The sequence below is a fragment of the Sporothrix brasiliensis genome (genome assembly GCF_000820605.1).
Source record: "Sporothrix brasiliensis 5110 chromosome Unknown Cont13, whole genome shotgun sequence".
NCBI lineage: Eukaryota > Fungi > Ascomycota > Sordariomycetes > Ophiostomatales > Ophiostomataceae > Sporothrix > Sporothrix brasiliensis.
In genome coordinates, this window is record NW_024467132.1 from 217923 (window position 1) to 464559 (window position 246637).

Here is a 246637-nt window from a genome sequence, read left to right on the forward strand (position 1 = left end):
AAAGTGGACAGCCGCTAGTTTAGTCGTCTCACTAGGGAAAACTACTCCTCACTACGGCGACACGATCATCCTCGCGATCTGTCACCGTCCTTGTCTGTTGCTCGTCGTTCTTCCCCTTTCCTTTTTTCGCCCCCTTCCCGTCTTTTGATGGGCTCGTCCCGTCCTAAGATTGCCCACCAGAAAAGGACGATCTCGAAGAAGGATAAACAGACTACGAAACCAACAGCCAACAGACCCGCTCGGGACCGAGCCGACAACAGCAACATGAAATGTAAAGAGCCCTGACGCTGGACATTGAAACGGGTAAACGAAAACTATGGGACGACGGTTCTGGCGATCATCGACCGTCGTTGCGTCCGTTCGTTTTACGAGCTACTCCATCCTGCTCGCCTTCGCACGGCTTCTTTCCCTGTCGAGAAAATGTCCGCCATCCACGCATCACATGGGGACGATCGCAGGCAAGGGTCCTCACAAAGCCGTTCATTCCATCCTGCGCCGTGCAACGTACAGCCCATCGCGGTCTTTCTCGTTTTGTTGTATGTCATAACGCGACATTCAAAATACAGCCGAGGGGAAGCCAAGAACGTCCGGCATCGTCGTGACAAGCTAAACTAGGTCGCAATCACCTTGTCCATCGTCCTGCACGATGACTGTAGCTTTCGCTGATGATTTGCTGTTTTTCGTTCGTCGTCGATGCTTTTTTCTCTTCTTGTTCTTTGTTCTCTTGAGTCAGGGTCCTCTTTTCTCATGCACCAACCCTGGCAAGGCCCTGCACGGATCGACCAATATGCCGTGCGTGCCGTTGTCAGACGAACAGAGGGAGAGGCGCAAAGTGGACGGAGAGAAAAGAGGAGTCGGCCTTGCAATTTCCTGCGGGCAAATGCCTTGTCCAGACGGGTTGTGCTTAACAAGCAAGGCTAGCTCAGTGGGTGTCGTTTAGTGCAGTCGTTCTGTCTCATCACACAATCCCTGCCCCTGGTCACAAGGATCGGACTGATGCTCCGGGGGCTCTGTCCTCTCTGTCGCCCTCTCACTGAAGACGGTCTCTTACTGTTTTGGTGCTACGGCGAGCTGCGGCGAAATTCTCCGCCAGCCATGGACAATGAGAGGGTAACTACTGTGTACTCCGTAGTGGACCGAGTGGAGAGGTGAACTGTGAAGAGGATCGTCGCAGAGGGGGAAGCAGATTCGGGCGTCTTCATCTTGCGTCGGCATCTCCTCGTTCCTCCACTGCCATGAGGAGAAAGAAAAGGAGGCTGGTTTCTGGACCGGGGGCACAGGCACTTTCATCGTCCCATACACAGCCTGCTGATCTGATGTGATCAAAAACCATAAACGGGATTGTGCTTTTTCAGGCTACGATGTACGTCGACCTGTTTTTCACGCAAGCTAGCGCAGTGTGACTTGCACATGTTCGAAAGAAAAGATTGTGCATTTTCAGGTCCAGGGTCTTTTTGTCCAGAAGCTAGTCATGGTGATTGAGTTTGTTAATTTTACAAGCTCAGGGCATTGCGTGGCAGGGGATCACAAAAACGTGCAACGTGAAGAAAGAAGCGTAAAGTAAAAGAAATACAAGTGCATGTACGGGGCGCATTGGCCATGGCTAAATGTCAAAAAGCATGTTCACATGGTCAAAAAGGTCAAATGGTCAAATGGTCAAGTTGACGATAGTCTCGTCCAAAGAGAACCTGTCAAAATACGCCAAAACTAGACCAAACCGAGCAGCATTGCGCGCCTTTTGAAGACGAATGAGGAATTGTTTCCTGCTTTTGTTTTGGCAAGTTTATTTTGTGATTATTTCCCTTGTCTCTCCACGAACGAAACAAAAGTCTTGGCCTCGTTGACGTTGGATGCACGTTAACGTTTAGTGACGGAGAGTGGCAAAAAAATGAAGCTTAAATCGTTGATTGATATGTAGAATGCCGTGGGCTGCTCTCACTGCAAGACGACGCAGGACCTCGAGCGGCGAATGTCCACATAGAGACGGGTTGGGGGGCAGCTACCCACGACCATCGTACAACGCACTGGCAATCTGTCTGACAGGCCTTGCCCTGCACACGGAGCTCGGAAGGTTTTGTTTAACGGAAAAAGGGCAACGGGCGGTGGAGATTGTGGACTCTGCGGAGTTGACCAGGTCCAGCCTGCCAGGAAAAGAAGAAAAAGTAATAAAAAGAAAAGAAAAAAAAGAAGAAAAAAGACTCAGACCATCCCACCTTGTCCATACGATCCTTTGTCTGTTCTCGCACGATACAACGGTGACGATTTTCATGCATATGTAGTCAGAACGGAGCAAGGACATGTCTCCGTTCGGAGCAACGATCCGTGAGTCGTACGTAGTACTATCGACTATTAACCATTTTCACGCCAATGCATCCTAAACGAACGGTTTCTTTCTAGATGTTGACCGTTTATTTTAGTGCCATGCAGCTCACCGAACGAGGGGTGCACATCAAGCAGATCAAGAGAAGAGGGGAGAGGGGAAGACGATAAAAAAGGTAGAAGAGACGGGGGACAGGAGAAACGTGGTCAGCGCACAACAAAATGGGGCGAATATTGGGGAGGCGGACGAAAGTGGCCGGCAGAGCAGAGTCCACAAGGCCATGATCAAAAGAAGGCAAGAGAAGCGAGGTGATGAGCGTGGACGACAAAAGAAAATCACGCGTCTCTATGTGCTGATCGCATCTCCAAACGGTAAACGGGATGATGCTCAGAAAGGAAATGCGCTACATTACGCTCCTTAAGAAAAACGAAAAAAAAGAAAGAAAAAAAAAAGAAAAGAAAAGAAAAAGGACGCGAGGCCTGACCGAGACCCCAACGAAAGAAAGGAACGACAGACGGTGGACAATGGACAATAGTGCCGGTCAACGAAGGATGTCTCTGGTCGGCGATGAACAAGGGTTTGTGGTTGTCGTGACGGTTTTGGTGACAGTTTGGACCACGGCAAACTGCTACGTCGACGTCGGACGTTTCCTTTTCGATAATGCAACTGTCCGATGTGAACTATGGATCGCCTGCACATCCCCCTCACTGTGAACCATGGTTGACTGGCGGCGAGTCTCTTCAGGAATCAATGGTAAAAGTACGTCAGTGTAAGAGAGCATGTCCCCCCAACTCGTTCTGTTACTCGTCTCTGCCCCAACTGAATATCCAGTCGGTATTCTGTAGACGAGGACTACGTCGAAAACCGTTCATTTTCTAGTGTGCCAAAGAGGCTGAAGTAAGACAGGCTGATCAATGGATGCCCGTGCGTCCAATGGCCACCACGATACAATGTATGTACTCTGTACAGCTTACACGGTTGACCGCTAGTGCCCTCTACCCACAATAGTTGGGGGCCAAAAATTGAAGATGAAATGACACACTGCGCATACGAGTGACGACAATAGCCAGGCCTGGCCTGTTCATGCAAGACGGGAGGGAGCAAGGAAGGGTAGGGGCGTCGTAGATCATTGCAGCGAGGGAACCACCGCGGACAGGACGTGCAGCGTGCCAGTAGGAGAGCGACAACGAGTGGCAGGGTGGTGGCCGGGGAAGCAACGAAGCATTGGGGGTCTCTCTGTCTTTGGGGGGTTTGGGGCTTGTCTCTTTCGCAATCTTTCGCAATTTTTTTTTTTTTTTTTCCCCTCTACCCGTCTCATCACAGCTGAACAACCCATGTCTTTACGACGGCAAAAGAAACTTTTCCATCACATCCGCAGCATCCAAGCCTTTGCGCACAGATGCACAAATGCACAAATGCACAAATACACAAATGCAAACGGGCGTGGAATATTGGCAGGCGGGGGTCAATAATACGACGGCATGAAGCGAGAGGCAAAGTGGATGAAAAAGTATTTCGTAAATATGGCTGGATATAGGCAAGTCCGCTGAGCCAGCCATTGTCGTTTTTTGACGGGAAATAGAAAATAACGCGACCATCACAATCCATTCGCAACAAACGAGAGCTGAAAGGAGTCGCGGGACGGGAAGGCAGCGTTTTGTCTCCTTTTTTGTTTCGTTCTTTTCGACTACATTTCCAGCTGAAGCTCACAAGAAACAACGAGCATTCATGCGATCACAAATGAAGAGGCGTGACTTCAAATACCGAGTACGAATACTCCCTAGGACCTGTCCATTGGCAGCGTAACACTCAGCATGAACAGAGACTGCCTGACGCCTGTGCCGTTTGTTCAATGTCCAGTCGCAATGCCGGCTGTCACTGGACAATGCACCCCGACAATCCGCAACCCGCAACCTAACCCACAGGACCCTATCTCCGTCTCATCACACATTTGGCCCAGCAGACCAACCCGAGGCCAGAATCGACTCCTGCTTCACGGCCGCAGCAAACTTTGTCGTGCAGGATCGCGAGATGTGATGGAAAAGGGGGAGAGAAGCAAACGGAAAGGCAAACAAATGCAGAGGGACGAAAAAGGCCGCATTGCATTTTCATCATGTGAGACTGAAGTTGCGACGTACAACGTGCCTTTTGGTCCGGAGGCGGTTGGATGTGAGGTTGTCCGTGTTTGATTGTGTAAAAAGGCCTGAATATAGTCACCGAATGGTAAATACTCAAAGTTTGCAAGCGAAGACAGAGATATGATATGTGATACAAGCAAAACAATCAACATCACTGTGGTCACAAAGAGCACTCATATTTGGTTCTGTCATTATTTACAGAGACTGCCGGTGTCGGAATGAGGCAGCGTCTGGTGGAAGTCAAGACATACAGTCGATGCTATCCTCACAAATATTTCACAGTATACTCTAGGTCTCATTATAATAAACAATTTAATAATATTTACAAAACGTGGTAGAGTAAAATAGGTACTACTAAATAGTGGAAATATATACTTAATATAAAGCAAGCAAATAAATTATACATCGTTTGTTACCATATAAATAAAAATTAACCTTGCAATACACTTCACATTTCTTCTTTTTCACTGACAAGACATTCCTTGACCGTGCCTGCAAGTCCGTGCGAGGAAACATGTCCCAAACCATGTGGATGCCAGTCGAATCTCGTCGTCTGTGTTCGTTGTCTGTGTTATTCTGTGTCTCCCCATCATCCGAGACACTTCTGGAAAAGTACGACTGTTCCACCTGCAGGCGCCTCAAGAAAGCCGCACCTGCCCGGGAGAGCCAACGCCTTGAATCTGCACAACGTTCGACAGAGATGCATCCAAGACACTCTTGTGTTTCCACGTCTGCCGTGTCTGTCACACTTTACGCCACATGTACGCATGCAGAGTGCTGCATCCTGCACGGTACCACTGCACCGCTCCACTGCACTCGGCTGCGACCAGCTGCTGCGGCCTCACCTTGGACCGCCGCCCGGGACGGTGCATTGGGACTGTGTATTGTTCGTATGTTGTATGTCGTATGTCGTACGTTGAAGGACTTTCTTTGAAGGACTTTCGAGGCTTTCCGACTTTGGGACATATCGTCGTATTCTTGTCCCAGCCTCCCCACCGGACGGTGTACCGCAGGCCTGGACAAAAACACAAGTGAGACACAACGAGCACAACCGCCCCCCTACGAAGCTGCAGTGCTACGGCACTCTTCATGTCGACGTGTTGCTTCTTTGCTTCTTTTGATTATCTCTGTCCTCTCTGGCGTTCCTTCCTTCCCAAACCGTGGCTCGGCCTTTGTCGACGTCGACTCCACTCTGTGCACAACTGGCATTCCGTAAACGGAAACCACCTATGCACCCCCAAGTGTTGACACGCTTTTTCGCGCCCCGCTTCCGATGCATACAGAGTAGTCACAGCGCCTTGGGTCGTTCTTGCCTCGTGCTGCTGTGGCGTGACAAGCCACTACACCTCGTGCAACCGCCACAAGTCCGGGGACGAGTTGACCGCCTCCTGGAGAAAACGCTGTGTGTTTTGGTAGGCATCACGAACTGCGAGAGACCCGTGGAATTACGTCGTACTGCCTCGTTCTCCGTACACCGCAAGACATTCACCATTCAGCATCAAGAAAAGCCCACTGTTGACTCTCATTCGCAGGCCTGAAAGATCGGCTACGGGTCATGAGGGACGCTCCGAGATGGAGTAATACATACAATAAGAAGTAATAAGACAACAGAAAAGAGAGAAAAAGCACAGAAAACGGTCAAATGGCCTCGAATAGCCCCGGCCCTTGGAGCTCTGGCTGGGCCCGGCCTAACTACGCACCCTCGTGACCTAGTACGAGGCGGTGAGTCCCTGTCGTTCGAGGCCTCTTTTTGTTGAGTGTTCCTATTTTTCGTCGTTTTATTTTATTCGTGGATTCCTGTCCTTGCTGCTCTTCTGCCTGCGAGAGGCAAATCCGGGCCTCGTCTCTGTTGACCCTGGCGATCGGCGGAGCAACCGAGGGCGAACCAAATACAGGAGAGAGAGGCCATTGGAGGAAGAGGAAATGAGAAGAATAAACAAGAGGAGGCCGTGGGAGGCTATGAGAGACAATTGGGCGTCAAGACGGACGTCAAGGCGGACGTCATCGAGCTGCTGCGGACTGACTCTTTTCCTCCTCTTGTGTCAGCCGGAATGTCCAGTCATGTGCCTCTTATCGCTTTCCGTCTCGCCTGGTCACGCCGAAATTGCTGCATCAAATACACAATCCCTGCTACCGCCTGCCATTGGGCAGCGACTTACACGACCAAACTGAAGCTAACGAACGCTAACAGACGAAAAGACGAAAGACGCACCGTCAACCATGACGGCCGAGACGGCCTAGACTCGATTTATGCTCTTGCCCTCCCGTCTTCCTTTCCGCAACAAGCCGGGTGAAAATAAAAATAATACAAGTACATGGCCAAGCGAAAGGAAGTAGCGTGGTTCCGTGTCTCGCTCTCCTCACTTGAGCTTGCTTCGTCTCTGCTCCGCCTGGCCGTTGCCTCTTCTGTCGTTTGGTTCGTCAACCACTGTTTCACAGAATGACACTATGCAAAGAGGACGGCGTACAGAGTACGACATCCTCCGTACATGTCCTTTCGTAGCACTCCTTTGCTGTGTTCCCCTCCTTGTGAGCCATGGCACGGACCGTTAGGTTGAACTAGCTCCCACCGTCTTTGTCAATCTGAACGACATTGCCGCTGATTTCGCCACCTTCGGTTTGAACCAGCCTAACGACGTTCCTTTGGTCGGCACGCGTCGGAGCGCCCAATGCTTCAAAGGAAGGGACTTGCAAACAACATCCGTCTTTTCCCTCGATTTCCCGTCGGCCTCGTCACACAAACAAATGAATTGAATGCAGGAGCGGACACCCAGCGTGCCGTGTAAAGGATGCAGGGGCTGTAATGATGTCGTCTTCTCTGCATGTTAACCGCAGAGTTTGGTGTGCTCGCAATCTACGGAATTGCATGAAACGATTTCCTCCGATCGCAAGCCGAGCTGTGAGCAGACGGCCTGAGAGGGACGTCTCAATTCACATATTTTCGTCAGTGCACAGTGCACGACAAGCGAATATAAATCGTACATACATTGTGCTTTGTACGGCGTTCTTTGTACAGCACCATTCTGCAGCCAAGCCATACACAACTGCGAGTGCATCTGCAGTCGACAGCATGAGACAAAGTCGACCGCAGAGTATGTGCAGAGAGACCCACGCAACAGAAGGCTGCATGCGACAGGAAACTAGACTGCAGCCCAGAATGCAGCCCAGAATGCAGCCCAGAATGCAGCCCAAAGTGCAGACTCGACGACCGTCCTTGTCTATCTGTTACAATCCGTCTTCCGTTTCTGCCCCCCGTCTTCCGCCTGTGCTTCGTCCGCCGCAATGCACCCGACCTGCAGTGTCTGGCCCCCAATGCTGACGAAAGAGGGGCTTCTGCTTTCTTTTTGGCTTGTTCATGCACCAAACTCCTCGCTATGTCCATGCGCACAACGCGGCCGATGCTGCGGCCGTTCCCGTTCCCTCTCCCCTGTGTGCTGGTCTTCTGCACGAAAGCAGCGCAGGGATAGCAGGAAACTGGGGCGGACATGCACACTGCCCTGCGACGAAGAACCCAGCTGACATGGCCTCGTGACTTATTGTTGTTGGCCTTCCTCTCAGCTGCCTCTGCTCTCTGCTCTCTGCCCTCTGTTCCTGCGCTCTGTTGATTATGCCTGTTCGAGGCCTCCTGGGACAATCGTGGCAAAGAGGCGAGAAACGGTCGCGGCCCAAGGCCGGCGCATTCAAGGAAAACCGGACTGAGATCGCTGTGTCCCCGACACTCTGTCGCACGTCCCTCAACCGGCGGTGATGCTGGCCCACTGCATAAGAGGCCGTTGGGCGCAGAGGGCGAGCGACCACGGAGGTCGGGAGTTGCACTGGGAGCTACGAAAAAGGTGGGTCTGCTGTTGGAGGGAAAGAGGGAAGGGGACCATAAACACGCAGCCAATCAAAATAAAGGGCTGTCGGCGCTTACCTGCAGCAATTCAAACTGTGATTTTCTGGTCCTTTCCCTCGTGCCTTCCCTCCTTCACACCCCCCAGCACCATGCAAAGTATCTTGCAACGGAATTACTGCTGAAAGGTACATTCATGGAGCAGCTCTCTCCATGCGACGGGCAGCTTCCTCGCGTTCTGTCCAATGGCGTGCTAGTGCTTTTTGGTCTTCTGCATCTGGCCACACACAGCATCCTCATTATGGCCAATCGGCGCGGCGGTCAACCCTCCATTGTCTCTGTCTCTCTCTGTCTGTCTCTGTCTGCGTGTCTTGCCTTCTGGTCCTTGGTGCTTTCCTCTTTTATCGGCATGGCTCTGGCCAACGGTCACAAAAATGGGCACATCGTACCTTCCCGTAGTCCACCAGCTCGCACCAATCACACCGCCGTCTCGAGGCGCCAGTGCGCTCCTGCCCACCACACCCGCCGTGTAAGTGCCCAAAGTGCAAGTGCGATGCCCTCGTCAAGCACTTGCCCGCACAGCAGGACTTGCACTCCGTCGCTCTTTCCCCCCATCTTGCATGTATCTTTTTTTATCCCTGTATTCCCCCCCTCTCTCTTGTCTCTCTCTCTCTCTCTCCCTTCTCCCCCTCCTCTTGTCTCTCTCTCCTCTCTTCTCTCTTCACCTCAATGTAACCTCGAGCTCCACCATTGTCACTTACATCCCCCGTCCATCACACAGTACCACACCAACCCCAGTCACTTGCAGTGCTGCCAGTGCTTCTGTATGTCCTTGTGTCCTCTTTTCTGCTTTCCTGCTTTCTGTGGGACCTCTCTTTGCGCCCACTTTTTTCTTTACCGCCCTGGTTAACCGCCGGCGCGTCGCTGCAGTAGTCTGCTGTTGTTGCTATTCTTGTATTCTTGAACACCGCTAACGAAAGAAGCAGCAGAGGCAGGAGAAGCAGGAGAAGCAGGAGAAACGTGAGCGAGAGACTCGACAGAACGGGAGGGGGGCCAAAAGCAGCCAGGAAAGGCCCGCCGTGCAGACGAGAATGCCGCTGATGCATCTAATGCATCGCGGTGCGTTGATCCACAATGAACAGCAGAGGCTGCGCAGCAGCACAGCAACAGAAACAGAACAGGACAGGGACAGGAACAGAAAAGAAACAGAGCAGAAACAGCATCTCAGTTCGTCGGCTGCCGTATGTCGGCCATCTGTGCGATCGAAACTCAACTCTCATCACAGCAAATGGAGACACTCTTCAATCTCCTCTCACATATTGCACACCCTGGACTCTCCAATATCCCATCACAGGTGATGGTTGACCTGCATATGCCAAGTGCTGTGTCCGGAGCAATTACTCTGTGCTGTGTGCTGTGTGCTGTGACCCCCCAACCGCACCTTTTTTCGTCACAATCGCCCGCCTCTTCGTTTACCAGGTGCAGCCTCTACAAACAGTCCACTGTCAACCATCGTCCAGTCCGCTGCCGTTCGGCCCACACTCTTTCGAGGCCTGTTTCTTTTTTGAGCACACTCGTGCTGCACCCTGCTGCAACGCTGGTCTGGTTCGCTGTTCCTAAGAATATCCATCCCGTGCACTTGCACACTGGCATTGCCCTTCGCAGCCCTCGAACACCCATTCCATTCACGCAAGCATCCCAAGCTTCCCATACATAACCCTCTGTAGCCGCCCATCTTCCGGCATCAGAATGATTTGACTGATTTTTTCTCCTGTTTCTCTGTTTTGCCAATTTTGTTCATTTTTCTGTTGCCCCTGAAAAAGAAGCTTCCATTATTTTCTCTGTCTTGGTTTCTGTCTCTGTCTCTGTCTCTGTCCGTCTCTCTCTCAAACAACCGCCCAACCAAGTGCGCTTGTGTGTTGCATCCATATATCAAAAGACTGCCACTCTGCCTGCGACTGTCTCTCCCCTCGTTGATCGAGCCGAAGGATATACAAAGAAAGAGTGCCCCGCCGGCAACGGTAAACCAAAATTCAAAATTCAAAACTACATCACCGGATATAGTCGACCGTTTCGAAACATAATCACCGGCACCAAATTTGTTAAGAAAGCATCTCGCCGCTGCTCACAAAATAAAAAAAGAAAGCGACGTCACTCACGTCGGTATACGACGACAAAAGACTGTCAACTGAAGTCGCAAGGCTGGACACACCAGCTGCCGCTGTTCAAATGGTGAGTCGATACAACACCATGCACAAGCATCACCGCCTGCCTCACACCACCTGTATACTAACATCGCAGTCCGCACAATTGTATGCGCCGTCGCGGAGGCCGCCGCAGGAGATGAAGCAAAGGAACACCATGCTGCTGCACGAGTCCTTCTTCAGTCTCAAGGGCGTCCAAGAACGGCCCGTCTCCGTCGCCACAGAATTCATGGAGTCCGATTTCGACGAGGACTACATTCTGAGCGACGACGAGAGCGACGACGAGAGCGTCGACGGCGGCAACAACTCCCCACGGGGGAGCATGAATTCGGTACGTTCAAGATCGACTGCAGGACTGCAGGACTGCAGGACATTGTCTTCGCCATCATCTTGACACCGCTAACTGATAACAGTCGGGCCAGCCAAGTTTCACCACCGTCTCTTCCTATGACGAGGTCCCGACGCCTCGATCAAGTCGCATGCACACGGACCTCCCGCTGGTCACCGACCTGGCCAAGCCTGTTGAAGGTCCCCGCGGCCCGCACCTCTTCCGCATGTCGATGCTCTCCGCCGAGTTCCAGACCGCCCTCAGCCTATCGCCCCTCACACCGAAAGCCCCCTCCAGCGCCGCCGTCGCCTTCCACATGCAGCAGCAGCAGCAGCTGCTGCAGCAGGGCCACAACAGCGTGCCTCTCCCGCACGGCATCACCCCGCTGCCTCCGACGCGCCAGCAGCAGGCCCAGGCCCAGAGCGGCCCCTTCCGCTTCTCCCACGAGGAGCTTGACACCGCCACCCTTGCCGCGTGGTCGCCCGAGATGGTCGCACAGTGGATGCTGAATGCTGGCATTGAGCTTCCGGTCTGCGAACGCTTCATCGAGAACGACATCACCGGCAGCATCCTGATTACGCTCAAGTTCGAAGACCTCAAGGAACTCGGCATCCCCTCGTTCGGTGTCCGCACCAACGTCTGGAACCAGATCAACGCCATGAAGAACGTCAAGACCGCCGAGCCGCGGCCCGACACCCCCATCGAGGACGAGCCCGACCGCGAGGTGCGCCGTGAACTGCGTCGCGAGGTGAGCGTCAAGGACGGTCTGAACGGCGGTAGCAGCGGCAGCAGCGGCAACAACAAGCCCATGCGCCGCTGCGCCAGCTCTCGCCGCAGGAAGCCGGCCCGCGCCTCGCCCGGTCTCCCCATGTCCGCCGACGATTCCATCACCCCGATGGAGTCCGTCTCCATCGTCGGCATTGAGCAGATGATGCCGAAGCCGCACCAGTGCTCCAAGGGCGAGAACTGCAGCAAGTGGCGCCGCAACCAGCGCATGATGGAGGCCTTCAAGAAGGACCACCCCTTTGTCGACGTGGAAAAGGGCGGCGTCATCATGGTCGCCGGCGACCCCGGCAACCCTGAGACGGCCCGCGCCATCGTCCCCAACGACGACGTCTTCCGCCCCATGTCCGACGCCATCCCTTCTGTTGTTGCCTCGTCCGACGTCATGGGCCCGGGCACTCTGGTCCAGGCACCAATTGCGCTCGAGGAGGAAAGCCTGCGCGCCGTCCAGTCGCGCGATCCCCAAGACAACGTGCGCCAGTTCCTCGACTTCCAGCACCAGCACGTCACGTCCAGCGAGGTGCCCCCCACGCCACCCTTTGAGCTGTTCCCCAGCCGCGTCCAGCAGCCGCACGAGGGTCTGCGCACGCTGCCCAAGCTGGCCATCCCCTCCCAGCTGCGCCAGACGCACACCGTCCCGGACAACCAGGCCTTTTTGCAGTTCCAGCAGCAGCAGCAGCAGAAGCAACACCTGGAAGAGCAGCAGCGCCTCTCGGCCGGGGCCGAGGCCGGCGCTGTGGCTGTTCTCCCAAGCACCTCCTACCCCCTGTCGGCAGAGACAGCGTCCGCTGCACCGACGTCCACCACGTCCTACACAAACACCGCCATCGAGGAGTCTCCTGACAGCCGCACGCCGACTGCGCCGTACCGCTTCGGAACGCCCTTCACCGAGGTCGACGTGCCCGTCACGGCCGTCCCGCTCGGCCCTGTCGCCCGCGATGCCTCGCAGTCTGTCCCGCCCGACATGAACTACCGGGCACCGCTGGCCCGCACCATGTCGCGCGCCTCGGCTCGCCGTCCGTCGTTCCCGGTTCTGCCCTCGCTGGCCGAGAACCAGGTGTCCGCGGCCCCGCGTGTCATGCCTGCCGGGATGCCCCGCGCCGCATCGGCCATGGGCCACCGCCCGACCTACCGCAGCGTGAGCCCGGAGGGTCTGGGTCACGAACAGAACGCCGGCAACAACGCTGGCGCCCGTCACCTGCAGCCGCCGCCCCGCGTCAAGTACCCGTGGTCGCCCGACCGGGCTACCTTTGAGAAGGCGATTGCCCCGCTGTCTCTGATCACGTCGACACTCAACTCGTCGTCGTCGTCTCTTGCCTCCGCCAGCACGGGCACGCTCGGCTCGGCTGCATCGGCTGTCTCGGGTGCCTCCACGGCCATCACGTCGGCCGGTGGCAGCATGCACAGCGCTGCTTCTGCCTCTGGCGGCATCAGCTACCAGGGCGAGGTCAAGAAGCGCAAGACCAAGATGCTGCGCCACGAGTGGAACGACCGCTACGTCACCCTCAAGGGCACGCGCATGGCCATCCACAAGGACAAGGCCAGCATGCACCACAGCACCCTCGAGTACGTCGACATTGACGACTACGCCATCGCCTGCTCCACCATGGCCGCGTCCTCCAGCAAGCTCAACGCCGCCTTCAAGGCCATGAACATTCGCCGCGGCAGCGCCGACAACGTGGCGTCGGGCTCGTCCAAGAACGACGTCGCCGCCTTTGCGTTCCAGCTGATCCCCCAGGATGCCAAGGGCGGCGTGCGCCTCAAGAAGCGCGACAGCGCCATGCCGGTGTCGGGCAGCAACGGCGTTCTGACGCCGTCGTCGGCGTCCATTCTGTCGTCTGCCGCGTCCACATCGTCCTCCGCGCCTGCGCCCCTCGATGCGGTCAACGGCACCGGCAAGACGCACCACTTTGCCGTCAAGAGCCGCGACGACCGCATCGAGTGGATGCGCGAGCTGATGCTGGCCAAGGCCATGCGCCAAAAGGGCGAGGGCTTTGAGGTCAGCGTCAATGGCAATATGATCTAGTCTGATCCAAGGGTGGTGGCAACAGCTACAGCTCCAGCATGAAATTGGATGACCATACTTGCAGCTTGTTTTTTTATTGTGTTGTGTCATGCTTTCATGTCCTTTTATTTTCCCTTTTTCTGCGCCGCGATATACCTGCCTACCTCAACGGTCTGTCTCTTAAGTTATCTTCAACCTCTTTACATTCTCTCTTCATTCCCTTTTGTTCTTTTTTTTTTTATTCGTTCACGTTCTTCTCTTCTTGACTACTCTGCATACCATAGCTTTGGATGAAACTGGGATACCTATGGATTTTTGTGACTGCTCTTGACCGTTTTCTCATTCGTCTGGTTCTCTTTCCTTCACTCATATTATGTACTCCTTCTCACGACGGACCTTTACTATCTCTATATACAACACGCTCCTTGTCATGGGACGGTATTTTGATTAATCTATACTTTAAACAAGCTCACAAAGATGCACAAGTGACTGTCACCAAAGTGCGTAGTTTGCAAAGCAGTTCCTATAAAAATGCTGTCCCAGACTTTAGCATAAGGCAATCACATGACTTCATCCGTTATGAGAATATTGTGAGACGTTATGTGGCAGCGCAACCTACTGAGCCTAGGCTTAAGCACTCCTAAAGCAACTGACACTGGGATGTTTTGTTCTCTTTTTGTCTATCGTACAAAATATAGTATGGCCATATACAACGCCAGATGGTGTCTCCGCCTCGTCTGTTTTTGGGTCTTTTCCGCTTTTCCGCTTTTCCCGCTCGTCTAGCAGTGGGCAGCATGCAGTCACCGTCCCGTCGTCTTCGTCGTCCCTTGCGCCGTCCCTCCTATGTCTTGAGCTTCGGCCGGTTCAGGTTGGCCAGGCTCGCCACGGCCTCCCAGTCAATCGCGTTCCACCAGGCCTCGACAAACGCCGCCTTGCCGCCGTAGCCGTCCGCGCCCAGCCCGTAGTCGCGCAGCCACACGTGCTCCCACGTGCTCACGCAGAGCAGCGGGATGGCCTCAACGCCGCCCGGCGGGCGCCGGTCGGGCTGCTTCCACAGGCTCGGGTCGGCGGCGACCGCCTGCCGCTTGAGCCAGTTCTCGGCCGGGTCGTCTTCGTTCTCGGCCACCTCGGCGCCCACGGTGTTCATGTCCGTCATCTGCCGGCGGTAGTGCGCGCCCGGGTACGGCGAGCCGGCGTGGTACGTGTTCAGCAGGCGCAGGCTGTCGCCGCCGCGGCCCATCTGGTTGAGGCCGTTGGCCTTGACGAGCCAGATGAAGCCGGGGCCGAACATGCCCTGGGCAATGGCCAGAAACTCGCGGCGCAGCGTCTCGACGCTGCCAAAGTTGTCCTCGATGGCCAGGCGCAGCGTCGCGGGGATCTCGCGTGCGGCCGCGGCCTCGGCCGGCGATGCGGACGCGGGGATGATGTGCTTGAAGAAGAAGTCGGTGTTGTGGGCCATGCTGGCGTAGTTGAAGATGGCCGCGCTGCTCTGGTTGCCGGCCGTCCGGATGATGATGCTCTTGAGCTCGCGGTCCTCGTATGTGGTGCCTGCAGGGGTAGGGGGTTAGCGGGACGGCACTTAGATGGAAAATCGCGGTGACAAGGCATGTGTCGGCGTGGTCCGCTTCGTAGGACCGAGGGGCAGAGGACAGGACATTGGCCATACCTGCGGTCAGCTGGTTCAGGCGGTTGAGCATCAGGGTCATGTGCTGCGTCCAGGCCAGGTCGAAGCCCTCGGCGGACAGCAGGTTGGGCACACCAACACGGGCATCGTGGCGCGACACGGGCAGGTGGTGTATGCTGCGGCGGGCCTGTGCTAATGGCGCCAGCGCGCTCTGTGCCGGCCGCCGCGCCAACATGGATGCTCCGGAGCTGCTGCTGATGGTGATGTTACCGCCGAGCGCGGCCGGCGCCCGTAACCTCGGACGGAACATGGTGCAGGACGCGAGTAGATGTCGATCAATTGGCGCTGTCACAGGGTGTGCAGTGGCCGTCGGTCGTCGTCGGGATGCGGTGTCGCGTGAGTGGTGTCGTGGTGTCGTCGCACGCGCCCGCAAACATGAAGCTTTTTTCTAGGCTATAGCCGCTGGCTGGTAAAAAATCGTCTGCTTCCGCCAGATGCCCGATTCTGCCGGTCTTGACCGCCATTTAGCACAGCATTCCACAGCGAGTTGATTACAGGGCATTACAGGGCATTACAGTGGACCTCGGAATTGCGTCCACCCTTGGCAAAGTCCTACGAGTCAAAAGACAATATATCAACATAGACCAGAGCATTCCAGAATACAGAATGCAATTTTGCGAAAAGGCTGCAGAAATACAAAAGCAAAGGCTATGTGAAGCTATATCGAACTTGTCGTCACGACAGATACAAAAAATACAAAATGCAAAAAGGCAAGTATATGGGCAAGACAAAAGCGGGACAGAAGACAGAAGCGCAGAAACAAATGCCGAACCCAGATGCTCCGATGCAGTACTCCAGAAGAAAACGGCAAGGAAGCAGACGCTCGCGAAACGCCGCAGATGCAAGAGAGGAAGGAGACAGAATATACAACATACAAAAGACATAAGACAAAAGACAAAACAACCTCGCGTACGCCACGTCCTACTCCTCGAGCATCGACAGCATGTCCAGCTCGGTCTTGACCAGCTGCTCAAACTCGTCGCGGTCGATGCCCGAGGCGCGCGCCAGCATGTACAGGCTCTTGATGCTGCGCGAGACGTGCTGCTTGACACCAAACTCGCTCTGCTCCTGGCGACCGGCCGACGCTTCGAGCTTGGACACGATCACGGCCGACCCGCCGGACCCACCGGCACCGCCCAGCGACGACGAACCGTGGCTCGACGCGGACGCCGGCCGCGGGTGCACGAGGTTGGCGAGGCGCTCGTGGTCGACCTCGTACTCGTCGTCGACGACGGCGTGTTCTGGTGCTGGTGCCACAGCGCCGGACGACGCGGCCGCCGCGGACGCCGCCTGCTGGCCGAGGTTGTAGCTGCGAATCAAGCCGGCGGTGACGCCGCCCGTCAGCCCCGACTGTCCCTCTTCGCCGTCGACCACCTCGTCTGGGTCGTGGCTGTCCATGGCCGGCTGGACGGTGTCGTACTGGGCAAAGTAGGCGTCCTCGGACTCTGCGTGGGGGGGTTGGCTGCTGCGATCATGGCCGGCGTGGCTGCTGCTGTCCTCGTTGTGGGTGGCCTGTCGTATCGAAGGGGGTGCGGGCGAGCGCTTGACGGCCGGTGTGCGGGCGGGCGTGGCGTCGTACCGTGCCCAGTAGTCGTCGTCGTCGTCGTCGTCGTCGTCGTTGATATCGTTGTTGTCGGTTGTCGAGCTACCAAAAGCTGGTATGCTGTTCGTCGGGTTGGCGGTGCCGGCAGCCAACGGCGGCGCTGCGACCGCGGAAAAGGCACCCTCGGCCTCGGCCACCGTGGCGTGCCCGCCAAAGGACGCAAACGCATCGGGCACGTCCGGCACACTCACCTCGCCCACCCGCCAGCCGCTGCTTCCGCCCGCCGGGCCGGCGCCCTGCTCGTCGCCCGCGCAGTGCACGAGCCGGAACACGAGGTCCAGGTCCCGCAGCAGCACAAGCGCCTGCAGCGTCTCCACGTCCAGCCGCTTGTACCGTGTCTCCACGTGGTCGCCCGTGCTCGAGTCCCAGTCGATCTCGATCTCGCCCGAGACCGGGTGCGGCTCGAGACGGGCGCTGCGGGCAATCTCGGCGAGCTTGGCGGCCTTGGCCGGGTCGTAGGACAGCAGGCGGATCCAGGGCTCGGAGCTCGACGCGGACAAGAACTGGACGCGCTGGCGGAGGATGGGCGAGAGCAGCGGGAGGACGCCCGAGGCGGGTTGGGAGGCGATGGCGGCGACAGGCAGCGACGGCAGCAGAGGCGCCACAATGTCCCGCGGGTCGAGCGGGCGGACGACCTCTGCCATGGCGCGTGCGGTGGGGAGAGGGGAGAGAAGAGGAGGGACGAAGAGAGGACAGGAACAACAAGTTTGTCAGTCGACAAACGGTGTCTCTGGCAAGGATTTTGTGATAAATGCTGTTGTAAACGTAAATCGAGGTGTAAACGCTTCGTGAGGTAGTTTGCGTCGTCGATCGCACGGGTCTTGTCTTGGGTCGATCGCCGCCGTTGACTGTCCAGTCACATGCAGATAGTTGCTGGTTGTAGTGGGATTGCTGGCTGCTGACTCGATTCTGTTCTGCAATGTTCTGCAAGGTGCTGCAAGGGCACTCTGCCAGGGCGGTGGGTCGGTTGTGGTATGGCGCAGCGGACGGTCCCCAGTCAGAATGAGAGGAGGCTGAAGGAAAAGTGAAGTTGACGAGAATGAAGGACGTCGATCTTTGGTGATAAGGAGGGTAAGTTTGGGGGAAGGAGGGGAGGCAGCGCTGTTTTAAAAAGAGAAGGAGTATCCCAGAGCCAAGTAAAATGAGTGTGTGAGAGCCAAAGGAAGGAGCCCAGGAGTACTTTGTACGATTCGCATGTGAGGGGAGGAGCGACGAGGGTCTTCTTAACGGGACGCACGAGGAGGCAGAGGAAGGCACGAGGGACAGACAGGCACCGCCCACGCCAGATGCAACGTTCTTGTCGGATGGAGAAAGTGCTATTTTTTCCACTAGTCGCTCCTGCCTCCACGGGGAAAATCGACACGAAATGCGCCCCAAATGCACTTTGTTAGTACAGAATACAGAATACCCAGTTCTACAACAACACAGGAGAGGCCCTGAGAGTCTCCACCGGTACCGCCCCTCTCTCCGTCCGCCCTGGCCACATGCGCTTCGGGCAGATGGAACCAATGAGCGTCGAGGAAACAACGCCTGGGGTCCAGCGCGTGTTGTTTCGCAAGCGAGGCCGGCCCACGTTCAGGGAAGGCACGATGGTGCGTCTTCTTGCCAAATTGGGTCCCGCTGTGACGACGTCGGCCGTGGGGGAAGGCACAAGGAGAAGGAAAAGAGGAAAGAAGCAGGGGGAAGACGAAAGACAAGGGGAGAGCAGCCATTTCGCGACTCTCTCTCCGTTTCAATGCGTCTCCCAATCGCGCGTCGTCGACTGCCGGCTGAAACACAACCGATAGGACGGATTGGATATCCTATATCCTTATTGGAAACAACAGACGACCACACGGCTGAACAGTCACAGGCCGACTAACAGGACAATAACAGCGTGCCATATAGCAGAAGCAAACGAACAGCGTCCCGTTTACTCAACTGGACGGCACTGAAACGGCACCGGCGAGATCAGCTCTTTCCAGTGCGACATGGTCGACTTTGGCTGCTGGCCGTCGCCATAAGCCACACCATCATCAATGACCGCCTGTCTCTGACTGGAACATACCATCCTGCAGAACGCGTGGCGAGGACTACGGCGTTTCCGATAAATGCATGGTTGCACTTGTGTGATGTCTGCGTACGACGGACAATGAGCAAAACGACAATGGAAAGAAACCCTGGCCTCGGTCCAAGTGTATATCTTTTGCGATGCGAACATCGTCTTCTTTGGCGATGCCTCGAATCTGTCTCCAGGGGATGTACGCTGTGCTTCAGCGCGTATGACGTAGCACGTTAGCGTGCAGTCGGCTTAATAGCAGCGGTTTGCAGCGGCGTACTGACACGCTAGAGGCATACCCGCTTGGCAGGCACGCTATGATAGGCCGCGACAGGTAAATTTTATTCGAAAAACAATTCGATAATTCCGCTTGGCGAACCAAACACGGGCATTTTTTCTTTGTTATCGCGCTTCCGTTCCTGCCTTTTTTTCGTTATCGTCATCCCCAACAACCAGCAAAAGCGACTTCCCCTTTCGGCGCCTTCGCCGTCAACTTTGACGTCTATTTTCACGGCGACATCAATTCCTCTACCACGGCACGGCATCATCACCCTTTCATCTGACCCGCCCATAGCCCAACCGGCCAGGCTGGTGGTTCACCTGCAGGCGACGTATCTTTCCAGCCTCCAAGGCAGGCTGCCGGCTAGCCGCCACACGCATGCATGTCTAGCAAGGGAAAGCGCCTCCAAGATGAGGTAAGAAGCGACGGAAGACGGTGAAAGACGATGGGAGACGATAAAGACAAGGGATGGCATACGGAAGGCTGCAAGGCTCTCACTAACACACGCAAGGGCACCAGGATGCAGGTCGTCGTCGCGGGCGGCACGGCCGGCCTGATTGCGCGCTTCATCGTCGCCCCCCTCGACGTCGTCAAGATCCGCCTCCAGCTGCAGTCCCACTCCCTCTCCGACCCCCTTCTCTTTTCTCGCCGCGACATCCAGGGCGGGCCTGTGTACAAGGGCACCCTGCGCACCATGCGTCACATTCTGCGGCACGAAGGCCTGGCGGGCCTCTGGAAGGGCAACGTCCCGGCCGAGCTGCTCTACGTGTGCTATGGCGCTGTCCAGTTTACAGCCTACCGCGCGACCTCGGTCGCTCTCGCCCGTGTGCATGCCGCCGCCGGCACCGCTCCCTGGCCGCATACCGACTCGTTTGTCTCCGGCGCCGCCGCCGGTGCGGCCGCTACGGCCGCCACGTACCCGCTCGATCTGCTGCGCACCCGCTTTGCCGCCCAGGGGAGCGGGGCCGACCGCGTGTATGCCAGCCTGCGCGGCGCCGTGCGCGACATTGCACGCGACGAGGGCGGCCGCGGCTTCTTCCGTGGCCTGGGCCCGGCCCTGGTCCAGATTGCGCCGTACATGGGCGCCTTCTTCGCGTGCTACGAGGGCCTCAAGCCCGTCGCCGGCCACCTGGCAGGCCATGTGGGCCAGAGCATCGGTGCCGGCGACGCCGCCGCCGGCGTGGTGGCGGCCGTGGTCGCCAAGACGTGCGTCTTCCCGCTCGACCTCGTGCGCAAACGCATCCAGGTGCAGGGCCCGACGCGCAGCCGCTACGTGCACAAGAACATTCCCGTGTACGACGGCAACGTCGTGCGGACGCTGCAGACCATTTTGCGGGCCGAGGGCCTGCGCGGCTTGTACAGAGGCCTCACGGTCAGCCTGATGAAGGCCGCCCCGGCCAATGCGATTACGATGTGGACGTACGAGCGGGTGCTGCACCTTTTGGTCCGCCTCGACGGGGCGAAAAAACAGCCCGTGGAAGCAAGCTTATGAGACCAGGTGTGCCCCACCCGGATTCTTTCCTTTGTTTCTTTTTCATGCTGTCTCCCGACACTTTCTGTACACTAGATTAGACTTACGACAGACTGTATATGATGGAATATAATGATTATTTGACAAAGTAAAACGACCATCTATGCTATCCTCCTGGTTTTGGTGCATTCGCCCCTTCTTCTTTATAATACAATGGGGGGGAAATACAATACAAAATGTAATACACGTATATGACAATACAAACGGGAAGCCATGCTTCACCCGCACACGCAACGACGTCGCTCCTATTTCCCCTGCTTCACCCAGTCCTCGACCGTCTCCCGCACCGCGTGCACCTTGTCGTCCGCGTACGTCTTGGTCACCTCCGCGTGCACCTTGGCAAAGCTCGCCGTCCGCTCCAGCGCCGCCCGCGTCCGCAGGTGCGCCTCCGCGACCGCCGGCACGCGCTGCTCGTACTTCCACGCCAGGTCGGCGCAGTTGCGCATCGTCACGGGCAGCAGCGCCCACCCGGCGCCGACGCCAAACGCCAGGGGCACCGTCGCCCGCAGCAGAATGTTGCTGCGCCGCGTCACAATGCTGCCGGCCATGCCCGCCACCAGCACGTACACGGCGCCCGGCAGCAGCCGCTCGCCGCTCTCGCGCGACGGCGCCAGCGACGCCAGCGTCTCCGTCAGCGACCGCTCCAGGCCAAACAGCTGGTCGGCCGTGCGGTTGACGCCGTCCTCGGCCTTGCAGGCCTGGCGGTACAGGAACAGACGGGCGCGGCCGATCTGGCCGGCGAGGCGATCGGTGGGCGTCGGGCCGCGGGGGCGGCGGACAGCCGTGGGGGCGTCCGACGCAGCGGACGAGAACGAGGGTATTATGGAGGGGGCGTCAGACTGTGAAGAGGACGAGGAGGTGTCGTCGGTCGAGGCAGGCGTCGGCGTCGGCGTCGGCGTCAGCGTGGCCGACGTGGCCGGCGCGTCGTAGTCGTCGTAGATGGGCTTGCGCTGGTACGGTGTTAGCATTTAGCATGGCTGTGCGATCCCGCATCCCGCTGTTCTCCCTCCTCGCAACGTACGTAGTTGTCCGGAACCTCGGCATAGGCTGCCCGAGGGTAGAGCATCGTGCCGCCCAGCAGCAGTGTTGCGGCGACGGGCGCGGCGGCTGTCTGCAAAATCACACAAGCGAGGTCAGTTTTGCGGCCACAGCACATTGCGACAGAGTGACGCGCCTGGCAAGACCAGTTGGCGGCAAGGGGATGGAGCGTGACGAACCCGATGGAACAGAACTCGGGCCGCCATTGTGTGGGACAAGAAGGATACAAAACAGAATTGAAAAGAAGCAAAACCCGCTGCAAAGCTGGGCCAACCCAGAAACGATTGACGAAGAAAAGAAGGACGCCGGTCGGATGGGGAGGAAAGGTGGTGATGCCGACGGGCGATGGGGCGGTGGTGTGGATGAGCAGTTGGTGATGAGATGAGTGAGAAAACAAGGGACGAAAAGCTGCTTTCATGCGTTTTTTCGTCTGCTCGGGGCGTGCCTGCCGTTTGGGCGAGCTGGCGAGTTTTGAGCGTTTCCGTCCGCGGCAAGAGCGCACCTTCCCCCAAGCAGACGCGGCTATTTTCCGGGTGGCCTGCTTTGCGTGTCCATTTTCGCATTTAAAATCTGATTTGATTTAATTCGGTCCCACTAGCTATTGGCGCCCGTACGGGGAAAGAACAGCCACTGATGCAACTGCCTAGGACGAATTACAGGGCATGCGAGCGAGCACTTGAGGGAGGCAACATGGCAAGAGCCACTGAGGGCAAACAGAAAACTACAGCGAGAAAATTCCAATTCCCACTAACAGCGAATTCGGAAGGAACTCGGTGTCTCCTGCCGCACCGACGACATCGGGACGACTTCCTCGTCTCCCCTTTAATCGTCTTTGTCCTTCTCCTCTCTCCTTCTCTTCTCCTCTCTCCTTTCCTCCCCACTGCCATGCTCAGCGCTCTTTATACGCCGCCACAATGATCAAGTTTGCGCGCACCCGGCCGCAGACGTGGGTGTGCCGCCAATGCGTTGGGCAGCTGCCACGACGCCGCTCGCTCTTCTGGGGCACGCCGGCCTCCTCCGCTACCGTCTCGACTTCAGCTGCCGAGGCATCGGCCCACAATGGCAACGACGCGTCGTCTGCTACCGCGGCCGCTGCCGCTGCCTCGTCCGTGCTCCGAACGCCCGTCGACCACGCGGCCAGCATTGCCCACGACGACACCACGCTCCGGGAGATCTTCGACTCGCCAACGGCCTGGGCGGCATTCAAAGCATCCAGCAGCGCTGCCCATGGAAAGAAGACCGGCCTGTTCCGGAACGCGTACTTGACCGAGCCTGCAGGCTTTCTGCACTTTGCACACGCCAGCCTGACCAAGGCACAGCGCATCGTCGACAAGGTGGCGCGGGCCTCGACGCTCGACGAGTACCGCGGCATTGTGCGGGACCTCGACCGTCTCAGCGACTTGCTGTGCCGTGTCATTGACCTCTGCGATTTTGTGCGCACGACACCGCCCGACGCGCACACGCAGCAGGCGGCCAACGAGGCCTGGGCCACCACATACCAGTACATGAACCAGCTCAACACGACGACCGTGCTCAACGACCAGCTGGGCATCGCCATGGCCAACCCGGACGTGGTGTCTGGCTGGTCCGAGGAGGAGCGCACCGTGGCCGACATGCTCAAGCTCGACTTTACCAAGTCGGCCGTCAACCTGCCGCAGGCGTCCCGCGACCGCTTCGTCGAGCTGTCGCAGCAGATCAGCGAGGTCGGCACGCGCTTTGTGGACTCGATGGCCCCCGCCGATCCGTGGGTGGCGCTGCCGAGCACGTCCTGTCGCGGGCTGGACCCCACGGTGGCCCGCCGGTTCACGCGCGGCGCCACGCTGCGCCTGCCGGCCGTCAGCGCCGAGGCCGCGCTGGCGCTGCGCACGATCCAGGACGAGGACGCGCGCAAGAAAATTTACTATGCGTCGCGCACGGCGTCCCAGGCGTCGGTGCGCCTGCTGGAGCAGATGCTCGGCCTGCGCAGCGAGCTGGCCCAGCTCGCCGGCTTCGACAGCTACGCGCACATGGCCCTGCGCGACCGCATGATGGCCAAGACGCCCGAGTCGGTGAACCAGTTTTTGCTGGCGCTGTCGCGCAGCAATGCACCGCTCGTCGAGCGCGAGGTGCAGGACCTGGTGGCGGCCAAGCGCTACGCGCAGCACGCCGCGGAGACGACGCTCCGCCTCCACCCCTGGGACCGTGACTTTTACATGAGCGTGCTGCGGCAGGCCGCAGGGGCGCCGACCGGCCAGGTGGACCCGACGACAGGGCAGCGGCTGGTGCCCAAGAAGCGCAGTGGCCCGCTGTCGCACTACTTCTCCCTCGGCACCGTCATGCAGGGCCTGTCGCGGCTGTTCCAGCGGCTGTACGGCCTCCGTTTCGTGCCCCGCGAGACGCCGCCCGGCGAGACGTGGCACCCCGACGTGCGGCGCCTCGACGTTGTGTCCGACACCGACGGCCACGTGGCCGTGCTGTACTGTGACCTGTTTTACCGCGGCGACAAGTCGCCCAACCCGGCCCACTTTACGGTGCGCTGCTCGCGCGAGATTGCCCCCGACGAGATTGCGGAGGCGGCGGCGGCCGACGGCGCGATTTCGGCGAACAACGGCCTGACCGCGCAGGACGCCGCCAACGATGGCATGGCCACGTCACGGGACCGCACAACGGGCGCCGTCAAGCAGCTGCCGACGATTGCGCTCGTATGCGACTTTGCGCGCAGCGACGGCGGCGGCGGCAGCACCCTGTCCTCGCTCTTTGGCCAGGCGAGCAGCACGAGCAAGCCCGCGCTGCTCAGCTACCACGAGGTCGAGACGCTCTTCCACGAAATGGGCCACGCCGTGCACTCGGTCCTGGCACGCACGTCCCTGCAGACCGTGGCGGGCACGCGCTGCGCCACCGACCTGGCCGAGCTGCCGTCGACGCTCATGGAGCAGTTCGCGGCCGACCCAGAGGTGCTGGCGCTGTTCGCGCGGCACTACGAGACGGACGCGCCGGTCGACTACGAGCAGGTGGCCGAGGGCCTGCGGCGCGCGCGGCGCTTTGAGGGCCTCGACGACGAGAACCAGATCGTGCTGGCCATGCTCGACCAGGCGTACCACGGCACCACGCCGGTGGGCGACCACTCGACGGACATCTTCCACGGCCTGCAGCGCGCCGTCATGGCCGGCGGCGGGCCCGTCGACCCCAGCGGCACCTGCTGGCAGGGCTTCTTCGGGCACCTGTTTGGCTACGGCAGCACCTACTACAGCTACCTCTTTGACCGCGTGCTGGCCGAGCGGGTCTGGCGCGTTGTGTTCCAGGGCGGCCAGGACGGCGGCGCCCTGCGGCGCGAGAACGGCGAGCACCTGCGCGACAGCCTGCTGCGCCACGGCGGCGGGCGCGATCCGTGGCGCTGCGTGTCGGACGCCCTGCGCGACCGGCGTCTGGCGGCGGGCGACGCCGCGGCCATGGCGCTCGTGGGCAGCTGGGGCACGAGCCACCGACGGTAGGACGAGCGTCCAGGCGACCGTGTCTGCCCCAGTCCGCGGCATGTTTGGGTTTAGAATTCCTGGCGTTTGGATCATGCATAAAGCGGTACTGGAAAGGCAAAGCATATATATATAGACGTCACGACTCAACGCAAAAAGCAAAAGCAAGGGAAATAAAATCACGTTATCTAATGCAAATAGCGTCCGATCGTGGTCTGGGCCAGCAAGTCACCAGCACATGCCGAGCCCAGTGTGGCTTTCTGTGCAGACGATACACATGTTCCACACAGCCGTATTAATACGGCCGCACCCTCTGTTCTCCCGATCCGCGCAGACGCCTCGAGGAAAATAACTTTATTGGGCGGGTCGCAGCGGCCAACAGCCAGCCAATCACTGGGCCTGTCATACACACGGCTCTTGGCGTAATACACTGTGGAGTCGTTTTAACGTTACTGCAGGGAGCAAGACCGAGGCGAGACGCCCATAATCAAAAAAGAGCCAAGAAAATAAGGGTGCTTGAATTTTACAATTATTTTTAAATTCGGGGTGACAATGTCTTGGCAAAACTCCCCTCGGTGGCTCGGTCGCCTCTTCGGTCGCTCCTGCCCTTCTTTCTGCGTCTCTTGCCGTTCTTGCTGTTCTTGCCCTTCTTGCCCTTCTTGCCTTCCTCACCGGTCCCTCGCTCTCCAATGCGCCTTCCGCCGACGCCGACGACCACGACGGGCGCCGTAGCAGCACCAAGATGCGGCAGGCGCGACTAACGATGCTCGCCGGGGCCGCCCTTTTGCTCCAATGGGCAGGCGCAGGCGCAGCCTCGGCCTCAGCCTCGTCTCTTTCCACCACATCGTCGACAACGGCCACAACACCGACCACAACGCCAACACGCACCGTCTACGTCGCGTCCAAGGCGCCCACAACCGGCGCGGCCGCCGCCACGGGCCTTGTCCGCAACTATGCCTACCAGGGCTGCTACCTCGAGATTGCCGGCACCAACGGCACCGCCCCCGGCGCGCGCTCGCTCCAGGGCGACACGACCGACGAAGTCCTCCCCGGCGACATGACCGTGGCCAAGTGCCTCGCGTACTGCGGCGGCGGCGGCAGCGGCACGGCCTACGCGTATGCCGGGCTCGAGTTCTCGCGCGAGTGCTGGTGCGGCCAGGCGCTGTCGTCGCTGGCCACCAAGGAGGCCGAGGCGCAGTGCAATCTGCCGTGCGACGGCGACGACAGCACGCTCTGCGGCGGCGATCTGCGGTTGACGGTAGGCCATGACGCCCTCTCTGTTTTTGTCTCTGTTTTTGTCTCTGTTTTTGTCTCTGTTTTTGTCTCTGTTTTTGTCTCTGTTTTTGTCTCTGTTTTTGTCTCTGTTTTTGTCTCTGTTTTTGTCTCTGTTTTTGTCTCTGCTCGTTCTGACCAACCGCAGCTGTACATGCTCACATCGCCGGCCACGCGGCCCGAGATTGCGCTGAGTGCGATGGCCGCCGTTGCTGGACTGGCCGCCGCCGTGCAGCTTCTGTAAGACTGATGCGGTGAGGTGCGGCGAGGTGGTGCGGTGCGCATGCCGGAGACGTTCCTGCATAGCTGTCACGCGAGCCGATGCTTCATCAGCACATGAACACTGAAAGAACGGCATGGTCGCAACAGACTGTCCAACAGACTGTCCAACCGCCAGACTGGTAGACTGTCGTCTTATGATCTCCAAACGACGTTTTGACGTTTCTTATTTTATTTATTGAGCGCACTGCTTTATTAGGCCACGGCTTGCATTCAGGCGTAATGGATTTATTATCTTTATTTTTTTATTTTTATGTTACTTTCAATTCATGTGGGGTATCATTATTGTCGTTACTAGTCAAACCGGACCATTGCATGTCCTCCAATTGTGTCCTCGTCTCTTTCCGTGAACGTGGCAGCATCTAGAACTGCAGCGGCCCGAGGCCTCGCGTCTGCATCGCCGCCTGCACGGCCTCTTTGACACGGTCCAGCGCAAACTGCCAGCTCTGTCGTCCCACCGTGCCATCGTCGTCGTCCGCGACCGCCTCGCCGTCGTCTTCGTCCACCAACCACGCCAGCCAGACGACCAGCTTACGCGCCTTTTCCATGTCGCACTCTTGCGTAACCACGCCCGCGAGATACCGCTCCAGCACCTCGACGTCGGTATCGTGCGGTCCCTCGTCGCGCGTGGCGCTGTGCCATGTCTTGAGCATCGCCTTGGTGTCGGCCAGCGACAGCACGACGGGCGCCTCTTGCGCGTGTTCCGACGACGATGCGCGGAAGCCCATCTTGGGCGGCGGTGCTGGGAACTGGAGCATGGGCCGCTTGAGCCCCAACGGTTGCTGCTGCAGAAGCAGGGGTCTTTTTTCGAGCGCGGTCGATGCCGCACCGGTCGGCTGCTGCGCAGCAGCAGGAGGAGCATCGCTGCGGCCGCGGTGGGCAGGCATCTCGAGCCGCAGAGGTTGCGCCAGCTGCGCCTGCTGCGCCTGCCCGGCCTGCTGCCGCCGCCGGTAGTCCTCGAGTACCTCCTCGCGCACGTCGTCTGGCAGAGCCGCCAGGACCTCGGGATCAAACGCCTCCAGTCCATCGTCGCCGTTGCTGTCGATGCCTGCATCCGCATCCGCATCCGCATCCTCGGGTGGTGGCCGCGGCACAAAGATGCTCGTCTGCACGCGGTTGGCCTGCGCATCGTGCCGGCGTTCACGCGCCGCCGCCGCCGCCGCCAGCCCACGCGTGCCCCAGATGCCTCGCTTGACGGGCGACCCTTTCTTGGCGGCATGGCCGCTGCCGTGTCCCGGCGCATGCACCGCCTTGGTCTTGTTGCCACGGCGCGGTGACGGCGCCGGCGAGTGGGACGGCTGCCGGGCATGTCGCCGATACTCGGCCAGGACTTCGGCGCGCATGTCGGCCGGCAGCGCTTCAAACACCTCGGGGTCAATGTCGGCCGGCAGGTCGCCGACGCCGGACGGAGCCAGGCTCGGTCCTCGCGACTCTCGCTTCACAGGAGACAGGTTCCGGCTGTTGCTGTTGCTATTGCTGTTGCTGTTGTTGCCTGCACCGCTGTGCTCAACCTCTTGCGGGCGCTCCCCAACAAGGCGTCGAATAATGTCCGGTGGCAGCTCGGCCAGCACACTGGGATCTGGGTTGGCTGGCATAAAAAACTGTGTGCTGGCAAGCGCCATGGATGGCAGTGCACTGTCCGCTTGTCTAGGACCATCCTCCATCGTATTGTGTCCTCTACTCACAAGAGGCGCAACGGGTGTCGTAAAGATGCTCTTTCGTAGCGGTTTTGGCTTGTCGGCTGTCTGATGTTGTACGGCAGGCCGGCTTGATGCTGGTCTCGGCGCTCCAGACGCCACACCAGCACTCCCAAACGACAGTTTCTTTTGGCTGCTGTCGCGCGCCGCCGCGTCGAGTCCACCGCCAGCACCGCCGCCACCACGGATCGGCTCGAGCTTTTGCAGCTGCACGCCCAGCCCCCGGAGGTCGCCGGGCGAAAAGTGAAAGGACCGCAGGATGGACACGGCTTCTTTGGCGATCCGCTCGGCATCGTGTGTGGCCACGCCAAAGACCACGCTCTTGTTGAACACGTCGCACTTGCCGTGGCCCAGGTGCTTCTCGGGGTCCAGCGGCGCATCGGACGCGCGCCGCAAAATCTTCATCGTCAGGGAGCGGCCCTGGACCTGCTCGTTCAGCAGCCGGCGCTCGAGCTCCCGGCACAGGTTGAGCACAAACTCCTCGGCCTCGTCCTGGCGGACGAAGCGGATGCCCCAGTTGACCTCGGCCGACACCGACTTGCGCACGGGCTGATCGCCGACGGCCGCCGAGTCGATGCCGCGGGCATACGCGTAGAGCCGCTCGCCCGTCTTGGGCCCCAGCACCGTCACGAGGCGGTCCTTGGAGAGGGCGCGCAGGTCGCGCACCAGCCGGACGCCCATCTCGTCGAGCTTGCCGCCGATGCTGTACGCGACGCCGGGCAGCTGCTCGACGGCGAGGTCGCCCAGGACGTCGAGCACCGCCGCGGGCCGCAGCTGGTACTGGCCCGCGGGCTTCGCGCGCCGCAGCGCCACCTTGGCCAGCAAAATGTTGCCGCCAATGCCCACGGAGACGTCGCAGCCCGTCGAGTCCTTGATCTGCCGCCGCAGCGTGGCCGCCAGCGCGTCGGCCGCGTCCTGCTCGCGCGCCAGCACGGTCGGATCACTGGTGTCGCCCTGGTCGCCGCCGACGACCAGGCGCGTAATGTCCACCAGGGCCTCGTCGACGCTCACGCTCTGGACGACGCTGCCGTCGCCCAGGGCGAGCAGGGCCTCGTAAAACAGCGCGCTGGCCTCTTCGTAGGCCGGGAAATCGTACGGCAGCACCTTGAGGTCCGGGCACAGCTCGAGCGCGCGGCGCATCCACATGCCGTTCTTGACGCCGAACGCGCGCGCCGGGTAGTTGCACGAGGCGATCTCGGCGGCACGGCCGGCCGAGTGCGCCACGGCCGCCGGCCTGTCGACGTACGCGGGCGCGCTCTTGAGCGACACGGCACAGAAAAAGCTGTCAAAGTCGACGTGCATGACGTAGCGTCTCGTCGTCTTGCTCCCTGGGGCGGCCGTGGGTGCGGTCGCCCGCCGGCCCTTGTCCTTGTCCGCCGCGAGGCGCTGCATCTTGGCCTTGAGCTCGGCTTTCCAGGTGGACAGGTGGTGCAGCCGGCTCTCCGCGTAAAACTGCTTGAGAAAGTCGGGGTTCGCAGAGGATGCCTTGCGGAGCTTGGGGTCGGCCAGCAGCAGAGCGTTGTGTTCTTCCGACGTCATGGGCTTGCCAGGTGCGTCTCGGGGCGGCTTGCTCGGAGAGCTAGCTTGCAGGGCCGCCATGTGTTTGTCGTCGTCGTCTGCGTCGTCTGCGTCGTCCATTTTCATCATCCCCTGCCCAGGTGGCAGGTCTTGACATGGCTCGGGCTCGGGCTCGGGCTCGGCCACAGGGTCGGACTCTGCCGTAGGTTCTTGCTCAATGCCCTCCATATATGTGTCGTCCACGTCCACGTCCTCGAGCAGATGGCGGGCATCAAACGAGCTGTCGGCTGCCACACCGTCCGCCTTGCCCTTTCCCTTTTCCTTTTCCAACGACGACAGCGGGTCACTGTCGATGCCAAAGTTGGGAACGTCGTGCTCGTGGCCCTCGCCATCCCCGCCATCCCCGCCATCCCCGCCATCCCCGCCGTCCTCGCCGTCCTCGCCGTCCTCGCCGTCCTCGCCCTGCACCGTCGTCTCCAGCTGCTGAAAAATGCTCGACGTCGTCGTGCCTACACGTTCGTGAGACGCAGCGAGCCGCTGCATCTGGCCGGCGTAGTAGCTGTCCTTGCTCTGCTCGCGGTAGCCAGCCATCTGGTCCGGCCGCCCGGCCTGCACGGCCATCTTGCTGCCGTCCAGCCGGATCCGCGTCTGGCCCGGGCCATCGTTGATCAGCCGGTAGTCGGACCAGGGCAGCATGCGGCCGGCGGCAATGGAGTCCAGAATCCAGGCGGGCCGCACGACGCGCAGGCGGCGCCACTCGTCGGCCTTTTTGGGCGGCAGCGTCGACGCAACAATGTGCGACACCATGGTCTTGTAGTCGAGGTACTTGACGTAGACGCCGCCGTGGAGGACCAGCAGGCGACGCAGCTCCTCGGACGGCGGCTGCGTGTAGCTGGCCACGTGGGCCGTCACGTCCTTGAAGATCTGCGGCTTGCCCTGGACGGCCTGGCGCATGATGGTGTCTTCGTTTTGCAGCTTGAGCTTCTTGCGCCGGAAGTAGTCGCCAAACTCGCCGAAGCGGCTGGCGCCGTACTCCTCGCCATCCTCGCCCTCGAACTTGCGGGACGCGATCTGCTTGCGCACGGCCGCCGCATTCTTGTCGAGCTGGCGATTCGCCATGCGGATGCGTTGCGATGAACGTTTAGAAACGTTCAGAACGATGAAAGCAGAACGATGAAATCAGAACGATGAGAACGATGAGAAACGATGAAATCAGAACGATGAAATCAGAAACGATCAAAGTATGGCTTGGGCTCGACGGCCGTCCAGCTCAGGCAGCGACACTAGCCATCGCCGGTCGACGTTACACGCAACATACGTCCGCTGTGACGGACAAGCCGAATGGTTCGCAGACGACGAATCGATGAACAATGGGGTGGACGGATGGGAGTGCAACTGTGTGCGGAGGAAAAGGTGAAAAGTCAGAAAGTGGTGAAGATGACGCGCCTCGCGTAAAGTGGCAAAAGCGGGCAGGTGCCGACAGGCCACGAAAACACGTGAAACGATAGCGCTCTTCAGCACGACCCACTATAGGAACAAGACCGCTACCACTAAGCGCCCTAAGCGCCCTGGCAAAATACAGAGGCCTCTAACAGCGAGGCTCCAACACCCACTGTAAATTAGCAGGCCTCCAACGTTTTCGTCCAACGTTCCGTCATCAGCCTTTTGACAACACTCGATCGCATCGCCGTTTCGACGCACGTCCACCGCCGCGATGAACAACGACCAGTTCCGGAAGCTGGCCCTCGGCTCGGCCGCGTCCTCTGGCAGCAAAAATGGCACCTCCAACAACAGCAGCAGTGCAGCACCGGGCGCGGCACGAGCCCTTGGATCCCGGCAAAAAGCGAGCATTCCCATGACGCCGTGCGTTCTCGTTCTCTCCTCCCTGGCTTATATGAATAGTGCGACTCACAGAAGCTTTTCTGAGCTAACTGGCTTATACAGACGCTACGGTAGCGACGTCAGCAGAGTGGCCTTTGCGCGGCAACTGGCTGAGCGATACAACAACGGCGGTGACGACGACGACGACAAAACGAAACAGAAGCAGAAACAGAAACAGAAATTCCGCACGTCGAATCCAAAAGGAAGCACGTTTGCCGCCGGCTACGTGGACCGGGCCAAGATGCGGTCGGAGCAAGAGGCCGACGACAGCGACCGGGCGGCGCGGCTGGCGGCACTCGAGGCGCTGCACAGAAAGGGCGAGGTCGAGCAGGCCGTGTACGAGAAGCTGCGGCTCGAGATGGCCGGCGGCGACCTGTCCAGCACGCACCTGGTCAAGGGCCTGGACGTTAAGCTGCTCAGCCGGGTGCGCATGGGCGAGGATGTCTACGGGACTGGGCAGGACGGGGGAGACGAGGGAGGCGACAGACAAAAGGACGGACCGGCATTCCCGCCCCCCGGCGACGTCGACGACGAATTCGAACAGCTGGAAGCGGCCGACGTCCAGGCCGTCGAGCGCGAAAAGGCCAAGAAAAAGGGGCAGTACTCGACCACGGCGGCTGCTGGCCAGAAACGGTCGCGGGACCAGATTCTGGCCGAGATGAAGGCGGCGCGCGAGGCCGCCAAGCATGCCAAAGCCGCGGCCGCTGAACCGGCACTCAGCTCACGCTTCAAGAAGATTGGGGCCCCGCAGGCGGCCGGCTCGCGCATCGAGATCGACAGCCGCGGCCGCGAGGTGCTGGTGATTGTGGACGAGGACGGACACGAGAAGCGCAAAGTACGGAAAGCAGCGCCGCCGACCGGTGGCACGGGCACCGCCGATGCACCAGGCGTCAAAAGCGCCAAAAGCGACGTTCTGGGCATGGACGTGCCCGAGTTCTACAGGAAGAAGCAGGAGGCCGAGGCGGCAGCTGCCGCGGCCAAGGACGTGGACATTTTCGACGATGCCGGGTCCGACTACGATCCACTGGCAGGTATGGATGCAGAGAGTTCCGATGAGGACTCTGAGGAGGAGAAGCACAACCAGGACGACTCTGAGGAGGAGGAAAAGCACAACAAGGACAGAGACATGGACCGTCGAGACGCCAAACGCAGACGACGGTCGTCCTCTGCCAGCCGTCGGGACGACGAAGTCGGCGATGCCAGCGATGCCAGCGATGCCAGCGAGGCGTCAAGGCGAAGCCGCGACAGGCCGCGACGGTCTCCGAGCAGAGAGAGGGAGAGACGGCAGGCATCACAGCCAACGCAGCCAGCTGCAAAGCCGCGAAGCAGCTATTTTGGCAGCGCACCGCTGCTGTCCGAAGAGTCGTCGCGCGGCGGCCCCTCGCTCAAGGACCCCTCTGTGCTGGCGGCCCTGCGCAAGGCCAAGCAGATGCGCGAGGCGAGCGAGGCGGACGCCAAGAGCCAGGCACTCTCGAAAGAGGCCGCGCGCGAGGCGCGGCTCAAGACGCTGATGCAGAGCAGCGACCGCGACGCCGAGGATCTGGACATGGGCTTTGGCACGAACCGGCTGGAAGACACGGAGGACCTGGACGACGACCGCGCGGGCGGCCGCCACGAACGGCTGTCGACGTGGCACGGTGGGACAGGCGCAGGCGGCAACGTGGACGACGACGAGAGCGGCCAAGGCGGCGGATCGCGCGGCGACAAGGCCAAGAGGAAGCGCGGCGGCAGCGGCAAGAAGCGCAAGGGCGACGGCAACAATGCCGAGGACGTGATGCGCGTGCTCGAGAAGCGGCGGGCGGGGGCGTAGCGCAGGCGGGGCGAGGAAAGCTTACTCTATACTGTCGTAGATTGGCTGAATATACCCATTGATCATTTCTATTGGAAGTTTAGAAAAAGTGGTGATGGTGTATTATGCCACTTGTGAGCTGCGGTCGCGCCTGCCGTGGCGCGCACCTGCCATATCGTTGCTTACCCCTGACTCCGGCCGCCACTAGCCGAGCCCCAATATCTGTTTACGGAAGGACCCTACAGAATACAGAATACAGAATACAGGCTTTAGCACATCTTCACCCAAACTGGAAAACCGCCAACATAACGAACTTTCACGTCCTCCACAAAAAGATAAGATTCGGCAATGTATCCGGCCGCATAACGCCAATAGACACCCACGCCTTTTTTTGTTGTCCTTATTTAGTCCAGCAATAGTACATCGACTCCCAGAGCAGCGGCCAGCCTCTCGTGTGATCTCCCGTCCATGCCCCTTTGGCCCACCTCCTCTCCTCCTCATCCTCACGTCTCGCACGTCAATCCTCCCTCCGTCCACCATGGCCGAGATACAAACACCCGTTCCCGTCTGGCTCGACTGCGACCCCGGCCACGATGTAAGTGCCTCGTCGCTCCGCGTGGCGCTGGCTCGCGTGTCTCGCTAACCCTCAGGACGTCTTCGCGATCCTCATGGCCGCCCACCATCCGGCGCTCCGTCTCCTCGGCATCTCCGCCGTCTATGGCAACGCATCGCTCAAGTAGGTCGTGTTCCTCGTGCGGCAGCAATAGACGGTACTGGTCGTTGGATGCCAGCTCACCATCCGCCCATCCGCAGACACACGCTGTGGAACGCAAGGTCGATCCTCACAGCCATCTCGAAAGAGAACGATGTCCCCGTCTACGCCGGCGCGTCGCAGCCGATCGAGCGCCCGCCCATGGCCACGAGCGCCGACATCCACGGCGAGACGGGCCTCGACGGCACCGACCTGCTGCCGGAGCCGCTTGCGGCCGCCAAGAGCACGGATCCCGACGAAGCCATCGAGGCCATGGCCGCCGCGCTGTTGGCGGAGCCGGCCGGCACGCCCTGGCTGGTGGCCACGGGCTGCCTGACCAACGTGGCCCTGCTGCTCGAGAAGCACCCCGCGATCGCCGACCACCTCGGTGGCCTGTCCATCATGGGCGGCGCCATCGGCGGCGGATTCACGGCCGCCGTGGCCGGCGAGGTCAATGGCGTGCCGCGCATTGGCAACCAAACGGCCTTTGCCGAGTTCAACATTCTGCTCGACCCGGAGGCCGCGGCGCGCGTCTTTGGCAACCCGCGCCTCGCGCGCAAGACGACGCTCGTGCCGCTGGACCTCACACATCTGGTGCTGGCGACGGCCGACGTGCAGGCCCTGCTGCTCCACGGGCCGGGACACACTACGACGACGACGACGACTACGACTACGAGTCCTACGGCCGTGGATGGCCAAGGAAAGACGGTGCTGCGCACGATGCTCGTGCAGCTGCTCAACTTCTTCGCCGACTCGTACAACAAGGTCTTTGGCATTTCGGCGGGCCCGCCGCTGCACGACCCCCTGGCCGTGGCGGCTGTCTTGACGGGCACGGCCGCCGCCATTCCGTTTTACGATTTTGTGCACAGCGGCAGCGACAGCGGAGGCGAATCGGCGGGCCCACCGCCGGCCGAACGCTATCACGTCACGGTCGTGACCGACGGCACAACGGCCGAGGCGCTGGCCGGCCGTGCCGAGACGGGCCGCACCGTCGCCCAGCTGCTGCCGCCCGGCGCCGAGGGCGTCCGCATCCCGCGCGGCCTGGACATTCCGGGCTTCTGGACGGTCTTGGAGGAGTGCTGTTCGCGCGCCGACGCGGCGAATGCCAAGAATGGGCGGACGGTGTAACGCGTGTTTTATAAATGGATAGACTAGACGAAGCAGAAACTAAAAATACAGAGCACTGCCAGCATTCTCCGCCGTTTCGTTTGGTTGAACGCCTGACTACGTCATACAGTCTGTTTGTATGTTGTATATTCGTCTCCATGTCAATGATGTTCTCTCCCCGTCCCCTGCCTCCTCGGCGCATCTCCTCGGCGCGGTTCTTGGGCCGGAAACGGGAGTCGCCACGCCACACGGAGACATCTCCAACTCAGATGGGCCGGCGGACGAAGCGACCAGCGCGGAATATCGCCACGCGTCCGGAGCCCGGCAAAGTTGACACGTATCCCAGGTATCCCGGACCATCCGGGGGGTTGGGGGATGGTGTCACACGACCGCCGGTGGACGATCGGCGGCGCGTATGGTTTTGTAAAAGCAAAAGTTGGGTGCCAATGCGCCTGGTCGGCACAGCTTAGCATTTCCCACTCCCTTTGCCCGCCCGTTCATGTCGTGCTCTCGCCCTCGGCATCAAATCCCAGCGCGTCCAGCTCGCGCACCAGCTCGTTGATCCGGATCACCTTGGCAATCTGTTCCGGCAGCAGCGTCTCGCCGACGTCGCGTTTGCTCTGGAGCTCCTTGGCCTGCTTGAGCTTCTTCTTGAGGCCGCGCGCCTTTTTCTCGCGGTCTGCGTCCGGGTCGGCCGCAGGCGCAGCGTCGCCGGTGCTCTTTGTGGTGGTCGCAGGAGTGCTGGTCGTGGTGGTCGTCGTCGTCGTCGCCGCCGCCGCCGTCTCCGCGGCCGCTGCGGCTGCAGCTGCTTTCTTTCGGGCCTCGCGGCGCTTGGCGTTCTTATTAGCAGCCGAGGCACTCTCTGACGCTTCGCCAACAGCAGCAGCACCGGGAACAGCCCCGGGAACAGCCCCGGGAACAGACGTCTGTTTCGCAGCTGCTGCCACCTCCGTCTTCGCTGGCTTTGGCGCCTCGTCCACGTCCGCGCCCGGCACGCCGTTCTTCAACCGGTTGCGGAACTGCTCCACCGTGCGGTTCTTGTACAGCGCCACGTCCTCGGGCGGCTGGTACCCCGGCCGGATCTTAATGGCCCGCCGTGTGCTGCCGTCGGCGCGCGTCGATTCAGGGATATGGCGGACGCCGGCCGCGTCCGTGATGATGCCGGCATTGGTTGGCTGCGAGGACATGGCGGGTGCGCGGGGGAATCCAAGAAATGGAAGAGAAAAAAGAGAACCAGAAAAAATGGTACACGTCGTCGTCGTCGAGTCGTAAACAATGTCAGCTCGATTGGTTTATTTTTCCTGTCTCTTTATTCCGTTTTTTTTTTTGGTTCTCGAATTTTGTATGCGTCTCAGTCAATGGAAGGTACTTTTCTATTCCCCTCTGTAGCTCAACGACAGCATGTGCCCCGATGCCTATGATAAAAATGGGTCCACAAGTACTCAAATCCAGCCAATCACAGCCCACCAATTGTTGGTTAGACGGCAGATTAGGTAATGCAGGAAAAACAGCATTTTGGCGAGACTTTCCGAAAATCGTCAAACCGCCGCCAAAAACCCGCACGCCCGCACTCCAGATTCAATCCCACAGCCGCAACCGCCCTCACGCTCCCACGCACCACGTCCCGCCTCTCCAATACCCCATCTCTCCCACTCGCCCGTCGCAAGACACCGATCTCTGCTACAATGGTACGCGCGCCGTGTTTCCCGCTCTCTCGGCTGGGGCCCGACGGTGACGGTTCAATTTGGATGGCCTCGGACGCAGCTTCGAGTCGCGACGAGGATCCATCTTGACGTCGCCATTGGCGCCCCATACTGTCCGTTCCTGCCAGAGCCGACTGCTAACTGCTTCTTTCTCTCTTGCCAGGCCGCCTACGGTTCCATCTACAAGCAAGTCCCTCCCTCCGGCTCCGACGGCCAACGAGTCTCTTGATGCATGTCCATGTGACCAAAGACGCTGCTAACACGCACGCCTACTATAGCACTCTGTTCCGCCAGAACTACGCCATGCTGACCGTCGTCTTTGGCGCGGCATTCGGCTTCCAGATGTAAGAACCGACCCAGGGCGACGAACGACGACGCACAATCGAAAAGCACGACGCATCTGACTCTGCATCTAGGGCCTATGACACCGGCATGAACAAGCTGTGGGACAACATCAACCGCGGCGTAAGTCCAGAGTCCAGACCGCTCCACACGGCCACAACATCGAGACACAACGCCTGCTAACACACACAGCGCCAATGGAAGGACATCCGGTCCAAGTACCTGGAGGGCGGCGATGAGGACGACGAGTAGAGTTGTCACGTTGTGCCCACGCGATGATGACGGACGGTGGACGGGGGAAGGAGGGAAGAGGGAAGGAAATGCGAATTACACGAAACTGCAGACGCATGGACCGCAGTCATGGATAGACGACAAGCATCTGCACGGCCGCCCCGTCGTGCGTGGTGCGGCGGGGCGGGTCACTTCTGTACAAAAGCCACACACCAGCCTAGATAGGGCGTTCTCGAAATAGACCATTCCACCACAAGAGCATGCAGACATGCCGTGTCGACGATGAATTGGGCCCATGATGGCAAGGCGTCTTTGGGTGTGGGAGCTTCACTGCTGCTCCGCCAAGATCGTCACGTGACGATGTGTTTGTTGTCCGTCACGCACTTCACCTCTCGCGTCCATGACGGCGACGAGATGTGCCGTTCAGCTGCGGACGACCGCCTGTGCGTGATGAAAAGATGCCGGTAGCGAGCGGAACAGGCGATTGCGGCGTTTGCGCAGTTGTTGGAGTAGAAAATGCAAAGCTGCCCGGCTCCGCTGGAGAACGGCTGCCGGTCTTGCCGCCAGCTGAATAATAGCGACGCATAGTGGCTTATAGCGACTCAGCAGCTAAGCAACTGCCAACAGCTCTCTGAGCTCCTCGAAGATCACACTGGCGCCTGCCACTTCTGAAACCCCGCCAGTTGCTCCAAACTGCCCCAAAACACCCCAAATTGCACCTTCCTCGGGCGACAACCCCACCACACCTCTTGCCTCGTAGAAAGCCTACCTGGGCCTGTTTTGTGCCTTCAGCGCCTTCCCTAGCGGCCAAACGGCAGTAGCGACCAGCGACGGCCACCGCCCTGGCGACAACACCGGCAGGTGGCAGGAGAGTGACCAAAACATCATCCTCGCCATCGCCCACCAAAAGTCGACATCGTCGCCCCCCAACGCCTCCGTCTCCAAAGCAAAGACGCCTTTTGACCGAGAAACGAGGTTTTGTCGCCTCCCACGACCTTCTCCAAACCCCGGGAGCGGTCCTGTCAACGTGGGTCTGAACCCTGTCTCAGCTGGAGCTCCGAACCCACGCTGCCGCCGTTTTTCCCACCATTCTCGAGACGACCAAAACAGCTTCACCTTCACCTTCACCTTCAGCTTCAGCCGCAACCAGCAACCAACAGCCTGCACCAGATTGCCTAGCCTACCACATACGCATACGCCCGTCGTGCTCTGTGCCCATGACACCACGTCGCCGGGCCTGAGGAACGACGCCGCTTCGCTCCAACACCTCCTCCTCCTTCACCTCCTCCTTTTCTCTCTCACCTCTGAGTCTTCTGCGGCATCCTTTATTTCGACAACTGCCAACTGCACGCGGCCATGGCCGCCCCTATCTCAACCCAGGAGCGGCAGCTCTGCGAGTTTCTCCGGGATCTAAACACCCAGCATGGGAACCGCTACAGCGAGGCCGCCGAGCAGCAGCTGCTTGGCAGCCTCTTCTGGTGCATGGCCAGCGGCCGCGAGGAGTACATGAACCTCTTCTTCCCCACCGCCGGCGGGCCCGTGCGAGGCGGCACTCTGAAGCTGCGTGAGGCCCAGGGGGCCGTCAACGGCGCCGAGTACACCGAAGCCGCCCGCGGCCACGCCTGCGGCCACATCTTCCGCCCTGGCGAGGCCACCTACTCGTGCAAGACGTGCGGCACCGACGACACGTGCTGTCTCTGCAGCCGCTGCTTCGAGTCCACCGACCACCGAGGCCACATGGTCCGCATCAGTGTTTCGCCTGGCAATAGTGGTTGCTGCGACTGCGGGGACCCGGAGGCCTGGAAGACGCCCATGTTTTGCACCATTCACTCCGCCTGGACCGAGACCACCGATCCCCACGGAGAGCACGCGGGCCACGCGGGCCACGCGGGCCACGCAGACCGCGCAGGCCACACACATGCCGGCGGCAGCGCCGGCAAGGACAAGGGCAAGGCGCCCGCCGGGACGCCGCCCGAGCTCGAGGCGAGCATCCGCATGACCATTGGCCGCGCCCTGGACTTTATGTGCGACGTTGTGTCGTGCTCGCCGGAGCAGCTGCGCCAGACCAAGACGCTCGAGTCCATCCAGCAGGACGAGCGCATGTCGCGTCTGTCGGGCGCCTACGGCCCCGGCGACGGCGCGGACGACACCCAGCCCAACGAGTTTGCCGTGCTGCTGTGGAACGACGAGAAGCACACCGTCACGGATGTCATGCACCAAGTCGCCCGCGCCTGCCGCACCACGCTGCCGGAGGGCCTCAAGCGCGCCTACGAGACGGACGAGATTGGCCGCAGCCTGCTCATGCACTCCCGGAGCATCGAGGAGCTGCTGAACGCCGCCCGCATCCTCGAGGACATCAAGGTCACCGTCACCATCCGGTCGTCGCGCGACACCTTCCGCGAGCAAATGTGCGGCTCCATTATCGAGTGGCTGGGCGACATTTCCGGCTGCAGTGTCGGCAGCGACCACGACATCCTGCGCCGCGTCGTCTGCGAGGAGCTCCTGCGGCCGTGGCGCAAGGGAAGCCCGGCCACCCACGCCATTGTCGGCGCCAACGGCATCGACGACGAAGAGCTGCTGACACAGGACCCCGAGTCCAACCCCGTGCTCGCCCACGAGATCGACCTGCTCCGCATGCGCCGCGCCGCTGAACAGGCTGTCCTCGATGCCTTAAACGGCCGCGGCGGCGGCGGTGGCGGCGACGACGAGGACGACGAGGACGACTTTGACGACGATATGGACGGCTTCATCGACGCCCTCGACGAAGACGACGACGAGGAGGAAGAGGACGACGACTACGACGACGGCGACCTGGTCAGCGACACCATCAACAACGAAGCCCACCGGGCGGCGGTCGGTGCCGCTATCATGGGCATCGTGACGGGCGAAATCACCGTCGACAACGAGAACGACGACGACATGATGATGATTGATGTGCAGCCCAACGAGCCGGCGACGGCGACGGCGACGGCGGTGGCTGCGACAGGAGCAGAGACGGGGCGCGACGAGCGCGTGGCCAACGAGGCCAGTGAGGCCAGCGAAGGCCCATCGGCCGCCGCAGACGACGAAGCTGCTCCTGCCAGAGGAACTGGGGAGGACAGCGACATGATTATGGAAGGCAGCGCTTGGCAGCCGGCCGAAGACCAGCTGGACGAAGGCGAGGCTGCTATGTCTGGCACGGCACACCCGCGTGCATCAGTACCACCACCACCTCCTCCTCCTCCTCCTCCTCCCCCTCCCCCACCGCCAGCACACCCCTCACATTCTCGGACAACATCGTCACGATCACGTCGGGGCTCCGCGCCGCACAATGCCGACGCACCAGGCTCGGCATCCGCATTGAGAAGCGGCGCAGCAGCAGGCGCAGCAGCAGGCGCCGCAGCAGCCTCGCGCCGCAGCCACCGTGACCGCGACGTGACACCCTCCGACTCGGACACGGCCGAGCCGCTGATTGCGCCGACTGCGTACTCCAAGTCCGGCCTCGACATCCCAAAAACGCCCGGCAACATCCTGTCCGACCGGGCCGAGCCCCCGAACCCCGGCCGCTACTGGCTCGGCGTCCCGCCCGACTACATGGAGGTCGAAGGCGTGCCCCCGGCGGAGGACCTGTTCCAGCGCGTGCGCCTCGACTGGCTGATCTTGTTTGACCTGCGCATGTGGAAGAAGGTCCGCAACGACCTGCGGTCGCTCTACATCTCCACCGTCGTCACCATCCCCGAGTTCAAGCGCGTCCTCGGCCTGCGCTTTGCCGGCCTCTACACCACCCTGGCCCAGCTGTACCTGATTGGCGACCGCGAGCCCGACCACTCCATCATCAACATCTCGCTGCAGATGCTGACGACGCCCTCCATCACGACCGAGATTGTCGAGCGCGGCAACTTTTTGACCAGCCTCATGGCCATTTTGTACACCTTCTTGACGACGCGGCAGGTCGGCCACCCCTGGGACGTGTCGTCGAGCGCCGTCCTCGCGTTCGACTCGGGCTCGGTCACCAACCGGCGGATGTATCACTTCTTCGTCGACCTCAAGTACCTCTTCAGCTCGCCCCATGTCCAGAAGTGCCTGCGCACCGAGGACCGGTATATGATGCAGTTCCTCGACCTCGTCAAGCTGCACCAGGGCATCTGCCCCAACACGCGCGCCATCGGTGAGCACGTCGAGTACGAGACCGGCACGTGGATCAGTGCCTCGCTCATCACGCGCGAGATCAACCGCCTGTGCCGCCAGTTCTCCGACGCCTACCGCAACCTGGAGGGCCCCGACGTCGGCCACCTGGCCCGCGCCATCCGCTACACGGCCAAGACGGTCATTCTCAACTCCATCGGCGCCGAGCGCCAGCGCTTCAGCCAGGCCGAGAACCGCGACGAGGTCCAGTTCCGCGTCCTGTCCGACTTTGAGTTTGACCGCCCCGCGGCCTTTTACGACGTCGTGCGCTTTGTCGTCGAGGAGCAGCCCATCAGCTTCCACCACGCGCTGCACTACACCCTCTCCTGGCTCATCGAGTGCGGCAAGTCGCTGTCGCTCGAGAGCCTGCGCCGCTACCTCAGTTTCACCACCCACGAGCTCAAGGTCCAGCCGCGCTCCATGGGGCGCAAGATGATGCCGCGCCGCGCCAGCCTGGGCCCCGAGGACTACCTGATGGCCGCCTTCGACTACCCGCTGCGCGTCTGCGCCTGGCTCGCCCAGATGAAGGCCGGCATGTGGGTGCGCAACGGCATCAGCCTGCGCCACCAGGCCGGCACCTACCGCGGCGTCAGCCAGCGGGACGTCGCCCACCACCGCGACATCTTCTTGCTGCAGACGGCCCTCGTCGTGTGCAACCCGAGCCGCGTGCTCGTGTCCATCATCGACCGCTTCGGCATGGAGCGCTGGGTCAAGGGCATCTTTGAGCAAAAGGCCGAGGCCCAGGACGACGCGCAGCACCTCGACGTCGTCGAGGACATGATCCACCTGCTCATCGTGCTGGTGAGCGACCGCACGTCCCTCGTCGACGCGCACGACGACGCCGCCACGCAGCTCCTGGCCCTGCGCCGCGACATCGTCCACGTCCTCTGCTTCAAGCCGCTGTCCTACACGGACATTTGCAACAAGCTGCCCGACCGCTTCCAGGAGCAGGAGACCTTCCAGGACGTGCTCGAGCAGATGGCCACCTTCAAGTCGCCCGACGGCAACACGGACGTCGGCACCTTTGAGCTCGACGCGCAGTACATTGAGGAGGTCGACCCCTACAGCGCGCACTACAACAAGAACCAGCGCGAGGAGTCCGAAACGGCCTACCGCAAGTGGATGGCCAAGAAGACGGGGCAGCCGGCCGAGTCCATCGTCTACGAGCCCAAGCTGCAGGCCATCACGACGGGCGCCTTTGCCGGCCTGGCCGACTTTACGCGCACCGGCGTCTTTGCGCAGCTCATCTACTACTCGCTGCTCTACCCGCTCGTGGCCCAGAAGCTGACGCCCACCGTGCCCCTGACGCGCATCGAGACGTTCTTGCAGGTCGTCCTGCACCTGGTGCTCATTGCCATTGCCGAGGACAAGACGTCTGGTGCCGGCGCTGCCGGCGATGCCGACGATGCCGACGATGCCGACGATGCCGGCGCGTCCTTTATCCGGTACGCCCTGAACCAGCAGGCCCGCAGCAACTTCCTGCCCGAGTCGCCCGAGGCCAAGACGATCGTGGCGCTGCTCGACAAGATGTCGACCAAGGACGAGTTCAAGGCGTGCCACCCCAAGATCACGCTCATCCTGAAGCGCATGCGCCAGAAGCGCCCGGCCGACTTTGCGTCGGCGTACGCGCGCCTCGGCGTCTCCGTCGACCGCATCAGCACCGCCTCGCCGGCGTACAACAGCAGCGACGCCGACGAGGAGCGCGAGCGCAAGAAGCGGGCGGCCATGGACCGCCAGGCACGCGTGATGGCACAGTTCCAGGAGCAGCAAAAGAGCTTCCTGGCCAAGCAGGGCGACATCGACTGGGGCGTCGCGGACGACGGCGACGAGGGCGAGGGCGAGGGCGAGGGGGAGGACGAGGACATGGACGCGTCCGCCGCCACCGCGCCCGAGGCGCAGAAGAAGCTCTGGAAGTACCCGAGCGGCACGTGCATCCTGTGCCAAGAGGATACGGATGACCGGCGTCTGTACGGATCGTTTGCCTTTTTCACCGAGAGCCTCATCCTGCGCCAGACGGACCTGCAGGACCCGGACTTTGTGCGCGAGGCCGCGTCGACGCCCAAGAATCTCGACCGGTCCGCCGAGAGCATCCGGCCGTTTGGCGTGGCGCACGAGAACCGGCAGACGGTCGTCAAGGTGGGCGCGGACGGCGCGCCGTTTGCGTCGGAGCGGCAGGTGATTGGAAAGGGCTTTCCGTCCAAGAACTGCCAGCCGGGCGTCCTGTCGGTCGGCTGCGGCCACATCATGCACCACCACTGCTTCGAGGCGTACTTTGAGGCGACCCTCCGTCGGCACAACCAGCAAATAGCAAGGCACCACCCCGAAGACACGGACCGCCTCGAGTTTGTCTGCCCGCTGTGCAAGGCGCTCGGCAACGCGTTCCTGCCCATTGTCTGGAAGGGCAAGGAAGAGTCGTACCCGGGCGCCCTCGTCGCCGCCACACCCTTTGCGCCGTTCCTCGACCGCCAGATGGCCGGCCCGGCGCACTACGTGCTGAACGCCGCGCGGCCGCCCGACACGGTGCTGACCACCCAGCGGCAGTACATTGGCGCGTCCATGCTCACGAGCGTGTCCGACAAGGCGTCGCAGCTCGTCTACGAAGCCTGGGAGCGCCTCCCCCCAAGCCCGCACTACCTGCCGGGTGCGGGCGCGGGCGCGGGTGCCTCGGCGACGGGGCCGGGCACGTCGCTGGGCTGGCCGCCGCTCCCAGCTGCGATGGCTGGGGCCGCCGCCGCCGCCGCCGCCGCTGCTGCTGCTGCTGCTGGCATGGCCGGGGTGGGCGGGGGCGCTGCGCCAGGCACGGGTGCCTCTGGGTCGGGCAGCGGCGCTTCCACGGGCAGCGGCGCGCGCGGCCAGGCGCAGCCCGAGCCGGCGAATGTGGTGCGCGACCTTGTCTCGGCGTACCGGCGTCTCAAACGGACGCTGCGCACCAACGACCTGCCGATGCTGCCGCTGCTGCCGATGGCCGACAACGGACGCGGTCGTAACGAGATCTACGGCAGCGACACGCTCGCACAGGCGGTGGGCTACTCGATTTCGGCGGCGGAGATCCAGCAGCGCGGGACGGACGCCGAGTACGGCATGACGCTGCTGTCCAAGATCCCCGAGCAGTCGCTGACGCACCTGCGCATCCTCTGCGAGACGGTGACGTCGTACATTGCGATTGGCGCGCAGCGGCACGGCGGCGACAACCGCATCGATCGCGAGTACCGGCGCGACGCCGAGCGGCAGCACGTGCAGCTGTTTGTGGCCATGTACTTTGAACAGGAAACCGAGACGACGGCGGCGCCGACGGACCAGTACGGCCCGCTGCTGGGGCGCGACCCGTTTATTTTCCTCTGCGAGAGCGCGTTCGGCATGGTGCCGGCGCTCGACATGGAGCTGGCCCACGTGCTGCGGCTGTGCTACCTGGCGGAGCTGGTCAAGGTGGTGTACCACATGGGGCGCAACATTCCGGTGTCGGCGTGGATCAGCGAGCTCATGAACCGCACGAGCGCTGGCGGCGGCGGCGGCGGCGGTGGCGGCGGCGGCAGCAACAGCAACAGCGACCCGGCACGCGAGACGTTTGCGCAGTTCTGCATCAGCATCGCGCACATGGACCTGGGCGCGCGCACGACGCACCGGCGGCCGAGCGCAGTGCTGGACGCCTCGCTGCTGGCGACGGACGCGCTGGGGGCGAACCGCGGGTTCGACCAGGAGGGCGTCAACACGCTGGAGGGCTACTACCAGTTTGTCCGGCGGTATGCGCTCGTGTTTCTGCGCAAGGCGGTGGTGCTCATGTACGCGCACGCGGGCGTCGACTTCAACACGCACGTGTCGCCGGCGCCCGAGCTGTCGGAGCTCGAGCGGCTCAGCGAGGCGCTGAAGCTGCCGTCGTTTGACGACATGTGCGCGGCGCTGGTGACCGACCGCGCGGCGGCGGCCGGGTGGCCGGCCTCGACGCCGCAGCTTGTGAACGGCTGGGTGCACCACTACTACACGCACACGTGGGGCAAGAAGACGGCACGCCAGGCGGCCAGCACGTCGGTGCACACAACGGACGCGGACATTGCCAGCGCGACGGCCAACATTACGGCAGGCGACGCTGGCAGCGGCAGCGGCAGCGGCAGCGGCAGCGGCAGCGAACTGGCGGGCCATGCCAGCTGGACGGCGGCACCGACCGTGTCGACGGACATGCCGACGACGTGGGCAGGACCGGACACGGAGGTGGGGTCCTCGGCGGCGCCCTCGTCGACAGTGTCAGCACCGTCGTCGCCCTCGTCGGCGCTCCTCAGCCACCCGGGCATCTACGAACTGGTGGGCCTGCCGCACAACTTTGAGCAGCTACTGGACGAGTGCACGCGGGCGCGGTGCCCGACGACGGGCAAGGACGTGTCGGACCCGATGATCTGCCTGCTGTGCGGCGAGGTGTTTTGCGGGCAGGCTATCTGCTGCCTCCGCGAAGAGCGGATCGGGCGGACGCATGCGCGGCGGCGGATCGGGGGCGCGCAGCAGCACATGCGGCGGTGCCAGCGCAACATGGGCCTGTTCCTCAACATCCGCAAGTGCTGCATCTACTACCTGCACCGCATGTCCGGGTCGTACGGGTACGCGCCGTACATTGACAAGTACGGCGAGGTGGACCTGGGCTTCCGCCACGGACGGCCGCTGCAGCTGAACCAGCGGCGCTACGATGCGATGCTGCGGGCCGTGTGGCTGAGCCACGGCGTGCCGAGCTTCATCAGCCGGAAGCTGGAGATGGACATTAACAATGGCGGGTGGGAGACGATATGACGTTGAGGTTGTTGGCTTTGCTACTTGGCTATTGACGTTGGTATTTTTTGGTTGCCTTTTTAGGCTTATTGTTTTGCCGTTTTCTTGTCTGTGTCTTTTTGTTTTATCTTTATCAACATCATCACCGGGAAGCCAGTCGTCCATAGTTCTGGTCGCACTAGACTGTCTTACTTTTCACTTTTAACGCCTGTCCTATTCTTGATTTCTTTTGCTGGACACGACACGACAGACTATATATTAGACCCATTCTTTGAACATTGCGTGCTTTCTTATTTGGATATCAGTATCAGCCCCTCGTCTTGGCCGTCTCTCCACCATGATCGTCTGCCTCTGCCTCTGCCTTTGCCGCCCCCTTCTCTGTATGCCGATACACGTTGATCCAGCCGTCCTGGCCACAGCTGACCATGGTCGCGCCGCAGACATCGACCCAGAAGACGACGCCGTCGCGGTGGGCGCCGCGCAGACGCTGCACGACGGCCTTGGAGCCGACGTCCCAGAGCACGACGTCGCCGTCCTCGCTGGCGGCCGCGACAAAGGGCCTGTGCTTCTTGGCGGCGCCCGGCTTGTCGGCCAGGCGGCCAAAGCAGCCGCCAATGGAGAAGCGCTTGTTGAGGTGGCCCTGGTACGTCTTCTTGACGGTGCTCGGCTGGGCGATGTAGTCCCAGAGGCGGATGCACGAGTCGAGGTTGAAGGCCAGCACGAAGCGGCCGTTGGGCGAGAAGCAGACGTTGGTGACGGCCGGGTTGTCCTCGTTGAGCAGCAGCAGCGTGCGCAGGCACTGGCCGGTGCCCGTGTCCCAGATGCGGATGAGGCCGTCGGTCGAGCAGCTGACGACGAGCGTGCCGTCGCAGCAAAAGTCGATGCCGCTGACGGGGTCGCTGTGCGCCGGCAGGCTGCGCATCAGCCGCCCGGCGCGCACGTCCCACAGAAAGACGGCCTCGTCGTAGCTGCCGCTGGCCAAAATGTTGCCCTTGGGCGAGAACGCCAGGCAGTACACGTAGTTGTGGTGGCCCAGCAGCGGCAGACGCGTGCCCCGCGCCCCGCCGCTGCTCGCCGCCCCGTTGCCGTTGGTGCCGTTGATGCCTTCGCGCAGCTGCCGCCGCGCAAACCGCACCGCCAGCGCCGCCGCCGACGGCACCGCCACCCGCGCCTCCGCAACTGCGTCTGCCGCGTCTGCCTCGTCTGCCTCGTCCGCCCCGTCGTCGCCGCCCGCCTCCTCGTCTCCTGCGCCCCCCGCCTCCCCGACGGCGTGCGCCGGCTCGGCCGTCACGCGGTCCCACAGCCGGATGGCCTTGTCGTCGGCGCCCGTCGCCAGCGTGTTCGAGTCCGGGCTCCACGCCAGGCACGACAGCCCCGCCACGTGGCCCACGAGCGTCGTCATGTGCGCGCCCGTCGCGGCGTCCCAGATGCGCGCGGTGCCGTCCGCCGACGCCGACGCGATCCAGCGCCCGTCGGGCGAGATGCGCACCTGCGCAATGGGGCCGCTGTGGCCGCGCATGGCGAGGACGCGCCGGTAGCGGGGGCGCGGCGACGCGGAACGGCGGCGGCGGCGGCGGCGGTGCGTGTGCGTGTGTGTATTGGCATGGGTGTGCGTGTGGGCATGGGTGTGCACGTCGTCGCTGGCAGGCCTGCGTGGCCCGTTTGTGTTTGTCCGCCGCGGCGAGCCCGAGCGAGAGCGCGAGTCGGAGCGAGCGCGCGCTCGCGCTCGCGAATGCGAATGCGAAGGAGAGCGAGAAGGAGAGCGGCTCCGCGGGGAGAGCGAGCGGGCATGGGAGTGTGCGCGAGAGTGTGGGCGTGACGCCTCCGAGCCGGACGCAGAAGAAGAGCGCCTCCGTCTCGGCGACCGCGATCGGGATCGAGATCGTGACCGCGACCGCGACATGCTCGGCCCACGCCGTGTGCGTTCTCGCCGTGGAGAGTGCATGCCGTCGTCGTCGTCGTCGTCGTCGTCGTCGTCGTCGCCTCGACGGTGGGAGATGGCCCCTGCGAGCTGCGCCGACGGCGAGTCGGTCGACTGCCGTCGCTGGCCTCGCTGGCCTCGCTGGCTTCGCCTGGGCGGCGGCTGCTTCGGTCCGCGTATCGACAGCTTGTCGGGCTGCATCTGTGTCGCCTCACCCCCTTCTTTCGCCTTGCGACGCCTTGCTGCCGGGGGATCCGCCGCCGCCGCGACTGCCACCGGGGCCATTGTCGTCGGCTGTCGCGTGCTAGGGAGACCAATGGAAGGGTGGCGTGTGAGGTCGCGCGAGAGGTCGTCAGTCACCAGTGATTGTTATGTTTGTCGTCGTCGAAGCGGTGGGCCGAAAGTGTCTCCTGTTTTGGGTGCGCAGTCAGGCGCGCAGGCGCGTTTGCTCCTTCCCATCGAGCTTGACGTCGTTTCCTTAAGTCGACCCAAATTGTGGGGTCACAATTGTGAGGCACGTGACCATGTCCAGGTGACAAACGACGATTCATTCACTGAATTATGATTATTCCTTATGACTTGCGTTGTTCGGTATTTCCTGTCTACTTTTACGTCCGTTGCTTTAATGTCTGTTGCTTTAATGTCTGTTGCTTTAATGTCTGTTGCTTTAATGTCTGTTGCTTTAATGTCTGTTGCTTTAATGTCTGTTGCTTTAATGTCTGTTGCTTTAACGTTCGTTGCTTTTTGTTTGGCAATATTCTGTATTGCTTGTGTTGGGTTTTCGGAATAAAGGAACATCCACGTCGTACAATTTAACTTGTTTTTATTATATTTTACTTAATTTATATAGTCAACATATTTGATTCATCGTGTTTAAGGACAATGTTATAGAAACTGTGAGAAGGCCCTTCATACTCTACTCTATACGACCCTTACGCGGGCGAGACTCCCAGAATACGGGCTAGCAGGGAACTCGAGAGGTCCATTTGCTTGACTGTGGCGTTTGAATACGATCTGGAAAACGCCATGATGTACAAACAGCGTGGAGGACAAAACACGCACAACGCCTGGGTAGCAAGGAGGCAAACGATCAAGCGAGACAGCCGAGACGAAAGGAAAGAAAAACGAGGACACAAAAGGGTGCGAACCGGTAGAGCCGGAAGGCAACAAGCAACAAGCAACACACGACGTGCATCCGACGTCTGAGGGCTCTCGGGGCGTTTTTGGACCGCTTCCTTTGCATGCTGCGCACGGGCAGCGGCGAGAAGAGGGGAGAGAGGGCAGATGTATCGTGTCTGGCAGCATTCATCATTCCCAGCTTTCCATCTCCATATTGCATGTCGCACAACCGCCAACTCGTTTGCTGTTCTCTTGTTGACCCGTGCTTGGGCGGCACAGACGTCATGGCGTGCATCGACAGGACGGGGAACAGGACGACGTGCAACGTACGACATGCGCCTTGAGATCGACCAGTCTCGCCAGTTGTCTGGTTCTTGGCTGGCTAAATGTGTTTCTCCTCGTTTATCGTCTGGACGGACCCGTCCGTCCGTTCTTTTCCACGGTTGGGCGTTTTCGTCTCTTCTGGAGATCACGAGGCCTGACGTTCTGACGTTCTGACGTTCTGACGTTCGACGTTCGACATGCAATATTCCATTTCCAACTCGGATTCCCAAAGGCGTTCGAGTATCATCGGCGTGGCTGCATCCAGTCTCGCGACGTCCCACGATGCGATCGACTTGCCTGTTGAAACCGACCAACGCCGGTCCACGTGCCGGCGTGGCATTCCCAATGCTGCCACCGAGTACGACGCTGATGAAGGGTGCGATGACGATGTAGACGGACCGTACAGACCTTACAGGGAGATGGACACTAGCATTTTGTCGGACGAGTTGCAGTGCATGGAGAACACCGCAGGGAGCACACCGCATGCAGAGCAACGATCTGTGCACACCGCATGAGCACGCACCGTTGATGGACAGTGCATCTTCATTGTCTGCATCGGACATGCGGTCGAGCGCAGCAAGGATGCGAGAGAAGACAGCAGCTATATGTGCCCATCGCCGTGTACGACATGCTCCGTATATTGGTATAACACAAGAATCCTGGCATTGAGCATTGATATCCCCGACTTTCTGCCTAGCATCTGTGGCAACGATCGTTTTAAACGTTGGCCCATTCATGACCCAATCGCTGTAGGTCGCAGTCTGTCGCACGTTCCTGACCATGCGAGGGATGGGTATGGGCACGCCTGGACTTTGTTTTTTTTTTTTTTTTTTTTTTTTTTTTTTTTTTTTTGTTTGTGTGTGTGTGTGCTTTGTAGTATTCTCCTCTTCCAGTCTTTTCTTACAACCTCCCTTTCTATCGTATTCCTCGTTGGCCTGATCGTCCATGCAAGTCCAACACAAGCGCACTTTTTCAACATGCGCGCTGGCACTAAACACAGCCAACGCACAGCGTACATACTCGTAAAATGTACATGGTATTGCAGGCTAGGTTTCCTTTTCAAATCCAGTGACAAAGCGACGCTCGACGGCACCACGCCCGGCATCCGGTAGACGATCGACGTCCGATACGGATGTTCCCTACCTACACGAGGAAGCTACCGTATTTTCATGTGTGGGACATCGTCTGTTGTACGAAATACAGTACGGAGTATGGCTCCGTACGAATACGCTGAGACAACTCGACATACTCCGTATCCCTCCTTATCTCAGCACCTCCCACTCACACTCATTTTTGGTACGGCATTTCCATCATATACGACATACGTAGTCGCCACACTTGGAAGCACACTGGCCCTGGGCAAGGCCTACCTTTGCACCCGTCCTCACAGAGAGCAGCAAGAGGCTGGACCCTGTGCGTTGAGTGCTTTTGGGTGTGGCTGACGTTTCCTCGAACCAGATCGACTGCGATCATGGTCCCCATTTTTTGCTGTTAAGATACTGTGACGAGAGGCCCATCTGGCGAATAGGCTATGTACGCGACCAGAAAAAGACGACAAGAGGGAGAGATTGCCTTCTCGCTAGACACCAAGAACCAAAGAACTACCGAGTCGTTGTGTACCGAGTCGCTGTGGAAATCGGCCTGACCTGCTCGCCTCCTCTTTCTTACCACATGTTGGGGCTGCTCAACGGCAGATTCGACGTGGTCGAAAGATTGGAAGGCAAGGGATGGACCAGGGATATCGGCGGTTGATGCGCTGGGGCAGAACCGCATAAACAACAAGTCTGGCCCAGAGACCCCGGGGATGGCAGAGAAGGGAGGGGAAAAGAAGACGAGGGGCAGGTCGTCCATGGCCGTGAGCGTGTTTGGGACAAGGACACCGATTGTGCCGGCAGAATGTTGTCTTTCCCATCTCGACAAAGCAGCATCAAACTGTGTTTGTTCGGCTGTGTCGTATGACAAAGTCCTCTGTCCACCGTACTCCGCTGGCTGCAACAATGACCCGTTTTGGCGCATTTCATTTCCAACTGCAACAAGTGCAGCAGCCTGCAGGGCGACTCAAGTGACATGTCGTACGATACGTACGCGACATTGAATATCCCGTAATTACACAAAAGTACACAACAATCGTCGAGTCCAACGTCATGTCCACTGCCCACTGCCCACTGCAATCTCCCGGACGTCTGCATCTACACCGGGCGGCTTTGCTGTCGCATCGCGTGTCCTGCTGGCGTCTATTCTGTACATGTGAAGAAAAAGAGATGGGGGACATATAGCGTGTCCGAATACTCCCGCACGCCGTACTCTGTACCTGCTTCGTATGCAAGCGTCTGGTTTCTAGAAGGGCCTCGCACACCAAATTAGAAACAGGCTTGACAAAAATAGGAACGGACGAGAGGCGAGAGGGAATCGGAGGAGGCTGGCCGGACAGTTTCATGCGTGCGACGCACGCCAGCGGGGACCGCTGCTCCTGTTATCAAACCGGTGACGAAGCGAGAGGATGGCGTTTGCGCAGGTGAGACATGAAAGAAGAAAGAAAGAAGCGGAAAGAAAAGGAGAAAAAGAAAGAAAAGAAAGAAAGAAAGAAAGAAAGAAGAAAAAAAAAAAAAAAAAAAAAAAAAAAAAAAAAACAAAAAAAGGAAAATTGCCACGGAAAAAGAAAGCACAGCAAAAAGGGAGCAAGAAACACGGGAAGCAGGACAGAACCAAAACCTGCTGCTGTGGAAAAAGACGTGCCCGACATCATTCTCTGTCGTATGCCACCTCGGCCCTCAAAGTATCTCGCCATCATTTGGATCTTTCCGTGACGAGAACGCTCCCGGATGCGTCTTTGCTGTCGCTTTCAACTGCCACTGATACACAGTAGTACTCGTAATATTTCCGCACATCGTGCATCATCCTCCAAACAAAGCCAGACCCCCACAAAAAAGGCTCGGGCCTCTTGGGCACTGAGCCACTGCTCAGCACGCCCCGGCCAAGACTGCCATTGGACGCTCTCATTGGCCCGCGTCATCCCTTCCAGTGAAAGCGGCCAAGGCAACATCAGAGTGCCTGTGCGTTGACGGTGGCGTTGTCGTGTCGTTGATCCGCGTGCTCTGTTTTGGAGGACGCAAGGGAGGAAAGAGACGGGCGGCGGCGGGTGCTTGCCGGCGGACGCCCGCCAGGGAGAGTGCACCGCGAGGGAAAGAGCGGAAAGGCGAGGAAAGAACCAACGAACGCCACTGGCCTCTTCTGTCCAAAATGGGTTTCTTTTGGCAGGAGCACGACTTCTCTCTGAACGAGACATGTTCCGACAGAGATACAACGGCCATGTCCATCCCTCGCGTCTGTAACCCGTTTGAGCGTACTGTCGTACTCTGAAGACTCCTTTTTCTCCGTTGCCAGACACGACTACTGAGTACTGTGAGTACCGACGGGTAGGGCGTCCTAGCCCGCGCTCTCTCAACTCCAAAATGCTCCAAACCAAACTTGCTCTCAGAAACGTCTGGGATGTCCGTGGCGAAATAACGATCATCCGTCTCCTCGCCAGACCACGACTCCATCGGTTCCAACGTCCCTCCACTAGTGAGCAGGCCATGAACGCGACCTGTCCTGCTGTCCTCCAGCATCCCCGCTGCTGCGCGTGTCTCACCATGTCAGACAGTGTCTTTTACTGAGTACATCGCCCATGTAAGATACAGCGCACCGGCCTGCTCTCCATGCTCCGACCACGCTCCAACGTGCCAACAACGCCCCTAATGTACGCTCTTTACAGAAGACCTCTAAAACAGAGATTGACCCGTTTTGGGTTTTGCCTGGAACACCGTCGCGTTCCTTCCTCGACAGCAAGCCTCCTAGGCAATGGTGGACGCCACACAGCCTGGAAGGCGCAAACGGCTGGCTGTCACCCGGGAATGCCGCTGAAACACGCGGTTGCTCTTTCCTGTCTTTTAAAAAAGTACCAGAATAAGGTGCCAAGCTCATTTCTTCGTACTTTTGTATCGTAACGTGCATATGTCACCCAAAAGTACCCGATTTCTCAACATCGAGTGCAATTTCGCTATGCTATTCGACGGCTCATCCATCACCTGCATCCAGTCGAAATAGCCCACCCCCTAAAAGTGATGCCACTACGCTGTAATGCTCAGTCGATATGTGATATTGACAAGAGACAAGCTCCAGCGCACGGCAGGTACGAATTACGCCGTTGCGACTGGGCAAGAGCGACCCAGAACCCAATGAAGGAGAGGAAGGAAAAAAGAGGACCCACTACGCTAGGGCTATCCACCCCTGTCGGGGCTCCTGGCCTTTGGCCCTGGTCACTTTCCCATACCCCTGTCCCCTTTGCGCGCCCCTTTTTGGTTTTCGAATGTGGTCGTCCGAAGCTCTTTTCGACGTATGTACGAGCGCAGTCAAGCGAACTCTTGCCGTCACTTTCACTTTCATGTTTTCGGGATTCCTGTTTTCTCGTTTTGTCCAGCTCACTCGCTCTTGCTGCTTGACAACTCCCTCCTTGCCCTGGTCGCTCTTTCCTTGCGTGCCTCACCTGTCTCCCTGGCTCTTTCCTAAGAAAGGGCGAGAAACTCGCGCCTGCCGACCGTGCAGATAGCAGCTGCCCTCCGCTGCACCCGCCTGCCACTGTAACTTCACATCCTACGACGTTTCTCCTGTGACACGCACCCGCGCGCCTTCCATCCCCAACAGCGTGGCATTGTCGTTCCTTCCGCCGTCGAACCCCCTACTGTGCTATGATTGCTCCTTCCGGATGTGACATGCCATGTTTGTGTTGATGTTGATTGTCTGCGTCCTTTTCTGGCATCGCCGCTTCCTCTCTGTCTCGTAGCTTTCTTCTCCTTTTTTCGAACCTCACTTTGGCCCACCATTCTCGCCTTCGACTGGCCAGCCTTTTTCACCACCTGTTTTGCTGGCCGTCTCCCTTGCATGGCCGGCCTGTGCTGACGATCTATCAGATATTCAGATATTTTGTGCCTGCCGACACTGTGTCATTGCTCTTGAAAGTCTCGTCTTATTCCATTTATGGACCTTTTCCACCACACCAAAAACCATCCCCTGTCATCCCAGTCTCCAGTTCCCTCCAGTTCCCTCCAGCTCCCTCCAGCTCCCTCCAGCTCCCGCCACCATCGTCCCCCCCTTTTCATCGACTTCCGTTTCTCGTTGTATTTCCCCATTCTGTTTTATCTCTCACCCCAAATCGAGCGTCGCGCCGGCCCCGACTCACGAAACAGGACCCTTCTCGCCCTCCACCTGCCACCCATGTCCTGTCCCCATTGGGGGACGACGTGCTGCGACGCGTTTTTCACGTCGTAGAGAAAGCCGTTAATTTGCGCTTTTCCCTCAGAAATCGACTATCAATGTCCGCGCGACACCCCGGTCGCAATCAAATCATATCAGAATCATTTCAGGAGCGAGCAGAGCGCATGTAAAACACACGACACACGCCTGCCTGGACCATCCACTTGCAAACCGCACCGAGAGAGAAAAGAAGCACCAAAGCCAAGATCCGTCCTTCCGCCCTTCAGTCCTTCTGCCACACACGCCCGCTTCAGAGTCCACCGCCCCAGTTCCACCAGCTTTGACAGTTGGATGGGGCCAGCCGTTCTCCGTTTTCGATTTTTGGCTTTTGGGTGTATCCATAATTCGTACGCGAACCCCCCCCCCCCCCCCCCCGTCCGCTCCCCTATTCTCTCGTCCATTTCAGTCCGTTTCCCGCGTCGTCCCTAGAACCAGGCACATGGGCGTGTCTCTCCTTTGCCCCCCCCCCCCCCCGTCACACTGGTCCTCCCTTTCCCTCTCTATCTGGTCCCCTTTTCTGGCACCTCCAATTTTTGTTTCCCTCGTGGTGGACTCCTCGCAAGCCTCTGGTCATCGTTTACTTTCTGCCTTTTTTCTTTTTCTTTTCCTTTTTTTTGCTACCTGCTATTTTTCTTCTGTTGCCCTTTTCGTTTGCTTCTCAAAATTGGGCATCTGGCCTTGTCCCTCACAAGCCCCCCTTTTCCCTGCTTTTCCTCGTTATTTCGTTTTGTTATTTCTCTCCTTTTCATCCTCGTTCCGAGGAAAATAAAACACCAAATAAAAACTAATACCAAAGACTGGTCGCCCAACGTCCGTCCAGTTCCAGGAGACAGCACCGCCACGACGCTTTACGAAATATACCCGCGCGACAGAAACACACACACACACACAGAGAGAGAGACACGGCTTTCTTCGCCTCGGCTGTGTTTGATGTTCTTCTGATCCTGTTCGAATGACGCCGCTCGCTCCCAGCTAGAGCTACAGCGAGCCACACAAAACCAGAAGAACCGTTTCCCGGCCGATTTGTTATCCGTACCACGCCCCCTTTTGCGCCTGTTCGCTTTGCGTCTTGTCGCTTTTCGCTCGCCTGTTGCCGTCCTTCTCGTCGTTTTCCCCGCGCCCGCGATCGCCCGTCTGGTCTTTTCTTGTCGTTCTCGAAAGTTTGGCACTCTTGTTTAGCCAGGACCGTTACCGTTCCCTCGACCACGACCCGACTTTTGTGTTTTTGCATGGCTGCATTGCCGCAGTAAAATTCGATATTCGCGTCGTCTTAATTCCTGCCGTGATACACTATACGTTGTCAGCTTGAACCAATCTACCGTCCCCCCTCTACCGACGCGCTGTTTCCCCTCCCCCCTTATCGGCAAAACAAAGGAACAAGGAAAGGAAGCGCGCCAACAAACAGGCGAGAGGCGACAGGCAATCTCGACCACCAGCACGGCTCGAGGAAGGGACGCGCCGCCAACGCATCTCCTTCGCCTGCTGCAGGCCCACGCGGGTTGGCTCCAATCGAATCGAAGCCCTACCCAATTCGTTTCTGCCTGCTGCCTTGTTCCGCTGTGTTGTCTGCAAAATCTAAATAGCCATGGAGCCCCCCGTCGCGTCGGCCGTCGCGCCCGCCGCTTCCGCCTCCTCCATACCCTCCGCCATCGATACCCACGGCCATCTCCCGCCGTCCTCTCTGCCACAATCACCAGCGTCGCCGGGCCTCCAGCGGCCCATGAGCGTCATGGTCCGCCCCTCGCCCAGAAGCAACAGCCGCATGAGCGTCGGCAGCAAAAATGGCGGCAGCCGTGCGTCTGACGAAGACGGCCGCACCTCTGTCAAAGTTGGTACGTTTAGTCCTCCCGTATTTTGCAGTTGGGATACGACTGCCACTTTTACCTTTTTTCTTCTTTCTTTTTCGAGTCACTAACAGGATAGCTGTCCGTGTTCGCCCACCGCTACGGCCAACCGATCCCGGCTACGATCTCATTCCCCAGCGCTTCCAGCGCTCCATGGTCCAGGTCAACTCCGACACAAGCCTGGCCATCGACTCACCCCAGGGCCGCAAGCTCTTTGTCTTTGACCGCGTCTTCAGCCCCGAGGTCTCCCAGGACGGCGTCTGGGACTACCTGACCGACAGTGTCAACTCCTTCACCACGGGCTACAATGTCTCCCTGCTGGCCTACGGCCAGTCCGGCGCCGGCAAGTCCTACACCATGGGCACGTCCGGTCCCAGCGAGCAGGGTGACCCCGAAATCATGGGTATGTTGCGTCTTACAGCATGACAAACGCCCTAGTTTATGCTGGCGCTCTCCCCCCTCCCACATTTCTGCTTTCCTGACAGCGAACCCTTGACCTTGACTAACTCGTCCGACCAGGCGTCATTCCACGAGCCGCCGCGGCGCTGTTTGAGAAGCTCGAGGGCCCCAAAACAAACAGCAACCGTAGCTCCATGTCTCATCTTCGTGCGCCCAAAGGCTACGGCGCCAGCCAGGCTGCTGCCCCCCGCGCCGACAAGACGTGGTCCCTCAAAGCCACCTACGTAGAAATTTACAACGAGCAGCTGCGTGATCTTCTCATCCCCGACAGCGTCCCCACGCATGAGCGTGCCTCTGTCACCATCCGCGAGGACGTCAAGGGCAACATTATCCTGACCGGCCTGCACCAGGTCGACATCAATTCCGTCGACGACTTGTTGAATGCCCTCAACTTTGGCTCCACCCTGCGCCAGACCGACGCAACCGCCATCAACGCGCGGTCGTCGCGCTCGCACGCTGTCTTCAGCCTGAACCTCGTCCAGCGCAGGAACGGCTTCCAGTCCACCAAGGCCGAGAAGCGCATGTCTGTCCCGCTGGAGGCCTTGACGGGAACCGAGTCCTTTGTCACAGTCGACAGCAAGTTCCATTTTGTCGATTTAGCCGGCAGCGAGCGCCTCAAGAACACCGGCGCCCAGGGAGAGCGCGCCAAAGAGGGCATTTCCATCAATGCGGGCCTGGCTGCCCTGGGCAAAGTGATTTCGCAGCTGTCCTCGCGCCAGGCGGGATCCCACGTCTCCTACCGCGACTCCCGCCTCACCCGTCTGCTGCAAGACTCGCTCGGTGGCAATGCCATCACCTACATGATTGCATGCGTGACGCCGGCCGAGTTTCACCTCAGCGAAACCCTCAACACCGTCCAGTACGCCCAGCGCGCCCGTGCGATCCAGAGCAAGCCGCGCATCCAGCAGGTCGAAGAGGGCGACAAGCAGGCGATTATTGACCGTCTCAAGGCAGAGGTCGCCTTTTTGCGCGAACAGATTCGCAGCGCCGCCTCCAACAGCAGCCCCGGCGAGCGTCGTGTCATGTCTGCGACGGAGCGGTCCGAGCGCCAGGGCGAGCGGGAAGTGGAGATGCAAAACGCGTTGCTGGATGCCCAGGAGAACTACTCTGCGCTCAGCCAGCGGCACGCAAAGCTTATTGCCGAGATGGCCAAGGCGCGCGATATTGAGGCGGCTGAGATGCAGCAGCACCAGCTGGCAGAGGCCGAGGCGGGTGAGGACAGCGCGACAGAGCGGCTAAATCGCTCCAACACGTTTGCCCACGCCGTCGAGCAGGTCGTCCTCGAGTATGAAAAGACGATCCAGTCGCTCGAGCAGTCCCTGTCCAGCACCCGCGCCACCCTCGCCAACACCGAAACCAGCTTGCTGGAGAAAGAGTCCAAATGCGCCTACGCAGACACCATCAACACACAGCTCCAGGCACGTCTGCAGAAGCTGATGGACCGCGAAGCCAACACCGAAAACTACCTCCACGACCTTGAGTCTAAGCTCGATGGCCACACGTCGGGCGAAGAGAAGAATGCCACCATCATCATTGAGCTCCGCAAGGAGATTGCCCGCATTCGCGAGAATGAGGCCACCTGCGAGGACTACATCTCCACCCTCGAGGAACGTCTCGCCGAGGCCGACCAGGACGCCGAGCTGATGCAGCGCGAGATTGACCGCCTCGAGCAGGTCGTCGAGCGCCAGCGCAGCCTGGGCAAGCTGGACTCGCTGCTGTACGAGCTCGACAACATGCAGCAGCAGGACGGCAGCGCCGGCCCGGGCATCACGTCTGGTGTCGACAACAACAACAACACCGAAACGGCCGTCAACGGCAGCGGTAACAATGTCGCCCCCAATGGCATGGGCCACGGCCACCGCCGCACGGCCAGCCGCAGCATCGAGCACCACGCACGCAGCCTCAGCCATGTGAGCCGCCACAGCCATAGCCACAGCCACAGCACGGACGTCATCCCCGAAGAGGAGGACGGCGAGCCCCTGGCGGCCGCGGCCCCCGAGATCCATGCTACGATTGAGGAAGAGGCGGGCCCCGAGCAGGAGCAAGCGGCCGAGGGCGAGGGCGAGGGCGAGGGCGAGGGCGAGGGCGAGGGCGACGACGAAGTCACTCCGAACGGCGAGACCGCTGCCGCTGAGCAGACCAACGGCGTGCCAAAGTCCGTGACGCCGCGCCCGTCTCAGGCTTCATTGCACACGACCAAGCGTTCCGAAAGCTTCACCAGCTCGGCGCAGTCCAAGTTTGTTGCCGACAAGCTGGAGGTCGTGACGCAGGAGCTGGTCGACCTCCGTGTCGAGCACGAGTCCACGGTGACCGAGTTTGAGCTGCTGCACGCCAAGTACGAGGAGGCGCTGCGCACGCTTGCCGAGCTCCAGGACGCCGTCGACGAGGCCCGCCACCCGAGACAGACCGTCCGCGACTCCATCTTGTCCGCTGCCGAGACATCGCAGACCCGCCCGTCGTCGTACCTGTCCGACGCGCGGTCGAGCGAGCCCGAGAAGAACCGCCACTACTCGTCGTCGCGGTCGCTCTCCTCGGAGCTGTCGTCTGCGCTCGAGTCGCCCGCTGCCATGGAGCACTCGGACGCCGAGACCCTGGCACCCGTCAAGAAGGGCACGCGTCCCACGAGCATCGATGTCGCCGCTGCTGCTCTGGCCATTCCCCAGGTGCGCGACATTGAGCCTTCTGAGAACGCAGAGGAGCAGCCGCAGGCCGAGCAGGCCGAGCAGACCGACGAGCGCGACGTTGCCCACGAGGCGGCCGTGCCCCAGTCGCCTTCGGTCAACGGCCGCGGCCTGATCATGTCGCCCTCCAGCGACAGCATCCTGGAAGCCGAGGTGGAGCGCCTGCGCGCCTTGGCCGCCGAGAAGGAAGAGGCCGAGAAGACGCTCTCGGGCAAGTACGCCGAACTGGAGCAGCAGCACCACCAGACCCTCGACATGGTCGAGGAGCTCAAGACGGAGGTGGCCAAGGCGCAGCAGGCGGCCGAAGTGACGTCGCCGCGCTCGTCGACGCCCGTGATTCGTCGCAAGTCGAGCCAGAACGTCATGATTATCGATCGTGCGCACCGGTCGTTTGCGTCGCTGCGGAACATTGCGACGGAGAACTTTGAGGGCAACCCGGACGTCATGCAGAACTTTGAGCTGAACATCAACGCGGCCATGCACGAGCTGCACGCGCGCTCCGAGCGCATCCAGGAGCTCGAGGCCGACGTCGCGTCGACCAAGAAGGAGATGGACACCAAGATGGCCATCATCTCGGGCCTGACGCGCGAGCGCTCCAGCTTGAAGAGCTCGCCCATGGACATGTCTGTGGTGTCGACGCTGCGCGACCAGCTGGAGAAGAACGAGAGGCAGATGAACCAGCTCAAGAGCGCACAGGCGGCGCGCGAGCAGGAGCTGCAGACCGAGCTGGAGAGCCTCCGGGCGTCCCTCAAGCCCGACGGTGGCATCGACACCCGCAACACGGCCCAGGAGCAGGAGCACGCCGACAAGGTGCGCGGCCTGGAGGCCGAGCTGGCTGGCTGGGAGACGAAGCACGAGACGGCCCTGGCGTCGATGGGCGCGACCGAGAAGCAGATGAAGGAGCACATTGCGCAGCTCGAGTCGCAGCTGGCCGCGGCCAACGAGCAGCTCGCGGCGTCGGCCAAGAACACCGAGGCCAGCACCAAGCAGGAAGAGCAGGTGCAGATGCTGCGCACGGAGGTCGACGAGTACAAGGCCATTATCAACAGCAACGCGGCCAAGGTCGCGGAGCTCGAGGCGGCCCACGCGTCGGCCAAGTCGGCGCTCGAGGAGGCCGTGGCGGCACGCGATGCTGCCTCGGCGGCGGCGGCGACGCACAAGTCGCTGGTGTCGCAGCTCGAGACCAAGATTGCCGACCACGAGAAGGCGCTGGCGACACACAAGGAGGGCCTCGCGACCCTCGAGGCCGACCACGCGCGCGAGCTGGAGACGCTGCAGGCGTCGTCGCGCAAGGAGTACGACGACGAGGTGCAGGTGCTCATGACGGAGCATGCGGAGAACATTCGCATCCTGGAGAGCGACCTGACGGAGGCGCGCGAGGACCTCATGAAGGTGGCAACGCAGGTGGCGTTTGCGCTGGGCCTGGACGTCAGCGTGGAGAAGATTACGGAGCGCATCGAGGACCTGATTGCGGACCAGAAGGCGCTCGGCGTGGAGCAGAACAAGTCGTACGAGCTGCAGGAGACGGTCAAGGAGCTGACGAGCATCAGCGACTCGGTGATGCGCGACCTGGAGACGGCGCGCGCGACGCTGACGCAGGTGCTGGGCCCGGACGCGGAGGTGAACCGCAAGCCCAACGCCACCGTGGCCGAGCAGGCGGCGGCGGTGCAGAAGCGGCTGACGGAGCTGGAGACGAAGAACAAGAAGCACTCGCGCCTGGTGGACGAGCTCGAGGAGCAGCTGCAGACCAACTTCGACCAGGCGCAGATCACGACGAACCGGCTGTCGACGCTGCAGTCGGAGCGGCACCAGCAGCTGGAGGAGGCGACGTCGGCCAAGATCCGCATGCAGTCGGAGCTGGACGCGATCCGCGAGGAGTACGCGGCGCTGCAGGCGCGGTTCGAGGGCATCCTGCCGGCGGACGGCAGCAGCGCGCCGCAGCGGTCCAACTCGGCCAGCTCGCAGCTGCGCAAGAGCTCGTCGGTGGCGTCGCTGCCGTCGCCGCCGCCGGCCATCCCGCTGCCGCCGCTGCCGAGCTCGAGCTCGCCGCCGCCGACGGCCAACAACGTGCCGTCGACGCCGACGACGATGCGGCCGCCCAGCAAGGACATTGCGCTGCACCAGATCCAGCAGGACCAGGAGGCGCGGATCCGCACAATCGAGAAGCACCTGGACGCGGAGAAGCAGCTCACGCAGACGCTGGAGGAGGCGCTGTCGGACCTCGAGGAGCAGTCCAAGAAGCTCAAGACGGACTGCGACGCGTGGCGCCGGCGCGCGCAGGAGCTGGAGAGCGAGAACAAGGAGCTCAAGGACAAGCCGGCGCAGGACAACCGGTGGAGCCTGCACCAGGTGGAGGAGGAGCGCAAGAAGCGGCGCGACGCCGAGATTGCGCGCGCCCACCTCGAGGAGCGCATGAACGCCATCAGCAAGAAGAAGAAGAAGGGCTCTCTGAACTGCTTCTGAGTTTTTTGTCTGTGTCGTCTTCGTCTTTGTCGTCTCCTTCTCCTGTCCCTCTCATTTCCCTCTCATTTCCCATCATATTCTGGATATTTCTTGTCCTTTTTCTGTTCGTCTACTTTGTGGATTTTGATTTTGATTTTACGTCTTGCGATGCGTTGAGATTGATTGATTTTCTGTTCTTCTCCCCGTGTCTTTTTTACTCTTCCACCTTGACGCCTTCTCACCGCCTCACCGCCTCACCCTCACCTTTGAATCGCCAAACAAAACAAACAGCGTCTTCGCGCAAGCGACCTGTGCGACCTCTGCTCTTTTGCCTTGCCTTTCCCTAGCGCCTCGTCTACCTCTAATTTTGTTTGTCTTTCTCTACTCGTCCTTTTCCTCTTTTCGCCTTAGATACCTTTCGCATTGGGTGGGCTCTGTTTTGCTCGACACCGACCTATTTGACTGTTCACATTGGCCTTTACCTCGACCGTCACCTTCATGTCCTCTTCCTTCTTCCCATCTCTATTATTTTTTATTTCCTTGCGTCAGTCGTCCCTCTTCTTCTACGTTTACATATTTCTGTGATTTCGTTTTCTACTTCACACCGCCTCTGCCCCTCTTTCTTCTTTGGATGGCTGAAATGACATATGAGTTGTTTGAAGCATTTAGTCTTTTTTTTTGGAATTTACTTTGTATTGTGTCTGGATCTGCAGCACCCACTATGCGTTTGCGATGTGCTTATGGACGTACTACAAGATTGGACTGGGCCACAAATTGGCATGCGGTGGGACGTTGGGCTTCGAAGCTGTGCTTCTGTTCACAGTCACTGCTTTCGTGTGATGGGATTGCGATCCTTATTGAGTAGACGCTATAATGCAACGGGCGTATGTGACAACGGCTGTCCATTGGTTGCATGTCTCTATTCCGAATAGAGGATGCCGTGACAGTCAACTGCCAAGGACAATGTGGTATATACGTCGTCTATTTCGTATGTGGTATATATGTGGTATATGAACATGGTGAGTATAACGTACTTTATAGTGGTCAGTAAGGAACCACTTGCAAAGACATTTGTGATGCAACGTTCAACCAACGCTGACGAGCAAGAGGGTTGCAGTGTACAATTTCCAAGGTGCCGACGGCGTCGTATGATGCGATGTTCTTCAGAAACAAAACAATCAGCGTGTCGTTTCTCCTGTGCCACCCAACAACGTCGCCCCTTTGTGACAGCTTCAGGCCATGCACCGATACAGGAAGCATGCTGTATGACAACAAATGCGATTCACACGCAGGACACATCGAACATGCTCTGTGCAACACCGCAGAGACAGGTGGGACGGCGGTCTTCCCACGAAAACAACAGACGAAGTAGAGACGAGCCTCGTGCTTGGTTGCACAACGCGACGCGTCTGGCGATACACCGAGAGCGATACGGAGAGCAACAGAGTACAGATTGCGGGTCGTGAAGACTATGCTATGAGTCTCTGCTGGTCTTGTATTTCGTTTTCTTTCTTTTCTACTTGTTCTATAGCCAGCGTGGGATGACTATACAGTGTTGTGCGATCCGTTTCTTCTTTCCTTTTTATATGCTCGTGTTACTATGTTCGCGTTACTGTTATTTACGACATACATCTCCTTTGTGACGGCTTGTTTCGTTTCGTCTTGTTTCCCATGGATCTCTACCTTCTCTACTTTTTATTTCTGTGTCCCATTCTGTCTCATGACAGTGTTCAACGGTCGTCCCAGAGTCTGGCAGCTGGCAATGCTGTCCATGGCTGTTGCATGCATTTCATTCTCCTTTCTTGTCTTTGAAACGTGCGTCTCTTCCCTCCATCTATCCGTCCCTTACGTTGACGTTGTGTTGTCTCGTACTCTTGTCCTCCAGGGCCTCACAAATGTGAGACAATCAGTCTCGGCCTCCCTTGCGTTGACGTTTCCTGCGCTCTGCCTCCTTCAGCTTGCCACATGTCGTCTTGTCTCGATCGGCGCGTCTTTGGTCGACCACGCACGGCAGGGAGGGAACGAGAAGCAGTAGCGAGAACAGGCACGAAAGCCACACGTCAGGACAAAACACACGAGCAAGAACACTGGATCGACAACGCAGGGTAAACGTCTTTACATCCACTGCGTGCGCATATCCTCCCTCGTCTCCCTTTGCTCGGCCATGGCGGTCCCACGCTGGATCTGGGCCACTGATCAGCAGTGATGGGCTGGTCGACTCTGGTTTGCATCCTTCTCTGTCTGTCTCGGTCGAGCCGTGCTGCCGTGGTGCTCTCTCTTGTCTCGCATTCCGTTGACCACATAGACCACGTTCCCGTCTCTTTGTCTTTTTGTCTCCTCGTCTCCTCGTCTCTTCGTCTCTTTTCCTTCTTTTCATTGTCCCCTCTCCTTCTCTCCGTTGTACATCCCTATGCTGCCCTGATAAAAGAAATTGTGATTTGGACGACACAACGTCGACGGCTTGGACCCTTGGCCCCCGCATTCAGCATGCACAGTGGACAAAGTACCGTCTCCTCCTTTGGGTGCCTACCATTGCTGCCATGCTCGCGGGTCAAAGCGCAGAGGAGGTCCAACCGGCCGAGTACAACGTATGTTGTGTTGTCTTTCTTTTCCTGTCGCTCACCTGAGAGAAAGACAAGCCCCTCCATTGATCATCTTAGACATGTCGCTCAATGGAGCCCCTTCTCGTGGCTCTCAGCTGGACGCTCACTGCAAATTGTCGAACCGGTGTCGTAACGGTCTCGTCCGTTCTCCATATCCCCGTACGCCGTACGGAGTAGAAGGTGAAAACCCTCTCAGCCTCCCTTGCATTGCGTGCGTCCTGTTGAAAAAGAGGGGACCAAGGCCAATCTTTTCTAGTTTCGATGTTTTGTCCCGATACCAGACATTTCCCTTGATTTTTAGTGCTGTCGGCCATGTCTCAGTCGACCGCCCATTGTCCGAATTACTCGTGGGTTTTTGATATGAGAAGGCCGATAGAGTTGTAGGCTATCGTGCCAACACCCACAAATACTCCAAGGGCCCACGCCGTGGCCTGGCCTGTCCAGGCTCTAGGCGGTTAGCTAGTGGCCTATCCTTTCTGTTTGGACGATGGTTCCGTCCGCGGGACATCGGGCAAAAGAAAAAAGATGAAAGCAAAGTGGGAGCCAATGGTCTGATGTCGATTTCCTTTATTCCTCCGTATCAACAGTCCAGGCTGGTTAGGGGCGGTCTTGGGACGCCGACTTTTTTGTTCTCTCGAGTCGATTTCATTGTTTGCCAGCCTCGACACCTCTGTTTGGTGTCCTTCCTCCACTTGTCTGGCATGACTTTTGAGGTTGTTTCTCCGCAGGCAATGTCGGGTTCGATGGGGCCAAGATTCGAGGGCCCAAGCAGCTCAAAGCGTGCAGTTCGTCTGCCCTCACGTTGCAACGCCATGCAATGCAAGCTGCAATGCAAATGCAGTGCAGACGGCAGAGCTCAGGCCGACTGTGAGGTCAGTAAATGTGAGCTCGACACATACATTCGTACTAAAATCACACAACCCACTGAAGCTCACCTGAATCCACCGCCAGCTTGGCCTAGCATGGCTTCCGTTTTCCTTTCAGACGTTCTTGTCCCTCCATTCCTAGTCTGACAGCTCTGACCTGATCCATCTCTGATCCCTTCCTTTCCTGTCGTTTCGGCACCGCACATCCTCATTCCACCAGTGGGCCTTTGCGGGAGGGCCCCGTAATCTTCCCGATCAGAATGCAATCGAGGATGAAAAGAAAACCGAAAGAAAACTGCCCGAGGGACTAGTGCACGATTCCCACGCGTCACCGTCAGGCTTCTTGGTCTTGCATCTTCTGATGCTCAGTTCCACGAGGTCGTCTGGTCTCCCCATGGCTGGACATTCTGCGTCTCCGTTTTGAAACCCGGGTCCAGCTGCAATGGCCGAGACGATCGAAGATCAGAAACGCCCTTTTTTGGTCTTGTTCGTTTCTGTTTTTGTGTTCTTGTTTCTAGTTTCTGGTTTTTGGTTTCTCTACCACTGTTTCTCGTGGGTTCGTTCTTAATTAAGCTCAAAACCCAATGGATGTTCTTGCGGAGGATGGCTGGCCGTGTTTGATGTTCTGTAACTCACCGTTGTTCACTGCCCAGCTGGCAATGCATTCGCCAAGCACCGCTTTCTTCTTGTCTTCAAGTCTCTTGATATCTCTCGTTACATACCACAGTATCGTCGATTTCTCTTTTCATCCTGGCAGCCGGATCACCAAACAGCGAACGCCATGGCGCGTTTAGTGCAGGTGCTTTGCAGTGATTTCGGTCTGCCAGAGTCCATAGTGGCTGCAGTGTCGCTCAGCTTGTTCAATCGTTTCATGTCCCCCGTTTCGTTGATCTCGTGTTGACTCGAAATTGAGGGACAAGAAAAAGCAGGCAAATCAGACATGATTCGCTCACTAGCACCAAAAGGGGCATGGCGTCCCTCCCAACTGCAAGGGGTACATGCTGGCAGGTGCAAGGGGAAATCACCACGTCGCGAGGAAGGTGCTTCCGCCGTTCAAGCCTTCTTTCCTTTTTCTCTTGTGATATCCCAGCGCTGCAAGGAAGGTGCGATCCCTCGAGACGATTGGGCTTTTGTGTGCAAGTCCGTAGACAAACATACGACTCGGGGAAAGTACGACTGTGGCGACTGCCTTTGTGCATAACACGCGTACTTTCCAATTGACAAAGTAAAAACAACAGGACAACTCTCCCCCTTTTCATCTCCTTTCTCTGTTTTGGCCTCATCTTCACTGCCCTGATCCCACTCTCACGAAACCCGCAAAAGGACACAAGGACCACCACAAAAAGCACAGAAAAGGGGCACATCGACGCCAAGCCAAGCCAATACCCCTGGCCCCTGCTCGCGTGTATCCCTGCCCGTGCACCCACCCACACCATCCCGGCTTGACCCCTGTCGCTTTCTACAATGTAACGAGAGGGAAAAACGAGGAAAAGAGTGGTAGAGTGGCCAGAGTGCTCCCGGAGACCTGAGCACGAAAAAGAGCCTGACCTCGCGTCTTGGGCACTGGCACTGTGCCATCCAAGGACCACCCAGTGGCACATGGTGCCCACCTTGGCCATCTTATTTCCCAACACCCGTTCAATGTTTCATTCCCTGCTCGATTGGTCGTCGCGCGCGGGCCTGTTGCCTCTGATGGATGGGCATCGAGACGTGTGGTGGGAACGTGCTGCGTCTTCCGTCATGGTCTGGCCTTGCAAAGCACCTGGGTTTGCTTGGACTCATAAAGTCCACGAATTGCCTCACAAGCATCACACGCACTGAGACATCCGCACTATTGACTCGCCATGCTGATATTGATAGGCTCTGCTTCCCCTGAAGCCTAGAAACCATCTGAGGAGCAGACGGCTACATCGGCTGCATGCCTCTCCAGTATGCTGTCCTCGTCATGAGCATTGATCTGGTCCTTTTTGCAGTACGTTGCCTGGACACGCTATTACTTCTACGGAGTAATTGCTTCTAGCTATTCCAGTTCCGTCATGCAGCAGTGTCGCTGAGGCTCGAGCGTTTTGCCCCAAACAAGCCGCAAAATTCAATGCCACTGGAAAGCTGCTTGAAAATCCTTTAGCACGGCAAGCAGCAAGCAGCAAGCATCAAGCATCAAGTCGGCCTGGAACCTGGAGCTTGATTCATTCTCTCGAGAGGATGCCGCTACCAGCGTGTTTCGATGCTTTCCTGCTTGGCTTGGCTGTCTTCTGAGTCTACAGAATACGGCCTAGGGAGTCGACCGCTGGGAGACTTGCAACTGCCCGCTGAGCCCTGTTGATCGACAGGAGAGAACTGCACGCCGACGCATGCCAGCCTCCAGCCTCCAGCCTCCTGCTCTACCGCACTCCCGCACTCACCCCAGCTGGCCTCGCCAACCCACACCACTTCCTCCCACTTCCTCTCCCTCACATCCACTCCCCGCCGATGAGAGCCTCTTTTCCTCTTTTTGACCTGTGCCCACACCACCCTAGTCACTTAATCTTCCCTCGACCTGACCCCGGGGACCTTTGCCTGCCTGCCTTTTTCCCTTTCTGGTCTGGGCCTCTTTTTTTCGTCTTTCGTCTCTCGTCCCTCGTCCGCTCACAGCTCGCTGTCTACCGAGTATTACAACATACAGGGCTGCTTGTCTCATTTCAACTTTCCTTTTCACTCTCCTGTTCCTCTTTTCCTCTTCGTCCCCGTCCCCTCCTACTTCTTTTCTTCTCTCTTCCCACCTCCTTTCCTCTTCTCTTCCCCTACTAACCCTCCAGGGCAGTATCACCACCTTCATCCAGTCGTGTGTGTGTTGTGTGTGCTCCTGCAACGGTCGACCTATTCGTATTATTTCTTTTCATTTTCTTCCTCCTCCTTGTTGTTTACATTCCCTCTTTTGTTGCCCTTGCTCACTCATCCGGAACAAAGATAAGTCTTGCTGTGCCTTGACTACGAGAGTTGAAAGAAGCGAGAAACAAGAGCTTGACGCGTCTCGGCCGCTCTGAAAACTACTCTTTTTTTATTTTATATTCTCTTGAAATTATCCATCCCATTCTCTCGCCCTCTTTTTGTTTTTCTCTCCCTTCATTTTAGCCTGTTGGTTGACTCCTAACACGGCAACCCTTTTGAACGGCTGTCGGGCCATCTTTCATTCGCCAATTCACTCAGCAAAATATTTCAAAATCACACAAAAAAGCCGACGACACAATGGCGCCCTCCCTCAACGCCCACTCGTCCTTCACCCGGCCGCGCACCGGCGACCGCGACGCCCGTCCCAGCACCCGCGACCAGGGCGACAACAACCTCATCATCCCCAGCCGCACCTCCTCGCTGCACTCCCGCATCACCCAGCCCATTCCGTCTACGCTCTCCGCCAAGCCCCAGCAGCGCACGCCCAAGACCCTCACCCATGCCTACATGGTCTGCGGCGTCGGCCGTGAGCCCTCGCAATGGGTCAAGGCTCCGGCCCCCGCTCAGGGCAAGATTGGCCACATGAAGGGTGCCGTCGGCCAGTTCTGGCTGCCCGAGATTCTCGGCAGCAGCCCGCGTCTGGAGCAGGACAATGAGATTGCCCGTTCGCTGCACGCCGCCATGCGGGTGAGTACAACAAAGTGACGGCGGGCCATTGTTGTATTTTGTTTTGGAGTGCTATCTATGTGTCACGTTGAAAATGGTTCTAACAACGTCCCAGGCCTGCTTCCCTCATGATGTCGAGATTTGCACCGGCCGCAGCCAGCCGCACTGCGTCCACCATGCGTTTGTCCTGCAGCAGGACTCCTCGCACACGCTCTACGGCATTTGCCTGCGCGTCTGGTCCCGCGCCGACGAGAAGCGTGCCGAGACCATCCGCGACCTGCGCAAGCGCACCGAGCCCGACTTTTACGACAATGTTGACGAGACCTACTGGATCCCCTACTGCCTGTCGTTCCTCTCCCGCTACCCGCTCTACAACCTGCTGGGCGACTACCTCCGCGGCATGTGGATCCACTGGAACAAGGCCACCAACCTGTTCCACGCCGAGGAGGTCTCCCGCATCCTGAGCTTCCCGGCACCCCGCCTCAACGACCTCGTCCGCATCGACATGAAGGACTACGCCCTGTGCTACCAGTTCCCCTCCTCGCCCACCGGCTTCCAGAACTTCTCCATGTGGCCCCTGTTCTGCTGCCTGTCCATCCCCAACATTGTCGGTGTCATCGAGGCCGCCGTCTCCCCCACCCGCCGCATCATCTTTGTCTCCCACTACCCGGCCATGCTCACCATGGCCGCCGAGACCGTTCGCTACTGCGTCCGCGTCTACGAGTGGAGCGGCCTGTACGTGCCTGTCGTGCACGCCCGCCACGCCAAGGAGCTGGTCCAGGAGCCGGGCCCGTACATCCTGGGCATCACCGCCGAGTGCCGCACGCTTTTCACGGCGCCCACCGATGCCCTGGTCGTCGACCTCGACCGCAACTTTGTGCTGACCTCGAGCCCGCCCACCGCGCTCACCCCTGGCCAGCGCAACAAGTTTGTGCAGCGCCTGACGCAGTCGCTCAGCGGCGACGTCACGCCCTCGGGCGTGCCCCAGCACCTGCGCTCTGCCTACGGCGGCGGCAAGCTGGTCCCGGCCGGCCAGATCATTGTCATGCGCGGCGAGGTCGAGTCCATCCAGGACCCCGAGTGGTGGGCGCAGGACTCGGTCATGGCCGTCATGGACCACGTCTGCGAGAAGATGGGCCGCAACTCGGGCATCAAGGCCGTCTTCGGCGGCTCCGTCAAGAAGCCACTCATGACCAAGGTCTCGATGCGCCACCTCAACGAGATTGTCCGCGAGCGCAACCAGTACTCGCGCGATGCCCTCGAGGCCTGGCAGGACTTTATCAACCTCAAGGGCCGCATGGACACGGAGCTCGCCAAAGTCACCAAGCGCAACAACTACCTGGTCGAGGAGCTCGAGAGCTGGAAGCAGCAGTTCCTCAAGTTCCAGGCCTTTGCGGAGCAGCTCACCAAGGAGACCCAGGACCTCAAGATGAAGATTGAGAACCACAAGCGCGAGAACCGCCGCCTCAACGGTCTCATTGACCAGCAAAAGGACGACAACGCCCGCCTGTCGGTCCGCCTCACCGGCACCGAGAAGCAGCGCGACGACGCCCTCGAGGCCCTGGTGCTGCAGCAGGAGATTGCCGAGGAGCTCGAGCGCGAGCGCAAGCGCAACATCAAGGACCTGTCGGCCCTGCAGCACACCAACGTCACCCTGGCCCGCCAGCGCGACGAGGCCCGCCGCGTCGTGCTGCACCTGCGCAGCCTCATTGGCGGCCAGAGCCACCACATGGAGCACCTCATCGAGTCGCTCACCAAGCCCGACGAGATCATCGACGAGCTCGAGAGCGGCTTTGCCGAGGAGGACGAGGAGGCCGCCGCCGCCATGGCGCTGGAGGGCAGCACGCCCGAGGAGATTGAGGCCGCCCAGCGGCTCAAGGCGCAGGCCCGCGCCAGCAAGCGCTACTCGTCCTCGAGCTTCAAGGACGTGGCCGACCGCCACCTCAAGGACAAGACGGATGCCATTGCCCACATCATCCGCAACATTGCGGAGCAGTGCCAGGCGGCCGTCGAGGGCCTGCAGCTGGCCCAGGACGCCGTGGAGTCGTCGTCCGACAGCGAGGCGCGCCAGCGCCGCACTGCCTCGGCCCAGCGCCTGCGCCGCACCAGCAACCTGTCCACGGCGACGACCCACAGCGACGACGGCCACTCGGCCTCGGCGTCGGACGTGGGCGACGACAGCCTCCTGCACCCGGCGTCGGGCCGCTCGTCTAGCATCCCGCCCACGCCGGACCTGATCCCCAACCGGGCCAGCACGTCCATGTCGATTGCCTCGACGGCCACCACGCCGGAGCGCTCGTCGCAGCAGTACGTCGTGGGCCACGACATCCCCACCAAGATTGTCGAGGACGAGGAGGACGAGTATGCCGAGCGCAGCGACGTCGAGACCATGCCCGACGCGGGCATTGTCGGCAAGCACGCCGAGAGCCTGATCCACCGCCCCTCGGGTGCGCGCATCAGCGCCCTCGGCGGCACGAGATGACTGAAAGATCGGCGCGGCTGGGGATGGTAGCTTTGTGATGCTACCCCCCTTCCTGACCCCACCCCTTTTGATGTGATTTGCATATAGGGGTGGGGGTACAAAAAGAAACGGACAACAGCACCGTTCGAGCCCGATCCCGTTCCGTCGTCTCGCTTCGCTCCTTTGTCTATTCTGTATTTGTTGGGTTGCAGTTCCGACCCCGTCCTTGAGCACACTGGCGTTGATATCTCCTTGCTTTTACTTTCTCTGCTTCCTTGTCTGTTTCGTTGTTGCTCTTGTCTTTGCACAACCCTCGATATCTCTTGTTGTAGTGTTTCCTCTGTTGTTTACCTCTTTTCTTCTCGTCGTTCCTTATGATACATTATTTCCATCTTGCTGCTCTTCTGGAGAGTACTACCTGGGAAAGGAGTACCCCGAACGTTTCTTCGTTTCTTCGTTTGTTCATTTGTTATTTTATTGTTCTCTGCACAGTTGTTCGCAGTCAGCTCCTCTTTCTTATTTGTATTCTTTTGGGGTGCGCATTCGGACTCGAATGATAGTTTGCGGCTGTTGAAAAGACGATATTTTTCAGGTGAAGACGGTGTAAACAGCCTTATAGTAAGATACTTTGTGAAAATGTAATCGGTAGACCACGACTGACTGTTTTTCCGTACTGCTTGTAAACAAAATTTGTTTGTGACGGATGTACGAAATACTTGAAAATCACTTACACGAAGATCCACTGAACGAACTGGGCACTAATACGACGGATTGCAGGGACTTGCCCGAATGTCGTTAGCTCTGCTTATCTTATCGCGATAACGTTGCTGTTTGCTCCTTCCTCCCCTAAAACTTTTTTTCTGCCGTTCCTTCCACTGTTTTCCCCGTTATCAGCGCCATCGCTCCTTCTTTCGCAAAACGCCACAAAACAAACACATCACGACACCCTTCATTTTGACGTCTTGTACTTTTGCAGCGGCTCTTCTCCCCACGACAACTCCCACCGCCGCGATGGCGTCCGCCGACCCGCTGCTCACAACGCTCTGCAGCGTCTGCCGCACAAACCCGCCGCGCTACAAGTGCCCGCGCTGCAACCTCCCGTACTGCTCCGTCCCGTGCAACCGCCGGCATCGCGCCCGTGCTGGCTGCAGCGGCATCCGCGACGTCACCACATTTGTGCCGCGGGCACGGCTCTGCACGGCCGCGGGCATCGACCGCGACTACAACTTCCTGCAGGGCATCGACGTCGCCCGCAACAGCGCCGTCAAGCACGTCGTCGACGAGCGGCGCGTGCTGCGGGCGAACGATGTGCGGGCGCGCGTGCTCAACGAAGACGGCACGGCCGGCGACAACAACAACAACAACAACAAGACGTCCCACGGCAAGAAGGGCCACCGGACGCAGCACAGTGGACCGGCACTCGTGAAGCAGTGGGACGGCGAGGAGGTGGTCTACCTGCCGGCGCGGCCACGACTGACGGGTGCGGCAGCAGCTGCGGCGGCTGCGGCTGCGGCTGCAACACAACACGACGACAGCGACGACGATGCCGACGACGACAATGCCGACGACGACGACGACAATGACGATACGGCAGCGAAACCAAACGCATCAGCCGCACCACGCATACCCGTCTACGAAGCCGCCACGAGCCACCGCGTGCGTAGCATGTGCCGCCGCGACGGCATTGCGCTGCTGGGCGCCCCGCGCGGGTTTGCACGGCAGCGGGAAAACCACACAACGGTGGCGACGGCAACAGCGACAAGCAAAGACGGCGGACGCGTGACCCAGGTGCACCTGCACTGGCAGGTGGAGTGGCTGGTGTACACGAGCAGCGAGGCGGCACCACCAACGCGGGTGCTGCGGCGCGTGCTCGACGACCTGCCCTTGTACCGGGCGTATGCTGCCCTCCAGACGGCAGAACGGAAGAAACAAGAGAAACTGGGCGGGGGGTTGGTGAGCGAGATTGGCGGGGTCGAGGAGGCGGAGGACAGCGGCGACGGCGACGACAACGACACCATGGACACCCGCGGCGACGGCGAGGCGGCTGGTCCGTCTCCCTCCAAGAAACAGACGAAACAACAGAAGCAGCAACAGCAACAGCAACAGCAAACCAAGACGTCTGCACCGGCACCAACAGCCCCATTCCACAACTCCTTCTTCTACCGATGCGATGTGCAGATCCCAGCAACCGCATCGTGGAGCACGCGCACACTCCAGAGCGGCACCGACGCAGAGCCCCGCGACGACCCAGCACAGCGCGCCGCCCGGACCAGTTTCCGCTACTATCTGCTGCGACCGCGCGTCTCGGGCGTCGCCCACCACGCCCAGGCCAAGGAATTGATCCCGCTCGACGCGACGGACACGCTGGCCACGGCGCTGCCCGGTCGCTCCGTCCTCGAGTTCCCGACAATCTACGTGCTGCCAAAGAACGGCGCCGTGCGTTTGCCTCCTGGCCATGTCCTGGGTTCGACGGAACGGCGGCCGCGTGCTGCTCCATCGCCGCCGCCGCCACCCCACGCCGGGCGGCACGGCAAGACGCCCAATGGACGTCTCAAGCGGCGGCAGAACGGCGGTGGCTCGGACACGCTTGCGGCAAAGAAACGAAAGACGGCCGAAGCGGAGGACGGCGCCGGCGACGAAACCGGATCTGCTGCGGCTGCCCCCGCGGCTGCCGAGCTCGAGAGCGAGACCAGCAGTAGCGGGTCAGACAGCAGCGACGAGGAGGACGAGAGTGCAGAGGAGGAGGAGGAGGCGGCGGCCGGCAGCCTCCCGGACCTGCTCCACGGCCTCGGCAGCGCAGGCTCGTTGCCGTCGGACGGAAAACCCAAGTTGGTTGTCTACGACTCGTGGTCTGAAGGATCAGACGAAGAATAGGAGCGTTGCTTTTGTTGTACTTTTCTTAGACAGCGGCAAAAACTGCATCCATGCAGAGAGACATCACCAAGAGATAGCCTCGACGCCTCGTTTCGAACCGTGGAATCACGTCTTATAGACAGCGAATGTGTATATGAAAAAAGTCACAATCTGTGCTTTTTCTCCATTTTTTTAATTATTTGTCGTTGAGTGTTGGTATCATATAGTTGCTGTTGCCAAAGGACGAGAAAAAGAAATCAAGAAACTCCTTATTTCATCCCCCGCGAGACGCAAGGCTTTGAAGATATAGAGAAAACAAAAAAAGGGGTAAAATCAAACAAGGACAAAATAGGACGCCCGATCGCTTCATGTGTTTTTGTCGTTTCACTCTCCACGTCATCAAACAGCAGCCGTTCCATACAATAGAAAGACCTTCCTATCCGCCTTGCCTTGCCCACAGCCTGCCCCTGCCAGTTTCCCAGTGAAACGTTGCAATGATAGTCGTACAAAGAGGGAATCGTGAGAAACCGCAAGACCCCAGAAACCATGAAATGACAAAAGAACAATGACGCGAGGAACGCAAAAACGCGCAAAAGAAATACAGAACGAGCCAAGTCGTTGGCTATCCGATCCGATCCGATCCCGATACAGTAAATGTGGGAATTGGAGTGTGTGACGATATGAAAAAAAAAGAAGAAAAAAAGAAAACGAGGACTCAAATGAAAAGCAATATGAACAGCACCGAACAAGGAGCAGCAGCCTTACTGCTGCTACTGCTGAGGCTGAGGCTGTTGCTGCTGGTTGTTGTAGTCATTGTTCCGGCGGTAGCCGCTGTTGTTACCACCACGGCCCCGGTTGTAGCCACCACGGCCACGGCCACGGCCACGACCCCGGTAGTTGTTGCGGTAGCCGCCGTCGACGCTGCCCTGACCGAACGTCTCGACGTTCTTGCGCTGCTCTTCGCCCCGCCACTGGGGACCGCCCGGACGGCCACTGTTGCTGCTGGCCGCAGCAGCACGGTCTTTGGCCTCACTCGATATGTTGTCAAAGAACGACTTTGTTTTGCTGTACGCCACGGGCGCGTCGCCCCCCTCCGTATCGGCCGGGGCGCCCGATTCCGATGCTTGCCCGCTCGAGACACCGGTCGTGGCAGCGGCATTCACGTCCGCCTCAAAGTTGCCGCCAGCAATGGCCTCCTTGACCACGTCGTCTTTGTTGAACTTGGCGTTGGCCGAGGCGAAGTCAAACTCCGCATCCGGCACCTCCACCTTGGCCGTGCGGGGACCGCTGTAGTGACCGCCACGGCCGCGTCCTCTGTACTGGTTGTTGTTGTAGTTGTGGTGGCTGGTATTGTAGTTGTTCTGGTTGCTGTAATGGCCGCTCGTGTTGTTGTTGTAGCTGCCCTGGTTTGCCTGGGCAGCAGCATTCATGCGCATCTCGTCGACCTTGCGCGTCAGGTTGTCCAGAGCCGACGATCCGCCGGCAGCAGCAGCAGGGCTGGCCTGCGGCGGTTGAGCGGAGCCAAGACCAGCCATGGCTCTGGCGACGGCGGCCTTGGCAGCCTCTGTTGCAGACTGAATCGACGCCCCTGGTGCCGACTCTGTGGTTTTGGTGGACACAGCAGCTGCAGTCGTCGTTTGCGTCGTCGTCTTGTTCACCAGGCCAGCGGGGAGCGGGACAATCGGGGCTATCCGAGTCGCATTCTTGGGGCCAGTAGGCACGGGGCCAGCAGGGGCCTCGACGGGTGCAGTTGGCGGAACCGCCTTGCGGACGTCGGCGCTCGGGCCAGTCGGAGCACCTCTGCTGGCAGCAGAGGGTGGCTGGCCTAACGACTTCGGCTCCAGCTCCGCAGGACCAGGGGTAGGGCCTTTGGGCTTCTCAGCATGGGTAGGAGGTGCCGGGCCACCTGCAGCAGGCTGCTGCGGCTGCGGAGAGCGGCCAGGAGCGCCAGGAGCGCCAGGAGCGCGAGGACCGCTGGGGGGGCCGTTGGGACCAGGTGGGCCGTTGGGTCCAGGGGCAAACTGGGGCGGGTCCGGGTAGAAGTTGTTGTTCCACTGAGGGCCGCCAGGGCCGAAACCAGGTCCTTGTGGAGGGTACCATCCGGGAGGCGGTGGGTATGGGGGGTTTCCCGGAGGCGGGCCATTGGGACCCCAGCCACCAGGGGGGGCAGGCATGTTGGGAACGAAGCCTTGTGGTGGTGGGCCGCGCGGCGGTCCTTGGGGAGGGCCTTGGGGGGGGCCTTGGGGGGCGCCTTGGGGCGGACCCTGTTGGTACTGTTGTGCGCCATTGTTCACAGGACGAGGACGAGCCTAGCCACAAAACGCATCCGAAGACGCAGCTGTCAGCAACTGTGTTTTCAAACACAAAAATAAGAAAAAAGTAGACAATAGCAAAGCATGGCCAAGGGGCGTTTCGCCGGATCAGAAGGAAGGCAACGGAAATATCAACATGGGGTTGTTTGCGCAATTCAGACAAGTATGTTTTTCATCCGAAAATGTTTCATCATAAAGGCCGTCGTCCCCTTGGCAGGTGCTTTGAGCATGGGAAGCAATGTCAAGTCAAAAAAAAAAACCTACACCAAGGATCGCTGGGTCGTTTGGCACCTGGGCGGGCGGTGCAGAGTTACCATCCTCGATACGGAGGTCCTTCACATCGGTGCCACGGAACACAATGTACTCGTAGACCTGGTCGGCGGGTGCAATCTCGTCTTCGGGTTTGCCTTTGCGGCCTTCCGTGCCGTACGAGACGACATTTTCGAGCGAAACGGTCGAGTCCTCTGAGCTGATGCTGTGCAGAATGCCAGAGTACCGAATGTCACTCTTGGAAATGAGGGAGATACGGGCTCTATGAAGCGAGAAGCAGCATGTTAGCAGCTGTATCAGGTTGTTGTGTGCTCGAGCAGAACGTGAAGCCATACCCTAAAAAGTCCGACATGATCGCGGGCGGTTCACGACACAAGTACGAGAAGCAAAAGAAGCAATTGATAGAGCCAGGCACCAGCGTGTCAACCAGTCGTCAAAACGAGGGTAAGAGGCCAGCAGGAGAGGCGATATAGAGAACGTGCGTGGCGCGGAGAGATAGAGGTCAGTTGGAGGTAGAAGAGTGGCAGAGAGGTAGAAAAGTGAGAGAAAAGAGGAGGCAAATGTGTGCCGTGATGCGGTGCGCGTGCGAGAGAATCAAGGGAGGGGAATGAATTGCGAGAAGAGGGAGAGGAGGACGAGGAAGGAGTAGATGTAGAAAGGTGAGGCAGAGAGGTCGGAGGTGGTGAGAATGAGGTCGAAAGAAAAGAGAAAGTGAGAAGAAGCAAGAAAAAGTGGGAGGAGAAAGCTGTGAGGATTTTTGCACGTTTTGGCGGCTGGCCCGAAAGGAAGGTCCTGAGAAAAGAGAAAAGGGCAGGAACGGTGCGTGGTTGGTGGGTAGCTCCTACCGACGCAGAAGAATTGCAGCAGGGACGGAAGGAGGCTGGCCAGTCTAACCACGAACAGTGTCCCGCCACTGAAGCCCAGCACGTGATGCATCCGGTCCGCTTTTCCCAATGAGGAGAGCACCAGCACTGGGCGAAGCTTACCGCCCCGCATTATTGCAGGGCAAGCTCTGAGCTACAGCGCAATAGGTGAGGGTGTCTAAACCAGTGTCAATACAAATCGCCTGGATGTGTTGACGATGTCAACGTTGACTTTGAGTGCGGTCTGTTTCTGTATGGTACGGACGATGCGAGCTGTCTTTCCAATCGTTCGAGCTGTCTGTCCTGTTGTTCAATCATTTCTCCAGATAGACAGAATATTGCACACAGTCTCCTTCGAAAGGGGTATTGCGTTGATGGACAGTTTCGTTGCAAATCATGCCGAGTCAAGTTGTGGAGGCAAGTGATGAGAGGAACATGGAATGCAGGTTGCAGTACAGCAGTTGAGGATGTGGCGTCGGCTTAAACTGTCCACATGTGGACTGACTAGACTGCGTTTGTCTTCATGCCGGAGACCCACGTACCACGCGGAAGTTAACAAGAAAGCAGTCAGGCTGTTCACACAAAATCATTCAAAAACTGTAATCCAGAATGTATTGCCGTGGTAGAGGAAATAGTAGAAAGCAGTGTGTCCCAATTTCTGTTTCTTGGTCGTAAATGCATAACCCATGATAACCGTTGACCGTGACTGCAAGAGCATAACCGAAAGGCGAAAAGCGCAGAAGAAAGAAGACAAGTCAAAGAGAAAAAGGCGAGAGATACAAGACGAATAAAAGACCAGCCGCAAGAAAATGGAAGGGGGGTAAACGAAGAAGAAAAAGACGCTGAATAAATATAGAGCATATGCCAAAATGCCGTCACCAAAACCGCCTATCGCGACTGTCATAGGTCCCTCTCTCGCCTTGTATCATGCCGCCACGCTCTTGGTCATCTCGCCCCACCGGAAGCGCCGCAGCGTGCTGCCCGTCGACGAGCGCATAATCTCGCGGCCGCAGGCGGTCGACGCAGACGCGGAGCCGTTGGCAGCGGATGCCATGGCCAGCGACGACGACGACGACGACGCCGCCGCCGACGCCGCCGCCGCGGCCTCTTGGCGCCCGACCTCGCGGCCAATGACAAACCCGGCGCCGAAGCCGACCACCGACACAAGAACAACAACGCCGGCACTGACGACCCAGGTCAGCAGCGTCGGGCTGATCATAGTGACGTCGGCAGCGGCGTCGTTCGTAGCGGCGGCGGCGGCGGCCGACGAGGACGAGGTGCGCTTCTTCTTGGTGACGCGCGGGGACGCCTTGCTGGCGCCGATACGTTTGCTCTTGCTGGACGCAGAGACGGCGCTGACAGCGCTGACAGCGCCGTTGCGGGACGAGTGGTGTTGGTGCTGTTGTTTGACAGGGGCCGCGGCGGCAGACGGGCGCGAGAACGGCGTACGGGTGCGTGGCGACACGGAGGCATCGTCGTTCGCGTCGTGGTCGTCGCCCATCAGCTCAGACTCGGGCACGAGACGCAGGCCCATCAGCTGGTTGCTCGGGCACAGGCCAGCGTTGGCCGTTGTGGTTGTTGTCGCCGTCGCTGCCGTCGCTGCCGTCGCTGTCGTCGTCGATGCCGACGGCGCCCCGCCCGTTCGAACACTGCTGCTCTCCGCCTTGGGCAGACGCCGTGCCGCCGCTGCGCACGACAGCAGCGTGGTCAGCGACGCGCGCAGAGCCGCATCGTTGTCCTCGCGGTAGGCCGGGGACATGAAGCTGGGTGCCGAGTTGCGTGCGGGCCGCGACGACCGTGGTGCATATGGTGCATAGGGCCCGTCGCCAGCTGCCATGTGCGGCGGCATCTGCGACAAACGGGGCGTGGGCAGCGAGCGGTGCGACGACGGGTGCTGGAGGTGGGTGGGCGGATGCGAGAAGGCGTTGGGCTGCGGCCGGAAGGTGGGCGGGCCAGACGAAGGCATACCGAGGGCCGTACCTTCGTCGTCGTCGTCGTTGTCGCCGTCGCCGTCGCCGTCGCCGTCTTCCTCATCGTCGCCGTCGCTGGCGGCCGCCCTCTGGCGCAGACGGGCGTCGGCTGCTGCCTGGTACTGGAGCAGCGCGTAGCTCTGGGCCGGTGGGCGGCCGGCGTCGAGGCCCAGCTCGAGGTTTTCGGCCGAGCTGGACAGGACGCGGTCTTCTTCGCTTTCGGTCTCGTCGTACTCCTCCTGGCTGCTGCCGGCCAAACTACGGGGGGCAGCAGCGGTGGCGGCGGCGGTGTTTGACGGCGACGACGTAGGATGCGTGGTCGGGTGTGACGTGGGCGGTCGTGTCGACGAGGGCGAGGACGAGGGCGACAAAGGACCGCCCGCGGCCTCGACCTGCTGCAGAAGACGCCGTCGCCGCTGGGGCGTCGCGGGCATGGCGCCGCCGTTGATGCCGGTCGCGCCGCTGCCAACGCGCAGGCCGGTGATGACAATCTCGTCGGCGATGGACGACAGCGACGAGGACGACGGCTGCGAAGCGACTTCGACCCAGGACTCGACCGTGCTGGCCATGTGGCTGTTGGCGGCGGACGTGGAGACGTGCATCGTGTTAGTTGATGGGCCGTCAGCGGGCCAGAGAGGGTCCCTTTGCGTTGGCGGCGCCATAGTGGATCCGATTTAGCGACAGGGGGGGCGATGTGGCGATGGCGCGTACGTTGTAGTAGAAGAAAAGAGTCGTCGGAGAAGCTGGAAATGTGTAGATGTGTCTATGTGGCAGAAAATGTTCAAGTGGAAAATGACCAAAGTCTCACGGGACCCAGATCGTGACAGATGGAGAAAAGGGCAGGCGCGCGTTGGGTGTGTGTTGGCGTGGGGCGGAAAGAGGCACCCTGAGCCTGAAACGCCCTGCGCGCGCAGTAAACTTGGTATTGTTGGCACGGGGCTCACTGGTCCAACAAAATGTGGGATGGGAAGGCGCAAGTCTGTGCTGTCAAGAACGGCAAGAGTCGTATAAATCGGTAAATGGTGACGAAAACGGAAAGAGCGACTCGGTGAGCGAGGAGAACGACGGAGAGACAAAAGAGACACGACGCCGTGGAGTGTTTGTACGAGTCCTCTTTGAACGAAATGCGACTGTCCGGCTCACTGTGTTGTTCCAGATGAATCCGTCGCAATAAGCTTTGGGGGCCTTGGGGGCCTTTTGTTCCTTTGGTGCTCTGTAAGAGTCGCTGGCGTGAACCCCGCACAGTTTGTTCGCTGTCCTGCCAAATGGGTTCGTGACCCGGTCCCGGTATTGGTCTGGTTGCCTTTCGTGGCAGGAACTCTTTGGAATGGAAATGGAAGTGAGCAGCGTCTTCGGAGGCAAGCGCGAGGGAGGGGCAGGCCAAGCTGAAAGGCAGGGAAGGCGCGAACAGCAAGGTGCTGTGCCGGTGTGGAGTTGGACGGTTTTGGCAACTGCCCACTTGCTGATCTGAGATGCGGTGCGAAACCAGGAAAGAACGGAAGGAGAAACAACAGTTGCAACGGCAAGAGCGGAAGGAAAAGAAGGAAGGACTATGAAGATGGCAAAGACACAAAGACAGAAAGAAGGACAGGGAGGCCAAGACAGCCAAAACGGCCGCGATCGTTCACTCCACACCATTTACGCGCGCCCAACAGACAATAGGGGTTCTGCTACGTCAGAAGAGAGGGACGACGACTAGTGAGGCGCAATTTAGGCGTGAGAGCACGAGGGCAATGGCTGGGCAGTGGCTGACCGCCTTCCGGAGCGGGGAGATAACAACGGTCTATCTCCAGTTGTCACTGTCAGTTCTGCCAATCTCGTTTCTTTTCATACGTTTAGTAGCACTAAACCAGTAGGCGGGCGTCGTCGCATGTCGATCACGCTTGTCACCCTGCGGTGGACGGTTCAGTGGTGCACGAGCGTTTCTTTGTTGCACTCTGGGCATCTCGGTAATTGCATCCTGCATCAAAGAGACGGACACTCTCATCGTGACAGTTGAGAACCAAAGCGCTTCTAAGGCGCGCCGAGACATCCAACGCGCCCCCTCAGTGTCAGTGTACAAGGAAGACAGTTGAACGTGACCGTCAGCCAGCTGTGAGCTAATCGTCGTTGCGCCTGGTGAGGAGAGTACGGTCACGGTTCAAGTTGGATGGTGAGGGGAACTTGGAAGCACAGCCTGGTAAGAGAGGCATGTCAATGTTGGAGCGAATGTCGAGGTAAATCTATAAGTAACAGCTATTTGAAAAGAAATTGTTTGGTTGTCAAGTACACGAATTATTTATTCCGGATTTTATTGTTCTCGATTTAATTATTTAAAATCATTTTACCTATTAAAATCAAATAAAAAGACATAAAAAAGAATGAGATTTTTACATCCGCATGATCAAGAAAAATACATATAGCAAGGTCAGTCAGATGGGGTCAACGTCAAGGCTGCAACGACGGCGATATTCACGAAATTCATACATGGTCACACCGAAGTTGAGCATCATGGACGACGTGTTTTCAAGGCAGCAATGAATAAATTAACTTTTATGACCTGAACGCCAATGCGTCTCTGCGGCTTTCTTGTCTTTCTTCTATGAGGGTATTACAATGGAAAAAGGGGGAACGCGAGATATGGAAAACAGGGAGAGGGAAAGACGTTTCTTTGTTTCTTTTTTTTTTCTTTTGCATTTGTGTACTTACCAGCGCGACATGTCAAATCGACTCGAAGAGACACCGGCGACGGCCCTCTTTTTGTAAATCCCCAATGCCTTGCCAGCCCACGAAATCGAGATGAATGAAAGGCTGCGACAAGATGCATTGCGCATCCCAAACCAGCCCTCATCGCCTCAGGCAGTTCTGCCGTCCGAAGAAGACCAGACCTGCAATGCCCCGGAACAGAAACAAGTACCTCTTTTGATACAACCCACCTCCCATACAGAAGAGAAGCACGGGAGGTGGATCGTAGAGCCGTCAGGAGAGACCCCCAGTATGCAGTAAAAGTCATGAAAAAGTAAGAAGCCCACAGAAGCCCACAGAAATACACGCAAACAATCAAAATGAAATATTGCCCACAAGACGAAAAAGAAAAGAATAAGAAACTTTGCCATATGAACCCATCACCATTTTTGTTGTACTAATCGTGGCACCGTTCCCTCTCATTTCCGGGAGAGAGACGTTCTCTCCTCTCCCCGGCGAGCTTTTTTGTCTTTTGTTTCTTTTCTTTCTTCTTCCTTGGTAGCAACAAGTAGGAGCCAGCAGGAGCCAAGCAGAGCCAAAAACCAGTCATCAGGTCATCGTGTTTCCTAACCAGCATCCACAAAGGATGGGAAAATGGAAACAATTTCAAAGCCCACAGCGTTTCGGATCGAGCCCTCAGTTGTATCGCGGCGACGTGGGACATCCCCAAAAAAGGAATCCCACGAAACCCTCTCTCACGAGCCTCTGACGTTTCTGTTCAGTCCACCCCCTTGAAAGGGAGGATACCGAACAGAAAGCCAGACCGACAGCCAACCTAGCCAATACCCAACATATGTGTGTGCGCAGAAAATCCGAACGATCCCTCGGGAAAGTGAAGCCGCTATGCTATGTCGCAAAATGGGAAGAAGTGGGAAAAGAGACGGAAGGCAGACAGGCAGTCCACCTTGTCCTCATCCCCCAAACGCAACGGTATCCGTCCACGCTTAGAAGGTCGTCTTCTTGCCCTGGAAGCCGCTGCTACCGCCGCGGCCGCCGCCGAAACCACCACGACCGCCGCCGCGGCCGCCACCGCGGCCACCGCGGTCACCGAAACCACCGCGACCACCGCCGCGACCACCAAAGCCACCACGACCACCGCCGCGTCCGCCACCAAAGTCGTTGCGGGGCTTGGGGGTGGAGTAGTCCAGACGGACGTTGCGGCCGGCGCAGTCCTGGCCGTTGAGCTGCTCGAAAGCCTTCTTGGCATCGTCAATCGAGTAGAACGAGACGTAGCCGAATCCCTTGGGGCGGCCAGACTCCCTGAAAAAGCAGTTGTTAGTACGCATTCAAAAATGACGCGCGGGCGGAGCAGTGGTGGGTGTTGTTCTTACATGTCCGTGGGCAGACGCAGGCTCTTGACGTTGGCGACGTCGGAGAAGAAGGCAGAGACGGTGTCCTCGTCGGCGTGGAACGGCAGGTTGCCAACGAACAGGGTGTCGCTCTCGGGGCTGATGGTGTCGCCGTACTTCTTGGCACGGTCGGCAGCGCCGTTGCTGTTGCCACCGTCGTTGTTCTTGGGGCGGGCCGTGGAGAAGTCGAGCTTGAGCTCGCGGCCCTCGATGAAGTAGCCCTGCATCTTCTCAAACGCAGCCTTGGCGTTGGCGGCCGAGTCAAAGTCGACGTAGCCGAAGCCGCGCGAGCGCTGCATCTCGCGGTCGGTGATGACGCGCGCGCTGACCAGGCCCTCGCAGACCTTGAACTCCTCGTACAGCAGGTTGTCGTCGACCTTCCAGCCCAGGTTGCCGGCGAACAGGGTGCTGCCCTCCTCGGGCGCCGCGTCAGCCTCGCCCTCCACCTCGTCGGTCTTGGCCTTCTTGGCGGTGGCAGGCTCCTCGTCGTCCGCCTTGCGCTTCTTGGAGGGCTCCTCGGTCGTCTCCTCGTCCTCCTCGTCCTCCTCGTCCGAATCGCTCTCGTCCGAGTCGTCCGAGTCATCCGAGTCAGAATCGGAGCCAGAGTCAGAGTCGGACTGCAAGAATGTTTGTTAGCATACTGTATGGAGGCAAGAGTCGGTAAAGCAATGTCTTGGGGTCACTCACGTCAGCCTTGGTCTCCTTCTTCTCGGCCTTGGGCTTCGCCTCCTCCTCCTCCTCGTCTTCGTCCTCCTCGTCAGAGTCAGAATCAGAGTCGGCATCGGAATCCGAGTCAGACTCGGACTCAGACTCCTCCTTCTTGGCGGGCGTCTTGCCGTTGGCCTTGGCCTTGGCGGCGGGCTTCTCCTCAGCCTCCGACTCGGAGTCAGAGTCCGAGTCCGAGTCGGAGCCGCTAGAGGCTGAGTCCTCAGACTCGCTCTCCGACTCGCTCTCCGACTCGACCTTCTTGGCCTTCTTCTCCTTCTTGCCGTTGACGGCCTTGATGGCAACCTCCTTTGCCAGCTTCTTAGACTTGGCGTCCGACGTCTTGGACGGCTTGGTGACGCCGCCGTTCTTGATGCTCTTGATCGGGTCGGCAACAGCCTTGACCTTGGTCTCCTTTGACTTGCCCATTGTGAATGAGTGTGTGTGTGTGATGGGAGAGATGGGTGAGGGGATACAGGGGAAAAAGAAGAGGTTTGGAGATAAAGTATGGGATGTAGGAGGAGAGATGAGAGAGGGAGAGAGAGGACGAAAAAAAACTGGTGAAAAAGGCAGGATGTTATATGGGAGATTGGGGAGGAGGAGCGACCGACCGGGCCTGCCTTCCCTGCACAGGGACCAAACTGCTATCCAGCAAAAACTTTTTTTTGGGCGGCAAAATTCTCTGCAAAATAATTAGCGTGGTTGGTCGGACACTTTGCCATGGCATAAGTGGGTCCAGGCGGTGAGAGAGCCGACGAGGCAGGCGCAGCGCTCCTTGTGGCCTGGATTGCAAGGCATCAATTATGGCTTTGCGGCGCCCGCCATTGGCTTCTAGGTGCGCTGTATGTTTGGCCCGTAATTAGAGCCGTGGGACTCGAACTCCATTGACTGACAACCATCACCACTTTACTACGCAGTACGCACCACGCGGTCCCGGTCGACGCAACAACCGACTGTCTCCTACACTACCCGCACTCGCATACTCACATTCTTTCCTATTCCACAATGCCGACCCCCGAGTCGGCCTCGTTCCTGGCCAAGAAGCCGACGGTGCCGCCGACTTTTGACGGTGTCGACTACGATGACACCAAGCGCTTAAAGCAGGCGCAGGACGCCATCATCCGCGAGCAGTGGGTGCAGGTCATGATGGGCCGGCTGGTGCGGGAGGAGATGAGCAAATGCTACTACCGGGAGGGCGTCAACCACCTGGAGAAATGCGGCCATCTGAGAGGTGCGTTTGGAAGATCTGGGACACTTGGAGCGGGTTCGAGGTGCGCGAACCGAGACAATGCTGAACAATGCTGACACGTTGACAGAACGGTATCTGCAGCTGCTCAAGACCGCCCGCGTCAAGGGCTACCTGTTTGAGCAGCAAAACTACTTTGAGAACAAGCAATAGAGCGCCGCGAGGTCAGGAGACGATTCGGAGGAGCGGATGAGACCCGCGCCCACGGGCCACGACGACCACATCCACCGAGAGGCGAGACGAGCACGCTACGATCTGATACGACGACGACGGCAGCTTGTTCTGGAGGCCCTGGCATGACATATGGGACATGTGACGAGCGTTGTGAGGAAAGGGAAAATGGGCCGTGAGGGCAAGGCCCCTCCACCGGACCCAATGTACATATCTACTGCGCAAAATGCAAATTTTTTGAAAGCCAAAATCCGGACATGCAGTCTATCACCGTTGCAGTGCGTGCATCTCTCTCAATGCTGCAGGTCTGGACGTCAACGTAAACCATAGTGAAGCAGTTCGTCTCAGAAAAAGCTGCCCCAGATGACCTCCCCAAAAACGGAAGGCACCTGATTGGTCCATTTTGGGTGCTTTTTTGGTGGGAGCTGGCACATGACAGGCAAACAAGCACAATGCTGGCAGACAGGCCATAGAAAATTGTCCACGAGATGGTGAGATGTGTTGCAAGTCCATTGCTCTTTTTCAACAAAGTTCAACCGACGTCTATATCCTTTTGGTGGTGATTTGATGATGCTGGTGTATTCTTGATATAGCTGATCACGTGCAGAACGAGGCTATGGACGGCTCGTGTCTAACATGTCTAACAGACGGGCGAACGCCGAAAATTACAGGCCCGTCCGACCCCTACCAAAAAAACGGGGCCTGTGGGCAGAAAAGAGCTTTCTCGCGCCTCAAGTGCTAACCACGTTGTGCGACCAAACGCTACGAACAATCGACGACGACGACGACGACGACGACAGCAATCGCCTTTGGCGCGGCCCATACCCTCTCAATTACCCCTCCGCACACACAATGAACGCCTGCCGGACCGCCCTGCTGCGGCGAGCGCTGGCTGCGGCCGCACCAGCTCGCTCTTCCTCGACTTTTGCAGTCGCATCACGCCGGACAGCAACGTCCTCCTCATTACACACTCCCACCACATCGTCTTCCTCCTTCTCCTCTTCCTTCTTCTCGACCTCCGCCGCCTCTCAAAACGCCGCCCCTGCCGACACACCATCACAAGACGGTGCCGCCGCCGCTCCATCCGCCCCAGCCGGCGAAGCGGATGCAGCCCCGGCGGCGCTGTCGTCATGCCCCGAAGGCACCGTGCTCGTGGGCCTCAACTACACCAAGGGTCGGACTGACCCTGTTGCCCTGCGGGACGAGGAGTACCCGTCGTGGCTGTGGAACTGCCTTGATGTCATGAAGAAGGCCGCCACGACCGAAGACGCCGACGCTGGCGATGAGTTTTGTAAGTACCTCCTATGGCGCGGCCAACGACATGTGGACAACGTCCGCGTCTAACCGTCTTGTCTTGTAGCCAAGAGCAAAAAGCAGCGGCGCATGGCGCTGCGGCGGCAGCGCGAGCTCGAGGCCAAGGTGCTGGCGACGGGCGACCTCACGGCCCTGGCGCCCAAGATCCCCCTGCAGCACCAGACGGTGAACCTGCCGGTGGGCGCGGAGCGGGCCGAGGGCCAGCCGGCGCCGACGCAGCTGGAGGACACGCTGGCGGCGGCAGGCAAGCGCAAGGAGCTGCGGGTGGCGATGCGCAAAGAGCGGCGGGCCAAGATCAAGGAGAGCAACTACCTGCGGTCGATGTAGGCGGCGTGCGGATGTTGGGTGTGGTGATGATAAAACATAAAAATAAAAGCGGGTGTTCTGCAACGTTCACAGAGCACATGGAGAGGACATTGTTCACTGTAAGATTATATGGAAGCGAGAGCAAAAGAACAAACTCCGTCCGACTGTGGTTGCATTTACGTTTTACGGTTGAGAAGGAGGCAGTATATGCACGTGAAATAAAAGCAAAATTGAAATAAAAGGTCAAATTGAGAGACCCCACGAGTCAGAGGAGCCGTGCGGTAGTGAGGGTCGCAATCCTAACAGTGAAATAAAGTTCCTGTCGCAAAGAAGAAAGACACAAGACATAAATTGAATATAGAATCAAAAGAGACGAGGCTCCAAATATCCGGAAATCTAGTGACTAAAGAATGCTGTCGCTCATACGCTGTCATGATCATGAGAGATGGTGAAGAGAAAAAGGAAGAAAAAAGAAGCCAGCAGAAACAAGACAGGAACTAAAAAGAACCAAAGCAAGGTGAGAGAAGACGGCACAAAATCCACCTCACATTAGTACACAATTATTTGACGCTGCAGGCAATGCTGGCATGGATATGGCCGGTATGGGCAATGCCGTGTGGTGCCACTCCAGGTGCAGCTGGAAGTCTGTGAGCGACGGGAAGCCGTGCTCGTCCTGCGCGTACTTGGTCTGGTCCCCTTCGGCACTGTCGAAATACAGGTACTCGTCACAGTACGGGCACCACAGCCGCGCTTCCCAGTCGCCCGTCATCGGCGGCAGGTGGTTCGCGATCGCCAGTGGTGCAAACACAACGGTGCGTTGTGTGCTGGTATCGGACACGGCCACCGTGGTCGCCTGCCACCGCGGGTAGTCGTCTTCACCGCCCTCACTGTCGGGCGCAGCGAGCACAGCAGACACAGCAGACGAAGCCGGCTGTGGTATGGACGACAGCTGTGCTGACGGTCGTCGAAAGGTTGGTAGTGGTGTGGCTTGTGCGGATGCCGTAGTTTTCGGTGTGGTAAATGGGGGAAAGGTGGCGGGTGTGGAAGACGAGGAGATGGCGGCAGGCGGTAGACGTGTCGTGGGCAGTCGCTGCACATCCTCCCATACGATATGGCCATCGCAGAAGTCGCAGATGAAGGCAATGTCACGGTCGCCAAAGCGTTCAAACGTGCCGACGGCGTTGCAGTAGGGCACAAGTTCCTCGAGTGTTGGTGGTTTCGGTGGCGGAGAAGGAGGTTCGTCGGGGTGGAGGGGTATCGTTGTTTGTGCCGGCTCAAACGAGCCGGTAAAGGTCGAGGGTGTAGGTAGTGGTGTCGTTGCAGACGTCGACGCTGGTGCAAATGCGGGGATCTCTGCTGGTGTAGATGGTGCTCTTGTCGATGCTTTCATAGCTGATTTGAGGAGTGGCCTTGCTGAGGCTGGATTGGCGCTTGCGTTTTGGGGCGGAGGGGGAGCATGCCGGGGTTGTGGTGTCATCTCGAGGCTGTCCCCTTCGTCGTCGTGCGTGTCATTGTATGCTGTCCGGCCGCGGAATCGCTCTTGGCCAGCAAACATCCGCCGCTCGCGCGCCCGTAGCTGTGGCAGCTGCTGCTTCCATGCCGGGGTGCTTGGTATAGTTTGGGACTGGCTACCGTTCTGGCTGCTGCTCCCGTCTTGTTTTTGGTATGCCTGGCCACGGACTTGTTGTTTCCGGAGGCCTTCCTGCTCGCGAAATCGGCGGTACACCAGGAACGCACCCAAGCAGCGAGCACCGCTGCCGCTGCCATCGCCGGCCTCGTGTTCAGCGTTGAATATGCGGCGTGCGGCGCGGCACTGTGCGCGGTGCAGCTGGCGGCGCAGGTGGACGGTCTCGCGCACCCAGAGCGGGTTGATGGGTCCGCCCGATCGTATCCAGTCGCGGAAGAGCTGTGTGTGGTCTTCGAAGTAGCCGCGTAATGAAGACAGCTCGGCGAGCGATTCGGCTGGGATTGTTAGTTGAATGGCACACGAGTATGCACATAAACAAAGAAAAAACCAAAAAGAGGACAAGGCATACGTTTCCGGTCGTTTTCATAGTAGAACTGGCCGTTGACGAGCGGGGCCATGGCCTGGAAGTCGCGCTTGGCCTCGTCGAGTGCCTCTTCGACGGCGCGGACCTGCTCGAACTCGTCGGGCCCCCAGCCGCGCTTGTCGGCGAACATGAGGATGCGTAGGACGTCCTGGAGAGCCGTGGCGATGGCGGCGAGCAGCGAGCCAACGGTCTCGGTGGGCATGGGCGTGGGCGTGGGCGTGGGCGTGGCTCTGGAGGTGGGTGTGGAGGCGGAGGTGGACGTGTCCATGGCGGGATTGGTCTGGCTGGCCATCTCACGTTGGTCGGCGGCCCATTCACTTGGCCCGTCGTCTCGAATCGCGTTTCTGTATCGTCTCGCCGTCAGGAGCTCGAGCTCTCGTCGGGCCTCTACCGGCCGCGTTCGCTGGTCGGCCGAGTGCAGAGGACGGCGTGCGGCGGCAACATGCTAGGGAGCGGCGACGGTGGTGGCTGGTGCGTGTTGCGTTGCTTCGTGCGGTTGTCTATCGTTGTTGTCTATCGTCGTTGTCTATCGTCGTTGTTTATCGTTGTTGTTTATCGTTGTTCGTCGTTGTCTATCCTTCGTCGCCCTGGTTTGTCATCTCTGGCTGGTCGTCTCGTCTCGTTTGTTGTTTGCTGTCGCTGTCGTGGGGCGAGAGACGTATTGTCTGAAATTGGACAGCTCAAAAGTATGGAGCAAGACTGCGCTCTGCTTACGCCCAGGCGTTTTTGCCCTTCTCTCTTCGATGTCCTCTGTACTTTGTACTTTTTCCTCTTTTGCTCTCGTCTATCGCGAAAACGTGGACGCCGTCGCCCGCTCGCTGAACCGAACGGGGAAATTAGCGAGTTTGAAAATGGCGAAATGGCAAAATGGCATCTGTCGGCCAAGCCTCACTCGACCCTTTCGTCGGTTCCTGCGCCCAGGCCGGAGAGACACAGGAATGCTCCGTATGTTCGGATCGCTGCTGTGTCTTTTGCGGCTGAAGACAGCAGTGTGCGACGGTTTCGCTGCCAAGCTTTTGTCGATTGGCTTTAACTTGGTCCCTTTTTGTTGTCGGATTGGGGCCTGCCTGTTGACACGAGAGCCGTTTTGTTTGTCTTCGCGTTGTTAGCCCGATTGTCGCTTATCTCGTTTCTTGCTTTTTTGTTGTTTCGAGATGGATTTGCGTTTTAGTGTCTATGCAGGCAACGAATTGATGACTGGTTCCTGTCTCTGCTCTGTGCCCAATCCTTCCTTCCCTGCACGACCTACACGTGCCTGCCATTACAACGCATTACAACGACGTACGTAAGATACAGAGCGAAGATACAGTGTCCTTGGCGCTCCGCTCCTTCCTTAACCCATTCCCTCCGAAGCCCAGTTTAAAAAGGAAGGAGGCAGCCGGGAGGAGCTTGTGGCTCGAAACGATACCTGATCCACAGTAGCCGATAGATAGCACCGGGCGCACCATTGTTAAGGGGCGGGGATTGTAGTGATGTTTACGAAGAAGTGCGTGGTATTTCATGAGCGGTTTGCCTGGTCTTTCTCTGTTTGCAGATCCTGGGTACCTCTGCCCAGTGCTGAATTTTCTGCTTGGCTCCTTCCTTTGCCCACTCTCTCTTTTCTCGGCCGCGCCTTCTCTCCTTATCCAGGCTGTTCTATCGAAGGATTCAGCCGCTGGGACATGCGGAAGGTACGAGTGTCAGTGGGTTCGTAACGTGTTCTCGTGTTCGCTGCAATCGGCCAGGGTCTGCGGGGCACACTACTCAGACTACTCCAGTGTTGCTGCTATTTCTGGCACCAGCTGATGATTTATGGCGCCGTACGGCGTATGTTCATTCCTATTTTTTTATTTTATTTTTTTTTTTTTTTTTTTTTTTTTTTTTTTTTTTTTTTTACAGTTGTTTTTGGCCTCGAGTTTGTATTCCGACCGGTGACGGTTTTCGCTGTTCTGGCGTCGGTCGTTCCTGCCAGAACAATGACCAACCCGATTGTTCATGGCGCCAAGACGTAAAGGGTCGTTCTTTCTGCGAGGATTGGCGCTGACACTAAAATGAACTAGGGCAGGCCACTGTGCGCAACCACGCCAGGGGTGCTCTTTCCCTCTCGAATGTGATTTGCTTCGCAGTCGTGCCTGCTTCTGGAACAGCCACCAATTCAGCCTTACGGGCAGGCACAGATCGCATTAGCGGGCAAGAGCGCCACGGCAAGGACACCCTTCCCCAAAAGACTGGTCGAGACCGTCGACGTCTTGCGGCGCACAATTGCATGACGCGCAGCGCCGAGTCCGACGACATTGCGACCGCCCGTTTCATGCCCCGTCTCCGGCCGTCGCTGTTTTGGCGTGCACGCCGATCCTCCCCGGGCGCAGCCCTGCTGCTGCCCGTCTGCCGTGACCTGTCGTCGGCGCTGACGGAGCTTCGCTGGATCCAGGCGCACGTGGATGGACCGGACACGAAAACGGCCGACGCTGGGCGGAGCCGACGGCGCACCACCAAAGGGCAACAGAAGGTCCTCGCGCTGTGTCGGAGGCGTGGCCGTGGCGAGCCGTTGCAGTACGTCCTGGGGACGCAGCCGTTTGGGCCGCTGGATCTTCTCTGCCGGCGAGGTGTCTTGATTCCGAGGTGAGCGTTGGATTTGTTTCCTTTCTTTCTCTCTCTTCTTCTCTTCTTGCAAGTCTTGCTGACGCCTGCCGACAGACCCGAACCAGAGGCATATTCCATGCACCTCGCCGACTTGCTGCTGCAGGAGAGGGCGCGAGAGTCCTCCCATGGCGCGCTGCAGGCACCGCTCACGATCCTTGATGCCTGCACAGGAACGGGCTGCATTGCCCTGCTGCTGTATGCCCGGCTGCGCCAGCGGGCCGAGGCAGCGCGTAGGGCGCCGGTGCGCGTCGTCGGCGTCGACCTGGTGCCAGCCGCCGTGTCCCTGGCCAGAGCCAACGCCGTCCGGAATGGGCTTGCGTCCGGACACGAGGGATCGTCCACGGTATCGTCCGGATCGGTGTCGTCTGTCCGCTTTGTGCAGGGCGATTTGTTTGCCGACGACGACTGGTTGCACGAGCCGGCCGTTCAAAGTCTGCTGCAGCAGACGGACGGGGCACAGCCCCCGCGCCTCGACGTCCTGGTGTCCAACCCGCCGTACGTCTCGACGGACGGCTTTGCACGCGACACAGCCCGGTCCGTCCGCCTTTTCGAACCGAAGCTGGCACAGGTGCCTGACGTGGTGCGGGCGTCCCTCGACCACCACGGCCAACCGTATCGTGACGCCACCGCCGCCGCCGCCGAGGACGTATTCTATGTGCGCCTGTTGGACCTTGCCACGCGGCTGGATGCACGAATCCTGTTGTGCGAGACCGGCGGGCTAGAGCAGGCCGAGCGTGTGGTGGCATTGGCGTTGGCAAAGGCGTCGGCAAAGGCGTCGCCGTCTCTTCTCGAGGTGGAGATCTGGGCGGACCAGCCGGACATTGTGGACGTAGACGACCCCGACCGGTCCGTCACAGTGACTGGACGGACCGTAGCTATTAAAGGCAGCGGCCATGGCCGGTCAGTGTTTATACGGCGGAGGTGACGGTGTTTTGCGACGTAAGATGATATGTGGTGATAGTATGTTGCATTTATATACATGGATACCCTTATGTTCTTTGTCCTTTGTCCTTTTTTTTTCTTTTTTTCTTTTTTTCTTTGCACCCCCTAGAAAACAAAGTTGACCAGCTTGCCGTTGCGGACGACAATGGTCTTTTTGGCCTGGCGAATGTCGACGCGGCCGTCGCCCGCTAGCCGGGCGCGGCCCTCGTCGGTGGCCAGGACGGCGTCGGCAAGCCAAGCACCGAGAGCGTCGCCCTGTAGGTCGGCCGGCGCGCGGGGGATGTCGACGGCGCACCGCAGCTTGCCGTTGACCTGGACGGCGCAGTTTTGCAGGCGCGGCTGCAGCCAGGCAGCGGAGCCGTCTTCGCGGGGGAAGACGTCGTTGGGCGCCGCCGCTGGGTTCGGCGTTGACCCGAACAAGCCGGCCGACGACGGCTCCAGCAGACTCCAGCACTCCTCGGCAAAGGCAGGCGTGATCGGGGCGACCATGCGCACGACGGCGGACACAGCAGCGCGCAGGACCGAGGGGGTGACGACGCCAGCCTCCTGGGCCGCCACCAGCGTGTTGGACAGGCGCATGAGATCCGACACGACGGTGTTGAGCGTGTAGATGCGCGTGTACGAGGCCGTCACCGAGGCAATGGTGGTCTGCACCTCGCGCCAGACCGCCGCGTCGGCGTCCCAGCGGGCCATGTCGCTGCTGTTTTTGCTGCTGCGGCGGGCCTTTAAGTCGTCGGCCACAGACGTCGTCGTCGTCGTCGTCGTCGTTGTCGACTGTGCCTCCTTTGCGTCCACCTCGGGCAGGGCGACGACGAGGTCGTGGACACGGCCGAGCCAGCGCGTGACGCCCGTAATCTTGTCCTCGTCCCAGTTGAGGACGTCGGCGACGGGTGCCTGGAAGAGCATGTGGGCGCGCGTAGCGTCGGCGCCGTGGCGCGCAATGGTGTCGGTGGGGTCGACGCCGTTGTGCTTGGACTTGCTCATCTTCTCGTAGGCGACGGCGGCGGGCTGGCCGGTGGCGCGGACGATGGGACGGGCGGGGTCGTCGGTGGTGTCCACCTCGCTGGGAAGCAGGTAGCGGCCGGTGTCGGGGTCGACGAGCGTCTTGCCGTGGACCATGCCCTGCGTGATGAGGCGGGTGAAGGGCTCGTGGACGGGTGTCGAGGAGGACGTGTCCGTGGCAGCCTGACTCTCACCGGCCGGCGGCGCGCCGACCAAGTCCGACGTCATCAACACTTTGTAGATGAAGCGCGCATACAGCAAGTGCAGGATGGCATGCTCGATGCCGCCCAGGTACAGGTCGACAGGCAGGTTCTGCACGGCCTTGTCGGCGGCAAAGGGAGCGTCGACGTTGTGCGGGTCGACAAAGCGCATGTAGTACCAGCTCGAGTCGACAAAGGTGTCCATGGTGTCGGTGTCGCGCTTGGCGGGGCCGTGGCACGACGGGCAGGGCACATGGGCCCAGTCGGCGGCGGCAGGCGATGCCAGCGGGTTGCCGCCGTCCTTGGCGGCGAAATGCGGCTCGACGTCGGGCAGCGTCACGGGCAGGTCCGTCTCGGGCACGGGCACGGCGCCGCAGCGGTCGCAGTGGATGATGGGAATGGGGGCGCCCCAGTAGCGCTGGCGGCTGACGAGCCAGTCGCGCAGGCGCCAGCGCTCCGTGGCCGTGGCCAGCCCGGCGGCCTCGAGCATCGCCAGCAGCTGGGCGCCCGCCTCCTGGGACGGACGGCCCTGGAAGGGACCGCTGTGGGCCGTCATGTAGCCGTGGCCGACGTATGGTGCGTCTCCGTTGGCCGTGCTGTCCGCCTTGTCGTCCGTTTTGTCGTCCGTTTTGTCGTCCTTGTCGACGTCGAGCACCGTGGTGGCCTCGTCCTCCGACGCCGCCAGCACGAAGCGCACAGGGTCGGCGCCGCGGTGCTGGCGCCAAAACGCATGGTCGCGGACGTCGTGGCCCGGCACGCCCATGACGGCGCCCTCACCGTAGTCGCCCAGCACGTAGGGCGCGACGTACACGGGCAGCGACTCCTTGGCGGCGTCGGGGGTGCTGTCGTGGTAGGCCAGCGGGTTGATGGCGCGCAGGTGCGGCAGCAGGTAGCCGACCTTGGCGTCGGGCGGCAGCGCGGGCAGGGTGTCCAAGAAGGCCTGCAGCTCCGGGTCCGACTGGGCGAGCGTCTGCACGACCGGGTGCGACGCGGCCAGCGCGACGTACTGCACGCCGAGCAGCGTGTCGATGCGCGTCGTGTACACCTCCAGGGCCGACGGCACGCCCTGGCCGTACGCGAGCAGCGGGAACTTGACGAGCGCGCCCGCCGAGCGGCCCAGCCAGTGGCGCTGCATGGCGAGCACGCGCTCGGGCCAGGCGTCGTTGTCGGCCAGCACGGCGAGGTCGGCCAGCAGGGCCTCGCGGTAGGCGGAGATGCGCAGGAACCACTGCTTGAGGCGCCGCTTCTCGACGACGGCGCCGGACCGCCACGAGCGGCCCTGGGCGTCGACCTGCTCGTTCGCCAGCACGGTCTGGTCGACGGGGTCGTAGTTGACCTCGGCCTCGGCCTGGTACGCCAGCCCGCGCTTGTGCAGCAGCAAAAAGAGGCGCTGCGTGTGCTTGTAGAAGTCGGGCTCGCACGTCGACAGCTGCCGCGACCAGTCCCAGCTGCCGTTCATGCGGTCGAGCTGCGCACGCATGCGTTCGATGTTGCCGCGCGTCCACGTGGCCGGCTGCACGCCGCGCTCGCGTGCGGCGTTCTCGGCGGGGAGGCCAAACGAGTCCCAGCCCATGGGCAGCAGCACGTCGTGGCCCTGCAGGCGGTAGAAGCGGGCGACGACGTCGGCAATGGCGTAGACGCGCAGGTGGCCCAGGTGGAGGTTGCCCGAGGGGTAGGGAAACATGGGGAGGACATATTTGAAAGGGCGCGGCGAGGTTGCGGAGGAGGAGGAGGATGGCAAAGATGTGTCAGACGAAGCCGACTCGGCGGCCGCCGCCCATTTTGCCTGCCATTTCCGGTCGAGTGCTAGCAAGTCGACTTTGTGGTGTCCGTGATGGGACCGTGAGGCGTCGGCATGGCCGCGTCTCTGCTGACTCGCGCTGTGGGTGACGAGAGGTGATGATGTGGTGGAATTTGTGGCGAGATTTGTGACGAGGCCGGCAGAGGTGGTCCAGCAGCCGCGGTGCGCCCGAGACGCCAGCCGTCGACGCAATGCTGCTTGCACCGGCACGCTGCCTAGGAATCGTCCATTGGAGAGCGGCATGGTGGTGAGGGCATGGTCCTTGGAGACAAGGTGACGGTTGGCAGAGTGGTGAGTGAAGCCAATTGAGATCGTTGTTTCTGCTGTTGTTTGGTGGGCCTTTCTTATCGCGCGATAAGGCAGGCGCTGCAACTGCACCTGCCGTCTGCCGCGTGGGGTCTCGTGGGGTTAGCGCTCCTGCCCAAAACAGCCACTAACAACGGCAGGTGGCACTGGCTACAATCTGGCGTCGATGATGCAAGAAGGGCAGCATTGGACTGGGGCGTTTCAACGTTATCAAGGCGACATGAGACTGCAAACTAGTGGTCGATAATCGATCGCCTTGCATGAATTAGAGGCTGACCTGTGACTCACATGCGAATAGGCGCACGAGAGGCTGTTCTTGGCAGCGTCGACAGCTGGAGGCCATACCATGGCCGTTGTGACGAATGCCGAAAGAATGCTGCCGTCGAGTGAATAGTCGTCCAACTGCTCCGTCATACATCGGAACGCAATGGCCCCGCCGACAGACGAAGAAAAGGACGTGCTGCAGCAGGCTCTATTGGCTCGCCTGGCACCGACGCCGTTTGCCTGCACCGGTCCACTGACTGCGCTCACGAGCGGAACAACCAACTTTGTCTTCCGGGGCGTGCTCGCGCATCCGACAGCCGACGGGGCGCCGAGCATCGTCATCAAGCATGCGACCGACTATGCGGCAGCGAACAAGGACTTTCCCTTGGACGTGACGCGATCTGTACGTGGTCGGTGCGGACGGTGCGAACGGTGCGAACGGTGCGCAACTATGCCTCCCGGTAATTACTGACTGCGGCAGCTCTTTGAAGAGACGATGCTGAATGCGTTGAACGATTTCCCACGGGAACGGGAACGGCCGACGACATCTTTCGACCGCCAGGCAGCTCCGTTCGAAGCAAAGGCGCCGCGGCTGCTGTGGTTTGACCGGGCCACCAACACGCAGGTGCTCGAGGACTTTCCCGCGGCCGTCGACCTCAAGTCCATGCTGCTGGCGGCCGTCAACCGGGGGACAGAGACGAGGCATCGTCTCGCACAGGATGCACAGCTCAGCCGCTCCGTCGGCGTGGCGCTGGGCGCATGGCTGCGCTCCTTTCATGCTTGGACGTCGGAGCGCGGGGCAGCCCGTTCGGCGCTGCGGCTGGCCATGGCAGCCAACGAGCCCATGCGCCGACTGAAGCGCCAGATCACGTACGACGCCCTGGTCCGCGTGGTCGCGCAGTTCCCAGAAGCCCTTGGGGGTCGTCTTCCTATTCTCGAAGCGGTGCAAGCCGCGGCAGCCGCCGAGTTTGACAAAACGCCGCCGGCCGAGCGTGAGGATGGCGGCGACGACGACGACGACGATGACAGAGAAGACTGGGGCATCATCCACGGCGACTTTTGGTCGGGAAAGTGAGTAAACGCGCGCCTCGGCCTGCTTTACTGTATTCTGCTACGCTAACTCGTCCAGCATCCTCCTCCCCGACGAGGACCACCTCAAGCCGCATGCGCCTGGGCAGCCGCTCTTCGTCGTCGACTGGGAGTTTGCGCAGTACGGCCGCCGCGCGTACGACATTGGCCAGCTGCTCGGTGACCTGGTCGAGCGCGACCACTTCCGAGGCGCGAAAGCGTCACGGGACGTCCTCGCCGGGTTCGTGTCGGGCTACTTTGGCGAGGCCGAAGAAAAGACAAAACGCCGACGTGCGTTCCGCATTGCCATCCACGCCGGCGTCCAGCTCATCGGCTGCTTCATCCGGCGCGCCCCCACGGGACCACTGCCCGGCACGCCCGAGCAGGTCCGGCAGGCCATCCAGCTGGGCACAGATTTTGTGGTCAAGGCCTGGACGGAAGACCGTGTCTGGTTCCAGAACAGCGTCCTCGCGCCATTGTTTGAGTAAGGGGAAGGGAGGCGAAACAAGTATTGAATGCATCTCAAGCACGCCGTATGTAGATCTACGGCAAAGCCAGCCAAGCCAAGCGTCCGCAGGTGTGCAAAGGGATGCGGAAACAATGCCAGATGTAATTCGTATTCAGTATAAGTTGTAGAGGCTCCGTAATACGGGGTAATTGGGATGTGTTGATGCTTGCCCCTGAAAGACACTGGAGATGGTAAAATGACCCTATTTCACCAGCATCCACTGGAGCCACTCTGGACGCACAAGCTCCTGCCAAAACCAGAAGGGGCCAGTGCTGGCTGTCGTATTTTTGGCTTTTATTCGGTGCCACTTGCTCCTTCCGCACTGTCATTGGTTGGCGCAGCTGCCTGTTCTGCCCTGTGCGCGCCGAATGCTCCTTCCAAAAGGCACCTCCAACAGGCTCGCCAGGGGCGACGTTTTCGGAAGGCAGCCCCTGCTTTGTGCCGCCGATCTGGCCCCTGCCTTTTCGAGCAAGATCTTGTCTTGACGGCTTACTAGCCACTTAGCCACTGGACAATTCCCAAACATCGCCTGGAAGCATATTTGATGCATTTTGATGCATTTTGATGATTTCATCACCAGCGTCTTCTCTTCCACTCTGACGACTGCCACGACTTGTCTACAACGACGACGCGCACCGGACGTTCATACTGGGGCATAGCATTTCCGTTTTGTCCTTCTTCACACGGCGCATTCCCTATTACGGCATTAATCCAGCGCTTGCATCTTGGCACACGACGGCGACTTTCAAGCATCTTGTGTCTGTTGACTCCTGCTTTGGACAGTTCTGTCGCCCGCGACGATCGCGGACGACCGCTGCAGCTTCCTAATTGTACTGCGCCGCCCACTCGACGACCCGTGGCCGCCATGCGCCGAGGCACACAGTGATCCCATCCCCTGACAACGACGATCAACAACGCGAACGTCGTCATATTAATCCGACCACTGCATTTTCTTTCGCCTTCCCCCCTCCCACTCCTCCGATGCCTGTCGCATACGCCAACCTCCAGCCGCACACGCGCGACTCGCTGGAGCTCGCGTCCCTGGCCAGCTCCAGCCAGGTCGATGCGGGCTCGAATGCAAGCGGTGCCGACGGCGGCGTGGCGTCGTCGCGGCCCAGCATCTCGTCGTCGCGCAAGGCGTCACTCGAGCGCGAAGACCCGCTCGACTTTCACAACCCGGCCGCCCTGGGCCGCCGCGACAGCGACGACTACGACGAGGAAAACGACGACGGCAACCGGCCATTACGATACGGCGGCAGCGGCGGCGGCAGCGGCAGCGGCAGCGGCAGCGGGGCACGACCGGGCGGCCATGGCCGCACATTCTCCGTCTCGTCGGGCTTCGACCTGGCCGCCAACCTGTTTCCACTCTCGTCGACCGCCGGCGGCGACGGGTACGCGCCCATTGGCGCGCCCACGTCGACGGCGGCCGGCAGCGGCGGCGGTCTGCTGGGCGCGGGCTCGCTCGAGCGGCACAAGACGCTGACGTTTCTCAACGGGCTGTCGCTGATCGTCGGCTTGATTATCGGCTCCGGCATCTTCTCGTCGCCGAGCCTGGTCAACGCCAACGTCGGGTCGCCCGGCGCGGCGCTGCTGGTGTGGGTGGTGGCGGGCGTGCTGGCGTGGACGGGGGCGGCGAGCTACGCGGAGCTGGGCGGGGCGATCCCGCTCAACGGCGGGTCGCAGGTGTACCTGGCCAAGATCCTGGGCGAGCTGTTTGGGTTTTTGTTCACGTGGGTCGCCGTGCTGGTGCTCAAGCCCGGCAGCGCGGCCATCATCGCGCTCATCATGGGCGAGTACCTGGTGCGCGCCGTCGTGGGCGCCGACGCCGTCGACGTCAGCCCCTGGATCAACAAGTCCGTGGCGCTGCTGGGCGTGCTGCTGGTGACGCTCATGAACGGCGTCTCCACCAAGCTGGGCACGCGCGTCAACGACCTGCTCATGTTCCTCAAGTTCGTGGCGCTGCTGGGCGTCACCGTCACGGGCATCGTCGTGGCCGCCACGGGCTACGCGTACGCGGGGCAGCCGAGCCTCGACTGGAAGACGCGCGCGTGGTTTGCCGGCACGAAGCTGGACGCGTCGGCCTGGGCCGTCGCCGTGTACGCGGGGCTCTGGGCCTTTGACGGCTGGGACAACACCAACTACGTCGTCGGCGAGTTCCGGAACCCGCGCCGCGACCTGCCGCGCGTCATCCACACGGCCATGCCGCTCGTCATTGGCTGCTACGTGCTGGCCAACGTGGCCTACTTCTTGGTCCTGTCGCTCGACGCCATCAACGCCACCAACACCGTCGCCGTCGTGTTCGGCGCCAAGGTCTTTGGCCCCGTCGGCGCCCTCGTCTTTGCGCTCGTCGTCAGCGCCTCGTGCTTTGGCGCCCTCAACAGCTCGACGTTTACCAGCAGCCGGCTCGTGTACGTCGCCGGCCGCGAGGGCTACCTGCCGGCCGTGTTTGGGCGCATCGGCCTGGGCGCGGGCGACGAGGCCGGCGGCGCCGGCGGCGGTCCTTTGGGGGCCTTGGGCGGCGGCAGCAGCGGCAGCGGCGGCGGCGGCAGCGGTGGCCGTCTCCGCACACGCATCCACGCGCCGCACAGCCGCTCCTGGCTCGGCCGCCTGTTTGCGCGCCTCGTGGCCGACGAGGACACGGGCCTCTTCTTCACGCCCATCTACGCGCTCGCGCTCAACTGCGCGCTGACGTGCATCTACGTCTTTGTGGGCGAGTTCGGCACGCTGCTCACGTTTTACGGCGTCGCCGGCTACACGTTTTACTTTTGACCGTCCTCGGCCTCATCGTCCTTCGCGTCAAGGAGCCGCACCTGGAGCGGCCCTACAAGGTGTGGATCACGACGCCCATCATCTTTTGCTGCGTCTCGCTCTTCCTGCTGAGCCGCGCCGTCTTTGGCCAGCCGCTGCAGACGGTCATTGTCGTGGGCTTTGTGCTGGCCGGCGTGCCCGTCTACTACTGGCGCGTCTGGTCGCAGCGCCGCAGCGGCAGCAAGCGGGAGCGCGGCGACGGCGGCGACGGTGACGGTGTGCCGTGGTACAAGTTTTGGCAGACATGGCGCCGGTGAAGAAGGCGACCAAACGGCCGTGGGGGATGGTCGTCTCGCACATTGTGTCTGTCATTTTGTAGTTTGTATTTTGTCCATGACGGCTTGACCCCCATCGGGGCTTGTCTTGCATAGCAACGGGGTTTGGAATGAAAAGTCTTTCGAGGACAATGCATTGATTGAGTGGTCGTCTGCGTGGTCGTTCGTTTGAAGTTCCTCTCTTACATAAGCAAGCTCCACTTAAAAGTTGACAGCACTCTGGCGGGGTCACCTGTGACTGTGCACGCAGCGGCCAACGACGTAATTCAGCATCTTTAGCACTTTAGCACTGAGGGCCGCTAAAAGATTTGACTTTGACCTGCTGCACTGTATCTCCATCTGCACTCTTCATTCACGCGTCTCACCACCGCACAAGCACAACTGCAGCCATGTCGAGCCGACAATTGAAGAAGCTGCGCGCGCAGGAAGAGCGGAGAGCGCAAACGTCGGGCCGTGCCCATGCGGACGAGGCCCACGAGAACAACGACGGCATCGACGACGATGAGGAAGAAGCCGACGTCGACACGCGACCACGGCCCAAGAATGTGTTTGCTGCGTTTGCCGCATTAGGCGACGAGGGCGACGACGACGACGACGACGAGAAGGAAAAGGACGGCGACGAGGCAGACGAGCAGCAGCCACAGGTCAAGGACGGCAGCGACGCGGCACGACCAGCACCAAAAGCGGGCAAAAAGAAAAAGAAGAAGGGCAAGGGAGGCAAGCCGGCAGCGGCAGCAGCAGCAGCAGCAGCAGCAGCAGCAGCAGCAGAAGCGGCAGCGACGGCACCAGACGGCCTCGACGAGATTGACCGTGCCCTCGAAGAGCTGCGGCTGAAAGAGGGCGCCAAGGCGGGCACCGCAGGCCCGGCAGGCGGACCCCACAGCAACAGCACACGCACCCTCGACGCCGCCGCCCACGACATCCGGGTCAGCTTCGCGGACCTGCGCGTGCTCAACGAGCTGCGCGAGGTGTTTGGGCGCGACATTGTGCAGGCGGCGGCCGCGGACGATGCGCTGGGCGTGCCCGGGCGGCGGCCGCGAGGCGAGGCGGGCGAGGCGGGCGAGGGCAACAACCCAAACGTGGTCATGATGGACCTCGAGTCGTTTCTGCGCGCGCCGCCGCCGCCGCCGCGTGGGATGGTGTACGTGGGCGCCAACGGGCAGCGGCTGCCGTCTGCGAGCGGTGTGGCCGGCCTGGTGGCCAAGCGCAACCCGTTTATCCAGTGGAAGGACACGTGGCCGCGGGGGACGTCGGGCGGGCTGGCGATGCGGCAGGTGACGGAAGGGACGGCGGCGGCGCGGGGCGTCGTGGAGTATGCGTTTGTGCACAGCCCGGCGTACGTGGTCCTGGAAGACGAGTTCTTCACGCTGGTGATGATGCACAACCCGCAGCCGCTGATTCAGTTCCTGCGGGACCACCCGTTCCACATTGCGTCGCTGATCCAAATCAGCCGCGTGGCCAAGCTGCAGGACCAGAACGCGTCGCTGGCGGCCGACCTCTGCGAGCGGGCGCTCTTTTCGTTTGGCCGGTCGACGCTGTCGTCGTTCCGGCAGACACTGGCCGCGGGCCGCGCGCGCCTGAGCTTCTACCGGCCCGAGAACCGCCAGTTCCTGCTCGCGGGCTACCACTACGTGCGCAGCCTGATGGCGCGCGGCACCTACCGCACGGCGCTGGCGTGGACGAAGCTGTTTATGAGCCTGATGCCGCACGACGAGTATGCGCTGGTGCTGTATGCGCAGGCGCTGGCCGTGCGGGCGTTTGAAGCGCGTTGGCTGGTGTCCTACCTGGGCACGCCGACGAATGGCAGCGAGGAGGGGGAGAAGGAGGAGGAGGGGGAAGAGGACGAGACGGTCCCGGCTCTGCGCAACAACCCGATGCGCGACTACATCCGGCAGTCGCTCGTGCCGGCCCTTTTACAGACAAAGGATGTGGACGGCGCAAAGACGGCCCTGGCCCGCGGCATGGCGCGTCTGCCCTGGCTGTACGGTGCGCTGTTCCAGGCGCTGGGTCTCGACGTGCCGCGGGCCGTCTGGGGTGTCCCGCCCCGCGACGACCGGGAGACGCTCTACACGCAGCTGTACGTGCACCTCGCCAAGGAGCTGTGGGACGCGCCCCAGGCGCGCGCGCTCCTCCGCGAGGTGGCCGACGGCCTGTCCGCACAGCCCAAGATCGACGCCGCGACGTTGCCGCCGGCGCCGCCCATGACGCTCAGCCTCGCCCGCTTTGTGTACCTGGACGGCACGCCGGCGCTCATGGCGCTCGTGCCCCGCGACATGCTCCACGCGGCGCCCAACTACGACTTTGACCCGCTGCCGCCCGCCCGCGAGGCCAACGAGTTCTCCAACCGGTCGCAGGTGCGGCCCTGGATCATGGCGGCGAGCGATCGGCAGCATGGCGGGCACCGGCAGATGCCGGTGCTGCCGGACGATTTCCTGATGCCGGGGCAGCTGATTGAAGTGGAGGAGGCCGAGGACGAGGAGGATGAGTATGACGAGGACGACGAGTACGACGACGAGTTTGAGGTGGCCGAGGACGAAGAGTATGCCGAGCCAGCACCCACAGCCGCGGACACGCCCGCGTCAGCGCCGCGGCAAAGTCCGGGCGGCGGTGGAGGTGGTGGCATGCCGGGCGCATGGTTTGACGATGATGCGTAGGGGCGAGACCAGCCCAACGACGCCCAACGAATTCAAACATAGAAAATAGACATTGTATCTTACATCTTGGGAACCAAGACAAGCGCCAGCAACAAGGGAAGCGAGCACGGCAGATGTCTTGCATGAGTTGTTGCTCCGTGTGCATCTGTCTGCACCCGCGGCATGCAAGCAGGCGAGCCGCCGGCGCAACGATTCGCTACCAGCAGTTCGTAACATGCATGGTCGCATCCATCGTTGGACCAGAGACGCGAGACTGACCTGTGATCGGCATGGCGTGGCGTGCTGGCTGTAACGTCGTTGTGCATCTTTTTGCGTTCTCCTCAACGGCTCTGGCCGTGCCAAGCGATCAAACCCGACGGGCCGCAGAGAGGGGAGAGGACAGAGTGCAGTAGTGCAGTGAGCTCATAGTGCATTTCAAAGCAAGCTTGTCGGGACTGTGGCAATTGGTGAGCGTCGTCCATCTGTCGTGTCTGGCGTCTCTGATTGTTTGGAAGAGGCTTTTGCGACAGACATTTGAGCATGTTTCAGCTTGGGCGAGATGATTTGCAGGGAAGAGAGATACGGAAGTGGAAGGAGGTCGACAGACCAAAAACAGAAGGACCTGGGGGCCGTTCAGACAGTCGTTTCATGTTGCTTCCACGCCAGAGGAAGGAGTGAGCCAGGTCTCTCGGACAAGAGACAAGGTCCGACGGCAGGTGCGACCGCAGACACAGAAACCAGCAGCACATATGACGCAGCGGACAAAGGACGCAACAGAGACAAGTGTCGCCAACACATGCCATACGCCGTAATTGGTCCCTTTCCCAACTGTCTTGCAGCTGACCTCCCAAAATAGATGTCCGTCTCACGGCGTGGAACATGAATCAGACGTGGTCGGTTCACGTACGCACAAATGGCGCAGATGCTTCGAGAGGGTTGGGGAAGGAGCAAACGGAGAGTCGAATCTCGGGTTCTTTCCTTTGGCATTGAGACTGAAAGCACCCAAAGTAAAGGCAGAGACGCCTAAGATTACAATATACAGAGTATTCACTTGGCCGTGCCGGTTGGAAGACGCCTGCAAGACACAGAGTGCATGTCTCGACGGGAATGGTGACAGCGAGCACGCAATAGATGCGACAAAGGGTTTCTCGCAGTGGAGTGGCCTGCGGCGTTTGGAGTCAGCCCCTAGCCCACCCCTAGCCCACTGTATGTCCCCCCTAAAGACCCCCTAACGGCCCTAACGGCCCCGTAACATTATTAATCCTCGGTGCGTAGGCGGACCGCTCGCTAAATTGGGGCACTGGGGCAGCCCCATGCGCTCTGACGTGTCCCAAACCTGCTCAGAAACGGCAGTGGAAGCCGTGTGCCCAGCCCTTGTTAGCCTGTGGCCAGCCCCGAAACAGCGGCACACCTCTCTTGCCACACCCACACGCCCCTCCTAAGCGCTGTCGCAAGTCGATTTCTAATGCTTCTGACGACTTCTCTCAGCGACTTCTCTCTACAAAAGGACGACGTCCACCACCGTCTGAGATGTTTCTGAACAACGCACAACACGAACAACGCACACTCTCACCACGAACCATTACCATTTACCCATCACCACTGCCAAGACATCCCTCCACCCGCATACCCACCCACCCACGCACATCACAATGGCCGACCACACCTACAAGTTCAACGTCAGCATGTCCTGCGGCGGCTGCTCCGGCGCCGTCGACCGCGTCCTGAAGCGGTTGGAGGGTACGTCTCTCTCCCTCTCCCGTCCCCCGTCTCTCGTGACGCCTGTCGACGTCTCGTACTAACCTGCTTTCGCGTCACAGGCGTCAAGAGCTACGAGGTCTCCCTCGAGAGCCAGTCGGCCACCGTCGTGGCCGACCCCGGCCTGTCCTACGAGACGGTCCTCAAGACGATTTCCAAGACGGGCAAGAAGGTCAACTCGGGCGAGGCCGACGGCGAGAGCCGCAGCGTGGAGGTGCAGGCGGACTAAGGGACCAAGCGGGCGCCGGCAAGCGGAGCGCGACCGGCGAGGCGAGCGTGAACAATTGCTCACGGAAGGACAACGACCGCAGCGAGGAAGGGGAAACCAACGAGCACACTTATGAACTAGCGTTTTCGCAAAGCAAGACAAACAAGCGGTTATGATTTTCATGGGACCATGCCTGATGCGTGACTGAAGCAGGGCCCTTGATGTGAGCCACGGATGATCCAAGACGAGAGCTGTACTTTACACTGCGGCTTGGCGATGGGCTGGATCGTGAAGACGGAAAGGGACAAGTATGGGAAAAAGGAAACGTCAGGATGACTTGCCCCCCGGGGCGGATCCGGGCCTTTGACGGCTCTCATTCATACACTGTCCATTTCCGACGCTGGATCGCCTCTCCTCCAGTAGGGGCTGGGTAAGGCCAGTATCTGTGGGTTGCTGGGATGGCTGGAAGCGAACGGACGTAGACTCGGCATGGGTGCCATACTGTAGCAGTCTTGTCCACGGCCTGGCTTCCCTCGCGAGCCGGGATTCTCTTCACCCATTGTAGGACGACAACCAGGTGCAGAGAGAATCAGAAGCACGAGATGTGGGGGAGGACACAACGAGCAAGAGGGCTGCTATTTACCGGCGGCTGGACGGCACGTCCACAGGATGGAAAGGGTCTCCCACTATTTTTGTGCCCCCGGACAGCCACTCTATTTGCTTTATATTGGCATCGCTCGTCCCACGCCGGGATGGTGGCTTGCTTCTGTGGTGCGGAGGCAAATCGATGCAGAGTGCTTTGTGCGAACAGGGGACGTGAAGCCTTACCTGTGTCTCCTTTGGTAGTCACTCTAAACGACGGGAGGAGAAACTAACAGTACGAGCGAATAGAATCGAAAAGACAAAGAAAGAAAAGAAAGAAACGCTGCAACTCACTATTCTGTCACTTTGTATGGTGGAATTCAATATCCCGTGTCCATGTTTGCAGCCGTCAGTACACAATATATGAAGAGATGAACACGATGTCCTTCCCCACTCCCCACTCCCCACAACACGGCAGATATATATGCTGTATCCTTACGATCCTTGGTGCCAGCGTGACGCGACCCGGATGTGCTGCAATGTCTGCATCTATGATCCCCAACCCTGTGGTCAACCTTATACGCTTCTCCGTTTGAGCACATTTTCATAATTTGTCCCCCATCTCGACATCCGAGCTAGAAAAGACGGCAAGTGTAAGCGGCACTCGTCGACGTTGATCCCATCATGACCGGCCAAACTGTGCCACGCATGCCGCCGTCGTCGGCTATGGGCACCGTGTGCTCTGTTTAATCTCCTTTCACTCACTGTGCGCGGCCACGCTGGTCTTCCTGCGTCATCGTCATCGTGTCGCAGTGTGTATAGAGTCTCATGACCGGGACAGGTCCTCTTCTTTCGAGGCCGGGTCTAGAAACGAGGGTCGAGAAAGGAGGGTCTACAAATGAAGAGCTGGCTTCCGTGGCCGTGTGTGTTTATATTTATGTCGGCTCACCCATGTCTTCTGTCTCCATACGTAGACGAGACCAGCAGCCAAAACAATAAATACCTGAAGACACGGTCCCACGTTTTGAAGACCACATGCACGGGCAGTCAATCCGTATCCGTATTCGTCAATCGTCGTTTGACTGGCCAACATCGCCATGTTCTCCATCTCCGGACTTGCGGCTGCCACCGCCGCGCTGCTTGCAGCCGGCGCCAATGCGCATGGCGTCGCCACCGCCTTGATTCACTGGCCAGATGGCACCTTGTGCGTGCCTGCTCTCCTGCTCTCCTGCTCTCCTGCTCTCCAAGTGCCCCCAAAACACCTTGTTAACATACCTTGCCAGCTACCCTGGATACGACCCCGGCTACCAGTTCGTGCACCCGCCGCCCGTGGTCATCGGCTGGAGCATCCCCGACGACCTCAACAACTCGTATATCTCGCCCAGCGCCTACGACACGCCCGACATTGTCTGCCACCTGGGGGCCACGCCCGCCGGCCTCGCCGCGCCCGTCAACGCCGGCGACGTGCTGGAGATTGTGTGGAACCAGTGGCCCGAGTCCCACCACGGCCCCGTCCTCGACTACCTGGCCAGCTGCAACGGGCCCTGCGAGACCACCGACAAGACCAAGCTCCAGTTCTTCAAGATTGGCGAGGCCGGCCTGCTCGATCCCGCCAGAAACTACTGGGCCGACGACGTCCTGCGCGCCAACAACCTGACCTGGTCCGTCCGCCTGCCCGCCGACATTGCGCCGGGCAACTACGTGCTGCGCCACGAGATCATTGCGCTGCACTCCGCCGGCGTCCCCAACGGCGCGCAAAACTACCCCTTCTGCTTCAACCTGGTCGTCCACGGCAGCGGCACCGCCACGCCCGCCGGCATCCCCGCCACCTCCCTGTACACGCCAAACGGCCCGGGCATCATGTTTAACCTCTACAACGGGTCCACCGACTACGTCATCCCGGGCCCGCCGCTCTACTCGTCCGCCCTGACGGCCGAGCAGACGAAACTGGGCGCCGTCAAGGCCACGGCGTCCGGCGTCTCCAGCTACGAGCCGCCCGCCGCGGGTGCCGCAGCGCGTGCGGTTCCGACACCGGCCGGCCCGCCTGCACGGCGCCAGGACGCACGCGCCGTGGCCGCGACGGCACCGTCCGCCGCTCCGGCCGCCACAGGCGCAGCAGCGACCGCTGCGCCTGTCGCCGCCGCCGACCAGCCGGCCGAACCGGTGCCGACGACTCTGCTGACTGCCGTCCTCAACGTGAGGGGGAAGGAGTAGGATGCCCTAGATTTTCTTTTCCTTTTTTTTTCTTTTTTTTTTTTCTTGTGTTTTCGACGCTCTGTGTTGTCCCAACTCTCGCGCCGTTCATAGCCTGCCATCCAACTTTTTGCATCATCTGAGATCCATTCTATACAACTTCGATAGCCCATCCCGCGTATGGACGACCGCCGGCCCTGGGTTCCGCCCGCAATGGCCTTTTCGTTCTATTGTTTTGCCTTTCCAATAGTTTGGCCAGCGCTGTCTGTCTGTGCTTGCTTTTGATTTCAAATACGCCCCAAAACCGTGCTTGGGCATTCCATCACCCCCTCGTCCATGTCCTTTTTCGTCCGCACAGGGGGCGGGTCTCTATTGGCCCGTTTCGGCCGGTGAGCGCTTGCGTCTTTTCGGAGGGTTTATTCTACTAGCCGTCCACATGGCAACAAAATCCGTGCAAGGTTACGGAGAACATACGTAATTTGGCAGGCGCCTTTCCATTTTCGAGCCTGTCATCTCTTGTCCTTGACATCTTTTGTTTAACTCGTGCAGATACGACTGGCCAGAGTACGACGTAACCCCATCTGACATAGTCCATACTGTCGTACACTACCTCACAACGTCTCGATAAACGAGCAGACCATCTCTGGGGCTCGCATGGGGCCGAATGTGTTTTCGGGCCATCTCCTGCCAGCGACGAAACTACGAAGCAAGTCAAGACGTTGCTGCAAACGTCCGCTCTGGCACGTAGTCGATAGCCACGTGCACCCCTGGACGGAGACGCCAATGACCCATGGTCTATGCCCAATGTATCCGTTCTCCGTCCTCCAAAGCTCCAAGACGCGTGGCGCCCCTAAACGCTCGGAACCGCACGACGGAATCCCAGACAGTCCAGTGGTCGGATTCCGAAGGCGTCGCCAGCACGTCTTGCTGGTCCTTTGTCTCGTTTATCTTGTTTTTCGCCTCGTTTTATCGTTCGTCCGTGTCTCTGTCCGTGTCTCTCGGCTGTCTCGCTCGAGTCTTCCTTCTTTGCGATGTTCTCTCCTTCGCCCGACGTACACCGCTGCTTTCCATCACTTATCCAACACGGACCACGTAGCATTATGGGATTCTGTTGCACGGATGGGCTTGTCGGATCGCTTGGTGCAGCCCCTGGCCACGGCCACGACTCTCAAAGAGCGAAGCCAAGCACACGGCTCTCGTTTTCAGCCAACAAAACGAGCAAGTAGATGATTACCACAGCCTCTTCTCAACGAACACGACCTTTGTCTTTCCTCGCTACGAAATACATCTGCACCAGTTAGACGTATAGGACTCGTGCCTTCCCCAATCGCTCAGACGCCACGAAAACTGGGCCCGATTCATTGCGCCAGAGCAGAACAGACGAATCGAGAAGCCGCGATGAACGCAAGCGGGAACGACCCTGTTCGGGCCTCTCTTCCTTCCCGACCCTTGTTTTGTCTCTTGCCCCTTTCTCTCTTTGCCACCGTTCGCATGTCACACAAGAGCTAAGCCAAGCGGAGGAAGGAGCCCCCCAAAGGGGCCGAGAGACCCAATACCCAACATTCGCAATATGCCGTTATTCCTCGTAACTTCGACCCGATGCATTCGCACGTTGTCGTTTCGTAGTCCACAATGCGACCTAGGCTGCTCTGCTTTCTCTCAAAGTCCAGTTGGGACACGATACACGAACAGCTCGGCCGTCGGAGATCGGACAAGGGTGCCGCGAATAACAATTCCACCATCCTAGCATTATTGGACGAGTCGTCTGCATGTCGGAGCTCACACGACGCTCTTCGACAAACGTCACCGTGCCCCGTCTTGCCGCCCAGTGCCGCTTAGCCAAAGGCGTCGTCGTGGCTGCAGGTTTGCTGGTTTGCTCCTTCCGCCGGGATCTGCTGTCCCCTTGAGCTTTTGCCACTTTGCTTGCCGAGCTGTCAGCCCGGCCAGGCAAGCGCCATCGGCCATTCTTTGCCAGTCTCGACCACAGACGACAAATGACGGAATACACAGAGGCAGGAACGGCTTATCTTCCGTGCTGGCCGGTGCCTCTTGCCAATGATTTGTCGCCAACCAGCAGAGAACCGAGGATCAGATCCTGACAATATTGTTCTTCAACTTATCTCGTTTCGTTCCATCCACGCCTCGTCCACGGCTCTCCCCTTTTCGCCATGCTGTGCTGTGCCATGCCCTCCCCGCCCGGCCGTTCCATTGCATTTTTCTTCTTTTCTCTCCTCCGTTCAATAGCATCTTCAATAGCTCCATCAGCTACTGGCCATTCGCCCCGTGGGATCCATTCAGGACCCCATTTTGGACGCCATTTCGAAGCCAGGCGAGCCAGGGTCCCCTTTCTTTCGCCCACCTCGCACCCTTGGTGCCGTCCAGGCCAATTTTACGGAGACCCGTGCGAGCCGTGGCACATGGCACAAAACTCAGATGCCGTGTCGTTATGGAGCCTCTACATGGGGTACCGGCGATGGAGAGGGCAATGCGCTTGTGTCTGACACCTTGCTTATCGCACTCTCCCGACAACTGGCCGCCCCAAGCTACCGGGTCGCCTCAGTGACCTTTTCCCGTCGCCCTCGTGCTGTCGAGCTCATTTCCTGTACGGAATACTTTTGTTGGAGCGGGAATGCTGCAAAACGGCGGAAAACCATTACCCGCCTCTCCAAACAACGAGACCTGGCTCCTAACACAGGGAGCCAAACCATGCCACGAGTTATAGTGTAGTACTCTGTACGACATATGTGCTTCTGTGCTTCAGGCCGACTGGCGGAGATGCTGTCTCCAGGTACCTTGTTTTCTCTTTCCAAAACAAAGGCAGATGCCATGGCATCAGCAAATGCCAACATCTGAACACGTTTCTCCTTGCACGTTCCTGGCGACAGCCTCTGCGATGCGGGAACATGCGGCAGGCAAGACGACACTTATGGAGTAAATTTCGTCGCGCTTGGATCGAAGGAATATCCGCAGGTGCCGTTCAAGGTGGGTGTATCTCACTGCAGCACACGGCAGACTGCGGCTACTGCCTTCCTGCTGCAACACATTGTCGCGGTCACGCAGACCCTGGCCAGGCTGCCTTCCTACGTCAAGGGACCCACGCTCTGGTTGCTCTGGCGAGTCTGGTCAGCTTTTCCCTCACTGGTGCATACGACGGACTCACCCCGTAATGCATAGACGCCTGTCCTGGCCTTTTTTGCTCGAATCGCCGGCTTGACAATGTCCTTCTTGTACACAGTAAATGTATCACACGGAACAATACATGCGCAAATGCGGAGAAAACAACGGGGCTCATTTGGCCTCCAAAATGCTGTGCAATGTTACGACGTCGGCCGTCAAAGTCAGGGCGTAAGCAGGCCAATCTCCGTGTCGCTCGTCAAGTCCTCCTTCTCCTGGCCCCGACAGTTGGCCTGAGGCTGGCGAGTGTTACTACTCTCGACGATGGGGTACAAATATGTTTCAACATATTTTGTAGCTTTTGCTCTTTTTACTCTTTTTTTTTTTCTTCTCTTTTTTCCCGTCTTTTTTGGTTGGTCTTTTGTGCCATTCCTATTTGATTCCCTACCTTCACTTTTACTGAGTAGTTCCATTGTTCGTGTTGGCCGGCTTTCTAGTTTTTGTTGGTTGTAGCTTTGACCACCTTGCCTACCTTGTCTCACCGTTTTTCCAGTCTCCAAGTTTCTTTAGCACCCCCCCCCCCCTGATAGCCCCCGCTCCGCGTGTCGCCTATCGCCTGTCGTCCGTTGTGTCTCGGCAAAGTTGGGGCCAAGATCGATTTGGGGGCCAAAAACTAACAAGAATCCTCAGGAACGATAAAAATAACACGCCAACAGCCGCCGACCGCGCACAGCGGGACCGAGACCGCAGTTCGCTTTTTTAGCGAGCTGGCTTGCGTGAACTTTCGTCTTTTGGTATTTTGGCAGGCCCGGTCCGATAACATAATTCCATGTTTGCACGCTCAGTATGGAGAGACAATCCAAATATTTCCAATTCGTTCATTGCTGGGGCCTGCAGTGTATCTCATTGCAATGCCGCCTGCTGACGTTGTCTTACTTTTTTCTTTCTTTTTTCTTGTTCCTTTTTCTGCCCCTTGCGTTGAACAATTTGAATTCTACGTCGTTGAATCTCGCGATCTTCGCGTTTGAGCACATTGTACCTTACCCTCTGCCACTGCCAACAGGCGGTCCTTCCCTCCGCTGGAATCTGCCCGAAAGTGCCTGCCGGAAAAGCTGCGGAGTGTCCCACCTGCTCCTTCCCCCCCTAATCGGGCGGCAAATCCCAGAAACCAGAGAAGCCAAGGCGCCTTCCTCCGTTGTGGGCCTGGCCAAGATGCTGTCTCGCGACTCCCGACGGTGGGCAGAGACTCATCCGAGCTCTGGGACAAGAAGAGACGCGGAATACACAAACACACAAGCGGCGTTCAGCAGAAAGATAAAATGCTTCGCATGATTGCGTGGACATCTTGCAAGAGTGGCGGTCTGGACCTTTGCGCTCAACTAGGGATGTCCTCCCTCGCGCCTTCCTTGCATAGATACATGTTGACGGTGTAGAGCTTGCACGATACACTTTCCCAAAACATGAGAAAAGGGAACAAGCTTTCTGGGAAAGAAGGGCAAAAGAGGAAAGAGCGACGCTGGAAGCTCGACGATCATAGACGATGTGATGGCCAGAATTGGCTGGGCGGCCGTGAGGGTCTCTGTCTGCTGGGTCCCCGCTGGTTCTGGTTTTACGGAAGGGGCGAGGGGTCTAGCCTGGAGCCTGGTCGTTCGTGCAAGTCCGAACAGGGGTCCTGTCAGCGACCATGTATTTTGCTCTGAGTAAAGAAGACAAATAGAAGAATAAAAGAAGGGCCAAATTTAGCTAAAAAAGAAGCGGCCGGCGCAAGGTCCCGCGACCAAAACTCGCAGTAACTCGACAGAGTAACCAGCTCGTCCTCCGCCTGCGCTTCCCTGCCCATCGCACCTGCCCTCCCGCACATCACTTGCACCTTCCCCCGCGGCAAGGCAGCAAGCGCCAAAACATCTCCGTGTATTTTGTATTTTATTTTGTATTTTATTTTGTATTTTATTTTGTATTTTATTTTGTATTTCGTACTAGAGCAAAGGATACGGAGACACAGACGTCTCGTGGCAAATGGCAAATGGCAGGCTCGGTTTCCGATCTCCCTCGTCCGTCGATTCCTATTTATTTTTAATTCCTTCGTTTTAGGCTTGCGCTCTCCTCCGTCCTCCGAGACACCGATCCCATTCTTCCTTTCGAGGCATATGTCCGTATCTTTGTAGCCTCCAGTGGCCTCTGTATTGGGGAAAGAACGACCGTTTGGGAAGGAAACAGCCACCAACCCAAACATCCCCCCGTTGCCTGGGTCCTTCTTTCCCTGATCATCCACACCCTTCAAGTTGCTCTTTCTGCTTTTGGCTGCAAAGGTCTTTTCGTCTTTTGGAGCCGTACTATTTTCTGGTTCCCCATCGCGCCTGCCGGCGGGGTCGTCTCTGTGAGAGGAATCTCACTGTACCTTCTGCAAACACGCGAATCACTTTCTTGGTTTCGTCCCTTCTCTTTCACGTCCCAGCTTTCACGTCCCAGAGCGGAAGCAGCGACTCGTACGAAAAGCCCGCCTCGTCACCCCTGCCCGTCTCTGAAGCCAATCAGGATCCACAGGCCACGCCCCAGGAAGCTGCGTTGTGCCTCTTCAGCCCTCGACAGGTGCCTTCCCGCATCGAGCTCCGACCTGACCCAGACAGCCGCCACGCTCTTTCCTTCCTCTTCCGTATTGCTACTTTCGGCCATACCTTCGCTTTTTCCTCTTCCTTCTTTTCCTCTCCCCTTTTTTATTTCTTTGTTTCTTTGTTTTTTTGTTTCTTTTTACTGTGTTTCCTCCTTGGCACTCTGGCGTCTCGTCTCCGCAGCAAAACAGGTATTTCGCACTCGAGCGAAGCACCACATCTCATCACGGATCGGTTGCGAGACACGGCAAACCTTGTCCTCACCCCCCCCTGCTGTTCACACAAAGGACTCCGCCCCTTTTGTCGCGTCTCACCAAATTAAAGCCACTCGGATGACAAAAGAAGCGCGGGCTTGTCATATTTTGATTTATACCTGTCAGGTTCCGCAAGTCGCACTCGGACCCGGGAACTGGACACGTTCCGCTGGCCAAAAGGTGTTTTTGACTGTGGCTTTATATTGAAAAGTGTGTTTTCAGACTGAGACCGAACACACGGCACCGGCAAACGACTCGACGGACCTTATTTGTGTCTTTTGTGTGTCTCGACTTGCTGGCCACGGATCCGGGCATCGACATTTTGGCTTTGGGATCCAGTGGACATTGCAAGCAAAATCAAAAGACGAAAAGCAGCTGTAAGACGACAAACAACGCATAATGCCGGGGCGTCAAACGAAACCCGATATCATTTCATCTTTTTTTGTCTCCAGCAGGCCTTGAATTTCTGTTGCATAGCCTTTTATTTTTATTTTTATTTGTTACGATTTGCTTCGTGACTTGCTGGACCACAACTCTATCGCAGCCTCAAAACGACACCGGCTGCCCATCACCCCTCCCCGTACCTTTGCGGCTTGTATCGTTTATCGTTAGCACCAGCTCAGCTTCTCACGACGGGAGATCGATCGCCTCTGTGGATGGGTGCACGAATGCACTTGAGCTGTGCCGATACGAGTTGAAGAGCAGGTGTCCCTTGTTTTCTGTCTTGATTCATTTCTGTGGTGCCTTGTTCGTCCATAGGTGTGTTGTCCGAGCGAAGACGCAAAAACCACTCTGCGTCCCTCATTGTCGAACGCCCACAGCCACACACTCTATTTTCCGCATTCTTTTCTTGACAGCTTCCAGCAGCACCGGACACGGCAACGGAAACGTAGCACAGGCTCACCACCAGCAATACGAGACGCAGCACAGCCAGCCAGACAGACAACTTTCAGTCTCAGCCTTTGTGGCATTCACAGTCGTTACGGTTTCAATCTTTCTCTCTCTCGCTCTCTCTCTCTCTCTCTCTCGTCTCGACCTCGCCGCTCTTGCCGTTGTTTCCTACCTGTGTTGGCACATTCGACGATTACCACGGTTGCTCCATTGTGTCCCCGTTCCAACACAGCACGCGAAGCGCACAGCTATCGATTTACTGCTGCATCATTGGCCAGACCAAATGCACCGCTGAGCTCAGGTAGACACGCACTCGTCACTCGACTGATGCAGCGGATCGACCACAGTGACAACGCCCGCAAAGCTCACGACGCTCATCGGACGTGGGCTGCACCGCACCCGCTTCGTGCTGACGCGCCGATCTTTGCTTTTGCCAAAGCAAGGGCCATCTCACAGCGACCTCTTCTGCTGTTATTTATTGCCCGCGTCAGAGTGTCTTTCACCGCCCCTTTTGTACGGCGGGAACTAAATTTGGCCGTCTTTTAACGAGAATTCGCCGGTTCTCCAACGACGACAACCAAAACCGGACCGTGGACTGAACAGAAATCGAAAAGTGGAGAATCCGGGGAACATCGAACGAATCTATAAGGATATATAGGCCGGAGCCAGAAGTGGTCTGATTTTTGTCGCGGCCCTGTTGTTGGTGTCTTTTATTGCCTCACCAACTCCCTAAATACTCGGTTGTGTCCAATCCCCTTTTTCGAACGGACTGCACGCCATGGACAACAATTCCCATTTCCGCTCCCAGGCCCCTTCCCGGACAGATCAGGGAGAACGGACAGACCGAACAGACCGAACAGACCGAACAGACCGAACAGACCGAAGAGAACGAACAGACGCTCAGACGCCAGTTCCTCAAAAACAGTCGCCTACTCCGCCTTTGGGCAGCAAGCATATGGTGTTTGATGTGGCAAACTGGCACCCCAAACCCGTGAAACGCCCACGACCCGTGAAATCATGCACCGAATGCCGCCGGCGGAAATTGCGCTGCGACCGGCGCTGTCCCTGTTCGCAGTGCCAGCGCTCCTACCGAGTCTGTAAGTATGGCAGTGGCGGCAACGGCAGTGCGGGCTCCAGCAGCAAGAGCACCGATCCGAACAATCCCACCGCCGATTCCGAAGGCTCGGAAGGCTCCGAAGAGGACGACGACTCCGTGCCGGGGAGCGGCGCCGGAGGCGAGCGTCCGTCGAAGCGTCACCTCAGCCGGCCAGGCTCCGGGTCAACACCACAACACGGCCATGCCGTGCCAAGCAATGCGGCGACGAGCAGCAACCACCCGGCGCCAAACAACTCGTCCCTCAACCTCCTTTTGAACCCGTCATCACCAACGCATCATCACGCAAATCTTTCTCCATCAGGCCATGGGCTCTACCATCAGTTCCAGCACCACCCCCAGCAACCACCATATGGCTCCTATCAACCGTCCGCACAACCGATTGCGGCGGCATCGATGCAAAACTCCTTTCCGTCACTCGCACAGATCTCGAGCACCCTCGAAAGTCCGGAACCGCTCATGTCGTCCAAAGGAGACGACCTCCGCAAGCTGGCCGCGTCCCTACTGCTGCAGTGCATGGTGCGCATGGAGAGACTGGAAAAGCTAGTCGTGGCCAGGGACCCGTCCGCCCTCTCCGATATGCCCACGTTTCCGTCGTCGTCGGTCCTCTCCCAGCTGAACCTGCGCCAACAGCCTTCGCGCGACCAGCAACAGCGCGTCATCGAAGCCTCCAGCACGACAATGCGTTCGTTGAGTGTCAAAGGCCGCAACGGACTGCGGACAAGATACTTTGGCCAAAACAGCACGCGTGTTCTGTTAAACTTGGTGCGTACCCAACCCAAACCCGAATGAAGACGACAACGTTTGAAGATGCGGGAAGAAACATGTGCATGAAACGCATTTGAGAAACAGAAATACGGGCGGATCTATACACAAAATACCATATCCGACATAAAGGCGTGGCCATCGGCGAATGTAGGGATTGTGAATTTGTTGACATGAGTATGGACTAACACGCCTTTTGGGAGCTGGTTTATAGTTTGACGACGCGAAGGACTTTATGTTGAACCAAGCCAAGCGAGACACGACTGGGGGCTTGTTCTGGCGCCTAGAGCGGATCCACATCGCACTACAGGAGAACCACCAGCAGACGCTGAAGCCGATCACTGTGTACGTCGACTCTATGATGCCAGTGCAAAAGCGCATGGCAGACATACTGCCGCGCCGCGACGTATGCGATCGCCTGATCAATGCCTATGTCAATGTGTCCGAGGGCCTCTATCGCGTCATCCACGTTCCGACGTTCCGTCAAGAGTTTGAGGCGTACTGTGCGCACGGCGTCACGGGCGGCGCAGGGGACGGTCAGGGCGTGGCCGAAGATTTCTTACCGCGACTGCTCTGCATTCTGTGCATCGGCAGCCGCTTCGAGACGGACTCGAAGGGCTTGGCGTACGATCGGTCCGATGGCGTGCATATCCCGACCGCCTGCGCCCTGGTGCGCTCGTGGCTGGACGGGCTTCGGGGCAAGCCGTCCGTGGATGTGACGACGCTGCAGACGGAAGTGCTGTTGCTGCATGCGAGCCGCATGATTTCGCCGCGGCCGCAGCGGATCTGGACCGAGCTGGGCATGATCTCACGCCTTGCCATGGCCATGGGTCTGCACCGCGACCCGGCCGAGTTTGCCCCCGAAATAACCCCATTTCAAGCCGAGCTGCGGCGCAAGCTGTGGTTTACGATTCTCGACATGGACCTGCACGTTTCGCTGGCGTCCAGCCTACCCAGCGCTCTGCGACCTGGCGAAATCACCTGCCGCCCGCCGCGCAACCTCGACGACGCCGACCTCTACCCCGACATGCCGTCGCTGCCGCGGGGCAAGCCCATGGACCAGTACACAGAGGGCCAAATGCAGCTGTTTGCGGCCGGCACACTGCCGCTGCGCATGCGGGCCAGCGACCTGCTGTGCAACATCGACTCGCTGACCGACTACTGGGACGTGCTGGACGTGGGTGGTGACCTGGAAAAGGTGCTCGACGACATCAACTGCCTGTTCCCGCGCAATGCCGCGCTCAACAGCCACCAGAAGCACAAGGAGTGGCGGATGCGCGCGATGCTCGACATGCATGTGCGCCGGCCGTTGCTGGCATTGTACCGGCCGTTTGCACTCAGTGCGTCGGCCGAGTGCCCGCCGCCGGCGGTGATTTCCGATGTCTACCTCAAGTCGTCCATGGCCATGCTGACATACATGGAGGAGCTGGACCCGGCGATTCCTGGCTTCGGCGACGTCAGCCATATGTATTATGTGATTCTGCGCAACGACATTGTGCAGGCCGCCTTTAGTGTGTGCTACTACATTGCGCAGGCGGTCGAAGCCGAGTTGTCGCCTGCACCCGCCGGCGCTCCGAGTAGCAGCGGTGCCTCTACGGGCACGGTCAAGCCAGTCGACGGCAGCTCGCCACCCTTGGGCCAAGGTTCTGCTTCTGCTTCTGCTTCTGCTTCTGCTTCTGCGGCTGGCGGGCGCACCGGAACGTTCCTCAGCAGCGGCGCACCGCGCAAGACGTCGCTGATCTGGTCGTCCGCGTACATGATTCGGACGGTCGAGCGTACGGTCGAGAACTTGGCGCGCCTTGTCAACGACCTCAGTTTCGACCTGCGGGATGTGATTGCGCTCGCAACCGTGCTGGGCTCCGTGATGCCGGCGACCAGCCCTGCACAGCGCCACGACCACATCCGCACCCAGGTGGGGCGCGTTCTCGACACCTGCGTCGAGATTCTGCGCAACCACAGCTCTGCCGCGGTACGTCTGACCTGTTTTTGTATTTTTGTGTTGCTGTTTCGACGCGTCTCCCTTTGCGTCTTGCTTGTGGCTTACTAATTCCTGTATACAGATCCGGAGCGCAGTTCTGGGGCAGAGCCTGCCGCCGATAGCACATCATACGCCGGGCTATGATGGCCGCCAGCTGCTGCCCGACGGCAAGCCTGTCCAGACGGACGAATCTGCGCAGTGGGACACGTACTTTTGGGATCTTTGGACGCCCAAGAGTACGTAAGAACATGGGTGTACGTCGTACACATGTGGGACATGTGCGACATGTGTCTTTTGACACATTTTGGACATACAACGGGACGTACCTCCCGCGATTCATATAATTTTGTCATATATTTGGTTGAATTGGTCATATCTTTTGTTCCTGTATTGGCTCTTCTTTTCCGGCCGCTCGATGGAGCACATAGACAACAAGCTCTTTGGGGACAAGAGAAAACACAATTCAAACCCGATGCATTATTGTGCATCTCTTGCTTTTTTTTTTGGATTTTGTGTCTGTTTGGGTCACTTCGTCGTATCTCGTGATGCGGCTGCGTTTTCCCGGCGGCACTAACCAATCACTAGACGTCTAGGTTCCTGCGGTGTTGGCAGATGATGAGAATATCCAAAAAAAAACACGACGCCTCCGTTACCGCCATGGTCCAAATTGATTTCACATCGCGCGATCACGAGGCGGCCTTAAAGGCTGCTTGCGGGTCAAAAGTCAGAACCAGCGGGGCGAACACTGCCTCTTCCGCCCGAGGTGGAAGCGACAGGACATTCGTACAGCCATTGAGGAACACATTTAGTGCGGTCCGGAGTCGTGGGCCTGCCGTCGGCGCCGGTTGTCGGTAAAAGCCACGTGACTTATTGCCCCGGCAATTCAAGGTTGCGGACGGATCCACCGGCTGCAGCCAGTCCCCGGATTTGACGACTCTCCACTCTTGTCGAGTGTGTCAGTGTGTGTGTACGAATAAGTCTGCCGCTAACGCCGCCTGACTTACCCCCCTGGTATTCATATGAAAGAAACTGACGTTTGGCTCGCAGGTTGCAACATACTAGTACTCTGAGCGTTTTGGCGCGGCCCCCAAACGGGCTTTGCCTCGGCTGTCTGCCATCACACCTCGTTTGTTCATAACGGTTCGTTCCCCGCACGCCACTGTGTGCGGGTGGGCCACTGTTCAGATCAAGACACGATACGGCGGGCTGCAGCAATAGGACTTACACGGGACGGTCGTCACTGCTGTCTGCATCGCGTTTGCTCTTGTCGTCCGCACTGTTTCGGCGTGTGGCCAAGAACGATCAGAAACGGATACATTGTATTCTTGCACCGGCATCTCGTCGATTTTTATTTATTTTTGTTTCTTTTCCTGTCTTCTTCGTCCGTTCTCTTTTGTCCCAGCAACTCTCCCAGGTGTTGACGTCCCCGTACATTTTTGCCCCAGTCTACATGTACCCACCCCCCGTTCCACGTTAGTGCCCATTTAGATCCTCGGCAGGAAACCAGTTGGCTCGCCTTTGCCTTAGTTTGCAGGTGAAATCGTCTTGACGACGTTCCTGGCTTTCAATCCGTCCATCTTTTTGTTTATTATTTCCTTCTTGTCCGTTCTCTCTCGTCCGCGCACCGTTTATATTCCCCACCATTTAACCCTCTTTCACCTGCATCCATCGTCCTCCGTTTTCTTTTCCTTCTCCAACCTCGTTCCTCTTCCACACCCACCGCACCTCCGCACCACGTCACCCACAAGACCGCCAAGATGGTCAAGGCAAAGGCACCCGTCTACGTCCTCGGCGTGGGCATGACCAAGTTCATCAAGCCCCGCGGCAAGGTCGACTACACGGAGCTCGGTTTCGAGGCCGGTGTCAAGGCCCTGCTCGATGCCCAGATCAACTACGACGACGTCGACCAGGGCGTGGCCTGCTACTGCTACGGCGACTCCACCTGCGGCCAGCGCGTGTTCTACCAGTTCGGCATGACCCAGATCCCCATCTACAACGTCAACAACAACTGCTCGACCGGCTCGACCGGTCTCTACATGGGCCGCTCCCTCATCGGCAACGGCGGCGCCGACTGCGTCATGGTCGTCGGCTTCGAGAAGATGATGCCTGGCTCGCTGCAGAGCTTCTTCAACGACCGCGCCAACCCCACCGGCACCACGGCCGAGATGATGCGCGCGACCCGCGGCATAACCAACGCCCCCGGCGCCGCGCAGATGTTTGGCAACGCCGGCCGCGAGTACATGGAGAAGCACGGCGCCACGGCCGAGGACTTTGCCGAGATCGCCCGCGTCAACCACGCCCACTCCGTCAAGAACCCCTACTCCCAGTTCCAGGACGTCTACACCCGCGACCAGATCCTGGCCTCGCCCACCATCCACGACCCCCTCACCAAGCTGCAGTGCTGCCCCACGTCCGACGGCGGCGCCGCCGTCGTTCTCGTGTCGCAGGCCTTCCTCGACGCCCGCCCCCACCTCAAGGACCAGGCCGTCCTCATCGCCGGCCAGTCCCTGTGCACCGACGACCCGTCCCTCTTCTCCCGCAGCGCCGTCGACCTCATGGGCTACGCCATGAGCCAGCGCGCCGCCCACGAGGCCACGACCGAGGCCGGCCTGACCCCCCACGACGTCCAGGTCGTGGAGCTGCACGACTGCTTCAGCACCAACGAGATGGTCACCCTCGACGCCATTGGCCTGCCCGAGGGCCGCGTCGGCGCCCCCCGCGGCGGCGCCGTCGACCTCGTCCGCCGCGGCGGCATCACCTACGGCGGCCGCTACGTCGTCAACCCCTCGGGCGGCCTCATCAGCAAGGGCCACCCGCTGGGCGCCACGGGCCTGGCGCAGTGCGCCGAGCTCGTCTGGCACCTGCGCGGCTGGGCCAACAACCGCGCCGTCCCCCACACCCGTGCCGCCCTGCAGCACAACCTGGGCCTCGGCGGCGCTGCCGTCGTCGCCGTCTACAAGCGCGCCGACGGCCAGGAGGCCCCCGTGCTCGACGACGCCACCGTCGGCCGCCTCAACCGCCTGGGCTACAACCCGGCCACGCAGGCCAAGGGCTTCACGGCCGAGCAGGCCCGCTCGGTGCGCAGCAAGTCCAAGGCCAGCGACTGGGCCCTGGGCGACACCGAGGCCAAGGTCGAGGCGCGCTTCTAAACCTGCAGGTGGAGGAGGCTTTGTGAGCAGAACGGGGTCGTTTGGCACGATCATTGTACGACATGCATATTACCAATTGTGTTTTTTTTTCCGTTGTGCTAGCCATCGCACTCCTATTGAATCAGCATCAGAATGACAAAAAGCAAAACAATCATAGCCAGTATAGGCTCTAATCGTCAATGTTCAATACCATGCATGACATAATGTGTGCATGTGACATGCTTCGTAAAGGCAGGTGCGATCGTGACTACGAATTGCAAAGGCAACTTCCACTTTGATTTAAGGAAAGTGCAATCGTACATTCGACGTGCGTTTCAAACTGGGAAGGGGCGCCCACCCAATGCACGGGCTTCTTTCCTTCCATTCTTGTTGTTTTTGGCACCCAACCCCTTTTCCCCCAATTTCTCACACGTCGCAGATTGTTCCACGAAGCTTCGAGAGCACGACGATCATACCACTCGACAGTCTTTTACTTTCTTGCCATCCATCAATGGCCAGCATCCATCGCGATGCGTTTCTATTTCTATCGTTTTGTCGTCCAGTCACCAGACGCGTGCGTCTGTGCACAATCCTCTCATTCATGCACAGAATCGACACGTCGCTGCAAAAAGAGTTGAATGAAGCAAAACAACAAAAGCAGACACAAAACACGGCGGTTGGTTCTCTCTCTCTTAGGCATCGTCCTTGCCACTGTCGTTTTACTGGTTCTGACAACTCAGCCTCGCCGTCGCGTCTCAGTGCGCGCTGGACGTGTGATGATTGCGTCGAACAACGAGCCTCATTGACAGCGCTGGCTACGGCCACTCCACACATTTGTCTCTTATCCTTTTCCTCCGCCAAGTTCAAGACGTCCTCCGCCCAGCAACACCCCGAATCCCTGCCCTCTTGTTTCACACCCCCACGGAAGACGTCCCAGAGACGGATGCTGAACCGCCGTCTGCGGTCGTCAAAGGGCAGGAGACCATTATGGCTTGCCAGTCTCTACATACCTACGTCCTTTATTTCGCAACGCCCACGCTGGTCCCGCTGTCCCCATTAGAGACAGGCAAGCCTTTTTTATTGTGGCCCCCGTCCTACCGTCTTCCCACTGCGGCCCGCATTGACACACGACGGGTGCATTTACACGGCCAGGCGCATGACATCACATCATACAACGTATCGAGCTGTCACTCTGTTGGGTTTTGCCTGTTGTCTCCCATTTGGCCCATGATCGTCCCTGTCTCTTGTTTCTCGTCTCTCGTCTTTCGTCTCTCGTCCCCCTCTCTCGCCTGTCTCTTCTCCCACCGCCTCCACTGCGCATCCCCCTTATTCTACCATGATCGCCATTCTTCCGTACCAGCCCCAGAACCGCGAACAAAGACAGAGAAACAAAAATGACAGGCCCTGCACAATGGCCGCACCACAAACACAGACACTACACGCATTCACACACGCAGTCACACGACGAGGACACGACCAGGACACGCACAGACATTCGCAGACATTCGCAGACATGCACTCGCTCACCCTTTTAAAACCGGCCTTGGCATGCAACCCAGGGCCGTGGCCAGTCTTCCCAAAGTCTGTTTTCTGGCATCCCCTAATGGTCAACGACAACGTGCCGCTTCATTTGTTTGGCATGAACGAGGCTAGCCCGCCTTCGTTGTCCATATTTGACCTGTCAACTGCAGACGTCCAAACGTCTTACACATGCATGCTCTCGTTTTATGCAGGTCTTTCGTGAACACGCACTCTGTCTCAGCTCACCGTTGGCGCACAAAAATAATTATGGACTGTAAGAACAGACAAGACGAACTGGGAAGTCCGCTCGTTTCTTTCCTCGCCCAACCATACATGTCCCTCTCCCAAAACGTCGGGTCTCTTCGTTTTGCATTTTTCCTTTTTTCCTGCCTCTGATCACCCTCCACCCGGACCAGAAATAGGAAGATTCTGTGTGAACCGAGTTTGGACATAGTTTTTCTCTTCTTCCTCCGCCTTCATTTCTTCTCGCTCTTGTCTCTTCCGTTCCCAGGTCTCCTTTCATATTTCCTTTCGTCCTCCCAGACGCCGTGTCTTGTCATCATTGATTCCTTTATTTTTTACTTTTATGTTTTTGGTCCTTTTGTATTTTTGTCGTCTTTCCTCCTCGTTCGATCTTGTCCAACCTCTCGGCGTCAAACCCCCTCTGGTCTTTTTCTTCTAGTGTAGTCATCCGTACTATTGGGTACTCTTTCACGTATGGTAGTTCCTACATATCTACCCCCTTCACTTCCCCTCCCTCCTTTTCTTCATCTTCCTCGACATCATTGTACGGCCCGCGACCATGGCAACTCCCGACTTAACAAGAGGGCCGGTCCTCCTCGCCATTTCCATCACCACCGAGCTCTTCGCCCTCACAACATGCCTTATCCGCCTTTTAATACGCAAACGCTCCGTCAGCCACCACATGGGCCTCGATGACTATGCCATCATTGTTGCCGCCGTCGTCAGCTTTGTCGGCACCATCTTCGCCATCATCGACGGCAGCTCCATGGCCAACTCTGCCCGTGCCCTCCAGTTCGACTGGCTTGGCCAGCCCTGGTTCATGATGGGCACGACATTCGCCAAAATATCGATTTGTCTCTTCTTCTTGCGACTCGTCGGCGCCGCCAAGCAGTGGCGCATTCTGCTGAGCAGCCAGATTTTGCTCATGGCTGTCCTAAATTTTACCTTTTCCCTCACCACCAACCTGCAGTGCCGCCCACTCGACAAGCTGTGGGACCCGTCCGTCGTCGGCGTGTGTTGGAACCCGAGTGTCCAGCAGAACATTGGCTACTTCCAGGGCGCCTTTTCCGTCTTTTGGTGGCTCTTTCTCTCCATCTTCCCCGTTATGATTGTGCGGGATCTCGAGATGCATCAAAAGATGCGGTGGCCCTTTTACTTTTTGTCGAGCTTGAGTCTTTTGTAAGTCATACAGTTCCCAGTCCCCCCTTTTCGTCGCGGGAACACAGCACCCTCTAACATACCTAGGGCCGCCATTTTTGCCACAGTGCGCACGTACGAGACGTCACAGACCGTGCGCGGCATCTACACCTTTGACACCTTCTTTGCCAGCGTCCTCTCCATTCTCGAACAGAATGTCGGCATCGTCGCTGCAAACATTCTGTCCATGGGCTCGCTTGTCTGGAAGAAGCAGGTGGCCACACGGGGGGATCTTGGCGGCCGCGCGAACGCAAATTCGGACAGGTACCCAGCACCAGCAAGCACACGGGGTCGTACCGGTCAGCAAAATCCGTTCGAGTCGGGCGCCGGCTCTGTGCACAGCGCCACACCCCGGCAAGACGAATTTGACTTTGACGACACCGAGAGCGACCTGGGTGAGAGTGGTCTATCGCGGACGGGATCGAGCCACTCCTCCGTCAAGCAGTCCCCCATGCTCATTATCGAAGGCCCCCGCGAACGCGATTATCATGACTCGCGCCGCATGCGAGACGAGCGGGATGTGATTCAAGGTGGGAGAACACAGTCCACTAAGAAGTCTATGAAGCACTCAAAGGGCACAAAACACAGCGACACATCTCTACGCACTGTTTTGAACCGCTCTGCCTTGCTCATGAACCGGACTGGCCGGGATCGGCGCAGCATAGACGCTGAAGCGGCAGCAGCAGCAGTAGGAGGTGGAGGACAAGAGGGACATGAGTTCAGTGAAGATCCAACCGGCGCCAACTTTTGGCCTCGTGGCATCATCAAGACCGTCGAAGTCGAAGTCGTTGAAGAGGACATTTCCACGTTGCAGCAACAGCAGCCGCAGCATCGCCGGCAGCCGTCCAACGCCTCTGGTGGCATTGTGGCGAGCGACGCGTCAAACGAAGCCAGTCTGGGAGGCCACAGCCGCAACATGTCACGGCACAGCCGCATGGACTCGGACAACGACTGGGTAGCACTGTTGCGCGGAGACGCGTCGACGCCACAGCCGGGTTCACGGGGACCGTCACGACAAGGTTCACGAGGTCCTTCACGGCAAGGCCACTACTAAGGCTGTCTTATTGACCTGTTTTTCTTATGTCGTTTCCTTATTTCTTTCTAATGGAGGGCAGGCCCAAGCGAGGTGTTTTATCATTTTCTGATCTTTTTCCATTTCCCTAACACTTATAACGACAACAGCGAGCGAGCGACCCAAAAACAGGAGATACCCAATGTACGACTATATTTTCCATTTTGCTGCTTTTGATTTCTATTCCGGTTTCCAATTTCCGGTTCTTATTTTTATCTTTAGGTTTTGATTTATTATTTGCTCATAGATTATAGACACCAGCAAGCAATGGAGTGAAAATGTTTAATTTGACAGTTAAATAATTGCTGACTTGACGGCCACCAACGCCAGGCATGTTTGTTTACCAAGAGCTAACTAAAAAAAAAAAAAAAAAAAAAAAAAAAAAAAAAAAAAAAAATTCTTTATACCAAAGCATCAAAAAATATGTCGTGTAATCGTTACATGCTGTCTGCTTTCCACAAGACTCCTATTTGTTACCCTACTCGCCGTCCACTTTCATCGATCCGTCTCTACAGCGACTGACGGAGCCAATGAGGCTGCGTTGTTTGTTAAGACCGGGCCAGCGGTTGGCTCAGTACCTTCGCTCCGCGTGGGCGATGACGACAGTGCCACATCGAGTAACAGATCATTGATGCTGGCTGATGCAACGTCTGGCGATACAGGGCGCTCAACGCTCTCGTGACTGGCTCGGCGACTGCTGCCGCTGCTTATACCCTGGCGCGTGTCTACAACCAACACGGCACCAGGCTCGTGCTGCTGTGTGGCTGCACCATCGCTGGAGAGAAGCGATATTGGCTCGACGCCGACTACCTCCTCGTAATCGGGACTCGGGCTTCGACGACCAGAGTGATCGGCATGGCCCGGTGCGAGGGTCTGGCTTGACCCCGACGCGTCACTGCTGGCAACACGGTGCAAAGGGATATCGTCGGCTGCAGTGGGTGCGGTTGTGTATGTGACTGTGCATCCGTTGCTGATTGTATAGCCTGGTATACTTGGTGGACGGCCGAGAGGGTCTTCTCTCTGGTACGGCGGCAAGTCTTCGTATTCTTCCCCGTCCTCCCCGCGGTGACGTGCATTGCCATCGCGTGGGCGGTAGACGGGCAATGACCCAGGCCGCTGCCGCATGCTGGGTCGGCTTCCTCGGCCTCTCCCACTTCCAAGTCGTTCACCACAAGTTCTGTGTTGCTGAGACAGAAGCAGGCATGCGGTGATAAAACAGACACAAGCAAACACTTGGCTTGTCACAGAAACCCAGACGAGACTCGATGCAGCCGGCCCCGGGCTGATCACCGGCATGGTCGAGTTGGCGAGCGCCGTGTCGTTCAGCTCGGCGCGAGATATCAAGATGTTGTTGGCCAAGGGGTACATATCAGATGCCGTGGGCAGGGTCGACGAATTGTCTGGTTGGAGAAAGGAATCGGCAGAGGCTCCATCCTTGGATGTGTGCTTGACAACCCAGGACACGCCGCTAATAAGCAGGCCGACTGCAATCAGATTAGTCGTCGTGGCGAAGGCTTTTGTACAGGCCATGGCTATGCGACCACGCTTTTGCCAGAGCTTGGTACCGTTCAGGAACAAAAGCAGTGGCCAGGCCAGAAGAGTGACGGCGATGTCCAGAATATAAAAGACGAACGAAACACTGCCAAAGGCTGGCTGGCCGCTGAGTTGTGGAGGTGCATCAGTGACCTTGACGGTCGTGGGGAGTCTGCAGTCAGTTGTTGTGGCGTTGCCGGAGGATGCCGAGGTGCCAGAGCCGCTTGTGCCAGATGTGCTGTTGAAGCCGCCAACGGTAGAGTTTATGGGTGTATGAGCAGGCAAAGCGCCGCAAGAATTTGAATTTGGTGAATGGTCTCTGCTGTGCAAGTAATCGATGATTTGGTTGTCAATCTGCCGCCAGTTGAAGTTGGTGCCCAAATTACGGGAAATAGGATGGAGATGGCCGGTACCATTTCGTATGCACAAATGGTTGAGATACCAGTAAACGGAAAACGTCTCTGTCTGGTTGTCGTTGTCTGTTTCGTATAAGACGTCTTTTGTCCACTACGTTGGTTAGGTAATGCGATCTCCGAGAACCGGGCAGCCGCCTTTCTTGCAATCCACTCACAGTCAGCAGGTACATGTCAGGTGCTGACACGTCGAAATTGTCTGAATTCTGTCCCGCCGCGTTGAGGACGACGATGATGATGACGGACAGCAGCTCGAGAAGAGCGACGCCGAAAAGGAAGAACTGCTGAACATGCATGCGCTTGAGACTCTTGGACCACACTTTCGGTCGTAAAAGACTTTGACCGATGCTCCTTCCGGGCCATCGTGGCCGTCGTGATGATGGCTGTGGAGGCTGCCGCTGTGATTGAGGAGACCTGACGACGGCGTCTGCGGGTGAAGATATCATTGGTATTGGCATAGCTGTCGGTGTTGACGGTGTTGACGTGGATGTCGGTGCCGATGGTGATTCTCTTTCTGGCGGAGTAACGATGACTGTCGCTGATGATATCGTAAGAGAAGACATCGTGAAACAGGATAGAGAGCCTGCCACGAGGGCCAGGCTTCAGTGATGACAGATGTACTAGTCAAGTTGCTTGAAGCTTTTCTCGTACCGTTCTGTGTGGGGTGCATCAAATGGCGACTGTCTATACTAGGTGTCGACCCGCTTGACGATTCTGTCAAGTGCGTATTCCTGGCATTGGGCCAGGAGGCTAACAAATGACAACAAGAAATGAAGGGAACAAAAAGCAAGGAGAGAAACAAATGGCTTGGAAACATAACACTCCAATGCTGACCACAGAAGAGGATGCGTGGTTCCCGCCCTTCTTGTTCAGGTGTGTTGGGGAGATGGGGCGGGACGTACTCAGATTCGATCTCTTTTCTTAGTGTTTGTGGTGCATCAGGTTCCGCATCCTGCCCCTTCCAGCCTCCATCTGGCAGAGGCCGTAAACGAGGGAAACAATCAAAGTCAACCAAATATTGCCCGATGCGTGCTGAGTGGCGAGAGGAAAGCAGCGGATGGCGTTGATTAGCGACGAGACTGGAGTCTGCAGGGATCTGTATTATTAACTCTGTCTGGAAATATTCCGCAAGGAAGACTATTAGAGAACCGAGCAGATTAGCCTGGCGAATAAACAAGATCCGCACATCAGCGCTTCTTTTCGTTTGCTTTCCATTTGTTGTAACCACGTCCGGGTTGTTTTTCCCTTTTGTTTTGGTATTTTCAACTGATCGACGTGCTTTCGTGTCCCTCTGTCTCTACACGATTCTTTGTGTACACTTTGGAAGTTGGGATCGATGTGTCGCTGTTGTTCTTCGCCGTCCATCTTCCGGCAAATAAGCACGGAGGTAGGATACCACGCCCCCCATTTGTAGATTTATGCATAGAGTGCGGCACGGCCAAGAAACGACAGGGGATCGACGGAGGGGCAGAACAGATTGTCGCCCATCGCTGAGCAAATGTTTTCTGGTCGACAGTCTTGTTTTATTCGTCGCTCTCGATTTTGTGCCGTTCACGTGAGGCTCAAGAGTCGGGACCGAGCTCCGTTCATCGATTAGGTCACGAAACGACGGATAAGGCGGATGTGGTCAGCATAGTGCGACAGTAGACAGCCTGCACCGTTAACAAAAGGAAAACGCAGCCGCTGTTCCATACGCCGTGATTCGATCGACGCGCATTGTGGCTGAAATAAAAGGCGACATATAGCCTTTGGGCATGTCTGGCGGTACTGTGCGGAGATCATTGGAGACAAGGGATCGTGGCTGTACTGGATCGGAGAGTCGACTCAAAATGGTGTTGACGATGCGTATCGAACTTGTTTTGATCTGGCGATGGATGAGAGAAGTCGATGGTGACAAAAGTAGAAATTCAAGGGGCGAAATAAAGGGGAAATGTGAGCACAATTCGGAAAAGGGGGGAATCTGTGGTTTGTTTTGGTAATTGCCATATTCGGAAAGCGTGGGGATGTATTATTTCTTTCTACATTAGGAAATATCACGATCGTCTGAAACACGGAAAGTGCGAATTGCATGCGTCTTGCTCGAAAGAGTACAGGATCACGTGAGGAACTACGATGTAAATGAATATGCAACAAATGGCATTTCCTCAGAAACAAGCTCTTTGGCTGTGGGTATCATAAATCTAAACATAGACTCCTCCCCCTTTTGTGGTATTGTCACAAACTTTGCCCTATCCTAAGCCTTAGTAGACCCTTGGGTAGACCCTCGGTCTCGAGCGAATCCAGTTCTGAACAAAGAAAGGGAACTGGGCAGCCTCCTCCGCCTCGCCACGATACTGTTTTAAAGCCTCCGACGCATTGGCTGTATTTTTGGCGTCATCCAATTCTCTGTGGCAACGGCACTCCTCTGCGTTAGAGTGCGAGACACCCGAGTCCGCCTGTTTGTCTTCCTCGTCCCCCTCGTCTTCGTTCTTGTCCTGGCCTTTGTCCTGGCTGAGGTCGAGCTTGACCTCGTAGGCCGTGACGAGACCGGCCTCGACGGCTTCGCGCGCCATGCTGTCGAGATACCGCGCCATGGTCAGACTTCTGGGAAAAGGGCGGTCAACCTTGCCGGACAAGTCACAGGTGCCTGGTGGGAAGGGCGTGGTCTCCATCTCGTCCCAACAGTTTTTGGGCAGGACCTTGCTATGGTATGCGGCGAGGCGCGCGTCTCGCAAGTTGTCTGGTGTTTCGCGGGCTGCCACCTGCCAGTCTCTGTCCTTGTAGGCGCTGCAGTGGCGCTCAAACGCCAGTAGCTTTTGGTGCCGGCGGCGCGTGAGACCCTTGCGGGCGTTGCGTGTGAGGTCCGGAGGTAGGTCGGCGCCAAAATCGTTAAAAATCTGGTTGATACGCTCAACCTCTTGCTTAAACGCCTCCCTGGTCAGGTAGTGCTCGAGTATGCGCTGAAACTGCGCATCCGAGTCAATGCGGTGGCCATAGTAGAACGGCAGGTCGGGGTCCTCGGCCGCCATACGTTCCAATGACTCCTTGGAATTGTCTGACCAGAGCGTCGAGGGTGCTGAAACGCTGGAGGCGCTGGAGGTGGCGTCACAGTCGTCGGAAGTCGCCAAGTGCAGAGAGTGCTCAGAAGACGAGGAAACCGCATAGGCGCCTTTCTGGCTAGCAACCAGATTGCCAAAAAGGGCGCCTGCCTCTGTGATAGACTTGGTGTCGTCCATTATAGCGAGTTTTGTAGAAGAAAAAAAGAGCCAAGAGAAACTTTCGGTGTGATACGGTGTGTCCTGCGGTAGTCTGTTGGAGAGCTGACTTGACCGGGGTGGCTGACAAAGACAGATGCGGATTGAGATCACGGGGAATGTGGAAAGATGCGAGGATGCGAGGATGCGAGTAGAAGCTGGTCAAAACACGGTAGCTTTGGTTGGGTGGAAATGAGCAACACTGGACAGAAAAGCGAGATTTATATAGGCCTTCAAAGGCTGTGCTCAGTCATGCCGCAAAGAGACATCGTAGATGTAGGCAACTTGCAAGTGGCCTTGGATGAGTGATTCTCTTTCTACAGTAAGGCTTCTCCCTTTGTCGCCCAAAGTATGACTGATGTGGGCTGCATTGTTTGGTTCACGATAGTCGGGTTACGTGGACGCACGCTATAATTCGGACACAACTGCCATATGCATGACGCAGGGCTGCTTTTGCAGTAGATGTAGACGTTTGCCCCAGGCTATCAATGGAATCATGCCGGTCAGAACTTTGCGTTGTGGTAGACAGAAAGCAGAAACAAGGGACAAAGTACATGGCGAACCTAAATAGGGGTTGGTGGCCAAAACAAAACAAACCGCACTAACCCCGACCAATGCTTTTCCCCATGTTTTGATTTCACTCTCCGTCCGCAATGCATACAGGATCTACATAGATTTCGGTGTCAAAGTGTGCATTGGACATTGACGAACAAAATGAGACCAAACAACATGAGATTCAGTTGAAAACGGCGGAAGAGCGATGAGATTGGCAACGTACACAAGTTTGGAGATCGTAAGTCGTAGTATCATCATGGTTACGCCGACGCTAATGAGGCAGCCAATAACAAACACTCTTGCTTTCTCCGTTGGGAAATTGTATTCAAACATATGAGTAACGAGGAAAGGCAGCCATGTGCTCTAGCCTCGAAGCAGTCTATCAAAGTTCTTTTTTTTGTCGCCTCGAGAGCATTGCACAACATCCCGTGCCATGCCGAGTATACACTTTTCGTTGGGCTGGCACTTGACCCGAGCCCGTACTGCGTGTGGGCGTGACTCGTCACGGCGTTTTTTGCGTCTTTGCATACAACACACAACAACGGCCGTGCATCTGAATATGATGCCGTATCGCGTATCGTGGCATCGACCGAGGCGCGACCCAATTACTTTCCAGAGTCGCCGTGCCGTCGCTGCAACGCGGACAGCACACGCTCACTCTCATGGTCCCAGCGGGCTGTGGGGAATACGGTGTCAGCAAAGGGAAACAAAAGCGGAAACAAAGAAAGCCATATACACAAGGTCACAAAATCACGTCGGGCCAAAACAAAAGCATTTGTTTGTGTGCCGGCGCTCGTGCACGTGCACGTGCAAATCACATACCCAAGGTAGTCCTCGTTTATCGTGCCAATCGCCCACATCTCGCCGACCTCGCTGCGCGTGCCCATAATCTTGACCCGGATGTGCGTCCCGGGCTCGATCCGGTAGTCCTCGTTGTCGGTGAACTGGGGTGGCGTCGCGTTTGGGTCGTACTTGATCTGGCTAGGGATCATCTGGCGTATGTTAACGCTGAACACGTGCAGTGGTACAATAAAACAATAAATAGCCACCACCGCACACATGCACACATGCAACATACATGAGACGACACAAACAGACGTAGCGGCCCTGCTTGTGCAAAGAAACCGTGCGGGTTGACCGAGTAGACGACGGCATCGACCGTCTCGCCCTTGAAGGGCCGCCACACCACGGCGCGGTAGCCGACGGTGAACTCGGCCAGGCCGTTGCCCGGCAGAATCTTGCCCGCCGAAATGTCAAACGTGTCCATGATGGATATTATGTAGTAGTTGCCGGCGCATGTGCCCTCGACGTCCTTGAGCAGCTTGGTCGTCACCAGCTCGTGCATGTTGCGGCCAAAGTAGGACGGGTGCAGCGTCACGCGCCGCTCGAGGTTGTGGAGGAAGAACATGGCGGCAGACGGCAGGATGAGGAGATGGAGAGGCGGGAGTTTGAAGATACAGTGCGAGAGATATGTTGTATGTTGCGCGAGGGAGAGAGCCTCGGGATGCGCAACGTCGCTGCCGCTCGCGTGTCGAGTCCGCAGTCCGGTCGCACGAGATGTGCAGCGAAAGGAGACAGAGAACAAGATGGCAGGCGAAACCGACTCAGTCTGGTCGGATCCGGTGGTCGTCAAAAAGGTTGTCGTTGATGATCGTCGAGGTCGTAAGGAGGAGAAATGGCCGTGATTGCACGCGCAAACCGTGTCAACCGGCCGAGGACGGTGGAAAAGGCGTACGAGTGAAGCGACCCGGCAAACCAGCTCGAAGAATGGCGGCAAGACTTTGCGCGACTTGGATCCTCCTCTCTCGCAACCCGTCTTCTTGACTTTCTTGTTGCTTCTCGTCGACTCTCTCAACCGAAAATCGCAGCCTCCCTGTTCAGACGGTGCGCCGGGAACACAGAAACAAATGCGCCAAAGCAATTCCAACAGAAACAAGGACACAAAGGAAGACCGTCTGGAACAAGGAGAGTCGCAGAGAGGGCGGTGGCTGTTGGTTGGCGCAACGAAAACGGACATCCACGCAGTCGAAAAGAATAGGACCAAAAAAGGCGTCGGTCGTTTCGTTGGTTCGCAAAAGGGACGACGTTCCTTCCCTCACGCGGCTGAACCTGGTCCGTGCACGACCAGCCCAACGCGCCGCAAGCCAGCTTGCGCCACATGTATCACGTGTACTTTCCACCAGCCACAGTTTTGCCCCGTACTGTGCTCTGGACCCCGATTTTGGCTGCGTGCGCTTTCCAAGTCAGTCAGTGACGGCATTTTTGACGTTTTTGTTTCTCGCCATTTTCTTTCTTTTCTGCATCTTTAACCCACCCACCAACGACGACGTGTGCCGAGACGGACTGCAAACGCCAGACCGACTATTGCAGCAGTCAAACCCACCCACCCACGGCGAACGGCCCACTTCAGTTGACAAGATAGCATCGTTACATCTACATCGACTCAAAAGCCATACATCACCATCCATCGTCTCACATCACTCATCTCGCGCCATCTGCGCAGTGGCTGCGTCTCGCCTCGACGGCATCGTCACCCACCTCCCACCCCCTCTCCAGCCCAGTCTCGACACCCCCACCACCTCTTTACATCGCCATGGCCAGCCTCGATCGGTTTCGGGCGTCCCGCGAAGCCTATCAGCCGCCACACATTCCACAACCATCAAAATCCGGCGCTCCGCCCGCTTCGGCAGCGCCGTCAATACCGCCGGCCGTACCCACTGCGTCCACATCTATAGGCACATCGGCCTTGGACCGCCAGTCTCTGTCCCAGTCGCCCTCCTCATCGCGCCGGCGCGATGTGCCGCCTGCGGTCCCGTCGCCGCCCACACACTCCTCCAGAAACTCGCCTCCACATCGCCGACCATTGTCACGACGAAGCGCCTCCCCGCGGCGAGATGGAGTGCTGCCCCAGCACAACGGGTCCGTGACATCACAACCACGGCTGCCGACAGCATCGCCAGCCCGCAACGCGGCACACGACAGCAATCGCAACCAGCCGCCATTTGCCAGCCAATGGTTCTTCTCCGACAACGAGCTGCTGAGCACGCCGAGCATATTGCACGGGCTGTCGCCCGCCGAGGAGCGGGAGCGCCGGTCGAAAGGCGTCAACTTCATCTACCAGTCGGGCATCGCCGTGCGGCCGCACCCGCTGCCGCAGATGACGTTGTATGTGGCGGCCATCTTCTTCCACCGCTTCTACATGCGCACCAGCATGGTCGAAGAGCGCGGCGGCATCCACCACTATGTAAGTCGCCACCCTCGCAAGCATGCTCTCTTGCTTTGTTTGCTGTGTTGCCGACAGCGTCTAACGCCCAGACTGTAGAAAATCGCTGCTACGGCCATGTTTTTGGCCAACAAGACCGAAGAGAACTGCTTCAAGACGAAGAACATCATCGTGGCCGTCGCCAAGGTCGCGCAAAAGAACATGGACTTGGTTGTCGACGAGCAGAGCAAGGAGTACTGGCGCTGGCGCGACGTCATCCTGACCTACGAGGAGCTCATGCTCGAGACCCTGACGTTTGATCTCGTCGTCGCCAACCCCTACGACCAGCTCTGGTCCCAGCTGCGCAAGCTCGGCCAGCTCGGCACCAAGCCGGTGCGCGAGGCCGCCTGGACGTTCCTCAACGACTCCGCCCTCACCACGCTGCCGCTCGCCCTCGACGCCAGCGACCTGGCCTCGGCCTCCATCTTCTTCGCCAGCATCGCCACCGGCGCGACCGTCGACGACGTCCAAGGCCGGCCCTGGTGGCAGCACCTGCGCGCCGACGAGACGCGCATCACGCGCGCCACCCACGCCATGGTCGCCTTTTACACCGACAACCCGCTCAAGAAGCAGCAGGCCAGCGGCCGCGTCGTCGCCCAGGGCTCGCCCGTCTTCCAGCTGGAGGCCACGCGCCGTCCACAGGAACTGGCCCAGCTCAACAGCCGGTCGCTGGACCACAACAGCAATGGAAACAGCCACAGCAATAGCCACAGCAATGGGCACAGCAACAGCAACAGCGGTCACAGCCACCAGCCGACGGCAAGCCGCGACGTGACGCCCCTCGAGCTGGACCAGCGGCAGCCGCAGCCGCAGCCGCAGCCGCAGCCGCAGCAGACCCGCGGCCGGGGCGACTCGGATGCGGCCCTCAAGGCCGCCGCCAACGACTTGGACCACCATCCGAGTCACTACGGCAGTGCCAATGCCAACGCCAATGCCAACGCCAATGCCAATGCCAACGCCAACGCCAACGCCAACGCCAACGGGCTCGCTGGCCGTCTTGCCCCCAACGGCGACCCGGCCAGCAGCCGGAAGCGCAAGAGCGTCGAGCCGGACGACCACCGCCTCTATCGTGACCGTGACCGGGACCGTGACGACCGACACAGCGAGGGCATCGAAGAGGGCGAGTACAAGAGCAGCTCGCCGCCGCCGGCCAAGCGGGCCCGCCGGACGTCCGAAGGCGAGGTTTCCGATGGGGCCTAATTCTGCTTCTATCCCTTTCCCCCTTTTCTCTTTCCCCTTTCCCCCTACTCCCTTTCTACTCTTGTGCTGCTTTCTTTATTCCCTTTTATTTCTTCTTCACTATGTCTTACTGTTTTATTCAACTATTCTCATGCCAACGGCCATTTTCTTCTTCTTTTTTTACTTTTTTCGTGTTTTGCGTCGGTCAGGGACTGGCGAACAAAGGAGTTCTAGCATAGACTACTTTTACGTCGTTTTTTTGTTCTTTTTGCCCCCCTTCTTTACTATTTTACTCTGTATGATTTTTTTTACGCCTGTTCAGCAGACAGTAATCAGCTTTACTCGGGAGACACTGCGTTCTGGTCACGAGCGGGTTTGAAGGCGGGTAACGGCAAAGGCGGGACCCGCCTCTTTTGGGACAAGGAAGGCTGCAATCTGGAATTTGGCTGGGATTGTAATTTGGTCAGGATTGTCAAGATATTCGCGCATCGTCAAAATACGTTGCTGCTATTGAAATACAATACCACCCTGGCATTATGAACCATAATCACCGGCAAAAGGCATGTGGGAACTATTCACTCACAGTCAAATGCTTCCAGACAACAAATTTGCATAACAGTTACACATGTCTTCTTAATTAACATCGTCGCACATTTTGTTTGAGCGGTGGTAAGCAAATGCACCAACAAAGGACAAAGGACAACAATACACCAGCCCAGTCCTTTGACTCGGCGGCTCAGTCCTTTTGGTAGGACTGAACACCTACACTGCTGCGCGCGACCCGGTGGTCATTTCTAGTGTTTCCTCATTGTCCGTGCTCCATTTTTTGTTTTCTGTTTTCCGCAGGTCTTGCAGTCTATCCTAAAATGCACGGCATGCACGAAAATGCACGAAAATGCACGAAACCCAACAATCTCGCGGTCTCCCTTTCTACTTCTGACACTTGTTCGCTTATGCCTGGTACGTCGAGGCAGAGACATTGCCACCGCGGCCGGTCCAGTTGACGTGGATGTCCTGGCCATTGGGGTACTTATCAGACGCGTCCTCGGGCTTGATGCGGAAGGTGTGGGCACCGAAGTAGTCGCGCTGGGCCTGCAGCAGGTTGGCAGGCAGATCCTTGGTGCGGTAGCCGTCGAACCACGACAGGGCGGTGCTGAAAGCCGGGGTCGGGATGCCGAGCAGGGCCGACTTGGCAACAACGTCGCGCCAGCCCGGCTGGGCCTTGTGGATGGCCTTGTTGAAGAAGTCGTCGAAGAGCAGGTTCTGCAGATCGGGGTCCTTGCGGTAGGCGGCAGTGATGTCCTTGAGGAAGACGGAGCGGATAATGCAGCCACCACGCCACATCAGGGCAATGGACGGCTTGTTCAGCTTCCACTTGTACTCCTTGGCGGCCTAGAGACAGAGACGGATGGTGAGTATGGCATGTCAGGCAAAATGCAAGGACTCGGTAGAGCAAAGGGGGGAAGGGAACACAATGCGGCTTACCTCCTGCATCAGCATGAAACCCTGGGCGTAGGAGATGATCTTGGAGGCGTACAGAGCCTGCTCGAGGTCCTCAAGGAACTGCTCCTTGTTGCCCTCGAACTTGTTGGCGCGGCCCACGAACTCGAGCTTCTTGGAGGCGGTGACACGCTCGTCCTTGATGGCAGACAGGCAGCGCGACAGCACAGCCTCGGCAATCAGGGTGACGGGCATGCCGAGGTCGAGGGCGTTGATGGCGGTCCACTTGCCGGTGCCCTTCTGGCCGGCCTTGTCGAGGATCTTCTCGACCAGAGCAGTGCCGTCGTCGTCGTTGTAGTACATGATGTCGCGCGTAATCTCAATGAGGAACGAGTCCAAGACGCCCTTGTTCCACTTGGCGAAGACGTCGCCAATCTCCTTGCTGGAGAGGCCCAGGCCGCGCTTCATGATGTCGTAGGCCTCCGAGATGAGCTGCATGTCACCGTACTCGATACCGTTGTGGACCATCTTGACGTAGTGGCCGGCACCCTCGTCACCGACCCAGTCGCAGCAGGGCTCGTTGTCGCTCTTGGCGGCGATGCTCTGGAAGATGTCCTTGATGTAGGGCCAAGCATCCTCCTGGCCACCGGGCATCATGGAAGGGCCGTAGCGGGCACCCTCCTCGCCACCGGAGACACCGGAGCCGACGAAGCGGAAGCCCTTGGACGCCAGGTACTGGGTTCTCCGGTTGGAGTCGGGGAAGTGTGAGTTGCCGCCATCGATGATGATATCACCGCGCTCCAGCAGAGGAATGAGGGTCTCAATCCAGTCGTCGACAGCCTTGCCGGCCTGGACGAGGAGCATGACACGGCGGGGCTTCTTGAGTTTGGAGACGAACTCCTCGGTGGAGTGGGCACCGACAATGGACTTGCCCTTGGCCTCGTTGGCCAGGAAGCGGTCAACCTTGGACACGGTACGGTTGAAAGCGCAGATGGTAAAGCCATGGTCGGCCATGTTCAGAATCAGGTTCTGGCCCCTGTTTTGCGACAATGGTCAGCCACGCCTTTGGCAAGACGGCCGGGGGAGCTCCGAGACGATTTCTCCGGCGATCCGCGGAACTAATAAAGAGAGTTGGGGGGGGGATGACAACTCACATGACGGCCAGGCCGATGAGGCCGAGATCAGCACTGGCATTGCTGTTAGCATTCTTCTGTTCATGGTTCTGATTCTGGGCAGCGCTGCCCCGTGCAGGCGTGGACAAGGTGGAAGTTGAGGAGGAGGATGCAGTGAAGGAGGTGGTCTGAAGGGCCCCGCCGAGCATCGCCAGGCGGGTTCTGTGACAGGGACAAAGAAAACGTTTCAGCCGGCCATTAATTTGTGAAAAGCGGACGTGAAGCAAAAGTGCGCGCACAGCGAAGCACAGCAAGGGTCCAGAAAGGCGCAACGACACCCGTTGGGTTGCCTCTGGGGCGCGTTTTTTGAGAGACCTCCCGGGTTCCGTCCGCCGGTATTTCTTTGCCTTTGTATTTCCCTCACTGGCCCGCGATTACTATTTTCTTTGCCGTGGCGCATCCCGTCTCCTCTTGGGCCATGATCGCAGACGACTGGTGCGGGGGTGGGGTAAATTTTCCAACAGCAGGGCGTTTCGACGTCGAGCACCGAAGTGACAAAGTCACCGACACGAGAAGCAATTGGAAATTCGGCAACAGGAAATCAACAAGTTGACGGCAATGACAATAGCATCGCATCCCAGAAGGGTGCAATGGGGCAATTGGGGCAGCGAATGGCCCCGATGAGGCACAGGACAAGCTGCAGCAGGGGGGGGGGGGGGGGGGGGGGCTGAAGAGATGCACTTACACAGGACCAGACATGGCTGTATCTGTTGAGCAGTAGACTGTGGATGGAGATGAGGATAAAGGGTGCGAAGCTGTTGAGTGGGAATGTCGATTCGACGTGGATGGTGATGGTAGTTTGGAGACGTAAAGGAGAGAAGAGACAAGAAAAAAGGAGAGAGGGAGGAAGAGAAGGGACGAAAGACAAAGGGAGGAAAGGAAAGCGGAAGGAAGGAGAGAGTCAGAAAATTAAAGCGAATAAAATAAAATAATGCGACTGCTTGCTTCACTGGTTTGGCGTAGAGCGTAGAGGCGAGTGACTGACAAGGCAGGCGCGGGGCTACGAGACAAGCTCTAGACCAAACAGATCTTACACAAAGAAGCGACGACACACGCTCATACGACATACAGTCATAAAAACACACAGACACGGAGAAGGTGCGTTCGGTTGCAGCCCACGGTTCGCTGCGCAAGAGGCAGGAGCAACGCGCACAGAAACACAGGGAAAGAAGCAACGAGAGTCGGCGGCAGGAGCAAAACGAAGCGGTTACGTGCGACACACGGCAGGAGCCACCCCTCATCGCAGAACGGTTTCCGCCAACACCAGTAGCAGATAGACAAGACTTCGCATGGCAAGAGGAAGAAGAGTCAATAGGCTATGAAAGCTGGCTTCCTGGGAGACGTAATTAACAGGTCCAGCAGGGGCCGGAGACGAGACGCTAGTCGGGGCCTTGCAGCATTTCGCAGGCCTTGCTGGAGACACCCACAGTCGCCGCGAGGTCCAAGATGGGCAGGCACACCAGGCTGGCAGCCGACGCCGCCGAGGAAGGACCACGATTAGCAAGCAGTAATAATGCATTAATACTGGCAATTCCCAAACTAGGAATTTGCCATCTCTCGACGCTTTGGTCTGCAAGTGCACAGCCAAAGCAGGCAAGACCCAAGGCACACGATGAGACGAAAGAAAGCAAGAGCGATGGGCCTGCCACAGCCCAGAATCCGTTGGCTGCCAAAAAGAAAGCCAACGACAATGCATCCGATGCTCAGGACCAGGAACGAGGCAAGAGCACAAAAAACACGTCCCAACAACAAGGAAGGCGAAGAGGTGCTCTTGGTCCGTTAACGGTCGGAAAAGAACACGGGAAAATAGCCATAGGCGGGTAATTGAAGGTGGGGCTTACTGAGGGCAGAATCGACCCGGACACCCGAGCTAGAGGAGGGTGAGCAGTATCCATATGGAGTAGAGCCATTTTTTGCTACCAGATACGCGAGCTACAGCAGAGACATTACTATCTTACTTGCTGGCCGGGAAACCTCTATTTCCGATTTGTCGTGTTGGGAGACGGCGATTGGGTCGTCCTTTCCGTCCGAGCAGCATTCTCAGGCCGAAGCAGGCAGGTGCAAGGACCGTATATAGGACACCGTCGTGGCAAGCCGCCCCAGAGATGAAGGAGTGAGAGGAGAACGCAAGAGAAACAGAAGGAACGAATGGGGCGAAAGGGGAATGAGGCAACGAGACGGAGCCCCGTGTCAGCAGCCACAGCATAACGAGCATGGTTTGTTTTTGCATTTTTGCACCCTGTTGCCTGTTGCATCGTCCTGCCAGGCACAAGATACGATACATACATATCCGACGGGACCATCCTGTAACAGGTGCGCAGCCAGGCGTACGGAACTGGCATCCCCGGCCAAGCCATTTTGGCCGACAGTGAAACAGAGGGCATCGCAGAGGGCTCCGTCGTTCCTTCCATGTGCGTGCCTCGACTAATCACAGTTGGAGGCATTTTCTGTTTTTCATTGCCTCTTTTCTTCCCAGCGAGAACCGGAGGCTTTGCCTCCAGCCTGGAGCCAGTTGAGCTGGTGAATCTAAGGACGAGAACATCCCACGGCGAAATATACCGGTGTGTTTGCGGTGGAATAAAAAAAAATAAAAAATAAAAATAAAAAAAGCATCTACTGCGTAGCAACTACGACCGCGAGAGGGGCAGAGCGGCACCGTAGCGCGACTTTGCTTCCATCCCATCATCTTGGCACAATGGGACAAGGGTCGCAGGAGGCAAGAGCGACCCGCCAACAGCCCCAAACTCCCCCAAACAAATTGAAGAACCGGCCCAACCAACAACCCCCACGCCCACGACAGAGAAAGAGCGAGCAAAGAAGCACCACCAATTGGGGCGCGCCCTCTTTCCCCGTTGGATCGGCGTCTGTTCGAATTTGGAAGGGCCTGCGCGACAAACCTTATACGATGTTTGTAAGTGACGTCCGATGCAAAATGTAAAATTGACAGGCTTCATACTCTAATGACAAGGCACATCCGACGGAAACACGCTGTGGAGGAGGAACTGTACGGAGGAGGCGGCTGCTGGGCGTTGCTTTGTACTCCATGCTCAGTTCGTCGCGGAAAGGTGGAAAATGGGCTGTTTTCTCGTTTCTCCCCGGAGTTGCAGCGTTTCTTCAGCACTCTCCAACGTTTCCAACTGAATTTGTTTCCAATGCCTGCCATGAGACGCCAGAGGGTAGCAGTTGGGGCATGGCGGGGCTGTGACCTACGTCAGAGCTTGACAGTGAGGACCTGAGGGAGCTGAGCTTGAGCTGTCATAACAGTGTGTGCATAGCAAGGAGGACACGGTGTGAACGTTACTATACTGTATAATGCACTGTGTCAACTAGGCTTAGTCAGAGACTTGTGTTATATCACGTGCTATTCTCACCGCCACCAACATGCGCCGCGCCCAATGTCATTGACGAGGGCAGAAAAGACAGCGCAAAGAAAACATCGCCATCGCATTAGGCTGCATCATCAGGCTTCCATCGACAGCCGAATCCGCGACACACGACAGACGTTCTCCATATCATCGTCATCTACGATCCAAAGGCTTGTTTGGCTTACAGGTACGTTTGTGCCCAGCTTGCACAAGACACGTCGCCAACCTCTCTCTCTGTCCTTTTCTCCTCCTTTCTCCTTTTTGGTGTTTTGCAATCGAAATTCATCATGGCCTTCTCGGGCCCTCCAGGCGTCAACTCGCCGCACCCGTCGCTCCCTGCACGGCCACCTCCGTCGTCTGTCAGCCCGGCGCCGAGCTCCTCCACCCCGACCACGACTTACGGGCCGAGCGCACCGCCAGCCACATCCTATGGCACACCAGCAGCAGAGGCCGCAGGGCCCAAGCTGGGGTACTCGCGGACGTATGCCCCCGTAGGCACCGATGCCGGCCGCAGCTACAACAATTACAGCAACAGCAACAACAGCAACAACAGCAACAACGCCTACTCCTACCCCCAGAGGCAACCGCAAGGACCGAGCTATGGCCCCAGTGCACCTCCGGCGACGAGCTATGGGCCCCAGTACGGCCCAACGCAGTACGGACCACAAGCACCACCGGCCGGTGCGGGCATTGGCCCACAATCGTACGGCCCCACGGCACCGCCTCCGATCCAGAACCCGTTCCCTGCCCATGGCCCGCAGCAACCACAGCAGACCTATGGTGCTGGTACTGGTGCTGGTGCTGGGGCTGGTCGCGGCGGGGGCTACCGACAGAACAACAACTGGCAGGGTGGGTACGCCAATGCCAACACCAATGCGACGGGTGCTACAACGTCGTACGGACCCAGCTATGGCCCCAGTTACGGACCCAGCTACGGGCCTGCCTACGGCCCCAGCTACGGCCCGACAGCAGCGGCCGCTGGGGCAGCGGCCGTGACGTACGGGCCGGACGGCATGCCGGTTCCAGCAGACGCTGCCGTTGGGGATGACGCGTCGGGCGACGCCGACGGCGGCGACGGCGGCAGCAGCGCCAAGGACAAAGACAAGAAGCAGAGCACGGTGTACCGGTCGGGCGGCGGCAAGACGTGGACGGACGACTCGCTGCTCGAGTGGGACCCCAGCCACCTGCGGCTGTTTGTGGGCAACCTGGCGGGCGAGGTGACGGACGACACGCTGCTCAAGGCGTTTTCGCGGTGGCGGTCGGTGCAGAAGGCGCTGGTGAAGCGGGACAAGTGGACCAAGAAGTCGCGGGGGTACGGGTTTGTGAGCTTCAGCGACGCGGACGACTTTTTCCAGGCGGCCAAGGAGATGAACGGCAAGTACATTGGCAGCCACCCGGTGGTGGTGCGCAAGAGCACGACCGACATCAAAGTAACGCCGTTCAAGGACGAGACGACGGGCCACGGCGGCGGCGACAAGAAACGCCTTGGCAAGAACCGCAACAACAAGAACAAGACCGGCGGCGGCGGACACAGCACGCCGGGCGACGTGGCCAGCACGGGCGCCACCAACAGCGGCACGAGCACGCCTCTGGGAGGTGGTGCCGCAGGGGCCTCCGGCAAGAACAACAGCGGCAGTGGTGGCTTTGGCAAGAAGTCCAAGGCGTCCGGGTACGAGCCGGCCCTGGGCCCCGTGTCGTCGGGCGTGCACAAGCCCAAGAAGACCAAGAACGGGCTCAAGTTGTTGGGTTAGGGTGGCATCATACTGCGTTCATTTGCGGGCCGGGTTGGTGGGCATCGGCGTCTGGTCTGTTCCATTTTTGCATATATACTACCTGTCGTGAGCGCTCCCATGTGGAAACAATGTAAAGGGTTTTCTACAATCAGGCATTTGCACAACTTTGTTTTCAATCATCTCAAAATGTGCGTAGCGTATTTTAGTTGGGTATCTCTTGCGTCTGTTTGCCATCTATCCTACACGGTGAGCATGCATGTCATATCTCATCCTCTTCGTCGTCAAAGTCGTCCTCGCGGCCCATGTCGTACAGGATGCGGCCGCCCTCACCAGCGCCAATGTCGGTCTGGGCATCAAAGTAGGGCAGGACAATCCCCTCACGGTCACGGCGCTGCTTGTCGGTCAGGCCCAGGTTGAACGTGGATGTCGGCGCGTCCTCGTCGCCACGAACATCGTCCTGCCTGTCGTCCTCCCTTGGGTCGCGTGCGGCCGCAAACAACGGATGGTCTGCCATGACGGTGATGTTGGCGCACGGTACGGCACCAGGCTGCCAGGGAAAGGCAATCTGGGCAGGGGCAGGGGCAGGTGTGGACCTCGGGGCCGTCGCAGATGCCGGCCGTGTTGCCGGGGCGGCCGCCGTCTTCTCCGTGCCCAGGACAACCACGTACTGCTCAACAACGGCGCGCCCGCTGCGCCGCCGCAGCTCCATCGTGACCAGCAGCCCGCGCCGATCCAGCGCCTCGGGCGTACCGCCAACCAAGTCGCGGCGCGTGCCGTACCGCAGCGCCGCATCGCTGTATCCGTACGGCCAGCCCTCGCCCTCGGCCCAGCCAAAGCGCGGCACTTCCTCGGCGCGGTCGCGGGCGCGTTTGCGCGCAACCTCTTCGTGCAGCGGCCGGACGCGCAGCACGGCCGTCGCCAGGTGGCACAGGATGCGGAAGGGGTGTGGCTTGCCGCGGTGCAGCGGCGATGGGCCGCTCATCGTCGACGACGCGCCGACGCCGTCGGTGTGGTACAGCCCGACGACAGACGCCGCCGGCGACACCAGGCTCGACACAAAGGCGGCGGCACGCAGCGGGTCCTGGCGGGCGATGTGGCACAGCGAGTCGACGACAACGAGCACCTTTTTGGGCCCGGCGGCCGACACCGCGGACACCGCGGCCAGAATCGCCTCGCGAAAGACGTCAAGCGGCTGCCCGCGGCGCTCGACAAACACGTCGACGTGCGGGGACCGGCGGCGCGGCGCCAGGTGGCTGGCGACGTAGACAATGGCCGTCTTGTCCGTCTTGGCCGCCGCGCCCGTCTTGGCCCGCAGCATCATCTCCTCGACGAGCGGCACGCCGGACTCGCGCACGGTGTCGAGCACCAGCGTCAGCGGACTCACGCCATCGCGCAGGCTGAGCAGCTTCTGCAGGAGGAGCACGCTGTACGACGACCGCGAGTGCGCGTGCGCGCGTGGCGTGGCCATCTGCGTGTGCGGCGAGAATGGGATTTGGGACGAGCTTGTGAAATGAACGTTGTTGTATGACTTTTCGAATGCGCAGGACGTGACAGGATGAAGGAATTGACGATTATGAGTTACTTGAATGGTGGCCTACGACAGAATAGGCAGTTGCAGCCTTGTGAGTGTCGGGGTCGGGCGATGGCCAAAATTCTGAGTGCTGTCACGTGATGTCATTTTGCCGACTATTTACCCCCTTACCATGCGATTGTATCTCGATCATTGCGTTGCTTGCATCGGTTACTGGACGTCTGTTGGATGTTTTGACAGGTTCATCTGTAGTATTCAAGACCCTTGGGTCGTGGTTGATGTGTATTGTATGAGTTATCTAAACTTGCGGTTATTTTTCGTCTGCGAGCAGTCAACTTGTGGTATTATTCCGTATTTTATTTTACAAAATATATCTCGAGAAAACAACATAAAATGAAAATCGGAAAGCCGTCCTGAAGAATACATTGTACGATTTCCCAAGAAAATATATTCTCTACGGTTTAACAGCACCGGTGTTTGCTTCTACTTTACTTTCTCTATTCGGAATATGCCAAGTAGTTTTAACTTTCGTCTATTGTTCAAATACTTTGGCTATTATCATCACGGCAGCAGTAAGGTCATGTCACCACTTTACATCTTTCTGTTTTGGCAGTTTTGCGGTTTTGCAGTTTGCGGTTTTACAGTTTTACCGTTTTACAGTTTATTGTCACCTTCAACTCCCTCAATGTCGCTGTAGCTGCATTGCTCTTCCATCGCAGCTCCCATGCAGTTGTTTATTTTCCTTCTACTTGCCGTTTCCAATATATTTCATTGTCTCCAGCGGACCAATCACAGAATACGTTTCCCGCCTGTTTCTTCTTTTCCCTATTTCTGTCTTCTTCGTTCCGAATCATGGCATACGACTCCCACTATCGTATATTGCCCTATAGCTCCAATCAATATATATCATGCCCTCCCACTCTCTCCAACATTGCCGGCAGAGCGCGTCGATCGCCATCCTCCGTTGTTTTGGGCCCCGATCAGTATTTTTTTTGTTTTTTTTTTTTTTTTTTTTTTTTTTTTTTTTTTCTTTTTCTTCTCTATTTTGTCCAAATTGCCGCTCTTGGCCAGCGCGGCACACGACAGTCCCATGGCCGATTCGACATGGAGAAGCAGAAAGACGCCTTGGCTCTACATGGCCAGAGTGGTGACGAGCTTTGTCAACGCTCGGGCGTTGAAGTAATATGACTTTCTTGCCATTTTGGCAGTTCTGCGCAGGGAACAGTGTGTGCCTTTTTTTGTCGTCATGATTCGCAAGCTTACCCTCCTCTTGTCTTTTTGATCATTGATTTTTGACTCATCACCGCGGTTCACTGTCGCGACCTCAATAGTTCTCTTTATCTTCGAGCCTGGAATCGATCCCCTTACTACTCTCGGGATATATCACCGCTCGTGATATCTGCCTCTCCCATCGCAGCGAGTCTGGCTTGCTCCGTTCCGCGTTCGTCTCCTGATCCAGTGTCCTTGTCCCATTGCACAATCTACTACAACCACTCCAATATATCGTTTCTATCTTTCCATCACTTTGTCCCCTCTCCCCTCATTCTTCCTTTCTTGGCTTCTGAGCCCCCTTCCCCTTCCATCTTTCCCTATTTTGTCTCGTCGTCTTTGATAAAGCCGTGATCTCGCCCTCCTTCCTTTCGGCCTCTCATCCCTTCCTTTTACCCGGTGTCTTTGTTGGCTTTTCCAACGTCAGGAATAGAAGCAGTTCCAGGCAGCTGGGTTTGCCCGTCGTCTCGTCTTCCTTTCGCCCCTATCTTCTCGTCGTCGCACTGTCATGGCCGTCCTCAGCGTCCTGCTCGGCAGCTTGGCTGCGGCCAGCGTCGCTGCCGGCGCACCTGCTTCATCGGCTTCATCGGCTTCATCGGCCTCGTCAGAGACGCTCCACTATGGCAGCCACCACCGCAGCGGAAACCACGTGCTGGTGTCCCGTGCACCGGCGGTCGCTCTTGCCGAACACACGCTACCGCTCGTGCGCCATATCCCGGGCGCACAGGGAAGGCGCGCCCGGCCACGGCCATGGCACAACCCCGATCGGGCGGTCTGGCCACTGCACGCGACATGGCACGAGGCAGTCGCGGCCGGAGGCAGTCCTAGCGGGTCGAACGGGTCGAACGCGACAAACGGCACATCCACATCCACATCCACCAGCTCCAGCTCGTCCACGCCCCCCGCCGCCATCAGCAGCGGCCTCGCCCCCTCGGCCAACCACGACATCGAGTACCTCACCAGCGTGGTCGCGGGCACCAACAACCTGTCGCTCGTCGTCGACACGGGCAGCAGCGACACGTGGTTTGTGCGGCAGGGGTTCTCGTGCATCGACCCGCAGTACCACGAGCCGACGCTGGTGGCGGCGTGCCGGTTTGGCCCCGAGTTCCAGGGCGACTTCCCGGGCGGCGCGATTGCCAACCAGCACCTGAGCGTGGCGTACGGGTCGGCCAACGGGCCGTTTATGCAGGGCGTGCTGGGCTACGCGGACCTGACGGTGGCCGGGCTGACGACGCGCAACCAGACGATTGGGCTGGGCACGCGCGGCTTCTGGGACGGCGACGGCATCTCGAGCGGGCTGCTGGGGCTGGGGCTGCCGGGCCTGACGAACGCGCTGCCGGGCGCCGTGAGCACGTCGCGCGCGGGCGACCTGGCGGACCAGCTGCGCACGCCCGTCGAGTACAGCCCGCTGGTGGCGACGATGGCGAGCAGCAGCAGCAACAACGTGACGCAGTTCAGCCTGGCGCTGTCGCGCGACCCGCAGCAGTCGTTCCTGGCCTTTGGCGGGGCGCCCGCGCACATCGCCGTCGACCCGGCGCTCGGCTGGGTCGCCACGCCCATTGTCAAGACGGTGATGCGCAGCGTCAGCGCCAGCGGCAGCGCCAGCCTGCAGGCGCGCTACATGTACTACACCATCAGCATCGAGTCGCTCCAGTACAACAGCAGCCTCCTGCGGCGGAGCACCCTCACCATGGACCAGCAGCCGCTGCGCGACGTGCCCATCATCGTCGACAGCGGCACCACGCTTAACCTCTTCTCGTACGACGTCGCCCTCGCCATCAACCAGCTCTACACGCCGCGCGCCCAGTTCGACCCGGACCAGGGCGCCTGGATCGTGCGCTGCGACGCCACGCCGCCCAGCCTCGGCGTCCAGATTGGCGACAAGACCATCTGGACCGACCCCAAGAGCATGATCCTGCCGCCGCCGCCCGGCGCGGGCGTGGGCGAGAACCTGTGCCTGTCGGGCGTGGGCGCGCGCAGCGAGCTGCCGTACATCTTGGGGGACACGTTTATGCAGCAGCTCGTCGCCGTCTTTGACGTGGCCAACAAGGAGATCAAGTTTGCCAAGCGGCTGGGCACGACGGCCGCGGCCGCTCCCAAGTCGGCATCGACGTAGGAAGGGGACGGGAATAGTGTAGAGTGTAGCTCGAATGTCATGTCGTCGTATCGGTTCATTACTCTGTCGTTATCTTGTTGTAAATAAAGAACATAATTGCACCTCCCATTGCCTCCCTGCTCGCGTATTGGTATCATTCACCCACTTCGATGCTATCCTCCACTGGATCGTCATCCTTCGGGCCCTGCGACGCAGCCGCGACTCCAGTGCCCATGCTCGGCGTCATCCGTTTCCGGCTCCGCATGGGAACGTCGACGGCTTCGGTGGCATCAGCGCTGTCGATGTCGACGGAAACCTTGCGTTTGGCGGGCACAGCAGAGGCATCTTCCACACTGTCCATTGGCGTGTCCACGCTAGGCTGCTTCTGCCGGTTTGGACTATTGTTGGACGTGTTTGTCTCAGCAGTCGTTTCGGTTTTGACTGGCTGTGCCGGCGCCCGCCGGCTTCGTTTGAGCGACGTGCTGGGCACGACATTTGCGCTCTCGTCCACCTTCTTTGCCCTGTGCGCCTCCGGCCTCAGCTCGTCCGGCACCGTGACACCCCAGCTGCTCTCAAACGCGTCGAGCACATACGCATCAAACAATCCCGTGGACCGCATCGCGTGTGCCTCAAACGCCTCCTCCAGCCACTGCTTGTCGTAGAACCCGGCCGCCAGGTCCGACCGGTACCGCGCACAGTCGTGCCGGAAATTGTTGTCGTTTTTCAGAGCGGCCACGTCGGGGCGGGCCAGCTCCGGTGTGTCTCGATCCAGAACAACGGCGCCCGGCGGAAGACGCGCCAGCACCCCCCGCTTCTCGTCCGCGTCGAGCGCGTCCCATGCCGCTGGCTGGCACAGCAGTGTCCGCAAATCAAACTGGGTGAGTGGCGAGCGCGTGTTGGCGAGCACAAAGTCTGTCTGCCAACGAGCAGCTGCCTGTTTGCGGCGACGCATCACAGCGGTGGAGGCCGATGTCGAGGGGGAGGCCTTGCCGGTCTTGGCCGTCTCGTCTTTGGCTTTGGCAAGTGTCCGTGTCCTGGTCGTCACCTTGGCCGACGGCGGCGACGGCTCGTCGCCATAGTGCTTTTGGACGACACGCCGGCCCGAACGTGTTGTCGTGACCGCGGGCACGTCTGGTTCGGTAGCTGCAGGCTGTTGCGTGTCTTGGTCCCCCGTCTTGGTGCTGTTCTCTTCAGCCACAACTGTGGACTGCTTGCTCGCCGCCTTTCTCGGCGTCCTGGCGGGCGTCTTGGCCTCGCTCTTTGACCTTGCCCGGCTTCGCTGGACGGGAGCTTCCTCCGTCTCTTCTTGGTCGTCTGGCTCTGCCTTCCCGTGTCTCTGTTTGCTTCCCCTCTCCTGCACCCGCTTCGCTTTCGGCACTGGAGATAGTGCCTTTACGACAGCAAACGCGTTGGCCGTGTACGGCGGTGACGAGTGGATCTCTTCTGTAGCAATGGTCGCGTCGTCTGGCTCGTTGGCAGCCACATCGATCGAATCATGAACAGGTTCACCAATTGGCCCATCGTGTTCTCCGTCGACCTGCACGACGATCTCGGCCCCTGGAGACGCATCCGCTCGTGGTGATGTCAAGACGAAATCTACCTCAGACGACGCTTCGTCGGGATCAATAGGGGGAGGGCGGTCAATCTTGTGTTCACGATTGGCGTCTTCAACGGCGTCTCTGTCGCTCTCGTAGCCGCAGATGATACTGGATGCCGGCGGCGAGGACAGCGGCGATGAGTAGTCCATAGCGAGGACGTTGCAGCTTGTGCGTCAACAAAGACGCCAAAGCAGGCGGTGTGTAGCGGTGCTTGGCCTCAATAGGCCATGGCCACGACGACGATGCAATGATGCGATGAACAGCGTCAAGATGGAGATCACTATGCATGAGCCGGTAGTGCGTAGACGTCACGAAGAATACACTCAAGAACAAAAAATATAATGACGAATGCACAAGGAGAGAACGGACTATCGCTGTGGTGAATGTGCAGAGAAGTGAATTGACAATGTTGCGATGTTTGTGTTTGCTGCATCGAGAGATGGGAGCTGTTGAAGCTAAGACAAGGCTGACGCAGTGCTGGTGTTGGCGGGGCCACTGAACACTACAGGCGCAAAGCGCAGGCAAAAAAAATTGGTAGCTTCTCTTTGTATAGCGTGTCATCCTTAGTGCAGGGGCCATGCTAATCTTCTCTGTCTGCAATGAATTGTCAGTAAATTGTTGCGCTAGCCGCGAATCGAACTCGGGAGCTGTGGAGAACAAACGTACATCGTTTCAAATTGACCAAATGCCCGAAGGCAAGTAGAAGCCGTCTTAGTCTGGTTTATATAGCCCAGCCAGCAGTCTAAACTGGGTCACGTGTGCCCGCATCTGCAATGTACCCAAGTACCGCACTTCTAATCCTAAGAAGTTGCATGCATAAAATCCGGAAAATATAGAGTGCGTCCTTTCTTTTATTTTCTCATCGCTTCATTTGTGGTTTGATATGTCGACTGGGTCGAACTCTTCACTCGAGCTGCTTTACATGTCACCTAACGCACCGAACGCCCTGATTGGCTAGCCTCGTGGAGAAAAGTGGAGAGCTGGCCCGTTTAGGACACCCTGCCAATCTCCACGCCAGCGATCGAAAGGGGCAGCCGTGCTCTTGCCCTGCCTTGCAAGACAAAACTTTTAAAAAAGGAAGCAACGACGGCCGAAAAAGGAGGAAAGGAGGCATCGCCAACGAAAACAGTTGAACGTCACATCAACGCAGACGTCTACCCACACACCACACTCCCTGTAACCTGCGGCTCGCACTCGCCACAGTTTCCAACACCACCTAGGCAGACGCCGTCGTCCAAGACACGTCACCTGGATCGACTCCGACGACAGCCTTTGCCATCCCGATTGTTGCTGCCCACTTGTCGGGTTTCTTGTCGATATATTTTTTCTTTTTTCCTTTTTTTTCGCCCTTTTGCCTCCGTCCCCCCCCCCCCCCCCCTTCCGACTCTCCTCCTCCACACATCGCCATGATCCACTCGACACAGATCGCCCGCCTCGACGGGCTCATGCTCTGCGCGTCCGTCGACGACGAGAGCAACAACACGGCCTCCGCGGCCCTCGCCGAAGTCAAGTCGCAGGTCAAGCTGATCCTGCGCCGCCTCAACCGCAACGCCGAGCCCCAGGCCTCCATCGAGGTCTCGGCGCACCCCTTTGCCATCCACTACACCATCGCCGACGACGTCGTGTACCTGTGCGTCTGCGACCGCGCCTACCCCCGCAAGCTCGCCTTCACCTACCTCGCCGACATCGCCCGCGAGTTTGCCAGCACGTACCCCGTCGCCCAGCGCACCAGCCCGACGCTGCGGCCCTATGCGTTTATGGAGTTTGACACGTTCATCCAGCGCACCAAGCAGACGTACGGCGACGCCCGCGCCGCCCAGAACCTCGACAAGCTCAACGACGAGCTGCGCGACGTCACGCAGGTCATGACCAAGAACATCGAGGACCTGCTGTACCGCGGCGACTCGCTCGAGCGCATGGGCGAGCTGAGCAGCCGCCTGCGCGACGACAGCAAAAAGTACCGCCGCGCCGCCGTGCGCATCAACTGGGAGCTGATGCTGAAGCAGTACGGGCCCTTTGCGGGGCTGGGCTTCTTTGTCCTGTTTTTCCTCTGGTGGCGGTTTTTCTAAGTGCCGATGGAGGTGGACATGAGGGTGGACATGAGGGAGGACAAGAGCTTGACACGAATGGAACAAGACAAAAAAGGGCAAGACAAACCGAGCGGCGGCGAGCGAGCTTGAGCATTTTGGCGTTTTGGGATTTTGCAGTCGTTTCTCCTGTTTATTTGAGCTCTTTATTTTGCTCCGTGAATATGTATACATTGTGTTTGTGGTTTATGTCGCACGCTGGGCTAGACAGGTAGCTTTGTACAAATACACCGAGTTGTGCACTCGAGTTGTAGACGATGGATACATACAGTGCCTGCAAGTGATGATCTGATGTATGAAATTGATCCATTTACAACGTGTGCCCGGCACAAAAGCAGATAAAAACTCCAAAGACGGTGCACCAAGCTCCCAAACGCCGCTCATTTACTGACACGTCCTGACAAAATCATGCAGTAAACGCCGGGCCGTTACGTCCAGACAAGCATGCAATAAACGCCGGGCCTTGCAATACAAACACAACCACGAGGGATGACACGAACTGACACAAACCAACGACGGCTCACTACTCTTCCTCGTCAATCTCGCCAATGGACGCCTGCTTGAGCCGCAGCTCCGACAAGACACGCTTGCGCGTCCCCTCGATGCGCTTCCGCAGCAGCGCGTTGGTCGTAGCCGCCAGCTGTGCCTCGAGCGTGGCCAGGCTCTTCTTGAGGTCGTTGATGTCCTCGCGCACGCCCTTGGCCTGCTCGGCCCGTGCCTGCTCGTCCTCGTCGAGGTCGTCGTCGTCGTCGTCGTCCTCATCGTCGTCGTCTGCGTCTGCGTCCCCGTCCCCGTCTCCGTCCCCGTCACCGTCACCGTCACCGCCAGCCCCGTCCGGTGTGGCTGCGTCGCCTTGGGCTGCCGCGGCGGCCACAGCCGCATGTTGTGGTTGTCCTGCTGCACTGCCATCCGCGGCGCCAGCGCCAACATCCGCAACGGCCGTCTTGTCGTCATCGTCCTCCTCCAGAAACTCGGCCATGAGCTCGGCCTCGTCAATCTCGCCGTCGGCGTCCGCCTCGCCGTCCGGGCCGCCTTGCCCTTGCTGCCGCCGGCCAAAGTAGTCCTCGTCGGCCTCGCCGTACGCGTCGTCCTCGCCCTCGGCATCCTCCTCGCCCATCTCCATCTCGACGTCCTCCTCCTCCTCGCCGTCGTCTTCGTCCTCGTCGGCCGTCCGCCCGTCGTCAAACAGCTCCCACTTGGTCTCGGCGGCCAGCCGGTCCTCGTTCAGCAGCCGCTGCAGCTCGGCCTCCTTGTCCTTGATTTCCTTTTTGGACAGGCGCTTCCGGAAGCGCCGGTGGATGCAGTCGTGCATCGGCGGCGTCAGGCCGTGCGGCCACCGGTAGTCCTTGCCGACCATGGCCGGCAGCGGCGCGCTCTTAGCCTCCGCCTCGCCCGCCACGGGCGCATACACCAGCAGCATCTGGCAGATGTCGGCGCTCTTCATAAAGTTGCGCTTGTCCCACGTCTTCATGCCCTCCGTAATGGTCGGCAGGTCCACCAGCACGCCCACAAAGTGCTTGCGCTGCACCGTCACGAGCGCCCGCCGCTCCGCCCCCGGCAGCCACTTCATGTCGAACTCGGCGCCGCCGTCCTTGGCCGGCACGCCAATCTTGCGCTCCTCCACCATGCGCCGCAGGTAGTCGCACTGCTCGCCGGGCAGCATGCGCAGCACAAACTCCTCCTCGATCAGCGGGTCCATCTCGCGGTCCTCCTCCTCCGAGTCGTAGCCCTCGCCTTTGCTGTGCGGCGGCGCCTCCTTGGCCACCGGCTTGAGCACGATGCTCGCCGTTCGCCCCAGCGTCGACTTTTTCAGAATCAGCTTGGGCCGCTTCGGCGGGTGCGCCTGCGCCTGCGCCCCGCCGCCACTCTGGCTGCTGCTGCTGCCGTTCGGCAACGCCCGGCGCGCCGGCTTGGCCGCCGCCGCCACCGGCCGGCCCTCGTCGTCGCTCTCGTCAAAGTCGTGTGCGCGCTTCTTGGCCGACGGCTTCGAGATGCGGCCCTTTTGCGTCGTCACCGTCGCGGGCGTCGTGGGCGTCGCGGCTGTGCTGGGCGTCGGGGGGGCGGCGATGCCCGGGGTGGTTGTGGACGTGGTCGGCGTGGCCGTAGCTGCAAAAGGGGCGCCGGCCGAGGGGGGCGGCCCGTCGGTGTGGACGGCTGGGGTCGGCGGTTGTGAGCGTTTCAGCACAATCCGCATGCCACCGCCACCAGGCGTCGCTGGCGGCGGTGACATGGCCGAGGGCGTCGCGACGACCGGGTTGGCCGCGATGGAAGAGGTTGCGCTGGGCATCCGCAGTTTGAGCGTGACGGGCCGCGACTGTTTCGCGGGTGGTGGTGGAGATGCCATGGTGGCTGCGTTTTGGTGTATATACTACTCTGACAGAAGAGTGCTCCTCGTGCCGGGAGGCGTGCGTATCGATGTAGAAAGAGGCGTCACGGCGTGGCAGAGTGGCAAACGAAAAGAGGCTGAAGATAAAGAGAAGCCTGAAGACGAGAGGCTAGCGGCCGTCGCGAGGGCCCGCCATCCGACGCGGCTCCCAGTCGAATGAAATGCCTATTGGTGCAGTGTCGTAGTCGTCGGTACGTCGGCCGTGCGTAGGCTCGTCGCTGTCGTCGGTGGCTTTCGTGATGATGCTGAGCAGGAGACGAAGCAAAGATGTTCGTTTCGGCTGAAGAGGCAATAGCGGCGTTACAGTGCTGCTCGTCAGGTGCTTTCGCGGTTCTTAGTGCGCTACACGTAAAAACTACAGGTAGAAGTGGGTCCCATAATAAGTGGGTCGCCTGCGTGCTCGCTTTCGGGGCTCTTTCCGTTACTGTTAGGCACTTTCTGCTGCAACTCTCACCAAACTTGACTTTCCATCTTCAACCGCCACCGTTCACGACAAACGCCGCGCTCTCCTCGCTTCTTGCGTCTCTCGTAACGCTGGTGCACGCGATCCGACGACGTTGTTCCTCTGCGTGATGGGCGGCGGCGCATTCTGGTGACGGCGGTGGACGACACAAGACGACACAAGACGACACAAGACGACACACGACGAGATCCATCTCGAGAGAAACACGCAAATCCCACCTCACAAACGACAGCGACCTTGGCCATGACACACCAACTCCCCTTCTTCCACAGCCTGCTGCGCCCCTGCGTGCTCCAGATCCTCCGCGCGCAGGGCTACCATGCCGCCCGCCCGTCCGTCGTCGACGCCCTCACGGACCTCGCCGCCCGCTACTTGACGCTGCTCTGCGAGTCCACGGCGCACCACACGGCCCACAACAGCACGGAGCTGACGGGGCTCGTGCCCTCGCTCGTCGACGTGCGGCTCGCGCTCGAGGACTGCGGCGCGCTGGCGGGCGGCCAGAGCGTCTCCAACGACGACCCGCGCGGCGTCGACGAGTTTGTCGACTGGTTTGTGTCCGGGCCGCGCCACCGCGAGATTCGGCGCGTGGCGCTGGACGGCGACGACGACGAAAACACAGACTACCTGATGATGCTCAAGAAGAAGCACAGCAAGACGGGCGAGGACTCCAAGTACAGCAGCACCGTACTGGGACGGGGCAACGTGGGCGGCGGCGGCGGCGGCGGCGGCGGCGGGGAGCACCACGCCGCTGTGGATCCAAACGGAGATGCTGCTGCTGCTGCTGCTGCTGGCCCGACGCCCGGCGGCGACGGTATTATTGTGGAAGGCGGCGACTGCCCGAGCATCACAGCGTGGCGCGAAAAGCGCATCGAGGCGCGGCAGCAGCCGCGGCCGCCGACACCCGTGGCAGACGACGACGAAGACGAGGAGATGGACGACGGTGACGATGGCGACGACGCAAAACACCGGCGGCGGACATCACGAAGCCCTAGTTCGGGCCTCAGCTCACTGGGCGACCGGTCGATTGACGAGGAGATGGAGCTGGAGTTTGGCGTCCAGCAGGGCGCCAACAACGGGACCGACGCGACGGAGGCCAAGGCGGCTGCAGACGCAAAGGATGTGGTCATGGAGACAGGGCAGACAGGGCAGACCGGGACGGCCGGGACGGCCATCGCGACTGGAAAAGAGGCAGTCGGCTTATAGGCTAAGCGACTGCGTCCGTCCAGAGCTCGGACGGCAGCTGTTTGAGAGAGGTTCTCTGGTTTCTGAAGATTTTTGTGGCCACTGTCTGTTGTGGCATTTGTAATTATTTTCTAGCGCGGCGTTGAGGCAGGTACAAAAGGCAATATATTGATTCAACTGTTATCAACTCGTATGTTTCTTGACTGTTTGTCTCTTTTATGGTTTCAACTTCTAGACGCTTTTCTTTGGCTGCTTATGCTGTTCATACCTTCCATCGACTCGTCGCCTACAGCTTGTCGTCGCTCGCCTTGGACTCCGTCACGCGGTCCAGGTTAAAGGCCGCGCTGATCAGGGCCAGGTGGCTAAACGCCTGCGGCGTGTTGCCCAGCTGCTCGCCGCTCGGCGAGATCTCCTCGGAAAACATGTTGACGTGGTTGCCAAAGCTCAGCATGTTCTCAAACAGGTTGACGGCGCCCGCCAGGTAGCGGCTCTCGTACACGCTGGCGCGGCACATGGCCTCGACGAGCCAGAACGTGCACATGCTGAAGGCGCCCTCGCGCCCGCCGACGCCGTCGTCCGACAGCGTCGTGTCGTAGCGGCTCACCAGGCCGGTGCTGGTGAGGCCGCCGCGGTCGGGCGGCAGCAGGATGCGGTCGAGCGTGTTGAGGAAGCGCGGGTCGCAGGGCGAGATGAAGAAGACGAGCGGCGCAATCAGGATGGACGAGTCGAGGGCCGTGTTGTTCTCGTAGCTCTGGACAAACGACTTGAGCTCCGTGTTGTAGCCCTTGTCCATAATCTCCTCGTACAGGGCGTCGCGCGCCGCGAGCCACGCGGCGCGGTTCGGGCACGGCAGGTTGCGCTTCTCGGCCAGGCGCAGGCCGCGGTCAAAGGCGACCCACAGCATGACCTGCGAGTAGGTAAAGTGCTGCTTGTTGTTGCGGACCTCCCAGATGGACATGTCCGGGTCGTGGCGGATCGTGAGCGCATAGTCCAGCAGCTGGCGCACCGACACCCACTGGTCCCACGTCGCCGGCTTGCCGTACTTGTTGTTGAGGTAGATGGCGTCGAGCAGCTCGCCGTAAATGTCAAACTGCAGGTGGAACGCGGCCGCATTGCCGACGCGGACGGGCCGGCTGCCCTTGTAGCCCTCCAGGTGGTCGAGCTCAATCTCGGGAATGTCCGTCTCGCCGCGGATGGTAAACATGATGGGCAGGCCGCCGTCCGGGTTGCGCGACGTCAGGATGCGCTCGTTGATAAACTCCATGTAGGCGTCGGCCTCGGCCTTGAAGCCGAGCCGCAGCAGGATGTAGATGGTGAAGCTCGCGTCGCGCACCCACGAGTAGCGGTAGTCCCAGTTGCGCGTGCCGCCAATGTTTTCGGGGATCGAGAACGTCGGCGACGCGATGATGGCGCCCGTGGGCTCGTAGGTCAGCAGCTTGAGGATCATGAGGCTGCGGTCGACCACCTCGCGCCACTTGCCCTTGAACTTGCTCTTGCTGATCCAGTTGTACCAGAAGCGCTGCGTGTCGTGCTGCTGGGAGTCGAGGAGCGTGGACGTGATGTGCGGCGAGATGTGGTTGGGCATGTCGCTGCGCAGCACGAGCGACACGGACTGGCCCTCCTCGAGCACGACGCGCGCCACGACGCCGGCGCCGAGCATGCCAGGGCGGTCCTGCTCGTGGAAGGTGACGACGGGCGGGCTCTTGGCGGTTGCTGTCGGGCTGGTGTTTGTGATGTTGTTGTTGATGTCGGCCGCCGACGGGTCGGTCGGCTCGCCGGACTCGACGACCACGTCCAGCTGCAGCTGGACGTCGGCGGAGTGGAAGGTCGCCGTCTTGCTGGGCTTGTCGGGGCCGGCGGTGGTCTGCTCGATGGTCGTCTTGTGGGGCGCCCGCGCATAGTCGAACGCGGGGAAGAGTTCGATTTCTGGTAGTCAGCGCCCTGCTCCTCGTCTGGCTCGTCCAACTCGTCTAACTCGTCTAACTCGTCTCGTTCGGTTGACGACCTACCCAGTTCCATCCGTCCCCGGATGCACTCCACCCGCCGCACCAGCCACTTCTTCAGCTCCTCCTGCACCGACCGCGCTGCCCGCACGCCCCCCTGGCCCGGCGCCCGGGACACGACGGCCGTCTCTTTGGGCCGCGGAAAAAAGTCCACCAGGTCCACCACGCCCTCCTCGTGGATGTAGCGCGTCAGCAGAATGTTGGACGACGGCAGGTACTGCTGCTTGGTCGTGCAGACCAGGTCCAGCGGCGGCGACACGCTAAAGTGGCCGCCCTTGTTCTTGTCGAGCAGGCGGCCAAAGACAGACGGCGAGTCAAAGTCGGGCCAGCACATAAAGTCGATGCTGCCGTCCATGCCGACAAGAGCACAGGTGTGCATGTTGCCGATGATGCCGTAGTTCTCGATCGGCAGGTAGCCGCCGGCATGTTGGCGCATGGCGCTGCCAGACGTGCTGCACTGGTTCGCCGAGGCCATGATGCGGTGTCAAGGGTGTCAGCAAGAATGGTAATGGTGAGAGTCAAAGGACGTTTGTGACTGTAACTGGAGGAAAAGAGGTGGGAGTGTTTTCTTAAAAGGGGGAGACGCAATTGGAATAGCGACTCGAGGAAAGTGCAGTGACCGGAATCGAATGTACGGAGGCACTCTCGACAGAAAGGAAGGAGCTGCCAGCTCGAAAACAGCGGGGCATCCGGAGCTTCCAGCAACGTCATGGGGCCGGCTTTGACAGGTGCCGCCCTAGACGCCCCACTAGCCGGGCCAAAGCGGAGGTCGTCTGGTCGTGCAGCTTATACGGCAGGCGCAGGAGGGCCAGAGGGCTGCTTAGTGGTGTCGTACCACGTGACGCGGTAGAGGTTGGGAATGGATAGAAAGCGCGGGATGGGAGGGGAGGGAATCTGGTATTCCGTGTTTGTAGATTGTGAGATGCATTTTGAGGGACGAGGCATTTTTGAAGGACAAAGCACAAGTATCGTCTTATTGGGAGGCAGTCGCAAGCTCAAGTCCACGGTGTGAAAAGTTCGGTGCTGTGAGACTAATTGATATTGACACAGTGGCGGCCATGATTATATGCCATTTTTGTGTGGAGGCTCGGCCAGACAGAGACAAGACCATCTACGTCGTGTCTCTGTAGTTGAGGCAGAGAACTAACTGTGTGTCGTAAACATGAGTTTGAATCATCTCCCAACATCTCTTTATAACTGCCAAGAATTCACGCCCACGTGCGAGAAGAAGTGCCCAAGGGGTACTCGGAAAGTGAGCTGATGGTTGCCAATGTTGAGAACGATCTGGGCGATCTCTTTACGACGACCATAGTCGATGCAAAGGTGAGCCTTTTCATGTTTGACTTGAAGGGTCGACCCAGATATCTTCCACACCTAACGTGATGGCATCAAGAAACGATGAGCCGTTGTCACTTTCCGTCAGCAGCCGCTTGTTCTCTCGGTCTACCCACACAAAGCCATACTTTACGAAAATGCCAACCAGCCGTGCAACCCCAACACGCTCCAGGTCCACGCCAGGTCCCACGATGGCGGCAAATGCGTCCCAGAACGCACGCCGAAGCTCGCGCGAATCGGTGACCCAGCGCCAGCCCGTCGTCGTACGCTCTCCCAGCAGGCTCTCGAGCCCCTCCAACGACGTGCCGAACGGACTGACCTCGGCGTCCTTCCAGTCGCAGATGCCCGTGATGTGGCCCGTCGCCGGGTCTACATGGATGTTGTTCTCAAGTAGGTCGGTATGGTTGGGCACCATCGGCCAGTCGTGGGCGAAGGAGGGGAGATCTCGTAGCAGCCCGTTTAGTGTTCTTTGAACCGATTTGGGAGGCCGTGGGACAACCGTTCGAGGTCAGTCTTATAAAGGGTGAACAACTGGGAGGAAGCAGAAAGAGTGGCAGTAAAGGGCGGTATCTGATGCCATGGCGCGGCGAAGAAGCGAGACGTGGTTGTAAGTTGAGAATACAGTTATAATTCAATACCGATAATTCTGGTCAAGTAATAAACGGTAGAGCGGGGACGTACGAGGCCAAGTCTTGTAAAGCAACTTTTAGAAAACGGTTATTATTCGCACGTAGTTCAAGCCGCGCGAGATACACGCTTACGCCACCAACATTGTCCTGGAGCCCACGTACCGCACCGGCATTACGAGGACACGGTACAAAAGGTCCGTAGGCTAACCGAGCGTTGTGGATGAATTGTACGTCTAGAGCATCTTCGGGAGAGCGGAATTGGACGACTCCGCCGGGGGCTTCGACGGTGTAGCCTGTCACGCCTTGCACAGTCGACGCGCGGACAGGCCGTCCGAGGATGTCTGAGGCCCATTGATCGCAGTCGTGGCGTGTGACGCCGGGTCTCTCTTAAAGAACTCCTCAATCTGTACGGCTGAAAGATGCTCAATCAGTTGTTGCATTTCTGAAAACATCATGAAGTCTGTTTCATCTCCCAGCATCTGCTTTTACCTGCCAAGAACTCACGCCCACGTGCGAGAAGAATTGTCCAAGGGGGATACTCGAAAGTGAGCTGGTGAATGCCAATGTTCAAAACTGTCTCATTTTCGTGGTTGCTTTCGAACTCGCCTTTATGCATTGTATTGATATAGATCGTTTCTCTTCATTCGCAACTCTTACGTACAGCTTGCTTGGCTGATCCACTAATATATGCACTATCTCCTTTGCATTTGCTGTTGGAGGTGTTCTGTTAGCGCGCCCAGCTGCATTCCCCCTGAACAAGCCTGAACAGACCACTGTGCAGAGAGCGAAATAGGGGCCCGTTACTCAATATCAGTAGTATTTCATCGCTACCGCCCAGCCGTAGCATCCTTTCCTGGGACGTGCATGCGCAGGGGAAGGAGGTCTCGGCCAGCGCCAAAGCAGATATCCAATTTCGGAAACAGCCATCGAGCCTTGTCCAGAGAAACAGACTCGACCGCCACGACTCGACAAACAAACGCAGAAACGAGTCGAAAACGCACGACGGCTCTCTGGCGACGGCCTTGATCTCTTCCACCCTGCAAACACCGCCATTTGTATTCTCATCGTCACGTACAGCCATGCGAGCAACGGTCGTCTGACCCCTTTTGTCCATTTCCTGCATTCTTTTCTCTTCCTCTTCGTCGTCTTCCTCTCGACCTCGTCCTCTCAACCTCGTCCACAGACTCGCAATGCCGTCTCCAAAACCAGTACGGACGGCCGCGTTGGGGCTGTCCGCCGTTTCCTTCCCGTCCGCTGGCTCCTCGTCGACCAACAGCCCCGTGGCCGATGCGGGCACGGCGGACCTGATCGATCCCAGCCCCATCGCCGGCTCGTCCTCGTCCTCGGGCACGTCCGGACGACCACGGCGGCGAAGTAGTCTGTTGAAAAGCAACAACAACAATGGCAGCATTGGTGTCGGGACGGCGGGCCGCCCCAGGAAGGCGTCCACGGCCGCATCAACGGCCACGGCGGTTGGGACGACAGGCGCAGGAACGTCACAAGCATCGACCGCACGAGCACATCGACTGCAGCCGCGAGACGATCCAGGAGACGGATGGGACGATGCATGGGGCGAGGAGGAGGACGAGGACGGCGAGGAGCACGAGGACGGCGAGGACGCAAGGCAGGACGGACGCAGCGCCGACCACGCATTGCTTGACGAAGACTACGGACGCGACGACGGCGACCTCCACACCGACGAAGAGACGGGCCTGGGCGCCGCCGCACGGAGGCAGCGTGGCGACGCGCGGCGGACCCGGACGAACCTGGACGAGCGCTTTGTCCCCGGCGGCGGAGTGGGCGGCGGCTCCGAGTTTGGCTTCGGCGACGGCCGGCTCGTCGAAGACGCACAGAGCAGCCTCATCATGGCCGCCCTGACGGAGGACGAGCGCAAGGAGGCCGACAAGAATGTGCTGCGGCGGCTGCTGGTCGACGGCCTGCTCATCGGGCTGTGGTACTTGTTCTCGCTGAGCATTTCGCTGTACAACAAGTGGATGTTTGGCAGCAACTTCCCCTTCCCGCTGTTTACCACGTCGGTCCACATGCTGGTGCAGTTCTTCTTGTCGTGTCTGGTGCTGTACTTTGTGCCGACGCTGCGGCCGAGCCACGGCCGGGACAATGGGAGCGGGCATCGCCCAGTCGCTCGCGACGAGGGTGCGGACGAGGACGAGAACGATGGCGACGTCGACGTCGACGTCGGCGGCCAGGATGCCTATAAGGAGGCCAACGGCAAAGCCGACAGGCCGCTCGAGCCGGCCATGACCAAGTGGTTCTACCTCACGCGCATCGGGCCGTGCGGAGCTGCGACCGGTCTGGACATCGGCCTGGGCAACGCCTCGCTCAAGCTGATTACCCTGACATTTTACAGTGAGTCCCGGCGCGACAGCAAGCGTGTTGTTTGAAACCCGAAATACTGCATACTAACACCTGGCCTTTTTTTTTCCTCTTTTTTCCTCTCTCCTCTTTCCCAGCCATGTGCAAGTCCTCGTCTCTCGCCTTCGTGCTGCTCTTCGCGTTTGCCTTTGGCCTGGAGAAGCCGACGCTGCGCCTCGTCGCCATCATCGCCACCATGACCGTCGGCGTCGTTATGATGGTCGCCGGCGAAGTCAAGTTCGACCCCTTTGGCTTCTTTCTCGTCATCACCGCCGCCTTCTTCTCGGGCTTCCGCTGGGGCCTGACGCAGATCATGCTGCTGCGCAACCCGGCCACGTCCAACCCGTTTTCGAGCATCTTCTACCTCGCCCCGGTCATGTTTGTCACCCTCTTCGCCCTGGCCATCCCCATGGAGGGCGTCCCCGAGCTCCTCCAGGGCCTCCGCGAGCTGAGCGACAAGTTTGGCGGCCTGCGCGCGCCGCTGCTGGTCCTCTTCCCCGGCACCATTGCGTTTTTGATGACGGCCTCCGAGTTTGCCCTGCTGCAGCGCACCTCCGTCGTCACCCTGTCCATTGCCGGCATCTTCAAGGAGGTCGTCACCATCGTCACGGCCACGCTCGTCTTCCACGACAGGCTGACGCTCGTCAACTTTCTGGGCCTCGTCGTCACCCTCGCCGCCATTGTCGTCTACAACTACATCAAAATCACCAAGATGCGCCAGCAGGCCCAGATCGACGTCCACAAGGAGCACTCCGCCGCCCGGCAGCACCCGATGCAAACGTTTTCGGGGCCGGCCGAGTACGGGCCCGGGCTGGGCCCCTCGTCCTCCCCGTCTGGGTCTGGGGTTGGTCGGAACGCCCACGCCAACCGTCCACCGCGCCTCGACGGCGACCACGACAGCGACCCTGACGGCGACGACGACGCAGAAGATGCCGGCCTGCTGCGGAAATAGACTCGTCCTCTCCGTCGATTACCTTGATCGATGACTGCCCACCTTTCTGTACATGATCACTCATATAAAAGGCTCGGCCACCTTGTGTTCTGCTCGGTAGCGAATAATAAAGAGGATACCACCTGTGGGGCGTTCTGGTATTTTTTTTTTTTTTTTGGTTTGCGGCCACTGCATTCATTATCATAGTTGGAAAGGAAATGCATTTCTAGATAGCATCTCGAATGTGAGCTCATGGCTCTTTTGTATGCAATCGTGGTCTATCGACAAAGTTGCGTGTGTGCCATTGCGTGTTAAGTTAGCGATAAACAGGTATCCAGAGACCACTGTAACTTTGTGCCTGCTGCCTACCAAAAAAGCTATTGTGGGGCCTTGTCACGTGCAGTCTTAAAGAATTTCCTCAGCCTTCTCTCACGGACGTTTTTCGACCTCTTCTGCGTTTCTGCCACCTGCTCACCACAGGACACTCTTTTCGAATCAACACATTTTGGCCCATATCACACACTATGGCAGACTCTAGCTACCGACGGAACCGCCGGCCGGACGGCGACCGAGAACGCGGGAGTGGCGGCAGCAACCGCAACCGCGATCACAACGACCGCAACAACCGCAACGACCGCGACTACGATCGGGACCGTGGTGGCCGTGGACGTGATGACCGTGGGCGTGATGGCCGTGGCGGTGACCGCCATCGCCGCTATCGGTCGCGCTCACGCGACGGCAGAGACTACCGCGACCGCGACCGGCGTGACAATCGCCACAACGACCGCAGCGATCGGGGCGACCGCGAGGACCGCCGCCGGTCCGCCTCCCCGGGCCGCCGCAGCGGCAGCCCCCCGTCGCTCTCCTCGTCTCGACTCACACCACCACCGCCTCCTCCTCCGCCACCCTCTCGCCGCGCGGCTGGCGGCGGCCCCAACAAGACCACCGCCGGGCACCGAATGGAAGAAGGGCCGACGACGACGACGACGACGACGACGACGACGACGACGACGACGACGACGACGACGACGAGCAGGGCGGCCTCCTGCGCAACAGCGCCTCGGCAGGCCTGCCGAATAGAACGCGTGCGCGGCCCGGCGAGAGCGGCGGGTCGGCGTCCATGTCCACGTCCACGCCCACGACGTCTGCATCTGCGTCTGCATCGGCCGTCGCCCCCATGTCCTTCCGTGTCGGTGGGGGCCACAACAGCAGCAGCAGAAGCAGCAGACACTACGACGACGCTGGATATGGAGAGATCGACGGCTACGACGATGCGGACGGCCGAGACGACGGCGAGGCCGACATGGAGGGCGGTGGCAGTGGCGGCCATGTCGACGGCGACGACGACGACGATGTCGAGGTCGACGACGATGGCATGGATGCCATGCAGGCCATGATGGGCTTCAGCGGCTTCTCGTCCACCAAAGGCACCAAGGTGGCGGGCAACAATGCAGGCGCCGTCCGCAAGGCCAAGCGCACCCAGTACCGCCAGTACATGAACCGGCAAGGCGGCTTCAACCGGCCGCTCAGTCCGTCGCGGTAAGGAGGGGGGTGTGCGGCGTGTGTGGAAATCGCAAGGAAAGCGGAAAATGACAATGTTGGCGTATTGGGCTTTGCGATTGCTTCTTGAGACTTAGACTAGCGATTCATAGACGAGTGAATACACAGTGATACCCTGCCTGATCCTCTCTGTTCCTCCCTATTCCCTGTTCTGGTCGCTTTCATTTGTGCCACTACGAAGCACCAACCCGCAAAACACAATGATACACGTCCAGGCAAACAGCACAACCCATTCACACAACAACATACGGCTCGCCGGGCTCGTCGGACTCGTCGAGCGAATCAGAGCCTTCCGGAGGAATGACAATCTTTGTCCTCGGCGTTTTGGGCATCGTCGCCTCGCCCGGGTGTGGTGTCAGTGCAAAGGTCATGACCAGCCCCGCGTGGTCGCTCCAGGGAATCTGGATGGGCTCGTCGGCCGGATCGGCCGGATCGGCCGGATCGGCCGGATCGTGTGGCATCGCGTCGCCCTCGGCGTCCACAAGCGCCGCTGGAACTCGCAGGGAAACGGTGCCCGGCTGCAGAATCTCCATCGTCTTGGGCGTCAGTCCCCACACGGCAATCTTGTCGAGACGAGCGGGCGGAAAGACGTGCGACCCCGGGCCGTGCATGCTCCAGGTGTGGCCTGGGAACTCGGCAGCATCACCGCGCAGCCGGGTCCAGCAGTCGACCAGCCCGTGTTCCTCGGCCAGGTTCTGGTCTTGGTCGTCGGCCAAAAACGGGTTGAAGCCGCCGGCCACCAGCCCGCCGTACACGTCGGGCGCATGCAGCAGCTCAGACACGATGCCCAGCTGGCGGCGTCGGTAGCTGGGCGCGGCCGCGAGCGAATCAAAGTGGACATTGGCAAGCCGGATGGTCTTGCCGGTCCCGTCTGGCGTGGCCGTCGGGGCGCCAATGTCGCAGCAGAGGGCGTAGCGGTTGAGCTGGCTGGGGTACCAGACGGCCCAGACAGCACCGAGCGAGGGAAACGTGGAGCACGAGCCGCGGGCAAACCGGAGGCGTGACATCAAAATGGCGCTGTAAAACTCCTGTTTGTTGTCGGCCAACATCCATTCGAGACCGGCGATGTAGTAGTTGGCGCGGACAAAGGAAAGCTCGGCCAAGGTGTGCTTGGCGATGCCCGACAGCTCTTGCAGAAAGACGACGTCCGGGCAGCCCTCGACGTCCGCATCCTGGACGCCGTCGATGAGACTGGCCAGACGCTCGGCGCGCCCGTTCCGGCCGTGGCCCACGTTCCACGTCACGATGGTCATGTCTTTGGGGCCCAGGTCCGGCGGCCCCGGCAAGGGGGCGACATAGTGGCCCAGAGCAATGGGCGGAGGAGAGATGACCCATTTGTCTTGGGCATGATCAAAAATATACCAGGGAAACGTCACAATCCGGGTATCGGTCGTGTCCAGCAAAGGGGGCGTGATGCCCGCAGTGACCGCCGAGGCGAGCGAGACTGGGAGAGGGTCGAGGAGGCTGCCGCCGGGCGGATTCGCATTGGTGAATGGATTCTCGTGGTCCTCATCCGCAGCAACGATGGGCTTTTCATGCGGAGCACCAATTGTAGGCGGGTCCTCGTCCGAGGCCGTCATGGTAGCGGTGTGAGCACGGCGTTTTGAATGGGCGCAGACAAGCGTCTGTGGGGTGGCAATGCGTTGATGTGAGGTGTTTGATGGATGCTCAGTCATTGATCCTTGGTGGGAAACGGGAGGAGGAGACTGAACGAGATGTGATGAGTGATTTGATCAATTTGATCGATGTGATCCTGCGCCGTCCCAACGCAGCAACGGAAGGAACAACAAACAACATACTGTGTGGTGCGGTTCGCGTCTGTTCTTGCCCTGTCAGTGCCGGGTTGCTCTTTCCGCACTCTGTTCATGGCGACTGACCCGTCAACAACACCAGAGCAGGCAGGAGCAGGCAATGCAGCCATTCGTCACAGCGGAAGGAGCATACTGACACACGGCTGCCCTATGTGAGAGAAAGCCACGCCTGTCGTGGCTGTACACGGCGGAGGCGGTCGTCTGTCATCGGTGCCCTCTCAGACGTCGTGCCGTGGCTGTCGAATCATGTGCTCTTGCTGTCGTGCCACCCCCGGCCGGTCCTGTTCTCGTCTGTCCGGCTTGATGAGATAGTGACCGGGCGGCGATGTGTCGCTCGTCTTTCCATGGGCCGTTATGTTTGCTGGACCCTTTTCGGTCGCCGTCTCTTGGGCCGCTTGTGCGTCCTTCCATCCCGTGACGCGGTACCGCAGCTGCTCGGGGTTCAGCAGATGCCGGAACCCGATGCAGTCGAGCGGGTAGGTTTCGTTGACGAGGATGGGCCACGCCGCAGCCGCAGCCGCAGGCTCCGTCGACGACGCGGTGGCCAGCTCGTCACGTATGTGCGCCTCCACGTCGGCCCACCGCAGCTGCTTGTCGACAACGACGTGTGTCGCCTCGCGCAGACTGTGCACCCACCGGGCGCCGTGCTGCCGGGCCTTGTTGATGCGCAGCTTCCGGGCGCCAAAGGCACCATTGGGGAGGTAGCAAAAGGACAGCCCAGCAAAGATGCGCTGCCCCTCGGGGACGAGGGGAGGCGACATGTCGCGGGCGTTCTTTTTGGTGGTCATCCTCGTCTTGGCAGGGCGTCCCGGTTTCCGCGCGGCCGTGGCTCTGTCGAGAGCCTCCTCTCGCTTTCTCTTCGGCCCTCGTCGGTCCGGCAGCGGATTGGACGACGTGCGGCGAAGTGTGGTCGACGATGATGCACGAACAGGCGCAGCAACGGTCGAGGCGGTACGGCGCGGCGGGTGTGGTGGTTTATGCGGTGGCCGAGGTGATTTTGGCTCTGGCTGTGTCAAGTCGATGACTTCGACAACGTCGTCGTTGTCACAGCCGCCGTGTTTCTCGCTCCCGTGGTCGGCCATAAGTGCAGCCTCGTCTGCTCTGGCCTTCTCAGCGGCCGTCTCAGCCACCCTTTCTCCCGCTGCTTTGGCTGCAGCCGCAAAAGCCTTGCTCTTGCGCCGGTGCTCGCGCTCACGCTCGGTCCACGGCGAGTCCGGCTTCTCGACGGTGCCCAAGCCGGTCACTGGCTGGCTGTCGTCCGTATCGGACAGTCCCCAGTCTGTGAACAGCAGTTCCTTCTCATGCAGTGGCAGTGGCGGCGTCAGCGACAGGGTCGGTGACGAAGCCAGCGGGCTTGAATCCATGCCGGTCGCCAAGGGTCAAGGCTGTCTCGGGTGTTTTGGGTGTTTTGGGTGATTCCGAAGCTCAGATGGCCTGTTGCCGGGCGAAGAACTGCAATGCATGGTCCTTTGGGTGCTTTCGTGTCTCATCTGGCCTGGAGTAACGAATGGAGGCGATGCCTCTGCGTAGAGCAAGACCAGTGTCCGGTGTCACACAAGCAAGACAGTCGTGGTAAAGGACGCACACAAACGTCGACATGGAGATGCCCCACTTCCAGAATTAATTAACACGATTTCACAACTGGACGTCCGCCGTGTGTTAGCGCCCTCGAATGTCCAAAATAGGCAACAACGACACCACCTGCCTGTTCACTATCGAGGCTGACTGGTACGTCCTCATTTCCTGCCAACGCATAAAGAGGAAAGCTGCAATCCTAGAGTGCGAAACAATTATGCAGTAATTGCACTTTTGTATTACGTTCGATTTTTGGTATGTTATTTTTTTTTTTTTTTTAGTTACAAAAAAAGGCTTAAAAAGTGTTAACAAGAGAAATATATATATATAATATAAAAAGAAAAAAAAAGAAAAAAAATTAATAAAAGGTGTTGGTCTTTTGCCAAAAATGGGTACATTTTATTTTCATCACACTTTGCCCATCCGACTCGGGCGTCCATGCATTCAGCCGTCTAAGATTGATTACCTCGCAAAAGCACTTACATATATAGTTTGGGTGTACCCAATGGGACGGGCCTTGGGCGGCAAGGATGTAAGACATGCAGGTCGGGCTGCATTTGCCAAGTACACCGTACGGTCTGTCTCAATCGAGGACCTTCGTCTGGGAAAACAGGACTCGGTGTATGGACGTTTTTTTTCTCAGTGCTGATAGTATCTCAAATTCTTTTTTGTCGTAATGTTCTGTCGTTATGAAACGGAATACAATGTGAACATCTCGGTTTATATAATATTAAAGATGCACGGGGAAGAAATTGGCAGACTCCAAGAGAAGAGAGAGAGAGAGACGAATCTCGAAATAGGCTCATTAAGACCACTGCACTGAACGCTTTCAACAACACCTCGTTCGTAACGAGAGGCGAGCTCCGACTTAAACCCTGCAACCGCATGCACGTCGGCTCCGTTTGTATGCAGCAGCTGGACGAGCATGGCCCAGGATCCCAGGATCATGGCTGCCACCTATGTCTGCGCGGTCACAGTTTCCAAAAACCCTTGACGGTCCAGGTGAGGACAAGAGCGTTATGTCCGTAGGCCCAAGACCAGCACGATGATGGTTTCGTTGCCATCGCATCATCGTCGACTCGAGAGACGTTTCCTTCACGGACGAGATCGTCTCGCCCGTAGTCTTTGGATGTCGCCCCGGCGGACGAGCAGACAGAGGACAAACGACACAACCAGCAGGACGCCCTGGAAGATGACACTGCATCGTGCACTGGTCTTTTCGATAAGAGCCTGACTGACCGGGTTGCCGATGAGGGTTGCAATGCTGACAATGGCATAACAAGAACCTAGCCACTTTCCAAAGCCGCGGCCATGGCAAAGGCGGCTTATGCATGTGGCTACAACGGGACACGAAGGGGAAAGAAAAAGAAAAAAGGTCAGCTGTGTGTCTCAAATTGCAATGGGACAATTGGAGAAGTTGAGCAGAGGCAAAGACAAAAGGAAAAGGAAAAAGAAAAAGAAAATAAATACGAGAAGGCGGCCAACAATGGCATGAAGGCCGCCTCCGCTGAGAACTCACCAGCCAAGGGCACAAATGAACCGGTTCCTACGCCCATGAAAAACGCCACCAGATACAGGGCGGCTGTGCTGTGGTCACCAAAGGGAACCCAAACCACAAAGATGGTGAGGATTGTGAGGGCTGTCATGGCAAGCGTCATGTTGAATGGGCCAAATCGGGTGGCCAGCCAGGAGGGAATGGTGCGGCCGGGGAGGGCGCCGCTGGTTACGTTAGTGAGGCAATGTATAAAGCACCAGACAAAGTGCATCTGTGACTGACATGTTGTAGACCATTTGGAAGTAGAAGACGTCTCCCAGGCCTGTTCTTGCGGCAAAGTAAGGCAAGGAGCCCCACTGCGTGAAGAGGACGAATTCGTATACTGGGCCAAGCGAGGCGTGAATGTTAGCTAGTGGGCAAAGAGAGAACGGTAGAGATGGAGAGCCGAAGAGAGAGTAGTGACTATTGTCCGTCGTGACACAAGTCTCTGCATCTCTGCAGTTTTCATGCACATAGACGCACAGCGTCTGCATCTGCATGTGCGAGGGGAGCGGTAAACTACCAACCAAAAACACATATGGTAAAGAGCCAAAAGCCTCGGTCGGTAAAATGGCTCAAGGAGCCGTTGTCTGCGTCCCAGAGAGCTGCATTGGCATACCAGGGAGTCGTATGCACAGGTGACTGTGACTGTGTCTGTGTCTGTGTCTGTGTCTGAGTTTGCATATCGGGCGGGTGGACCGTGACGCAACTGCGTCGGAGAGGCAGGCCAGACCGTTCAAGGCGGTCTGCCTGTTCAATGGTCGTCGTTTCTGTCACAGTCATCTTGATCTCCATCGGCGGTGTTTGGAGAGGGCTTTTGTGTCTGAGCACCTGCTTTTTGAGTCCATCAGGTCCATTTGCGTCTTTCTCGGTCGCTGACTGGTGTGGTGACGAAGACGAAGGCCGTCGGCTTCCCCACACGACCAGGACGCATGCAATGAGCTCCATGACACCGATGACGGACGATAGACAGAACATGGACACTTGCCAAGCGCTGGGCGCCGTCCGGGCCAGCAGCGCCCGCAGCATGAGCGAGAAAAGAAGGCCGCCGAGCGGAGCACCTGTCGAGACGACCCCTGTTGCGGCTGCGCTGTGCTTGAGGGTGGGGGACGTTTCGAAAATGTGGTCGACGACCGTAAACGCGGCGACCGACGGCAGGGCGGAGGCAATTCCGGCGACCACCATGCACGCCATGAACTGGCCATAGGTCGAGCACCACGCGAGAGCCAAGAAGGAAGCCCAGTACACAACACAATGCGGGGCGAGCAAAAACAGCAAGCCTCTGGTGGAAGACGACGACGAGGACACCCGGTCCAGGAGGATGCCGCTGAACAGGCCGAAAAAGCAGTTGAGAAAGCCCAGCAGCGAGCTGATCCAGGCAATGGCAGCATCGCTGTTTCCACCGTTGTAGTCTGCCAGCTGATGGGTTTCCCAGTAGACCTGGAAAAGGCCAAAGGCCGACATGAGGCCATACGTGGGCATGGTCAAACAGACACATCCGACCACAGCCATCCAAGCAGACCAAGCTGAGTAGCTTGTAGAGGGGACAGAAGCAGAAGCTGCCATTTGCAGGGGACGAACCCCCTGAGCTGAATCATGGTCATTCAGCTTGCCATGTAGTGGATGGAGTGCCGGGTTGCCGAGAGGGCATGGCAGGTGAGGATCGGTGACGGCAACTGTCTGGTCCGTGTCGGTGGTTGTGTGCTCAGAGGCGCCTTGAGGCCTAGAAAAAGGTTGTCAGTGGATGGTGAGAACAGTGGGCGAAAAAAGAAAGCAAGATGCAGCTGTTTCATTTGGACGCATCCGCGCAGCACCAAAGCAGCGCCTTCGTGTGTCTATTATGGAATGCACCATCATTTATCCAGGCCTCACACCCTCCTCTCCTCCTATCCATCTGTGCTCTAGTAGTCTTATCCATTGGTATTATTCCCGCCCGTGGTAGTGGAACAGCAAGCCTGCTAGGAGCGCATAAAACGGAGAAAAACAAACGAAACCTACCTGATGATGGTCAGGCCATCCTCGCCCGTAGACGACGAAGAGACCACCATGGCGGTCATGGTCCCGTGTAGTTGGGGGACCCTCTCTGGAGCTCGAGGAGAGAAAAGAAAAAGAATTCCCAGCGCGATGCTAGGAGAAGAGATGCCGTGTGGTGATGGGCAGATTGGCGTTGACCTCGGAAAGCAATCAGATAGTATAAAGTGAGTCCTTGTAGATACGTGGGCAGAGACAAAAGAAGAGTCAACACTCGCTGTGTTTTGTCCAAGTCCTGGTCGAGTCGTGTCAAAATACCGCTGAGTACGTTTCCTATTTTCTGGCCTTTTTTGCCTCTTCTTTTTTGTCTCCTACCTCGAGACGCCCGTTTAGGAAGTCAACATACGCACACTATCAATGCCTCGAGCAGCCCACTTCTGTTCCCCATCGCACCTTCCCTTTGCACTGCTGCTTCTTTCCTTGTGTAACCAAGCCCACCATCGCCGCGTCCGGCCCCGAAACTGCTCCTCCTCGCTGCTTCCCTTTTCTGCCGAGTATACTGCCTCTTCCCTCCTTCCTCCTGCGTTTGCGTATGTCGAGGACCAACGGCATCTGCACGACGAAGATCACGACCAATGATATCTGTGTCTACAGTCTCTCTCGTCTCCCTCTCTGCATTCGTCTCGGCACGTTTCCTCCTATTCGTTTCCCGTTTTGGCCCGGACGTCGTGGACCGTGCTTGGCTTCTGTTGGCCGGGGTTTCCTGTCCGAGAGAGACATGGGCTAGATGCGAGAAAAATAGGAAGAGAGACAGGGGTGTATTCGGGTGATAGCTTGCGTTGGCAGTGGTTTGACAGACATACTTCCGTCTGCGTACATTGTTTTGTCTGAGGCCCAAATTCTCTTTGTCAAGTTTACCCTCTGCTGAGCGTTCTCGACCATCTCTGAACCCCCAAAGAGTGTGAATCGAGGCGAAGTAAATAGATATGTCGACAGTCAGTCGTCACACAACGTCTCCGTTGACCGGTTCAACTATTCGTTGGGGCCAATATAGGCGCCAACGTGTGAACATTTCACCATGCAAGCTTGCGTTCCAATCCCCTTCCGTCGATTTTTGCTTCTGCCATCATTTGTAGGTGCAATTGCAATTGCAATTGCATCTGCATCTGCATCTGCATCCCACCCAACCACCGTCTGTTGGTTCGACGTGGCAGGTCAATGATTCACACTGTGACCGCACCCCGGTCCTTTTGACACGTTGCTCGTCGTTCCGTTGTTCCCCGGACTGAGCCCCCGAGCTGTTGACTTGCTTGGCCTTTTAAAACTTTTGTCTGTTTCTTTTTTTATTAATTTTATTCTTTTTGCCTCCTGTTGTTCACCTTTCACGTCGCACAACGTAGGCAAACATGTCCAATACTGCCCAGCAGAAGTGGAGATGTTGTGCGCGCACCAACAGAGAAAACCCGCAGGACTGGGGACGTCACGCAACGCAACTTGCAGGCCACGCAAAACGTCTTCCTGGATTTTGCGAACCCAACGTCTTGCGTTTTTTTCTTCTCTCGGATACTCGTACGATTGGAGGTTGCACTCGGGATTTCTGCGTACATTTGGCCGCATCATGGTGTTCATCACGGGATTGCCCCCGACTGCATCTAGACCAAATGGCAAAGCCCCGTTTGCAAATGACGGAGCGGCAGTGGCTCTATACTATGGTTTCCGTTTTCTGCCATTCTATGCACGACGTAGTCTCTGCCAGGAGCGTCACGAACGCCCGTGTACCTTTGGCATTCATATGCCCCCCTCATGTTGCCTCGCCCAGAAACCTGCATTTCGTATACAGACTGCAGCCGAGAAACAAAGAGTATTGGGAGAGGGGCATATAATGCTGCACAATGGCAAGTGAATGAAAACTAAAGAGGTAAAAAGAAAAGTGTCTTGCAGTGAATTGTAGCCAATATTGAACAAAAAAAGCAGCTATGGAAATGAGGAGTACCGACCAATGGCAAGCGACCAACGACGACCAACAACCGACGATTCACCATCCACCGCGATTGGACATTCAGCTCCGGCCAAGCACGACAACATGCACAAATGTACGTACGAAGCCACGCAGTCCATACAGTCCATAAAGTCCATGAAGCTATGCAAGATCAAATATCGCGGCATGTTCTCACCCTGTTCAGACTACCTGCGAGAGCAGAGGGGCAAGAGAAACATACAAACATGCATGGGCGGCGAGAGTGACGTGCAAACGTTGCAGACAGTACACCACATCCTCAGCATGTCACCTTTCTGTGACGTCCCCCCATGCTCCCACGTCCCCAGTCCCCATGCCCGAGGATGCAGTCTGCCATGTAGGCGAGTAGAAAAAAGGCACAAAAAAGAAGCCGGGAACGTCGAGGATCGACAACTAGACCTGAACGGCTGTCCTTTGCAGCGGCGGCTCTGTAGTTGAAGCTGTCCGTCATCGTAGAGTGCTAGGCGAGACTTTGTTGATGCCCGCACACTCCCTTGTCCTCGCCCTCGACTTCGACCTCGACATAGCACGTCTCTCTCTGACCGTGCATCTCTGGTCTACTCTCACCTCCTTGTCGCTTTTGTCTCACTTTTCTTTCCTTCTCTCAGGCAGCAGTTTGGTGGAGGCTTTGGTGCACGTTTGCAGGTCCGTCGAGGAAGGTAGACTGTTTACACCCGAAGCGATCAAGAACAGGAAGGAGCGATGCACAGAATAAATGTCGCCGTCCAGATGCTCCAGCAACCAAAACATTGCAAAGCCATATGTGACGGTAGCTCCTGCCCTGTCCGTCCCTCCCTCTCTACCCTCTCCTTCCTCTTCTGATTTCTGTTGCTTCTTGCCTATTCTTCCCTGTTTTCTATTTCTTGCCCTCTTCCTTTTTTGTCTTCCAAACTGTTCTCTCTGTCTATATTCCTTCTTCTTAATCTTTTTTCTTGTTTTCTCTGCTTTGCCTCCCCTCCCATCAGCACGTTCTCTCTACATCTCTACATCTACTCAACATCGTTACCCAGCGTCATTACGCATCATCGTTATATATCCTTTCTCTTTCGTATCTCTCTTTCATCGTTCACCATGCTCACCGTCAATTTGAACAGCTCCCGGCTGTTTTCTGGACGCATGGCCGCACCCGTGAAGAGCATCACGATCGCACGTACTGTTGCCACACTGCCTCCTCGCATGGCACCCATGGCACCCGCTGCGGCTGCTCAGCAGACCCAGGACGAGGACAAGGACACGCCCATTGTTCAGGAGGCCGGCATGGGTCCCGTCGATGCCAATGCCACGCCCTCTCGGGACCAGTTCTGGCGCAAGATTCCCGTCTGGAAGGACGTGTCCACGGACGAGTTCCTCTCGTACAAGTGGGGAGTCCGTGTACCCTCCCTGTTTTGTTTTCTGTTGCTGTACCTCCTTGTTCTGCACACACACTGACTTCCCTACGACTCCCACAGATCAAGAACACGGTCCAGGGTGAGCTCAAGCTCGCTCGCTTCCTCGAGCAGGTGCTCCCCGACGAGATCCCCATGACCGACGTGGCCAATGGCGGCTCTGGCAAGCTCGTTCAGACCCGCGAGGCGCTGGTCACGGACGTCGTCGACGGCATCAAGACGGCGACCATGTCGACGCGCATGACGCCTTATATTCTCAGCCGCATCAACTGGGCCGATCCGCGCAATGACCCCGTGTTCCGTCAGTTCATTCCCGTCAAATCCCGCATGCTGCCTGACCACCCCAAGCTGGCTCTGGACTCGCTGCACGAGCATGCCGACTCGCCCGTGAGCGGCCTCGTTCATCGTTACAACGACAAGGCTCTGTTCCTTCGTAAGATGTCCCTTATTCACTTACATGTCCTCACCCTTGTGCACGACGCTGACCAACAGCCACGTCGGTCTGCCCGACTTACTGCATGTTCTGCACGCGCTCCTATGCCGTGGGTGCCGACACGGACTCGGTGAAGAAGGCGTCCATGAAGCCCACCAAGACGCGCTGGGAAGAGGCTCTTGCTTATGTTGAGCGCACCCCTCAGCTTCAAGACATTGTCGTCTCCGGCGGCGATGCCTACTATCTGCAGCCTGAGCAGCTGGCCTACATTGGCCAGCGCCTGATTGCCATGCCCAACATCAAGCGCTTCCGCTTCGCGTCCAAGGGCTTGGCCGTCGCCCCAGCGCGCATCCTGGACGACCAAGACTCTTGGTTCCAGGCTCTCAAGTTCGTGGCCGACGAGGCCCGCAAGGCCGGCAAGGCCATGGCGCTGCACACCCACTTCAACCACCCTCACGAGATCTCCTGGGTGTCCGAGCTGGCGGCCCGCCGCCTCTTTGAATCCGGCATTATGGTCCGCAACCAGACCGTTCTTATGCGCGGCGTCAACGACGACACGGCCACCATGTCGGCGCTGATCCGCAACCTCGCCGACAGCAACATTTTCCCCTACTATGTCTACCAGTGTGACATGGTCGAGAAGGTCGAGCACCTCCGCACGCCGCTCCAGACCATCCTGGATCTCGAGGCTCAGATCCGCGGTTCCATTGCGGGCTTCGTGATGCCCCAGTTCGTCGTTGACCTGCCCGGCGGCGGTGGCAAGCGTCTGGCGTGCTCGCACCTCTCGTACGACCGCACCACGGGCGTGTCGCGCTTCATGGCCCCTGCCGTGACGGGCCGGGACAAGGAAAACAAAGTCTACGAGTACTACGACCCCGTGGACGCGGTTGTTGCGTCCAACGCTGGTGGCCAGTGACGACGAAGGACAGCCTCTACTATACCAACAACAGCAAGGGCACGTTCGCACACCAAAGGGAGCGAAAGAAGCCGAATTTGGATTTTTTGGGCCAGCACCATGGTATGGGGTATGTGAATGGATATGGAAAATTTAACGCAAGGAGCGAACTGCCCTTGGATGTATCTGAATCTGGATCGGGACATCTGGAAATCTGGCGGCATTGTATGGAGAGGAAAATATGTACGTACGAATGTACGATGGCTTTGCGAGTTAATGTTCGGGGCGTGGCATCACGGTCGAGAAAGATCATCATTGGGCTGGGAGGATATACACAGTAGCCTGAACAAAAACTAAAATCAAACCAGATGCAAAAGTCATAGTAAACAAAATCGTGACTTCAATTCGACGCAAGTATGTCGTGGATAGTTGAACACTTACGTCCCGGTAATACGTGATAATGTGTGATTGAATTCGAGAACACCAGTTCCTGAAAGCTGAGGACGTGTTACGTTATCGTCTAGTCTAATGAGTCGAGCAGGTAAGAGGCCCGGGAGCTGTGCGGCAAGGAAGAGAACGCCAACAGACAGATCTTGGTCAGGTTCACGGGCCGTTGTCAGTTTTAGAACTGAACAGAGTCTCAAGGACAATGTCGTACTTCGTAGTCGATGTCAAAAGCAAGGTCAAGATACCGCCGGAAATGGAGACTCTCCGACGACAAAAGGAGAAGCAACCTGAAAGACTGAAAGAAATATTAAGGAATGCACCAAAAGAACAATACAAGAATAGAAAATCATCAGTGCGTGCAGGCGCAGTGGTGCAACGTGCTCATACACGTAGTGTACATCTCTCTCTCTCTAATAAAAATAAAATAAAATAAAACCACCAGCGCCCCAAGCGCCTCTTCCCGTCCTGTGCACTCGCTAAGTAAGCTCCACCCGAACCAGACGATCCATACGATGGCGGTTGTACTGCTTGTTGCCGTGTACAAAGTGATCTCCCCGTCGATGAAATCGTTTCTATGCGACGACATGGGAGGCGGCATCGGACGCTTTCGACGGCTGTGTTGTATTAGCCGATCATTGTCGTCGCCGTCGGTAGGTGTGGTGTCATTGAGAAACGTGGGCTGCTCAATGTTGTACATGCTTGGGGAATGTAAACGTGTGTTTCTGGTTTTACGTATTTGATTTCGGCATCAAGCGGCTACCTCCTCTGGCCCCTGTCGGCTGAGTAGATTCTGTTATCTCTTTTCTCAAAATGAAATGACTTGGCAAGCCCAGAGCGGCTAGTTGGCATAGAACGCAACAAGGAACCCTGAAGGAGATACAGACACTTGATAGGATTACTACGAGTATTTGGGAACAGGAGTGGGAAAAGGCGAGAAAGCCGAGGGCAAGGAAGACAGGACGGTATTCAAGTGTGATAAAAATGATAGATGACAGTCGAAATCACATTGTGACAGTGTGAACAGAAAAAATCCGCAGCAGATCGTTGCCGTTCCCGGGAAAGATTGGCAGGTCACCGGGGGGGGGAGGGGGCCGGGGTTCCATCCTCGCCGTCCAGCGACCTCCATCGTACGGGCGGCGCCTGGCATTGTGATGCTGTTGCTACCGCCGTGTCCGCAATGTGCTCCCATCGGCAGTATCCAGGGGAATTGAAGAAATGAGGAGAAAAGGAAAAGAAAAAGAAGTAAAAAAGACGAAAGCGCGCGTGAAACGGGCGAGATGGGAGAATAAAACCAGACAAAGGTAACACGACGAGCGGAGGACTTCGTCCGCGAATCCTCGAGGTTGCAGTCGGCAGGGCCACAAGGCAGTCTGACCGTCTGGCGTCGTTCCTTGGCGCTTCCGACGAATTTTGTTGCCCACCGAGCCACCCTCTAGTTCTCGCACAGATGATCATAAAAGAGGGTCTTTTTGGCGTCGAGGGCGCTTCTGTGCCCGGCGGACGCGGGATGCTGACTTTGTTTCTATTTTCAACCGTCTGGTGCGGTTTCTCACTCGCCTCCCTTCTCCACGACACGGACTCGGCACGGTAGGTTGACGCTGAACACGCGTCGCACCACCGGACGACAATATGGACGACACTGTGTATGCACGTCTTCGGTATCGACGGACGGCCGAGACTGACGCGTTCCCGTTTGTTCCACCTCCTTCTTTTGCAACGTCCTCGGCTGGTACAGCGTCCATATGCACCTGCATTCACTATCCACAATCTTCACCATATGCATGCAGTGCTGGACCCGTGCTACAAAATGCAGGCCATGGACACGCAGCTCGACCGGCAGACGGGTTTGCGCGGCACAGAGCACTACGTGCAACGCCACTCAGCTCGGAAAAGAAGAAGCAAAGGGACGAAGAAAGAAGGAGAAGAAAAGGACGACGACGAAACTGTACGACATATGCAGTGCCCCCAGATGAAGTGTTTAACGTCTCGTACCAGCTCGAGTTGTGCTCTCGATACTGATCTCGCTACAAACCAAGACGATTTCCACATTCACATTGAAGCTATAAAAGTTGAGGCGGTTCCTACAACGTTCGACACCCTCCTGCTCCGCACAAACAGCTCGGATATGGCGGTGGACGACTTGTCATTAATAAAAAAGCAAGCGGGGATTTCTCTCAGGGCTCCATGGCAATTTTGCATCTCCCGCCTTTTGCTCGCGTCCGGAGCATTTTAACGTCGTATTTTACGGTTGCCATTCTGTTGAGAGGTTAATCCTGGCCAGAGACTAGCTAGGATGCTGTTCACATACGAAGGAATCGGTTGGCGCCCCAAATCCAAAAGTCAATAAGCAGCATTGCTTGCCGGGCATGGGGCCAGGCCTGTCAACAATATGCCTGCAAGGTCCCACACAAAATACAACACTGTAAATTTGTTAATATATCGCTGGGGCGAAGAGAAAACGAGCCCGGCCAAAATAAAACGGTATTCATTGGACGTCTTACTCGTTTGAAGACGCAAATACTGTGTAAAGACACGAAATTGAAGGCACGGCGAGACGACGATCATGTCAAAAGAGGCAAAAAGGACGGGCACCAGGATGGGCCAACCGGACGTGACCAGGCAGACTCGCAGACAACAGTGTTCACTGAGCAGTGAGAGTTGACCGGTTTGAGACGAGTCAGACAAGGGCAAACCGCGTACCGGGGCCCTGGCAGTCCCAGAAAAGCTCATCTGCCCGGTAATCAACCAGCTGCCGATCGTGGTGCATATGAGGAAAGGCTTTCTGTCTGGGGTATGAAAAGAGGCGGAGGCCGGGGCAGGCGAAAGCAAAAAGTGTAGAGAGTGGAGAGGAGAATACACGACAATGGACGAGACAAATGAAAGCCAAGACGTCCACCGGCTGCCAATGCAAAGCGCAGGTCACGTTGCTTAATGTTTTTTTTGTTTTTTTTTTTTTTTTTTTTTTTTTTTTTTTTTTTTTTTTTTTTTTTTTTCTTCTTCTCACGACGTACGGAGTATGTTTTCTGTACGATGGATGTCGTATGTCGTATGCGTATGTCGTATGTCGTACATTGTGTTTTGGGGACAGACGCAGCGAGACAAGAAGGTAGAAAATCAAAAATAGACAGCTCGTTTCAGATTGGCTCTGCCGAGACCACGTCGAAGAGCTAAATTAGATTAACACCAGAGGGCGGGACCGCGACTTTGTAATAATACTTTGTACGTGCACACGCTTAGAAGCTCCTGTAGCATTTAGCTTGTCGTGGCTTTCAGAACAACTTACCAAAAACACACAAAAAAAGAAAAGAAACGCAGATCGTTCACCGGTTAGGCAATGGCTTCATACTTGTGAATAGGAGAAGTGGAAGAAGCAGTCTCCGGCTGATACGAGCAGGGAGACCTTTTTCCCAGATATCCTGGGGTAATTGCTTTTCAATGTCTCGCTCTCACACATGGTCATTTCCGGAGTTTGTTTTTTTGTTCCACCGTCTCACATGTGTCCTGCGTGTCTCGTCTTGGCCCTCGTGGATGTGTCTCGCTATCGTGTCTTAGTTTGCGTTTTTTTTTCCTTTTTTTTTTTTTTTTTTTTTTTTTTTTTTTTTTTTTTTTTTTTTCAGCTGTTGCTTTTCTTTAGGTTCTTCCTTTTCTTCCCCTTTCTTGACCCATATACACGACTACAATTATGTGCAACCAACGACAGCCATATTCTCGAAAATGGAAAGTAAATAAACGTAGAAGAATACCAAAAGTAAAGAAAGGACGGCTCAGACGCCTTTTAGCAGCCACCACAATATAATTATGCAAATGGCCAATGCGCAGGCGCATAAAATGCTGTACAAGACTCTCAGCGGCCGCCGGATACCTACCGAGCTGCCGCCTTCCAGCAAAACAGGGTCATGGCGTCGTGGCTCAGTCGACAGCAGCGACATCGCATATTGCCATCCAAGGTGCACTCGCTTTGAACACTTTGTTAATAGATTGCATTGGCAGTTGTAGCGTTTTAATCTAGTGCTTTCCTTCACTCTCCTGTAGGCTCTTGCCGTATTTGTTGACTCTGTAGCAAGGAAGGTGCCATCTATGGTCGCTGCCGTTATTTATTGCTGGTGTCCGAGCGACGATAGCCAAACACGGCAGGAACGACGGCTTCGTGCGATCTGCTCTTGCCTCACGATATTCCACACTCTTCCTTCCCCTGCAAGTTGCAATGCTGCTCCTTCCCCTTCTCAGCGTATTACGGAGTACAGAGCACACGTGTATGGAGCGTGCCTTCCCTCGCTGTACACAGACACGTTGCACAACAGGAAAGAAAGAGAAGAACAAAATAGAGAGGGAAAAATCCTGGGACGCCCACAAAAACGGCGATCCCTCTCTCCTTGTCGAGAAAACAAGAGGCAACGAAGCAGACATCCTGGACCCAAGCAGATGGCCAGAAATGAAGAAGAAGGGCGACAAGAACGAAACAGATTAAAACCTCTGCGCCGCCCACGTTGCGCCCTCGTGTCTTGCTACCAAACTTTCCCCGTCTCTGGTTCACGTTTCTTCTCTTTTGCTTTTGCTTTCTCTTCTGTTCTTTTGTTCTTTTGTTCTTTTCTTCTTTAATCTTCATCGGTCGTCCATTCGCCCTGCAGGCCCACCGCCAATAACACGCACTGACAATACGACGTACGGACGCATCACCGACATGACCATCGACCAGACGACCATCCACGGATATCTTACTGCAAGCCACAATTGCCCCTGAGCAACAACGCAGAAAATACGCAGTGCCCCTGGACTTTGCTTCTACTGTTTACCAGCAGTGTCCCCAGCTGATCGTCGACGGTCGACGAAACAAAACGAAACAATACGACTGACGACGGGCAACAACAGACGAAGAACCCAAAAGGACGATTTTAGGATACTTCGCACGGGCAAACACAACCCACGCGAGAAGCTGCCTTCTGCGCACACCGAGCACCACCACGTCCACTGGGGCACTCCAGACCCTGGTCAGTTCCGCTGTTCGCTGCCGCTTGTTTTGCAGGCTGGCTCCATTTTTCACGAGGCGGTTAAGAAAAAGGGAGTTGGGGTAAAGAGCAGGGAGACGGGGCAGTTTGAAAGGCAAAGGGGATATTAATCACAACACTGCTAACGAACATGCCAAACCAGTAGATAACAGCAGCAGACAATTATGCCTGCGCTCGAGCACCACAACGGCCAGTTCGTTGTGTCTGATGTTAGCTGTTGTTCCGTGCTGAAGATGGGCGCCAATGCCGTTGAAGCCGTTGAAGCCGCCGAGGCCTTTGCCTCCATTAAAACGTCTACAAGCACCACCGGCACAGGCACCATCGCCAAGACCACCGGAGCGAGCAGGATTGCCGCTGACAGGATTCCCACTACGGGCACTGACAACAGCAGCAGGGCTGCCACTGCAACCTCAGCCGGAATCACAACCATCACCGCTGACACGCCAACCAGTGGCACTGGGGTTGACGCTGCCAAGGTCCAGGTTGAGGACCCTGGTAACAATTCTGGGCCCGCGCCAACCAACACCAAGACTTGTGGAGGCAACATTTGCAACACAAGCTCAAGCTCAAGCACAGCGACCGGGGATGCCTCGTTATGTTCATCTCCTGCTCTGGATTCTGCTTGTCCTGTGTCTGTAGCTTCTTTGCCCTCTTTGCCATTACCAATGCCATTGTCGCCTCTTGCTTCCCTTTCAACAACCGCTTCTGCTCCCCTTCTTCGTCCCACGTCAGCCTCCGCTTCCTCGTCTACCTTTACACTTTCCAAAGCGCCTCCACCAAAGAAATACGCACGTATTCCTCCTCCCATCGAGATCGGCGGCAAGCTTCGCAACAGTACTGCCTTTTTGCTGTCACCCTCGCCTCCTCAGTCTGCCCTCCTCTCTCCTCCCTCGGGTACGCTGTTTTCGACACCCTCCACATCCTCTCTTCAGTCGCCCTTCTCCTCTCTTTTCAACAACACGGTGTCTGCTCCAGATACACGGGCCTCTTCGCCTTCCTCACGCACACTCACGAAGACTGCCATCGGCTCTCACACTGACGACGACGGCACCAACAACAGCAGCAACAGCAGTAGCAGGACCAACAACGACGACACCGCCTCGACCTGCGTCCACGGAGCGTCCGAGTCGGTTTCAAACCCCACATCGCCAACTTTGACGGTTTGGCCTGGCTACAACGGCATCGGCGGCCACGACACCGACAGTGACAACCTCGCCAGCCAACTTATTGGGCCTGTCCGCTGTCGCTCTTTGTCCGCCGGTCATAGCAGCATGACTATGACGGCCACCGCTGCTACACGGAACGCAACTGCAAGCGACAACTGCGACCACAACCACGGCCACTTTCTCCGCGCCAGCTTCGACGGGACGGCTGCCGGGCGCATGAACACTGCCCGGACGAGTACCAGCAGCCACGGCAACGGCAATAGTAAGAGCAACAGCAGCAACAGCCGCTGGCGTCCGACCTCTGCAAAGAGTGCACGAAGCGCCGAACGGGTTCGTAGACGGTCGCCGAGCCCGCTGTTCAACCCGTTTGCCCGCGTTTCCCGCCACCGACACAACGACACCCGCGACAACAACAACAACGACAGCATGCTTGCCAGCACAAGCAACGGGCGCCAGCCCACTTACAACCGGCGGGGCTCCTTGTCCTCCGGTGCTGCACCGCCGCCATTGACTCGTGAAGAGTTTGAGGCTCTTCCCGTGGCCATTCAACGAAAGGTGAGTTGATGGTGCTGTTTTCCGCAGCTCGTTCAGATCGATCCGACGTAGCAAGCAAAGAAAGAAAGAAGCAAGTGCGAGACGAGAATCACAAACCATGAAAAGGCTGCACTCTCAGCCTTCAGCCCTTCAGCCTTCAGCCCTCCAGCCGTTCACATCGGGGTTGATGAGGCTCCACCCGCCCGTTTTCCTTTTTTCTGTTCTTTTTTTTTTCTCAAATTCCTTTTTTGTTCGTTTCCATCGCGTTCGTCCCTTCTCTGTTCGCGTCTCCGCATCTTCGCCATTGTTGTGACGCATCACATTGCACTGCTGGCAACGTTGGCGCCCTCCATCCCAATCCCATCCAATCCCATCCAATCAACACGCATCCCCGACTGCCCATTGGCCAGCTTTGGGGCGTTGCAAGCACTCGCTTGCACAGACATGGATCTCCATGGGGCACCTCATCACATCGCGCCTTTTTGGCCTTCCTTAATGTCCCCTCATTTTTGCTTGGTTCATTCCCTGTCAGCTGGGCGGCAATCGGGCAGTGCCACGATCCAATGAGAGTTTGTTGATAGCCCCCAACCACACTTGAACACTTTTGTGACTGCATAGCAAATGCATGCGTTATCACAGCTGGTGAGGAGCGAAATGAGTGTGAGAATTGCGGGTGAGAAAAAGACAGATGAGAAGCGAAAAGGGAAAGCACCAAAGAGACGGCAGGGCTGAAATGAAAGCCATCCCACGCTCTAGCCAATGTCAGTCGAGAAATAGACAGTTGGACGTCGGTCAACGGCGAGTCGAGATGAGACGAACGGTAGGAACACGGACAACACGACGACAAACCGGCAACGACAAGAGCTGTGCCCGAAACGGCAAATCCGGCTGGGGGCGTTACTCGCATTGTGCATGCGAAGCGCCACACAGCTGCCTGACTGGGACAGTTGGGGTTGCGAGAAAAGTGAAGAGAGACGAAAGAGGACATGGACGAGAAAAGAAGACTGAGAAGGTGGCCAGTGGCCGCTTGAAAGAGATGTCGTCTTTTCCCGGCCGCCTTTCCTTTTTCATCGATCTCGACATCCACGGCCGCCACGTCTCTGCACGAACGTGCCTCTTTGCTTTTCTGTTCTTCTGTCCGTTCCACCGCTGTATCTTTTCTTTTTCGTCCGTTCGGTCCTTTGTGTGTCCGGGGTCTCTCCATCCTGTTCATGTCTCGCAATTGCTTGCCCTGTGCGGCCTCTTGCGGGCCTTTTGCCTCCTCTGCTGCATGTCTCGCTCGGTCTGGCGCTATCTCGCGTCTTTTGTTCATCCCGCGCATCATCCATTGCACATCACATCCCATACTCTGCACTCGCGCTCTGCACTCGCACTCTGCACTCGCACTCTGCACTCGCACTCTGCACTCTGCACATCGTTTCCGTCCGCTGTATTGCCTGCTATGCGGTCACTTCTCCCTTGGGCGGAACTGAGAAAAGTCCAAATATGAGGGGGGGGAACCGAAAGAGTCTGGCGGTGTGTTGTTCGGGAACCGACGATCATTACCTGCCATCAACGACCAGCTTGACAAGGTATGCGCTGGCCTTGGGTTGCAAGCGTGTGTGACTTCAGCGAGCATTTCCTCTCTGGGATTTCTTTTCTTCTCTTCTGTCTTATGTTTTTTTTTTTTTTCTGCTTATTTTTTTCTTATTTTTATGTCTCGTTTTGTCACATCATTTGTCTCCCACACCACATGCAAGGTCCACGCAAATCACCCCCCAACGCACCGCTGAATGGCCTGGCCCAAGCAAGAATAGGTGCGTTAGGGCGTCTTGGGACCCAGCGACCTGCATATGCAGTGGTCGGGGTGATGCATTGGTGGGTGGCTTTTGGCGCAGCTAGGTGCAGCTTGGAGTTTGGTGCATTGCAGGCTCCGTCTGGGCTACCAGTGAAGCGCTGCAGCGCCTGTGCGTGCACTGCATCGCTCTAACTGTATGTGCCTGAGCTGCGCTGACAGGGACCTGACCACTGCCTGAACTGGCACCTGGCCCCTTGCCCCTTTTTGCTCACTGCCCCTTATCCGCGCTCCACTTTTTGCCCATTGTCCTTTTGCTCTTTTCCTCTTTGGCCAAAGCAAGCCAAGCTTCCTCTCCACATCGGCGACGTTGCTCTCCTTTCTGCGAGAGCTCTCTCTCGTTCCTTTCACTTGCTTTTGACCGTCCTTTTCCTCGTCCTTTTTCTTGTCACTCCATGCCAGCTCGCCTCCGACTCTCTCCTCTGGGCTTTCTTTTTATTGTCTTTTGTTCCGTGGAGGTTCCTTTCGTGTCGATCTCCCTCGCCTTTGCGGACATCATCATCACAAAATCTCTCGTCTTTCTCCTCGCTCCTAGTCTCCTCCTGTCTCTTCCTTTCTCTCTCCTTTACGCCCTCTCCACCGCTTGCTTTCCTTTTTCTATCCACTCCCCATATAGCACGCATATTCCCTCGGTCAGTTCTCGACGAAATTGCCTTCTCGTATCTTTCTCCAACCAACACCGGCCACACCGTCTCTGCCCACTCTTGTCCACTCTGGTCTCTTCTCGTTCCTGCATGACCACCAACCACCTTTGCTGCAACTTACCTGCCAGATACAGGTACGCCGCCGCAGCCAGAGTTCTCACGACTTTCCTGCCCACATAATACCTCGCCGATTCCCGCCGCGTCCCTACTAGCCGTTCGTGTTTTGATTTTGATTTTCATCTTCATATATTTTTCGGGGCCTTTCTCCTATTTCTGTGTCATATTATTCCCACGCCATCCAGCCGACGGCCTCTCGTTGGCGTTGTGTTTATTTGTCCCTAGATTCGTGCAAGTACGAAGTACACAACAGCTCCATATTACCATCCCTCTCGGCCATTCTCTCTCCCTCCATTCCATCGTCCCGTCGTCCCACTTGGACCTGATCACATACTTTCCAGCGTGCTTTCTGTCTTTTTTTTCTTCTTTTTTTCTTTTTCTTTCCTCTTTTGTTCTATCTGCTTGCTACTGTCGTCGATCTGCTTTACTACGTTATCATCCCGTCTGCCATTCCAAGCAAAACACTAAACGGTCCTTTTTCTCCCTTCTCAACAGTACTTCTCCACACTCGAACGTCTTCGCTTTGCACAGGGGTCTGGCGCCATCGACGGCATATATCAGCACTACGACGCCATCTCCGTGCAAAACATCCAGCGCCGCAGAGCTCGCCAGGACCGCATCGCCTCGGACAACATCACCACCCGTCTCCGCAAGCGTTCTCTGCGTCTCGAGTCGTCATCTCTGCTGTCCACCAACAGCTACTTCAGCGGCAACAAGAACGGCCCCTCGCCCGCCATTGGTGACGCCGTCGCAGACACCCTCTTCTACGCCAACTTGCCCGACAAGATCAAGAAGCGCGAGTTCTCCCGTGAGGAGCGGCTTGTCCTCGCCGGCCAGCTCCACGCCAGCGTCATCCTCGACGCCGCCGACGAGGCCATCTACAAGATTGGCCGCCGCGCGAGCATCACCCACCGCCTCATCGCCCCAGACATCACTGTGGACACGCCCACCGCCACCTCCTTCCGCCGCAGCATGGAGACTATGCGGTCCGCGGAGTCCATGCAGACCATGGAGGCCATGCACAGCACGAGCGATCCCCGGCTTGCTCCAGGCCGGCGAAACCCCCTCGGCCTCGACGACACCGCTGCCAAGCGTATCAGCGGCGTGCCCGAGTCCTTTTACGACAGCTTTCGCTGGCTGGAAGACGAGGACGACCTGGACCTGCGCCTCTTCCTCGACGACTACCACGCCAACCTGCGCGACGCACTGCCCTCGCCCAGCAAAGAGCGCCGCCCATCGCTTCGTCGCCACCTTTCCATTTCCAAGAAGGCCTTTGGCCGCCCGCTGCCCACGTCCGCCTCGACAGGCAGCAATCTTCTGGGCGCGGGTGTTGGGAAGGGCAGCAGCAGCAACATCAGCAACGGCCGCCCTGCCACAAAGGACGACGCTGCCTCGACGACGCGGACAGCCAGGTCGCCCAGCATGAGCAACAGCAACGGCATGACCACACCCTTCCCTACCATGCCCTCGAGCACGTTTTCCTCGCCCACCCGTCCTGGCTCGCACGTTCGCCGGAAATCACGGACGCTGTCCCTCATCACGCCCAGACAACACGCCGCCCACGACTCCATCTCCAGCATCGACCCAGGCGCCGCACACTACCAGGACCCCGAGGCCCGTCTCAAGCTGCGCGTCTACTTGGCCTCACCGCAAAAGTTTGACGAGGCCATTGAGTTTGGCTTCCCCTCGACCGATGTGCTGTCGTCGATGCCTTCCATGCCCAGCATGTCCATGGCCGGCGGCTCTCCGCCCCTGGGCTCGTCCTCCATCCTGTCGTCCACGTCCACCAAGGGCAATCGCGTTTCCACCGCTCCGACAGCCGTCGAGAAGCGGCATATGCGCCGGGGTACGCGGCAGAGCACCTCGGACGGCACCATGCGGACGTTCCTAGCCGATGAGGACGATGACGAAAACGACAACGCCAATGAGAACGAGAACGAGAACGGAAACACGGCCACTGAAGACGACGACATGACCAAGCTCGACAGCGACCAGGCATCCGTGCCCGACCCGGAATCCCCCAAGACGCCCAACCTGACGCACGACAGTGACCTTGTCGGCGGCATCGGCAGCCGGAAAACCTCGTCCTCGGCGTTCCGCCCGTACCGTATCTCCTCGTCCGCCGACGCGCCACAATCGGCCGGCCACCGGCCAACCGACAGCTACGCTCAGGTGCCTGCGTCGTCGCGCGAGATGACTCTGCGTATGACCCTGACGCGCCTGGATCTGCGCGCCGGCGAGGACGAAATTTATGGCTGGCAGCAGCAGAAGAAGCAGTACCACGTGCACCACCAGAGCAGCAGCCACAATCACCTGCAGGGCCCCAACCACCTCCGCAAATCGTCAAACGCCACGGCCCTCCCGGGCGCTGTGGGGCCGTATTACCCATCGGCGCGCAACGATTCCCTTCGTCTGCCGTCCTCCACTACGACGACAACGACGACGACCACCACCACCACAACCACGTCGACATCGACATCAACGTGCGACAACTCGATCACGTACCTCGGTGCCGGTGCGGTCAGCCGGCCCAAGGCGAGCATCGAGGACGTCTTTGCCGGCATCGACCATTGGGAGGCCGACCAGGACAAGGGCGTCATGAAGCGCTTTTGGAATCGGGTGCGGCGGTCTTAGAGACGCCTCCGCCGCCCATCGCCCTGGCCGAATCCCTTGCTTACTGTGGAGCAGCAGTTGCTTCCCACTCTATTCTGTATTTTCCGCTCTTCCGTCCCCTGCTCTATAGAGTGCGACATGGGTGCTTGCCATTCTTATTTTACGTGGATTTTGCTTCGTTTATCATTTTGTGTTGCATCATACCATTTCTTTGTATCTTTTTAGTCTTTCTTCGTCCAATTCGTGAGGGTCTCTTTGTATTTTTTTAGTATCATTTTTATTTCTTTTCTTTTCCCTTCGTTCAGATATCAACATTAGCCAGCGCTTGCATTTTGTTCATCCTTCTCTTTCATTTTACTCTCTGCACACTTATTTTCAGCTTACATACATTCATTACCAACTACTTTTACTACTACTCTCGTTTTTATTGGTTGTTTTTAGTTTTACCTGGCTTCTGGTTCTATATCACTTCTTTTATTGCCTTATCAGCATACTTCTTATTATTCGTCTGGGCCTTGCATGTAGCCCCTTTTTGAATATAAAACTATTCCTACGGACTTACCTGCACATACTGAGAAAAAGTGGCTTGCCCAGATTTGGTTTTGAAACGTGATTCTGGTATGGAGGATGATAAAATACAACATACTCTACTATGCGTCCAAATCACTGGCCGCTTTGTCTCGGTCCGGCGGAGTGTGTGCCTTTTCCTGTTCCTTGGGTCGCCATGTCTCACTGCGTTGCCCTCGACCAAAAATACGAGACGTTTGGAGCATTGTTTTTCCTTGTTTGGTTTCGTCTCGTCGTGCTCCAGCCGAAGCCGCAGTGACGTTGCGTGATTGGAGACGCCAAAAACGGGGGGCCCTGTCAATAACAAAGAAGCGAATATAGGGAGATGCTGTGCACGGCGACGACGGGATGGGTCCTGCCAGTTCCTGTCTGTGCCTGTCTGTGCCTGGGCTGTTTGTTGGTTTTTCCGCTCGCTTCCAATTAAGCTTGGACCGCTTATAATTGACGTCCATGTTCTTGGAGGCATACAGCAGGCCAAAAAGAAATGAATGTTGCAAAAAGCGAGGGGCAGAGACACACTCTATCCGCAATGTCTGTTGCGTTTTTCATTCTTTTCTTTTCTTCTGCTGGCAGAGCTTGTGAGATATGGGCTAATCTCGTACATAAACACAGGACAACGAACCTAAATGGACTTCTTTTCAACTGGCCGTCCTCTTTGCTCTGTCCATGCTCCTTGTCAGTCTGTGGCGACACTTACAAACTCGCCCTTTCGTCGATGACCTGTTCTCAACGCAGTCGAGTAAAACAAGTGAAACTAGTAGCGTTGCATCCACCAATGCGCGGGCCCTTTTTTGCATGTCGTACGACATCCCGATCGTTTTGGCAGTTTACGGCGTGCAGTTTTTTCAAGACTAGCCATGCACGATGGACGATGCGTGATGCAGGCGCTGTGGTTTTTTTATATACCTTTTTGCCTTTGCAAGAAAAAAGCAGAGAGCGCCTGCATTAGTGTGTATGAAAAAGAGGACCGGCCGGCCGCTTCCCCTCTTCGACTGTCTTGGATGTGCAGACTGCTTTTGGAATGGTGCCAGCGAGCAGTTGCCAGGTCGGTTTTGTCTTGCCGATGGACACAGAGCACTCCCAAGCGGCCAGGTCAGCAACGCACCCAGTGCAGCTCTACGAAAGAGGACAACAAACAACCTTTGCCTGTTGCAGTCGGACATCCAACACATGGAAAGGAACAAAGAGGGGCTCGGCTACCAAGGAAACATCCTAGTGCGCCCGCGAGATGTGGCGGCTAGTATAGCAAAGAGCAAGGAGCTAGGAGCCCGAGTTGGCGGTGGGAACAAGGAACCGGGAACCTAGAACCAGGAGAGGCGCTTTTCATGTGTAAAAAGGTAGGTCATGTACGACATACAGAATCCATCGCACGAAACGTCTTGCCGAAACAAGTGCACGATGCTACTCTGCTCACATCACCTCTAGAAACAATGCAAGGGGATGCGAAGCTCGGAGCGCTTTCGTCACGTCGCAGTTACGCTGACTTTGTTTGGCGCATTTCCTTTTTATTTCGTTGTTCTTTTTCTTTTGTTTCCCGCGGTTCCTCTCTCTTCGCCGGCATCGTGGTGTGATCGACCGCGACACGTCAGCTGAAAGTATGTCGTATGTCGTACGACGTACAAAGAGGCCGTTGAAAGTTGAAAAAGTTTGTCGAGGAACGCGGCCGAAGGAATGAAACGAGGGCGACGGTGCCGACAATCCACAGTCCAGAGAAAACGGCCGGCCGAGACAGCTCGAGGGACAAAAACGTATGGAGATCGGAGCACACAGCGCACCAAACAAAAGGCCGTCGACCTGTTGGCGCCTTTGGGCCGAGGTTGACACTCATCCCTTGCTTCGCCGTGTTCCGTTCCGGCACTTGTTTGTGATGTCGTACTTTGTGCCTTTCCGTGCCTGAGAACCATTCTTAGAGGCGGCACAAGCAAGCTGAACAGCATGCCACCCCACGAGGCAAGGGAGACACAATGCGAGACAGCGAGAGACAGAAGCCGGTAGAAAGACATACGGCACACGCAACGCAGGCATTTGTTTGTGCACTCATTTTAAGCATAGTTACCCGTCGGTGTGATGACTAAGCACGACACGTCAACTCGAGCACCTATTTTTCTATATTGTACAGTGTAGATTTGGAATTTGGTATTTGGTATTTGGTATTTTGATCGTTTGTGCTTTTGCAAGTTGTGTTTGTGCTTGGCGGGCTATATGCGAGAGGGTACAGGGGAGGCACAGCGAGGCATCTGCCTGATATCTCAAGGCAAAACAAGACGATAAAAACAGAAAAGTAAAAAGAAAAAAAAAGGAAATAGTAACCCATGAAAAGACTGTACAACTCGCCATCCAAAACATGGCAAAACAAATGGAAACGACTTTATCTACTCGTCAGCGAGCGTTGCTTTTGGCTCACGCGACCGCGGCCCAACCGCCTAGACGTCCTCGTCGCTGTCGTCGCCCAGCAGCTCGCCCTCGTCGTCGTCCACAATCGCATAGTCGCCCCGTCCGCGCGCAAAGCTGTCGCGCGTCGTGAACCGCCGCGACCCGCCGCCGCCCAGGCCCAGGCCCAGGCCCAGCCGGCTCCATGCGCCCCGCGCACCACCACCGCTGCTGCCGCCCGCGCGCCGCTCCAGGGCGCCGGTGGCCGTCCGCCAGAGCGCCGTCGCCAGCAGCGGCAGCGTGCCGACGACGGCCACGACGCCGGCGGCCGCCATGATGGGGTACTTGATGTAGGGCGCGTCGCTGTCGACGGTGAAGCGCGACGAGCCGCCCTCGCCCAGCCGGATCGCGCCAAACTTGCCCGTCCAGTTGCGGTACACGTACCACGCCACCGCCGCGGCCGCGCCCACCGACACCAGCACAATCACGGCAATCGCAAACGCGCCCGGCCCGCTGTGCTTGCGCGCAAACTCGTCCTCGTGGTCCTGGCACGGCTTCGGCTCCGACGTCTTGTCCGACTCGTCGCCGCCCTCGCACGTCGTCAGCGGGATGCGCCGGAAGCCCGTCGGCGGGTAGTACTCGACCGCGTCCGGGTGCTCGCTGCACCACTGCTTCTTGGACATGGGCGCCAGCCCGGGCACCAGCGAGCACTGCCCGTGGTTGTCGAGCTCAAAGTTGTAGTCGCACTCGTAGTCGCGCCGCGTGCACGTGCAGTTCTCCGTGTTGTACAGGTGCCGGATCTTGTACCCGTTGTAGCACGTGCGGTCCGTCTTCTTGCGCAGGTACCGCGACACGTGCCCAAACAGGCACGACGACTCCGGCAGCAGCGGGTGCGACGGCGACCACAGGTAGTAGTCCGACTTGCCCGCGTCCTTGTCGTCGTGCTCGCACGGCCGGTCCGTCAGCCCGGAAAAGTCCACGTTGATGGTAAACACGTGGTCCCGCCCCGGCGACCGGCACCACAGCAAGAAGTTGCGCGACGCGCCCGACCGCAGCGTCGTAATGTCCAGCACCTCCACCTCCTCGTCGCTGAACTGGTGGTCGCGGAACGTCGCGCCCTCGTCCGTCGTAAACGACACCGTCCGCGTCTTGGCGTTGCGCGGCACCAGCACCACAATCGAGCCCTGGTCGCCAAACTGCCACGTCCACGCGCCCTTCTTGACGTTGCGCCACGTCAGGCCCGCGTCCGTCGTCATAAACGTGTCGGCCTCGCCGATCGGGCCCAGCTGGTCGCCCACGTTGCCGACGCCAAACATCAGCCCCACCGCCCCCGACGACGAGAACGTCTTGCGGTGGTCCTCGCGCTCCGTGTACCCGTGGATGTGCAGCGCGCAGCTCTCGTCGCCGCCCTCGCGCGCGCCCTTGCGCGGCGTGCACCCGTAGTTGTTGTTGTCGACGTCCTTGGGCGGCGGCGGCAGAAACGCCCACTCGGCGCCGTCGTTGTGGCTGATCTTGGTCTGCAGCTTCTTGGCCGTCGCCTTGGCGTCGTCGCGGTTCGCCACCACGTTCACCACCACCACGCCCTCGAGGCCCAGCATCTTCTCAAAGTCCACGTAGTAGCGGTTGTCGCAGTTGACGCCCGCAATGCTCATCACGTACGACGTGCCGTTCGAGTTGCTCTTGAGAATCGTGCCGTAGCGCCTGTCCTTGCCCGTCTCCGTCGCCACAAACAGGTTGACCGCGTGCGTCGAGCTGTCCAGCACCGTGTACTCGTGCTGCTTGGGCACCGCAAAGTTGACGGGGAACCGCGCCTCCGCGTACGTCTCGCCGTCCAGGCTCGCCAGCGCCCGCAGGCTGCTCTTCTCCTTGTCCTCGGCCGCCACCACAATGAACTCGGCCATGGTCGCAAAGCCCTTGACGTTCGCCTCGTGCACCACCTTGGTCTCGAACCAGTCCGTGCTCGACACCAGCTGCAGCGGGTTCGCGTCGCCGTCGCCCTGCACGTCCTCCTCGCGCGCGTGCACCAGGCAGACGACCTCCTCCGGCTTGCGGTTCTTGTACGCGCTCGAGCCGATAAACTCGCACCGCTCCACGTACCGCAGGAGCGTCACCCAGTTGTCGCCGCGGTCCCGCGAAAACGACGCCTCCGTGTAGCACGCGCCCGTGCTCTCGCACTTCTTGCCGATCCAGATCAGCCAGTCCTTGTGGTCCGGGTGGAACAGCAGCGGCGACCGCTCGCTCTCCACGTCCGGCGGGTACGGCGCCTGGAACTCGTGGTACTGCTTGCCGTAGTCCACCGTGTACACGACGTGCTCCTTGGTCGTGACGAAGAACACCATTTCCTTAAAGTACTCGTGCGGGATGATGGCCCACACGCCCACATTGTCAAGCACCTCCGGGTGCGTCCACGTCTTGCCGTGGTCGTTGGTCACGTAGATGGGGCCGCCCTCGCCGCGCGCGCGCTGGATCGGCCGCATGATGATGGCCTCGCTGTCGGCCGTGTCCGAGCTCGAGTCGCCGCGCTCCAGGTAGTGCTTCTCAAAGTCGGTGAACTCGGACAGCTGAAAGTCGTAGGGCGTGTTGGCAATCTCGCCCGACGCCGGCGTGTTGGGTGCCGTGCCCGTCTCGCTGCACTTGTGCTCCACCAGGTCGTCCTTTTGCTTGCCGCCGGTGCGCCTGCACGTGTTGCCCGGGATCAGGCGCCAGCCCGACGAGCCCATAAACACGTCGTCCGGCTTGGCGTCCTTGCCGCTGCACACCTTGCTGCCCTCGGGCAGGACCAGCGGACCCACCCGCACGCACTCGGTGCCGCTCTCGCTGCGGCGGAAGTTGTAGTCGCACTCAAAGTCCAGGTCCGTGCAGTCGCAGTCGGTCGTCTCGACGACAGGGTCCTTGAACTCCTGCTTGAGGAAGCAGGCCGCGTCCTTCTTGCGGCGGTGGTACTTTTGCGTGTGGCCCATCAGGCACGTCGGCTGGCCCTTGTCGTCGACGCGCGCCCACCAGTCCTCGAGATCGCTGTCCTTGCACGTGGCCTCGTGCAGGCCCGCAAAGTCAATGGCGATGATGTGCCAGCGGTCCTTGGCCTCGCCCACCAAGACAAACTTGAGGCTCGTCGAGTCCTGCGTCGTCGTCAGGATGTACGGGCGCACCTGCAGGCCGTCGGGCAGCTTGGCCGCCGTCCAGGTCGTGCCGTGGTCCAGCGAGTAGGTGACCTCGTCGACGTCGGCGGCGTCGCGCACCGCCAGCAGGATCGAGCCCTGGTCGCCAAACTCGTACTTGTGCGGGCCCTTGGGGCCCTCGATCCAGGTCAGGCCGGCGTCGTCCGAGATGAAGAGGCTGCCGTCCTTGTAGTGGCCCAGGTAGTCGCCGGTGTTGCCGACGGCCATGACGAGGCCGGGGGCCGGGCTCGAAAAGACACGGCCCACGTTGCTGAGATCCGTGACCGAGTGCAGGTGCAGGCGCTCCTTGCCCTGGCCGCGCAGGCCGACCGGCGCAAAAGTGCGGCCGTCGTCAAAGGTGATCTCGCTGACAATCTTCTTGTCGACGCGGTCGTTCTTGACGGCCTCGCCGTTCTCGACGCGGTTCACCAGAAAGATGCCCTGGATGCCCGAGATCTTTTCAAAGTCGACGTGGCCGCGCTTGTTGCGGTTCGTGTAGTCGAGGTTCTGGGTAAAGAAGGTGCCGTTGGAGTTGCTCGTGAAGAGCACGCCGGTGGGGTCGGAGGGCCGGGCGTTCATGACGTCGATCTGGATGCTGTAGTTGGTGCTCTCGAGCACGGTGTACGACTCCTGGTTGATGCGGTGGTCGGCCGGGAAGACGGCGCGGTGCCAGCGCAGCGTGTCGTCGGTGACAAAGAGGGCCATCTCGTCCGTGTTCAGCGACGTGGTGGCCACCAGCAGGTACTTCTTGACGGCCGCAATGTTGACAATGCCCTGGACGGGGCGGTTGGTGTCGAGGTTGGGCTCAAACTCCTGGACGACGCCGTCGGCCTTGACGGCCTTGAAGTAGTTGTCGGACACGAGCAGGCGCTGGTCCTGCTTGAACGGCGACAGCGTGTCGCGCACGATGCAGAGGATGCGGCTGGCGTCGAGGTCGGCCGCGCCCGTAGTAAAGAGCTCGGAGCCCTTGGCCCACCAGCAGCCGGCGGTGTTGCCGCGCAAAAACTGGGCGTCGGTGCGGAAGCCGTCGGTGGTGTACATGGCGACCTCGCTGAACGAGGTGGCGTCGTAGTCCATGCCGTTGAAGATGATGCGGTCCGGGTCGGCGGCGTGGAAGGTCAGCACGTCGTACTGGAACATGCTGCTCTCGGCGTCGGTCAGAAACGACTGCCACGTCTTGCCGCGGTCCTCGGTGCGGTAGTGGGTGATGCCCTCGGTCAGGACAAACGCACGCTCGGGGTGGTACTCGTGCATGACAAGGCGCACCGCGGCCATGGCGGGGATGGCCGTGACCTTGTCCCAGTGCGCGCCGGCATCGGCCGAGCGGTAGATGAGGCCCTCGACAAAGTCGTGGAAGAGGATGACGTCCGAGTCCTCAAAGTAGTTGAGGTTGTCGGGCTGGTAGCCGAAGGCGCTGACGTGGAAGGTGGGCCCGTCGGCAGCGGCGGCGGCCGGCGAGATGGCCCAGAATAGAGCCCACAGGGGCGCGGCCAGCGCCGCCGCCGTGTGCAACGCGGAAGAGACCCTCATGGTCGGAGCGGCGCAGAAGCGGGTGTCATAGGCGGGGGAGCGACGCCGAGGGGAGAGAAGGGGAGCAGAGGGTGTGTGAATGGCCCCGGTCGAAGGAATGGACGGACGCAGGGAGGTGTGTGGTTCTCGTCGAGGAGGATGGAGGGGGTCGATTTGTCAAGATTCGACAAGACGCGATTCGAGGTCGACGACTATCCTCGCTGGTGAGGACGTCGGAGGCTCCAGATGCAGATCGGGGACTGGGCGTGGATGTTTTGGTCGCGGGTAGGCAGGTAAGCAGATGGTGCACCAGAAGAAGCCAACGAAGCTCAAGAATGGCAAAAGGGAGAGGTCGTGATGCGTTTTTGGCCGTTTTGAAGCACGTATTAAGGGGGGGGTGACGCCCTGTGCAAAGGGACAGACGGCGTCGAAACGAGGGAATGCGAAGCGAAGAAAAGAAAAGCAACAATGCCCAAAAAGAAATCAAGCCACGGCGGACGAGTGGCGGCGGTGCGGTGTGTTGGGCAAATCGCCAAAAGGAGAGCTGGAGAGTGGAGGAAGAAGAGAGGAAGACAACAAGAGACACGAAACGATGAGAAGCGGAAGGCTGAATCAATGCGTGGATGATGAACTGGCTGGACTGGGGCAAGAGCTTAGGAGGCAGCACGTAAGATAGTACGGCAGGCGCGCAGTTACGCCGTAGGGAAGGAGCCTCAGGGTGTCTCGGGCGCTGACTTGGAGCAGGAGCTCCCCAGTGCGGTGGATACTGTGCCTGCAGCTGCGCATCAGCAGTAGCGCGGGAAATAGCGCGCAAGAAGCTGCAGTTACTGCCTGGTCTGGGCCTTGGCAGGTGTGGCGCTGCCAGGCACCGGTTTGGGTTGTAGGAAGGGAAGGCGCGAACGCGACGCACCACCACTGCCGAAACGGGAGCCCTAAAGGCCTGTAGCGTGCCTCGTCGGGCAACTGTCTCACATGTGTCAGGCAGTCGCTGCACTCTACAATATACTGCATCCGCAGTATGACAAAGAATGGTCCGTTTCTCGCCGTCTTTTAACGTCAGGGCTATCATTTCAAAGTACCGTGCGACATAATACAGCGCGACTCTTTTCGTGCTCGTATTCACACGAGCAAAGCCAAATACACAATAACAAACCGTCCATCTATAATAATACACGTCGAGCGATACGTCGCAGTAGCTCGTTCTTTCTTTTGAACAAGAATACACCGAGTGCCCAGATCCTTATCCTTATCCAATTCCAATTCCAATTCCAATCCCACCAGGAACCCCTTAACCTCTGATCTGGCCAAAGCCAATGCGCCGAGAGCTTGCTGCGTCTCGTCTTTTGATCATCTCCTTTTGCACCGTTCTCTCGCTCTGTCCCCCTCTCGTCTTGTTCATCTTCATCCATCACCCCTTTTGACTGTTGTCCTCCAGTTCCTCCGTGTAGTAAGGTCCGTGAGTCTGTATTATGATAAAATCGACGGAGACAGGTCGCCGCCTGATCCCCGCACTGTCCTCCAAATACTCCGTTTCGGGGTGGAGACGAGGTTCCGATAGATTTCCGTAAAAGCAAGAGTGCCGTGACAATGGTGGGTCGTAGTTGTTGAGTTGTGGATGTATCAGGTGGCGTTGATGGCATCGAGATGTGGCAGTCCAGTCGGAAACGGGGTCGCAGATAAAAAACAAAACATATGGCCAGCGCCGCCCGGTAGATAACAAACAAATAAGGAATAAACAAACGCCGCACAAATTACCCCGTAAAGGATTTTAAAACATCATGTGAAAAGGTGAATATGCAAAACGCGGCAGATCAAGCGACGCCTCGGCGTCATCACTGCGCACTCGCAGCCTCGAGCTCTTGGCCCACGCGCTGCTCCAGCTGCTGCTCGATGTGCTCCTCCAGAGGGTGCTGCTCCAGCGGCTGGTCCTGTGGCTGGTCCTGTGGCTGCTCTTGAGGCTGCTCTTGAGGCTGCTCTTGAGGCTGCTCTTGAGGCTGCTCGTGTGCAGCCCGAGACACTTCCGTCTCGGGCGCCACGGCGGGTGACAGCGCCTTGGCCCCGGCGGCAGCAATGGCCGCCGCCGCAGCAGCGACCGTTTCCACGGACACTGGTGCGTCAGATACCTGCGCTTCCGCGGCGGGCGCTTCCGCGGGTGCTGCTGCGGGGGCCCCGGCCAGCGCCCGTTTGAGCGCGGCGACTTGTGCCTCGTAGGCCCGGTTGTCCGACTCGAGCCGGGCCACCCGCTCATCCTGTCGGCGCATCCGCTCGTCCTGCGCCTTGAGCTTGTCCTCGAGCGTCTGGACATACGCCCACATGCCCTGTTCGGACGAGAAAAAGTTGGCATTGTGGGCGGGCGAGCCGTTGCTGTTGGAGGCGGGCCGCAGCAGGACGTGATTGCCGACGGCGGGGCTCAACGGCTTCGGGCTCTCCGCGATGCCGTGCTGTGAGAAGAGGCCGGCCGCATGTGCGGCGTTGCTGCCCGCGCTGAGGGGCAGCACCATGGACGACGAGGAGATGCTGGTGCTGGGCGTGTGGGCGCTGCCGGACACGGTGGTGGCCGTGGCGGAGCTAGCGGTACCGGTGCGGTCGACGCTGGGCGGGTAGAGGCCACCCGACGACCTCGGCTGCTGGTGCGACTGGTGCGGCTGTTGGGACATGGGCGGGTAGGTGCGCGCGTGCTGTTGGGCGCCGCCGCCAAAGGAGTCTGGGCCGCCGGGCGTGCCGCGCGCATGGTCTGTCTTGATGCCCGGCAAGCTCAGGCGGCGGCGCTCTTCCTCGCCAGCGGCAGCACCAGCTGCCGCGCTGCTGTCGTACTCGATACCGGACATGACCGAGTCGTCGCCCCCGGCCGTCGTGTCCATGAGGCTCGAGTTGCCCTCAAAGCTGTCGTCGGCGCCACCCAAGGCGCCAAAGGTGTTGGAGCTCGAGCGGCGGCCGGCACAACCGCCAGCGCCTTTGCTGTGGCGGGCCAGGGCGTCGCCGCGGGCAAACTTGCGGTCGCAGCGAGGACAGATGTGGGGCTTTTCGCCGGTGTGCAGCTTGGAGTGGCGCTTGAGATCGTGGAGGCGGCGGAAGCGCATGTCGCAGCCCTGGCAGACATAGGGCTTCTCCTGGCTGTGGGTGAGCAGGTGGCTCTTCAAGTTATGATGGCGGGTGAACTCGGTGTCACAGTAGGGGCACTTGTGGCGCTTGGAGGTGGGCGACTTGGGGGCCAGCTCGGGAATGATGAGGTTCGACGGCGTCGGTGCGGTGGCCGAGGTCGGTGTCGGTTGGGCAGCAGTGGACGCAGCTGTGGGGCCGGGGTAGAATCGTGGTGAAGATGGACCTTGCTGCAGCTGTTGTTGCTGCAGCTGTTGGAGTCGTTGCTGGTGCTGCTCTTCTTCACGCGCAATCGCCGGATCAAGTTCCATGTGGTCCGTAGCTGGGACCGTGTTGGCCGGCGGCGCTCCAGACGACGCGGTAGCTGCAGCGGCGGCGGCGGCGGCTGCCGCTACTGCAACGCTGGCAGCTTTTGAGGCGGCAAGCTGGCTGGCAGCCGCCTCGGCCAGGGCAGTAGCAGCTGCAGCATCACCGGCGCCCGGCGCTTGTTGCGGGTCGTGCGGTGGTGTTGACTGCTGGGCTGTCGTCTCGTCTGTGTCGTTCCCATCCATCTCGGCGGCCGCGGCCTCGCCCCTGTCCGTGTCCGCGCCCGTATGTGCCGCGCTTCGTGTCGCTGCTTCAGCAGCTGCCGCGGCTTCGGCGGCCTCGGCCACGCGCTGGGACATGAGGGCTTCGGCGCCGCGCAGCACAGAGAGCGCGGTCTGTGCGGCATCGTGGTTGGCGATGTGGTCGGCAGTGCCAGCAGCACCGGCAGTGCCGGGCTGGGGATCTACGCCATCGACGGCTTCAGCGCCATCGACTGTTGCGCCGTGGTCGTCGAAGCGCGAGCCGCTGGCAAGACGCGCCAGTTTGCGTGGTGAGAGTTGGGGGTCTTCGAGCAGGCTGTGGTCGTGGTTCTGATGCCGATTGGCGTCGTCCTGGGGTATGTCATCGACGGCGGCAGACGACGGCGATCGCAGTCGCTTTGTTGCGGACCGCGCGGCAGCGGCGGCGGCGGCGGCAGATGCAGCTGCAGCGACGGCGGCTGCGGCGGCATCGGCTGTCTCGGCGTCGGTTACTGCTGCGACGGCAGTGTGTGCTGCTTGTGATGGGGAGGTCTCGATTGCAGGTGCTGTGGAATCGGCAGCAGCGGCTGTCGTGCGATCGGACTCGGGCACGAGGACTTGGCTGGACGCCGCCTCGACGGAGTCGGCGGGTTTCTCGACTGCCGCCATTGAAACGACGGGGAGGAAAGAGTGTAGTCGATACGTGGCGTTGATCGCGAGGAGGATGGAATCAATGTTGGTGTTGTGGTAGATGTGGATGTGGTCGCTGTTTTACGAGGCGACAAATCAATACTCGACAATCGACGAGCATCAATCAACAGCCGTCAATCGACACCAAACCAACCCGAATCGACGTCGTGAAAAGGAAGACGTGAAATAAAAAAGGGAAATCGATGGCAGCCAAAACACTGACTCGACAGAATCGACAGAATCGACAGAACCGCGTATCTCAAATCGAAATCAACGGGGTGTTCCCTCTCAACACGCAACGCGTCGATTCTCTGGGAGCATCGGAACCGCTGGCAATTGTCTTTGCAATTGTCCTTTGCTTCCGTCTGTTTGTTTGTATTTTTTTCTTTTTGATTTTCTGTTTTGGGGGGGTTTCTCCAGTTTCTGTTCCCGTTTTGTCTCTCAATTTCTTGCTGCTCCGAAAATGAGGGACGTCGGCGACACTCGCTCAACAACAGCCTTCCAAGAGCATAATCGATTTCGAAGGAGGGGGGGTGGAAGGCAATCGAAAAGCAGAGGAGCAATCGGTTGTCAACAGGGCTTTTTGGAGGCCAGCAGCGTGAGAAAAAAAGAGGAGTCGGGATGTGTGGCTGGAGAAACGTGGCGACAGCTCTGGGTTGATTTTGGTTTGGGGAAAAAAGAGAGAAGAGAGAAAAGAGAGCAGGGAATGGAGACTTGGAGCCGGGCGGCTGGAGAAGGAGAATGGAGAAAGGCAAGGGCGACGGACGTTTGACAGTGGGAAAATGGAAATGGGAAACGGCTAAACTAGGAAGGATTAGGTAATAGGGCGAATTGATACTGCCAAAGAGGCTGAAGGTCCAGAGAGGGAAGGAGAGCTTGTGGCGACTGTTGTTTTGTTGACAGCAATGAAAGCGAAAGGAAGGCACGACGGGAAAACGGGCAAAATGGCAAGAAGACAGGAAAGCGCATTGCGTGTCACGACGGAAATGGAAAGAGCAATTGCCGTCCGATGCGTGAAAGACTTGTTTGCTGGGCTGCTCCTTCCCTTGGACCACGCGAAGTACGAGGTGAGGAAAGAGCGACGGCGACTGGGCGTTCTGAGCAGCCAGAATGCTTGGCCAGGTGAGGCTGGTGAGCACCAAAGGGAAGTAGCGGGTCCTCTGCGCTCAGTGGCTTCCTACAGCGCGACAGCGGATACGGGACAGTGGAGAGCTGATAGGTGAAAGGTCCAATTAGCGGGCCGTGCGGTGTGTGCAGGACTGCTGTGTGGGCGCATTTGGTGGGACGCCTTGGGGAAGACAGCCACAACGGGGCGCCTTCATCCACTAAACCGTAGCGGCATCAACTAGGTCGCAGTGGGTAATGAGTGACAGAGGGTGCCTAAGCCACGAGGGCGCCCAAAACAGAGTGAGCCGGCAGTTTCTACGCAGTATGCCAGGGACTATCACAGAAAAGACCTCGCACGAGACACAAGACAGAAAGCAACACAACCAACCGAGACGACACGATACAAACTAGGGAAAGGGCCGCCACAGTCGTGTATGTCCGTGCTTCGGGCCATTGGGAGAGTGTGTCCTGTGTGTATGATTGCCTCAAGGTGGCTGTCTCGCATGTGGCGCGTTATCTGTTTTGTTGCGTCTGTGACTTCTTGGCTTTGCATTTGTTGGGTTGTGCTACCTCTTCTTGCATCTTACTTGCTTGTATCTCCTTGTCCCAGCGCTGCAATTGGATGCCATGTTGGGTTGCGCTCGGTTCCTTCACAGAGAAACAAGGTGGTGTCCCTATTCCTTTTGGGTGAATTTGCGTGTCGCGACGTCAGCTGAATGGCAGTACTCGCAGTGGTTCATTACCCCGTCGATAGCCAACGACAAGGACGAAAGAGACCAAAAGGATGCAAAGGCGAGGCGGGCCATCCGAGACGCTGGCTGGCTGGGCTCTGTTGGGCTGAGGACTGTCTGCAGAATACGAGGAGAGCGGAGGCCGCATGGTGGTGTGGAGAGAGTATTTCGTTCTAGGGGAGACATATCACAGTCAGATACTCCGTATTACTTGTTGACACAAGGCTCTTGTCCCTATTGGTAAGATATCTTACGTACTCCTGATTGTGACTTGTCAGATACGGAGTATTTCTCCATCACAATAGGACATGATGGGCGACGAGGAATCCATGAATCAGAGAGCCAATACTCCGTAATTACTGTGTAGACGCAGAAAGCTACGAAAGCCTAGCCGGCAGACCCGCTTTCAGCCAACACAACAACGGAGCTTGTGGCTGCAAGTGGGAGGCTCTGGCAGTGACAGCTGAGAGTGGGGATGGGAGATACGTAAATTGAGAGGCAGCCGCATATTTCGGACGGCTGGGGACGTTTGCCATTGGACTACGACGGTATTCCGTATTTGTACGAAATTTGTGCTTGCAGTGACGACTTGGTCTGTCAAGCCACGAGAGGCTAAAGTTTATTGCAGGTCAAGATGGACAGGGGCAGGCTGTGAGAGTATTGGGCTGTGCTGACTGGTGGTGAGCAGCCGGGACAATCGGGGCAGTCGGGGCAGTCGGGGCAGCGTGAACAGGTTTCATGTATTCCATACGCAGCACGTTTTATTTCATACGTATTCTGCGAGGTGAACTGTGTAAGATAGGTCCGCCGTAGCCTGGAGCACGGGGAATTTCAAAATGTATTTTAAGAACAGAGGATCTGTGCGCTGTTTAGGGGTTCACGGAGGTGTTATTACAAACGTACATGCACCCCAACTCGGCAAAGATTGCACGTAAGAGCCAGGAAGAGCAATGCCGGGCATCGGTTAATTTGGCAAAGGAAGCTCGGGCAGACGAGCTCCTGCAACCTCACCTGCGTCCAGACGCGTCATGTCTGTGTCAAGATCTGGGAGAGGTCGTGTCGAGTCGAGTCGTCTTGGGAGGCGGGACTCTAGTCAGGAACGAAAATGAGGAGACCAAAGTGGACCAGAGGAGGCCAAGACGGAGCCCTCTTCCCTCCGTCGACTCCGCTGTCCCTCCTGTCTCCATACAGTGTCCATTTTCGTGTTGTACCTGTGCTTCTCCGTCGACGGACCTGTGAAAAGGTTGTTGACTTTGTTAATCAACAGGTTTATAATTCACAACTCACATGATAGCAAGACCAATCTTACCTCCTGGAATCGCGGCTTGCCAGCATATACGATCTATTGTAGCTGTAAAAGTTTACCCGGTCTGGCTTTTATGGTAAAGTGAATACAAAGCAGAGGAAGCCCAGGTCAATATCAAAATGAAAAGACTGAAAATAGAACACAGGAAAGGAACCATTCAATGGCCGAGGCTAAAAATCAAGTTGACGAAATCAACAATCAACAAATCAACAATCAACAAATCAACAACCCAAAAGATACACGCCGCCAGACTATGTAGAGAAAAGGGGTAATTCACCCACGCAGTGCCTGCCGAAGGAGGGGACCAGCCGAGAGGATCCAGGCCCGCCAGACTGTGGCTGTGCTGCAGATGCGCGATGCAGAACGAATAACGCAAACACAGACCAGAAAGACAAGCTGCCAGCGAGCTGCCAACGACGCGACATGGAGCGGAGACTTGTTGTCCTCCGACCGCACTGGCACCAAGCCGACATGACGAGGTGTGCGTGACATCTCAGCTGACAGGTTGCCATGATTGTCCGATGGGAATGGCGATACGACACACAGAAGACAGCAGCATATGCCGCTGACAAAAACTTACCCACACGACAGTGGATATGCATAGGCAATAATTACTTCCTATCCCACCGACATCTTGCGGAGATTTAGGTGTTCTTTGCGTTTTATTTATCTCGGCATATATTTATTCATTTTGGCCATTTTCAGCTACCCCTTGGCTTGCTTGAGCTCCCATATACGATGGCAAGCTCCACTTGTCGGCATGTAACTGCACATCCGTCGAAATTGCTTTGTACACCACAGAAACGCCATGCAGCCACCCATGCCTGCGGAAGTTTGTTTCCTTTTGGCAGCCATAGACGCAGCCTACATGAAGAGCTTGAGAACAGTCTTCTTATGTGTGGTGGTGAATAACAGGATGCGCGGCCGTAGGCAAAGTCAGATTGGTGGTCGTTCGTGTCCAAGTACCGATATCAAATTCTTGAAAATAGGCTTCCGCATATTCGCATCGTCTTCTTTGATGGATACAAGTTTTATGGTTTATTCTACTTTTTCCGACTTCTGTTGATTTATGCGTTTCCAAGCAAGCCTATGTGCTTCGCTTGTTTTCGTGATGCACAATGCCTTATCAAAGGCCAAGATCTATCTGTCGTGGCATATAGATAATGGAAAGGGATTATATGATATTGCAGTCTGGTATGAAGTTGCACTTCGGCATCTCGGAAGGCGCCTAGTCTACGAACTCGTTGGCTGTAATCTAGAGGACGGTGTGTTTGTTTGGCAAGGCTGTAGCGAAGGATGCCTCAGAGGATATTTTGTTACATTTCGAATAGAAACATCACCGCTTTGTTTCGTGACCACATCATGCTCGATTTTCCTGCCGTTTGCTGCTTTCTTTTCTATAAAAACCAATCATAAATGAATAAAAATATCAGCCAAAACCATCTGTATCACCTTGACGAGGCTGTGGACAAAGACAACATCTCAATGCGCCTTACCCGTCGCCATACCCACAACTCACGAACCACGCGCCCGTGGTTTGTAAACAATACAAATCGACAGTGATCGTACGTATTGAATCCCTCGAAACTGGGCCTACAAGGACGAAGAAGTGAAAACACAACGTTCATCGACATGGCTACTTCGGTATGCGGCCGTTTGTTACCATCGCGGCTTATTTTGTCGAGATCGACCGTCAGATCGTGCATTCTTGCGGATTTGCGATGCGATTCAAAGTCCCTGGTACACGGACAGGACACGGACTCTGCTCGTCTTTCCCTTTTGTGTTTGTATTGTTTACAGTCTGCAGCCCTTTTCCGCGTCGACAATCTCAAACATCACGCGCCAAGCTGCACTCCCGACCACATTCCAATCACGCAGACCGCCCACACCACGGCCACGCTGTACCGAGGGATTGGCAGTCCTTTTACGGTCTGCCCCTATTATTTTGTACGCTGGATTGCGTTGGTAATTGAATTTGTCACTTGTTTCTGTCGACAAAGGACGCCTCGCGGCTGTTCATGATATCATCCACGGCCACACCATCATCGTCTTGTTAGACCATACACTCGCCTTGTCCTCAAGACGCTACTTTTTAACGTACTGGAATCGCAGTGGCATCCAAAGGCAGGTGGTTTGTTCACGTAGAGCGTGTTTTGGAAGCTTCCGTGTCCGCCAGCAACTTGACGTGCACGGGCATCGACGTTTGTGATGCTATTTGGGTGGCATGTCGAAGTGTATACACTCTACAGTACTTGGGACGCAGGTTACGTGCGAGTCCAGCGTACACGGCAGGATTCCTAGACCTTACTACATCCATTTCGGCTCGCAACCTATACTATTCAAATATTTCCGGACACGACGGATGTCATAACGATGTAATAATATGTTTGTATCGAATTTCTTCAGCCGGTGCAACGCTCTTGTCATCAGACAACAGAGGCAAACTCCCTAGATGGCCGTTCACAAAATTCATGATCCCTGGCCAGTTCACTTCCACTTGGTGGGAATGCCATCGCGAGAGATGAGGAGGAGAACAACTCTGCCGCTGCATAAGTCTGCCCGATGACAATGGAGACATCGACACCACGATAGATCACGAGACGCAATCACCGTCATCGTTTTCTTCCGTGCGTGTCTTCTGATTTGCCACAGGCAAGTTCCTTCGGCAAACCATGGAAAACGCGAAAACCGAAAACCGAACACTCGGGCCGGAGCCAATGGAGAAAGAGATGAGTGAAAATATAGACACAAACGGGGGGAAAATGGAAGAATAAGCCTCACGTTTTCACGTCACTAACGAGATAATTTTTTATCGTCAAACATATCGTCGCTTTTGGCATTGAAACCCTTTCAACGGCTTCTTTGTGCTTTTTTGTTTCTTTGTCTGTTCGTTCCACCAAGCCAATACCGCCGGCGGTTAACAGCGTCGGTCTATTGTCCATGTGGATCGCAGCAACGGTCGAGACCATGGTCCAGGTCAGAACCACGAAGAAAACATGCAGAGCGAGGAAACGAAGCTCATGGAGAGACCACAGATAGTAGAAATGCTTTCGCCACTAGGTGTTTAAAAGTCCATTTATTCTTTTTTGTCCTCTCTTTGGTCACATATCTCGTTCCATATCTCCAAAAGAAACAGCGTGAACTGACCAGAGCTTCATTTTATCCCGCAGCTTGTCAATTATCTCCTTGACCAAATAAAAAATCAACGGTTTCAGGTCCGTCGTTGGGTCTTGTGTGGTTTCTTTGTTCTCGCTCTTTGTTCTTTGGACTGTTGTGGTTTCACCATATCGACGGCGTCCTTTGTTCCTGGATCCAACCGGGTCGAGCCGGCAAAAAACGGTGCTGCCAGTCGTCGAAAGGTTACTTTCCCATGACAAAATACACAATATGCCGTAAGAGAGGGCTAAAAAATCCAGGGTCTCTTTTCAAAAGTCGCTGGTCGTCGAATTCCATCCGATCAACTCTGCCACTCGAGATGCGAGTTGCTGGAACGAGAACCAACTGGCGCACTTTATCTTGAACGTCGTTGGCCATGCAGCAATTTGTTCCCGCTGCTGTGTAAATTGCAATACATAGTCCTATTTAACAGATGCATACTTTGACCCGGATTGTGTATGCATGCTCTTTCACTCTCTTTCTCTCGTCGTCTTCATTAGCGCGTATGCGCAATTAATGGACGGGATAAATGTAGAGGAAGTAGCAAAAAAAAAAAAAAAAAACGAAGAAAGAAGAAAGAAGAAAGAAGAAAGAAGAAAGAAGAAAGAAAACAAAATCAAAGCAACAAGAAGACCTGACAACAGCCTCCGGGTGGACCGCCACGCCGACAGCATCCCTTTGTCGGCTCCGCATCTCTTTGTCGGCCAGTGGATCCAAGAAGAAGTCGATTGTCGTAGCCCACGTCTCAAAGAACCTTCGAAGACGGGATATTGTGACATGTCCGGGCTATTTTCTGGATAAGTTGGACAGATCAAGAAGTCAAGTGTATAGGGTACGTCGTACGTCGTATGTTCAAATGGCATATCCAAGTACCCCGTACGACATACTTTTGTATCCTTTTCCTGCGCTTGATGCGACACGAAATGAAATTGGGATACGATGTTGGGCGGATGGCGATACACCAAAATGCACCTGCTCCGTGCGACATGCATCGTATTCTCGTGACTGTCGTGTTTCTGATCGGTCACTTCGGTCACTTCAGCCTCGCGAGGTTGGCTGCTTGTTTTCTCGGCATTTATTATTATTATTATTTCTCTTTCCATTCGTCGACTCCACCAATCTCGCTGGAGTTAAGGAAGAACGAGGGACATTGGACTCTGGCTGGAACGAACGCCGAGTGTCTGCATAAAGTGGCCCACCAGATTTCACCAGCCAAGATCAATTGAGCCGTGGTCGTGCACAGGCCGTCGGAGACAGAAAGTGAGCGTGAGAGAGGAGGGAGGAGAAAGGCCAGAACACGAAATGTTGGCCGTAAAATCCAAAGCGGAGCAGATCATTGGGACGATCCCTATTCCAGGCAAGAGCCCAAATCAGGGTGCGGCGGGGCTAACCTAAACCTGGACTGGCGCAATGGCCAAATCAGGTCAAGTTCAGGAACAGGGGACGACCGACCAATCAGAAATGAAATTTCGACGAATTGGTGGGGCAGGAGCCAGGGACAAACAACAAGGGCCCAAGGGGCTCGACTTGGGATGGTGTGGGAGGCAGGCGCGCTGGAATAAGGGAGGAAAGAGGAAAGGGAGCAATGGAGAGGACAAGGAAGGACCGACCGACCAGCCCAGGAGCAGGGGTCAACAGAAAAGGGGCCATCGGAGGATTTCCTGCTTGTGCACAAACAAACTGCATGTCGACTGCGTCCCCTTTCATTCGTGTTTCCTTGTTTCTGAAACGGCCGCGCCCCAGCCAGTCCAGTCAAGCGGCGATGCGTCGTCCATCATTGTGGGCATGTTCCGTGGCCTGCTCGCCCGCTAGGTTTGTCTTGGCTTCTCACGGCGGCCCTCTTTTGATTCTGGCTTCGAACCCGAGTACACAAACGACGTACGGAGTGCGGAAATACAGAGCTATATTTCGTACAGAATACATCGTCCAGAATACTGTCGGGACCATGATTTCTCGTTTAAAGACTGCCCCTCGATCGCCCTGTGAGCGGTGCATTCCAGTCGCGTCTTGGTGGTATGAAGGGACAGACCGGCCAGCAAAACAAGGGCAAAGTGGAAGTGGAACGCGGAGGCAAAGGGACGGACTGGAAAAAGCCAGAAAGGCACAAAGGGTCCTCGGGTCTTTTCCTGTCTCGTGTGCGGTCGTTCGTCGCGTACGATGCAAGTCTTGTCTTCCCACCAGACAATCGACCTCGAGCTTCGTCAACGCCGCCTCTCACTCGCTCACGCTCACAGCCTCTCGCAATTTCTCACTCTCACCCACTGCCAATACACACACCCCTGTCGTCGCTCCACCAGGCGCCGTGTTGGCGATACCATCGTACAAGGGGCTGCTCCCCCATTCAGTTCAGACCAGAAAGAGACAGAGAGACCACCAAGATTACGGAGTACAGACCCCTGGTCCACTCCCACTTGCCACACCGTTTCTTGGTCTGCCCTCTTTTTCCTGTTCTCTTCAGACTTTTTTTCATTTCCACTTGTTTGGTCCTTCAATGGGGAATGCAATTTCGCCAAGCCCCGACCATCAAGGACGATCATTGGACGACGGCGTCGGTCACAGGCCCTCAGGCCCTTCAATCACGGGTTATTGCGACCTGCGCTCGCCGTCGTTAGTGGTTTACGGGCTTCTGTTTGTGCCTTTTCGTGCTTGTTTTGTGTCCGCATCTTGCTTGTGCCTCTCCGTCGTAGCCTGTATTTTATTTCTGTATCAGTGGGCGTGGACTGACTTTCAATCGTCGAACCCCCCCCCCCCCCCCCCCCCCTTCCAACCGATGCTCTTCATTTGGTGGCTCCTCTCCCACTCACTACAGATTAATTACCTTTCGCCCATTCCTAGACCGCCCACTCCCTTTTTGGTGTCTCTCCCTTTTCCTCTTACCTCTTTCGCTCGCTTCTCTCTTCTTTTGCCCTTCTTTCTTCCTTCTCCTTTTCTCCCTTTTTGCTTTCTCGTTTCTGCAAAACACAGCATCACGGTCGACATTCCGTCACCCCCTACGCTCGCTTCTCCATCCAACTGAGGATCTTGTTCCTCTATCACGCTCCTTTTGGAAGTTGTTTTATCGACCGTCAGAGTGAAGCCAAACAAACAGCATCGGACCTGAACCGCCGACTCGCACGAGTAATCAGAAGGTGGGTTGAACTACAAAGTGAGAGAAGACGGCGAAACCACGACGGGATAAACAAAGATACTCGACGAAAGTGAACAAACGACAAACGACAAGAAATGAAATCAGCGTAATCGATTGAGCGTGACAAACGCAAACGACGACACAATCGAAACAAAACAGTGATCGAAACAAAGAGGATCAACAATCACCGTCGGCATTGATATCGACAAGAGCGACATATTGAATTTGTACGGTTCGCGCATTGCACAGCATTGTTCGAAAATCACGGCGACATCACCTCAACGGCTTCGGAAACGACTTCAATTCAAGTTTTGCTATTTCTTGTTGTGTTGATCGCAAAAACACATTGCGCACATCACCAGATCGATCTACGCCAAGCCTTTTGAATACGGCGCATCATCACAAAACATCTCGTCAGAGTATACTAACACACGCTGTAGCAAAACACCAACCAATCGCCATAAACTTGTCACCATGAAGGGTTTCGTCCAGATTGCCGTCACGGCTGCGCTCGTGGCCGGCGCCTCCGCCGACATGGCCCACCAGCGTCACCAGCACATGCACCGCCACCGCGCCATGAACGTCGAGAAGCGCGAGGCCGCTGTCGAGGTCCCCGCCCAAGTCGAGAAGCGCGCCCCCGCCGTCGCCACCGCCGTCGACCCCGTCGAGACCAAGTACGTCTACTCGGACGGCGAGACTGTCAACGCCGCCGAGGCCAAGGCCTGCATCCAGAACGGCGAGTGCGTGGTGGTCGGCACGTCGACGCCCAAGTCGCCCCCCAAGCCCAAGCCCACCAAGCAGGCCGCCGAGTTCTTTGAGAGCAAGGCCTCGAGCACCAAGACCACGTCGTCGACGTCGTCCACCTCGACCTCGACCTCGACCTCGACCACCTCGTCCTCGACCTCGACGTCCACCTCGACCACCTCGTCGTCCACGTCCACCTCGTCGACCGCGTCGGCTGCGCCGGCCAGCAACAGCAACGTCACCGCCGCCGGCTCTGGCTCTGGCTCGACCGCCGAGTTCCCCAGCGGCAAGATCCCTTGCTCGCACTTCCCCTCCGACTACGGCGCGGTCCCGCTCAGCTGGATCGGCCTCGACGGCTGGGCCTCCATCCAGGCCACGGGCTCCTGGACGCCCGGCACCCTGATCTCCGACATTGTCGAGCCCACCAGCGGCGGCTGTGTTCCGGGGTCCTTCTGCTCGTACGCCTGCGCGGCCGGCCAGACCAAGACCCAGTGGCCCACCACGTCGCAGGGCGCCACCGGCCAGTCCATTGGCGGCCTCTGGTGCAACGCCAACGGCTTCCTGGAGCTGACCAACAGCAACTTCAACACGCTGTGCATGGACGGCCTCGGCGGCATCAGCGTCGTCAACGAGCTGTCGGACGTGGCCTGCGTCTGCGGCACCAACTACCCCGGCAACGAGATGATGAACATCCCCCTGGTCACGGAGCCCGGCAACACCTACACCCTGACCAACCTCGACGCCAAGGTCGCCTACCAGTGGCAGGGCAAGTACACCAGCGGCCAGTTCTACGTCAACAACGCCGGCGTCAGTGTCGAGCAGGCCTGCGTCTGGAACAGCCCCGAGTACCCCGACTCGGCCGGCAACTGGGCCCCCGTCAACATTGGCGCCGGCACCGACGTCAACGGCATCACCTACCTGTCCATCTTCCCCAACGCGCCCACCTCGACGGCCCAGCTCAACTTTGACATTGAGATCACCGGCGACATCACCGCCCCCTGCTACATCAAGGGCGGCTCCTACTACGGCGGCTCTAACGGCTGCACCACGGCCCTGCAGTCGGGCGGCTCGGCCAAGATTGTCTTCAAGGCCTCTGGCAGCTCGTAAGCGCGCCGGTGAGGGCAAGCCAAAAAAGGACATGTGTACATGGAGGAAATCAGGGACACAAGGAAACATGATACATAGTGAAGGGACAAAGGGACGCGAGAGCCGGGGGTGTCCTCCTTTTTCAGTTCTGATGGACGGTGCTTATTTCTGTGAAACGAGTTTTCACACCTTTGTTTATTTTGTGTGGCTGTTTGCCCTGTTTTGACTTTTTGGGTCACTCACTCGCTTACTTGTTTGTTGCCGAATCTCTTTGTCGTTTAATCTGCCTTTTTCGTGACCGATGCCCGTTTCCCGCCCCAATCTTTCTTCTTCTCTCCCCCATTTTCAGTCTTGCCTTTCTGCTGCATTGATTCACGTCACTTTCCCCTGTGTTTACTTTGTACTCTGCCGGTCGACGCACGTCTCCGCTGCAGACTGTTTTCAAGGGATCGACTCTCTTTTTCCCCTTCTTACGTGCCAATGTATGATCTTGTTTGTATACTCTCTCACAGTCTATAAAATACACTCATAAAACGGAGAAAATGTCGGGGGTCGTGATCATGAAACATATTAAACGCCACAAGTAGACTGGAAAGATAAAAGTACGTGCTGTGAGATGGTGTTTTCGAGGCCTGTTGGAACAGCACATCATGTTCACGTGACTTTATGACCTGTGCCAAGGCAACCCTCCAGCGTGCCGCCTAGCGCCTTCCCCAGCCACAAACGATACTGGCAACGTCATCAAGCATGTGCAAAGCCGCTAGACGTTGTCTTTCCGCGCCGAGCAAGAGGGGATGAGTACAGGGAGAAGGAACGACGCACGAAAGCGAAGCCAAAATCTGACGCCCGAGGCAAGCACGCCGCAGCATCCATAAACACAACAGGAGGCGTGTCTGTTTTTGGCTTTTTGACTGTTGGATACTTTCAGCCGTTGTCTTTGGGACGGGCGATTCTTTCAGCGAACATCAGCGCATCTCTCCTTGCGACGCGATAGCTGTCCAGGGATTTGGCATCGCTCAACGAACGATTACTTATTCTCCCTCACCTCGCGACGACTTGGGAGCGACGCTTTTCATAGCCCTGCATCAGAAACAGCTGTCCGATTGGGAAATCAGCGTTGCCGTATCCCTGTGATAGACGGAGAGACAGGTATTGCGCCCTCCAGGACACAGCCGGCTGTTGGTGGACGCAGCGATACTGACACCTCTTGTCCAGGCTGGCCCTCCCGACGACGGACACGGACGCAATGCCTGCCGTGACCCTCGACTACGAGCCGCCCAACAGAAGCAACAATAACATCTGCGTCGACGGTGTAAACGGTGTAAACGGTGTGCGGCAGCGGAACCGAGCACGGCCGAGCCGCAATCCCAAGACGAGCGGCGAGCCCGACAGCGATCACAGCGACGCGGAGACGCCGACCGGGCACATGCCGTCCGACCAGCAGCGGCCGCGCCAGCGGACTGCAAATGGCACCACAAATGGCACCACAAACGGCACCACAAACGGCACCACAAACGGCACAACTCCTACAGCAACAACGCAAGAGGCACACAAAGGCATCCGCTTTGCGCCGCTGCGGGTGCCGCTGCGGCGCCGCAAGCAGACGCTGGCCGTGCTCATCCACTGCTCGTGCCTCATGATGGCCATCCCGCTCTTCTTCTTCTGCTGCGCCGTGCCGCTGGCCTGGCCGCTCATCGTCCCCTACTTCCTCATGATTGTCGTCTCCAGCGCGTCCACCAACGGCCGCCTGCGCTGGCGCTCGGAGCGGTTCCGCAGCCTGCCCATCTGGACCTGGTTCGCCGACTACTTCCCGGCCCAGCTGCACAAGACGGCCGACCTGCCGGCCGACCGCAAGTACATTTTCGGCTACCACCCGCACGGCATCATCTCGCACGGCGCCTGGGTGGCCTTTGGCACCAACGCCCTCGGCTTCCGCGACAAGTACCCGGGCATCACCAACGCGCTGCTGACGCTCGACTCCAACTTCAACATTCCCTTTTACCGCGAGTACCTGCTGATGGCCGGCATGTGCTCCGTCGCGCGCGAGTCCATCATCAACCTCCTGAGCCGCGGCGGGCCCGACGGCCACGGCCAGGGCCGCGCCGTCACCATTGTCATTGGCGGCGCCCGCGAGTCGCTGCAGGCGAACCCCGGCACGCTGCGGCTCGTCCTGCACGGCCGCGCGGGCTTCATCAAGGTGGCCATGGCGACGGGCGCCGACCTGGTGCCCGTGCTGGGCTTCGGCGAGGTCGACCTGTACACGCAGCTGCAGGGCGACGACCACCCGCTGCTGCACCGCTTCCAGATGCACGTGCTCAAGGTCTGGAAGTTTACGCTGCCCTTTATGCGCGGCCGCGGCATCTTCAACTACGACTACGGCCTGATGCCGTACCGGCACCCGCTCAACATTGTGGTCGGCCGGCCGATCCCCGTGACCAAGGCCGCCAGCGACACGCTCGACCCGGCCGAGGTCGACCGCCTGCACGGCCTGTACTGCGACGAGCTGCAGCGCCTCTGGGACACCTACAAGGACGAGTATGCCAAGGACCGCGTCGAGGAGATGCAGATCCTGCCATAGTGGGCCGCTGCTGTAGCGGGCGCGGAGAAGCAGATGCATGCGGAAACGAACGTGAAACGGAACGACGGACAGGCAACAAAGCGGGCGGCACGTTCGTGGACATGGCTACGGCGGCACAAACGGCCGACGGGGACTTGGAGCTGCCGAAGCTCCTGAGGTCTGTCTCGCCCATGGGCGGTCTCATTTGGTTCTTGTATACTTTGGATGCGGTGTATTATTGAAGTTTTGCAAGGCAACATTGCGGGTAACACGAGAAAACACGAATCAGGATTGGTTTTGCATGGACCTGCACCGTTGAAAGTAAAACGTATGTTTCCATTGTACGCATGCACGATGACTTTGATAACTGGAACGTTACGCCTCTCCGTAGACCGTCTGCACGACGACAGCGGCTAGACGTTCGCCGCGGGCGTTCCATAGCGAGGCACACGGCACGATGGGCGATGTGGACGTGTGCGCCTTGGAGATCTGGCAGAGGTTCCTGTCGGCATAGACCACGTCGACGTTGTCGGCCAGAACGGCGTCTGGCAGGACCACTTTTGCTGATGGTTTGTCTGCTGGACAGGCCCATGCTGTTGTCTTCTGCACGACAACGCGGCTGCTGCTTCGTGGTGCTGCCGCCGGGCGGCAAACCTTGTTGTCGTCCTCGCTGCCACTGTCCTCGTCGGTGTCGCCAATCCGCGGCCGTAGCGTCTTGAGTATCGTCTGGTGCGACCATGTCTTGTTGGCCGCACCGTCCGTTCCCACCCACGTCCGGAGCTGGACGCTGCTGTTGCTGCCACCGGCGTGAAGGCGACCAAACCCGGCCTGTGCGTGCCACTCGACCGGCGCCGCCCGCGGCAGCTCGTGCACCTCGGCCAAGAAGACGGGCGGCACAGCACGTGCAGGTTGCAGAGCACTGCCGTCGAGCACGCGCCAGTCTGGCAGCTGTGGTGTGTTCTCGTCGCTGCTGCCGCCGCCACCCGCGCCATACCTGGCATACCGGGCGTCAAACGCGCGGTCCCACAGGTCGGGGCCATCGACGTCGTCCTCCTCGTCGTCTGTACTGTCCTCGGCTTTTGGCCGCCATTCATGTGCTGTCTGCCATGCGCGGGCCACCAGCCGAGCTTTGCTCGACAACGAAGGCTCCGCACGCCCGTCTGTCTGCCGCGGCACATAGGCCACGGTGCTCCCCCACCACTGCACGTCCTGGTCGATGCCGATGCGCCACAGATGCTGCAGCGCAAGCGTGGCCTGGAAGGCGAACGAGGCCGGCGAGGGACAAGGCGCGTTTGGCATGCGAGCAAGCCCTGCGTGTGCCGCCTCCACGGCCTGGTCGGGCAGGTCCATGGTGGCCGGCACCAGCGGGATCTGGCCCGCGATGGAGACCACGCGCGGGCCGCTGGCGTCGTTGCCGTCGTCGGCGTCGGCGTCGGCGTCGGCGTGGGCCAGCACCGACACGGCCTGGCTGTAGGGGCCAATGTTGGCCGGCGCCCAGTACGAGCGCGACTGCACGTGGAGGCCCTGGCGGCGGGCGGCGTCAATCTTGGCCGCGTCGTCCAAGACGGACAAAAAGACGGCGACGTCGACGTCCGCGGGCAGCGCCTCGCCGCAGGCAATGGTGACGCGGGACGGCGGGTTGGGCGCGCCGGTGAACAGGGTGCCATAGACGGCGTTGAAGGCTGGAAAGTCGGCCATGCGCCGGAGGACAACCAGTGTGCGGATGACGCTGTGGGTGGGCGACAGGTGGCTTGGGCGGTGGCGGAGATGCTGGCGGACCTGAGCGACAATGGACCGCGTGGCGTCGGCCATCGAGGGCGAGGGAGGCATGGAGGCGAGGTCAGGGACAACAGCCAAGGTCGTGACGGCAGAGGTCACTGTGCTTGGAGAGAGAGCGAACGGCGCCTCGTCGGCCAGGGAGAGGGCTGCAGCCATTGTTTGCGCAGCATCGGAGGCGGTCTCAGTCCCTGTTTCTGACTCTGTCCCTGTCCCTGTCCCCAGCCGTGCCAGAACAGCGGCAAACCGTGCGTCCAGCAACCCCGGCTGCCGCACGCTGACCAGGCTGGCCTCTGGCACGTTTGTCAGTCCTGTCGGCGCCTCTCTCGGCTCCACCGTCGCCGCCCGGATCTGCAGCCAGGACGTCCCGCCGCCTTCGTGGACCACGCGCCGGTCGGCGTCCGCCACAGAAAGCGACCCCTGTCGGAACAGCGCCCGCGGTCCGTCCACGACGAGCGTCTCGTACTCGCCGCCCTCGCCCAGCATGCTGCCGGGTCCGTCGTCGGCCAGGCCCAGGCGCCGCAAGGCCCGCTGCAGGCGCGCCCGACCGGCCGCGCTGGCCACGTTGGTCCACAGCAACGAGTCGTCGAGGCCGCCGCTGGCGACCTTGACAATGCGGGCATCGAACCCGGCGACAGCCAGGTCGTCGAGGTAGTCGGTCGTGGCGGCCGACGAGGACGAAACGGCCGGCAGGAGGGGATACTGCCACAGATAGGCAAGCGACGCAAGTCCCAGGCGCACGGCGACCGACTCGACGCGTGTGCGCTGGTAGGTGCTCAGCAGGGCGCCCGCGCAGACGGCATTGGCCTCGGGGAGGTCGGCGAGCACCCGGCGGAGCAGCCGCGTCATGGACTCTGTTTCGTCTTCGTCTTCGCCGTCGTTGGGTTGGTACTCGCACCCCGACTGGACGGCACGGCCGAGGATGGGCTGACGGTAGAGCGGTAGGCCGGTGGCGGCGGCGTACAGCGGCAGAACCGGGTGGCCGACGGTCTGGTACATGAAGCTGTTGAGATCTGCTTCGTCGGCGTCGGCGTCGCCGTTTGCATTTCCATTTCTGCTGCTACCGCCGTCATTGTCCTCCGTGTGCGGCGGGTGCAGATTCGCCAGGGCCACGACGCGGTGGCCGTGGGCCATGCAGTGCAGCAGGCTGAAAAAGCTGTCTTTGCCGCCCGAGATGAGCGCAATGACGTTGAGGGCCATGGCGGCGGATTGTGATGGCGGTGGTGATGGGCGGTGGTGATGGGCGGTTGGCAGTGTGTGTGAACCACACGCCCCTACCAAGTCAGGGGGTCAGCCTGGCGCACCTGCCGTCTCGTGTGATCGTGTTCTTGCCTGTTTTTCCGATGCACACCTCGGGTGGTTCTTTCCTCTTTGGGGCTGTTCAATCTCGGTTGTTTGCTCTTTCCCTTTGCCTTTGAGTCTCTTTCCTAATCTTGTGGGCTTTTCTTCCCCTCCCAACGTGCCTTCCTTTCTCGTCCGTCAATGTGTGACGTGTGATTGTCTGTTGGGCGCACTGCGCCGCAGTCAACCCAATTTCTATCGGCTTTGATATCGTCAAATTTCCGTCGCCTTTTTTGCATGGCCGTTGGCTGAAGAACAAGAACAAAGAAAGACAAACTGTTGGTGGGTTGGCGAGGCTGGCCTTTGCGCTTTGCTGCCGCCTTCTTTGGCGCTAATTTGCTAGTGCATAATCCCGCTGTTGGCTGTTGTGCAGTCGCCCAATCGCTGTAAAAGGCAAGTTCAGGCTTAAAAGACGTGTCCGTCTCGGCATACTGCAACGACACACAATGACGACAGCACATCATCACGATCCTCACGCCTCCGAACGCACAGATCACCCGAAATGACAACACGACGACCATTTGTTCGACCGCCTTTCTGGGGGTGTACAAGGCACGAGGGCCAAAACGGGAGATCAAGAAAAAGCCTTGTCGGCACGGATGCGGGTAGGTGAGATGGTCAACACTTACTGCGGGTAGGGTGGTGTCGACGGGTGACGCAAAGCTTCGACGAGAGATGGCCGAGACGGTGTTTGAAAAAGGCACGGTCGGGCTTGCTTTTGCAGTGCTCAGAACGTCAGAGCTTTTCGTTCTCGTCTTCGTCCCATTGCGTGATGTTGCTATATGCATTATTCCTTCCACGCGTCCGCCGAACTTGGTTTTGTTTCGTATGTTATGTTTTTGCCTAGTCTACGGGGGTCACTGCGTATCGAGACACAGGACGGCAGCCGACAATGGACGAGACAAAGAGACTGCCTGTCCGAAGTGTGTTGGTGGAACAGGATGCAGTTGGCCGTTGCCACGGTGGAAGGGCCACTTGGAGGCACGGCATGGGACGATAATAGACGCCGTAGGACAGCCATATGGCAGCATAGGACGACACAGGATGATGCGGTCCTCCGAAATGGCGGTGGAGGCAAAAATAGACATTCTATGGGTTGCACAGAGCACAGAGCACAGAGCACAGAGCACGGAGCACGAAGCTTGGGCATGGTGTACAGCATCGCACCCTCGCACAAAGATCAGAGGAAACTATTGGCTTCGGTCGAGGACTGAAGGGAGCGCAACAAGAGGTGTCCTCGGGCGTGTCTTTGAGTGTGTCTTGGAGCGCCTTTTTTCTAGCGTGGCGGTGAGGAAAAGACGACAAGACCGTCCTCGGACCTCACTACTGTTTCCTTTCTTCGTTTGCTCGACAGTTTTTGTTATAGTCTGGTCCGCCAGAGCCGTGTCGAGTCACCATTGCCGTCGCCTCTCTGTCCTGCAGATGCAAGCGAGCGACTGCAGAATCGGCCTGCTTATGACAGAGTACAGTCGCCCGTCTGCAGATGCACCCCATCTGGCGTGCAGTGTTGTCAGCACGGCATGCCACCCAAATCACGACTACGCGTGTATTCCGTACCTTGCAGAATAGTTATGCAGGTACAGCCGCTGATTCTGTTGCTCTAGGCTTCGTTCTTACAGTGCGCCTCAATCATCCCATCTTGCCACGGCTCGGTCATCCAGCCGAGAGACTTTGCAATCTAATAGAATCTATGTGCGGAATTAATAGTCCGATTCCATTATTGCGTTTCTGGCCGACATACGCCGTAATATTGGGTAAATTGCTATTCATACTTGGATACGGAGTACATTACTTCGTACTTTTGCACCCTATATTCATATTGCAAGAGTTCTGTTGTTTCTAGAAAGAACTACAGACTAATTGTGCCGTACGGTGTGGGCAGTCGTCAAAAGAAGGCCCGGTAGGCCAGAACCAAAGAGCCACCCATTTGCGGATGCGCGGCGGAAGCGGGAGGAACAAGCCAGCGGCCGAGGGCCCACAAGACAAGACCAGGCCAGGCAGGGCCCAGAGCTCCAGGCAAGACGACGAAAGGACAGTCGTGCTCCGTCCGGACTACTTTGTACAACGCAAAGAGCTGAGCGTCGAAAATTGCACTGTTCTGGCCATTGACCTCGCCGACTGCCCATTGGAAGTCTCCCGGCGGCAAGAGACGTCTTTTTCCTTGTTAGTCGCTGTCCATTTTGTTTTGTTTGGGGGTTTTGCTTTTTCCTTTTCGTCCCCCTTCCCGTCCCGGGCTCGGCTGTTACCTGTATTTATTTAAGATGAGCCTGTCATTCAGCCCACACTCATCAACTCCTACAGATTCACGCCCCTCTCCCGTCTATCAATCCTCCATTCGCGCTCGTGCCTACCCGCGCGCCCGGGGAAGCCGTCCCGTGCGCGGTTCCTTTCCTTGTAAGAGAATTGTTCTGTAAAAGAAATGGTTTGGGGCAGATTGACTCTGACAAGAAGACAAGAAGGGGAAAGCAAAAGCAAATGGCAAAGACAAATAATAGGAAAGAGGTTGGATCGTCAAGACATTGTCAACGTCCAAGAAAGAATAGCTACACACCCTCTGTCCACTTTCACTTCCACTTTCACTTTCTTATGAAAATGGCCATACACGTGTCTGGTACCTTTTTGCTCATTTCAGGGTCCACTCCACATTTTCACACACCCTGGACGAAAAACACGAAAAGAGAGTAGTCGAGTACTCGAGTAGTCGAGATTATGCACCTCTCTCTCGTCTACGGAGCACCGGGTATGAGGGCTCCATTCGCCTAGGCTAAGCAGAGCAAGACGGAAGACGATCGAAGCTCGCTAGAAGAGCGGACAATTTCAATTGCGGTTTCCAAGGCGTGGGGAGACGTCGTACATCAGAGAGGGAAAAGGTGAGAGCAAACGAGCGTTGCTGTACGAAGTACATTAGAGAGGTGTGGGGCAGGTAATCTTGAGTCGTTCTTTGTAATCTTGTCATAAGCTACGTTGGCTTTGTTGGCCATTTGTTTTCCCACGGCGTTGGCCATACATCGTACTTGACTGAAACAAACACGAAAGCACTGGGTGGAAAGATGAAAGAGGAAGCATGTAATTGGTTTTTGAAATTCGAGCTGGCTATGCTAAACAATTGAGCACGCATGTTCGGTAGAAGATTTTGTTGGCGTCGTTTGTGAAGCTTATTTTCTTCGTCTGCTGCTCTTCAGCCCCGGTAAGCGACGTCAAGCGATATTGTGAACCAGCACACCCTGTAGATCGCGTCGGGCGAATGAGAGGACCGAGGAATGAAAAAAGAAAAGAAAGTACAAAAAAAACCCAATGAAAGGTACAGTTGGGGGGCCAAAACAAGAAACAAAAAGAGAAAAGATGTTCGCCGTTATGAACTTGCATCCCACCGGGAGACACCCGGCGAACAGTTTTGACTATGAGACATTGAAGGAGAAAAAGAGCCGGTAGCAAAGATCAACAGATGGGAGCTGTCAGAAAAAAAAGAAAGCAAAACCGAGCCAAGCGACAGTCGGCAAGACGAAAAAAAGAAACAAAAAGAAAACAATTAGAAATGACATGGGTAAATTGATCCGCTCTCCACCCCGACTTGACGCCTTCGCTTAAACACTGGTGTCCTCTCACTTGGAGCTCGCTTGTCATGAATTGCGACAATTGTTGCCCATTTGATATTCAGCCGTCAAATCGCACATGTCGTACACTGGCAGCACACATACAGGGCATAGAGATACAGGGCATAGAAATACAAATGGCATCAAGCAGAACTCCTCATCTCGAATTTTTCAAATAGCGGTCATCCTAATAAACACGCTTCTCTTTTCTGTAGTCAGAAAAGGGAGAAATGTAATAATTAAAAAACACAATCGAGAACAACCTAAAGCGACAGCACGAAAAAAGAAAACAAAGACAAGACAAGCAAGGTAGGATGGCAAAAATGAGAGGAACAAGCTTTGAAAATGGAAAAGTCTTTGACAAATAGAAGCGAAATAAAAATATGATTCTTTGGGGAGGTGGTGGTACATTGAAGAAGGCTAAAAAGGTTTATGTGTGGAAGAGTGTGAGGGAGAATCGAAGTTGAACAAAAAGACTTTTTTTTTCTGTTTCCTGCGAAAATGTTTCTGACCATAGTGTTGGTTGTATGTCCTGTAGTGTCCTGTTTCTTTTTCTTTTTGTTTGTGCACAGCCGAAGCAAAAGCAGACAAAAAAAAAGCAAGCAAGCCAGGGCAAACAACCATTGCCTGAAAACACCGCAGAGCCAACAACCCTAGGGGGGCCGAACCGCGTAAAACAGGTAGCGGGGTAGGCCTGAAAGAAGAATGTGTTTCGTGATATTCGTGTCGGGGCATACAAAAGGGGCGCTGGGGGGGAAGAACAACAAACAGCGCGCCTTTTGGTCGTAGGTAACAAAGTAACAAAAGAAAAAGAACGGAAACAGTGCAGAAAATGACGAAGCGCGCGTGGGTACCACGCTTAGTCCGTCCGCTTCCGCTTCTTCTTCTGGCCCTCGCTGCTGTCGTCCGAAGAGTGCTCGCTGGCGCTGCCCGGGACCTCCGAAGCGACCTGGAAGAGCACGCGGCCCATGCCAGAGTAGTCGTCGCCGCCCATGGCCGCCGGGTGGCCAGGGTACATCATGTGCGGCATGTAGCCGCCGGCAACAGCAGCGACCATGTCTGCCTCGTCAAAGACGTTCATGACCATGGCACCAGCGCCATGCGTGCGCGCATGCTGGGCAAGGTTATCAGAGCGAGAGAACTTCTTACCGCACTCGTGGCAGTTGAACGGCTTGTCATGGGTGTGCAGCGAACGGTAGTGGCGCTTCAGGTGCTCCTGGCGACGGAAACGGCGGTTGCACAGGTCGCACGCGAAGATCTTGGACGGGTCCTCCGTCAGCGACTGCTTGCGGCCACGGCGGTTGGTGGGGACCGGGGCGGCGACGCTCTCCGTGCTCTCTTCTTCTTCCGGCGTAGCCGACTCGCCAGAAGCAGCGACGGCCTCGCCGGCGGGGGCTTCGGCTTCCTTGGGCTCGTGCGCCTCTGTGGCAGCGGCCTCGGTGGTGTCAGAGGCGGCAGCAGCAGACTCTGCGTCCGACTCGGGAACAGTGGACATGGCGAGGAAGCTGCCGGACGAAGTCCGCTGGCGCTTGCTGGGGTGCGACTCGGAGCTATCAAAGGAGGTGCTCTCCCACGAGTCGAAGAACTCAATCTCAGAGTGCGCAGTAACAGACGAGCTGGCACGCGAGCGCAGGCTCAGGTCGGCCGAGGCAATGCTGGAGGCAGAGGAAAACTCTGTGCCCAGGTTGACCAGCGTGTTGACGAAGTCGTCCTCCGACTCAAGGTCAGGGAACTCCTCGAGAACCGACAGGTTGCTCGGGATGAAGTCAGCAGCAACGGGTGCAGGCGTGGCGGCCAGAGGAGAAGACGGCGCGTGCTCCTGCTTCAGGTTGAAATCGTCCTCGGCGTCCGCAGCAGGGCTCAGCGAGGTCTGGATGGCAGAGAACGTGGGCGAGAGGCTGCCCTCGCTGCCACTGACCGTCAGGTTGCGGGGGTCGCAGAAGTCGTTGCCCTGCTCAGACGCGACAGAGCGAGCGTAGGGCGACGGGGAGGGAGACAGGGACGGGCAAGCTGAGACAGACAGCAGGTCGCTGGTCAGCGCCGCAGGCGTGGCAAGGCCGCCAGTGGGCGCAAGGCCCTTGACGGATTGTGACTGGCCCTGGACGAAAACTAACGCAAGGAGAGAGAAAAAAAGCCAAATGTTAGCATTGATGATGCCGCAAAAAAACAAAGGAATGCGGTGAGCTTCAACGTGTTGACTGAAATAAGGGAGACAGGATTTGGTGCCAAAAAGGTGAAGCAAGGGAGAGGAATTGGGGCCACCAAAATCCCAGACCAGGCTCAAAAGAACCCCGCTTTATCGCCTTATCGGTGTGGCCAGCTCCCTCGTTCCGCCGCACTTGTTGGGCGGCGGGGCCAGGAAACAACAGAGCACACACCAAACAGGCAGCCCAACAAACACAATGCATCAAAAAGTCAATAAGCACCGCAAAAGTGCGCATATACACAACGACGTACCAGGTGTGAAGGGCGGCGATGCGCAGGTGGACCAAGCAGCGGCGTTGAACTGCTCAGCAGCAACGTCGACCGCGTTGGCGGTGTCCTTGGCAGCCTCGAAGCTGTCGAGGCCCGAGAACATGGGGTTCAGAGGCGTGGCCAGCATGTCGCACGCACTGGGGCTGCCAATGGCGCTCGAGGCAGTCGAGGACAGCGGCGGCGTGGAGGGCAGCCGCAAGCCGTGGCCGTCGACATCAAAGTCCGTCTCCAGCATGATCGTGGGCTTGCCGGTAGGCCCAGCGACCGAGCGACGGGCGTTGCTGCCGACGATGAAGGCAGCGGCCGGGAAGGGCGCGGCAGCGCCGTGCGGGAACGACTTGGGCGCCTGCGGCTGCGACATGAGCACCTGCTGCGGCTGGGGCTGGGGCTGCTGCTGCTGCGACGAAGACGAGTTCGGCCGCGAGTATGTGGGCGTCGCGGGCATCATGTAGTAGTAGGCAGCCTGCGGCTGCTGCTGCGGCTGCTGGGGGATGAAGGCACCGTGGCGGCGAGCGTCGGTCTGCTCAGGCGTGTAGATGTAGTAGGCAGCCGGGGCCATGGGTTTGGCGATGACGGATTCCATTGTTATCTGGCGGCTGTTAGAGCGGAACGGAACGTCCAAGGACCTGGGTCTCTCGGAGAAACGGGGAAAACCACTCACCAAAAAGTTCTCGTGCGTGGTTGTGTTTTTTAATTATTAAAGTATACTGGATGAAGAGAATTCGGTAGATGGTCGTATTTGGTGAAGATTGTATTGTAGTACACAAGTGTCGCGGCGTCGGCCAAAAGATGGTGGGTCGTGTTGAGAGTGCGTGTGGTGATGTCGTCAAGTTGCAAAAATGACGTCTCGAGTGTCGATAACGAGTGGACGGCAGTCTTGAGTCGGGCTGGGAAGAGCTGTCTGAGAAGAGCTGTCTGGGGTGAATCACAAAGATGCTGGAAGGATGTTGTACATTGGCGGAGGGCAGGCAAGATGCTCGTCGAGAGATCAGTCGCTCTTTCCGTTGGTGGTAAGAAGGATAGATATACAAGTGAAGAAAGGAAGGAGCAAGAGAGCTCTGGAGTATATGAGGATGCAGGATGCAGGGAAAGAGCAGAAGACTGTGTGCAATGAACGAGGAAGGAGCAACAAGTGATGATATGTATAAAGAAGGGCAGGAACGAGTTCCAAAAGTTCGAGATATCCAAAAGAGGGAATAAGGAAGCTGGGGGAGAAGAAGAGAAGATAATAAAACAGGTAGCAACACGGCACGAGAACAAAAACACGGAGAATGAGAATGAAGTTCCGTGATAAGGAAGGTGACGAAGAGCAGGAAAGAAATACCAGAAAGCGAAGGACGAGGGTCGGATGGAGGTTTGGGAGACGGGGGGAAGCACGAGGATAAGTAGTCTTGAGTCTTGAGTGCGTGCGTGCGCGACAAGAGGATGGCACAAAAGACAGAAAGAGGAAAGAGCAGTCTTGCGAACCACACGAATAAAACGACTAAACGAGTGAAGAGAAAAAAGCGGGAAAAGGTGACCAGAGAGAGGGAACGAACCAGCCCACACACACTCCCTGTCTCCCCAGTCGCACCTGCTCGTCTTGACGGCCGTTCCCTGCCACACCTCTTCCTGCGATCAACGAGAGGCAAGAAGACGCCAGACCATGAAGTGAGCATGGATACATTGATAGGCAAAAGAGTGGGGCCGACCCAGTGTGTCGAGAAGGAAAGACCCAGAGGAAGCAGAGAGACCAGAGAGACCAGAAGCGACACTGCGAGGTGAGAAACGAGGAAAGAGGCATCGTCGGCGGACGGTTGGGGACCCACCAGCACACCACCACTGTGGGTGGGTTGGGACGGGGGGCGTGTGTGGATGCAGTCAACGGGCTGCCCCCCAAGTCCACCAGTAGCCCACCCTCCCTCACTTTCTCTCCTCCAACCAAGCACCCATGTCTCACCAAGAACAGAGAGAAAAAGCTGACATGGGAGACCAACCGACCAACCAAGTCGAAGGGGGCGTGGGCGTTGGCTCGCGCAGAGGATTTGGGACAGGGGTGGACCACTGCAAAAAGAGACACCAAAAGAAGAATAGTCAGGGGAAGGAGCGACAGAGGGGCGTACAGGTAGCGAGTGGTCGATGGAAGTCGGCCGTGGGAGGAAAGGACACCCCCTCCCTGTTCTGTTCTCTTCGCGCTGGCTCACTCTGCTCTTGCCTTCTCGAGCCTCTCTCCCAACGGTGAGGACAACTCCCATGCATAGTCCCTGGCCGGTGTCCGCTCTTTCCTCGCCTCCGGCCTTGTGCTCTTTCCTCGTCATGTTTGGGGCGAAAATACGAAAAGAAAAGAAAAAAAAAAAAAAAAAAAAAAAAAAAAAAAAAAAAAAGAAAAAAAAGGACAGGGACGACCGAGAGACTGGAGAGGCAAAACGTTTGTTGGTGGGCCGTTCCATGCACCGGATGCTCAGTGTGACCGTTCTGTTGCAATGTGGTCGTATCTTTTCTTTTCTTTTCTTCTTTTCTTCTTTTTTTCAGTGTGCGTAGGGCCTCCATGTGCATGTGTGTGGGAGACAAAAGAAGGCGCAGCACATCACGCTAGCCATTGGGGTTGCGCTGGCCACACCATATTATGCAGAACAACAGCAGGTGCGCGCCTGCCACAGCGGACACCTCTTTCCTGTAATTCGCTGTCACTTAGTTGCTTTAGTGCCATTCGTAGCCTCCCGTGTCGTCGACTTATTTCTAATTCGGGACACGGAGCCCGTGGCTCGACTTCGCTATTGGCTGGAGGGATACACCCGCAGGACCACGCTGTAAGGACAGAGGGAGCCCTGTAATTGACCTGTGGAAGGTTCGGCCCTGGCGAGAGGTATCCCACGGGGACGGCGACAAACTGCCCTGTAGTGCAGAGACGTGCATCGCATTCAGCCGGTGCGGACAGGCAGACTCAGCGGTCGTTCTTTAAACAGACGTATCGCTCAAGAAAGGAAAAAAAGCCGGGAAAAGGGATGCGAGCCAGGGCGAAAATGACGACACAGACACACACCACCAAAAAAAAAAAAACGATCACATACCAAAGCACAACACTACCAAGAAGAACCAACAAGACGCAAGGCACGACTTGGTCCTTTCTAGTTCTTAAGTTGGCCGCTTTGACTGGGGCCGTTCTACCAGATTGGCGCAATCGCCGGTCTCTGATACATGCCCTGATGCCCTGTGCAAAACGCGGCGTCGTTCACAAGGCGGAAAAAGAGCCAAAGAGCCACCGTGCGACGGCTTGCTTGTGCTCGTGCTTCGTTCCGACGTTTGTCCTTTTTTTGTGTATTGTCGTTCCCTGTTTCTGGCCACATCCTGTATCCTTTGTGGCACATTGAAAATACAGGTCCAGGCGTTTTGACGCGAGAGCGCGCGACATGCAGGACTTTTTCGTTTGGGTTTTTTTTCCTCGATTATTTTTTTTTTTTTTTAAAAAAAAAAGACCATTTATTCCTCTGCCTCGATCTTCCTCGCTATTGTCGCCGCCAAACGTGCATATGCAGTCTCCAGTCTGCTGCCGCCGGCGCGCAGTCCCCTGTCCTGCTGGGACCTGCAGGCCTGCAGGACACTTTTGGCTGTTTCTCGTGTGCTCCGTACGAATCAGAGCCGAATGTCTTTTTCTTACTCTCGCGCTTGCTTTGCGCCTTGCGTCGTCTTGGGTCAATTATTTGGTCGCTTTAGTCGCTTCTGCGCTTCAAAAAGAAGAGAAGAGAAAAACACTACACGTCAACTGTCTCGCACCCCATCTCCATCCTACCCACTCCCCCACACGAGCCATTTATGTTACCTCTTAAGTCGCTTTTTATCCTGCTTTCTGGCTGCCTCGCAGTTGGGTGCAGGAGTTAGCGTGAATTGATCGACGAGCCAGACAGCATGGTCGTGTTGGTCCTGGGCGATTGGACGACTGGGCGGGTGCGCAGACATGTGGACAAAAGTTAAACTCTGTGAGTGACGTTCAAGAACTCAGGGTTGGCTCGTTCCGTGGGTCTAAACGATGACACAAGGAAAGAGAACAATCGAAAAATCGAAAATGGGAAAAGGAATATGAACGAGTGAGCCAGAAACCTCGTATCTGCGTATCTCACCCGCCCCCCTCCACGTAGAAGATGATAAGTATCATTAAATAAAACAAGAAGATTTTTTTTAAAAAAAATAACATAGACACGATGGAATACGAGAGACGGTTGAAAACGAGAACAAAAATGTGGCAATGGCAAATGAGATATGGTGATGTGCATCAACTGACAAACCGCATGTACGTATAAGCGCTCGAGCGTTTTTTGTTTTGAGAAAAAAAAAAGAAAAAAAAATAACATAGAATAAAATTAAATTAAATAAAGTAAAAAAGCTTTGTATACGGAGTGTGATGAATCCTAAGGCTGTGATAGTTCTGTGACTTGTTGAAACACACTTTTTCAAAATGCGCAAACGGGAATCAGCCATGTGATAGGCCGGGGAGAGGCGCATCGTCGCCCGCTATCACCATGTCATGGTGTCCAGCATTGGCCAGTGAAAGGCGGTCTCTCAGAGCAAGAACCAGGCGGGCAGCTTTGAGAAAGCCGGTGTCCGCCAATGAAAGGGCAGCTAGTTCGTGTGAGGTAAGACGTGCCATCACATGTACACACGAACCAAAAAAATAGTCTGTAAATTGGACAGACAACGGGAAAACGGGGTTTTGGGTTGCCCCAGAATTGTAGTTGGTGTCTACGTAACATAGTTTACAACATTGTTACTAGGAAAGGGTGAACGTGGATACAGGAGCCCTTTGAAAAACACAATCTTGAGAACGGACCCGGCGTCGATGTGGATAGATCACGAAGTGGCGTGAGGATGTGAAAGCAGAGGCGACGGGTGCGGTGGTATCGAGACATGACGGGTATTGAGTCAATACTTTTTTGCCATCCTTTTTCGAGTTGATAAAGTGGTAGTTGATAAAGTAGTTGGTGTTGTCACGTCACTTTTGGCGTTAGTTTGCAGACCGTTGTGATGTCGATCCGTTTGGGCGTTTCGCCCAAACGGACTGGACAGAACAAGAAAGATGTGGTTTCAGCCAAGAACCAATGCAGCTGAGGTGGGTGCATGTTGATTTGCTGCTGCGTAGAAAATGGTAAACCAAATAAAGGGAAGGCCGTGTAGTTACTTTTTTTTTTTTTTTTTTTTTAAAAAAAAATTTTTTTTATAGAAAAACATGAAGTACGAAATATGATTAGTGACATATAAATAAAATAAAAATGAAATTCAACCTTTTTTTACTACAAAAACCGCGGTAAAAAAAACGTAGACAACCACACATAAACACACCCTACGAATCACTGTACCCCAAGACTAATGTTCTCATCCCACAACTGAACCAGTCAAGCGACGACGTTGCTTGCACACCTTTTTACATGTGTTCTGTGAGGGACAGTTGCTGACGCCGCAACCACAGCACCACATCCTCGACACAGATCATAGGATCTCCCAGGTATGATAGGATAGCAATAGCATGGACGAGAGCGGTGGAAACCGGGGTCGACTGCCTTGCAAAGCGGGACGGGAAGTTATTAATGATGTACGAAGTAGGATATATCGGGGTAGAGTGACGTCTGTAATAAGATATGTTCCGTAGCAACAAGTTGAAACCAGGATAGGGCGTTGTGTGGGGCTCTCCAGTCACTGGGCTTGGAACCAAGGGACTTCGGATGGTGCTGTTTGGGGCTTGGTAACAGGCGGTAGTCCTGCGCACATTGTAAACACTTTATCCACCAAGCATAAGATATCTTACCAATAGACAGCACAGCCAGCCAACCCAAGAAGCCTCTCAGATGAGGGAACCAGACATGGGGTGTCACAGATGCCATGGCATAAAATTGGCCTCTATGCAGGCGGGATTGCACTGCAGACGACAGCTTTAGCATACTCCGTACCCTGTATTTCGTAGTATCCTATTATTCAGGTACCGTCCCACGCGAAATGCGGTGAAAGGCAACACGCACGACGCAACAATCTCTTGCGCTGTGCGATCAATATTTGGGGGGGTTGTCACCACCGAGTCAGCCAACAAAAGACGGGCGATGGTCTCGTGTGCTGCGTGTGTGTCTGGCCTCTGGCTGCGCTGTCTCTGATTGCTTGGCCTCTTCCAACCAACAAGGCCGCGCTGGCCAATGCGCATGCAAAGCACGCCTCCACAAAGGATTGCGTCTGCTGAACACGGGAAGGGGACGAGGCACGAAAGAGGTGAGCATGGACCTTGCTGCACCACGTCCCACGTCCGACAGCAAGAGGCATCATAAGATACCGCATGTATGCATGCTCTTTGACCTACTGCCGCCCGTTCTCCAGTCTCTGGCCTCCCATTCGAAGACCAAAGGATCAAAAGAAGAATTGCAGTGCTACCAGTAGCCCCGGGCCAGAGCGCGCGCTTTGAGCCACAGGCGGCAGTGCGGCGGCCTGTGCCTTGCAAAGTCTTCGTTGGCGGCTTGCCGCTGGCCAATCCGGGGTGTCGTCCACGCTGACTGGCTGGAGGAAAGCGAAAAGGTGGTGTGGGAGGATCCGAAGCGCAGCGACTGAGAGGACCGACATGTCTTCTCACTTGAGTAGTTACGTAGTCGGGCAAACGGCGGCGAGGCGGACTCCCTTTGACGGCGGCAAATCTGAAACGCGACGACACCCACACCCAAAAGGCAGAATACATCGATATATTCTGTAGTGTCTGAGGTGGGCTTGCGGCGAACTTGTTTGCCGACAGAAACAAAGTGTAGACATCACAGGGTAATCAAGACAAAACAACATATACGATGCAAACGCCATGAGTGACCCATCGCCATGGACCTTTGGCGAATTCTATTTGGCTAGGGGAATAATCACACGCCACAGACGTCGGACGGGATTGCACCTTCCACGCCTTCCATCGAACCTTCCAACTTTCCACATCAATTCGTTTTTAATATGTGCAGCATTTGACCCGTCGGCGTTGGTACCATTTTCGTGCCTGCCCATATTACCCACTGCTGCTGCTAGATTGCGTCGTCGCAGGGAAATCACGACCTGCATTTTCATACTTTACAAGGCACATACGGTAGAATTACTCCGTCACGCATGTCGTATCCCCTCAAACCTTCCTTTCTCGGCCATAGGGGCAAATCGTTATCGACGACCCAAACGATGAACCAGACCCAGTATGTAACAACGACCAAAAAAGGGCGACAGACCAATGCGGCCCACAGCTGCCTCGTCTGCGCGCGTGTTCCCCACTGGTGCTGCTTTCCTTTTCGCCTTTCTACCCACGCCTGCGCCAGTCTGACCGGCGTGTACGAATGTATGTTGGTGGTGTTGGTGGTGTTGGTGCTCGTGTTGCTTCGTTCCTTCCTGAAATGGATCATTTGCCGACCCAAAGGCGGCCGAGCAGATTGTCTCGACTCTTTCCCTCTATTCCATGCTTCCCCGTTGCGCTTTCCTTTTGTGCTCTTTCCACTCCAATGACTTTTACGTTGGCTAGCATTGGCCCGCATGGCAAGAGCAGCCCTAGCCTCTGCGGTGGGGAAGGAAGGAACCAGATGCAGCGTCAGGTCCACAGGGGCACGCACCAAAAAGACAGGAGATGGGAAACAAAAGTGATCTGTCAAGACTGCCTTCTGCCATCGCCATTGGGTGCAGCGTCTAGCATCCCCTCGCCGCCACCGCCACATATCCACCTAATATTGAATCCGTGTGCCTCTGGTCCTCAATTCCTTTGCTTCCCATTTGCCAATGCCGCCAGAGCTGACAGAAGCGGTGCACAGAGTGCCGACATGGGCGACATTTGTGAGAGGCAGCGATCAACAAACGTCTGGCCAATCTGGGGGCCTCTTGTCTCGCCACCACGATCCACGGCGACGCTCGACTGTGTCCAGAGGTCGGACGACGGCAGTCACAAAAATTGAAAACCACACACCAACATGGACAGAGTAGATACCACGCACATGCAGCAAAAATGACGTCTGGTCGCTGTGTCACTCCGGGGAACCACCTGTCCACTCGGTAGGTTTTCTTTGCGTAATGGCGTTTTCTGGGCTCTGGCTTCCTTTTCTTGCTTCCTTTTCTTGCTTCCTTTTCTTGCTTCCTTTTTCTCGTTTCGTCCTGCTGTGTGTTTTACCCGTGTCCTCCCTCGCGGTCACCGGTAACAGTCGTCTTTTGAGCATACGACGTACGGACTGCCCGGGGCCGCGTAGTCCGCAATACGGGGAACGCGTGTGCCAAAAAGAGAGCCTTCCATCATAGCTGAGCTGACCCTATCTCTCGGCAAGATACGAAACGAGTCTTCGGACTGCCAAAAAGCCCACAGGCCAACGAGAAATACGACAAGTCAAATTTTACGATACGACTCCGAGAAGTAGTCCTGCTACTCTCACTCCCTTCGTTCCCGACAGCGGTAGTTGGCCGTCACCTCTGCCAAAAGTCCCCCTCGCGTGTGTTTCACTGGGATGGGTCCCCGAGTGGGCTGGCTACGTCTGGACTAGCGAACAGTTTTCTTTCAATTGTCGCATTTTTGGCGTTCTTCTCAGAGCGGTTGCGTTGAACACCTCAGAATTGTGAGCTGGAAAGTCTTCGCCACTGGCTCTGAGCTTCTGCTACGACGGGCCACTTAGGGTCGTCCTGCAAAAATGCCTGGCTCGGCCAGGCCAGGCACACGACGGCGGACACTACGGGACCCATCCGGACTGCAAGGTTGCATTGAAAGACCGACAAAGCAACTGCTCTGCGAAATTCCCAGGGCTGTTGCATTGCCTCCCAACAGCTCAACTCGTCCAGTTCTCGTTTTCTTACCTGCCCTGCTGCCATACCAGAGGCAAAACAAAAGCCCTTGCAACAGCTACACTACACTGTAGCTCTGGATGGACTGGAGAGCCCGAGATCCCGGCAGCAAAGTCTTGTGCTCACTATTACAGACGGGCTGCTATTTATGGAGTTTGCTTCGCTGTAAGCGGAGCAATCTTGAGGCTTGGTGTGTTTCCGAGACCAGCTTGTCAGAGCATTTGAACGCAGAGGTGAGATAAGTGACTTTGTAGGGCCAGGCCAGATCAGCAACGGCGGCTATCTGAAGCGAAGAAGTCTTGTTTCCCCTCGAGCTTCCAGGCGACTGTATCTCTGCCCACTGTCCCCGCTACGCTACCGACCTAGAAACATCCACAACTAGCTGCAAAGCCTCAGCTCTGGCCTCTCCCAGAGTCTAACTAGACGACACCGTCAGAAAAAAAGTGACACACCATCCTTGGCAAGAAGTTAAGGCCCAGCACCAAAAGAGCTTTTCTCTCGTCACTCCTCCTTGCACTGACGTGTGTGATGTGAGCGACCGCGTCATACAAACAGGGCTCCTTCCCCTCATCCTTGCATTAGTTATCAAAAGCGCGCATGAAAAGGTTCACAAGGTTGTGCCGGGTCCCCTCGACATGCATAACTGCACTAAGATGCATCGTCTATGCTCTTCCTCCACCCAGCTCTGATGCTCTGCTGCTCTGCTGCCTGCTGCTCTGCTGCTCTGCTGCTCTGCATATTGGATACGAATACGGCGAACGTCGCCCTCGACTTGGCTAAGCTCATACCTGCACTGGCTGGCTCCTCCTGGGAAATATCGAAACGACAGGACACAAGTGTTTCTGAGCTCAGAGCTCACATAAAAGGCAACATCCAACGGAACGGCGACCTGAATCACAAGAAACGTGACCATTTCGAAACGCAGATCCCCATGCAGAAACAAAGCGGTCTCGGAAACGAGGCCGCCTTCCGGCCGACTGGACAGGGCGGCCGGAAATAGGAAGCAAGGACAACAGCAGTGTCTGGGCTACCGGGGCAAAAACATGTGCAGGCCATCTTGTTGGAACCTGCAAGAACCATGCAAGGTACGGAGTACAGAAAACAAAAGAGAGAGAAATAGCACCGAACTCTCAGCATACACGCCCAGACGGACGGCGAGACATGGGCAAGAAAAACCATGGTTGTCCAGTCTGCCCACACAACCTGCGATAAGCCGTGCCGCGAAATCATCCGCGCAAAAGTATCTTGTATCTTTGAATGTCGCATAATCCTTCCACCTCAAGTCGCCTCGACTCACCTCACTTTTTCGGCTTGTCCAATTTTGCCTGCCTCTGGTTTTTGTTGGGCGAACAAGATATCCAAATCAGCGCAATATCCCAGCGTTGTTTTTTGAATATTCGCTTCCCTGTTCTTTTGCATTCTGGTCTTCACTTGTCACTTATCACTTCCCAAATCCTCAACCTCGCTCTGCAAATTTCTCCGCTGGACGGTACCCTGGCCACGGTATCGTACTCCGTAGCCTTTTTGAGGTCCATATGGATATGATAACCCACTACGAAGGCAGCCTGCCGGAGAAGAGGAGAAGACAGAGAAGACAGAAAAGAAGACAAAATTGACAGTGGTGGCATCAAGAACACAGGTGGCGGTCTTCGAATGGAGCTGATTGGAATCAACTGGAGTAGCAGAAAGACTGGACATGGGGAGGCGTGCAACTCTCGAAAGAACTGACCCATCCCCCCATCGCATTATCACGGATCCAACTCCCGGAGCATGGGTTGTGAGTGGATGCTGCCAAATTGGGGAGGTACTTACTGGGCTTAACGACAGGCCATTTCGGAGACCTGGTCTGTCCATCCATCAACAGAAATGGAGAAGGCAGGACTACGAAGTACACAGAAATGTCAGCCATGATCCTGACAACAGTCCATTGACGAGTAGCGCACCCATTCGGGAATAGCTCAGCAGCAAAACCCCTGCTCGTCTGGGTCCCCAACTTGAACGTCCACAACGGGGGCCATCTCACATTCAGTTGTATCAAACTGAAGGCGACATACGACCTGGTCCCTCTTTCGGGTAAGCCAACTTCTCACGGTCTGGCGGGCCCCTGGCCGTCCGTTCCGCCTCGAAGGCCCGAGAGCTACACTGACACACTGACTGTGAAATAGCAAAAGAGCCAGGAACAAAAAATAGTCCAACGATGATGCTCGCCACGGAGTTGGGTTCGCAGGATTCTCACCCCAGCGATCGAAAGCAAGTCCCCTCTTTCCGCTGTCTGACAAGGTCCACTGCCCGGAAACTTTCTTGACTTGACGAGATCCGAGCAATACTTTAAAGTGAGAACGAAGAGACAGTAAGAGGCACCTGTGGTCTGGGGCAAGTGTTGTTTTTCTCGGTTTCTTCGGTTGGCGTCGTCTTACTTTTACAACAAGAAATGTTACGCGTTGAAAAACGTCCTCGTCGAGACTTACAATTCACAATTCGGCGGTCGGCACCTCTGCCAACACGGTATGTTTCACTCTCACCAACGAGCCCCCATATCGTAGTCGTCGACCCCCCACTGGTTCGGAGCAAAACGAGAAAAAAAAAGGTGTAAATGGAGCAACGGTGGTTGCTCAAATGAGATCTGCATTGTCGGGACCTCTTTGGCACCCCCAAACGCCATTCATAGTTGGGCCAGATATCGACAAAGATAATGCCTCATAGTCAGTATCTTTTTTTGGTGTCCCATTCATTTTGGGGGAGGGGGAAAAACAGATAATCATGGACAGTGCAGCGCTGACCACACATCTCACAGCTCTGGTTGGAAAACACGCTCCGCGTCGGCGCTGCGGGAAGGCTGTGTTTGTTCATGCACACCCATTCTCAGCCAATCTTGAGCACAACAGCAGGAGGAAACCAGGTTGTCGTGGTTTGATCTTCCCAGTTGTCAGTGGTTCTCTGGCGATTATGTTCTTGGGGACCCGCCAAACAAAGAAACGACAGTGGTAAGATACGTTTCGCCCATCGGCCAGGCTGACAAGCGAATGGTCAGACGGCAGGCTATGCCCAGACTGGATGGGTTTTGTAACCCGCTAACAAGGGCCGTCTATGGCGAAGCACTCGTCCCTGAGCGGGCCGCAGCCGTCGTTGTCGTCGCGGGAAACGTTGCCAGCATCACACAAAGAGAAAGGAGCAGGAGGCGCAAACGCTAATGACGTTCTTTTTGTAAATGCTAACCGTCTGTTGCAAGAACGGGCTCAGTGTCGGATACTTTTTCCACTTGCCTTTTGCTCCTCTGCCTTTTAACCTCAGCCATCTTCACTTACACGGATGTATTTTCAGCGGTGGTATGTTGGCCGTTGCTGGCATACTCGTTCCCTGCATCTTAACATTTGCTGCTTCCATGCTCCCACTGCAAATGATAGGCAGTTACATTTACTTTAATGTCTTGTCGTCGCTTACAACCATCTAGTGCTTCTGCCCGCTGCTCTCAGTGAGCATCCTCGAATTTTCATACTGTATCCGCCATTGGGACAAAAATAGCTGCAAAATTGCAACAGGGCCATACCGTATTCAAACAAGACAAGCCAGGAACAAGCACGACCGCTCTGACAGGGATGCAGCACTCCTTGTGGTCAGCCATGCAGGACCTTTTCCAATGAACCAGGCAAGGTGCAGAAAAACAGACAGTTGGGTACTCATTCGCAGAAGACCATGCCGTTCGCAGACTAGCTGACGACGCTGTTCCTCCAAAAAGCTTCCACTCACACCTTTTACGCGTCCTCAGACACCTCAGCTTTCCAGTCGAGAAAACGTCTTGCCGAAGGGGTACCCAGGGAGCCAGGTACTGCTTCGTAGGATATTCTGGAACCATCCACCGTCAGCTCCAAAATAATTGCCTGCCCCAGCCCTGTCATTCCTTGCTACCGACTGGCAGCCTGGGTCCAGAAAGCCCCGTGTTCCCCGTTTCTCCGTGCGCTATGTGACAGAACTTGGGACCACACAAGGTGGAGGTGGCTGGGGATGTTTGGGAAAAGAAAGAGGTATGGAGAAAATTTTGTTCTTTCCGTGCCCTGGTCTGTTTGGCTGTGCTCTTTGGGAAACCTTTTGTGTCTCTCCAGAGTTGCATTGCATGCTCTCCGTTACCCCATCCGGGATGCTCTCGGTGAGTTACAAACAGACAGGTATCTTTGTTTTTGATATTTCCGTCAGATCAAGGTGGTGAGTATGCATCAATTACAGTGCATGCAGGTTTATGCGGCGCAAGCAAAGTACTTCGGTCAAAAGCCCCCATCCCCTGCTGGTGTCTTCATTCCAGCGTCCCCGCATGCTCGATAGCGCCAAGTCCACCGAGATGTGTTTTCATTATGCACCCAACGCCTCAGGGCCTGACCACTGGGCAAATGACACCTAGAATCAAAAAAAAAAAGAAGCAGCACAGGAAAAGACTCGACAGCACCAGAGGCGGCCGCCAGTCCAGAATCATCTCCTCCGCAGTTCCCGCTTAGGGTCAGGTCTCGACGTTAGTGCGACTGCTAGCAACATTGGGGGGAAGAGATAAGGGACCAGCAACAAGAGCATTCGCCATGAATGCTTCTAGTGGCGCCCGCAATCAGTCTACGGTGTCGCTCCAGTTGGTTGTTCTTCTCCCGCTGTCGACCTTGAACTTGCCGCCAAAAAGTTATGGAGATATGGAGCCGATTTGATGAAGGAACCAGCAACAACCCCAGCCAAAAGTCAACTGTGCAACCGGCCCTGGCCGACGCCAAACTTGGATAAGAGTTCTTTGCAGGGGCTGGGGGCCGGGGGTTGCTTTTTTTCATATGGGCCTTCTCCATCTGGTTCGCTCATCGCTGGATGGCGACCATCTGGTTGTGGCCAGGGCCAGCAATAGGTCTGTTGGCCAGGCCAGAGGGAGGGCCCGAGGTTGGGTGGCCCGGAAGGATTCTGGAGAGAGACGTGGACAGCAATTGGCCAAAGAGCGGCGCCGATGAGCACAAGCTCAATCGCAAACACAAAAACAGAAATGATGGGCACAACAAAACCACAAGAAAACGACCCCCAGCCCGGTTAACAAAAAAAATATAGGCCGTGATCGAGGCCGGACTACGAATACTTCGTTGACTCTCACCGTGCTTGCCAGAGGGCGATCTCATCGTTCATGGGGAATGCGGACGAGGTTGAGATAGCCTGTGCCACTATCAGTGGGCGATTGTGGGTTAGCACACCAACCGGAGATGTTTGTGTCGACTTCTCTCGCATCAAACCCGACAGCAGCTATCGCTTGTCGCTTGGACGTTTATCGTTTGGCGGAGTCAAATTGCCGGCTATCTCTCTTATCTTTATGATAATGGATTTTGCAGTTCGTGTCTTTGGTCCCAATCCGTCAAAGTGACTGTTTGGCAGCCTGCATGTTCCTGCAGGAAGACTCGTAGGCTGCAGGGTACGAGTTGGCGTTGGACGCTCAAGCACATGAAAAATTGAGCCAACTTGCAGACGAAACAACTCAAAAAATGCACCAAGACCCTGGTCCTGCATGACGCTAGTGCAGGAACGGGACAGAGAAAGAAGGCAAGAAAACGAAGAGAGTCGCTGTGGGAGAGGAGACAGAAGGACGGGCGTCCTGACCAATTGGGGCCGTTTCCGTCAATGATGGGAAAAGAAAACAAAAGTCACAGACAAGACAGTGCCCGTTGGAGGGCCTTCCAACGTTTCCAACGGTACGACCAATAATGGTAGCACTTTTCCAGTGTCCGTCACATCATGTCTGCCCTATCGCGTTGTTTCTCTTGAACAGGTGGAGCCGACCAGTTGCAGCTTCATTTTTCCCTCTGTTTTGTCTCTTTCTCCCACTCATTCTCTCTCACTCACTCTCTCTGACTCACTCTCTTTGCTTTGATCTCATTCTCCCACAGGGAGCAGCATCCTACCAAGACGAACAGTCATCTGTGTGGCCCCTACCACACGCTCGTTGGGACACTGTGGCGAATTCGGCCCCATATCAAGAAAAGAATACGACTCACAAAAAGGGCGAAAGCAAACCGTCCAAAAATAACGACATCCAGAAGCCAGAGACAAAAAAGTGGGCTGGGCCCAATTTCCGATATTTATTGCGGACCACGGAGGAGACTGCCTCACTGCCTGAGTATCAATGCTCAATGATCTCTATTTTCTTTCCGGGGTGGATGCAAGAACGAATGAACCTAGTGGCGACGAGAGCGCGCGGGGTCATGCCGTTTACGAACCAGCTTCGTTTTTGTTGTCGCCTCGTCGCTGCAGTGTTTCGAACTGGGCTCGCTGGGCTTAGATTGTTTACTTTTTGTCATTTGCTTTGCAATTTGCCATCGTCTCCCTTCCTTGGGGTTGCGTTCCACTTACTGGGGGTTTACGACAGCTTCCATCATCTCGGCATATGTCCTTTCTGTTTCGTTTGCACGACTTGCTTCACACGCCCCCCTGGCCATTTTAAGGGAAAGGAAAAGAAATGCCACAGAACAGCCGGGCGCTTGAAATCGGCGAGATGCTGCACGAATAATTGCGAACTGTCCCAAAAGTGGGGATAGAACAAAAGGAAGAAAAACATGAATACGGCAATGGCTTCGTGAATGGAAAGTTGCCAACCACATTGACCTCCGAGGATATTTCAACATTGGGTCAGGAACATTTGGTCAGGATCCGGCAATAATGGAAACGAGTTGCGCCATAGCGACATCCACGAAAACCGAAGAATCCAAAAGACCAGGCAAGATGTCGATTTTCGCCTGAACAGTCTTGGCCAGGTACCTAAACTACTTTGTAAATGGGTTGAAAGAGGTGCGAGGAACCTTTTAGGATTACTTGTCGGCTTTTTTCTACTGTTTTGTCTCAAGGAACAGGAGCAATAAAGACAGCCCGCGCTCGTCCCAATGACGCCTTCCCCTCAATCGTCCTTGGTAAACGGATTTTGAAGCATGTGCATTGTCTGGAAATTCCGTACCTTGTCAAACATGTGTTTTCCGTGCTTTCCTTCAGACCTCTTGGCCTCGTTGTCGGCATTTTTGTCTCGCCGTTCATATCCTTGACTGATTGACAGGTTTCGCGGGTTTCGCAGCTTTGGCAGGTTGTCAGATCATATCACCTTCCGCAAGCAGCAAAATGTGGATTCTGCAATGCATTCCCTCGTGAAGAAGGGCCGTTGCTACGGAAGGTAGTCTACTCTCGAATGTTCTGGGGAGATGATATGGTAACGATACTACGATACCAAAGATGAGAGGTACCAGCCTTCTAGAATCTCTTGCTGACACGCCAGGACGAAACGACGCCGGCCATGAAAGATTTATCTGGTCTGCGCTCCGTTCTCCATTTTCCGTATTTTCATTCACACTCTTCCACACGATCTTTCTTCTCACGCCCCAATTTACAACGATATGGAGCATTAGCGTCTTCCTTGAGACGAGTGTGTACAAGGGTCCTCTTTTCTCATCGCTCTCTTTCTTCACTCTTGTTCTTCCCTGCTAGTCCGAGAAGCCAGGAACAGGAACCCAAGAAAATGCGGAGAAGGCCGCCGGGAATTTCACCGAACGGGCCACCCCAAGCCTTTTGCAGACTTGGGGGCGGACAACTGAAAATCTGAGAACGGAGAAAGAGACGAAGCGACGAGTTGAAGTCTACGGAAAACGGGTTAAGACGAAAAGGGAAAGAAAAGGCGCCCAAACGAAATAGTTTAAAAAAGAGTTCGACGGGCTCGGTGGAGACAAGCGATGGAGACAAGAAACGAAGCAAAAGGAAAGAAAAAAAAGAGAAAGAACAAAAATAATCCATGGCGACAATCAGGCGTCTTGGCTGGCCAAAACAGCCGTCTTCTTCCCACGTGGGCCAGAGAGACAAGATGGAGAGGTTAAAGAAAACAATTGCAGCGCAGGAGCAAACAAAGTGGAAAACCACATCAGTCTAAGAACGTCGGACAGGTACTGTTTTGCTTGACCGAGCAGACGGGAACCATGCAGTCCCATGTCCCTTCTACATGTACCCAGAACCACAGCACTGGGGGCCGGCAGATGGCAAGTGCAGATGGGGAACGAGGTGTGGGTGTTGAGAAAGTACGACGGGACGACATACAGAACGACAGGCGAAAGAAAGAGGAGACGAGAATAATAAGAAGACGTGAGAAATCATTGCTCCCCTGCCATGCAGATTGCGCATTTTGAAGACGGAAACGGGCCCCAAAATAACGATGCCTACACCTGCTCATGGTCCTGGAAATGCAGGAGTCCTGAGTGGGCCTTTTTTCTTTACGTAAGTTTTGCGATTGCGACGAAAAGGCCTTAAAGCACGTGTTGCAGAGAAGGCGACAAAATGGCTGGGTAGCGTTCTCATGTCTGCGGCGACACAATTTTGTGTGTGGTCTTGGCAGGCTCCGTACTACAAGTAAGGTTGGATGAAACGCAGCGAAATTGAACGACAAAGAGATTTCATGACAAAAATGAACATGTTTTTCTTGTTACAAGAGAATTTCCAGATGAGAAGAGGTGCCAGAGGGAGGAGACTCTGACTGGAATGGAAGGAACGGGTGGCAGGGGATGGCTCTGGATAGAAGGAGAAGGCATGGAAGGGGAAGGGAGCGGGCGGCGGGACGCTCCCGCTCCGCTACAGCTTAGGACCCTTTGGAGCAGGCCAGCCGTATCAGCCGTTGATAACGGCAAGAGCAACTGAGACAAAAATGGAAGGAAAGAACAACCCGACCTGTCTTCCATGCCAGCTAGTGCGAAGACAAGCAAAATCAAAAAGTACCTGAGGTACCACATGAGGACCGGGCACGAAAGAACAGCCATTCTGGCTGTCCTTTTTAATGTTCCTTATTTTGACTCACTTCGTTTTCTCTTCTCGTCTTATGATTTTGCCTCCCAATGTGGCGTAAGAACTTTTCTCATTGCGATGAAGTGCTGTGCACAGATCAACGGACGCGAATGGATGCGTACGGACACAGAGTGGAAAGGAGACGGATTAAGAAGGTAAGCGTGCCGGCCCGGCAAAGTCTGGTAAAGTTGGCCGAAATATGCGATAGGAACCTGATACAACAGACATCCGGCACGACAATGAAAACAAAACACTGGACTTTGAAGCTGGTGAATTGGACAGCAGTGCACGGACGCGGGCCAGAAAACAGCACGACGAGCTGAAAATCATGATCTTCTAAAGGCAGCGTCCAAAAATGACAAGCTGCACCAAAAGGGACGGCGATGAAGACCCATTGGCCTCGTTGACCTCGAGGGTGTGTGTTTAGATGAACCATCTATCCAAGCCCAGGAGTCCATGCACGATGCCAATATGCCCATGTTTGGCCATGAAGCTGTATATGCGGAGTACGTCGGCTGCTTTGACGAAGACGCCTTTCCTCTTCCACGACATCGGCGGCGTCGCCATCTCTTTCCTGATCGTTTTCTCATTTGTCTGCTCATTTGGGACTGCTGCAGAGAGTCTCTTAGCGTCTTTCTAGCGTCCCTTCTGTCCTGTCCAAGCAACAAGCGTCGAAAGTGAAATGGTGTTCTCTTGGCCGGCAGCCACCTCTTCCGATCTCTGTCAACCTCCGACGTGGCCAGTCATCGAATCTGTCCGTAGCTGAAGTCGTCTGTGTGCAGAGCGCTGACGCTGCTCTATTCTTGCTTTTTTTAGTGACTTTTACGATTGCATCCGGTTGGTTGCGCGCGCACAGGAAACTAAGGTTCAATGGGGAAACGTGAGCCTGGGATAAGACGAGCTGGACGAGGATGGACGATGTTTTGAAAAACTCAAATCAAGCTGCATCTTCTATGATCGCCTTGCCCATGTGCCCTGGTCGCTGCCCAAATTGGGGCCAAAATCGTGTTATGGAGACTCACTACGATCTGCTCGCTCACTCTGGGCTCTGTGTGGCTCTGTTTGGCTCTCTCTGGCCTGCAAATAATGCCCCGAGAACCATATCCTGTCGCGGATCTGCAGCATCGTTCAGCTTGGTTAAGTCGTGTGGGTTTGTTAGATCTTAGCTAGAGCGAGGCCACTCGTGTCTTTTTTTGTCCTCCTCCGTCTCCTTGTCGATGGGGCCACGGCTGTTTCACAATCGCATTAGGCGCAGTTGGCGTCCTGCTCAGCAGCTCAGCTGGCAGATACCATCTCACACCATCTCCATCATGGAACGTTCTGTCTTCCATTCCAGCCGGCACATCCCTGTCTTGGAGCTAACACTATCTCATAGTGTTATGCGGGCGAGAGAAAAGGGAAAAGAGCAAGGCGACGAAAGGGAATAGCGGCAACGAAAGACGTACTGAAGTACGACGAAAGTCCGTTCTCCATGTGTTTTGTAAATTATTCAGTAGAAAACGCCGACGTCTACGGCTGTATTACTCTTTTGGCCCAATAATCCGGTGCTTTCGACATTTCCGGTACTGCCACCGTTCTTCCATGGGCCTTCTCGAAGGACGAAACGACCCAACCTCCAAGACTGGCCTGTTCCGTGCGCATCGGCGACATGAGACACAGTGGAGAGCTGTCGATAAAGTACGAGACTGGCTACGAGACTCTGCTTCTTCTCATTTCATTTCGCGTTCTCTATTTTTTTTTCTTAAAAAATGCCATTGTTTCATTTGCCACTCGTTGGAAAAACGAGCAAGAAAGCGGAAAAACGAAGAGAAAACGGCCTTCGGTCGTGATGGGGGCGGCAATATTCAGATGGACGACCGAGCGATGGACATTTGGGCAGATTGGATGGCGGCCGAAAAGATGGGCGATGAGCATGGACGCACACTGAATCGGAAAGGCCGAGGTGGGCGGCTTGTGAGGTGACTGCGAACGACACGAAAGATTGTCGAGTGGGATGAGCGAAAAAGAGCATGTTATCACGACCGATTGTCGTTTTTTGGTCGATACCGACGATAAACGCCCACGCCCCCCACCCCATGGACGACGGAAGACAATCGTTATCACGGGGGAGAAAGGCAAAACCCAAAAAATGAGGACAAATGAGTTGCAGTCGTCGGTGACGACAGTGGGGGCCACAACTGCCGACAGCACTGCGCGTGTGGACGTTGTTGGCCAAGATGGTTCTACAGTCTTGTTCCAAGCGCAAAAAAAGAAAAAGGTTGTCTAGATTCTTCGGCAAAAAAAAACGAAGAAAGGACAACCCCCCCACAGTATTACGTTGTGGTATTCCACGGATGTGCACAAAAGGAAGCAAGAGGAATACTACTTGGCGACAGAGTATACTGAGTACATGAAGAAAACCAGTATCGGTGGCCATGTCGGTGACAAGACAAGTATAATCGGAGAACAGACGGCAGGCAGTGGGAGGGCATGGGCAGATGGCGCAAGATAACTCGCTCGTTATCTCATCCGCCGAAGCGCACCCACAAAAAGACCCCCGCGCGTGGGTTCTCTAGTCAGGCACCAGACATACGAGTAACGAAAGATACGTCGCAGTGAGACGCACACAATAAAAAAAGGGCGAAAATCGGCTATTGCCGTTGGGTTGCATCGCTCTGTGGAGGGAAGGGCTGCTTACTCTGTCCAAGTTCAGTGGAGGACACGAAGACACGAAAGAGAAAAACCCACACTGAGAGACAGTGGTATCTCAATCTGGAAGGACGGTATTGGAAAATGCCGCCTTCACGCCGTACTAACGTATTTTACAGAGATCTACTGGAGTTGACGATCCGCGTTTGCGTGATAGCACATGTTCCACTCCGTTTACGGCGAAGCCGTTTCGTTTGAAAAGTGCTCTGTTGCGTCAAGATATAAGCCGTGGTGGTGAAGCAGAGTAATACGGGGCAAAAGACGAAAATGAGCCCAGCTGTGTAAGGCGAATGCTAACCCTTCAGCCGTTCCCAGGAACCAGGGACCAGGGACCGAGCAACCCGGCTACCAGGAAACACAAGGAGCGATACATTCGTACAGAATATAGGCTAAAAAGATGGAGGAAATCAAACTGATAACAAGACAAGAACAAAGGACTTAATAACACTGTGCACAAATGCACAAATGCACAGACGCGTTGTCAACTCGGGAAACAAGAAAGAAAGGGAAATCCGTACGGCACACAGCGACCAAGGCTGCGCTTTGACAGTAGTCGTACGTCTTTGTCGTAATATAGTTTTCTGTACAAT

General features: G+C 57.6%; 58 protein-coding genes across 58 annotated transcripts; 30 read left to right on the plus strand and 28 right to left on the minus strand.

Moving 5' to 3' along the window:
* Positions 1-10651: 10651 nt before the first annotated feature.
* On the plus strand, positions 10652-13631 carry SPBR_03416 (sam and ph domain containing protein; the record flags this gene model as incomplete). The annotated part of the gene is made up of 2 exons (XM_040761707.1): positions 10652-10825; positions 10908-13631. 2 exons carry the CDS (start codon positions 10652-10654, stop codon positions 13629-13631), a joined length of 2898 nt encoding a protein of 965 aa, XP_040623090.1.
* Positions 13632-14451: 820 nt separating this feature from the next.
* SPBR_03512 (superoxide dismutase, Fe-Mn family) lies at positions 14452-15544 on the minus strand (the record flags this gene model as incomplete). The annotated part of the gene is made up of 2 exons (XM_040761803.1): positions 14452-15158; positions 15277-15544. The coding sequence occupies 2 exons, from the start codon at positions 15542-15544 to the stop codon at positions 14452-14454; spliced, it is 975 nt and encodes a 324-aa protein (XP_040623091.1).
* Positions 15545-16215: 671 nt separating this feature from the next.
* Positions 16216-17541, minus strand: SPBR_03500 (uncharacterized protein; the record flags this gene model as incomplete). Its single annotated transcript, XM_040761791.1, has 1 exon — positions 16216-17541. The coding sequence occupies one exon, from the start codon at positions 17539-17541 to the stop codon at positions 16216-16218; it is 1326 nt and encodes a 441-aa protein (XP_040623092.1).
* A 1949-nt stretch (positions 17542-19490) lies between these two features.
* On the minus strand, positions 19491-21902 carry SPBR_03431 (uncharacterized protein; the record flags this gene model as incomplete). The annotated part of the gene is made up of 4 exons (XM_040761722.1): positions 19491-19601; positions 19718-20560; positions 21010-21696; positions 21768-21902. The coding sequence occupies 4 exons, from the start codon at positions 21900-21902 to the stop codon at positions 19491-19493; spliced, it is 1776 nt and encodes a 591-aa protein (XP_040623093.1).
* Positions 21903-22698: 796 nt separating this feature from the next.
* Positions 22699-25254, plus strand: SPBR_03425 (mitochondrial intermediate peptidase; the record flags this gene model as incomplete). Its single annotated transcript, XM_040761716.1, has 1 exon — positions 22699-25254. One exon carries the CDS (start codon positions 22699-22701, stop codon positions 25252-25254), a length of 2556 nt encoding a protein of 851 aa, XP_040623094.1.
* A 721-nt stretch (positions 25255-25975) lies between these two features.
* On the plus strand, positions 25976-26749 carry SPBR_09253 (uncharacterized protein; the record flags this gene model as incomplete). Its single annotated transcript, XM_040767379.1, has 2 exons — positions 25976-26491; positions 26654-26749. 2 exons carry the CDS (start codon positions 25976-25978, stop codon positions 26747-26749), a joined length of 612 nt encoding a protein of 203 aa, XP_040623095.1.
* A 397-nt stretch (positions 26750-27146) lies between these two features.
* On the minus strand, positions 27147-31118 carry SPBR_03409 (DNA repair protein REV1; the record flags this gene model as incomplete). Its single annotated transcript, XM_040761700.1, has 1 exon — positions 27147-31118. The coding sequence occupies one exon, from the start codon at positions 31116-31118 to the stop codon at positions 27147-27149; it is 3972 nt and encodes a 1323-aa protein (XP_040623096.1).
* A 595-nt stretch (positions 31119-31713) lies between these two features.
* SPBR_03447 (red-like protein) lies at positions 31714-33690 on the plus strand (the record flags this gene model as incomplete). The annotated part of the gene is made up of 2 exons (XM_040761738.1): positions 31714-31862; positions 31944-33690. The coding sequence occupies 2 exons, from the start codon at positions 31714-31716 to the stop codon at positions 33688-33690; spliced, it is 1896 nt and encodes a 631-aa protein (XP_040623097.1).
* Positions 33691-34207: 517 nt separating this feature from the next.
* On the plus strand, positions 34208-35548 carry SPBR_03497 (uncharacterized protein; the record flags this gene model as incomplete). The annotated part of the gene is made up of 3 exons (XM_040761788.1): positions 34208-34264; positions 34320-34405; positions 34483-35548. The coding sequence occupies 3 exons, from the start codon at positions 34208-34210 to the stop codon at positions 35546-35548; spliced, it is 1209 nt and encodes a 402-aa protein (XP_040623098.1).
* A 476-nt stretch (positions 35549-36024) lies between these two features.
* Positions 36025-36714, minus strand: SPBR_03534 (partner of Y14 and mago; the record flags this gene model as incomplete). Its single annotated transcript, XM_040761825.1, has 1 exon — positions 36025-36714. One exon carries the CDS (start codon positions 36712-36714, stop codon positions 36025-36027), a length of 690 nt encoding a protein of 229 aa, XP_040623099.1.
* Positions 36715-39159: 2445 nt separating this feature from the next.
* Positions 39160-46740, plus strand: SPBR_03398 (E3 ubiquitin-protein ligase UBR1; the record flags this gene model as incomplete). The annotated part of the gene is made up of 1 exon (XM_040761689.1): positions 39160-46740. One exon carries the CDS (start codon positions 39160-39162, stop codon positions 46738-46740), a length of 7581 nt encoding a protein of 2526 aa, XP_040623100.1.
* A 286-nt stretch (positions 46741-47026) lies between these two features.
* On the minus strand, positions 47027-48925 carry SPBR_03451 (WD repeat protein; the record flags this gene model as incomplete). The annotated part of the gene is made up of 1 exon (XM_040761742.1): positions 47027-48925. One exon carries the CDS (start codon positions 48923-48925, stop codon positions 47027-47029), a length of 1899 nt encoding a protein of 632 aa, XP_040623101.1.
* Positions 48926-56960: 8035 nt separating this feature from the next.
* On the plus strand, positions 56961-62822 carry SPBR_03401 (kinesin family protein; the record flags this gene model as incomplete). The annotated part of the gene is made up of 3 exons (XM_040761692.1): positions 56961-57207; positions 57299-57622; positions 57739-62822. 3 exons carry the CDS (start codon positions 56961-56963, stop codon positions 62820-62822), a joined length of 5655 nt encoding a protein of 1884 aa, XP_040623102.1.
* A 6673-nt stretch (positions 62823-69495) lies between these two features.
* Positions 69496-72346, plus strand: SPBR_03419 (uncharacterized protein; the record flags this gene model as incomplete). Its single annotated transcript, XM_040761710.1, has 2 exons — positions 69496-69885; positions 69980-72346. 2 exons carry the CDS (start codon positions 69496-69498, stop codon positions 72344-72346), a joined length of 2757 nt encoding a protein of 918 aa, XP_040623103.1.
* Positions 72347-73336: 990 nt separating this feature from the next.
* Positions 73337-75199, plus strand: SPBR_03453 (uncharacterized protein; the record flags this gene model as incomplete). The annotated part of the gene is made up of 1 exon (XM_040761744.1): positions 73337-75199. One exon carries the CDS (start codon positions 73337-73339, stop codon positions 75197-75199), a length of 1863 nt encoding a protein of 620 aa, XP_040623104.1.
* Positions 75200-75948: 749 nt separating this feature from the next.
* On the minus strand, positions 75949-78112 carry SPBR_03439 (g2 m phase checkpoint control protein; the record flags this gene model as incomplete). The annotated part of the gene is made up of 3 exons (XM_040761730.1): positions 75949-77442; positions 77755-78022; positions 78096-78112. 3 exons carry the CDS (start codon positions 78110-78112, stop codon positions 75949-75951), a joined length of 1779 nt encoding a protein of 592 aa, XP_040623105.1.
* Positions 78113-79548: 1436 nt separating this feature from the next.
* SPBR_03467 (uncharacterized protein) lies at positions 79549-81195 on the minus strand (the record flags this gene model as incomplete). The annotated part of the gene is made up of 1 exon (XM_040761758.1): positions 79549-81195. One exon carries the CDS (start codon positions 81193-81195, stop codon positions 79549-79551), a length of 1647 nt encoding a protein of 548 aa, XP_040623106.1.
* A 3066-nt stretch (positions 81196-84261) lies between these two features.
* On the minus strand, positions 84262-85800 carry SPBR_03476 (nucleolin protein; the record flags this gene model as incomplete). Its single annotated transcript, XM_040761767.1, has 3 exons — positions 84262-84577; positions 84649-85283; positions 85354-85800. The coding sequence occupies 3 exons, from the start codon at positions 85798-85800 to the stop codon at positions 84262-84264; spliced, it is 1398 nt and encodes a 465-aa protein (XP_040623107.1).
* A 576-nt stretch (positions 85801-86376) lies between these two features.
* SPBR_03550 (NADH:ubiquinone oxidoreductase 12.3kD subunit) lies at positions 86377-86770 on the plus strand (the record flags this gene model as incomplete). Its single annotated transcript, XM_040761841.1, has 2 exons — positions 86377-86602; positions 86688-86770. The coding sequence occupies 2 exons, from the start codon at positions 86377-86379 to the stop codon at positions 86768-86770; spliced, it is 309 nt and encodes a 102-aa protein (XP_040623108.1).
* Positions 86771-87621: 851 nt separating this feature from the next.
* Positions 87622-87920, minus strand: SPBR_03554 (uncharacterized protein; the record flags this gene model as incomplete). The annotated part of the gene is made up of 2 exons (XM_040761845.1): positions 87622-87813; positions 87843-87920. 2 exons carry the CDS (start codon positions 87918-87920, stop codon positions 87622-87624), a joined length of 270 nt encoding a protein of 89 aa, XP_040623109.1.
* Positions 87921-88090: 170 nt separating this feature from the next.
* On the minus strand, positions 88091-90903 carry SPBR_03421 (uncharacterized protein; the record flags this gene model as incomplete). The annotated part of the gene is made up of 4 exons (XM_040761712.1): positions 88091-88360; positions 88965-90370; positions 90445-90803; positions 90851-90903. 4 exons carry the CDS (start codon positions 90901-90903, stop codon positions 88091-88093), a joined length of 2088 nt encoding a protein of 695 aa, XP_040623110.1.
* Positions 90904-92704: 1801 nt separating this feature from the next.
* On the plus strand, positions 92705-94006 carry SPBR_09247 (mitochondrial n-glutamine methyltransferase mtq1; the record flags this gene model as incomplete). The annotated part of the gene is made up of 2 exons (XM_040767373.1): positions 92705-93060; positions 93136-94006. 2 exons carry the CDS (start codon positions 92705-92707, stop codon positions 94004-94006), a joined length of 1227 nt encoding a protein of 408 aa, XP_040623111.1.
* Positions 94007-94128: 122 nt separating this feature from the next.
* Positions 94129-97269, minus strand: SPBR_03414 (leucyl-tRNA synthetase; the record flags this gene model as incomplete). The annotated part of the gene is made up of 1 exon (XM_040761705.1): positions 94129-97269. One exon carries the CDS (start codon positions 97267-97269, stop codon positions 94129-94131), a length of 3141 nt encoding a protein of 1046 aa, XP_040623112.1.
* Positions 97270-97759: 490 nt separating this feature from the next.
* On the plus strand, positions 97760-99152 carry SPBR_03490 (uncharacterized protein; the record flags this gene model as incomplete). The annotated part of the gene is made up of 3 exons (XM_040761781.1): positions 97760-97999; positions 98078-98667; positions 98726-99152. 3 exons carry the CDS (start codon positions 97760-97762, stop codon positions 99150-99152), a joined length of 1257 nt encoding a protein of 418 aa, XP_040623113.1.
* A 1001-nt stretch (positions 99153-100153) lies between these two features.
* SPBR_03445 (amino acid permease family protein) lies at positions 100154-102237 on the plus strand (the record flags this gene model as incomplete). The annotated part of the gene is made up of 2 exons (XM_040761736.1): positions 100154-101914; positions 101974-102237. 2 exons carry the CDS (start codon positions 100154-100156, stop codon positions 102235-102237), a joined length of 2025 nt encoding a protein of 674 aa, XP_040623114.1.
* Positions 102238-102644: 407 nt separating this feature from the next.
* SPBR_03433 (nulp1-pending protein) lies at positions 102645-104909 on the plus strand (the record flags this gene model as incomplete). The annotated part of the gene is made up of 1 exon (XM_040761724.1): positions 102645-104909. One exon carries the CDS (start codon positions 102645-102647, stop codon positions 104907-104909), a length of 2265 nt encoding a protein of 754 aa, XP_040623115.1.
* A 1631-nt stretch (positions 104910-106540) lies between these two features.
* On the plus strand, positions 106541-106875 carry SPBR_03552 (copper chaperone; the record flags this gene model as incomplete). The annotated part of the gene is made up of 2 exons (XM_040761843.1): positions 106541-106628; positions 106709-106875. 2 exons carry the CDS (start codon positions 106541-106543, stop codon positions 106873-106875), a joined length of 255 nt encoding a protein of 84 aa, XP_040623116.1.
* A 1658-nt stretch (positions 106876-108533) lies between these two features.
* Positions 108534-120598, plus strand: SPBR_03397 (c6 zinc finger domain containing protein; the record flags this gene model as incomplete). The annotated part of the gene is made up of 5 exons (XM_040761688.1): positions 108534-108640; positions 108720-109632; positions 117573-118376; positions 118591-120345; positions 120437-120598. The coding sequence occupies 5 exons, from the start codon at positions 108534-108536 to the stop codon at positions 120596-120598; spliced, it is 3741 nt and encodes a 1246-aa protein (XP_040623117.1).
* A 1513-nt stretch (positions 120599-122111) lies between these two features.
* On the plus strand, positions 122112-123503 carry SPBR_03491 (sterol carrier protein 2; the record flags this gene model as incomplete). The annotated part of the gene is made up of 1 exon (XM_040761782.1): positions 122112-123503. One exon carries the CDS (start codon positions 122112-122114, stop codon positions 123501-123503), a length of 1392 nt encoding a protein of 463 aa, XP_040623118.1.
* A 2302-nt stretch (positions 123504-125805) lies between these two features.
* Positions 125806-127497, plus strand: SPBR_03464 (uncharacterized protein; the record flags this gene model as incomplete). The annotated part of the gene is made up of 2 exons (XM_040761755.1): positions 125806-126425; positions 126492-127497. 2 exons carry the CDS (start codon positions 125806-125808, stop codon positions 127495-127497), a joined length of 1626 nt encoding a protein of 541 aa, XP_040623119.1.
* A 513-nt stretch (positions 127498-128010) lies between these two features.
* SPBR_03461 (uncharacterized protein) lies at positions 128011-129757 on the minus strand (the record flags this gene model as incomplete). The annotated part of the gene is made up of 3 exons (XM_040761752.1): positions 128011-128631; positions 128749-129555; positions 129620-129757. 3 exons carry the CDS (start codon positions 129755-129757, stop codon positions 128011-128013), a joined length of 1566 nt encoding a protein of 521 aa, XP_040623120.1.
* A 1944-nt stretch (positions 129758-131701) lies between these two features.
* SPBR_03520 (uncharacterized protein) lies at positions 131702-132676 on the minus strand (the record flags this gene model as incomplete). The annotated part of the gene is made up of 1 exon (XM_040761811.1): positions 131702-132676. One exon carries the CDS (start codon positions 132674-132676, stop codon positions 131702-131704), a length of 975 nt encoding a protein of 324 aa, XP_040623121.1.
* Positions 132677-133909: 1233 nt separating this feature from the next.
* SPBR_03532 (DNA-directed RNA polymerase II subunit RPB7) lies at positions 133910-134657 on the minus strand (the record flags this gene model as incomplete). Its single annotated transcript, XM_040761823.1, has 3 exons — positions 133910-133925; positions 134072-134241; positions 134328-134657. The coding sequence occupies 3 exons, from the start codon at positions 134655-134657 to the stop codon at positions 133910-133912; spliced, it is 516 nt and encodes a 171-aa protein (XP_040623122.1).
* Positions 134658-135842: 1185 nt separating this feature from the next.
* Positions 135843-137711, plus strand: SPBR_03452 (uncharacterized protein; the record flags this gene model as incomplete). Its single annotated transcript, XM_040761743.1, has 2 exons — positions 135843-136493; positions 136572-137711. 2 exons carry the CDS (start codon positions 135843-135845, stop codon positions 137709-137711), a joined length of 1791 nt encoding a protein of 596 aa, XP_040623123.1.
* A 930-nt stretch (positions 137712-138641) lies between these two features.
* Positions 138642-140451, minus strand: SPBR_03457 (6-phosphogluconate dehydrogenase; the record flags this gene model as incomplete). The annotated part of the gene is made up of 3 exons (XM_040761748.1): positions 138642-139082; positions 139176-140166; positions 140285-140451. 3 exons carry the CDS (start codon positions 140449-140451, stop codon positions 138642-138644), a joined length of 1599 nt encoding a protein of 532 aa, XP_040623124.1.
* Positions 140452-143954: 3503 nt separating this feature from the next.
* SPBR_03478 (rnp domain containing protein) lies at positions 143955-145418 on the plus strand (the record flags this gene model as incomplete). The annotated part of the gene is made up of 1 exon (XM_040761769.1): positions 143955-145418. The coding sequence occupies one exon, from the start codon at positions 143955-143957 to the stop codon at positions 145416-145418; it is 1464 nt and encodes a 487-aa protein (XP_040623125.1).
* A 241-nt stretch (positions 145419-145659) lies between these two features.
* SPBR_03507 (killer toxin sensitivity protein) lies at positions 145660-146868 on the minus strand (the record flags this gene model as incomplete). Its single annotated transcript, XM_040761798.1, has 1 exon — positions 145660-146868. One exon carries the CDS (start codon positions 146866-146868, stop codon positions 145660-145662), a length of 1209 nt encoding a protein of 402 aa, XP_040623126.1.
* Positions 146869-148708: 1840 nt separating this feature from the next.
* Positions 148709-150316, plus strand: SPBR_03472 (uncharacterized protein; the record flags this gene model as incomplete). The annotated part of the gene is made up of 1 exon (XM_040761763.1): positions 148709-150316. The coding sequence occupies one exon, from the start codon at positions 148709-148711 to the stop codon at positions 150314-150316; it is 1608 nt and encodes a 535-aa protein (XP_040623127.1).
* Positions 150317-150449: 133 nt separating this feature from the next.
* Positions 150450-152042, minus strand: SPBR_03475 (uncharacterized protein; the record flags this gene model as incomplete). Its single annotated transcript, XM_040761766.1, has 1 exon — positions 150450-152042. One exon carries the CDS (start codon positions 152040-152042, stop codon positions 150450-150452), a length of 1593 nt encoding a protein of 530 aa, XP_040623128.1.
* Positions 152043-153299: 1257 nt separating this feature from the next.
* SPBR_03536 (vesicle transport protein SEC22) lies at positions 153300-153962 on the plus strand (the record flags this gene model as incomplete). The annotated part of the gene is made up of 1 exon (XM_040761827.1): positions 153300-153962. The coding sequence occupies one exon, from the start codon at positions 153300-153302 to the stop codon at positions 153960-153962; it is 663 nt and encodes a 220-aa protein (XP_040623129.1).
* Positions 153963-154503: 541 nt separating this feature from the next.
* SPBR_03456 (transcription initiation factor tfiid subunit) lies at positions 154504-156324 on the minus strand (the record flags this gene model as incomplete). The annotated part of the gene is made up of 1 exon (XM_040761747.1): positions 154504-156324. The coding sequence occupies one exon, from the start codon at positions 156322-156324 to the stop codon at positions 154504-154506; it is 1821 nt and encodes a 606-aa protein (XP_040623130.1).
* A 748-nt stretch (positions 156325-157072) lies between these two features.
* On the plus strand, positions 157073-158032 carry SPBR_09250 (bromodomain associated protein; the record flags this gene model as incomplete). Its single annotated transcript, XM_040767376.1, has 1 exon — positions 157073-158032. The coding sequence occupies one exon, from the start codon at positions 157073-157075 to the stop codon at positions 158030-158032; it is 960 nt and encodes a 319-aa protein (XP_040623131.1).
* Positions 158033-158297: 265 nt separating this feature from the next.
* Positions 158298-160489, minus strand: SPBR_03437 (uncharacterized protein; the record flags this gene model as incomplete). The annotated part of the gene is made up of 2 exons (XM_040761728.1): positions 158298-159937; positions 160021-160489. The coding sequence occupies 2 exons, from the start codon at positions 160487-160489 to the stop codon at positions 158298-158300; spliced, it is 2109 nt and encodes a 702-aa protein (XP_040623132.1).
* Positions 160490-161347: 858 nt separating this feature from the next.
* On the minus strand, positions 161348-161764 carry SPBR_03548 (uncharacterized protein; the record flags this gene model as incomplete). Its single annotated transcript, XM_040761839.1, has 1 exon — positions 161348-161764. One exon carries the CDS (start codon positions 161762-161764, stop codon positions 161348-161350), a length of 417 nt encoding a protein of 138 aa, XP_040623133.1.
* Positions 161765-163168: 1404 nt separating this feature from the next.
* SPBR_03441 (solute carrier family 35, member C2) lies at positions 163169-165303 on the plus strand (the record flags this gene model as incomplete). The annotated part of the gene is made up of 2 exons (XM_040761732.1): positions 163169-164345; positions 164450-165303. 2 exons carry the CDS (start codon positions 163169-163171, stop codon positions 165301-165303), a joined length of 2031 nt encoding a protein of 676 aa, XP_040623134.1.
* A 503-nt stretch (positions 165304-165806) lies between these two features.
* SPBR_03517 (uncharacterized protein) lies at positions 165807-166825 on the plus strand (the record flags this gene model as incomplete). The annotated part of the gene is made up of 2 exons (XM_040761808.1): positions 165807-166102; positions 166252-166825. 2 exons carry the CDS (start codon positions 165807-165809, stop codon positions 166823-166825), a joined length of 870 nt encoding a protein of 289 aa, XP_040623135.1.
* Positions 166826-167075: 250 nt separating this feature from the next.
* Positions 167076-168422, minus strand: SPBR_09246 (uncharacterized protein; the record flags this gene model as incomplete). The annotated part of the gene is made up of 1 exon (XM_040767372.1): positions 167076-168422. One exon carries the CDS (start codon positions 168420-168422, stop codon positions 167076-167078), a length of 1347 nt encoding a protein of 448 aa, XP_040623136.1.
* A 449-nt stretch (positions 168423-168871) lies between these two features.
* SPBR_03510 (uncharacterized protein) lies at positions 168872-170017 on the minus strand (the record flags this gene model as incomplete). Its single annotated transcript, XM_040761801.1, has 1 exon — positions 168872-170017. The coding sequence occupies one exon, from the start codon at positions 170015-170017 to the stop codon at positions 168872-168874; it is 1146 nt and encodes a 381-aa protein (XP_040623137.1).
* A 1306-nt stretch (positions 170018-171323) lies between these two features.
* SPBR_03428 (uncharacterized protein) lies at positions 171324-173810 on the minus strand (the record flags this gene model as incomplete). Its single annotated transcript, XM_040761719.1, has 6 exons — positions 171324-171565; positions 171748-171947; positions 172006-172132; positions 172290-172404; positions 172468-173485; positions 173761-173810. 6 exons carry the CDS (start codon positions 173808-173810, stop codon positions 171324-171326), a joined length of 1752 nt encoding a protein of 583 aa, XP_040623138.1.
* Positions 173811-176821: 3011 nt separating this feature from the next.
* Positions 176822-178484, plus strand: SPBR_03466 (lysine 2,3-aminomutase; the record flags this gene model as incomplete). The annotated part of the gene is made up of 3 exons (XM_040761757.1): positions 176822-177115; positions 177199-177568; positions 177628-178484. 3 exons carry the CDS (start codon positions 176822-176824, stop codon positions 178482-178484), a joined length of 1521 nt encoding a protein of 506 aa, XP_040623139.1.
* A 5596-nt stretch (positions 178485-184080) lies between these two features.
* Positions 184081-185688, plus strand: SPBR_03473 (uncharacterized protein; the record flags this gene model as incomplete). The annotated part of the gene is made up of 3 exons (XM_040761764.1): positions 184081-184411; positions 184685-185637; positions 185674-185688. 3 exons carry the CDS (start codon positions 184081-184083, stop codon positions 185686-185688), a joined length of 1299 nt encoding a protein of 432 aa, XP_040623140.1.
* A 1660-nt stretch (positions 185689-187348) lies between these two features.
* SPBR_03412 (uncharacterized protein) lies at positions 187349-190845 on the plus strand (the record flags this gene model as incomplete). Its single annotated transcript, XM_040761703.1, has 3 exons — positions 187349-187412; positions 187526-187587; positions 188707-190845. The coding sequence occupies 3 exons, from the start codon at positions 187349-187351 to the stop codon at positions 190843-190845; spliced, it is 2265 nt and encodes a 754-aa protein (XP_040623141.1).
* A 2969-nt stretch (positions 190846-193814) lies between these two features.
* Positions 193815-198449, minus strand: SPBR_03405 (vacuolar protein sorting protein; the record flags this gene model as incomplete). Its single annotated transcript, XM_040761696.1, has 1 exon — positions 193815-198449. The coding sequence occupies one exon, from the start codon at positions 198447-198449 to the stop codon at positions 193815-193817; it is 4635 nt and encodes a 1544-aa protein (XP_040623142.1).
* Positions 198450-200260: 1811 nt separating this feature from the next.
* Positions 200261-202741, minus strand: SPBR_03430 (uncharacterized protein; the record flags this gene model as incomplete). Its single annotated transcript, XM_040761721.1, has 1 exon — positions 200261-202741. One exon carries the CDS (start codon positions 202739-202741, stop codon positions 200261-200263), a length of 2481 nt encoding a protein of 826 aa, XP_040623143.1.
* Positions 202742-212663: 9922 nt separating this feature from the next.
* SPBR_03492 (sun domain containing protein) lies at positions 212664-214040 on the plus strand (the record flags this gene model as incomplete). The annotated part of the gene is made up of 1 exon (XM_040761783.1): positions 212664-214040. The coding sequence occupies one exon, from the start codon at positions 212664-212666 to the stop codon at positions 214038-214040; it is 1377 nt and encodes a 458-aa protein (XP_040623144.1).
* A 1225-nt stretch (positions 214041-215265) lies between these two features.
* SPBR_03499 (2-acylglycerol O-acyltransferase 2) lies at positions 215266-216597 on the plus strand (the record flags this gene model as incomplete). The annotated part of the gene is made up of 1 exon (XM_040761790.1): positions 215266-216597. The coding sequence occupies one exon, from the start codon at positions 215266-215268 to the stop codon at positions 216595-216597; it is 1332 nt and encodes a 443-aa protein (XP_040623145.1).
* A 354-nt stretch (positions 216598-216951) lies between these two features.
* SPBR_03424 (ATP-binding protein l-psp endoribonuclease family protein) lies at positions 216952-219552 on the minus strand (the record flags this gene model as incomplete). Its single annotated transcript, XM_040761715.1, has 1 exon — positions 216952-219552. One exon carries the CDS (start codon positions 219550-219552, stop codon positions 216952-216954), a length of 2601 nt encoding a protein of 866 aa, XP_040623146.1.
* Positions 219553-224145: 4593 nt separating this feature from the next.
* SPBR_03436 (c2h2 transcription factor) lies at positions 224146-226344 on the minus strand (the record flags this gene model as incomplete). The annotated part of the gene is made up of 2 exons (XM_040761727.1): positions 224146-225395; positions 225744-226344. The coding sequence occupies 2 exons, from the start codon at positions 226342-226344 to the stop codon at positions 224146-224148; spliced, it is 1851 nt and encodes a 616-aa protein (XP_040623147.1).
* Positions 226345-246637: the final 20293 nt, after the last annotated feature.